The sequence below is a fragment of the Tiliqua scincoides genome, chromosome 1 (genome assembly GCF_035046505.1).
Source record: "Tiliqua scincoides isolate rTilSci1 chromosome 1, rTilSci1.hap2, whole genome shotgun sequence".
Lineage (NCBI taxonomy): Eukaryota > Metazoa > Chordata > Lepidosauria > Squamata > Scincidae > Tiliqua > Tiliqua scincoides.
This window is the reverse complement of record NC_089821.1, coordinates 215,411,218-215,699,575: the sequence shown is the minus strand read 5'-3', so window position 1 is coordinate 215,699,575 and position 288,358 is coordinate 215,411,218. Positions and strand designations below refer to the sequence as shown.

Genomic DNA, 288,358 nt, shown 5'->3' with positions numbered 1-288,358 from the left:
CAAGAGCAGCCTAGAATAATATCCTCAAGCCTATTAACTATAACCTATCAGTTGTAAACGATTCAAATTGCCTTGTGAAGCAGAACAACCAGCTAATAAAGTGCCTGAATTTATCCATTTCAATTTGGTTTGTTAATCTAAACACTTATCTACACACATTTATCTATAGTAGGGATGCCCAAACCCAAGGCCCAAGGTCCATTTGTGGCCTTCAGGGACCCCCAATCCAGCCCACGGGCAGCCCCCAGTCTCCAATGAGCCTCTGGCCCTCCAGATGTCCCCTGGTTCTGGTATTATGTGAGAGTGTAAAGAGCATCTCCCTATCCACTCTGTCCATCCCCTGCATAATTTTGTATGTCTCAATCATGTCCCCCCTCAGGCGTCTCTTTTCTAGGCTGAAGAGGCCCAAACGCCGTAGCCTTTCCTCATAAGGCAGATGCCCCAGCCCCGTAATCATCTTAGTCACTCTCTTTTGCACCTTTTCCATTTCCACTATGCCTTTTTTGAGATGCGGCGACCAGAACTGGACACAATACTCCAGGTGTGGCCTTACCATAGATTTGTACAATGGCATTATAATACTAGCCGTTTTGTTCTCAATACCCTTCCTAATGATCCCAAGCATAGAATTGGCCTTCTTCACTGCCGCCGCACATTGGGTCGATACTTTCATCGACCTGTCCACCACCACCCCAAGATCTCTCTCCTGATCTGTCACAGACAGCTCAGAACCCATCAGCCTATATCTAAAGTTTTGATTTTTTGCCCCAATGTGCATGACTTTACACTTACTGACATTGAAGCGCATCTGCCATTTTGCTGCCCATTCTGCCAGTCTGGAGAGATCCTTCTGGAGCTCCTCACAATCACTTCTGGTCTTCACCACTCAGAAAAGTTTGGTGTCGTCTGCAAACTTAGCCACCTCACTGCTCAACCCTGTCTCCAGGTCGTTTATGAAGAGGTTGAAAAGCACTGGTCCCAGGACAGATCCTTGGGGCACAGTGTTTTTCACCTTTCTCCATTGTGAAAATTGCCCATTGACACCCACTTTCTGTTTCCTGGTCTTCAACCAGTTCTCAATTCATGAGAGGACCTGTCCTCTAATTCCCTGACTGTTGGCCAAGTGTTTCTTCAAACTGGGAAAGGCCATGCTGCACAGCCTGCCTCCAAGCGGGCCGCTCAGAGGCCAGGGTTTCCCACCTGTTGAGGTCCACTCCTAAGGCTTTCAGATCCCTCTTGCAGATGTCCTTGTATCGCAGCTGTGGTCTACCTGTAGGGCACTTTCCTTGCAAGAGTTCTCCATAGAGGAGATCCTTTGGGATCCAGCCATCATCCATTCTCACGACATGACCAAGCCAACGCAGGCGTCTCTGTGCTACCTAATATATGTTTAATAACTAATCATTTCTTTAGCGCAAGTCAGAATATTAAATTTACAAGACAAGCATTCTAATCCCAAGCAAAACACTTCTAATCTAAGCATTGTAAGTCCCATTGGATTGTCACCAGAATTTGCTTGCTTGTAAATATTCACTTCGGTCTCAAGTTCCATGTATGTTTGAAGGTATGTCCACGATTGAATCCTGTTAACTTCAGCAAAATAGAGTAGCTCTATGAATATTTGTTCATATCCACCCTTGTGGATATAGCTGTGCAGCCTATACTAGAGCAGCAGTTTCAGCTGTACTCAAGGGAGTAGGAAAGGAAAGGAGGAGCAGGGGTTTCCAATCCAGTGGCTCTTGGTTACTAGCTGGAATGGGGGTGGCTTTGTGCAGCATTAGTTGGCTAAATGTATCATAGATGACCAGCAAGTGAGGATGGACGGAGACAAGGAACAAAAAACACAAGACTCTAGTGCCCTGTGTTTAGACTTTCCACTCACAGAATTCTATGGGATCCTTTGTGAGGTGGACTCATCAAGTGGCCTTTGCAAATTTATGGTAGTAGTGACAGGTGGTTGAGGTAGGCACTGTGAATGGGTGTCCACACTCATCACCATACAAATCTCTGAAATCCACAGAAAGAGGCAAACAAATCCACTGAAGAGGCAAACTCTTCAGTGCTAAACTACCTTTATACCTACAGGGGTCATCAGGAGTCAGTGACATCACTCGGGTTGGTGTCACCAAGTACAGAGGGGGAAGGGTTAAATAGGGCAGTGTAGTAATGGCCAAAATAATTCTGAAGCCCAGGTATATCTGGCTTCCTGCATAGGGAGGCCAGTAGGCCCAGGCTCCAGAGCCATCTCTAATGTGGCTGAGGGCGGAACCTCAGCCACATTAACAGCTGCTGTACCTGTGGGTGGACGGGAGCCTCCACCCAATGTGTAGAACTGGCCCCACAGACAAAATGGAAGGCTGACTCCAACTGGGAGGCCAGGTTGACCCAGTGGGTAGACCCAGGATCTGCATCAGGAAGCTGGGACACTGGTATTCAGAGGGATACTTCTACTGAACCCAGAGGTAGCCCAAAGCTATCTAAATTGGTTGTCATTGATAGACCCAGCATCCATGAGTTTGTCCAATCTCTTTTTAAATCTCCATTCAACTAGTGGGCATCACCACATCTTGTGGTGATAAAATAATATAATAATAACAACTTTATTTTTACCCCGCCTTTCTCCCCGAAGCGACTCGAGGCGGCTTACAAAAAGTTGAAACAGATGAAAAACATAATTTAAAAACAGATAAAAGCATTAACACATATCATAAAAACAGTAGTCAGGTAAAAAGTAGTCAGGTAGAAAGAGCATAGAGCAGCAAATCATAAAAGAATCAGGCCTGTGACCAAGTATTTGAAAATATTAAAAGATGTTGAAAAGATGTTAAAAAGGCCGAGAACTCAGAAGGCTTGTTTAAACAGAAGGGTCTTCAGGCCTCGCCGAAAAGTCTCAAAGAGAGGGAGCCATTCTTAAGTCAAGGGGAAGGGAGTTCTACAGCATTGGTGCCACTACTAAGAAGGCCCTATTTCTTGCCGCCGCCCCACGTACCTCCCTACACGGCGGCACTTGTAAAAAGGCCTTCTCTGATGACCTGAGAGGACAAGCCGGATTGTACGGGAGTAGGCGATCTCTAAGATACCCTGGCCCAGAGCAGTATAGGGCTTTAAAGGTCAAAACCAGCACCTTGAATTGGGCCCAGAAATGAATGGGCAGCCAGTGCAGCCGCTGGAGAAGCGGACTGACAGAGTCAAACCACCTACCTCCAGTAACTACACGGGCCGCCGCATTCTGCACTAGTTGCAGTTTCTGAACCATCTTCAAGGGCAGCCCCACATACAGTGCATTACAGTAATCTAACCTCGATGTCACCGAGGCATGGATCACCATGGCCAGGTCTGCACGATCCAAGTATGGCTGCAGCTGGTGCACCAGCCAAAGCTGAGCAAAGGCCCCCCTAGCCACAGCTGCCACCTAGGAATCCAGGAGCAGCTGCGAGTCCAGGTGGACCCCAAGCTGCGAACCTGCTCCTTCAGGGGGAGTGCAACCCCATTCAGTGCAAGCTGATAGTCCAGCACCTGCATCAAGGATTTCCAAACCAGGAGAGCCTCTGTCTTATCCGGATTTAATTTCAGCTTGTTAGCCCCCATCCAGATCCTCACTGCCTCCAGGCAGCACTCCAGGCCCTCGACCGCCACCCTGGAGTCTGGAGGAAAGGAGAGATAGAGCTGGGTGTCATCAGCATATTGATGACACCCCACTCCAAAGCCAAAGCGGATGACCTTTCCCAGCGGTTTCATGTAGATGTTAAATAGCATGGGGGACAGAATTGAACCCTGTGGCACCCTGCACCTCAAGCACCAGGGTGTCGAACAGGCATCCCCCAGCACCACCATCTGGGACCGACCCTCCAAGTTGGAGCGGAACCACCGCAAAACAGTGCCTCCAACTCCCAACTCGGCCAGTCGGCCCAGAAGGATACCATGGTTGATGGTATCGAAAGCTGCTGAGAGGTCCAGCAGGACCAACAGGGATGCACTCCCCCTGTCCAGTCCCCGGCATAGGTCATCCACAAGGCGACCAAGGCAGTTTCAGTCCCAAAGCCCGGCCTGAAACCAGATTGAAAAGGATCCAGATAATCCACTTCATCCAAGACCCTCTGGAGTTGAGACGCCACCATCCGCTCAATTACCTTGCCCAGAAACAGGATGTTGGAGACTGGCCGGTAGTTGTCTAACACAGTGGAATCCAGGAAGGGCTTCTTCGGGAGGGGCGAACCACCGCCTGTTTCAAAGCACATGTCAACGTCCCCTCCATCAAGGAAGAGTTGACTACCCTCCCTGTCCACTCAGCCAGTCCACGCTGGGCAGCTCTTATCAGCCAAGCTGGGCAAGGGTCAAGCAGGCAGGCAGAAGGCCTCACACTCCAAAGGAGTCTGTCCACATCCTCAGGCTGTACAAGCTGAAAAGAATCCCACAACACTGGACAAGCAGTTGCCAAGGGGACATCGTCAGACATTGTCAATGTGGCATCCAAGTTGTGATGAAAACGATCTATTTTATCTGCAAAATGTTGTGCAAACACGTCACAGCGGCTGACCGTGTGTTCCTCCTGGTCTACTGGAAGGGCCTGATGGAGGAGGCCCTGCACCACACGGAACAGCTCTGCCGGACGGTTGTCAGCAGACACAATGGTAGCAGAGAAGAATGATCTCTTCGCTGCTACCACCGCCACAGAATAGGCTCTGTAATGAGCTTTACTCTGTGTCCGATTGGATTCAGCACAAGTTTTCTGCCACCATCGCTCTAGATGTCTGCCCTGCCACTTCATCATTCTCAGCTCCTCAGTGAACCAAGGAGCCGCTCCGAGTGTGCGACATGGCAGAGGTCGCTCCGGAGCAATCTCATCCACTGCCCTGGTCATTTCCCCATTCCAGAGGTCGACCAGGGCCTCAGATGAGACGCCAGTCTTGGCAGTGGGGAAATCCCTCAGAGCCCTCAGGAAACCTTTAGGATACATTAGCCTCTGGGGGCGGACCATGGAAAGTCCATGATTCCACATGGACTATGTGCTATATGGAGAAGTACCTCCTTTTGTCCATCCTTACTCTCCCATCAATCGGTTTCACTGGATTACCCCTTAAATCTGTGGTTTTCAAACTCTCAGGGAGTTTGAGGACCGCAGTAAGTCCTTGCAGGGCAGGGGAGGGAAGCAGCTGGGGCAGGGCAGGGGCAAGGGGAAGGCAGTGACATGATCCCCAGGATCGCTTCGCTAAGGGGGGCTGCAGGGACTGGGATGCACACACCAGTCCCTGCAGCAGCCTGTTGGGGATGAGGGGAGCCCTGTGCAACCGTCCGCAGTACTTCCCAACATTCCAAAAGTGAAAGTGGAGCGATCGCGTCCCACTTCCACAAAACCAGAAGTGGAGCGTAATTGCTCTGCTTTCACTTTTAGAAGGCTGGGGAGCCCTGCAGACACTCACGCAGGCCTCCCCGCACCCCTAGGACACTGCTGCAGGGACTGGGAGTACCTTAGTGACACAATCCTGGGGATTGCCCCTTAAGGAGGCAGAGGCCAATCCTGCCGCGTAAGGGGGCAGAGGCCAGGGCTGTCAGACTAGGGCGTTGCGACGCCCCAGTTTGAATAGCTCTGCCTTAAATTGTAAAGTTATAACTTATGTGCACTCAAATTGGTTTGTTAGCAGTTTTCTAGTATTGCCTATTGCTTCATCCTTAAGATATTTGCCTATTTTTCTGTATAAAGCCTAGAGCAATAGCTGTATCCTAGGGATTAATTCATCAGAAAAGTAACCTTTACTATGAAATGTAGCTATTTCTGGTATACACCATTTTCACAGTTGGACTGGATCCCGATGAGGGTTAAGTATCATCCATAATAGTTACTAAATGGAATAGTACTTGAACACACTATAAAGCCATGACCCTTAACAAACCAATCTGTTAGCGTACAGCCTTTCAAGTATAACAAAGCTCTTTTTGAAACAGAAATCAGAAAAGAATGAACTGCAAGAAATGCACCAAATGTTAACACTGATTTTTCTGAAGGTATTTCTTGTTTTTGTTTGCATTAGTGTACCAAGGGGATGGGGGGCAGTCCACCCTGGGTGCCAGACATAAGGCGATGCCAGCATTGCATGCCTGTTTTGTGCCCTGCTGGCCAGCACAAAATTGCAGCACCCAATTGGTGCTTTCTGCAGTGCTAGCATAAAGGGAGAGGGGCTGTCTGCATTGCCTGCCTGTTATTCCATCTTTCACTGCAGTAAAATATATGGATGCAATAGATCCTAGCAGCCCAGTCCAGCCTCCCCCATAAGTCAGTTGAGAGAGAGAGAGAGGGGAGAAAGTACGCATGTGTTTAGGGGAGGAGGAAGGGGGTCTCAAATGCACTGGGTATGCCACTGTTTTCCATGTGTTAGAATCCATGTGTCCCAATTTTCCGATTCTGATCCCAGGTTAATTGTTGTCCCTATTTTTACCTTTGAGGAAAGAATGGGGAAATACAGTCAGTTACGGTCCAAGGTCAGCCCTTAAATCCATAATTGTGTCTAGTAAATCCAAATACATACTGTCTCTTTTAAGAACTGTACAGTACAGTACAAGAGACATGGCAGACTGAGATGACTGATCCAACAGCAGTTGCGTTCTCTCACTTCAGACTTGCTCTACAGTCTAGGCAAAAGAGTAAGTCTAACGGCAGGCAGAACCACCCGCACTATTGTTGTTTTTCTCTGTCTTCTTTGGGGGGGCCCAGGCATGTATATTTGAATTTGCACAAGTCAATCACACATAAGAAGTGGGCCAACTGTGCCTGTTAATTTTTTTTACCATGCAGAGTTATCATTCTTGAGGTTGCAGCCCCTCCCTGGAATCTCTAGAAATTAATATCCAAGTGGGAGACGGATTCATCTCAACTCTAATACACATGCACATCAATGCATGTGCTTGAACACTAAGGCACAACCTAGAGTACAACCAGGTATTTCACATGCTGCAATTGGCGAAGCTCCCTTTGAGCTATGGGATTCTGTAATAGGCAAATTATGTTTTTCTAGTACAATTGTTTCTTTTTAAATCCTGTGACCAGGCCTGAGATGTGCTTGCCAATTCTTTCTTGGTTGTTTAAACACAAAATCCTAGGGGAATGCTTCTCCTGTATACCCCCACGCAACTACCTCAGTGAAGACAGCTCCAGGAGTTCCTTGGGAAACTTTCCTGCAAGAGCCTCCTCCTAGCTGGGTGGATCTGAGAAGTCACTCTGCTGCCGCGGCCACCGCAGCCACCACATGAAGGCTGTTGGCATCAAGGTATCTCATACAATACAACTTCTGAGGACCCTGGGCCCTCAGCAGAAGCCAAACACCACCTGGTAGCAATGGCTCTTGAAGGTAGCCATTTTGAACCACTGACAGAAGCCTTATATTAAACAACATTTTTAAAGACAAACCCAACAAAAAATGAAAGCAAGCCCACTAAGAGAGAAAGAAGCAAGAAATGCTTTACCAGAAACAAATTAAACACAATGTACCCATCAACTGACAGATTTATAAGGATGGATACTTGTGCTTGTAGTGTACAATTAAAGTTGTCTGTTATACAGCTTTGTTATAAAGCTCCAGGCAATTAAAGCTCTCTTTGTTATACAGATACACTAGTGTCCAGGAGTTAAAACAGCATTCCACCATTTTAAGCCCTATCAAGCATCAAGTCCACACATCCCAGTCCAATCTTCTTCAGATTTGGTACAGAGGAACTAGTTCACAGCCATACCACATTTGGTGCACATCCACTGAGAATTGAGTGTGTGGCAATAGTTTAACTCTTTCTGACCATCAGAGTCACTTTGTTGTGGCAGCTAGTTGCAAGATCCAGTTTCAGAGTCTTTTTAATTAGAAGAAGCCAGAGACCCAATGCAACTTAGTGACTCTTAGCCAGCCATAATGACTCTTGATCCAGACACAGGGCAATGACAGAAAAGGCCCTGCTCCTCCCTGATGTTAATCAAACCACTTGGGCAGTGGATGTCCTGAGCAAGCCCTCCCCATCATCATAACAAGCATTAATACAGAGTCTTTCAAGAAAGTACAGTCAGTCCAACTATGCATTTAATTAAGGTCAGGAGTTTTGAGCTAGCAGGCTTCCAGGCAAATTGAGTCTTGTCGCCTCCCATTTTAGAAATTACGTACTGATGCTAATTAAAATTTTGCTGCCATTCCACACATTTCTATCATGTGGATTCTGAGTTTAGATTGATCAGTATGCTGCACTAAATAATCAGGTTTCAGTCACATACTTCATTTGTAGATAACAAGCTGCTAGTAAGTAGTGGTTACTTACAGTCTGCTTCAAATATCACTTCCTTTATTGACTTTTTAGATAGGCTTAGGCAGGTCATTCCGATTCAGCTTTCCCCCTCCACGTAACAAAATAAAGATGCTATTGATGCTATATGGTTCTTGTAGATTGCTGAGATAATGTATGTGAGGTGCTTCGAACATGCAGGAAGTGCTATATGAATACTAAACATTAGTTGTCTCGTTCAAAGCCCCATTAAACATATCAACATCAAGGAAGCCCTTTTTCTGTCGGTTCACACCATAAGTGTTTAAAAAGCTTGCACTTTTGTGGGTAGGAACAATTGCACAGATGCTTACCACAAAATTGTTCACCTGCTGGAATGATGTGCAAAACCTTGTGCAATTGGCCTTTAAACATAACAGCATCATGGGATGAACCCAGAGAAAAACTACAACTCCCATGAGTCCAAGTGCAATATTTTAAAGGCCTGTCAGAGGGCCAGTATATGAATAATACTTCATATAGCACTTTTCACATATACTGTATTATCTCATAGATACTGTAGACTACAATTGGAAATAGGAAAAAAAAAATTCAGTTCCAAATGTTAATTGATGACAAGTCACTGTGGACCTCATTTGCCTCTTTTGGTCATTTGCAATTAATAAGTTCCTAGATAACAGGATGATGTACTAGTTCAGGAGTTGGACTTAAATCTGGAAGAGACAGGTTCAAATCCCTGCTCAGCCATGAAGCTTCCTGGGTGTGGGTGATCTTGGGCCAGTTACTATCTCTCAGTCTCACCTACCTCACAGGGTTGTTGTGGGAACAAAAAGACAGGAACCATGTATACCTCCTTAAGCTCATTAGAGAAAGGGTGGCACAAAAATGTGAAAAAATGAAATAAAAGCGTTTTTTTCTGGTTATCATCTGCCTAATGATATCACTTCCTGCTTAATCACATAACTTCTGGACTCAGCAGGTGACATGAATGCTGTTTGGCCAGCTGGGTGAAATGAGTGTGATACCCCTGGATTAGAATATCACATTCCTAAATTAAAATCCTTCTTCACTACCTGTTTTGTTACAAATTCAAGGAGGAATAAGATAATCAGACAATGTAGTGGAAATAGAGATGATGGGAAGGCGTGTTTTTTTTTACTTGTTAAATCTCCTTTTTGTCTGCTTTCCAGATTTTGTGATCAAGAGATATTGCCTAGGGCATTATGCAGGTAGTTCAGCATCTAGCAAACCACTCTAGGCTGACACTGAGGGTGAGCCAATTGTTACCCTGACATGATGCATGTCATTCTGGGACATTGCATCACCAGAAAAATACTGACAACCCTGAGGTTCAAACAGAAAAAAAACACAACAGGAAGCATTTACCTGGAAGGTAAAGAAGCTGCATAAATTTAAGTGATGAGAAACCATCAACACACAGTTCATAAGTATCTAGAGAGATTTACAAAGTAAGGGGAATTAGTCAGGGTTATCTAGACCCAGAAGATATAGTAAGAGAACAGTTTTCAATTGCTTATAATAATAATAATAATAAACAACTTTATTTATATCCCGCCCAGGGCGGCTCCCTTATGATATGGCAATGGGCAAGAGAGACTAAAAATTAACCTGAAAGCGCAAACTATATTTACCCAGAGATGAACTGCATAATTTCATAGTGTTTTCCCCTTTGATTCTATTTCCTAAGTTGCACTGATTTTATCTTCAAAGACTGTAGCCTTCAGGCTTCATTTTATGTTCCCAGCCAAAACCGATTTAAGTCCATCAGTTACACTGAAGAAATTGGATGAATACTGATTGAAGTCAAAGGCACTTGTTCTGTTTGAATACCCTGACTTGTGGTTAACTGGATTGTATGTACTGCCTCCAGGACATGTTCTGGGAATTGCTGGTGCAGCTTGCACAGTGTCATAGGCAGAATCACCAATTAGCCCTTCACTTCTCGGTTTTGTTGTAGGAAATAAGTTATCCAATAACTTATCCGATAATAAGATAAATTTTATCTTATTAATGTGGTACTCACATTTGGCAGTGAATAGGAAACCAACTTTCCTGGGTTTGGGGGGGGGGGGTCTTCCCAAGCTGTAAACCCCAAGATGTCCTTCATGAGAAAAATCACTGTTTAAGTGCATCCAGTTCATGTGAATACATATGATATCTCTGACAGAGATAAGATCTGTGTTACTCCCCAGCCCATGCCAGAAAGTTCCCTCTGAGAAATATTCAGGAGTAAAATCATTAATGAGTAAGATGTTCACAGTTGTAGTTATCAGTGGGATAAAGGGAGATGTTCATTAAAATAGCCCAAATTCCTCCATTTAGAGTGTGAAGTTGTTTGTTTTCATACTCTTCAACGGCACTTTGAGAAACTCCTGAACTTGTCCAACTCTGAGTTGACTCACTTAAAGAAGACATACAGTATACTGTAATTGAGATTCAGTTTTCCAAACCTTTAAATCCCCGATATCTCCATTTGGACACATACTGAATCACATTGCCCTGACTATTTGGGTTCATCCATTGAACAAACCACTCAAGAACACATTTGTCAAGACTGATTTGTTCATAGTTGGCTTGAGCATCTTTAAATTTGCCTTAGTTAAGAAAAAAAATTGAGCTTCTATATCCTTCCAAAATATTATACATGCACACACAGAGAGGAATATTATTTGTCAAATAATATTTTATACAGATTTATATGATAATTAAGTTATGCCTTTTTTCCAAAGAGTTGTTATCTGCTGTAGTGTCAGTTACTACTAGTAGTAATTACAGAATTAAAATGTAACTATTTCCTTTGGCCTGAGACTGAACATATGGTGCTGATGGTTTTGAGTCAGGCAAAGCATTTCAGGGGATTTACTCACCAACTTACTAAATGTGTATGTTTTAGTCCCACTGAAATTAATATTAGGTACCTGCAATAAAGTATAGGACTGTCAACTAATTTGTACATCAGCATGAGGCCTGTATTTTCATGAATCATTAAAAAAAATAAGACACATTAACTAACGAATTAAGCAAGATTTACTAGCACTGTGCTTTTCTGGACAACACATACAAAAAAATCAAAACAAACGCTGAGCAAGTTGGGTACAAGTTACCAAGCATCCCAGGACTACAAACCAAATACAGTTAACATAAGAGTGAGAAACACGTTACAGAATAAGTATATCCAACAAACATGGTTAATGGCTTTTATCTATATGTAATAAACCTGTCCATTGCCATGTTAGTAGATAAGCACACTAATGGGGCAAAAAGGCAATTTTTAAAGTTGCACGGAGAGAGAAATGGTTCCTACTCATTTTAGAACTGCATCCCTTCAGCTAGCTGTTCTCCCTTGGGCTTCTTCAGGCCTCCTAGATTATTGTCTGCCTGATTTAACACATATTGGAAATTGTTAAACTTGTCAAGAAATGCTCTGAGACAGGTTTGGAGTCTTCGTTGCAGGTCTTGCAATCAATATATTCCCTTCTTAATTACTTATTTTTAGGTGGATAAAAGATATGGGGAAGTACTAAGATCCAAATTAAGGGAGAAGCTGGTGGAGTTAGTTTGTTCATCCACCACTCTTGATCAATATGGTCTTGAGAAAGAATGCTTACTTCCTGACCTTATGCATCTCATTAGAAAGCAAATGGGGCTGCTTTGAGGGAAGGCTAGAGCTTGGTGTCAATTCCCATAGCAACCCAGATCTGAGACTCATTATTTTGTCAAATATGCACCAATTGCCTCTACCAACAGATATTAAAGCAATTTCAGATTGGTCAGGCCAAGACCGCCCACTTTTGAGTTCCTGTACAACATTGTTTTTGAAAGGCCTGGTTTGCAACCTTTAAGAAAAAGGTCTTAAATGAGGGACTGCTGTTCTTTTTATTTAGTTGGAGGGGAATTGAGATAGGCAATGTTTGGAGTGGTAGTCATTTTCACAGTGGCAATTCTGCCCAACTAGAACAGATTTAAGTTATTCCAGGTATTTGTATTCTTTTACACAGTATTGATGGTAAACAAATTCCATAATTTGCTTTAAACAGTTGGGAGTAGCTCCAGGGAAACAGCACTCCCAAACATTTAAGACATTATTTAGCAGTGGAAACATCACCAATAGGGCATTCCTGATCACATTGGGGACAGTTTAGACAAAATAGTTCACTTTTTCTTCATAGGCAACTCAGTCACTCTTCTATACCCCTCTGGAAGAGGTAGTAGTTTGGGTTTTGTATAGTTCTTTTATGAAAATACAGTACTACAAATAATGGCTATGATCTGCTCTTTGCACGTCAGGCAGGCAAGGGCCAGGAGGTTATCTTTGCTTTCCAGAAGGTCAAAGGGTGGCAACAACAGAGAGTATGTATTCCAACAGTTTCTCCAACATTAACACCATAGCTGCTTTTTTTTTTTTTTAAAGGAAACCTATTTTCTGTTCTTGTCTCCCTTACTGAATCTGTCAGTTTTGCCCAACCCTCTGCAATGCTGAAAAGCAGATCAGTGCTAGAGACCACAACTTGAAGTCTGCTTACCAGCAACTACACTTCAATTCATGGTACATTTCTATTCACATAAGCATTAATCTAGTTTCCTCATTTTGACTTTATTTGCCATTACAATCCTGGACTAAAGGACACGCTGAAGCTTCTAGATAAGTGTTTTTCAAGCAAGGTTCCAAGAAGTTGTATGGCTCCTTAGAAGCTTACGAAGCGTTTCTCAGTAAGTTCCATGGTGTCGGACACATTTTCCGTTAAAACAAACTTGCTTGCTACTACCAAATTGTCATCTGCATTGTTGATGGTGTTGAAAGCCAGCGGAGGTCCAGGACCAACAGGGACACAATCTCCCTGTCAAGTCCCCAGTGTACTTTTGGTACAATACAGATATTTCAACCCAGTTTATTTCATTTCATCCTGCATTAAATTACCCACTGAATGATGTATAACATGATGGTATTATTCAAAAATACCAAGATTTTAACAATTTTGTCCAGTTGTGGTGTCACCCCCCCAGTCTGCATTCCCTATGCCCCCTAGTGACACCACTGCTCAAAGATGAATTGATCACTCTCTCTTTCTATGTGGTCAGCCCTGCCCACCACCACCCTTGCAAATTCAATAATCCTAGATGAGCAGGGGGTAAGCAGATGGCCTCACATACCAAAGAATCTTGTCCATATTTTCTGGCCACCCTCGTCTTTGCCCAGTTTTGCTCCCCCCCCAATGCTTCTTGGTAGGGAACTTCCTGCTGTGTGCTTCCACTGGTCCCAGTGCCAGTGTGGAGACTCAGCACTGAGTGGTGCTGGCCTCCCTGCTGGCGACTCTCCCCTCCAGGCCACTATAACATGCCTTACAGCACATTTGCAATGGCCATTTCTGGGGTGGCATACAGGCCACCGGCACTGCTCTGGCATTGGATTGGGTTGCCCATCTCTTCCGTGCCTAAATCATGTGTTGGGGCAGAAGTTAGTTGGGGCAGAAATTAATTGAGACAGGCCCGTGGTTACCACAGTGACCATGAAAGCGTGAGAAGATCCTATATTGGGACCATGACATAGGCACTGAAGTCCCATAGTACCAAAAACTGGAACCCCAGATTACTGAAGCACTCTAATACCATACCCAAGGTCACCCAGACCAGCTCAGTAGGAAGTCTACTGGTGCACCACTCATCCTGTTGCCCAAAAGAATATAAATCCTGCCTCACCCATTCAGCTTCACACTTAACTCAGTAAACTGCACAATAGGGACCCTGGTCAGGGAACAGAATTTGGGGTTTAGAGTTGGGTATCACCATTGTGCAGCACCCAGCCCTACCTCACTGTTCCATCAATTGTTGAGGAGTCATGATAGTTTATCATGACGACTCCAGTCCCCTGCCCCTGTAACCTTGGCTGCACCTGGAAACCTGGCAGACAAAGCTGTAACCTTGGTAGTACCTGGAAACCTGGCAGATAAAGCTGGAGGAGACCAACCTCTCTCATCTCATCTCATCCAACCAGGTTTCTGTTATACAATAAATGGCTTCTTTGGATATTTTTGCCTGCTCTCAGCACAGCTGAGCAAGAAGTACATAGCATGGTTCTCCTTCCCCAAAGGAAAACCATTTTTTTGCCCATTCCCCACAATGCATACATTAGAAGCCCTCCAATACTAATTTTAAATATAATTTTTTTCTAGAGCTCCTTAAACAATTGCATTTAGCTGTGTGATCTTATCAGTTTTGAATTACTTTGGTTGAAAGACTAAAACCTGGGAAGACACAGCTTCCTCATTGCCCTCCCACCACTCTCTCCCATTACCTACAAAGTTACCTGTGCTGGCCAATGTGGGGAGCAGATCCAGTGCACGCCTTTGTGTCAGCAATGCCGGCTCCCACAAATGCGCCTTACATTTGTTACACTTGGAACCGGCGCAGGGGGGCCTAAACTGGCACAATGGTAATACAGGATTGTGCTGTTAAGCAAGCAAATTCTGTTTAACCAAACAACCTCAAACCATATATTCAGATTGTGGTTTAATTCTGGTTTGTTTATCTGAAGTAAGTAAGATGAAGGTTCAAACAATAGCTACATAAAATAAACCATGACTCCATGTAATGTCTGAACCAACACTGTGTTACATTTTTTCTTTCAGGTTTTGGTAGAGACTTTTCCAATTACAAAATTTAACATCTTAGCTCTTTGGGAAAACAAATTTGCACAAACTGAATGCAAAAAGAGGACATCAAGTTTGTATAAGTGCCATATATCAACCCCTCTATGTATGAGTTATGCAGGTAGATCATGCTCTCTTGGTTCTTAAAACTCTGTTAGTGATGCTGATCTGATTTTCGTCTCTGATCCTATTCTGGTAAAGTCTAAAGTCTGGATGAGTCTAAATCCAAGATACTGGGACACACAACATATGAGTGGAAACCTTGAAGAATCTCTGAGAATTCTGTACCCTCTTTGATGTAAACTGGATCTTTTTGCCCATCCACTCAGCCCTCTACTAAAAAACAACAAAGTGAAACAAATTGGTAGGAGTACAGAGGATCCATTTCATGGCAGGAAGCAAGCACCAAGTGCCAGGGCCTACAGATGTTCTGAAATTCCACCCCTCCCCCCTAACACACATACCCAAATCTGTCCAAAATACTGTTTGGGATGACAGAAATCCCAGTTTAGACTGGAATAATTTATTAATATGGATAAATAATCCAGTCCAAACAAATTCTAAATCAGAGGAAAATTTGTCCATCCGTATATAATTAAGAAAATTATGCAGTAAAGCTCATGCGAGACTAAATTACTTTCCTTATTAGCTTCCACTGACCCTAACACCATTCTTCAGATAGCTACATTCATCTCACAAATTGTGGCATCCAACTTGAAGCGTGCCCCTATTCCTTGAAGTCTCTGATTTATGGGAGTTAACTATAGGTTGGTATGTTATTAGCAAATGAATCTCTAGATGTATGAAAGCGTTTAATGATTTCTTAACTGTATGCCAATAAAGGTACTGAAACTGAAACTGACTAAATTACTTCAGAATATATTTAAGGGAACATGCTTCCCATAGCAGTCATACAAAGCAATACAAAGCTTCCCATACATAGAAAATTAACACGTCAAGAAGAGTTTGAGTCTTCTCACTGAAAAGCTAATTTCCAAATGCAGACACAGGAATGCAAGGAGCATTCAAATAAGAGATCCATGACCTGCAGTACAGAGCAGCACAACTTCATAAGAGCTGCTATGTGCAGTACTACTGAGAGTGTAGTTTGATTTTCAGCGTAAATGCACAGTTCTCATCTCCAGGTCACTGAAGAATTGCTCGCTCGCTCGCTCTCTCTCTCTCTCTCGCGCTCTCTCTCTCGCGCTCTCTCTCTCTCTCTCTCATTGTTGTTTCAGGAGTTTAGGATGTAGAGAAGGCTAGGAATAAAAGGATCTGTATGTGGGTATTCAACTCAAGAGATTGGCATGGGGAAAAGATGCTTGCTAATGCTATGATGAAATACCAGACCAAAACATCCCTTTTCCTATAAGCTCCTGCAGTAAGTTGTGCTGTCTAATGTTAAATTCCAGGTAGCATTTAAATATTATCTAGCAGTGGAACAGAATATACTCCTATCTGTGATACACCTCTTTTAGGTATCTGCCTTGTTTTCTTTCTTTGGCAGGGACAAATGAATTACCGTACACTTGATTGATAATACTGGATTAGTAGCTAAAAGTGACATATAGTAACTACATAACAAAACAGTAGCAAAGAACAAGTGTAATGGTCATATTATGCTGCAATCAAATAAACAAGAAGCAAGCGGTAAAAGCGAATTCAGCATGAAATGGTAGCAGCAGATAAACTGAGCAATGAGTTATCATGCACACAGCCAGGAACACTCAAGTAGCCTTGGAGAAGAAATACCCCACAGAAGCCAGTCACGGGAACTGCACAAGCCTGTCACACCACTTGGCAGGTGTGCAGCTCACTGGGAGGTCAGTGTGTTGTGAAGCACCTTCCACATCTGGACTACCAAGATCACAGGTGCTGAAGCTATGTACGCATATCAGGTGCTCCAAATGAATGTGCTAAGTATACGAGCCTAAAGCAAAGACACATAATGATAGCATATTACAATTCCTCCATCACTGATGCAGACCTGCCTCCCACAATGAAAAACTGAAAAGTTAATGCAAAAGTTGTGTTCCAAAGTGAATGTCATTAATTTGTTTTATGGACAAGCCTTAAGCACGGATCAGTGATTTTCAGGAAGCATCCTATCTAGAAAAGTGAGGATCGCACTATTTTAATTTCACAGTGAGCCCATACCAACAACCATTTTACCACACATCTACACCTGACATCTGGTAAATTCCACCTTACCACTTAGCAGTATGATACAGATGGCCAAGATACTATCTCTCCCTGGTGCGGTTTGATCAGCTGTCAGGGCTCAGTCTGTGTATGGAGGAAATAAAGGACGTGCTGCAATGAAGAGTCAAAATAATATTTAATACCATCACTAAAAATGAATGAAGAGGTTGGTTTGTTAATTCTTACACAGAATATGATGTATCCCTGAAGCATTTCGCTTCCCTGTACAAGTGCCTGGTTTTCCTTAGAATTAATTTATTTGCAAACTTTGAGGTTGAATTGTCAACCTCAGAGGCAGCTACAAACCAGTAAACAGTTCTGCCAGTCCAACCTAAATCTGAATCTCTCTCATTTCCTGTCCCAATGAGCCTATAAGAAAGAATTTTAACATGAATGCAGCACTGATCATTTTGCTTAGGATCACATCTTTACTTTCTTTGCAGATTTTCTCTGACCTCCACAGAGCATATTCTTGAATTTCAAAAAATAAAATATAAAAAGATATCTAACCAATTCAGCCCATCCCCTAGTCCCACCTCTCTCCCTACACACAAAGCTGTTCACTCCAACAGTAAAATAGTCTATACAACTTTAATTTAACATGGCATTCTTAATCCAATGTTGAAAATGTAACCTTATTTCCAACTTGATCCTGTAGAGCCAGCAGCTCTTGGAGCCATTCAGATTTTGACAGACAAATGACTAATGGCCAATTCCACAATATGACACAGATCATGCTCAAACTTCATTGAGAACCTGCAAGGGAACACTTGAACTGGCTTGCCTGGACAAACTAGAGAATCTAGAGGAGTAACCTGGTTGTGATACTGCTGCATTTTTCTCAATTAGAAATATGTATCTACTGAAAAGCCAACTAAAAAGTAGATTTGACTAACTTTGCAGCTGGAAGTCTTGCACCAAGCTGCACGTGGAGCGATATACTACCCAGAGACACTAATAACTGTACATCAGATATAATTACACAGTTCACAAAACCTAAAGTAAAATAATTCTGACCTCATTCATAAATAACTGCACGGAAAGATCTGTGTGTTTCTGACAGATTTGGCTCTTCAATCAGGTCAGTTTTGTATATTTCACCCAGACCACTGAGACAGACAACTTTTCCTATTCTGTGAGGGAAAACCCACACACTTTTTTCCTGCATCCCTAGTGATTACTGCTCCAGATGACAGTTTTCCATAGCATGAGGCAAAGGTTCCAGAGAACGACATCATCACTGGCCATTCCAAAAGGAAACAGTCTTTGGATGCCTTCAGCACGATGGGAAGATGAATAATGATGTACTACACAACAACTTCTAGCTGGGCATTAAAGTTATAGCTTTAATTCTACTAACTACATTCTGCTAACATCCAAGAAAAAAAGAGGGTTACCTATTTTGACGCGATCATCTGAGTTGCTGCCAGGCTTCTTGAGACAAAAGCATGAGGATGGGATATTAAAATGTCTTTCCAAATGAGTGGTTTCTCCTGCATGTGTGCTTGTATTTTCAGCTTCGGTGAGATCTGTTTTGGGGCTGTAGCTAGGAGGCTGATGCAACCATAAAATGAAGAAGCACAGTGACTGAAAAATAAAGTACTAGCACCACCATATGCTAGAGTCGGGAAGATCTAACACACCCTCAAAAAGCCCTGTGAATCCTATTTTCTTCATTTCTCTCCCTGTATTGTGCAGTTTGATTTTTAAACTTACCAGTCTGGCTAAGTGATATGTACAGAGGATGTTGACAGTGTTGTTTGCCAGGAAAAGTCTAATATGGTCCATATTAATTTTTCTTCTCATGCTTTAAACTGTGGAGGCAGTTGGAATAGGTTCTCCCCCCATCTCATAAAGTCGAGCTTCTTAAATATAAATTAATTGGGGAGCATAAAGGAGATACATAGTGTTAAATGGAAAGGGGACACATAGATCAAAAGTCAAGAAAGCTGTGATGTTCCTTCCACATTGGAGGAAAAGATACGATTGCTCTCTCGTTACCCTCCCCTCTCCCATGGCTTAGGAGTGGGCTATTGACCTTGTGGCCCTGAAAAGGGATTCGTTTGTTACAGATTCCTAAGCCCAGTTGTCACATGATCTGCCCATTTCTGCCTGGAATTTTATCCAGTGGTTTAAATTTCCCCTGGATGTAAACAGAGCCTGCAAGGCAGAAATCAGCTAACCATTTTTTCACACAGTTTAAAGCAAAAAAAGTAAGGGTAAAAAACCTGATTTGAAAACATAAGACTTTGACTCATATGCAAGAGTGGATTAATATCTGTGGATGTCCTAAGCTTTATGCCCACAGCCCACACCTGCCAGATTAAAATACAAGCATGCTATGTACCATGAAGTTCACTCTTCAGTGAAAAGGATTCCAAGAAGCCGACTGGAAAAGAAGTCTGCCTGAAACCTTCAGACCCACTTCTAGTTAGAAGAGACAATACTGGGGAAGAGAGACCTGATCTAATGTAAGGAAACCTCATATGTTTACAATGCTTTTGTATTTTTTAACTACTGGGTCACACCTTTTTGGTGCCATTGTGTGAAAAGATGCTCAGGTCTTAAGATAAATGGAGGTAAATGGCAGTTCAAAATAATGTTGCTTACAACATGGAACATTTTGTGGCATGAAATAGTAACCTATAATCAGGGCCTCTGAGAAGAATTTGATCAGGGGGTATGAAGTTTCTTTTGGGCCTCTTTGCAAAGGGGGGGCAAAACAGGGGGGAGTGGAGGGTGGTGATGGGCAAGCAGAATGGGGCAGGGAGGGGCGAAACAGGGTGGAGGGGAGGGTGGAGGCAGCTGGAAAAGTCTTTGGAGGCCAGGTCGACCCACCCCTGTGGCACAATCAAGACTGACCCCCCCTTTTAAAAAATAAAAAATAAAATGCAATGATACTGACTGATAAAAAGAGTATTTTGCGCCAAAACCAACCTGGACAAAAAGCTCAGTGGAATGCCTCAGAGGTCTTTCAGCATTTTGCACCAACCTAAAGATCAGAATGCCCCATCAGTTTAAGTGGAAAGAGTGGACCCAAAGGCCACGCAGATATGCTTCCTGCATTGCAATGAATTGGAAAAGGTTTGCAAGTAGGTAGGTTTTTGAGCAAGATAGTAACTAATCTTATGTTCATTCTGTGCACTATTCACTAATGGCAAATTGTACTGGGTACAGAATTCAGCTCTTGCATAAACCTTGAGAAACTTAGCTTTCACTTAAAATCAAGGCAAGTTTGTAGCCCTTAGAAGAAAGATAGGCTTGAAGTGTGTGGATATTTGCCTGGTAACATTTCAAAAGTTTGAAGCCAAGAGAATTGCCACTGGCCATACAGGGTTAAACCCCAAGACTTTAGTGCACTCACTGCATAGCTCTTGGCCACTCTCCATGACTAGCAAAAGCATGATAAATTTATATATAGATAGCAGAATTCATGTTTCTTGCCATAGCTTTCTAAGCTGAGAGTAGTTGAGCCCAGGCCATTTCTAATGACAACTCCCTGCAGTATATTCTAGGCAGCTTGAGGTATAGCTTCTCCTTTAAATCTATTGTACCTTTATCCACCCCTCTGGCTGAAAGCTGAAACCAGCTTATTGCTGGCTTAGCTGTGTCCTGTCCCTGACATTTCTTATGTTTATTCCAGCTTTTCTAGTTTAATAGAATTACTCGATACAGCTCGTCTCCCTCTTTTAGCGTTGCTGGATTGTTTCCTGTTATATGTATAGAAGTGTGCCTGTTCCTTTATTTTACTGGCATAATGTTATGTCCAGCTACGTGCCATAAATAATATCCCTCCACGGTGTTTATCCTGTTCTGAATATCTGTTCCATCATTTTTTTCTCTGTCTAGAACTCAAGGTAAAATATTCCAGGTGTAGTCAAAACAGAAATAGATGTACAGGTACTATTAAGCTGTAAGGGATCTGCATGAGCAGCCTACTACTGAATGGTGCATTTTGTTCCCAGATTACATTCCCACCCACTCCCACCCTGATACAAGAGTTCTAGGCCACCTCAGCCAGCAGTGGTTGAGTTAACTGGACATGCACATATACCCTGTGATATAACCCTGCAGCCTACTGTGGGTGAAGTGATATATAATTTTTCAGAAATGGTGGGGGAAGTTTGATACTATTGCCACAGTCAACCAAATGAAGGTACTTTTTCTGACCTGTTTAAAGACAAAAGGCAAACAAAGAATTCCACAAGTTTTCTTCAGGGTTCAATTTGAACTGGGGAACAGATAAAGCGCTGCATTATACAAGTGTGTGTCACTTAATGACAGGATACATTCTCCTATCCCCTGTTGTTATGCAGTTAGGTCATTAAGTGAACATTAAGTCCAGTCTAGTGACCTTTCTTGTATAAACAGACTCTTCCTGCTACAAACTAGCTGGCTGCACAGGCTATTAGAGACTGGTTGCCTCTTCTTTGCATTAAGAGCCTCTTTGTTGTGTAAAGAGACACTCTGCTGCAGGTTATGGGAAACCTGACTGCCTCATTAAGAGCCTCTTTGTCCTGCTTTGACCACCATAGTATATTCAGTTCGTCATTAAGTGGAAGGTTATTAAGCAATGCACACCTGCACTAAAACAGATCATTGGCTCATCTCATTCAGACACTAACTGACTGCAACTCTCTGGGGCTTCATATAAAGTTCTTTCCTACCCCTACCTGGAGATGCCAGAATATGTAATAAATGTAAAGCACGTGCTTCACAATGAGCTGCAACCTATCACCATAAATCCCACTTTCTGCCATCACCAACACACCTGCAAGCCACCACCAATGTACAGAGCAGCTCCACAATTATTTTTGTTATTATGGCCAGTGTGTCCAAATTTGGTCCAGTGGCACTATCCACTTATGAATCTCCTGTGCTTTTATAAATACTCACTGAATCAATTGAGGGCACCTAACCAGGTCTAATCAGAAGTCTTATTTTGTTCAATGGGGCTTACTCTCAGGAAAGTGTGGTTAGGATTGTAACCTGAGAAAGAGAAGCCTACAATATTTGTTTATAAATAGCAAATGTCACTTAATACATACAATATCCAAAGCCTTAGAGAGATATGGAATACAGAGTTGTATTGCCCTTTCTTAATGGAAAATGGCTTTAACTCAGGTCCCCAAAAATGTGTGCCGTGGCACCCAAGGGGGCTGCAGCATGCTCACGGAGGTGCCACACGTCCTCTTCTTCCTGGCTTCCTGGGCTGACATCGTGCTAATCTAATGCTAATCTCATGAGAACTCAAACTATGTTGGCCTGGCAAGCTGGTCCCTTTCTCACTCTGATTAAATTTATTCTGGTCACCCCCAGAACTGCACGTAGCAGCAACTCCTAAAACCCCTTAAATATTGGAGTATTTTATCCAGCAAGTTGCCTGCCTACCTGATACAACACCTGTGTCTGCTGCATCAGTTTAGAGTTTTCACAAGCTGCTCAGAACCCTCTGGACCCCTGCAAATCTTTCTGGTAGCTATAACCACACTTTGGAGTTTTCTTCCCCCGTTGTAAGTTCCTGTCTCTTTGTGGCACCCTTTTCTCCCACCTCCAGCACAAACACAGGGTTCTCCTAATCTTCCTTCCTTGAAAGTCATTCCCTTTTCCTTTCCGATCAGTGCACCAAATACAGTACAAGCATATCGATGATCACCTCACAACCTAGGAATATTACACACAGATGCACCCACTAGTGTTTATTCACTGTTTTATTGAACCAGTATCTTTGCAATTACAGTACATGTTTACAGTACATTTTTACAGCCACTCTTTATAGCCTTCATAGATCTCACGAAGGCTTTCGACCTGGTCAGCAGAGACGGCCTCTTCAAGATTCTCCCCAAGATTGGCTGTCCACCCAGGCTCCTCAGCATCATCAGATCTTTCCACAAGGACATGAAGGGCACTGTTGTCTTCAATGGCTCCACATCAGACCCCTTTGACATCTGAGGCGGAGTGAAGCAGGGCTGTGTTTTTGCACCAACCTTGTTTGGGATTTTCTTTGCTGTCCTGCTGAAGCAGGCCTTTGGAACTGCAACAGAAGGCATCTATCTCCGGACCAGATCAGACGGAAAGCTCTTCAACCTCTCCAGACTGAGAGCAAAGTCCAAAGTCCAGCTGAAATGTCTGCGTGACTTCCTCTTTGCCAACGATGCAGCTGTCACTACCCACTCTGCCAAAGATCTCCAGCAGCTCATGGATCATTTTAGCAAGGCCTGCCAAGATTTTGGACTGACAATCAGCCTGAAGAAAACACAGGTCATGGTTCAGGATGTGGACTCACCTCCCTGCATTACAATCTCTGCACATGAACTGGAGGTTGTCCATGACTTTGTGTACCTTGGCTCAACGATCTCTGACACTGTTTCTCTCGATACCGAACTGAACAAGCGCATCGGTAAAGCAGCTACCACGTTTTCCAGACTCACAAAGAGAGTCTGGTCCAACATGAAGCTGACGGAACATACCAAGATCCAGGTCTACAGAGCTTGCATCCTGAGTATGCTTCCGTACTGCAGTGAGTCATGGATTCTTCACTCACAACAGGAGAGGAAACTGAACGCTTTCCACATGCACTGCCTCCGATGCATCCTCGGCATCACCTGGCAGGACAAAGTTCCAAACAACACAGTCCTGGAACGAGCTGGAATCCCTAGCATGTATGCACTGCTGAAACAGAGATGCCTGCGTTGGCTTGGTCATGTCGTGAGAATGGATGATGGCCAGATCCCAAAGGATCTCCTCTATGGAGAACTCATGCAAGGAAAGTGCCCTACAGGTAGACCACAGCTGTGATACAAGGACATCTGCAAGAGGGTTCTGAAGGCCTTAGGAGTGGACCTCAACAAGTGGGAAACCCTGGCCTCTGAGCGGCCCGCTTGGAGGCAGGCTGTGCAGCATGGCCTTTCCCTGTTTGAAGAGACACTTGGCCAACAGACTGAGGCGAAGAGGCAAAGAAGGAAGGCCCATAGCCAGGGAGACAGACCAGGGACAGACTGCACTTGCTCCCGGTGTGGAAGGGATTGTCACTCCCAAATCGGCCTTTTCAGCCACACTAGTCGCTGTTCCAAAACCACCATTCAGAGCGCGATACCATAGTCTTTCAAGACTGAAGGTTGCCAAAATGACATGTTTATTTAATAAATCTCTTGTGACCCTGATGACACTTTCATGCCTGTCCCTTGAATTGATTCTTGCTAATGCTCATCCTCGCACCAGCCCAAACAATTCCATCTTTCCTTGGCTGCTCCTTTAGGGAACACAGAAGCTGGAGAGGACTTAGCTATCTCAATTCTCCTGAAACCAACCTTGCACTCTGTAACTAATTGCCCAAGTAAATCTTATTCTTAATTATTATTATTAATAATAATTACATTATTATGAATGTTACATAATAACAACAACAACAACAACAACAACAACAACAACCAGTGGGTAACAAGAGTGCAGACCCTGGCCAATAGCATGCTTTCCAACATTTGTAAAATGATAGATAGCCTGTGCTAAATCAATACGCCCCACCTAAGCAGTAGCTTCTCTTCCCATCACCCATAATTCTGAAATACTAACTCATGCAACTAGTCCCCACCCCACCCAATAACATGGGTCAAAAAAGCTTGATCCTATGAACAGGTCCACCAAAGATTCAACAAGTACCAACCCATTTGGGTGCATGATCAAGAAATGAAAAAATGGTAGATCTTTTCTTGGTATCACGTTCTATGTTGATCCCAGCATGACATTACTGCAAAAATATTCCTATCCTGTGAGAAAATTGGCCACGTAAATCATACCTCAAAGGCAGAATAAACTTCTTCATTTTATTAGCAATCATACAACAGAGAGAATTTGTATCTCTCATTAAGAGAGAGTATGTTTAATCTAGAGAGTTGTTCTCTTGATAAATTCAGTCTGTGGTAAATCCGCAGCTGTGCACCGCTGGGCCAAGAGATACTGAACAGAAACCCTTGACACAGCAGTCGTCTGAAACAGGCTTTTGCAAGAAATAATTGTGAAAGTAATCTGTATACATATCGTTCACAAATAATTGTGAAACATATCAAATATTTCTTCATCATGATAGATATGTTGTGTCTGTTTGCTTGTTGCCGACAGTTCAGAAGCTCCAATGTATTTGGTTAAATATTTGCAGTTCTTCAAGAACCACCAGTGCAGTATTTTTTATTCCCATGAGGCTTGTGAAAACTCACTGCACCCCTGTAAAAGACACATTCATTGAAGTAACTGAAGGAAGTGCTGTGGCAGTGTTGCAGAGACACTCTCAGTTTTAATATATTGCATACCTGCAAATTCTTTTGATGTTTCTTGTAAAGCTAAGGGGAGTTTTGGAACATTAGCAGGAAAGTGCCTCTATATCTCTTATTGTGTTTGATTCATTGTGGTGAAACCAACTTTCTTTCCAAAAGTCAGATTTTGGTCACAGGCTATTTTGAAATGGCACACAAATACATTTCAATCATTTTTCAGTGTTGATGTAACTGTTATATGAACCTAGATTTTGTGCCCTAAATGTACTTAGAGAAGTACTCTTCTGAGGGACAAAACTTTCTAGCATATATTAATATATTGAAAAAATCCATTAAAAAATTTTAAGTTGGATGTTAAGATTTTTTTTCTACCAAAAAAAAAAAAAAAAATCAATCACAGATCTTTCCAAACCACCCCTGTACTTTATGTGCTGACTCATTTGAGTGTTCAATAGCTGACCTTTATCAGATTGGCATTCGGTTTGGTGGGTCATTCTGTTAAAGATAAGTATATGCACTCTGATGCCCCAAGGAGGGAAATAATTTTTATTGGTTATCGTTGCTACTGAAAATCCATTTCCATTTATTGTTTTGTAGTTCTTTCAAACATGGTATACAAAACACAGTAAGCCTATAATTATGATTAATGCTGTTAATGACAAGTAGAACAGAAATGCAGTTAATCCATCCCATGTCAAGACATAAAAATAAACATTCAGACATAATTTAAGTTTGCAAGTAGTACCCTCTGTTCATTGGATCTGAACTACCTGGTACAGGGAAGATAGACAGATATAGCCACCCTCTTGCTAGATTCTCATGTGATTGGTGTATCAATTCTTGAGCTGTATTCTCTCCTAGAAAGGCAATTGCCTTTGCATTGCAATTGGAATTGTACTTTCAAACTGTTCCACATCATAGTTAAGCCAGGTACTTCAAGTCTTCTCTCCTAACTGACTTCTTTGTGAGTTAAAATGCTCAACAAGACTCCACACAAACTACAGACTTTATATAATACAAGAAAGGAAATTTACCTTATTTTTCAATACAGAGAATTGGGTAATACAAAATGAAATTCGAGGAATAATGGCAAAGGCCAGATACACAAAAATAAAAATTATACATGATGCAATTCTAAATCTACACAATTTTCCAGCCATCAATAAGAGCAGTACAACAGGGAATACAGATTACTAAAATGACTTACTGTTTTTAAGTATTATTTTTAAACAATAAAAATGAATTATTGTTTAGTAATAACCTGGGATTGTATATACAGTTTGTGGACTAACCTAGGGGTGTCAAACATATAGCCCATGGAAGCTTTTTATCCAACCCACTTGATAATTGGGCAGCAGCTCAGCAAAGTGACGCTTTGGCAGAAGCAGCGCTGCTGAAACAGCAGCCCATGTACCAATTGGGCTCTCCCAATATGATCCAGATTTGAATATTTTCTGGTCTGTCATTTGTAGCCAATGAGTTTCAACATGAGAACAGTGCTTATCTCTGGTCATCACCTGTTTAATGACATCACTTCTTGCCCTTAGCAGGTGCCAATGCAATTCAGCCCTCTGTATGAAAGAGGTTTGACATCCCTGAACCTGCCAATATTACTTTCTTACCCATCAACCTATGCTAGAAGGCCATGTTCAATATTCTTCAACTCATACACCTTGTTTGGCTACTGGGTAATTGACTTGAACCACTACATTTCCTGAACTCGAGCAATTAAACTTGTACGGCTACGAATAAGGGTAAAATGCAAGAATACTGCAATAATCTCATGCTTATGTTTCATGTTAGCCTCTCTTGTAACAGGTTATATCTGGCAGGGTTCCAAAATTCACAGTGCACAATAAGAACACAATGAAATGGAACATGCCAAGTGCTATTTTCCAAACAGTCCATTTTTGCTAGACTACTAGCATAGGTTTACCATTGTAAGGTTCAGTTCTTACATTGCCTTATTTGGTTTGTGCAATTCATGCAAGAGAAAACATAAAAATAAGAAATAAAACTTTCTAAGTACAGTATAGTTTAACAAATTAAACTGCAAACCCCATTTTAGATGCTAAGATCGGACACTTTCCTCTCTTTCTTTGCAAATTCTATTTATGCTTATAAATGTTACCAACCTTTGAAGAACTTCCCTGCGGTGTCAAGTAAATAATTGTACTCCTCTTGTATTGCTCACAACACAGTTCTCAGAAGGTAAGCAGAGATGTGTCCAATGTCCAAAATCTCCACTTCTCATATCATACCAGCAACTACCACTAGTTTGTAGGGCAGATTGTTCCATAAACTGTGATAACCCTGTCAATAAAATAGCCCCTCCTTTCTTGTATCTCTGACCTAAATACATTTTACTTTGCTGATCCCTGATTTTTTTTGTTTGTTTTTAAATTAAACCAAGGGTACAGTTCACATAACAGAAAGCACAGAACAACTAAGAATTAGATGCAGCTGACTAGACTGCTGTAAAGCTTTTTAAGCACATGAAAGGCAGTGTATCAATTTGAAAACAAGACTATTTTTAGGCTCAGATTTATTGAACTTTCAAAAAGTTAATGAATATGTCTGAATACTATTTGACTGAACAAATTTATTGCCTTCAGCAATAAATGATTATATGCCCCCAAAGTTGAAATGGATAAAGTGTCCATATGTCAAATGTTTAATCAAAAACATTTTAAGCAGAACAGACCATTATCTTAGAAAGTTACAAAACTAGTATATCATCCAAAATCCATTCAAACCTGCAATAATGTGCTAGGGCAGAGCAGTTCTCCTATTATCCTGCTATTTAAGTGGCCCCTGCACAATGGTTACAGCAATGTCACAGTGGCAAACCCATACACTCTGCACAACAAAGCAGAACACCAGCAGTGTTAACTATCAAACAAGAGATACTGATAAAACACCAACAGCCACTCCCATGGAGCCCACAGCAACTCCCTTATCAATCATCAATTATGCACTTGTTTTATGCAGTTAGTACTATATCTTATTGTTTCAATACTTAAGTTTGTAAACCACTGAGGAAAGCTTTTGTCTGAAAAGCAGCATATCATTTCTCTAAATAAATCCTTGCAGCACAACACTCTCCAAATTTAGACATAGGTTAAGTCCTGAGGGAACTTACTCCCTCTAAATGTGCCTGGTTTATTATTAAGAATACAGGAACCCCATTCCAGAACCCCACCCCGCAGTTAAGTGAAACTGTGGATACAGGCGAACGCCTCTCCCCCACCCTCCAGAGCTGATGGGAGCTCCACTCCCCTCACCTGCAGAGGGTCCTCTGAGCCCAGCAGCAGCCGCAGATGTTTGTCCTTGTCCTCTGCCAGGCTCAGACTGAGCCCTGCAGGTAAAAACAAAAAAAGAAGAAGAAGAATTAATTTACATTTCAAATTTGATTAAAATTCAAATTTGATTAAATTTACATAAATGAATACATTAGAGACAGACCGTATATGTATGAATGAATTTTACTGAGCTTATTTATAATACTTCCCCTGGGGGCTGGGGATAAGAATAGGCCCTCAGTTTGGCTGTACTTGTCGTAAGAGGCGACTAAACAGCCACCAGGTAGATGGGACTCGATAGCCTGGGAAGGCAGCTCATCTGAGAGAAGGAAAACTCTGATCCCAAACCTCCACTGCCTTGTGGCTACATCCAGTTATGGAAAAGGCTTCAGGAGTCAACCTCGAGGCAAAATCCGGAGCCGGAGTCCCTGAGGCAGTTCATGGCTGAACACAGTCACGTTCTGGCAACTCCTGCAACGCTGCTGGAACCAACCATATTGGCCTCTGTCTTTCCCTTGGACCATTTCAGCGATGTGGAGAGGGGGGATTTGCTGCATGGGTAATGGTCTATCCTCCATATCTACTTTACCCAGGCTTCACACACTGGAGAGGACACTCTGTTCCAGAACCACCATTCAGAGCGTGACACCATAGTCTTCCGAGACTGAAGGATGCCAACAACCATTTATAATACACATGTTAACTATAATACAGGCATGTAGAACCACATAAGAACAATGAACTGTTTGCCACACACCTTTTGCACAGTGAAAACATACAGACCAAGCCAGAAATACATGGAGACATAAGTTTTTCAGAGACAATTGGGGGGGGGGAGGTTAAAGTAAAGAAGACCTTGCTGTAACTCGGCTTACAGTTCATATCTGATGTTCGCTACTGGCAGTTGTGGGCCAGCACTGTCTCCAACAGTTTTTGATGGGCCAGAGGCTCATTGGAGACTGGGGGCTCCCTATGGGTTGGACTGGGGAACCCAGAGGGCCGCAAATGGCCCCCTGCACCGGGGTTTGCCCACCCCTGCTCCAAAGGAAAGAGGGGTGAGGAGAGGGAAAGGTAGAGTGTGTGGCTGTATCCAGACAAAACCTGTGGTAGTTTGAGAAGCTTCATAATGCAATCCCATACTCAAGTTAAGCAACCAGCCTAGCTACACTGTATCTTACATGGGTATCACTGGCCTGTATCTTATAAAAGTATCTTGTTGCCTGTATCTTATGCAAGTCCAGCACAAATGGAGAAGAGTAGAAAAGAGCTTCAGGAATTCCAGAGTGATACAATCCTGTTAGCAACTACAGCAATGCCCCAGCAGCTTTCAGTCATGGGTTAGCATGAAATGAGTCACTCAATGCATAGCAACAAGGAGTTACCCCTCCACGACATCAACACAACACAGCACATCCACAGCCTGGCCGCAAACATGTCACAAAACCTCCTTCTGCAGGACTGACTATGGCACAAGAAGCAAGGGCCAAAGTAGAAAGCAGCCAACAAGGCCAGCACTCAGAGTTCAAGTCTCTTTACCTTGTACTGCTCACGCTCAGGTATATTGCTAAGAAACACCTTTCTGACTACAGCAGACTGGGGAAGGAGCACAAACCCCTTGGGAGAGGGCAGGTATGTAGCTCAGACACACAAGTTCAAGTCCCTGTGGGTGAATCTATCAGCTGGAAAGAAATCTTTCTTTTTTTTAATACAGACCCCAATCCTAGACAACTTTCCCGCACTGACATAGCTGTGCCAGTGGGGCACAGGCTGCGTCCTGCAGTTGGGCAGCAGTCACAGAGGCCTCCTCAAGGTAAAAGAATGTTTGTTCCTTTATTTACCTTGGAGCTGCATTGCCCTTACCTCAGGGTTGGAAAGTTGATTAGGATTGCGCCCTAATGGAACAAACCATAAGTGCACCTCAGCCACACTCAGAAATTCTGATAGCTCACAACACAGAGACCCAGACATGCCAGATTCAAACCCAGCCAGCAGGAGTGTTATAACCAAGACCAAACTCACCTTTTGTCTGACTGTCCAGAAGCACCTATGGTAGAGGCAGGTCTTGAACCCTCACTAGTCAGTCTACAGGGCAGCACTTTGGTCACAGAAGCAGAAAGAATAGAAGAAGCTCAGAAACTGGTAACAACCAGTACACCTGGAACAGCAAAGCTGCTTACAGAATGCTGGCACTGTGGAAAAGTGCAGGTTCAAACCTGAGACGGACCTGGAAGAACCACAAACAGGAACACCTGGATCCCAGACTACATCAGATAAACCAAACAGAAGAAGCACGGTATGAACCTTTATTCATACCGGTATTGGACAGTTTCTGGAGTAAAAATCCATTATGGGGTACAAGCCATGATGTGTATGCGCAACCTCCTGATTTTAGAAATGGGTTTATGTCAGAATGCCAGATGCAAGGGAGGGCACCAGGATGAGGTCTCTTGTTATCTGGTGTGCTCCCTGGGGCATTTGGTGGCCCGCTGTGAGATACAGGAAGCTGGACTAGGTGGGCCTATGGCCTGATCCAGTGGGGCTGTTCTTATGAACCAGTCATTTTACTTGCATCTGACGCAAATTCTCCTCTGCACCAGCCCATCTGTCTAGCCACGCACACTGGGCACATTTGCATCACTGCTGGCACCTGCTGCTCTGCTCATTATCACCAAATGTAACTATTACATGCTGCCCTCCTTCCCCTCCCCAAGTGACTGCCTCATTCATTATGGGACACATACATTCATATTGGGAGCAGTGAACAAGCTGCTTGTGACCCTGAGAGCTTATCCCCACTGATGCAAGCAAAGGAGTAAGAGAGTGGGGATGATGCAGGCCTTCAGCCCTGGTAGCAGAGAGGCCCATCTCCCTTCCTTGCACTCACTCTGATGCAAGAGACTGCTGGGGTGAGGAAAAGGGATTCTTATCTGCCAACAAAGTAATAAGTGTGAGAAAGTTAAACATCATTATTAAACAACATTATTAAACATGTCACTACCCACTCTGCCAAAGATCTCCAGCAGCTCATGGATTGTTTTAGCAAGCCATGCCAAGATTTTGGACTGACAATCAGCCTGAAGAAAACACAGGTCATGGTTCAGGATGTGGACTCACCTCCCTGCATTACAATTTCTGCACATGAACTGGAGGTTGTCCATGTCTTTGTGTACCTTGGCTAAACGATCTCTGACACTCTTTCTCTCGATACCAAGCTAAACAAACGCATTGGTAAAGCAGCTACCACATTTTCCAGACTCACAAAGAGAGTCTGGTCCAACAAGAAGCTGACAGAACATACCAAGATCCAGGTCTACAGAGCTTTCGTCCTGAGTACACTTCTGTACTGCAGCGAGTCATGGACTCTTCGCTCACAACAGGAGAGGAAACTGAACGCTTTCCACATGCGCTGCCTCCGACACATTCTTGGCATCACCTGGCAGGACAAAGTTCCAAACAACACAGTCCTGGAATGAGCTGGAATCCCTAGCATGTATGCACTGCTGAAACAGAGACGCCTGCGTTGGCTTGGTCATGTTGTGAGAATGGATGATGGCCGGATCCCAAAGGATCTCTTCTATGGAGAACTCGTGCAAGGAAAGCGCCCTACAGGTAGACCACAGCTGCGATACAAGGACATCTGCAAGAGGATCTGAAGGCCTTAGGAGTTTACCTCAACAAGTGGGAAACCCTGGCCTCTGAGCGGTCCGATTGGAGGCAGGCTGTGCGGCATGGCCTTTCCCAGTTTGAAGAGACACTTGGCCAACAATCTGAGGCAAAGAGACAAAGAAGGAAGGCCCATAGCCAGAGAGACAGACCAGGGACAGACTGTACTTGCTCCCATTGTGGAAGGGATTCTCACTCCCGAATTGGCCTTTTCAGCCACACTAGACACTGTTCCAGAACCTCCATTCAGAGCACGATACCATAGTCTTTCGGGACTGAAGGTTGCCAACAGTGGTATTAAACATCAGAGATGGGGCAATATCTGTGGGACACACACCCACACATAGACAGGGTTGTCAGCCATCTCATTGCAGCAAGCGTCTTACGTAAGAACAGCCCCACTGGATCAGGCCATAGGCCCACCTAGTCCAGCTTCCTGTATCTCACAGCGGCCCACCAAATGTCCCAGGGAGCACACCAGATAACAAGAGACCTCATCCTGCTGCCCTCCCTTGCATCTGGCCTTCTGACATAGCCCATTTCTAAAATCAGGAGGTTGCGCATACACATCATGGCTTGTACCCCATAATGGATTTTTCCTCCAGAAACTTGTCCAATCCCCTTTTAAAGGTGTCTAGGGTAGACGCCAGCACCACATCCTGTGGCAAGGAGTTCCACAGACCGACCACACGCTGAGTAAAGAAATATTTTCTTTTGTCTGTCCTAACCCGCCCAACACTCAATTTGAGTGGATGTCCCCTGGTTCTGGTATTATGTGAGAGTGTAAAGAGCATCTCCCTATCCACTCTGTCCATCCCCTGCATAATTTTGTATGTCTCAATCATGTCCCCCCTCAGGCGCCTCTTTTCTAGACTGAAGAGGCTCAAACGCCATAGGCTTTCTGTTGAGGTCTGAAACCTTAGAAATTGCTCAGGTCTTGTGCACAGGAGAAAAGATACAGGCACTGTATCTGATGTAGCCTGTGAATGTTTAATTCTGTTGAGCTCCATGTATCTAAGTGGCAGGTGCTACTAAGTGCAAATCCCGTGCACCTGAGTTTGAGCATGGCCGTATGTATAAAGTAGGCCTGCAAACAAACTCTCCCTGGGGGGTGGGGCATAGGAGGTTGTGGAGCCAGATGTGTGGTGCTGTCTGCTAAGTTGCTGTATATATCTCCTGTAAATATACCTTGGTGGTGGAACCCAGCCTTTTTGTTTGGCGTGGTTATTTGCAACTGACGAGCCTCCTGTGGGACAGCCTTGAGCATCAGCTTCAGGTTTCTGCTGCGCAGCCATTTGCATTGCTCTGCTGGAAATGCCTACATTCCACAACAGGTTATGGGCCCAGGCTGTTCCTGTTTTCTTTTGCTGCCTGGAGGCGTGTGTCTTGTCTGCTGTTGCTGTAAGACGGAATGCAGGCTGCTGGCACCGAAATGGCCTCGACGGGCTTTCCTATTATAAAGCTCAATGAGACAAATTACCTTACCTGGGCAACCCATGTGGAAATGTTTTTGCGTAAGGAGGGGCTGTGGACTGTGGTGGAGCACCCCCCACCCCAACCGGACACTGCTGAAAGGAGGTTGGTGGAACGTGCACTGGCTACCATCATGTTATGTGTGGGAGAGAGCCAGATAGTGCATGTTTGTGGGATCTCCTCTGCCGCCGTTTGTTGGGAAACCTTGAGGCAGATTCACATGCAAACAACTGTGGCCTCAAAGATTGCTCTCACACGACAGTTGTATCATGCTCGGATGCGGTCAGGAGCCAGTGTTACAGAGTACATGCTCTACATGAAGAACCTGTTCCTGAGGTTGCAGGAGCAAAACATGGTATTTCCAGAGGTTCAGAAAGCCCATATTGTGTTGTCTTCCCTGGATCAGACTTTTGACCATTTGGTCACTGCTTTGGAGTGTTTACCAGAAGATCAGTTGACTCTTGCTTATATCACTGGCCGGTTGCAGCAGGAACAAGAGCAACGTCTGGAAAATGTCTCCAGAGGAAGGAATATGTCAGCTCCTGTCTCTGCAGGTGCGTCCTGCAGTGTGGATGTGTCCTCCCTGGTGCCTGCACTTCACTATGTCAGGGAGTGCTATTCCTGTGGCGCGGAGGATCACCTGCAGAGGTTCTGCCCTACAAGGAGGGATTCCAGGAAGCCTCAAAGGCAAGGGCCATGCAGCAAACGTAGGCCAGAGATTTCTCTGGTACACGCAACTGAGAAGGAGTCAACCTCCATTGTGTGGATATTGGACAGTGGTGCAACTGAGCATGTGGCAAATTCTGAGAGTGTTTTTTCCACTTTAGGATCTCCTGATAGGTCTTACATGTTATTGGCAGATGGGCTGTCCTCTCCTGTGGAAGGATGTGGGGTGGTTCGGTTGCCAGAACTGGGTGAGCCTTTGGAAGGGGTCCTGTATGCTCCGAATTTACAACACAGTTTACTCAGTGTATCAGCTTTGTGCAAAAAGGGCTATCATGTTGCTTTTGCTGGGCGGCGTTGCACGGTGTCCAAACAAGGGAAAGTATGTATGCTGGGGGTTGAACAAGATGGCCTGTTTGTTGTCCAGCCTAGGGCTGAGGCACATGTTACACACGCTATCACCCCTAGGCATTACGGTTGCATTCATGTCTTGCATAGGTCCTTAGGGCATCCAAGTTTTAAGGCTGTTTTGCAAATGGTAAAGCACTCAAAGGGCTTGAATTTAGCCCCTTGTAAAGAGTTTCTGGATTGTGCTATCTGTAAAAGGGTTAATATAACAGCAGCTCCTGTTGCATATAGGAGTGACCAGGTAGTTAATAAACCCCTAGAGCTTGTTGACTCAGATCTGATCGGGCCCATGGATAAATCTATCGGTGGTACCAGGTTCCTACTTCTTGTTCTTGACAGATTTTTGAAATACATGTTCTGCTTCCCACTGAAATCTAAGACACAGTGTTTTCTACATTTAAAAGGTGGGTAGCTTATGCAGAAAGTAGGTTTGGCCACAAGCTGATTACTCTTCAAACAGATCGTGGCACTGAGTTCTTAAATAAACCTTTTATGACCTGGCTAGAAAGGAAAGGGGTACACCATCGTTTATCGAATCCTAACTGTCCTCAGGAGAACGGTGTTGCGGAACGCTATGGCAGAACTTTGTAGACCAAAATACGCGCTCTCTTAGCAGATAGCCAACTTCCTTATGGCTATTGGGCGGAAGCTGCAAAATGTGCCTGCTATATCTTTAACCGCACCTACTCCTCTATAGTTAGGATGACTCCCTATCAGATGTTACATGGGGAACCACCCTCTCTAAAACATTTATACCCTTTTGGTACTTGTGGGGAAGTACTGGTGCAGAGAAGAAGCAGAAAGCGAGCTCCCAGAGCTCAGCCTGTTACCCTGATAGGTTATGAACTTGGAAGTAAGGGGTATAGGTTAATGAATATAATACCCACTCCTACTGGAGGTTACAAATTACACCAGTCACAGAAAATACTGGAGTTGCTAGAGAGGTGCAACATGACTGATTGTAAAGGTTGCAAAACACCTAATTTCATGCAGACTGCAAGTATAGAGAGTCCTCCATGCAATTGTGAATTATATCAATCCATAGTGTGCAGTCTGCAGTATCTTTCCCAATGGACTAGACCTGATGTTGCCTGTGCTATTAATATTATGAGCAGGTTTGTTTCTGCTCCTACACAGCAACATTTCCAGGCTCTTAAAAGACTTCTGAGATACCTAAAAGGTACTGTACATCATGGGTTGGTTCTTCATCCTCAAGGTCCAGAAGAACTAATTGTGTATTCTGATGCAGACTGGGGCAATTGCCCAGATACAAGGAAGTCTATTTCAGGACTAGCATTACTACTTGCAGGCGCTCTGATTGGCTGGCGTTGTGTAAAGCAGACCTACGTTGCACTATCCTCATCAGAAGCAAAGTATGGCAGTTTCTCCTTGGCATGTACTGAGGTGGTATGGTACAAACAGTTGTTAATAGATCTAGGTCTTACAATGAGTGCCCCTATTCAAATCCTTGAGGACGATGAAGCCTGTATTGCAATGGCCAACTCAGAAAGGATCAAAAACAGAACTAAACATATAGATCTTAGACATGCTAATGTAAGAGAGGCAATAAGAAACCATCTGATTGTGTTACACCATTGCCCTACAGAGGCACAGCTAGCAGACATATTTACAAAACCCTTATCTGTGTCCTTATCCCTTATCCCTTATCCCTAAACCCTTATCCCTGGGGGCTGGGAATAAGAATAGGCCCTCAGTTTGGCTGTACTTGTCGTAAGAGGCGACTAAACAGCCACCGGGTAGATGGGACTCGTCAGCCTGGGAAGGCAGCTCATCTGAGAGAAGGAAAACTCTGATCCCAAACCTCCACTGCCTTGTGGCTACATCCAGTTATGGAAAAGGCTTCAGGAGTCAACCTCAATGCAAAATCAGGAGCCGGAGTCCCTGAGGCAGTTCATGGCTGAACACAGTCATGTTCTGGCAACTCCTGCGATGCCGCTGGAACCAACCGTATTGGCCTCTGCCTTTCCATTAGACCATTTCAGTGACGTGGAGAGGGGGGATTTGCTGCATGGGTAACAGCCTATCCTCCATACCTACTTTACCCAGGCTTCACGCACTGGAGAGGACACTCTGTTCCAGAACACTATTCAGAGCGTGACACCATAGTCTTCCGAGACTGAAGGATGCCCACAACATCTGTGTCTAAACATGAACAACTCTGCTACAAACTGAACAGACAAGATTGTACACTGGGACAAGACCTGAACGATTTGGAGGGGTGTTGAGGTCTGAAATCTTAGAAATCCCTCAGTTCTTGTGCACAGGAGAAAAGATACAGGCACTGTATCTTATGTAGCCTGTGAATGTTTAATTCTGTTGAGCTCCATGTATCTAAGTGGCAGGTGCTACTAAGTGCAAACCCAGTGGACCTGAGTTTGGGCGTGGCCATATGTATAAAGCAGGCCTGCAAACAAACTCTCCCCGGGGGGGGGGGGCATAGGAGATTGTGGAGCCAGACGTGTGTTGCTGGCTGTTTGACCAGTGTTGCTGTCTGCTAAGTTGCTGTATATATCTCCTGTAAATATACCTTGGTGGTGGAACCCAGCCTTTTTGTTTGGTGTGGTTATTTGCAACTGATGAGCCTCCTGTGGGACAGCCTTGAGCATTGGCTTCAAGTTTCTGCTGCGCAGCTGTTTGCATTGCTCCGCTGGAAACTCCTACACTCCACAACACTTTCTTCATAAGGAAGGTGCCCCAGCCTAGTAATCATCTTAGTCGCACTCTTTGCACCTTTTCCATTTCCACTGTGTCTTTTTTGAGATGTGGTGACCAGAATTGGACACAATACTCCAGGTGTGGCCTTACCATCGATTTCTACAACGGCATTATAATATTAGCTGTTTTGTTCTTAATACCTTTTCTAATGATCCCAAGCATAGAATTGGCCTTCTTTACTGCCGCCGCACATTGGGTCGACACTTTCAACGACCTGTCCACCACCACCCCAAGATCTCTCTCCTGATCTGTCACAGACAGCTCAGAACCCATTAGCCTATATCTAAAGTTTTGACTTTTTGCCCCAATGTGCATGACCTTACACTTACTGACATTGAAGCACACCTGCCATTTTGCTGCCTATTCTGCCAGTCTGGAGAATCCTTCTGGAGCTCCTCACAATCAGTTCTGGTCTTCACCACTCGGAAAAGTTTGGTGTCGTCTGCAAACTTTGCAGTTTGGTGTCATCAGCCATAACATCACTTCCAGTGGGTTCTGAACAGATTGTCTTTCTAAGAAGTAGGTCCCGGGGCTCAATGGATGAGAACCATTGCTCTACAGTTGTGTTCTGATCACAAATAAACACAAGGAGGACCATTTCAGGAACATTTTTTAAAAAGTTACTTCCTGAGAGGAATTATGAAACCATAGCATCTCTATGTTCCTTAAATGGTTAGTGGGAAGCAGTGAGAAGACCAGAACATGACATAATTGTGTGAGTTGATTTTCTCTGAATAGTCCTGAAAGTACTGGGGGCCCTAGCTGAGCTGTACAGCACATTCCAGGAGCCCACAGAGAAAAACCATTGCGTAAGGTTATGGGAAGCTGCTTCAGGGCAGAATGTACAGTACTGGGCCAGATAATCTGACTCTCTATAAAGTAGCTTTGTATTAGTATTGGCAACCTTCAGTCTCGAAAGACTATGGTATCGCGCTCTGAAAGGTGGTTCTGGCGCTCTGAAAGGTGGTTCTGGCGCTCTGAAAGGTGGTTCTGTTTTGAAAGCTTTGTACATTCATCTAAAAATAATTACATCCACCATTTTTCTGATCCTTAAGATCAGTATAAAAGAGAAAAATTAACTTTTAGATAAACTAGAATGAATTTGTTATTATCTGGAAGAAATTCGGTGTTGAGTTCATTCTAATAAGATACAGATCAATCATGTTAATTCTTCTAAAGATAAAAGTACTTTTAATTAAGTATAAGCACTGCAGAATAACAGACTCCAACCCATAAATCTTTCTTTAAAATTAAGCGAGTACTTCAGAAAAATTAAATTCTAAGGCAATCTAGATATAATTGGCTTTGTTGTCCATTGCCTCTATTTCCTGGAAATTGTTTTATGCCAATAAAGGTCTCAATCAATCAAAATCAATAATTGGCTTTGTTTTTATATTGTCAGCAAAATTCATTCCCAAAGCCAAGTGACAGTTTTGTTTTCCTTTAGGACCTATGCACACACAATAAGTAAAGGAGTGGCATTTTACGATTTCATACCCATATCTCATACTAAAGGTTAATAGGAATATTTTATTCTATAAAGAGCAGGCACAATCCAGCCTAAGTTAAACATTTTAATGGTTAAGATACAGGTTCAGAACAATCAAGTGTAGTGCCTTTGTAGGACTATATCACTTCAGAAAGCCTATGTAAGAGCATATAGGCACTCAACCATACAAGTTTGCTATTGGAAGAAAGAAGTAGGAGCTATTACACAATGCTGTATCTCTCTAATCCTAATGCCCACCTCCAGGATACTATAAATTGAAGCAGGCCAACTCCTCGAGGCTTCCCCCAGTGATATTCTGCTGTTTCTTTTCCAGAGGACACCACACAATTTAGAGGCTCCTGGCAGCAATCGTGTGTGCCTATTCCACATCAAGCAACTTTTTTGCTTTCTCTGCTTTTAAATTTTAAAATGTTGCTTCCAGGTGATGTTTTTCCATTGGATCAGCCAATGGAAATGGGATCCCTACCCACCTCCCCCAAAAAACCGTCTATAAAAGGAAGCAGTGGGCAGCCCAATCCTGAGCTGCCCGGGGCGCCAAGACTCAGCGGCTCCGAGGAGGGCTGCTGCCAAATTCAGTGCCTCCCGTGCTACCACAGGAGGCACCTCGGGAGAAGGGGATGTTCGTCCCCTTCCCCTGAGTAAGGAAAGCAGCCCCGCAATGGGGCTACTCACTTTACCGCCGACCTTTCGGAAAAGGCGCTCATGTAGGGCAGCCCTGCACGAGTGCCCTGGATCCTGCAGAGCACAGCTCTGCGGATCCTCCTCCCTCCCACCCCCGGCATGTCTCCCTCCGCCCTCTCTCTGCCAGCCTTGCCCCTCCCTGGAACGCCTCCTCCCGCCCCCACCCCCACCTACCGTTCCTCAGCCCGGCGGTCCGGGAGACCACCAAGCCGCAGGAGGTGCGCAACTGGCCGGTGCTAGCCCAGCACCGGCCGGCACTGGGTCAGCATGGGCAGGAGCCCGGCGGTGAGCCCTGCAAACGTACCTTATGGCACATTTGCAACTGTGCTCGGCGGCACAGACCCGTGCCGCCGACCACAGGATTGGGCTCTGGATTAAGAGGTTGTGCATTTGTTCCAGCACTTGCAGGGTTAAGCTTCACATTGCTGATTCAGTACAGTACGTATATCCCACAAGGACCAGGAGATGAACAATGGAAGAGAACTGACCACATACCATATATACTTATGTATAAGTCCAGAAATTTAGGACTTAAAATTTATCCTATAAAGAATCCTATAAAGAAGGTGGCTGTTTTTGCCTCTAGAAGACATTCTGAAGTGAAGCCCACAGAGGCCATGGGTAGACACGTGCAGCCTTTGTGGGCTTCAGAAAGCTGTCTGAAAACAACCAGAGCAAGGCTCTGATTGCCTTTGGAGGGCTCAGGTTGGTCCAAGTCGGGCTCAATACAGGTCTTGGGGATCTGTGTTGAGTCAGATCCGTGGATGGAAAATCCATAGATAAATTGGCTGAAACTGTATATGAAATGGATGAAATGCAGTGGATAAAATGCAGTGGATAAAATGCCATTCCATTGCAGCAGCATCATGTTTGGTTGCAGCTACACCAGCATGGTTAGGTTGAAGGGAGGGAATACATCTGTGAGTTTCAGTAGCATCCGATTGCAGCTACACTGGCCAGCGTAAGTTTAAGGGAGGGAATAAACCTCCATGGAATGGAACTTCCAGGGGTGTAGTGCTGGTGGAATTGCCTTCACGGAAGCAATAACCTCCCCCAAATATGACTTATCCACAAGTCATAGGAAGTGTCTGGTTTTTGCTGTTTTTGTTTTTGTTTTTTGGCTTCAAACAGGCTCTGGACTGATCCACCAGATTGATATATTCAAGTATAAGTGCTGAGATGAAGAGGGACAGCTACTTTCCCCCTGCTAAACATAAGAGGAGCACCACTGGAAAAATGCCTCTCTGCCCTGTTAGCAGGCTATAAAACAGGCTGTCCTCAGATTCTCAAAAAATTGGTTCCAAAGACATGGTGCCACAAGATAAAAGGTTCTGCACCTTGCCACCATCCCCTTGGCTTTAGATGGTGGCAGTATCCTAATCAGGGAGTGATCTGGTGATCTTAAGGGACATGCAAGATTATATGGGGGAAGGCGGTCCTTGAGGTACTATGCCATGCAGGGCTTTAAAGGTAATCACCATCAACTTGGAATGAAGTGGGTAGCCAGTGTAGCCACTGGAACAACGGCATGGCAGAATCAGCCCATCAAACCCTGGTGACCAGCTGGGCCACCACATTCTGCACAAATTGCAACTTCTGAACCATCTTCAAGGGTAGCCCCACAAAAAGTGAATTAGAGTAGTCTAATCGTGATGTCACTAGTGCATGCATCACCATGGATAGGTCCATCTGACTCTGCATCATGGCCTTCTGAACCAGGAGGACTTCTGTCTTGGCCTGGTTTAATTTTAGCCCCCATCTAGGTCCCAACCACCTTCAGGCAGCACCCCAAGGCTTTGATGGCCCCACTGGAGGATAATAGAAAAGAGAGAGCACTGGCTGCCATCTGCATATTGGTAGCACCCTGCTCCAAATCCCCAGATGACCTCCCCCTGCAGCTTCATGTAGATGTTGAACAGCATGGGGGACAGCATGGATCCCTATGGCACCCCACAAGTCAATGGACAAGTCAGTTGACCAGCTGGTCAATCCCCCAGCTTCACCATGTGAATCAGATCTACCAGAAAGGAGTGGAACCATTGCAAAACTGTACCTCTGTATTGGAATCGTGGAAGATTTGGCAAGGAGATAGGATGTGGTGTCAGCAGTGGTCCCTTTAAAGGTTAAGGCCTGGGCTTTGAGCAGCGGTGTGTTGCACAGCTACAGCCACTAGAGGCAATGAGGTTTCTAGTGATATAAGGAGCACCTGAGGCTGGAGGAGTGTGTGGGTTGTAGGTGGAGTGAGAAGAGACTTGTTGGTTAACTGACGTATGGAATGACTCTACTTATTGGACTGATTCTCTGGCTAACTGACTTTCTGGCATGCTAATTCATGGACTGGCAAGCAAACAATTAACTGGCACCCTGACTGGAGGGCAAACCATGAACTGGTGCACTTTCTAATGGACTAATCCAACAGAGACTACTGAGTGGTGGAGAGCTGAGGTGGTGCTGCTGTACTCAAAAGGACTGCTGCTTGAAGGAGAGGCCCTGCAGATTTACAGGCAAGCCAACTACCTACTAGTCTCCTTCCTGCTTGGTTGCAGTGGTAGTTTTTGCAGTCTGCTAGATCTGACTGTGGTCAAGCTGGGGGAACTTACTTGTTTGGGGCATAAATTCTTTAGGCACAGCTCAGAACAGGAATTTGGCAAGACAGCCTCCAAGCCCCAACCCAATCAGCCAGTCCAAAAGGACATCACGGTCAATGGTATTGAGTGCTGCTAAGAGGACCAACAGGGATGCACTTCCCTTCTCTAGGCCTTGGCACAGGTTATCAATCAAGGTTACTAAGGCTGTCTCGTAACCAGATCTGAAGCCAAAAATCATTCTGTTCTTTATTTATAGTACTGTATGTAGAGTTGGCTAAATGAGAACACTGGCTAAAAGAGCTTTGATTTGAATTTTTCTCATTAATTCACTAGATCAGGGGTGCCCAAACTCTGGCCTGAGGGCCACAAGTGGCCCCCAGGGACTCACAATCTGGCCTGTGGGGAGCCCCCAGTCTCCAATGAGCATCTGGCTCTCCAGGGATTTGCTGGAGCCCATGCTGGGCTGATGCAACTGCTCTCAGTGTGAAGATGACTGTTTGACCTCTCTCATGAGCTGTGGGACAAGGGTTCCCTCCACTGCTTGCTGTTTCACATTTGTGATGCAGCAGTGGCAGTGGAGGAAAGGCTAGCCTTGCTTTGTGCAGGACTTTTTTAGGCCTTGAGCTATTGCAAGGCCTTCATTCATACAAGTTCCATCTCTAATATATTCATTTATGTGAATTTATTCAAATTTGAAATGTAAGTTAATTTGGTCCCTGACACAGTATCAGAGAGATGAGAAAGTTTGGACACCCCTGCACTAGATGGTCTTAGTCTTAGATAAACCATTCTCTGTCAACCTTAACTCACCCCCCACCCACCCCCTGCAAGAAGGGAGCAGTCACCAATCATACCTGGCTGTTGTAAGAACTTCAACAATGTAATGTATGTGCAACACTTTGAATACTTAAAAGTGCTACATTGAATGATAATTACCATTATTTCTTGCATATTCTTTTCATGGCTCAGTTGCATATAATCTGCTATTTCTGTCCTGAATTTGTTTAACATTAAACATTGTCATGGTTCCAGACAATGAAGCTGTCCAATGACAGTAGGCTAGTTAAATGAGTGCCTTGAGTTTATGAAGACATTTCTTTTATAGATTTTCCTAGTATCTTAGCCAACTAGAGAACAGTGCACTTCTGACGTACTTGAAAAGTAGGATTGGGCCCTTAATCCTACATTAGCTACAGCCTCACTGAAGCTAATGTAACTTTGTTAAGCCAATTGCTCAGCCTCAATTTCATAGTCATACTGGTATAAAACTAGTAAAAATTACTGTTTAGGTAGAAAGAGAGCTAACTTGAGGGAGAAATATCTCCAGTCAGCTCTTTGATGTACCTGTACTTCAAGTGAATGACTAGGTACAGAGACCAACTACTCCTCTCAAGACTTCCCCTCCAAACTTTGCAGAACTCCTGGCTCTATTCCCCCCCCATGTGACAGAGAGAGTATGAAAAGAGACAAGAGTCCTCTAGTCATCTTTCTGTTCCTCAGCCCTTGATCAAAGGATGTTGATGATGTTGCACTAGGCTGCAAAGTGTGAATATTTGCCATTAGCTGCTGCTGCTTGACCTGTGCTCTCCTCCTTGTCCAAACAGGAGTGGCATATTGCTAGGAGAAATATAAAACACATTATCTGATGCCTCTTGAAAATAGTTCCTATAGTTGGGATCTGCACTTGTTTCATGAATCATCCTCTGACCTTTAAGGATGCCAAAGAATTTTTTTGTTAGCTATGTCTCAGGTTCCTTTAATTACAAATTTCAGAGGGCTAGCTGTTTTAGTTTGTTGCAGGAAAAACTACAGAGCTTTGTGGCATCTTAAAGATCAACATATTTATTGGTTAACAAACTTTTATGGGTTATAGACTACAGATATTTCATCGGATGCACAAAGTGTATCCCTGGTTGGTAGGTATACATAGGTAGAGGGGAAAATATAAGCACTGGGGTCAAATGGCCATGCAAAGTAAGCAGTGCAGTTTGCAAAGGATCAGCATACAGTGCAGTGCAGAAGGATTTTTGACTATAATGAAATGGTAATCCTTGCAAAGATCAATAGACTTTGTAGTCTTTCAGAAATAGAAATAATAGTTATCTCACTGTATGTGTAGGGTCAGTCTGATGGCAGCTGATCTCCTTAAATACAGTTTGTTTTCTTGGTTCAGGTGTCTTTTGTAAGTTCTTTGTAAATCTGGATTAAAACTATTGTGTTGATATTGAAAGCCCCAAGTTCAAAAGGAAATTTAAATGACACAAATTTCCATGTAAAAATTATAATGGAAAATGAATGCTCTTATCAAGAAAATGAGAAGATCATACCTCACCCCAAGGGTTAATTATACGAGCAGATCAATCCAACCCCCCCCCCCAAGCCAATGAAGGTTCCTTGCACTGTCTCCTGAGTGTTGTGAACATGCCATAAAGCATGTTCATGGCTACTCAGGAGCAGGCTAGGCCAGCGCAAGGACATGTGCTGGCCTAGCAGTGCCAGACCTGCATCTAGAGAAGGTAAGCTTGTTCCAGTGCCAGCAGTGTGGCACAGGGGGCTGGAGAGCGTGGTGGGAGGGTGGAACAGAGGTAGAGACAGATCATTTTTGGGCAGGAGGATGGCAGTCTGGGAGGCGGATCAGGTCTGGGGGGGGTAGGATTGGCCCCAGCAGTGCAGGCTGGTTCCTAACCGATTTCCCTGGCCCAACCAGCGTTACTCAGGCAGCTCAGATTTGCACCTGCAAAATCGTGGGCACAAATCTTAGTAGTCTCATAGGGCTGGCTGCTGCGCAACATGGGGCAAAGGGAATAAAGATCCCCTTATTCCAAGTTGTGCCCCAGCCCACACCTACCTTGGTTAGACTCAACGCAGATCAGCTAGCCTGCCAGTTTTGGTGCAGGTTAGGCTTGCACCTTGAATAGTTCAATAACCTTTCTGAACTGTGCTCGTATCAAGCTTATTTTTATTGCTCTGGCTAAATGAACAAAGAAGCAAATTCTCTTCCATAAGAAGAGCAAATAATGTGACAATAGTAGGACAATCACCACAGTATTTGCTTTTCTTATGAAAGAGAATATTATGGGGGAACAATTAATACAGGAAAAATTTGGGCAGTTTTAGTTTTAGTGATACTAGTTGTTGGCATCCTTCAGTCTCGGAAGACTATGGTATCGCGCTCTGAATGGTGGTTCTGGAACAGAGTGTCCTCTCCTGTGCGCAATGCCTGGGTAACTGTTTCCCATGCAACAAATCCCCTCTCTCCACGTCGCTGAAATGGTCCAATGGAAAGGCAGAGGCCAATACAGTTAGTTCCAGCGGCATCACAGGAGTTGCCAGAACGTGACTGTGTTCAGCCATGAACTGCCGCAGGGACTCCGGCTCCAGATTTTGCCTCGAGGTTGACTCCTGAAGCCTTTTCCATAACTGGATGTAGCCACAAGGCAGTGGAGGTTTGGGATCAGAGTTTTCCTTCTCTCAGATGAGCTGCCTTTCCAGGCTATCGAGTCCCATCTACCCGGTGGCTGTTTACTCGCCTCTTATGACATGTACATTCCATGGGGGCTGGGGATAAGAATAGTGATACTAATGTTTGAAAAATTATGAAATAGCATATCAATACAAAGTGCTCCCAAGTGTTCCTGGTTGACAGGGTATAGATATGACTGGATCTTTTGGACTATATGGTACTGATGTTTCAGTGGTCTGAACAGTATTCCAAAGATTTAAGACTATGGCTTGGATCCAAAGAACTGCAAGCTGTGTTGAACAATGGGGCTTTCCTGTCCTCTCCTCACACTGAAGTCCCCAAAGCTCCCTCAAACTGATCCTAGAGGTTGGGACTCTTGAGAATAGCGTGTAAGCTTGTGCAGTGAGTTGACAATACAGAGGAGTTGGTGGAAATTTTGCCCCTTTCCTTATGTGGATGAAAATGCTTTCCTGCTTTTGTAAGGCACCTCTAGATCCTGCCCTAAGACACATGCACATCCATTGGGAAGTCAGTCCCATTGAAATCAGTGGGAGCTACCTCTGAGCAAACATGGTTACAATCCTACTGTACATCTTAAAGTGTATTTTTTAAAAAGATTTCTATTCCCAGCTTCCTAAAAGTGCTTCATAGGTTGGAGAGCAATTTCAATTCCCACTGAAACTTTAGGACCAGTTTTTGTTTTGCATAGGTCTGATAAGAATCACTGGGGACCAGACAGTCTATGGAGAGGTAAAAAATTTTCTTTCTTCTCCTGGACTGCCTGATCCCCAGCCAGCCCAGTAAAATAAATTAGTTTTCAAACACCTCTACTTATAGAGCTGGGTAATAATATTCTTCACCTGGGGACTATATATGCTGCTCTTATTACTTAAAAAAAATTCCAGTGTCTGGTGCCCAATACACCAAACTTTTCAGTTTATAACTTTGCAGCTTCAACAAAATATTGTGTATTAAGAAACATCATAGGTACTTAAGAAGAGTCCTTTGGTGTTTGGCACTGTATATTTTAGCTCAATATTTTTTCAGATTCTTGAAAACAACTGTGCATTGGGAAATGTACAGCACAGTTCCACCAGGTGAAGAATACCGTGCAATCTTCTTCACTGCCACAAAGAAGTACTCAGTGGAGAAGCTGCAGTGGTCCATCTTGCCTCACAGCCATGTCTTTGAGGCAGACACAGGGAACAAAGTGATGCTGATGAGAATGGATCAAGCCTTCTAGGCGAGTAATTATTTCATAGTCCGGAAGAGCAACAGTGGCAATGTTGAGGCCCAGCATCTGAGAGATCACTTCTCTGAAGTCTGACAGCTGAGGGAGCAAAGAAAGAAAAGATACAAGTAAGGAATTGTAGTTCATGCCAAGGAGAGGACTAGAAAATTATGGCATACTTGGCAAGTACCAACTAGATAACACAATGCCTATTTTTTTTTCCAGCCACGGTAATTATTTCAAGCTGTCACATCCTATTGCTTATATTCTTGCTTATGGTAGAATTTTCTGTTTCAAAGCAAAGACGAATTTGCTTTGCATTTTCTAATTATAATGAGGAGACTTAAATGTAGTTCTCACAAAAATACCTGCATCTGGATGGTACCAACATCACCTGCAGGTTAGAACTCTCATGCTCAAATACAGATTAAGAGCCCAATCCTATCCAATTTTCCTGTGCTGGTGCAGCTGTGTCAATGGGGTGTGCACTGCATCATGTGGTGGGGAGGCAGTCACTGAGACCTCAAGGTATGGGAACACTTTTTCCCTTACCTCGGGGCTGCATTGAGGCTGCACCAGTGCTGGAAAGTTGGGTAGGGTTGAACCCTAAGATTCTTTGCTCACAGAAAATGACCATGTCGGGGGAGGCTACAGTGTGACTACAAATTATTCTCCGTGACATCTAGTTTTCCATGAGGAAGGAATATTTAGTATAGAAGAGCATTCAAGCAGGTGAGTCCTCACCTGTAGTCTGATGCAATACTACCCAGTGACAGATTTACTACTACAATGAGAAGTGGGCCCTAAAGGCAGTCAGAAAAATAGATGGATGAGTGTTCTGCTTGTTTCCTTTACTCCTCAACTGAGAAAGAAGTTGGAAATGATTGCCTTATGCCAATCCAAAAATACAATAGTTTTTAGTTGAAACCAAGAAAAAGTCTCTGATCTGCATAATTTACATTGTAGTCACACATTAAGTATATTATACACTTCATTGCATGACTTGAAACAGTGTCAAAATATAGTCAGACCTTTGTTTGTGGTTCATTGTTTTTGAAAGGTCATATTCCAAACACTTACAATTGTGTGCACTCTAGTCTGGTGCTATTAAAAAGGTGACATTTGATTTAACAGATTGCATTCTTTTTATCTTTAAAATGACAAGCTCTAAAAAAAATACCAAAGATATGGGCTGTTATCCAAGGACACACTGTCTATGCACTCAGGTACAGTCCTATTAATGAAGGGCAGATACTTCTGTTCTCCCAGTACTCTACTGAGTGGACAGCTCCATTTCACACCTTCTTCCTGGGGTGTCCTGCATGAGACCCAGAGGCAATCTTACCCATGGAGGTGGAAGTGAGAGAATGCCCAAGATGATTATCCTGTAGGTTTGGGAAGACACCTATGCAACCTTCCCCATACTCCCACAGGGGAAAATGGGTGTTTACTCTTCCACTGTGACCATTTGAGGTGAAATGAGAACGTTCATTATGAATCCAGAGAGCAAGGAAGTGCATAACTGAACAGGTTTGAGAAAGAACCCACTAAGAAGGAAGGTGATGCAGCCAATATGTTGGTGGTTCTGTTGAGTTCATCAGCTACACATGTGCAATTTTTGACTAGTTTCTTGAAATATTTAATTTTCTTGATCTTTGATTTGCATATTCATTCCTTCTAGCCTCTCCACCCAAGGTGGCAGTTCTATGTCAAGGGGACTAGGTTAGACCATCTTGGGAAGAAAAGGGGCACACCAAGACAACTGCCATCTGCAGGGTTCCATTTACTGGGTTTAATAAAAAAAGGTAAGGGAAATTTCCAAACAGGAAAGAAGGGTTTCAGCACCACTTCTCACTTCTCCCTTGTAATTGCATCACTCTGGGTTGTCAAGTCTCTTTATTCTCAAGTGGAGAATCTTCAGCCAACCTCCCTGTGGGCCACTCCTGTGGCAGCACACTGGAGTTCCAATGAAAGCGGCAGCAGGATCCTCCCAGCCATGGGACAAGTACTGTGCATTGAGATGCCCTTGAGCTCCTCGCCCAACAAAGCGTTGCTGTCAAGGTGCATCTTTCAGTTGTCACTCTTGCCACCCCATTAGGCAAGTCCTGAGCTGACCCCATATGAAATGGCTCCTTTCTGATGCTGTCCAGCCCAGTGGAGGCTTGCCTCCACAACGCACATGGCCCCATCTTCCCCTGCCCTTCCACCTTCTTCTTAAGGCCTGGTGCCAATGAAACAGTGTCTCAGCAATTTACTTCTGTATGGAGCCAGTAGCATTCCTTTGGCTGATGACATCTGGTGATGGTGTCATTGCCAGTCACTGCTGGAATGAGCAAACTCTTGCAGCTTGCCTCTGCACCCTCTACAAAGCCTCTGCAGGGCAGCACATGCCACCGTTCCTCAAAAGACAAGTCTTGATATATAGGCTATACAATCAGTATAATAACCATAATGGAGATGTTGGCTCTGGCAACTAGCAACATGTGATAAACGTGTACCAATTTTGTCCTTAACCTGTCTATGTATCTGCCACTGATCTTTCTGCAAGCCTCCTGCCTGTCCAGTTTCTGGATGTCTTCACACTCTGGATCCACAGTGGAGTCACTCCATCTCAGTTACACCAACAGATGGTAAGCACTTCGTACTTTCCCTCTTAGAGATTATTTGATAGTGAACTCTTGCTATGGGTACAAAGAACCCTCACATTTAAGGGAGAGGAAATGGATGACAAAATCTGATTGAATGAAGTTATTGGACAGAGGTACCATAGCTTTTTACAATATATACAAAATAACAAGAGACCCAGGGTCCAATCCTATCCAACTTTCCAGTGCCAATGCAACAACAGTGCAGTCCCAAGATAAGGGAACAAATGCTCCCCTACTTTGAGGAGGCCTCTGTGACTGCCCTCCACAGGATGCAGCAAACACCCCATTGGCACAGCTGCACTGGTGCTTGAAAGTTGGATAGTATTGGGCCCCCAGGCAAAAACTTGTGTGATTCACTCAGTCTCTGTAACCTTTATATTTACAGAAGCAGGGAAAGGTGGATATGATGGAAACTGTGTATATTCCTATGTCTTCCTGGATCTTGTATTAATTCTCAAGTGGTGAATACACATGCTGGTTCAGCAACACATATTACTTCAATGTTCTGTGCATGAGCTTGCCCTTAATCTTGTTGCAATTGGTAGTCAGCTTCTAATTATGATCCAAACAAGTTCTATACGAGGGTGTCATATGGAAAGTAGTGAGGGCTGCATCCTGTGGAAAACTTAATGCGATGCAGTAGTTTATCAACATTGAGGGCCACTTTCATCTCCATTGAACACACCTTCATATTTTCACAGATGGTGTACCAACTGGACAATGATGTAGATGCATAATGCTCACAGAACTGGTGGAACATGAGTGGCTTTGCTAAGCAAAAAGTAACTGGACTATAGTGTTATAGTTACTTTTTATCAATGTATTTCAAAACTATAAAAACCATTTAGAATGCCAGTGAACTTCTAACTAGCAGGCCACTATAGTCCCTTGTTACAGGGCACCTTATAAGGGTGGAGGGGTCTCCCCTAACAATCCTTAAAGTTGCCTAAGCCAGTGGTGCTCACACATTTAGTACCCAGGACCCACTGTTTTAGAATGAGAATCTGTCAGGACCCACCGAAAGTGATGTCCTGACCGGAAGTGACATTACTAAGCAGGAAAATTTTTAACAATCCTACCCACACTTACCCAGGAGTAAGTTTCATTTACTAACATTGTTAAAAGACTATACATAGTAGCTTGTTAAAAGTACAGGTTTGTAACATTTCTCCAAATGCAGTCACATACCACGGTCAAGCATCAAGTCTAATATATTAAAAATAAAATATTGAAATGAATGGGGACCCACCAGAAATTGGCATGCGACCCACCTAGTGGGTCCTGACCCACAGTTTGAGAAACACTGGTCTAAGCAAACACACAATTTCCCTCCAAATTCTTCTTTCCAATTGCTCATATCACTGGGCTAGGCACCAAACATGAAAGCTTGCAGATTTCTGTTTTTCATGACAGCTGACTGGGGAGGTCTTCCTCCTAAGTTCTTTTGTTGCCGGAGCCAACTGATACTCCCAACATTCAGCATTCTAGCTTGGCATGCTTGTTTCAACAAACTGAATTGTAACAATTCCCAACTGTGGAGGTTATTTGCGTTTAAGTGGGAACTTCTGAACGTTTGTGATTTATGAGGGTAAGCTTGAACCCAATGCTTTGTGATCACTTAAAAAGCATGTTCTTCCTTTTATGTGATTATAAAACTCTGTGCAAACCTGGTAACTACCTGGTAACGTCATGTCTTGTGACGACCTACAGTTTGGAAATTGAATATATAAATTCTGTTTTATGTACACAAGCCTTTAGAAACCATCAATCAATATTCTATCTTCCAGTGAATCAGTACTCAGTGTGCGTTTCAGACTGAGAAACAAAGAACTAATAAAACAAGGCTGATCTTGCAAAGTATTTTTGTATAGATTACTATTCTATGTTGATTCAGAAGTAAATCCTATTTTGTTCATTGGGGCTTACTCTCTAGTAAGTGTTTAGGATTGCGTTCTAAGAACAGTAGAACTATACCTGTTCGTGTCTCCACTGATGTATGGATCACTTGAGTGATCTTGTCTGATCTTGGAAGCTAAGCAGGGTCAGGCCTGGTTAGTACTTGGATGGGAGACCGCCTGGGAATACCAGGTGCTGTAGGCTTATACCATAGTCTTTCGAGACTGAAGGTTGCCAACCATTTGTGCGCTGTAACAATTGTTTTTCCAGTCTCCCTTGAAGTGAAATAACTTACCTTAAATTTTACTTCTTACAAATGAAACAATAATACTAAAACCATGCCAATAAAAGGAATGCAACCCTGTAAACATATACACAAAATTATTTTGGATACTAAGTAGCCCAATGCTTCATGTCACTAATCAGCTGTATTGATGCATACCTGTCTCTCTCTTTTCATTACTTCTTCCAGAGTAGATTTAAGTGTTTTTGATTCACTGGAAACCGATTCCAGTAAGCTTCTGGTCTTCTCTTTATCCTCCTTTGCTTCACGCTCCACAACATGCAATTCCGATTGGATAGCAGTCAGTTGCTTCTCAGCCTTCATCTTCATCTTTTCCAGTTTCTCTTGGGACTTGCTTAGATCTTCTATGGTTCTGTCTTGCTCCAGTGTTTTGATCTGTGAACAAATTCCAGAGGGGATTGCCTCAATGTGATTGTCAACAGTGGGGCCAAAAGGCCATGAAATGCAAGAGATACAAGGTCCAATGACATGGAATCCATGACAAAATCACATAGGCAAATTATTCCCATCCTTTTTCTCTCTTTATATGCTCACCTGCATATGCCTCTATTAAGGATAACTCGTTGTACATGTTCAGAGGGACATGTGAGACATGACTGCTTCATTGTCTCAGCTGGAGCCAACTGCCATTTGGCTCTTCCTCGCTCAGGAATGTCTCCTCAATGGCCTTGGATTTGTGCCACCTCTTTAGGTGGCACAGATCTGAATAACCCCATCGGGGCTGCTGTGGATCTCACCAGCATAAGAAAATTTTTCCCCTTGCCTCAGCCAGCCCCAAACTTGCACTGGATACAGCACAGGCCAGCTGGCCTGCCTGTCCCAGCACAAGTTAGGACTGCTGTGTGTCTACTAATTTCCTTTCAGCAGGCCAATCCTGTGGAGGTTTCATGCCTAGGAGTCATGATACCTTGCCACACAATTTCTCTTTGAACGGAAACATTCTGCTCTCAGACAGTTCACCTTACAACAGTGCCACCAGCTAAGTTGTAGGCACATGCACGCACACGCACAGAACTTTAGTGACACACTGAGTCTAAACACCACAAATGTCTTTTCATTGGTGAATTACCCTTTTCTTGAGCAATTGACACAGATGGGTTTTGTATGCATATATTTAAATGCACCTGGCATTACAAGACTGACTGCTTGCAATGAGACACCTTTCAAATATGGGTTTAAAGTGAGATTAAATTTATTACCCACCTTCAGTTCATTGGTGTCGGCCAGTTTAACTCTCAGGTCTGTATTTGTTTCTCTTGCCAAAGCAAGTTCATTTTGTAATCTCTCCACTTTCTTTTGTAATTTTCTGACTGTAAGGTTGGCCTCATCTCTTTCCACGGCCAGGGCTGTGCGCACTTGCTTCTCTTCTTCCAACTGAACAATCTTCTGTCGCAAAAGGTTCATGTGTAGCTCATTGGTGTCAAGTTTCTCTTTCTGAGTTTTCAGCTACATTTAAGAATAAAACAAAGTGTTCAACACAACATCATCAATTTCATCCCCACTGGAGCTACAACTCAAGACACTCTTACCTGGCAGTAAGTCCCATTGAATTCAGTGGGATTTACTTCTTAATAAACATGCACAGGATAGTGCTGCAAGTCTTATCACCTACGAATGTAGAATATTCTCAAATTTTGCTATACTTTTCCTACCTTCCTTTGCAGATTCCGAGCCAGGATCTTATTTTCAGTCAATGCATGTCCTTCCAATTTGGTCAACTGCTTTGCCCGGGCCAATACTGCATCCAACCTCATGTCAAATCCAATATCAGCTGCCATGCTGTCAAGATTCATCATTTCAGAAAGCTGCTCCAGAAACTTAATATACTTCAGAAAGAAAATATGGGAAAAAATGGAAAGAAGCAACAAAAATGTCATCTGGCACATTCAGAAATGAAAACTGCATTCTTCTACCTTAGTAACTGCTTTGATAAAAGATTTATTTCTATACCTAATATTTTTTGCTGCAGGAATTAGCCAGCAGGAAAAAATTACTGCTTTCTCTTTTAGCAGTAACCTGTCTTGGCATTCATCTTTCAGCATATGCAAATAATCTAAAAGGGAACATTTAATCAGGATTTATTGTATTGTATGTGGCATCTTTTTCTTCTCAATACTTAATGTGAAAATATAATTCAAATTAACATTAGGAGAAATGTGAAACTAAGGCTGAAGAGGAATAGAAACCCAGAAGGAGAAGGACTTGACTACATGCGACATTAAATGCATAGCTGTAAGGAATTAGGGAGGGATCTTGAACCACAGTGATTACAGAGGGAGGTTCTGGAGGGCCTCAGAACTGCTGCTCTACAGAGTCTTCAGACAACAGCAAGAAAGGAAACTGCAGCCAGTCAGTGCAAGAAAAACATGATCTGGGGAGCCAATAATAGCTCTGCTAGCCCTCTGAGAACTCTCCTTGAGTTGGCTCCTCAGTCTGAAAATTTCATTGACTCGGATAGATACTAGGACAGCACCTCAATCAGCAGTCTCTGACCATGTCTTCTGCCTCTGGCCCTTTTGATCCTCATGACTTTGCTCGACAATCTGACCCTTGCTTGCCTACACTAGAATTGAATCCTCAGCTGTGACTTTTCTTGAAGCTTGGGCAGGGTCTGAGAGTAGTGGTTCCATGTGGCTTTGTTTTTTAAAGTTAAACAGCAGCTATAGAGAGATCAGAATTGGGATCACATGGGGAACAGACCACCCTTTCCCCCTGGCAATCTGGTCCCTACAAAAACTATGTCCTGAAGCTGCTAAAAGCCCTAGGAGAGAAGCTTTTGTTGGAACCACTGGCAATAAACATACATGCTTGTCGGATCACAGTAAGTGTTTAACATAACGTTAGTTATGTAACATCTTAACATTAGTTGTGTTAAGATAGGACTAAGGTTTATATAATTGTGAATGTGCCAGAGAACCTGTCTGTCTAGAGAATTTATATCCCTACATAGCAGTAGAATTCAGCATCATCCAAAGAAACTCATTGGTAACTGCGTTCAGCAGGAACAAAAGGAAGCATTTGTCACACAATACAAAGTTAATGTGTGTAGTTCATTGCTACAAGTTGTTTCACTATGCATTAGCTTAGGGATCTTTTTTTAAAAAAAAGTAACTACAGATATGACAGAGGCATCTCTGCCATAATTCTGTAATATTGCAGAATAGTATTCTGGTTAGTTTAGTTTTCTGTTTAGTAACACTGCAGGTGTTACTGGAATTCAGAAGCAGTCAAACAATAGGCAGTGCTAATTCCAAAATACAGCTCCTCAGGCGTTCCAAGGCTGGCAGCCAGAAATCTTACTAAATTTTCTCAGACAGGTTGAAACGAATCGTGGCTTCTCTTTCACTGGACTGAACATAAATGATAAATATTGTTTGTGGCTCTCTTGACATCCAGCCTCGCAGTAAGGTATGATTCACTCAAGTGAATCCTCAAGTGCCTGGCTGTCAACTTAATAAACCATTCTGATAATTGTGAATGAGCAGACCCCACACCAAGTGGACTTAAAGAGCTACATGTATGTGAAAGCATGCTTGTAGTAATGTGTATGCACCAGCACAGTAGTACATAAATCCACTTTTGGTGCATTCAGGACCAAATCATTAACGTCAGTTTTCTCTGAAGCTGGCTTTGTGCCTTTCCTACAAACCAAAGCTATTACTTTTTGTTTCTCAAGCTTGAAAGCATCTTGCAACACGTCCCCAGACAGAAGCTCCTCTTCCAGGTGCATCAATTGATTGTGGAGAGTCTCAGATTTGTTTTCTGCTTTCTTGGCCCTCTGCATAGCCTCCTGGTACAATGCGGTCTGAGTTTCCAGTGTCTCAGTCAGTTTAGCCATTTGGATTTCAAGCTGAGATACCATCTAGGGGGGAAAAAATGAAAACAAGGCAGAGGCTGGAATGGAAAATAACCTGCAGCTCTCATTTGCTGCCCCAATGTCTGATGATACCCTGGTACAGCCCCTACTGATACCATACCTGTTCACACAGCATATATGAGAAATTGCCCGCTGCACTTTGGTGCCACAGTTCACAAACGAAAACAAGCAGTGCTGCTATGCAAAAGAAACTCATGCCATGTTCCCAAATCTCCACTCTTGTGCTAAAGCACATAAAACAGGAGGACATTCCTGAGCACCTAAGTTTTATGTTAATTAGTTCTCTTTTTCATCAGTTTTTCTGACTACTTGAATGTTTGGGATGATCTCACAGACTGTTCATGAGAGTACTATGTACCAGTTTTGACAATCACATTTTAAACATTATTTTCACACCCTCCAGCTATTTGCTCCAGAAACAAAGGTTTTTTGTTTTGTTTTTGCTTGTTTTTAATATTTTATACCTAGTGTATAAAACAAAAATGATCATTTACTATTACTTCAGCTAAACCGAAGCATAATCAATGAATCCAATCCAATTCTAAACATATTATTTGGATTTAAGCCTCATTAATTTCAATCAAACATAATACCTTGTAATGTGCTGAGAATCAAGAAGTGATATAGATTAAGAATCTAAACCTAATTAAGACCTTTTGAAAAACGTATTTTTTAAAGTGTAAGATGAATTATTTTAAGTCAACGAATATTATCGTTCTACAGTAGCGGCTGGCTGAAATGATCATTGAATGGTAACTTCTAGTGCCATTCACTGTCTGGGTCATACAAAACAGGGGGATTTTTCCATGAATAGAAGTCTAGTGCTGAGATTCCTCATGCAATGCAGATGATCCATGGGACAAGTCATACTACATGTTATGGCAGCTGCATGGATCAGTCATCACATGGAAGATGCTCCAAACTGTGTGTATGTGCATCTGTTGCCCTACCGTGCCTTTGACCTGTGAGACCTGGGTTTTACATCTTCTACATGAGGGCCCAATGTTTGAAGAAAAAAAAAATCACAGGAATTTGTCTATATGTGCTGAAAGACTTCTTCAGATTACAATGAGGATATCAACCAGCAGCTCTCCTCACAACCAAGGACATTGGAAAAAAGGGCAGACAAAGAGACTGACTCAAAGGAGTAGGACTACAGTTCAGGGCAGGCAGGAAAAAGAAAGGTAAGAGAAGAGAATTCATACTCCATCAGATAGCTATCTCCTTTAGATTCCCAGAAGGTTTGCTGTATGGTGTGAAAAGCCATCAGACTACACTTTGGCCAGGCACCCAAGAACAAGGATGTGGTCCATCAAAAACTGACAATGACAAGTGGCTGAGGTAAGCAAAAGCCGCCTTTTGGAATGGTGTCATGAGTGGAGAAGAGAGCACCGACCTCCTTTAAAAACATGTTTGACATTAAGGGCTGGGATGTTTTAACATCACAAATTACTTAAAACATTTTATAACTGAAATAATTTTAAACACTAAAACCTAAATCAAAGGTAGCCTCAGCCAAAAGCAGACAAATTCTATTATACAAAACCATATAAACAACGAACACTGTACTTTGTTAACGTGCACAGTTCTTACAGGAATCCCCAAATGGAAAATATTAAATTACATTTCACTTGCCACACTCATAAAACAGTTCAAATTTAATTGTACTCTTCTGTAGCAGTTTAGATAGAGTCTATTTATTTGTTTTAGTTCCATCCTCAGACTATCCTCAAAATAGTCTTCTTGACTAGCACATGTGGTCCTTGTGTTTGCAAGCTGGCTGATTTTTCAAGTGCTGCTGCACACAACTCTCTCCTTTCCATTGGCAGCTTCAGCACTTAGAGATGACAGCATTTCAAATACAGAAAGATTCTGTTACCAGAGATTGAGACACACAGGGCAAAAAAGCTATAGGATGCATAAACAGCCATAAGGAGACACAAGCAAAAGAGCTAAAGCTAAAAAGACCAAAATTGAGCAATAAGATATAAACTGAACTCTCTGATCTTGGTCAGAAGATGGGAAAACAATGCTTTGTCCGATTGCAGAAGAAGAAAGCTGTTGTTGAATGCCAACAGCATAACCAATGGCACAATTCTAAGATCTCCCTGCACTGGCAGAGTGTGCTCTGCCAGTGCAGACTGTTGCAAACATGCCATAAAGCATGCTGCCACAGTGCACCAGATTGCAGTGCTAGCAAGAAGGCCTGCACTGTCCTGCCAACACCAGACTAAAGTGTGGCACCTGCCAGAGTCAGGAAATCCTGTACTATGCAACATGGGGTGAGGGAAGGACAGTGATGGAGGTAGGTGGATCAGGTCCGAGAGGTGGTGGGTTTGGTAACACCAGCGCTTACCATATCCTATCCATCTCCCCAGACCTGATCCACTTATATGGATCAACTTGGACTTGTGCCAGCGATATTACTAGCATGGGTCTAAACAGACCCATAATGGTGACTGGGCCTTTCCCTAGAGCAAGGGGATATATGTCCCCTTACCCTCATGGGATGCAGTGGAAGCTGTGCTGGTGCCATTGCATTGGCGCAGAGCAGTTTAGATAGGATTGGGCTGTAGGTAAGGTAATACCAGGAAAAGATCCGCCCGAGGGGGGTCATGACTGAGCCATACAAAATTATGCAGGGGATGGATAGAGTGGATAGAGAGATGTTCTTTACCCAATCACATAACACCAGAACCAGGGGACATCTACTAAAATTGAGTGTTGGGCAGTTAGGACAAACAAAAGAAAATATTTCTTTAACCAGTGTGTAATGAGACTATGGAACTCCTTGCCACAGGAATTAGTGATGACATTTTTCCTAGATGCCTTTAAGACAGGACTGGACAAATTTCTGGAGGAAAAGTGCATCAAGGGTTACAAGTCATGGGAGGTATGTGCAAGCTCCTGGTTTTAGCAGTAGGCTACCTCAGATTGCCAGATGCAGGGGAGGGCACCAGGGGAGGGCACCAGGGGAGGGCATGCAGGTTGTGTCTTGTTTTCTTGTGTGCTCCCTGAAGCATTTGGTGGGCCACTGTGAGATACAGGAAGCTGGACTAGATGGGCCTTTAGCCTGATCCAACAGGGCACTTATGTTCTTATGCCCAAACACAAATTGAGACAAAATTGCAAAAAGGACCATAATTACCTTGTAATTTATTTACAGTTATAAATTAATGACATAATGCTGTGAGATACAGGAAGCTGGACTAGATGGGCCTATGGCCTGATCCAGTGGGGCTGTTCTTATGTTCTTATGCAAGCTATTACTGATTCAAAAGCACTGTTCTGCTGGCCCTTGGAGGGGTGGAGACTAGACAGCAAATATGTGGGAAGCATAGAAATGACTCACTGTAGCCCAAAGCAAACCATATTATAATAATCCATTGCAAAACACATCCACATCGTTTTGACAGCTCCTGCAGGTGTAAACTCTGTGTAATGATGGAGCACAGCCAGATATATTAGATAAAATAAAATGGTTCAACAGCAAACCCCAAAATGTTTCATGTTGGAACTAATTCTACACTTGTTTGGAATCAATAGGACATAAGATGGTTTACCAAATATAAGTGGATCTAAGCTAAAGCCAAAGATAACACTTGCTTGGGAACAGAAAGTGGAGAGCATGTTCAAGTCCCTTTTGACTTTTGTTACTTCAGCTCTTGAACTTCAAAAAGGATTCTCCAGAGGCTGTAAAGCTTCTTCCTTAATGGACATCACTCTGGGACCCTGTTCACCTTTTAAAGCCTGTTCTATGTGTAAAGTTTGCCAAAGGCTCACTTTTCTCCAGCAAATGCATTTGATTTTTTTCCATCTTTGGTTTCACTGAGAGCTGCAATTTCTATACAGCCAAGTACTGTATGCATCTTCTGCAGGGACCCTCAAATATTTTGCCAAGCCACTCATAGAGCACTCTGCCTCCTGTGGAACCCGACAGAATATAGGTTGAGACTAAATATTCCTGTGGGTTCCATTCCAAGCACTCATGTGGATTTAAAAAAAAAAAACAACCACTATAGCAAATCAATTTAAAAAACAAAGTTTCTTTGCTTCAGTGATTAAAAAACAGCCTTGCTGACCTTTTGACTCTAAGGTAGGAGTCATTAAGAAGACAATCCATCAGTACTTCACTCAGCCCCTCACTTCACCAATGCAAAATGATCACCTATCTTTCTGCTGGGGGAAGGGAGGGGTCTGCAGAAGAGAGAAGGACTGAGGGATTGTTAGCCTGCTGCCCTCTCTCTCCCTCATTAAGGATGCTGTTGTTAAAGGACTGTTCAGTTTTTAAAACTGATTTTAAAGGGATGCATTTTTCCCCTTTTCCAGGGATCAGCACATTCTTTCTCATTAGCAGGGGCCATTCAGGTTGACTCAAATCTGTGTATAAAAAATCCGAGTATAAATAGTCTGTAATCTCATCATCATTCCCTGTGGTACTAGAACTTCCCAGCCTGCATCCTCTGCATCTTCCCTCTCTCAAAGCTATAACAGTCATTATTTTTGTCACAGAGATGTCATCAAAAAGTAACACTGCCAAATACTTTGCCATTTTACAATAAATTATTCTCATTCGCAACAACTACCAGAGACATGGAACAGGAATGACTTTCCCATGACAAGAACATAAGCTTCAGCTCTGGTTGTCCCATTTAAGACATTTTGCTAGTTTTGTGGAAGGAGCAAAAGTTCAGCAGGGAGCAAAAGTTTTTCCCAACCTGTCTGCACAAGCCCCTTAACACCCACTGATTCTTTTCTCAAACGCTCCCCTACCCTCCACTTTGAAAACTGGTTTAGAAAATGAGAAAGTGTACATGAAGAGGTGCTATGAATTACTCTGCCTTTGTTTTTAAAGAAAAAAATGGTTCCTGTATGCAAAAGCAACTAATTAAAAACAGTTATTTCTCTTACTACTTTCTATTTCTATATGAATTTTCAATGTGTTTTATACACTTATAAAGATCTCCAGCAGCTGATGGATCATTTTAACAAGGCCTGCCAAGATTTTGGACTGACAATCAGCCTGAAGAAAACACAGGTCATGGTTCAGGATGTGGACTCACCTCCCTGCATTACAATCTCTGCGCATGAACTGGAGCTTGTCCATGACTTTATGTACCTTGGCTCAACGATCTCTGACACTCTTTCTCTCGATACCGAACTAAACAAACGCATCGGTAAAGCAGCTACCACGTTTTCCAGACTCACAAAGAGAGTCTGGTCCAACAAGAAGCTGACAGAACATACCAAGATCCAGGTCTACAGAGCTTGCGTCCTGAGTACGCTTCTGTACTGCAGCGAGTCATGGACTCTTCGCTCACAACAGGAGAGGAAACTGAACACTTTCCACATGCGCTGCCTCTGACACATTCTTGGCATCACCTGGCAGGACAAAGTTCCAAACAACACAGTCCTGGAACGTGCTGGAATCCCTAGCATGTATGCACTGCCGAAACAGAGATGCCTGCGTTGGCTCGGTCATGTTGTGAGAATGGATGATGGCCGGATCCCAAAGGATCTCCTCTATGGAGAACTCGTGCAAGAAAAACGCCCTACAGGTAGACCACAGCTGCGATACAAGGACATCTGCAAGAGGGATCTGAAGGCCTTAGGAGTGGACCTCAACAAGTGGGAAACCCTGGCCTCTGAGCGGCCCGCTTGGAGGCAGGCTGTGCGGCATGGCCTATCCCAGTTTGAAGAGAACTTGGCCAACAGTCTGAGGCAAAGAGGCAAAGAAGGAAGGCCCATAGCCAGGGAGACAGACCAGGGACACATTACACTGGCTCCCAGTGTGGAAGGGATTGTCACTCCCGGATTGGCCTTTTCAGCCACACTAGACGATGTTCCAAAACCACCTTTCAGAGCGCGATACCATCGTCTCTTGAGACTTAAGGTTGCCAACTAACAACTATACACTTAGAGCGCAATCCTAACCCATTTTCCCGCACTGACATAAGGGCAATGCAACTTCGAGGTAAGGGAACAAACACTGCCATACCTTGAGGAGGCCTCCATAACTGCCCCCCCCCAACTGTGGCACATGCCCCACTGGCACAGCTATGTCAGTGTTGGAAAGTTGGTTAGGATTGTGCCCTCAAGTGTATAAACATCTTACAACATCTTTATGAGGTAGGCTGCCATTATTACCATTTTACAGATAGAAAACAGAAACTAAGACAGAATGAATCTCACAAGGCCATACAAATGGCAGCTACAGACTTGAATACAAATCTATCCTATTCCCACCCAAAGCCACACTATGCTTCATAGCACTGTTCAGCTCTACTCCTTTGGCCTCCAAGTTCCCACCAACTTCCACTTAGGCCAGCTTATAAAAAGAGCAAAATTGTTCTGCCATTGAGATAATGGATCCACTCTTTTTAAAAAAAATCAGCTAAGTTATGGTGCAAAAATACTGCTCATGACCCCATCTCCCTCACACATCAATGATCACAAGAGTCATTGTAGTGTAGTGGTTAAAGAAGTGGATTTAGACCAAGAAGGCCTGGGTTCAGGTTCCCTGTTGAGCCATGAAACTTGAGCCAGTCACAAACTCTCAGTCATCACATGGTTGTTGTAAGGCTAAAAGGCCATTTACGTTAACTCGAGCTCCTTGAAGGAAGGGTAGTATACTTAAGAATAAATATGCTCAATAGTGATAGTATGTAAAGGTGATAATTGCATATATTGATTGGAATTGCATGTATAGGATCCTTGTGCTGCACTCTTGCATTTTGTGAGGGCATTATGGCAATTCAAGGCCCAAGGCTGAGGCAGTTTACAGAAGGAGATCAAGGAGAAAAGCATTTTCTGGTAGTAGTGCTGCAACCCTAATACCAATTCAATTCCCAGCTGGCACAGAGTACCACACTGCTCTATTAATGGGCATCAGCCTAGGACAGCGTAGACACAGCATTTGCCTTTTTGTGGCAGTTCTATGAATTCTATTTGTCAAAGACTACCTTTGCTCTGGCAAATAGATTTTGGTTTTTTTGTTTTACAGAAAGCTTCACAGAACACCAGAGAGTAGGTGGCAAGAAAGATGTGTGGGTTCTTTCCACTCTACTGATAGTAATACCAAGCTTCCTAGCCATGAGCTAGGATGGTTTCATTTGGAAACTCGCTTTTGTTTCATTTTTTCCCCCCAATAAAAGATCATTTGCTAAATATTAACATCTTTATAGCACATTTGAAAAATGTGAAACTACTTAAAACAAATACAACAGACAATCAAACCATTTCCAAAGTGCCCATCAGCAGGTAACTGGTGGCATTAAATATACAGGTCAGAAGGCTCCTTGTTTGTGACCATGCAGAGAGTCTTAATAAATTTCCAATAAAATTTTGCAGCAACTGTTACCTTCCCCTTTTATTTGGACCATAATCAATTTGGACTATAATCCAAACAACGAAATGCCATTTACAATAAAGCCAACACCATCAAAATTTAGCAGACCTTGACCCTGATTTCATCTTCATCAGTTGCATCCTAGCAGTTGCTTGAAAACCATTTCTACATGGAAAGACCAATCTAGTACACTGCTTTCTCATTGCTACCTAGTCAACAGGATGGTTGTGATAAGAACTTAGCCTAGCCCAAGATTAATGTAAACTAGTAACAGAGAACAAAAAGAGGCCTTATGAACCAAAAAATTATCCTACTCTTCTTTGTATTCAAAGAAAGCAAGCCATGACTAAGCATCATTGAAATCAGTGAGAGAAGAGGCAGTTCAATCCTGAGCTGCCTGGAGTGTAGGGCTGCCACAGCACTGAAAATGGCTGCCGCAGCATCCTAAGTGCATCTAAGTGCAACTGGGTAGCCGCTGGCAGCTCCTTGGGGGAAAGGGACATTTATCCCCTTCACCTGGGTAAGGAAAATAGTCCTGCAATGTGGCTACTCTATTCTGCGGCACCTCTGGAGCTGCCACAAATTCAAAGAGTTCTGTGTCAGGTCATGCAGCCTGACACGGAGCTCAGGATCCAGTGGAGATGAGCTCCACCAGTTCCACCCTCCGCTCCCTCCCCTCACCATGCCTCCTCATCACTTTCTCCACGCCCTCCTTCCGCCTCAGAACGCCTCCCCTCCAACTCCCCCCCCCCACACCTCTCTGCGCCCCACAGTTTGGGTAACTGCAGAGTGGTCTGTGGAGCTGGGCCAGTGCTAATCCTAGCAAATGTGCCTTATGGCATGTTTGTGACAGTGCGCACCAGCCGTAAGCCAGTGTGCAGAGCTCAGGATTGGGCTCTTAGTCATGACCGAAATAAGTCCCATTATTTGCAATGGTAGGACTTACTCATAGCTAGCTTTCTTTGGCTGGGACCCTATGTGTCTGAACATTGAAATAATAATAATAATAACTTTATTTTTACCCTGCCTTTCTCCCCGAAGGGACTCAAGGCGGCTTACAACAGATTAAAAAACATAATTTAAAACAAATAAAAACATATTAACGCATGTCATAAAAACAGCAGTCAGATAAAAAATAGGTAAAAAGAGCATAGAGCAGCAGCAAATCATAAAAGAATCAGGCCTGTAAAAAATATTAAAAGATGTTTAAAAAGATGTTAAAAAGGCCGAGAACTCAGAAGGCTTGTTTAAACAGAAGGGTCTTCAGGCCTCGCCGAAAGGTCTCAAGAGAGGGAGCCATTCTTAAGTCAAGGGGAAGGGAGTTCCATAGCATTGGTGCCACTACTAAGAAGGCCCTATTTCTTGCCGCCGCCCCACGTACCTCCCTACGCGGCGGCACTTGTAAAAAGGCCTTCTCTGATGACCTAAGAGGACGAGCCGGATTGTACGGGAGTAGGCGATCTCTAAGATACCCTGGCCCAGAGCAGTATAGGGCTTTAAAGGTCAAAACCAGCACCTTGAATTGGGCCCGGAAACGAATGGGCAGCCAATGCAGCCACTGGAGAAGCGGACTGACAGGGTCGAACCGCATACCTCCAGTAACCACATGGGCCGCCGCATTCTGCACTAGTTGCAGTTTCCGAACCATCTTCAAGGACAGCCCCACGTAGAGCGCGTTACAGTAATCTAACCTCGATGTCACCATGGCATGGATCACTGTGGCCAGGTCTGCACGATCCAAGTACGGCCGCAGCTGGCGCACCAGCCGAAGCTGAGCGAAGGCCCCTCCTAGCCACAGCCGCCACCTGGGAATCCAGGACAGGTGTGAGTCCAGGTGGACCCCCAAGCTGCGGACCTGCTCCTTCAGGTGGAGTGCAACCCCATTCAGCGCAAGCCGATAGTCCAGCACCTGCATCGAGGATTTCTGAACCAGGAGAGCCTCTGTCTTATTCGGATTTAATTTCAGCTTGTTAGCCCCCACCCAGATCCTCACTGCCTCCAGACAGCGCTCCAGGCCCTCAACCACCACCCTGGAGTCTGGAGAAAAGGAGAGATAGAGCTGGGTGTCATCGGCATATTGATGGCACCCCACTCCAAAGCCCCGGATGACCTTTCCCAGCGGTTTCATGTAGATGTTAAATAGCACGGGGGACAGAATTGAGCCCTGTGGCACCCCACACCTCAAGCGCCAGGGTGTCGAACAGGCATCCCCCAGCACCACCATCTGGGACTGACCCTCCAAGTAGGAGCGGAACCACAGCAAAACAGTGCCTCCAACTCCCAACTCGGCCAATCGGTCCAGAAGGATACCATGGTTGATGGTATCGAAAGCCACTGAGAGGTCCAGCAGGACCAACAGGGAGGCACTCCCCCTGTCCAGTCCCCGGCGTAGGTCATCCACCAAGGTGACCAAGGCGGTTTCCGTCCCAAAGCCCGGCCTGAAGCCAGATTGAAAAGGATCCAGATAATCCGCTTCATCCAAGACCCTCTGGAGTTGGGACGCCACCACCCGCTCAATTACCTTGCCCAGAAACGGGATGTTGGAGACTGGCCGAAATGCTTCATTTATAGCTCAAATAGCATAGGTATAGTTTTAATAACATCCAGAACCCAGACATGCAACATCTCCTCAATAGAAGACTCATCTTATGATGCATTTCAGTCAAGCCATTTCTGCAGCGCAAGATTGGGGTCAGAAGTGGCTCGGCCAGAACCTCCTCCCCTTACTCCTGGGTAAACTCCTCCCCTTACTCCCGGGTAGGCCACCACAGTCCCAGTGGGTATCCTTGTACCTGTGCCATCTCAGGAGGTGGCACAAGTTCAAGGAGAACAGAGCAGCTTGGAGTTGCTCTGTGCTGCTCTGGGAATGGAGTTGGGATCTGGCATAACTGCCAGGTCCCAGCCCCACCTCCTGCTTCCTGCCCACCTGCTAGCCCCCTGGAACGCCTTCACCCGCCCTCCTCCTGCCCTGGAACATCACCCTCCCCAGACCCCTGTGTCGGCCGAGCTCAGACCATGCAACCTTCTCTCCCCAGGTCAGCGCAGAGGCTGGATTCAGCCCCAGTGGGCTGGCACGTGTCCCTGCGCTGCCCAGCTGACACACAAGGAGGCGCAAAGGTGCTTTACAGTACATTTGTGACCCTCCTGGGCCTAACACAAGTTTAGGATTGCACCCTTAGTACAGTCATACCTTGGCTTCTGTGGGGATTCCATTCCTCGAGCCCCCATGGATAAACAAATTTGTGGGTCAGGGCATGCCAGACCTCTGAACATGACCAGAGCACACATCTGGATGATGTTCTGAGGCCCAAGTGCATGGCCTCCCTGGGCCTCAGAAGGCTTTCTAAGGTCTCTGGAAAACGTTAGAAAGGCACTTCCAGTTTTTTTTTCCTGAAAAACTGTAAGTGCCTTTCTAAGGTCTTCTGGAGGTCTCAGACCACTCTTCATACGCACTCTTCAGGGCACAGATCTGGTCCCTTTTGGAGGATACAGGTCAGGCCTTAACACCATTTGGGGGATTCGCGTTAAGTCAAATCCACGAATGACAAGGTCTGACCTGTACTACCTCCTTTAACACTGCTTTCCATAACACTGTTTTGTTAAAGCAGTCTTTGTTCTGAGTGTACTTTTTACAGCATTATAAGAAACAAAATCCATAAAACCATTGAAAAGTTCAGCTGAGCTTCCAGCCAACAGAAGCTGCATGTTTTGGCTAGCACTGCACAAATGTGAACAATATATTCTGGCTAGCACAGGACCAACCACTTGCAGCCAGGAAATACTCTGGGAGAGGAAATAGTGGTTAAGGGCATACTTTGATGCCCTCTTCAACAAGAAGCCCAAGGAGGAGTCACAACCTGGCACATCCTCTGGGGACTAGCTCCTTCCATCATCTTCCACCACTGCCCTGTAGGAGTGACAGTAGTGGTGGTGAACTATGTAGCAGCTTCCAACTTAATACACTGGTGAATACAGTCCTCTGAATGCATCTACATTAGAACAGTGTTATAACTGGGTATTTGCATCCTGGACAATTGTGCCCAGCAAGTCAGATATGTTCCAGTCATTGGTGTCCCTGGTTGTTTGCGTCTTGAGGTGTTTTTTTTTTTTTTTGCATCACGCTTATTTACTTTCCACAAGAACTGGGCAACTACTATCTTAGGCCTCTTATCCCAGCCCTAAGCCTAACTCTACCTTTGCATTTTCAACATGTATTGGGACACAAATCTCTGAGATACAAAAAGAATGGATGCAAATGTCCAATACAGGAATACCTTTGACTGGGACACAGTTATCCAGGATGCAATGGTCCTGTAACTGTTAGAATTATCTCCTATAGCACTGTTTCCACAGCACTCTGTTTTGTAGGAACACATCCACAGATTTTTTTAGGAGGTATTACTGTATAAGCATCCAATGTAGATATGAGTCTTGGATGCACTGCTTTGCCTTTACTCAAATTTTTTTACATAATTGCATGTAGATATTTAGTAAGCACTTTGAATTCCAGGTAAACTAATAACTAAGAATGAATAGTACTAAAGCAACCCCTACACTTTGGGCATTCCCCGAACTACAAAGACCAAAGCGCTGAAAAAGTGAGACCCAGCATAAGAAATGAGTCATAATAACAGAGACCAAAATTAGTGGACAAAATTCAGCGTTCCTAATCATTATCACTTGACTTGCAGTCTCCCTCCGAGATTTCTTACAGGCAGAAAACTGAACCGACAGGAAATTACAACAACGATTCTCTTCAGATATTAAATTCCAGTATATTGAAATTATAAACAGAAGGACAGCAGCTTTATACACAGTGCAAAGACAGAACTAGATATAGAGAAAATAAACCAAGCTTTCATTCTTAAAGACAGTCTGATGGATTTAAAACCTTACTCCTAATTTTGTTTATTTCATCTAAAACTTTACACATTAAGCCCAGAGAAGGGAGGAATTTATTCTCTAAAAGGTCCTAATAAAAGTTATGGAATGAATGAACCTCCCTGTTATCAGATAGGTTTCAGCACAACCTAGAGACCAAAAGAGAAACAAAAAATATTATCACTTTGTGCATTGTGATGGGAGGTGCTGGAAACTTGACATCTGGCATGATACCCCAAGAAGCCATGTGATTTGGCAAAGCTGGAAATATTCTAAATTATATCTAATTGAATTAGAAGACTGTAATTTATATATGCACATACTTTGATCATAAGCTTGTACAAACTAAATGGGCAGTTCCCAAGAACATTTTTTGCATACCAGGGATAGCCAAAGCCCTCTAACCTGCAAACTGCATACTAATATAGCAGACCCCTACTGAGGAAGCCAAATTCAAATGCTTGGGCAGCAGCCTGGTTACTGCCAAAAATGTGTGGTTGCGTGGCTCTGGAAACATGAATGTGCATCTGCCATGGATGTCTAGGACCAGCTGGGAAGTTCCCCTGCCTCCCTCTTGCTCGTGATGAAGTAAGGATGTTGTAAAACTTACACTGAAGAATGACAGGGCTAAATTTTTTTTAGTAAGGGAATACATACAAGGAGAGTGGAAAAGGAGCAGTAAAAGTGAAACATGTCCCACCATCAAAACAGATATGCACGTACTATTTTTTTGTTTTCCTCTCCATGACACATTTCTTGAATTTTTTCCACAATGGCCTGTTTAGAAGGGCCAACTACAATGGAATTGTTTCTGAGCAGAGCAATGATTTGTTCTGTAAATGCGCTGTGCATGTTTTTTTCAGCCCTGGCTTCCTCTAAGATGCTTTTCAAGTTTTCTTCTTTTTCACTGGAGCACTTCTTTAGGTGGCTCAGTTCTTGCTGAGAAACTTCCCAAGCCCTTTGGTTAGCTGCCAGCCTATCTTGTAGGGTTCTGATCTCTTTTTCAAGACTGTGCTTAATTGCTGTAGTGCTTTTTAAATCCTAAAGTAAAAAAAATCATAACAATCAAATTATTCATACTGCATATAGAAGAAAGGAAATAAATGAGTGCTGCACAACATAAAAAATCTTATGTGTGAGGCAGTTGTATCAGGAATGAAGATGAGTAAACTCAGTATTGCCTGATATGGATGCAGGGACAGAATTTCTCCTGAAACTGACAGGGCTATGCAATGAAGAGCGTTTACATAATCTTGTCTCCAGCGCTAAGGGGAAGCAACACAAATTTGTGGGCTAACTTTACTCTTCCCTGCCCTACCAATGCTTAATTTTCCCTCAGAAGACTGTAAGTGAACCATCCATATCGACTTGGAAGGAGGCTGCAGGCATGGTGTTGCTGTCGCTGTTTTAGGCTCTTCACAGTTGCCTAATTGAAACAGTTGCAAAGATAAAATATTTGTAAACATCATAAAATTATGCAGGCCCACCCAAGAATTGCACCATCATAGTGCCCTCTAAAATCCTTACATACCAGAAAGACCATTTCCTCCTCTCATCTTACTGTCATGTAAGAATGTCCTCCTATGCTCAAATGATGCATTGCATCTATGAACCAAGTTTGGACCGCAACAGCACACAGAGGTGTTCTAAGTGACTGCCCTACATTTTAAATAATTCATTTTTTAAAAAGGAAAAATGTTCCCCCCAAAAATGGAATGCTCCACATTCCAGGTGTTTGAGTTTCATTCATATGTGATCTGCCTCAAAAAAAAATGGCATAGCATAGATGTTGATAATATTTAATGATATTGCAGTTGCAGGAGTTTGGCAATACTGAACAAAACGATTAGACACGTGTGGGCATGAAACAAACCAATTTAACACACAGTCTGAAAACAACAACTATTAATCCATTACATATAACGTTAATGACTTTCTGATTGACAAATAAGAATAAGGAATTTTCTTCACTGTAAAGTACAAGCATTAGACAACAGCTGGGTGCACACAGAGGGATTGCTCCACCTTTTTCCCCCTGGAGTATTGAGTTCCATATGCCAAGTGGAAGGCAGAGTTTGAGACTTGAGGGTCAAATTTATTTCTGTAACTATTCCAATGTTGAATACAGATTTTTTTTTTAAAGGAAGAAAAATGTTAAGTATATATGTGTCACTCAAGCCTACTCTAATTGGAGACACCACAGCCAGCAAAATCTGCCTTTCTATATTTTGGCTTACTTCCATCGAATTTAATTTCCCCGGTCCTTTTCTTAAAAAAGATCTTGGTGGGGAAAAATCTTTTCCCCTGCCAAAAATTAAATTATGGTTATTAAATAAAATTAAGGAAACATTTTCAAATTGCAATATTATTTTAACACATTTTCTCTTTCTCTGTCACGGGTGCAGCACTACACTGTTCACCAGGCTCACAATGGTTGATGGTGATCTAATTTTAGGTTATTAAGGTCTGAAAATGTAAATACAATTAACAAGGCACTCATTCTGAAATAGCAAACTGGTGACAATAATTTAAAAAGAGCCCAACTTTTTAAAGTATCTTTGTTTTATAGCCAACCTTTTTTTTTTTATAAAACCAGCTTTCATGAGTCATTGCTTGTTGGCACCAGCATTTCAGAAATATAAAAAACATGGTTTGCATAAAGAAAGAAAACAGAAATTGTGCTCCATTTTCAACATATGTGGTTGCATCGTGATCTTTTTAATGATCTGAGCATTAAAAAGTAAAATTACAGGAAGTGGAAACGACAATTGACTAGCACCCAAACCTGAGCTGCCTGGCTGCAGCAGCACCAAAAATGGCTCCCGCCACATCCTGCCTGCCTCAGCCTGCTGCAGGCGGTGCCTTGGGAGAAGGGGACTTTTGCCCCCTTCTTCCAGGTAAGGGAAGCAGCCCTGCAAAGGTAAAGGCGTTCGTGTAGGGCGCCGAGCCCCACACGAACGCCTTGGATCCAGTGGAGCAGAGCTCCATGGGACCCACCTCTCTCCTTCCTGCTGCAGGCCTCCTGCTCACCCTTTCTCAGTCTCCCGCCTCCCCGTCACGCCTCCTCCCCCCCTCTCTCCACCCTCCGCCTGCCTCCCCCTCCCCAGAACGCCTCCTCCCCGCCCCCTCCCCACCCCCGCTTACTGTGCTATGGCTTGGCGGTCCATGAGACCACCGAGCAGCGGAGGATGGGTGCCTGCCCAGCGCTAGCCCAGGCGGTAAGCCTCACAGATGTGCCTTACGGCATGTTTGCGACAGTGCACTCCGGCGGAAAGCTGGAGTGCTGAGCTCAGGATTGTGTTCCAAGGCAGTGTTTCCCAAACTGTGGGTTAGGACCCACCAGTGGGTTGCAAGCCGATTTTTGGTGGGTTGCAAAAAGTTTTTGAAACATTAAAACAAAACTTTGCAAGCACCCTTGCCCTGTTTGCAGAAGAAAATCATTAACTGGAATGCTAAGCTATGGAATGAGGTAATCATCATACCCCCAAATTTAAATGTTACATTTTCTGATTTTCTCTGATAATTGGTGTGCTGTGAATCATGTGTGAATCCAATTTCACGCTTTTGCCTGGCCTGGAAATCCCTAACTGCCCATCTTTCTCTCCAGCCTTCTGTGTACCTAGGAACAACTATAAAGGTTTGGGGGAAACAGTCCTTATGGAGTTTCTAAGGACTCCATTTCTAGGGAGAGAATAGCAAATGTCTGGACACATATACTATATACATAAGGTATCTAGCAGCCTCTGGAGCACAGGGCCCTGATTATAATTAATAATTAATTATTAACAATAAATAAATGGGACATGTGTCAGCTTCCTGCACCGCTTCCCAAACTCCAGCCAATGAGTTAAGCAGGCCGACGGCAGTCAGCGCGGGGGGTTGGCGAGGATAGGAGGGTGGAACAAAGGCGTTTCAGGGCAGGGGGATGGCAGGTGGGCTGGTGGGAGAACAGGGCCAGGAGGGGGCAGGACCAGGATCCAGTACTTAGGCCAGATCCTCATCTCCCTCCTGAGTGGCCCAGCCTTACACCAGGTCCCTCAGCTCTGTGCCACCTCTTTAGGCGATACAGATCCGAAAAGCTCCATAGGAGCAACGGCTGCACAACATGGGGTGTGGGGAATGAATTCCCCTTCATAAGAATGAATTCCCCTTACTCTGAGTTGTGCTGCAACTTGGTCCAGCCCTGCTCTGGATGAAACACAGGCCAGTTGGCTGGCCTGCTCCAGGACATGTTAGGATTGGGCTGCTAATATGTAGGAAAATCATCATCTACAAAGCTGGCTTTCGTATTGGAACAAGATAGGACAAAATTTGGTAAGACTGCAGTGAGAATGCTCCTTGAGATAGTTTAATTTGGAGATACCTAGAGGAAAAACAGGAGGATTACAACAGCCAGCATGGATTTAATGAGAGCAAAGCAAGCATTCCTGATTATGCTAGTTCTTTCTTTGATATCATACTGCCTTCAATTCTTGGCACCACAATTCAAGGAGTATATTGATGGAAAGAATTCAAAGGATAGCACCAATTATAGGAAGTATCTTATGAAAGGAAGGCTGAAGTGGTTTGCTATGTTTACCACAGAGAAAAGCCTTTAAGTCTTCAAACACTTAAAAGGCTAAGAAGACAACAAAAAATGTCCATTGGCTCCACAGAGGGTGGGACAAGCACAAACGTTTATGAGAACATAGATTTAAACAGTTAGATTAATCTTTTGAATTAAATAAGACCAAATTAACAGAAGGCTGTTGCGTATGCTGATCTAAGGGCTTACAAGAAAAGGACAGACATCCATTGTAATGGAACTATTCCGCAGCCCAATCCTACCTAACTCCCCATGCACCAATGCAGCTGCACCATTGGGGCCCATGCTGTGTGCTGTGGGGGAGTTTTTGGGTCCTAGAGGCCTTCTCAAGGTAAGGGTACATTTGTTCCCTTGCCCTGGGACAAGCCTCAGCTGCCCCAATGGGTCCACTTGGACCAGTGCCAGCTACTTTACTTGAGCAAGTCCAACTGGACCCAGGTTGGGGATCGAGGCTGGGAAGTGGGATAGGATATAGGCAGCGGCACTGTCATCAATACTGCCCCATTCTGTACCTTGATCTGCCCTGCCCTAATCTCTTCCCCATTCCATCCCTCCCCATCCCATTGCACGCAACCACCACCTCTTGCTGATTTACCAGCACTGGTGCACCTTGGTGGGCCACTGACATGGGGAACCAGCTGCTCGTCACTCATCGTGGTAGACAGGCTGTGCTGTATGTTGTGTTGCGACAACCATATAGCATACTGCACTGCCAGAATGTGAGCTCCAGTGGCACAGAGGGCTAGCAGGATTAGGCCCAAACTGGAGAATCCAATTTCAATTCTATAAAATTAACTGTTTAAACTAAATTAAATCTCATAAATTCCAACTACAAATATACTGAGATTTACTGAATTAATTTTCTTAAGCAAAAATAATCATTGATTTTATCCACTGTGTTCCAAGAGGTACCAACAGTATTGCAGAGGAGTACTTTACTGGTAGCAGAATAAATTAAGTAATTAAATAAATTACTACCACAGGCACAAAACAGATTAAGGCTTGCTTGCTATTGCTCCTCCAGTGACTGCAATTTATTCAGCCAAACCACTGACAATCTCATAGGAATGGCATGCTGGAAGTATGGTATTCTTTCCTAGCTATACAAACAACACTCCACCTTTCATTGACATGGAAAGATGGCTGTCATCTGTTGCTGCCCTACTTCTAGATTGTCTGTGTTGAGCAGGGAGACGATGACTAACAAGTCCCCCTCCAACTGTATAGCTACTAGGTTATCATTACCCATCAGTATGGGTCAGCAATACCATAACAAATGCACTCAGCTCCACATGCAGCTTGGCAAATATCAGGTTCCTGATGATTGCTATAGTTCCTTGATTTAGGCTTTCTAAACAGAACCTAGCCACCTACATCCTGAGTAGGCAGATCGCACAACATTTAACACAAGATTCGCAGTCCAATCCTAACCTTTGGTAAGCCATAAAGCACTTTCCAACAACCCATGACTAAGCAGTGCTGTTAGAGAGGCCTCTGCCAGCCCTACAGGTGCTGAATCCTGAGGGACAGCACTGAGTGACACAGGGGTGATGGGAGGGTGACTGGAGGGTGGAACGGAGGTGGGAAGGGTTTTGGCATGGAGGGGGGCAGGGAAGGAGCAGTTCAGGCCCAGGAAGGGATGGTGGAAGAGGCCTCTGCCATATCCTAAACCCTGTCCTGGTCTTGAAAGCCCTACGCTGCACTTCTTGGACTTGTACCAGTGATTAACTGGCACAGATCAGAGCAGCCCCATTGGGCAAGCTGAGGCTCGACATGAGATAAGGGAAAGAATGTTCCCTTACCTTGAGGAGAACCCCAGCCAGCCCAACTGCAGTGCTGGATATGGCATAGGCAGTAATATCCCACTGTGCCAGTGCTGAATAGGATTGGGCTGTATGTTTCTTATGGCATTTGACAAGTTCTGTCTCTACTGAAAAAAGCAAACAAAAAAATTCATAACGCAATTGCTTGGTAAGGCAGCTAGCGTGCCCGTATGGGCACGCTAGCACTGATTGCCAGGCTAAACCCCCCCTATCAGCCGGCAGCAGGGCTTTGCTGCCAGCTGATTGGCTGGCTGGCCTTGGGGGGCGGGACAACTGAGCATGATCTAGCGCGCAGGCGCTAGACCCGGCTCAGTTCTGTTCCTGGAAGCGACCGAGCAGGTCGCTTTTCCAGGAGCGGAGGAGAGGCTGCCCCGCGACGGGGCTTGGAGCGCGGCAATCTGCGCTTGCAGGCTCCCGTCAACAATGGCAGTGGGTGGCCTCTCCGAGGGGGCGAGCTGCGCGCTCTGCAGGGCCGCTCCGAGGGGGCGAGCTGCGCACTCTGCAGGACCGCTCCGAGGGGGCGAGCTGCGCGCTCTGCAGGACCGCTCCAGGCGCGAGGGACACGCGCCCCGTGAGCGGTTTAGCAACTAAGGGACGACCCGCTGCACGCTCTGCAACGCGAGCATCGTCAGGGGCAGCCCGTTGCGTGCTCTGACCGAGCGGCAACGACAAGGGGCCGCCCACGGGGCGACCCGCGGTGCGCTCTGCAAGTGACCAGCACTAAGGGTGGCCCGTTGCGCGCTCTGTCCGAGCGGCAACACCAAAGGGCCGCCTGCTGCGCGCACTGCCTGCTGCACCGTGGGGCTGCACCGTGGGGCACAGGGCACTAGAGCACCCTGATAGCGGGGGCTGCGGGTGCTTCCCTGCCTAGGGGCGGCTGTTTGGGCCTCACTGTGGCAGCCATTGGGGGGGGCACCTCGTGGCTGGCTGCCATTTTAGGCCTGCCTCGTGGCGCGCCGCCATTTTGAAACTTAAAAAAAAAAATTTGACCGGCGGCCATTTTGAGGGCTTCAACTGCCCTAGGGATTTTTGCCTTACAGAGTTGGGGACTTTCAGTCAGCGGGCTCCAGTCGCCTCGTGACGGGCAGGAAACTGCGGCGGCGGCGGCGCTGCCACGACCGTCCTCTTTCCGAATTGCCCCCTTTTCGTATCGTATCCAGTAAAAATTAGAACACAGGGGGTGGTGGGCCCCTACTGGGATATTTCTTTACAGGGGGTGGACACAGGGAAGAAAGCCCAGAAGTCGGGTGGCAAGGCGGCCAAAAAGGCAGTTCCAGCTTGGCCTCTCCCCTCCCCTCCCTCATCATCGGATGAGGATGATCAAATGGCAGAGTTACGGGCTGTAACGGCCCGCTATGACGCGCGAAAACAAGAGAGGGCCCTTCGCAAGGCGGGGCAGGGTGATGGGGGCTCCAGCTCCAGGGCAGTCCCTGTACCTCGCAGATCAAGTAGGATAAGTAAAGGGGCCTCTCTCCCTCCCCGGCAGGTTCATGTTTTGGAGGACAAGCACGTTACTGTCGAGGAGGGCGAGGCGCAGGTCGGCAACACCCTAGAGGCAGAGGAGGAGGTGGTCCATCCTGTTAAAAGGCCTCGGCCACAGGCTAATAGTGGCTGCGATGGGCAAGGCAAGCCGTGGGCGGGCTTTGCTCACAACGCAGAGTCTGCGTGGGAAGACAAGGAAGGCATTCCTTGGGCGCCTAGCCGGGCTGCACCAGATCAGCCCTGGTCTCCTTGGGGGCCTCCTTCCTTCTGGCAGGGGCCCAATTACCCACAGTACCCCTGGGCCCTGGGTTGGACATATCCCTGTCCCAAATCTGGTCCCAGGGCCAGCAGGGCACCCCCCCAGTGTGGTCATTATCCTGCCACGGCCGACACAGAGTTGGACCAGCAGGATGTGGACTGGGGGGAAGAGTCATTGGGATTGGTGGTGGAGAGGGAGAAGCCTACGGTTTCGTATGGCATCATCCCCATCCCTCTGGGCTCTCACCTCGCCATGTCGGTCAAGGAGAAGATATGGCGAGGTGACTTTGTGGACATGTTCAGTCTCCGTCACATTGAGCCTGAGCCTACCCCCAAAGTGGGAGACCCTGTGCGTGACGAGGAAACCGTCAGGCAGAGGAAGATAGACAATAATTGGACCAATTGGCTAAATGGGTTCATTGTCTATGCTGGGGTCACGGTCCAGTTGCACCCCAAAAAGGCGGGGAAACTATTCAAATACCTGGACATTATTCATCGCGCTTTGCGTGATCATGCTGGTGCGGCTTGGATGGCTTATGACCGTCAATTTCGCATCAGGGCCGCACAGGACCCATCTTTGGACTGGACTCTGGGTGGGAACTCTGGATGCAGTTAGTCCTGCCGGCTAGGGCAACGATGGGGGATAGGGCGGATAGCGGGCATTTGATTGCTCGTTCCAGACCCGAGCAACCTGCGTCACCTGAGGGTGCGCAGTGGGTTCAATCCCCTCGCGCTTGCTTCCAATTTAATGCCACTGGCAAATGCAACAGGCCAGGATGTTCGTTTTCCCATGGCTGCCCCATGTGTGGGGCTGAGCATCCCGTGGCAAAATGTCCATGGATCAGTGGACCACGGCAAGGTTTCCGCCCCTTCCATGGTAAAAAGCCGGGTGGTAGACCCTCAACTGGTGTTGGCAAAGGGCCCGACGCCAATTGAGATTCCCTCCTTGGTTTACTGGCTGCAATTTTATACAGATCGTTCTGCAGCCAGAGTATTTGAGGGTTTTCAGCTTGGTTTCAAGATCCTAGCCCCGTCTCCAGTTAGCCCCACGTTCGCTCGCAACCTCCGGTCAGTGACTGACATGGAGGAGGTGGTGCGAGGTAAAAATAGCCAAGGAGTTAGAAGCGGGTAGAATAGCTGGACCGTTTTGCGGTTCCTCCGTGGAGGAATTGCAGGTATCCCCCCCCTGGGTGTGGTGCCTAAAAAAGCCCTGGGCCAATTTAGACTGATTCACCACCTGTTCTTTCCGGAGGGTTCCTCCATAAAGGACGGGATACCGACCCACTGGTGTTCAGTCAGATACACTTCTTTAGACGAGGTGGTTGCCTGCCTCAAGAAGTGTGGCCCTGGGGCCTTGATGGCCAAGGCAGATATTCAGTCTGCCTTTTGATTGCTTCTAGTGCACCCCCAGGATTTCTGCCAGACAATAGGGCATTGCCAATGGGGTGTTCAATTTCCTGTTCGGATTTTGAGGCGTCCAGTACATTTTGGAATGACTGTGCGTTTCAGAACTGTGTTACGATCCACTGCCCACTACTTTTTATGGGACCATCTGGGTCTGGCGTCTGTGCTCGGCTCCTGGGTGACTTTACAGTGCTGTGTGAGCAGCTGGAGGTCCCCCTGGCACATGAGAAGACAGAGGGCCTTGGCAAGCTCACCTTTTAGGTATCGATTTGGACTCGGTTACACAGACCAACCGCCTGCCAGGGGACAAATTAGATAAGCTGATAGGGATGTTGACTAGCCCCCTAGGGTCCCGGGTTATGAATCTGGTTAGAGTCTTTGTCAAACAGTGTCTTGCTGTCACCACTGTTTTATCAGCCAGACATGAGCCTGGGCTTGAAAATAGCATGGCCGTCGCTCTCTCTCGATTTCAGGGGGAACGCTTTCGGCTGCTGGCCTTGCGGCCAGGCTGTGTCCGGATCCCAGGCCCCCACGGCTGCTTTGGTTAGGTCACGGTTTGCCCCCCCCCGACAGAGTCCTTCAGTGGGGGGACTGTGTGTCACGGTCTGGGAGTTTATCCATAACATACCACTTAGGGCGTGGGCAGTGGATTCAGTTGTAACAGGCTCCGAGCCGGTGTCTTTGTCCAGTATCTGTCAGGGAACAGTGCTGCTTAATGGCTCCTGCAGGAGTGGGCCCGCTATTCCGCCACGAGGATTTAGGATTGGGGCAGCATTCATTTAGGATTGGGGCAGCATCCATTGCGGCCAGCATTGGTTTCTCCCCCCCAGGGCATCAGGCGCATCGGTAGATGGCGCTCTGGTGCCTTTAAATTCTAAGTGCGTAAAGGTGCCGCCAGGGCTCTGTGTGCAACGCCAGTGGGCACAATGTGTGCACTGCCAGGTTGGCACGATGTGTCAGAGCCAGGTAGGCCCTGTTGGCAGCGCTCAGCGAGTGTGTGCCGCGCCAGTGTTGGCGAGATGTGTCAGAGCCGAGTAGGCTCTGTTGGCAGCGCTCAGAGGGCGTGTGCCGCGCCAGTGTTGGCGAGATGTGTCAGAGCTGAGTAGGCTCTGTTGGCAGCGCTCAGAGGGCGTGTACCACGCCAGTGTTGGCGAGATGTGTCAGAGCCGCGTAGGCTCTGTTGGCAGCGCTTGGAGGGCGTTTGCCGCGCCAGTGTCGGCGCAAGGGGTAGGTGGGGTCCTGTAAGTTAGCTAAGGCGGACCAGGTCACTGTCCGTGACTGGCCATGGGAGCGAGTATTAGAGCGGAGGAAGGATTCCTCCTTTCTCTTGGCCTGTCCAGTGAGCTTATCTCACGATGTGCTTCTTTTTCCCACAGGTCCGCGAAGGAGCTGCCCAGCCAGGGTCTTGATCTGCGGACACTCCATAGTTTTTTGGGCCCGGAAGCATGCCATGTCATCCAGTTTCGGCTCTCAGCTGGCGCTGGGTGATGTTGCGCACATTGATTGGTTGGCCAAGAGGGGTATGTGTTGGGGCCAATTTTTTCCCAGCCATTTTGGAGTACGTTGCTGTTAACCCCCTGCCGCAGGTAATCGTGGTGCACTTGGGCGAAAATGACTTGGGTCAGAGGACGTCCATGTCCTTGAGGCTCCAGGCCCGCAAGGATTTTGACTCATTAGACTGTCAGTTTCCCGGGATTACTATCCTGTGGTCTGACATGCTGCCTAGGAGAATTTGGCGCTGGGCGAGTTGTGTAAAATGAATTGAGGTAGCACGATTAAGGGTCAACGCTTACCTGGGCAGGGTCGTCACGGAGCTTGGTGGAGCGGCTATCCATCATCCCAGCATTGCTTTTGAGGAGCCTGCTCTTTACCGTGGTGATGGGGTTCACCTTTCTCCTATGGGTTATGGGCGCTTTCTTTCAGAGTTGCAACAAGGCTTGGCCCTCTTTTTGGGTGTAGGGAAGGCCAAGAGCGAGGCTGACCTTCCCTTGTGGTGGTAGAAGTGCGGGGTGGGTAGACAGAAGACCTTCTCCGGCGTCCAATCTAAGCCAGCAAGGGCAGGGGTGAGCCAGAACCGCTCTTTGGATGCTTGTCCGGCTCGAGGAGGCAGGCTGGCTAGCCCCTGGTCTGAACTTTGGGGCCTTGCAGGGGTGACCTGAAGGCAGAGTAGTTTGGCTGGCTTACCCTCTTTGGGCGACAGTGAAAGGCGGGCTTAATAACAATTGAGCTACGCCTGGAGTTGGGTGGATGCCCCATGAGACTGGGGAACGTAGACGGCTAGGCCGTTTCCCCCATTTAGAACCCCGCACTTAGTTTGGGTATTGTTTCCTATTTTGCCTTGTTGCGCTTGTTGTAAGTTAATAAAGTGCCCATTTAATCCCATACCTGTTGTCGGCTGTATTTATTGGGGAATGCATGGTAAAGGCAGCTAGCGTGCCCGTATGGGCACGCTAGCGCTGATTGCCAGGCTAAACCCCCCCTATCAGCCGGCAGCAGGGCTTTGCTGCCAGCTGATTGGCTGGCTGGCCTTGGGGGGCGGGACAACTGAGCATGATCTAGCGCGCAGGCGCTAGACCTGGCTCAGTTCCGTTCCTGGAAGCGACCCCCTCCCACCCGCCCTGTAGCTAGTCTGGGATTAGCTGGTCGTTCTACGGAGGACCGGGTAGGAATTTTTGAGCATCATCTGATTGGCAATATGATGGTGCTTTGTTTTCGCCTACCTCAGACTGGCTATGGAGCGTGTTTGGGTCTGCATAATACCTCTTACTGTCCTGGTCACTGGCGGTAGACGTGCGGGGTGGGTAGACAGAAGACCTTCTCTGGCGTCCAATCTAAGCCAGCAAGGGCAGGGGTGAGCCAGAACCGCTCTTTGGATACTTGACTGGCTCGGGAAGGCAGGCTGGCTAGCCCCTGGTCTGAACTTTGGGGCCTTGCAGGGGTGACCTGAAGGCAGAGTAGTTTGGCTGGCTTACCCTCTTTGGGCGACAGTGAAAGGCGGGCTTAATAACAATTGAGCTACGCCTGGAGTTGGGTGGACGCCCCATGAGACTGGGGGACGTAGACGGCTAGGCCGTTTCCCCCATTTAGAACCCCGCACTTAGTTTGGGTATTGTTTCCTATTTTGCCTTGTTGCGCTTGTTGTAAGTTAATAAAGTGGCCCATTTAATCCCATACCTGTTGTCGGCTGTATTTATTGGGGAATGCATGGTAATAGGAAAAAGAATTAAAAGTACAACCTGTTGAACCTAGAATTTAACATGACCTAGAGATGAAAAAGCAAAACTATTACAGAAGTCTGAGGACATTGTTACCTTTATGAAGCATTCCCTCAGAAATGCTTACTGTTCCTAAAGTTGAGAAGCCCACACATCCGAATCTACGACATGCAGAGATATACATACCAATAGGGCAATGTTTCTCAACGTTTGTCCTCTGCCGTACCACTTCACATGGTCCGCCTACTTGAAATAGTACCACCGAAGTAACTGGTGATGACATCATTGTCAGTTACTTCTGGGTTGGGAGGCCAGATGCAACACATGAAACACCAGTAGGAGACTCGGGGTGGACAAGAGGGCTTTTTTGAGCACAGACAAGCATGCTTTGGAGCCTCCTACCCCTGTTTGTTGTGTCACGTCAGCAGGTGCCCAGGGGTCCTATGAGAACCACCACATACCACCTCAAGTGCCACTGGTTGAGAAACACTGCAATAGGAAGTATAGCTTGATATCTGCATACAAGCACTTTTCAGCATAAATCACACACAAAAATCACCATAACACAAGTCATAACACAATAACACTGGGGATTACATTTTTTTGTTATTAACTCCAAACTTATGTTGTTAACTTCAGTGGGGGCTCTTTTGGGTTGCATTCTCCATTAATTATAATTCAGACAGCAGCCTTTGCATAACAAGCAATATGTTCATTTTTTTGGCATATGTTTTCTGCTTATTACCTGAACTAATTATTCACACTCAGTACACAGCTTACAAGTCCAGGCAGTGAACCAGAAAGGGCACAGAACAATGAGTCAGTTCAGACATAACACCATACCATGGATGGTGCTACGTGAACTAGCCCTGTACCCACATAGCCCCTCCTCCCCTTACATGGTATCATTTTCCCCTCTCATTTCTAATGCAGTGACAAATCATAGTCTACCATTATATCCAAATCAATCAAGCAAAAATATTTGCACCAACCATATGTTGCCTATAAATTGGAGCTGCGAAGCCAGTTCAAATTATGGCTTTCAGTCCTGGTTGGTGAGCAAACTATGGCTTGCACATCCCAAATTTTGCCCTGAATGGATTTGATGTCAAAACTTGCTGTGCCATTCATGTCAAAGTGAGGAATGATCAAATAGCAGGAAGTGGAACAAATGGAGGAAGTAGTACACAAACCCAGAATGTCCCCACATAGTATCTAATTATGGTTTTGCATTATGTCTGAATCAATCCATTGATATATTTTTTTCAAGAAATTAGATGTAAATGAGAAAAATTAAAGTGAGATCTCCATATCTACAGAATGGGACAGGACTAGTCTTGATGTTGTGCAATCAACTTGTGGTGTTTAAAAATATACATAAATAGTAAAAAATAAAATTAAAAATATTAATACTGGGTTGGACAAGGCCTCCATTTTTAAAAGAAAGATAAAAACAGCAAGAAAATATTTTGGAATGTGGGACTGGAACAACAAGTGAGGCCCCAATCCTATCCAACTTTCCAGCATTGGTGCAGCCACAATGCAGCCCTGAGGTAAGGGAACAAATGTTCCCATACCTTGAGGAGGCCTCTGTGCCTGCCTCCCCACCACAGGATGAAGTGCATGCCCCATTGGTACAGCTGGATTGCCACTGGAAAATTGGATAGAATTGGGACCTACAAGAGTTGCACATTGATATCACAGCCACCATCCAATAGGTATGTATAAAGTGTGTATAGCACAAGTGTTTTCCTGCACAGCAGAAGGCCTGCAGTTATCCTGCTTGCTGGGATTAGAAACTGCTCTTTGTCAGCAAAAGGGTAGAGCTATGGTGGTGAAACCAATTCCATATAAATAATAGCACTTTTTGGCTGTTCCATTTAGTGCCATGCAGTCTATTCAAGAACATTAAGGATCTCTGGAAAGGTTCAGAAATTGTGTCAAGTTATGCATTTCAGTTCATTACCAAGGGTATATTTTTTTTGCCCACAACTAGGATTCATCAGACATTGGAAGCAGGTTTCACTGGCCAGCAATGACAGTTGAGGGTTTTAAATTAGCATGTTTGTAAAAGATGACATATAAATATCTATTTGGATTTCCAGCATCTCATAACATGTTACCTATTGACATAGACAACCAAAATAAAACAAATGTTAACATTTGAGGGATAAGTCTCTGCCATATTTTCTATGTGGCTGTATCCATCTGGTGCCAGGGCATGCTTTGGCAGATACTGCACCCTTGCAGAACAGATTCTTTGAAAGGTCATTTCGCTGACTTTCAGTGAATTCCTAAATGCCCCACAATTCCAGCAAACATGTACAACACCTATCCTGCCCACTTTTCTAGATGTGTGCCGAGCAAGGGAGTTGTATAATAGTGAAATCCTATCTTGCACTGGAACAGACAGGCCAGGAGGCCTGTGCTATATCCAGTGCGAAATAGAGCCCCAAAGCGGCTCAGCCGGAGGCAAGGGAAAACTCTTCCTTTTACCCCACGGCAGCCCTAAGGGGTCTCCTCAGACTTGCGCTACCTCCAGAGGTGGCATAAGTCAGAGGAGAGCACAGCGACTTTAAGTTGCTACGTACTGCTCAGGAATGGGGGTTGGGATCCGGCATAACTGCTAGGTCCCAGTGCTGCCTCCCGTTCCCTGCCCGTCTGTCCCTGGGACTGCCCTCTGCCAGCCCCCCCCACCCAAGAATGCCTCCCTCCCATCTCCTCCCCGCCCACCCTGAGCCTTGTGCAACTCCCAAGGAGGCGCAGCCCAGCCCTCCTGGGCTGGCACAAGGGATTTGTGTTGGCCCAAGGGTGCATTAGGACTGCACCCTGAGACATGTAAAGGATCTGTTCCATTTTTCCCACAATAGCGGTTTTCTCTCCAAGCTATATACTAAATGTGGTCCATGATTGTGTAAATCAGATTACACAGGCCTACAAACATGAGGATCAGAAAAAGTTTTTCCCAAACTTTATGGTGGTTTGATATGAATTTGGGGTGCTGATTCCAAAAATGGCATCCGTTTTGCCCTATCATGTCTAGTTTTGGAGATATAGTATAGCCTCATTAGTGAATGGTTCAAGCAGCTTCCTCATGAGGAAGCCATGGTGTAGGCTTCACTAAAGAGGCTACGTGATAGGGCAAAATGGATGCCATTTTTGGAATCAGCACCCCAGATATACCCAGGAATTGGTGTAATGTTTAAGGAAGCAAAATGTGTGTTGGCCTGTGTTATTAACCACATATCTCATACAAGGAGGTCATTGTCGCCCTAAGCATAATCATCAGCTGTTAAAATTTTGTGGGCCATAGTCAGCTTTTCAGCTCAGGTGTATCCTCTGTGTGTGCTGTGGCTGTGCTAAACTTTGGCAGAAAGTGTGGTTGCTGGCACACCCAAAACCAAGGCACACCATACTGTTAATCAAAAGTAAAGATATGGAATTTAATCAATTACAACTCAATGTGCCTTTATATGCATGGTCAAGTTCTTTCAAAGTTTGAACAAGGAAAGTAAATTTTATTTTAGATTTTTAGCAGCACAATCCTATACATATCTATTCACAAATAAGTCTCTGAGTTCAGTAGGACTTGTTCCCAGGTTAATGTGTAATGTGCAGCCGAAATGCTGTTAAGTGTTTTCAATAAGATTCGTTTGCCAAATCTGTTTCCTTCTAAAAGCTTTAACCCACTTCAAGGCTATTAGATATAATCAGACTTTAATTGAAGTGAGGCCAGCTCAGTTGAGTGGCTCACGATCTTTGTCTTTACACATTTGCTATTTCTAAACGCTTGCTTAATCGCCATTGCTTGATGCAAGTTGTGAAACTTTTGCTACACCAAGAACCCCATTTTCTTTCCATCTGGCAGGTTGCTTGAAAGGTCTCTAAACACTTGTTGAAGGGAAGCAACCTCAGGAAACATGGCCTACACAAGCATGCCCTCCACCAGCCAGCATTTGTAGCTCCTCTCTAGCAATGCACAGCAGCTGCTCAGGGCAGCAGAGAACATACAATTGCATGCCAAGCACCTTCCCAAAGACACAGAGTGTTCTGATAAGCCATTTTTTGGAATCCATTCACTGCTTGCTCTCCTCGAAGTAGTGCCACACTACATACTACACACTACAAGTGCACCTGTACAGTATTTTTCCCCATGTGTAGAAAAAGTAGCCAGGGAGAAGGGAATGTGGAGATTGACAGCCCAATCCTATGCATGTCAGAAGTAAGTTCATCTTTAGGGGGGAAGCACATTAAAAATATTTTATTTCTCCAATAAAAAATGGTTTAAAAATAAATAAATAAATAAATAAATAAATAAATAAATGATTAACAAGTTGTGAGTTCCTGCACCTTTTTTTTTTTTTTTTTTTTTTTTTTACAAAAAAAGCACTGCCTATACATTCCATTTCTGAGCTTCCCAGGGCCACTGGGAAACTTCCCATTTGGCCACTGGGGGAAACAGGATGCAGGACTACATGGACGTGGTCTGATCCTATAGGCGCCAACCCACATCTTGGATGTTTTTGTACCCTAACAAAAAATGAAGTAATGCCCCTAAACTCTGAGGTAATTTTTTTCAAAAACGTGATACGATGGAGCCTGAAGGCAACACACACACACACGCGCGCACACACACACACAAATGGTGCCCCCTCTGGAATCTGCTGGAAACTCTGTATGAACTATTTCAAGTTAGCTCATGGTAAGGCTACCTCAACAGCAGCTGCTTGTAAAGGCAAAGTACTTTTCTGTTGTAATTGTAAAATTTAAACTGAAGAATGGGTTGACTTTCCAGGTAAGGCAGAAACTTCAAAGAAATCACCAGCATTTTCCAGCATAATTTTCCAATGTGATTGTCTGAAGCAATCCAGATATCACATGCTTAAAACAAGTCCTTATAATGGAACTATGCAAACTGGGACTATTAATTTCAGTAAGGTGCTTAGTCTGTATTTGGACAGATAGGTACTTTTTATAGGGCTAGCCAGCAAACCCATTCAAGTGTAACTTTTGCACATGTATTCTCTCACAGGGTAACTTCATGTACTAGTACAAATTTCAGAAAATGTGAATGTATAAGGCATTTTGGAGGCAAAGTAGAAAAACCACCTTCTCCAGAGAACTTGGGGGTGATGAAATGGAATATGTTTGCCAAGTTGCACTTCGAAGTACAAAGGTCAACATCCTCAAAAAAATCAAATGCTCAAACAAAAACAGTGATGGCCATAACTTCTGAACAGAGGGTTGATGATGACAAAGTTTGTGTGTCTACTACTATGTTTTCAATACCCGCCAATACAATTAACACAACAGGGGAAAAAAGACATGCTCCTTTTGCTGAGCAAAACCTTTAAAAGAAAATTTTAGTTTGAAATGTGTTTGAAAAGATTATGTTATGCCTCATCATTATAAATTCAATGGGCCCAACCCTACAGGCACTTTCCACTGACCAGTGTTATATTAGCAGAAGATCATCCCACTCAGTGCTGCAGTCACAGCACTGATGCACAAAATGGGGCCACCAGCATGAATGGTTGGCGACCACATGCACGCCACCAAAGCACCTAGCCACTGCTGAAGGAGGTATGTTGGTAATGGGGGTGGGCAGGGGGTGGGGAAGGAGTAATGAGGTGTTTCAGGGAACTGGGGGTATGTCAGTAAGAGAGGTAGTGCATCCGGCAGCAGTCATGCATGCCGCATCTTAGACCCCATTTTTCAGTCTGCCCTACCCTCTGGCTCTCCTCAGTTTCATGTCAGCTATATAAGCATGAGTCTATTTCCCTTACTTCCCAAAGTCCTCCTGTTCTGGTATGGGCTGCATGATATGGCAGAGAAAAGCACAGGATTTGGCTGTATTTTTTTTTTCTAGCCCACCTTTCTCCCCCAGAGGGGACCCAAAAAAAAGACAACATTTTGTAATATATTTTTCAAGGAGTTCCTCCAGCACACATACACTTGTTTAGAATAAGAATAAATTTAGCCCATAAGAACAGCCCCGCTGGATCAGGTCATAGGCCCATCTAGTCCAGCTTCCTATATCTCACAGTGGCCCACCAAATGCCCATTTCTTCCAAAGGCCTTTGTTCAGAGAAGAACTTAAAGCCACCAAACAGGTATACCAGGAGAACGTACATTACTTAGCTTTTCTGTGTCTTGAGCACAGACTGCTGTCTTTCTCTGCTCTTCATTCAGTTCTGAAACAAGCCTCATGATGGTTTCTCTATTCGCTTTTGACTCAGTTTCATGAGCATTTATGGCCTCCTGAAGCGTGGCGATTTGTCCTGTTAGCACTGTATTGTCTTTATACTTGTTACAGATCTGGAAGCAAAGAAGTGAGGAAATTAGATAAAAATTGGTCACTTCCACATTATTTTTTTCCATTGGTATAGATGCCTTTATACATTTAAGAATTCTGTTTGTATATAGCTCACATAAGCAGCAATTCTATACACACTTTCCTGGGAGTAAGTCCCACTGAAGAAAATGGGAGTTACTTCTGAGCACACATACATAGGATTGCACTGACAAACAGGTTAAGCCAGTCAGAGATGACAAAGCTACCTAAAAGTGCCTTGGCTGGAGCAACAGATGTGATGGTTCCCCATTGACTCCCTATAGTGCCTGAAAACCTCAATGTTATCAACCCTTGGGTTGCATAGCAGGGATGTATGTTTATTAATGGACCCACCAGCACAGTGACACAGCAGAGATTATCTCTAGGAGTAACAATTTATGAATTGGTCTGCACCAATGCAATGGTCAGGCACAGAATTCTCTCTCAAAGATGACTCCCTCTTTACTCCCTGGCTGACTATAATTATTACTTCTTCAAGTCTGATCATTTTTCCACCTCTCTAGCATTAGGCTGTAAAATCATGGCTAAAAATGTACGGGTGAATGGGGAAGAAACTGGTTTCAGTTTGTAAGTTAGAAAAATTATCCATGCGGTACTTTGCGATCCTGCCATGGCATTCACAAACAAGGCATTAGTTATGTAACTTTTTTTTTTTTTTTGGAACTTTGCTTTCATTTCTGCAGTTAATTTCATTGGGAAGGCATGACAGAAAAGGTGGGAGGGAAATAACAGATTTCTGAAAGGCATCAGTTCTATTGGTGCAGACCAAGCATTCTGCAATTTAAACAAATAGGAAATTGTGACATATGGGTACCAGAGCATGCACCATGAGGCAAGTACAATCTCTTTCTCAAGAAAATCAACACACAACTGCTAGGGGGGGGTGTATGGCCAGTGGACACATCAGTGGCAGGAGGAAGATTTACAGATTCAGATTCAGATTCAGTACCTTTATTGGCATACAGTTAAAAAAAAAAAAGGACATTGAGAACTTCCATACATAAAAGCTAAAAACAACCAATTAAAAATTCATTTACTATAAGCGTACCAGGCTACAATTAACGCCTATGAACCAAAAGCTTCAGAAAGTAGGGGCACGCTTCAAATTGGATGCCACAATTTGTGAAATAAATGTAGCTACCTGGAACATGATATCAGGGTCAGTGGTGGCTAGTAAAAATTGCAATATGACAGAATCCTCAGGAGGGGAATTAAAATAAGACTGAAGAGCTAGACATTTCCTCCTGGCCTCGTTATGAAGCGGACAATAAAAAAGAAGGTGGTCTAACGTTTCTACGGCTCGCTGAGGACAAGGACAAATTCTTTCCTGGAAAGGGATACCATTAAATCTACCCCAAAGCAAGGAGGATGGAATGGAATTGCAACAGGGGAAGATTTACAGGCACAGTCATGTTCCCCCTCTTTGCATTCAGTGAAGACAAGGGGGAAGCTACATGAGAAAAGGATAGACGTATGCTGTCATTTTTTGTATGATGGGAAAGGCAAGACACAAATTGTCCATTTGTTGCTGTGACGCTACAACATATCAGAGGAATGTGCAAGCTACTTCATCACCATTAGGATGTTGACTGCAGGTCAGTAGGCCCAACACGAAAGGTGTTGCGCTGAGTCACTGAAGTTTTTGGGGGTCTTTTTTCCCCAAACCATGTTCTTGCAGCACTTTTGAAACCTCCTGAGTTTGTCAGCTTGCTGTGTAACACTGTGGAAAGACGAACTAAAGCCCTAGTGCAGAACACTTGTAGCAGAATACTATATGTGTCTACTCAGAAAGAAGCCCAACTGTGTTCAATGGGACTTACTCCCAGGTGAATGTGTATAGGATTGCAGCCCCAAACTCTTGTTCCAGCTTTACATTTGCTTCATTTTATTTTGTTTCTTAATCTTCATGATAGTCAATTAAGAGTTTTCACATCTACAGGCTTGAAAACTTTCCCAGGTATAAGGTGCTGATTTTAACAATGTTACCTATTTAACAGATTTGATGGACAGAAGCTAGGCCGGTCAAAAAAGCTAAACCTTCCCACTCCCAATTTAGCAAACCACAAATGGCGTTTAACAACATAATTCCTTATGTCCTTCCCCTCCTCTTCTGTACCATTTCCCAGCATCCATTAAATTGCACTGCCTCTTAGTGAGAAGTCTTCCAACATGTATTTTATTTGCAATGTTTGTGCCTTTCAGTGCTTCAGAATCATGCTACTTCCTACCAACTATGTTTTTCTACTCCCACACTCCTGAGTAGTTTAACACATACACACACCCTCCAAGCCTCTCTTTCTTTGCAGAACTGCATATATCATAATTTCATCTGACAACTATCTGGGCAAGATATGGTAACCATTCAAATGTCAAATCTGGAGTGGAACTCTGAATTCTGCATTATGTAAATAGCAAGGCTGGCAGTATGAATTAATGAATGAATAAACCTTTTTTAGGCATAGATAAAGAAATCATAAAAGCAAACATAATCAGTCCTAATCCCGTTTATCAAAAACAGAGTTAAGATACTAAATTACTAATAATACATTTACAGTTCAGCATAAAATATCAATATTTTGGCAAATTACATTTAGAAGGCTTAGAAATAGCTAAAAGTAAAAATTTAGAAACTCCCTCTAGCACATCTGGCGAGCAGTCATTTAGGAGACACTTCAGTTTTGCCTCATCCGAAAGCCCATTCATTTTGCCGAGAAGTGGAGTCATATAAGTGTGGCGGGATCTAGTGTGCCGAGGACAATAAAAAAGAATGTGGATGTTTGATTCAACATTTCCCAAATTACAAGGGCAGAGGCGTTCTTTATATGGTATTTACCTATACAGTATCTGCCTTCTGTGACCTTGGATGGAAACACATTGAATCTTGCCAAGGAGATTGCACGACGTTCAGAAGGGTTGATCAGAATACTCAGATAAGGGGCCATTAGCCCATACTTAAGCGGGATAGAGAAATTAAGAGGGGAGCAAATTCTAGAAGCAAGTTCAAAGAAGTTTTGTGCCTCAATGTCTAGCATTCTTTGTTTTACCCTTTGATAAACTCCAGGGAATGGATAGAAACTTAAAGAATCCAATGAAAAACCAATTGATTCAATTTTCGATTTAATTTGGCTAAACCATTTAGAAGAACCAGACTCAGATAACATTCTGGATAGGAGACTGCCTGGTTTCACGTTATAATGTAACTGGAGCCAATAGCGTATGGTTAAAAGCCATGCTCTTGATACTAAGAGCGATTGTCCAGTCTCCAAACATAATGCAGAGTATGGTACAGATTTAGGTAAACCCAAGATAGTCCTCAAAAATTTAGTTTGGATACTCTCAAGGGTGTGATTTATAGTGCTAATCCAGATAGGGCACCCATACAGGAGCTGTGCCGATACCTTGGCATTAAATACCTTGAGAGCAGCTGGTATATAACGATTGCCCTGACTAAAAAAGAATCGATTGGTGCTCTGCAAAGTGACACGGGCCAAGTTTGTAACCAATTTTTTATGAGTACCCCAGCAAAGATTGTAGTGGAAGTGAATTCCAAGGTATTTAAAGCTTTTGACCTGTTCTAGTTTCTCCCCTCCAACAGACCAAGTGCCTGGGCTTCATGATTTTGAAAAGACCATAACTTTGGTTTTCTGAGAATTCAATTCGAGTTTGTTACATTTCAGATAGTCAGAAGTTCTATTTAAAAGTCACTTAAGTCCAATAGGTGTACAGGAAACTAGCACTGCATCATCCGCATAGAGCAGTGCTGGAATATGCATTGAACCTAGTTTAGGAATATGTCCATCTATCTGAAGCAAAAAGGGGGTAAAATCATATAGAAAAAGATTTAAAAGAGTGGGTGCTAAAATGCACCCCTGTTTCACTCCCCTTTCAACCCGAATTTTGGGGTTCAATTTCCCCAAAGATGTAAATTTAATTTGGCAGGTGGTGCCTGTATAAAGTTTCTGAATAAGAGTTAGAAGTCTAGGGTCTATATTAAGTTTAACTAGTTTGTCCCATAACAGCGATCTATTAACAGAGTCAAATAGCAAGGCTGGCAGTATTCTATGAATCAGACACCTTTGAGAGCAGAAGTTCCTGTGGCTCTTTTTCCCCTCTAAGGTCCACGTCAAAGAAGTCACATAGGCGTGCAATGAATTCACGGTGTTCTCTTTTGGCCTTAATGGCTTGGGCCTTGTTCTCTTCAGACTCACTCAGGTATTTTCTGATAGGATACAAAATTAAACACATAAGTTATGGGATGATCGCATTTTCTGTTGACGCTCAAACTATCCAAAGGGCAAGATTTCTTCCTTATTTCTGCACAGTCTCAGACTGTGATGTCTAAATGATGCTGCACCTGATCTTCTCCTGATGCTGTGCTGAAAAGAGGGGGAGGGGGGAGAAGCCCTCCATAGGGACACGCTTTTGCTACTGCTACAGATGTTAAGGAGAAGGTAGAGGGCTGGGAGAGGAAGTGGGGAAATTCTTGCAACTCCGAAGTATTCTCAGAGCTTGAGGAGTTTGCCTCTTCTTTGGGAGAGACTTTCCAACCTCCAAGAATTATTTTCTGATCCTGAGCTTGAAAAAATTCTCCAACAACATTAGTTCCTGAGAGAGACAGGAAAAAGCAGATTGGCTGAAATACTTGTACTGAGATCGATTGCAATTTATTTTGTGGAGCTGGGTTTCTATTGAGTTTTTCTGAAGCTTGGATAACTTCTTATCTAGAAAGAGCAATGAAGTGCATTCTTAAAAAGTCTAAAAGCCCAATACTGTGGTTGGCGGCATGGCTCCGCACCGCCGGCCACAGTCGCAAATGTGCCATAAGACACGTTTGCGGGGCTCACTGCTGGGCTCCCGCCGGTACTAGCCCAGCACCAGTCGGTGCTGGGCTAGCGCTGGGTGGTGGCCCATGTTCCGCTGCTTGGTGGTCTCCTGGACCGCCAAGCTGTGAAATGGGAGGTGGGGGCATGGACGAGGGCATGGACGAGGTGTTCCAGGGAGGGGGGAGGCTGGCGGGGGTGGGCGGGAGGCATGCTGAGGGGCAGGTGGGAGGCGGATCCAGGATCCAGGGTGCTCATGAAGGGCTGCGCGCCCTACACGGGCACCTTTGCAGGGCTTACCCCTGCTTACTTTTCTTGGGGGAAGGGGATGAACATCCCCTTCTTCCAAGGAGCCTCCCGCGGTAGTGCGGGAGGCACAGGATTCGGCGGCAGACCTTTTCGGTGCCACCGAACCTGGGCTCTCCGGTCAGCTCAGGATTGGGCTGCCTAGCTGCAACCCTGTGCACCCCTACCAAGGGGAAATCACACTGAACTCAGTGGGACTTAGTTCTGGGTAGACATACATATTTCACTGTATAATTCTAAAATACTTCCCTAAAAATCTGATATAATTGTTAACCCTACTAACCACTGATACAAGCCTGCCTCTTTCATCTTGACTGCAAAGGCTAACAAGGGATTTTGAATATGTTCATTCAAAAGGGAACTTCGCTACTAGAGAACCTGCAACTTGCTTTTAGACAACAATCACAAATACAGCACTTACTTAACTTTTTTCTAGGGCAATTATTTCAGGTGAAGATGTCAATTTATCCAATGCCCTTACCCAATCTGCCCTTCTTGCTCATGGATTTTCTCCTTGAGTTCCAAATTCTCTTGGAGTATGGCCTGTACTTTTAGGTCTGCTTGTTGTTTAGAAATGACCATCATACCAGATTCCTTCTCAGTCTCTTGAAGTCTGCTTTGCATAGAGGAGAGGAGAGAAGATTGCCTAGCATTGTTTTCTTTAAAGTTCTCTACTTCAGCCTTCAGCTCCTGGACAGATACTTCTTTACAGGCTAGTTTGGATCTAAGATCCAGAAGCTAAAAAGGGAGATAGCATAGGAAGAGTGAAGAGAACTCAGTAAAAAGAGCCAAATAGAGCAGAGGTCATATGCACCTGCACTGCAGCATTTAATCAGTTAATTTTTAATTTGTACAATAAATACAATATTAATACTGTTGACACTGTTTGAAAAGCTTCAAATATTGTCACAAATGTTCACCTTATGTTGAAGTGTTATATTTTCTCTTTAAAACTGTGGGAACCATACTTGCCCACTAATAAACCATAATCAAAGAAGCAAAGTCATTTTTAACTCAAAAGTTAATTAAATGGATCAGAAGTCTGGCAAAAACAAATATGTTCATGACTCACAATTAATGATTCATGCAGTGAATCAAAAGACAATATTTAAAAGAAATCCACACCCACAATAACATAACAAGAAAAAGGGACCAATAGTTCAATATATCTACAATGATAAAAGTTTATTCTTCAGCACATTTTCTTAGCTGTGATCAACAGATTGTCCATTCATAAAAACAGAGAATGTGCACATAGAAAGAAAGCCTAAGGACTCTTTTCTTAGGCAGTATTTTTGGGGGCACATCTGAGACTCACATCTGTAATTTGATGGGGACAGAAATTGGAAGCCCCACCTAAATAAGTAACGGCATGCCCTGGTATCCATGAGGGTCGCATCCCTTACATCCCTTCATGGATACTGGAAACCACAGATATGAGGAACACTATAAAAATAATAACACCACCCCCGCGCCCATTAAATTACCTTCGTTGTGTTGGAGAAGCGCTTGTAGCACAATGTTCTTATTTCACCATCCTGATTTGGCTGAACTGCTGAACATGCAGGCAGCTAGCCTACATGCTCCAGAGAGCCTAACAGGAAGTAGGAACTCCTGCTTCCTGTCAGTCACTTTCTAGTGTGTAGGCTGATTGCCTGCATGTTTGGCAGTTCAGTTTAAGTAAGATGGTTAAACAAGAACATCACGTTGCAAGTGCTTCTCCAATACAACAAAGGTAATTTATTAGGTGCAGGGGGGCGTATCCATGGATCCTTGAAACCGTGGATACAGAATCTGCGGATATCAGGGCCCACCTGTAAATTTTAATGTTTGTCTGTGATAGCAGCTAAGATTCTAATGATATCTTCACAGATAATGAAGAGCCAACCTGGCTAAGAAGGCCCCCAGCACCAGCTGTACAGGTCCCCTCACAGACCCTAAGATGGTCAGGAGCAGCCCCTGAGCTTGGAACGAAAGGAAAATTCAGAAGTTTCAGAGAAGACATATCTCTGGACACAAGCAGGAGACAGTAGTCAAGACCACAGTGCAATTCTCAATGGAAGGATTATTATTATTATTATTAAGAACACTTATATTCCACTTCAACAAAAATGTTCACAAAGCAGTTGACAGAGATAGCATGTGCCATCTCATAAAAGAAGCCAATTAGATGCATGTCAGTTTCAAAACCTACCTCTGCTTGGGCACATTCGTACTTCACCAAGAGAGCTGCAAGTTCACTATGGGCTGTTTCTGCTGCATTCCGATAGTGACATAGCTGTTCTCGAGTGACAGGAATATCCAACAGAAAATAATTATGAGGTCCCTAGCAAAATAGTAGAGTCAAAGACAAACCATCAGAACTCATCCAGTTTCAGATTCACAGCTTCACTTACAATGCAATTTTATACATTAGTGGTTCTCACACTTTTAGCGCTGGGACCCACTTTTTAGAATGAGAATTTGTCAGGACCCACTGGAAGTGATATCATGACCAGACGTGACATAATCAAGCAGGAAAATTTTTAACAATCCTAGGCTGTAATCCTACCCACACTTACCCAGGAGTAAGTCCCACTGATTATCATTGGTAAAAGCATATCCATTGTAGCCTGTACTTTGTACAGTTCTGTAATATTTCCCCAAATGCAGTAACATACCATGGCAGCATCAAGTCTAATATGTTAAAAATTAAATATTGAAATGAATGGTGCCAACCCACTGTTTGAGAAACACTGCTATACATGTTTATTCAGCTATAAGTCCCATTATGTTCAGTGGGGCTTACTACCAGGTTGTGTTTAGGATTGTAGCCTTTGTTTTGCTAAGGATCCATTTTCAAGATGTTGCATTTGTCCCTTTCCAAACAGCTTAATCCTATGGTCACCTGTGCAGCCTGAACTTGTTTTCCAGCAGCACAGGGTGCTTTCTGACAGCAGAAAGCTAGGCCACTGTCACACACTGTTGGGCCGCTGCCACAAAGAGGTAGTGCATACCACATGAAGCAGCAGCTCCCAAAGCCTCCATTGGAGCCACTTAGAACAGCATTCAAGGTGCACCATGTTTAATCCTTCACTAATCCATTTTATCATATTCCTGTTCTGCCCATCTACATATGGTCTTAGCGCAAATTCCCTTCAGTGCATCTGGTGGAAACTGTTTTTGTGTACCCAACTTAAGTGCTTCTTTATTAGGAGTCTAGACAACAGGTTTGAATTTTAGACTGTAAGATGTGTATATGTGTATATCTAGGAGTAAGCCCCTTTACAGAAGTCTGCCCTTCTCTCCTGCTTGTGGGCTTCCTAGAGGCAGCTGGTGGGCCACCATGGGAAACAAGATGCTGGCTTAGATAGGCCTCTGGCGTGATTCAGTAGGAAACAAGATGCTGGCTTAGATAGGCCTCTAGCGTGATTCATATGGCATTGTTAACATTTAATTGTGGAAGGTGTACTTCACTATAAACATTGGTCTTCGATGGTAAAAGGAGCAAAGCTTTTTTACAGCAGAATGGTCTATTCTATTTCAAAAGTATTAATATATTCAAACATAATCAAATATCCATCTAGCTGAGTTTTCCCCATTATAGCTTTTTTTAAAAAGTTGTTTTAAAACTGAAACTGTCAGCCACCTTATAGAACTTGAAAAGTGGAAGAGCAGAACAAAATTTTGAACAGTAAACTTTCTTTCTTATGTTATGCTGTAATCATGATCTTGGCAGGTATTTTGTGGCGTTCAATTGCATCTTTCTCTTGCTATACACTGGCCTGTCAAAGTCTGACTGCTTCCATTTTCTGAGAACAGCTGGCAGCACTTATCCACCAAAACTCAATTATCTTAAATAAAGCAAGGGTTTATGGAAGTAGGAAAGTGAGAAAAATCAAAGCTGTGTCTTCCAAATGAGCTTCTAACATGTTGTCTGGATAACTGTTGCACTGTTTATTTGAATAAAATTAAGTCGAACGCATTTCTGAAGCAGAGTGGCATTTAAACCTAGTAACAAACCATAAACAGTGCAGCTATGACTTAAAATTTAGGGAAAGCTGGAACTTGTGATTTTTATGTGTTGTTCAAATAATTTGAACATGTGAAAATCCCAAGTCCAAGTCCGAATATATAAAAGCATTGGATCCCAACTTGGAGTCAATCCTGAAGGATATTATTAATCTTTCACAATAAAAAAGAGACTGTAACCCATGTGTGCCCCATTTTTCATAACCTAGCCTGGAGGTCACAGTGGAAACCACTACCACCTTGATGACGTTCTCTTGCAATTTTGTTACACATAAATGTCACAGTGCCTGTTGATTTTGCACTTGCAACAATGACAAGAAAGAACAAGATGATTTCAGGGTGGAGATATTCAGGAAAGGGGTTGGGTTTCATATTTTTACAAGCTGCATAAATGTTGTAAAATCAATGAAATAAGCTAAACAAAACCCCTGAAAAGAAGATGTGACGAGATTTTTTTAGCATTAAGTCTGGCTACATATCATGCTTACTACTTGAAAAGCAGCCCAACTCTGCTTGTCCAGAACATTAAAGGATCCTTCCAGACAGACAAAGAAGCTGGAGGCTAGAATCACACTGACAGGAAAGCAGAGCTACTGGCTGGCTGGCTTTTTCATTCTCTACCTCCAGTTATCTCTCTCTGATCCCAGCTAAGCTACTTCTGTTGCTGTTCAACAGACAAACCTGAGCTATTTTTTTGAATGTTACATATAATATATAGCCCTGCCCTTAATGTCCTCCTGTACAACATTAGGGCATGTCCTGGTATAGGAAGAAGCTGCACTGTTGTCTTTTCTACCAGGTGCTTTGGGGGTCCTACATTATCAGAGTGGCATGGGGAAGAGCCACACAACTGCACCGTCCATGCTGAGGTAACACAGGATCATGACCTTGGATCACCCATAATTCTATGCTACCAGCAGAGATGCTAAAGAACTGTGGCATGCTCTTAATGTGAAATAGATCCAGCTGATTATACCACTATTTCAATATTCCCAGGTCAATTTAAAGGGCATTTTGGGAAGTGAAATGGTATATGCAATAGCATTCTGAATAGCTGCTGAATATGAAGTAATAATTATTCACATGAACACATTTTCACATACACATTTCACAGTTGCCACATTTCATGGATGCCTTATTCAAGTACCATCAAGGAAGTTATTTCTGCTTCCCTCCCCCATGACTGTTAAAAAGTAGAACAGTTAAACAGTAGAACAGGCTGTTAAAAGTAGAACAGTGCCAAAAAAGCAGAGGGTATATATAAAAATAACATTATTAATTCACACAAACTACCTCAGAAAATATGTAAAATTACCTACTTGCTTAGATGAATTGTAGAGTTACTAGCATTCTCTATGTATCAGATGTAGACAAAACAATGGCCAACTTAACTAAGAGCCCAATCCTATGGATGTCTACTCAGAAGTAGGTTTCACTGTGTTCAATGGAGCTTCCTCCCAGAAAACTGTGTACAGGACTGCAACCTAAATCAATATTCTAAAATGTCTTAAAATCATTGTCTTTCTACCTGGCTAGAATTGTAAACCTTACTTATGTTTGTTTCTGTGCAGGATGTATCTTGCCTATATTTGTCTAGCTCTTAATCATTCATTTAATCATTCATTAAGACTGGGCTGTATCCAAAACATGCTCCCAGAGCCTCACTTCTTCAGTGTTAGTAGTATTCAGGCACCACCTGCTGTTTGGATAACTCATCATCATGTCTTACAATACTATCCTTAGTATTATTAGCAATACTATTTACTCAGAAGTAAATCCCACTGAGTTCAATGAGACTTAGGGCCCAATCCTATCCAACTTTTTTGTGCTGATGCAGCTGCAATGCAGTCCTGAGGTTAGGGAACATACATTCCCTGACCTTGAGGGGTTCCCCATGACTACCCCTCCCCCCACTGCAGGAAGCAGTGTTCATCCTGTTGGCATGGCTGCATCAGTGCTGGAAAGTTGGATAGGACTGGGGCCCTTACCTTCATGTACCCGGTAAGTATAGATGGGATAGGTGAGACTGTGAGACCCATAAGAAAATTGGGTCTGCTGCCAAAAAACAGTGTCTGTGTGTCAAGTTCATCTTCTCCCTCAGTAACATGTTGTACAGATCATTTCCAAACTAAAAAAATTATAAGGAGCATTTCCTCAGCCTGGGCAGGCACTGAAATATGCATGCAGCAGAGAGAACATACTGCATGATAATATCAGGACATAAGTTGTATTACATACTAACAAGGTGGGGAACTTGACATGGGGTTATAATATTTGGCAGAAGTAGCCCTGTGTTCCCCTCCACACCTCCCTTCCAATATCTTAGTTTACATTCTTACTCTAGTCCAGCCATTTTCAACCACTGTGCCATGGCACACTGGTGTGCCGCAGATGGTCTGCAGGTGTGCCACAGGAGTTTAGGGGAAGATCATTTGTTAATAGGGTCACTGGGAGATGTGAGCCCCTGCTGTCAGTGTGGTGTGCCTTGTCAATTGTCAAAAAACTGATGGTGCAACTTGACAAGTTTAGTGCCTTGTCAGTGTTCCATGAGATGAAAAAGAATGCTGTAGTCCAGGGGTCTCCAAAACCTTGCCCGGGGGCCAGATGCGGCCCATAGCAAGCCTCTTTCCAGCCCACGGCCAACCTCTTGTCCCCTGAAAGCCTCTGGCCCACTCAACTGAACATGACCAGAACTGTGTTCTAATTGTGTCGTGTTGAGTCAAATCGGTATATAAAAAATCCATGTATAACAAGGCTGGACCTGTATGAACAAAACGCTTAATATAATCCAAGTAGCTAGAATTTTCATAGTTCAGCCTTAAGCGCATTTTTAGGTGGAGTGTTTTGAGACTTCCTGGTACAGTAAGGTAAGAACAAAAGATTCAACACCCGTGGAAGCCAGCTGGGGATTATGCCAACTGATCCTTATGATAAATTCTGCCAAACGGAATAGCAGGATTAATGCAGGTATCACAGTACAAATCCATACCTGTAGTACTAAATCCACTCACCTATCCAAAATGCCTGGGGTCATGCATTCTTCAAGAGCCTCCTTCTTCCATATGCCTCCCTATGGACTTCAATCCTGCTCCAAATTTCTCCCCCTTTGGAAGACTGATGGATGTGCATAAGGAGCAAGGCCTTCTCAATTGTGGTGACAACATTATGGAAGGCCCTCCCTATCAAAATCCATCTGACCTCTTCCATATTTTCCTTTGGATAACTCATCAAGGCTTGGTTGTTCCAGTAAGTCTTTGGGAGACGTTGATAGTTTTACTGATTGTGCTAGTACTGATTGTACTAATTTGTGTTTTCATTTTGCTGATTCCTTGTGTGCATGTGTGTAAATGCGCACATGCACACATAATGCCTTTCTATGAAATTTATCACTGCGGCTGACAACTTCGTATTCCGTTCCTTGCTCAAGGGAGAGAGAAGAACAGCAACCTCTGCCCCCCCCCCCCGCAGGAGTCTGGAAGGGGGACAGGCTGGCAATGAGAAAAACTAAACTACTGATTAATGCACCAAGTGCGGTTCTGTTGTCAAGTGGGCACAGAGACACAGCCCATAATGGAAAAGCCTCATCTGCCTCCGTGGCTGGCATATCATATGAGACAGAAGAGTCACATTGTCCTAGCTCTGTGCATATTTGGTAGATTTCCACCCAGCTATTATCCTTGTTTCAAGCAGCTGCACCTACAGCCACAGTCCCTCAAAAGCTATGCTGGGATCACCAAGCCCATGCCCAGTCAGTAGCATCCCCTGATGATTGTAGTGTTAATTTTACTGCATGATCACCAGCCAAATTGTGCTGCTGACCACCTGCCCTCATACCAGGGGCGACTCAAGTCAATTGGCCACTTGAAATGGCAGGTGATATGGTGCTTCCACTGCAATTCTGCCATCCAGCCCCATGCCAGCCAGTCCCTAGCAACTCACCATTCTCTGCAGCTGGTTCTGAACTTAACCTTTTCATTCCCATCTTCCTCCCTGTCAGTGCCTGGCCAGTTTCGAATCAGCAGCAGAAGCGGGGGGGGGCAGGGGACTCTTTTCCTAAGTACTCCCTGGCAGGGTCTCTGAGAGGAATTGTATCAGGGGTACAAAGTTTCTTTTGGGCCCCTTCACAAAGGGGAAGGGGTGAAACAGAATGGGGGAAGGTTGTTATGGGCAAGCAGAATAGGGGAGGGAGGGGCGAAGCAGGTGAGGGGAGGGTAGAGACAGCTGGAAAAGTGTTTGGAGTCCAGGTCTACGCACCCATGTGGCATCAGTAGTGTCCCCCGCATCCCCAGTCATGGTAGTGTCCCCTCATCCTGTACGGGTAACAAGTCTGAGTAGATAGGAAAATGTCAGATCCTAGGAAATTTCTGGGCCCCCACCTTTGGCTCCTGGGCCCCCCTTTTGACCCTGGGCCCAGGTACAAATCACCCCTTTTATCCCCCTCTCCCCTACTCCCTGGAAGGAGAGACCTTGGGAAAAAGGTCATGGCAACAACTTTCTCCAGTGCCACCACTGCAATCTTCAGCAGTACTACTGGAAAAGGAAGTAAGCCCCCTCCCCTTCTCACACATTCTACAAGGAGACCAAGCAAGAAGAGAGTTTGGCAGCAGATAGGCAGGTGGTGGATGGAAGGCTGGTGCAGGGTGAATAACAACCCATCCCCACCTTTGTTGCCTTCTCCAGCCTTCCACTCTTAGTGGCTATTTCAGCTGCCTTTACTTCATAGTCTCTGTTTTGTGTCCTGTTCCTCCAAGCCAAGTGGTCAGAGAGAGCACCTCAGCCTGCTGTTCCTTTCTATGTATTCCAACTCCCAGATAAAGAATGTATGAGCGCTTGGTTGATCTACTTAAAGTCTTCCTCCCGTCATCCCTCCCTCTTGAGCTGAGCCTTGGATCAGGCTCCTATGCCTACCTCCATTTCTTATCTTTCTGCACTTAACTTGTCTCCTTGTTCTACTTCATTTTTCTCAGTGTTGTGCTGATCTTAAACCTAATCAACATTGCATTAAAAACAAAATTGTTTGGTACAATTAGGGGTGTGTGACAATTATTCAAAGGCTGGAATAGAGAGATTTTTTTCTAATTACTGTTTCTTATTCTGACACCTTTTAATGAAGATTTGGAAACGCAGGGCACTTGCTATAAGGTCCTCATGCTGCTTAACTCCTGCACAGAAGCAAAATACTATTGAGCTTTCTAAATCCAAACTGCATGATTAAATATTACTAATGAAATCATGAGCAAAAGTCATTTCCACAAGTGTCTTGTAACCAGCCAATGAAGGAAAGAACCTGCTTGCTTACATGAATTTCCTTGGTACAGAAAATAATATGATGAGAAAAGAGGCATGAAGTTCTTCAAGGATTGGCGCAACAATCTCTTGAGTTAATTGTGCCACCCACACCGCTCCACTGTCCAGTCTGCCACTTGAACTCACATCACATATCAGAGACTGGCATCTCTGTGTGGCCTGTGAATGAATGACTCAGCACACCAAACCTTTAAAAGATCTCCTGTCTTAAAATCTGTACTTTTTCATTCTGTTTTAATGTATTCAGTGATGGACATGTAGGACATGTAGCCATATGCAGTATCTACAATGAGAAAGTTTGCCAAACTATTTTCAAAACTCGAACCGTCATTATGTTATAAACCACACTAAAGAGTCTCATGGGCATTGCGCAAAAGACTCACAAGCTGCCAATGTGGATTGGTCAGGGTTGGGATGGAGGCTATGGGTGAAAAACAAATGCCCATACCAGAAAGGAAGGAAGAGTGAAGAGGAAGGAGTGCATGGGCCCATGGGGCACTTTAGGATAGGCCAGCGTGCTTCAACCTTGGGGTTGGGACCCTAATGGGGTCACAAAGCCTCAGCTGTGGGGTCACAGCAACTTAAGAAAATGAAAAAGGTTGAAGATCTTTTGAAGACTAGAGCTCCACCAGGTAAAGGGGAAGGCATTTGGTGTACCCCTTCAGGTACTAGGAGATTGTGTCCCAGTCCTACTCAGGTTCTTAGCAAATGTGCTAAAATAGTATTCATTAGTGTCAGGCTTCCTGATAACTTTTTCTGTTCTCTCTAATAAGAATATTTGGTTACGGTGGACACTGTTGGGAGGGCATTACAGGGGCAGGGAGTGAGTGGCAGTGGGTGTGGGGTGGGTGAATAGGGTCCTGGAAGACAGTATTGACAAAGGGATCCCCCAGTCTCATACTATGTTTGTTTGTTTGTTTGTTGGGGTTGTGGCTAAAAAAGTGTTGAAAACCACTGAGACAGATACAAATCCACCAAGTCTCTGCTATCCAAGAAAATTCTAGACAGAACTGTGTGAAATAGACTATCCCCCAACTGTTTGCAGGTTAAATAAAGGCCAGATACAAAGATGTGATTCAAGATGTGAAATTGTTGTTTAGTATAAGGAAATCACAATTTTAAATTTGTATGACAAATAGTGTATCAGTAAGTTTTATAATGTACATTTTAACATGGACTCTGTAGAAACAAATGAAACCGAAGAGGTGATCTTGCCTGTTGGGTTTATTCTCTCATTTCAGGAAATGGCAGCATCAGTATCTTCCCCAGCAACAAAACTTCCTTTCTATTATGTGGAGGCTGAATATTGCACTACAGGTGCTATATTTGGATAATACAAGTGCAACATTAGTTATAAAATCCGTTTTCCCAGATTCCAGAAAAATCTGGCAGGCCCTACAAGAAAGCTGTCCAGCAACTTTCTTGAGTTTCTCTGAACAGGAGATCAAAGCCACAAGCTGGATGAAAGATAAAGAACTGCGAAGGAGAAAACCTTGAATAAATACTCCCCTTTGCAGCATTTAACAAGAAACAGTTTAGTCCTTGAATTCAGAAAGATAAGCTTTACTAATCAAGCTGGACCTAACTGTAATTTAAATAATCATCTCTAGTCTTTTTAAGTATATATGGCACTGCAGCTGCTGAAAATTGGACAGTAAACCAAACAGATTGTTCTGCAACCAGATCTTATAAAGTCAGTAAAAGACCATTCAAACAATTCCCTTTTAGGGTCCTACTCTCTAAAAAACATTGTGATGACAGGTTGTGGCACCCTCTCAATTCCCAGGTTTATCACTAGCATATTATGAGGAAGTTCTACCTGACTTCTTTTATGATCTGAGTTTCTCAATCAGAATAAGCCTCAAAGCCAGTCTCTCTGACTGCTCTACAGCTATGCTTGGTTGGGGGTAGTTATTTCATGGCTACATGCTGCTCCCAAACTATTTCCATATGCAGCTGAAATGGAATTGCTCTCCCACTCACTCCGCTTTTGTTTTGGCTGCCGTACAATGTCTTCTGTGGTATCTTTGTGCAAACCTACAACTTCCTAGTTCATAAGTAACTACTTTGAAAGAAAGGCCAGATTTACTATTGAGCAAACAGGCTTGTAAAACAAAAAGTCCCGTTGTGCTTTTACAGGAAAAAAAGTAAATGATTAAGTACGATGACATTTAAGACTAGGGGATAAAAGTAAGAATGATTTCATATACAGTAGTCCATTCTGAAAGAATAAATTCTGTCCTTTTTCTCCATCCCATTTCCTCCTCCTGTATGTATCTTAGCACAGGAAGAATGTCAAGAAGTCTATCTGAGTCTGGAGATCAAAGTTTGAGAAGTATTAGATCCAAGAAAATTATTTTCACAGGAGCTGCCAAAAACAAGAAAATACATGGGCAATAAAAGGGCTGAGGTGGGTTAATTGAAGCAGATCAGAACATTTAGCAAACCAAAAGAAGCGAAGTCTGGCCAACCTCGGAAGTGGAGTAGGTGGGAGGAGACTGGGAGAAGGTACAGGAGGCTGACAACAAGGAATAAACAATTATTATGACTGTGAGGGTGTCTTCCAGAGAGAGAAGAAAATGAATGGAAAACTCTTTGAAAGCATTCCGAATCATCCATTCACATGGGGCAAAATGGGTCAAAAGAGATGAGATTCCAAAAGCATTGTCATTTCCTATGGGGATGTTTTCCCTCTAAAATAGCAGCTGCTAGGGGATGTTTGATCTGGATTGGGACTGTGGTGTGGGTGGAGAGGGACTTTAACCCTTTGTACTCCTGCCTTTTGTCCAGTAAACATGCCCCTGAAGTGGTTATGATCTTCTATGATCTGAGTTTATCAATCAGAAGTTAATACGCCTCAAAGCCAGGGTTACTCTGGCTTTGCCCCCAAAGGTGCCATTTTCCACAGTGACATCATTGGGGATAAATAGCCACTCTGGTGAGATTTTTGCTATGAAAATGACAGTGGTGCAAGAATTAAAGACCCCTCCATCTGCGCTACAGTCCTGAACTGGTTTTGCTTCATGCTCCCAGGTGTTATTTTAAAGGGAAAGAAAACACACGAGCAAAAGATGAAAAAGTATTTAACATTTCATCTCATTTGGCTCTTAATAATGTAACATGTAAGCCAATAAAAAAAAGCTGCAGTACTCCTAAATTCTCCAAAGAGGGTCCCATTACAATGCTCATGTGACTGAGTTCAGTGTAATACCTGAACTGATTTTTTGAGCCTCTGTGATAGCATGAAAGTGGAACAGTGCTATAGACAGAAATTAAATAATTCTCTTTGTCTTCCAGAATATTCTCCCAAGTGCCATTTTCTCCCCTTTTAAGTATTTCATATTGTTATAAGACAGGATTATTACTGAATATGTCAACAAGGGGGAACAAAACGTCAAAGAATGGTAAAGCACGGAGGTCCTAGGCTCCAGCCCTCATATCACTAGTTAGAGAATCTAAGGTAGCAGGGATGGGAAAGAGCTCTACTTGTTGAGCTCCCAAAGAGACATGACCAGTTGGCATACCCTGTATTGAGACAGACCAATCACTTGACTGAGTGACTTTGCACAAGACAGCTTCATATTTTAAGAAAAAAAATATTGCAGAGGGAAAGGTTTCCTTGTGTTTCAGCTAATTCAAAGTGATCTAGTATAGCCTGAATTTGATGGGGGGAAATTATTTTGATTCCTTTGCTCCCTTCCATCCCTCAGCAATGATTTTCCATTTCCCCTTTCAGACTGGCAAGGGGCACCCCCTGTGTCCACCTGCTCACTTCACAGCTCCTCTTCCTTCTTCTGCTCTCTGGATTAGGAAAGAAAGGAGAGGATGAAGTGAAAGAGGAAGTGTGAAGGACAAGGGACACTCTAGCCCAACACTCTTCTCCTCCACACGGCTTCTGTTCTGTCCCCTTTTCCAATGCACATGTGAGGAGCAGAGACTGGCGCATCACCACGGAAAGCTGCTGCTAGTTAGTTAATGAGCGAGACCAGCGATTTTTAACCATTTTCATCTCATGGCACACTGATAAGGTGCTAAATTGTCAAGGCACGCCATCAGTTTTTTTTTTACAATTGACTAGGCGCATCATGCTGCTGGAGGGCGGCGCTCACATCCCCCAGTGGCCCTACTTACAAATGGCCCTCCCCCAAAGCCCCATGGCACACCTGCAGACCATGCAGGGCACACCAGTGGGCTGTGGCACACTGGTAACAAATGGCTGGGCTAGACCAAATCCATGGTCTGGCTCAGAAGAAGGTGCAGCTGGTCACAGAGGAGATGGAGGCAGAGCAGGCAACCAGCCAGCAGCCATGCAGGGCGGGTCGTACCTCCGCAGCGAGAGAAGCTGGCACGGTGGCGGCAGGGAGCGGCATCGTCGTGCTGCTGGTCACGTCGCTGAGCCTGGGGTGGGGGGAGCCAGCGCCGCTGCAGTCCCTGCTCATGCTCCTGCGGGGCCACCGCGCGCCACTTGCTGCTGAGCCTCCAAGGTTCGATCAGAATTTCCCCCGGGAAACGCCGGGAGCCGCGTCCCCAGCACAGATATTGCTAAGCGACCCCGGTCTCCATAGCAACGCCACCCGGCTCGCGGGCTGGAGGTGCCCTCGCGATGCGCGTTCGAAATAGCGCGCGCTCCAGGTGGCTGGCTGGCTGGCTGGCAGTTGGAGGGCGAGGCGCGGGGCCGCCTGGCCTCCTTTGCTGCTGCCTGCAACGCCGGGCTGGCCGCACTGACGGGCTGAAGGGCTTCTCACAACCCTGCTGGGGGACCAACGATGAGCCGGGTTTCCTGTGCAGTCTAAGTTAGAGAGCCCAAGCCTAGGCATATCTACTCAGAAGAAAGGCCCATTATAGTCAATGAGGCTTACTCCCAGGTAAGTGTGGACAGAATTGCAGCCTTCGGGCACAAGCTTATGCATGTCTACTCAGAACCAAGTCCCGTTCAAGCCAATGAGGCTTACTCCCAGGTAAGTGTAGACAGGAGTGCAGCCTTCGGCACAAGTCTATGCATGTCTACATAAGCACATAAGAAGAGCCTCGCTATATCCAGCTTCCTGTGTCTCACAGTGGCCCACCAAATGCTTCTGGGAACACAAGACAACAGACATACCCTGCATCCTGGTGCCCTCTTCTGCATGCCTACCTGTACCTTGCCCATACCTACCATGACTTGTAACCCATGCTGAACTATTCCTCCAGAAATTTGTCCAATTCCCTTTTAAAGATGCCATCACTACTTCCTTTGGCAAGGAGTTCCACAGACTAATTACATGCTGGGTAAAGAAATATTTTCTTCTGTTTGTCCTAACTCTCCCAACACTCAACTTTAGTGTATGTCCCCTGGTTCTGGTGTTATGTGAGAGGTAAAAGAGCCTCTCTCTAGCCAGCCCCTGCATAATGTTGTGTTTCAAACTAAGTCTACTCAGAACTAAGTCCCATTAAAGTCAATGGGGCTTACTCCCAAGTAAGTGTGGATAGGATTGGAGCCTCAGGGCACAAGCCTATGCATGTCTACTCAGAACTAAGTCCCATTTCCTTTTCTGTTGCTACCAGTATGTCCCCATCCTGCTTTCCCCCATTCCTAGTTTATCTCTTTTGGGTCTACGGGCCTCTTCCAGATCCATCTCTGTCTTTGGCCTATTGGGCATGTCTTTTAAATGGTAGCTGAATGGGGGACAATTTGCAACTCCCAATCTCACCTCTGTTAGCACTAAATAGTTGAAAGCTTAAATTATTTCATGTCTGTAGCAGGTTTTCTGCATTGGCAAGGCATGTGCATATTGCCAGTTTCTCCCTCAGTTCCTGATCTCCTACCAATTGAGAAAAGTGCTTCTCTGCTTCTATTAGTGCTCAGAACATTGAGAGTACCATACAGGTGCTTATTGTCCCTTTCCTGGGAAATGTACTAACTATATTGTGCCCACTATATGCATGCATGCATACATACATACCTGAGAGTCCCATAGAGTTGGACACTTGTGGCAGTGGTAGCTACTATTTTCTCAATGTTAAATGCACTTGTGCATTCTTTAATGCTGTTCTGGGAAGAATGGTTCTGGAAGAATGATCCTCATACAGTATACAATGCCACATCACTGTTCCCTGAGGTAATCAGTAGTATTTGGCAGCTCTCCAGCAGTATTTAAGAAAAAGTTGCCACGTTTGTCCTCTTGCGTACTACTTCGCTTGAGATGCACAGTTGTGCATTCTACCAGTACAATAATCCATTTTACCTTTAAGAACACTAGTTATTGAGCTTTCTGCAGATACCTACTTTGCTACAAAAGTCATGAAAGCCAGCAACCTGAAATTGGTGTCCAAAACTGGCAAGATACAGTAAATGTACCTTGTTGACGGATTCTATTGGCATACATTTTATTATGTGTTTCTAAATAATTTCTGCAGCTTTGGCAAACAGAGCTTGATTAATGACCCCACCTTCACATGGAGTGTGTTACTAAGTTTGGACAGATACAAAATTTCAGAGACTTGTGTCAAAATGAGTAGCTAATTTAGGCACAAATCTTAACCAATCTTCCAGCACTGACATAACTGTGCCAATGGGGCATGTGATGCATCCCGCAGTTGGGTAGCAGTCACGGAGGCCCCCTCAGGGTAAGAGAATGCTCTAAGCTTACCTCAGAGCTGCATTGCCCTTACCTTGTACTTGATAGTTGGTTCAGATTGCGCCCTTAGCCTCATAGAGAGATGTTGCATTTATCAATATGCAAGGATGTTAGCTTCAAACAAAATTACTGGAAATATTTCACTGACTTTTGACTTAGAGCCAAATCCTGAACAGTGTGTGCCGGCTTACCGCTGGCGTGGACTATCGCTATGGCACATTTGTGAGCCTTACCGCCAAGCGAGCACCCATGCTAGCCCAGCGCTGGCCTAGCACTGGGCAGACACCTGGCCTCTGCCACTCGGTAGTCACAGACTGCTGAGCCGTGGCACGGCAAGCAAGAGCGGGGGGGGGGGGTAGGTGGGCAGGAAGCATTCTGGGGAGGGGGAAGGCAGGGCGACAGGAGGCATGCTGGGGGAGGGAGGGAGGCAGGTCCGGTGGAGCTCTGCTCCACCAGATCCTGTCTGTTTGTGTGGGGCTCGGCCCCCTACATGAACGTCTTTACCTCACCGCCGACCTATTGGTCGCAGTGCATTGAGTAACCGCATTGCGGGGCTACTTCCCTTACCCAGGAGAAGGAAAAGAAACTCCCCTTCTCTCGAGATGCCGCCCACGGTAGCCCATGGCATTCAGGATCTGGTGGCAGCCATTTTCGGTGCTGCCAAAGCTGTGTGCCATGGAAGCTCAGGATTGGGCTGTTAGTTTTTAATGAACCAAATGTTCAGAAACCGGATTTACTATAAGGTCAAATAATGAAAAGAAAACATTAGTGCCAAATCAGAGATGGTAACTGCATGCTGATTGTTACAGTATTAAGTGCAGAAGTTTGATTATCTTAGCTCTTAATTTAAGCATCCAGACATTACCAAAAAATTTTAAAAGGACACACAAACTGTAGAATTCTCATTATTAGCAAATCTAGGAGTACAATTGATTATAGCTGTGAGGACAAAAAACATGGCATGAAAACACACACATACACCTTTACATTCATAACCTAGCTTGTACATTCATGATTTATATGCTATCTCTTCTTCCGCCATCATGACTTGACACCCACAAAATAGATATTTTTTTAAGCAGACTGGCACCAAATTCAACTTCTATCCCTAATTACAGAGACAGCAAGTTAGATCTGAGAACAGCTTATGAAATACATTAGACTTCTAGGTCATCCATCTCAGAAATCATATTTTGGCTCAGAAAAATCTATTGGTAAAGGACTGTAAAATCCAGAATGCTTAGTAAAAATCTTAGATAAGCCTTTAATCTTTCTGTGGAAACTTAGAAACCAATTTCAGTTCTTCCTGGGCAAGCTTCCACTAGAGTTCACTGCTCATTTTTTAATTATTTATTGGTAGTGGGAGTGTGGGATTTTCATGACCCTCTTAGATATATTTCAACTGTCTTTTTAAAGTGTGCCAATTTTCTTTCCCAGAAAGGAACTATCCCTCCTATTAATAAAGAGAGAGGGATGGAACAAAACCTTTGTCCCTCTCATGGACCACTTTGGCTTGTCTATGATAATTGCCAGAAACTTGGACAGGATGTTACAAACAGATTAGAAATGTTTCTGCTGACTACCAAACATACAGGCAGCCAAGATTTATTACAAACTGGATTCTACCCACAACACATGTAGAATCCTATTTATAGGAGTCTATAGGGGGGGAACATAGTAAAACCTATTAATTGTATTATTACATTGCACAGAAAGATTTTATCATTTGGAAAATGAAGCTTTTCAGCCTACTATTCACAGACTAGTTCTTTGGTGGTACATTACAAATAGTACTTTCATTCTGAGTGAATAGAAGGATTGTTTATAGAACACCCATCCGTCCCAAACATATTTAATGTGGTAGGTCTTTTTGTTGCATCTTGGAGAAATTCAAACACTCTACAATACAAAAATCTGCTTAAATAGATTTTTGTTCAAAAATTAACTTCTTCACAAACATCTTCCTGTTTAAGATACAGATTAGGGTATGTGCTTCTGATGGGGTTTCACTGCCTTTGTGGTTCAGTCTACCTAACCGCTCTCAAATAGATAGATAGATTGATTGTGTGTGTGTGTGTCTGTCTGTCTACTGGCCATAATACTCTTTTATCTAATCCCCAGGCTGAATAGGATTCTTGCTATACCCAGTATGGAGAACAGGTATCAGGGGATTATAAAGCTAGGCAATAGGAATAGGCTGTGAGATTTCATAGGCAGGGTGGACAGTCGTTTCCCCATACATTTTCCTCCTGCCTCTGCCCTCTGCTGCAGTCCTTACCCACTTAAGCAAGTTTCTTCCATTCTCCCACTGGACTCAAGCTCACCTATCTCACAGCGCTGTCATGAGGATAAAAAGGAGTACAGGAACTATGTACACCACCATGAGATCCTTGGAGGAAGGGTGGTATATTATTATTGGCAACCTTCAGTCTCGAAAGACTATGGTATCGCGCTCTGAAAGGTGGTTCTGGCACAGCATCTAGTATGGCTGAAAAGGCCAATCCGGGGGTGGTATAAAACGGTCAAAAATAAATTAACCATGGTATCTTCTCTACTTCCTCTGATGCTCCTGAGCATAGGATAGAAAAGAGGAGGCATGGGGTCCCACCAGGTTGCTGGGGAGCCTGTCAGGCAAAGCCCTTTATCTTTGGCTACAGTGCCACTTGAAGCTTGGCAGAGAGGAAGATCGCTGAACACATTGTTTCTTTAGACTATGTACCTCACAAATCAGTTCACAATGTCATTTTAACCATAGTTTATTTAAACTCTTGTCAAGAGACAACTCAAGTTCAAACAGCTTTTAAATAAGACTTTTGCTACAGAAATGCAAACTGAACTGTTAGCTACTAAAGTGCAACCTTTTTGCCTGTATGAATGTTAAAACTGAACAGAATGTTTGATGCATTCAAGTTATTAAAGCAGCTCTCATTGTAAGTTTAAGCTGGAAAGGAAACAAAGTATTTAAGAATACAAGAAAATGAATCATATTTTTGATTTTTTAAGAAGATGAATATCAGAAAAGAATTTGTAAAGCATCGCCAAAGCAACACAGTAAGACATGTGGAAGAAAAATGAACATGCATATTGAGAGCCAGTGGTCTTCCAACCTTGACCAGCCACAACAGCATTTAGCACAGTACTATCCTTTATACTGGGCAAAGCATATCATGAAGCAGCATCAAATTGAATTACTCCATATTTTCCAATTAACATCCACTCAGGTTCGGTAGTCATAAATTGTTCACCTTGCCCAGGTTTTAACCCAACCTGAATGTCACACTTCAGTGTTCTTAAGGAGCAGAGGGGTGCTGGGTGAAAATTGTTCAAGGCTTGATGGAATGGAACTGTGAATTCCCATTTTCGGTCACCGGTTAATTTCCTATAGTTCAGATCACCTTTAAAAATGATCAGATTTGATTTCTGCAACTCGGTGTACAAATCAGAGGCAACTTTATCCATACTAGAATATTCATGTGGTGAAGTCCAGAAAAAGTGATCATTATAAACCCAAACACCTTTTTTCAGATTTCCCTCCCAGCTGGCACCACACTTAGACATCCACTTGTGATTAGATGACTGCATTTGCTTAATAATCCAATTGAAGTCCTGCTTTGTAGTATCTGACACGTACCATGGAATACTTTTTCCATGAAAATGAATTTCAGTAGCTAACTTTGACGATATCAAAAACTCAGCTAGTATAAAATCAGCAGTAAGTTCAAAGCCAGCATTATCCAAGACTATATCAATTCTAGTAATTTGTGCATTTTTCTTTTTATTGCTAAGCAGTGACCAAATCTTTTCTGTATGATCCACCAAGATAAAAGATTTCAACTCCTGCAAGGATTGTAAAGGATCAGACTTCTGAGAATTAGCTTTACCGCCTGAAATTGACAGGTCACATTTGTTACCCCACAGTGAAACCTAAAGAAAGAAAAAATATGCATTAACCACTTTGAACTAGGTATCCACCAAACACATTTAGTCACCAGTCTAATAGTGTTTTTAGAAAAGTTGGAATCCTGCCACTGCTGTTTGGTAGGGAAGAGCACATATGCTCCTTCTTTCAATTAGCTAATTGGCAGAATGCCAGCTTTATTATTTTTTGTTACATCCACACCCTCTAGTTGCTGCACATGATTATCAAACCTCACATGCAAGACCAATTTATACATGTAGTTCTCCATCCAGCTAGAAATATACATACTAATACCTTATTTTGTGTTGTACAAGTTGAGCCTACTTATCCACAGATTTTATATCTATGGATCTGGCTCAGATCTGTAGATCCGTAGATCCCCTGGACCTGCACTAAGCCAAATCTAGTCCAACCTCAAGTTTCTGGAGCTGTGCTCTAGTTGCCTCCAGAGGCTCTTCTGGGACCTGCAGAGGCTGCACACAGCCTTCAGGGGCCTCAGAATGGCCTCTGGAGGTCATAGAAGGACACTTACGGTTTTCAACTGAAAACCGGAAGTGCACTTCTATGACTTCCAGAGTCCATTCTGAGGCCTGTAAAGGCTGTGCGTGGCCTATATTATATAGGCCTTAGAATGGCTCTGATCATTTTCAAAAATTCAGGTGGGATCCAAAAACTGCAGATTTCATTATTCATGGTTTTTGGTATCTGTGAAGGGTCCAGGAATGGAACCTTGCAGATAAACAGGCTCCATCTGTATAGCCCCAACATGGGTCAGGATGTTGCCCTATATGAAAAGATGGTACATAGAGTAGTGCCTCAGCATCCATAGGGGTTCTGTTCCCAGAACACCCCCAGATGCCAAAATCTGCAGATACTGGAATCTGCAGGTCAGGGCACCCAGACCCTTCAGAGGTGGTACCTGGAGGGTGTTCTGAGGCCTTCAAGAGGCCTTAGAACATTACTTCCAGTTTTTGAGGGAAAACCAGAGGTGACATTCTAAGGCCTCCTGAGAGAACAGCTTAGAAGGCATTCTGAGGCCTGATAGGGCTGTGTGCAGCCTCCTCAATGCCTCAGAACACCCTTCTGAAGTTACTGGAGTGCAGCTCTGGTCACCTCATGAGGGTGCAGGTCAGTGCAACCTGCAGATGTCATCCCGAATCTGCGGATAAAGAGGACCAACCTGTATAACCCTACAAATTCAATTCATCCTGACTGACTACAGCTAAGTTCATAGACAGAAACTACATCAGTCATTTTTAATATTGACTTTTCAGTTGTATTAAAAAAAACTTCAATGAGATTTAAAGCTTTGGCATGATGCCAAAACAAGGTTCTGATATAAAGAGAATTAAAAGGACAGTGGAATAGAGTTCAGCAAATTGAAATATAGTGCAAAGTAACGTAGGTGCTAGTTTGTGATGGATCAGCATATGTATGTCCAAGAATGTGTGAATGTTTCACTGAGTGCCACAAAAGTTATCAACAACAAAAAATTATGTTAATTATGATAGACTGCATTCATTGGAAAGACTGGGGCTCCAGTAGGATCCCATACGGTTTTCTGACTGCCATGCTTGTTTGAGCATTAGTATTAGAACAAGTAGAATATGAGAATTTTACTCATCCTTTTCAACACAATTTTTAGGACTGTCAAGAACACTGAAATGGTCTGGAAGGCTTATGAGAACAATTCAACATTAAGATGGCATTAGGTTGTACCCCCAAAAAGCAAGGGAAGATTGTCCCATTGAAATAAAACGAATTCAGCCTAAAACTCTGTACACATTTACCTGAGAGTAAGTCCCAATGAACTCAGTGGGACTACTTCTCAGTAGACATGCAGAGGCTTGTGCTGGCCATTCTGCTTTGTGCTAGCCATTCTGCTTTGTGAACTACTTTTTTGAAAGGCGGTATACAGGTGGAGCCTATTTATACATGTTAGTTCCATTCCATGACTCCTGATGCGTGATTAAGAAAAACACATTGTGTTAATTCTATAGAGTTAAGCAAATATGCTGCAGGCTGACACTTGGGGCTGGAAGGAAACTAAGGCAGCTGTTATCAATCCCCCCCTTCTTCACCTGCCCCTCCTGTACTCAGGCCTCCCTGTTGCCAGCTGTCCCCGTTTCTTTCACAGGTAGGATGCTGAGCTTTTAAGAGTCTAGTCCCGTGCATTTCTACTCAGAAGTAAGCCCCACTGCAGTCAATGGGGCTTATGCCCAGGAAAGTGTGGAGAGGATTGCAGCCTAAATCTCATGCTTTGCTTGCTGGGCTGTTTTGTTTGTGTGGCTGGAGCAGGAGAGCCTGCACCATGGGGGGGGGGGGAATTCGGCAAACACTCCCTGGGTTTTTTAAAGCAATCCCCTCTGTTGCTACCGCGCCTGCGTGTGTGTGTGTGTGTGTGTGTGTGTGTGTGTGTGTGTGTGCGCGCGCGCTCCACCTTGCTATACGTGTTCTGGTTACACAGGGTTTTCCACCCCCCTCTTCAGCCTCTTTGCCAGCACAGGGCAAAGGAGGCAAAGGTGTGTACAACTTTCAGTTCCCCCCACCTGATCCCATTGAGACAAATCCACAGATAAAAGATCCATGGATAAATAGGTTGCACCTCTATAAATATTCTTTGTTATTCTGTTATTAAGCGTATAGTATATAATAACAACGTGTTTCATTGAAGCCAACATTGCTTAACATTACTAATTTTGTTTGAATACAACTGATGGGCAGTTTTTGAACATTTATTAGATATCTAAAATTGCTAAAGGGCAAAATTAGATAATCTTTGAAATCTATCAATTTAACACTTTTTAAATTAGAGAATACTTGTAACATATCAACAATCTAGAAAGATTACCAATTTTACCTGCAACAACTTTAAAAATTCCTCCTGAAGACGTTTTTCACCTAAGTCTGCTATGTTTTTCAACAGCTCTTGTAGATAAGTACTTAACACAATAATAGCTTGCTGAGATTCAAAGAAACCATTAATCTTTTCTTCCTTGAATACATCAAAGTCACTGATAGGTGGACTAAATAGAAGGAAAATAAATACATGACCAAGTTAGGATGAAAATATTTTGAGCACCCCTTGCTTAGTTGGAAAACAGCAGGGTATAAAATGGCTAAATAAGTTGCACCCCCATGTTAAACTCTTCTCCTGTAGGATCCATGCAATCATGCTATGCAGCTCTCTATTCCAGGTCTACACCACTGGTTGCTGATGGCAAGGACAAAGAACTGCACAACATGATGACATGGGGTGAGCCACCCTCTTGTTACAGGAGATAAGTTGACAAATAGATGCGGATTTTTGTAACAGGTCCATAATGGGCATCATAGGCATCAAACATTTTATTTTACTGTTAAAAGAGTTTACGAATGCCTTCACTTTTTCAAATTCTTTTCTCTCACAGCTTAGCAAATCTTAAGCATAAAAAATAATACTTAAAACTCGCTATAAGCCATGGTTCTGCCCATATGAGCAGGAGCAGTATGACTGCAACGGAAACTGCCTGACCATGGTGCTTGGCGGTGATGTCACTTTGTCTGACAAAAGGCTAGGTAGCTGGTGCCAGCCCTCAAAAAGGGGGTGAGAAGGACAGAGAGTTGGATAGAGCAAGCAGGGTGAGAGGTGCAGAGGGAGGACAAAGATATGAGACAAAGACAAAGCCCGAGATGCAGACAGAAGGAGAGAGGTGCAAGGAGAGAGGTAAAGGACGGAGCAAATAAATAAGATACACATTCTTGCCAATTGCATCTCCAAAAGATTTGTGGTATATTGAAACCAACATTTTGCATGTAATAAGGCTTTTTCAGCTGTGACCCTTATCTTTGGAACTCTCTTCCCCTGGAGGTTTTGCCTGGGCCCCTCAATAACATCCTTCCACCACTTGGTGAAGACTTGTTTTGCTTGTACATGCTATTGGATGAGCTAGCCACTTATTATGTACTTCTTTTTTAATTAATTGGTTTATAATGTTTTGATTATATTTTATTTAAATAGAATATGACCTGTCTTGAAAGCCCCTTAGAAGATGGAAAGATGCCATATAAATTTCCAGATAAATAGCATGTAATAAATGCTAATAGATAAATGACACAACAGCATGTAATAAATATAATAGGAACAATCAGTTGACATCCCCTCCATAAAAAGCCCAGCCTTTTATAACAAGATCATTGTAAACTACAGTACAAAAATAAAATATTTTCAAATTTTCAATAAAAACAATCCTTACTTGTATTCAGAAGAAATGCATGCATATAAATTGTAATAAGAACAATTGACTACGGTAGTTGAGTTTGGAGAGGGAGTGAAGGAGATATATGCTTAAGTCTGAGTTTTGTTTATCTCAGCTGAACTCTCTTCCCCAATTCCTCTGCACAAATTAAAACAGCAGGTGACATCACATGCACTTACTTTAGGACTAGAGCCTCATGAATTCTTCGATACATATAACATTCTGTATACAACCAAGGTGACTGAAACCAGCTTGGTGGTTCATTTGATATACTTTGATGATATTCTAGGTGTTGGTTCCATAGAGTGGTATCAAAGAGGTTATCATTCAAGGCAATCAATGGCTTGTCTGTCTGCAGCTCATTCCGTAACTTGGAGAGGTAGGCTATAGCTTTCTTCTCTGCTTCAATACCTTTCTAAAATAAAATGCAAGATAAGTGTTTGCAATCCAAATGTACATTTGCTAAGCTTGTGTTTTTAATCAGGTTATATTTTATATGAAAGGCTCAAAACAGCTTAAAATATGAAGGAAGACTTGCAGGAGCTCTCATCGTGCATGATCCAGAATCTAATGTGGCAAAAGTGACAAACACAAAATATTTGAGAAAAGCTGAATTCTCAACGAAATGATTACCTGTGTGCAATACCAGATATCACTATGATTATTGAGATATCCAAGGAAGGAGAGTGAAAGCAGTTTCATGGTACAAGGAACAACCTTGTAAGGCAAGAGCCTATGAAATGGGGGAAATCTGCAAACCACAGTGTGCTTTAGTAAATCTGAGGTATCCCTTTCCTCAAAGGACCCAATAACCTTCACATCCCTAAAAATCCTGAAAAAGATACGTTTATGGAAACTGAATCTTGTTTCAATCTTTTCACCTAGATCTGTCAAAGTACTTTGGGTTGCATAAATTGGAAACATAGGTAGGATCAATGTATAAATGATTATAGCATTACCACAACTGTAAATTATCAGAGGGAAATGGGACTTCTGCCAGGCCTTTAGAATTTATAGCACAACTAACAGAACGTTTCTCTGTTTCACTCTGTTTAATCTAGTGCCTGATCCAACGCAGAGTCCTTATGGCTTTGATCTTCCAAGGAAAAACTGGGCAGCGCTTAACCGAATTCGTACTAACCAGGGCAAGTGCCAATATTGGAAATACAGTCGGGGTTGGTTGATAATCCTAACAGCTGGAATGTTCTTCAAACTTTACATCACGCTGCAATGGAATACCCCCTTAGAAGGTACTCCAGCTCCCTGCAGGAACTACATCAACTTGAGGGTACTGCTGTCAAATGGTTAGATCAGTGTTTCTTAAACTGTGGGTTGGGACCCACTAGGTGGGTTGCAAGCCAATTTCAAGTGGGTCCCCATTCATTTCAATATTTTATTTTTAATATATTAGACTTGATACTCCCATGGTATGTGACTGCATTTGGGGAAATGTTACAGACCTATACTTTTAGCAAGCTACTACGTATATTCTTTAAACAAAGACAGTAAATGGGACTTACTCCTGGGTAAGCATGGGCAGGATTGCAGCCTAGGATTGTTAAAAAATTTCCTGCCTGATGACATCACTTCCGGTCGTGACATCACTTCCCGTGTGTCCTGACAGATTCTAATTCTTAAAAGTGGGTCCCCAGTGCTAAATGTGTGAGAACCACTGGGTTAGATGATTTAGAAATTCAGCCACAGGCCTACTCACACAGAGCCCAATCCTGTGGTCCGCAGAATGGCTCCGTGCCGCGGACCAGTCGCAAACGTAAGGCAAGTTTGCAGGGCTCACCACTGGTGCTAGCCCAGTGCCGGGCAGTGCTGGGCTAGCACCGCCGGGCGGTCTCCTGGACCACCGGGCTGCGGAACGGGAAGTGGGGACATGGGGAGGCATTCTGGGGAAGGGGGAGGCATGCCAGGGGGCGGGCGGGAGGCGTGCCGGGGGAGGGAGAGAGGCGGATTCGTGGAGCTGCGCTCTGCAGGATCCAGGGTGCTCGTGCAGGGCTGCGTGACCTACCCAAGCACCTTTACTTTAGCGCCGACCTTATGGTCGGCGCTAAAGAGAATAGCCCCATAGCGGGGCTGCTTACCTTATTTGGGGAAGGGGGATGAACATTCCCTTTGCTGGAGGAGCCTCCCGCGGTAACACGGGAGGTGCAGGATTTGGTGTCAGCCCTCCTTGGGGCCTCTGAACCTGGGTGCTGCGGGCAGCTCAGGATTGGGCTGTCAGTAACTGCTCATACGTAACATAACGTAATTTGATTTTATTCACTACTGTTTAATTTATTGCTTGTTGCTTATATTTTATATATTGGATTTTTATATAATGTTACTGCATTTTGCCATGAGATTAAATAAACTTTGGAGTGGCTTTAGATTTGTGAATAGAAAGTGCTGGCTTTCAGTTTGATCTTAGAACTTCACCAAGTTCCATTGCCTCTGTAGCCTTAAGTACTAATGGGGGAATTTATTAGGGTCAGACACAGTTTTCTATTGTTCCTCTGGGCTAATGAGGACCACTAGCCTCATCATTCCTTTAATTCCATTTCCTTTTAATACGCAGTATAGGTGGTTCAATGCTTATCAGTAGCAAAATCAATTTGAGCTAAGAATCACTTTATTTGCAGGCAAATTAGTTTCTGAACACAGATCTACTTGATGTGATCAAGTCTGGAAGACAAGAGTGTCCGGATGGAGAACCTTGGAAGGATAGCTAAATCTGCATCTCTAAAGCAAAGATTTTGCTTTTTCTGAAACTGTTTCCTAATTTAATTAAGCACAGGAGATCCTCCAAGTACCTACAGATCTTTTGACCAGTGAGACCCAGTGAGGTTGTTTAAATCAAGAAACTGCCCTCACTCCCAATCAAAATTTCTGTCCTGGCTGAAGACATCTTTTAAATTAATGTTGAAAGTGTAAGTTAAAAAGGAAGGGGGGTGGAGGTGAACTGGACTAGGGTAAATGCTATGTTATCTTCTATAAAATTTTTCTTTGTGGCCGAGGCACTTTTAAGTTGTATGTTAGCAATGCAATGATAGGAATGCAATTCTATAACACTTTCCAGGGAGTAGACCTCACTGAACACAATGGAACTTACCTCTGAGTAGACACATAAGCTCCTTAACTTATAACGACTTGTTTATGGTGTGCTCATTCTTAGCAGCAACTTTAAAAGAATAATTATAAACCTGCTTTGTGCTTTCTGGCTCCTAAATTGTTGGGCAGGCTCCTAGATCCAATGCAAATTTATTGAGCCCTGCCTTTGCCCTGATCCACCAGGGCTCATGTTCTAAAGCAACAGTCTCCAAACCGGAGACTGCAGTGCTCTGAAAAAGCCATCTCCATCCTGACCAACACCTTCTGTTCTGCCATGCTACCACTTCATTCTTCACCTGATTTGGGCACAGGAATGCTCTGGGCAGTTGTGTCTGTTGCCCAACATCTTAGAAGGTTTTGCAGCAGGACGTCTGGGCAGATGCAACTGTCCCTGTATCCAGATCAGGTGAAGAACGAAGCAACAGCATGGTGGAACAGTAAGTGCTGCTCATGGGGGGAGGGGTTCTTGCCAAACACTGGATCTGGCTTGCAGGCCATAATTCGGCAACAGCTGTTCTAAAGAAAGAGAAAAGATATCTAAGCATGCCGAAAGAACTACAGAAGATTAGAGGCAGGATTAGAATTTTTCACAAAATAGCATTTAAAAATGGTCAAAGGCATCGGTTTCTTACTTCTCCGTATTCCTCAAAAAATTCATTTTTATGTCGGTGCAGAGTATCGATAACTTTAGTCAGAATCGTAGGCAGTCTGTCTTTAAGCGTATCATATGCAAAGGATCTGTGAATAATTAAAAAAAGTTACTTTATGCTTAAATAGCTGCTTCGTTGTGATCACAACTGTTGCCAAGTGATTGAAATGAGAAAGACAAGTATTTTCTACATTCCAAAAGAAAGATTTTTGTCCCAAATCCACAATTTGTTACACATGCACATATGCCTCAATATTACATCCTAAATATATAACATTCATCTAACTAGTACTTAACTTTAAAGCTGCAAGATCTCGGTAATATCAGTCAGCAAGATCTTGCAGAAATTTGAAGGTTGAGGCAATACTTAGACAATACACTAAATATTTCTTATCTGAAAACAATAAATATTACTTCATGCCGCAAATTTGAAAAAGAAAGCCATGCTGCCTTACAGATGTAATTAAATGCAAGATAACTGTATAATTACATTATATCTGTGGTCCAGCCGATTCCCAAAACTATATCTCAGATAAGCAAGGACATGCAAAGCACCTGGTAAAATAAGCTGAATAGTGAAATACATATTTAAAGTCTGGTACAAAAGATTTGTGCTACCATCTCAGTTCTAGTTTGCAAACCCATACCTTTTACTACTGTATAATAACATAGGGAGACAAATTATGATTATGCTCTCTCCCTTCCAAAAACCAGGAAAAAACCCTTGTAATTAAGGGTGACAGAAACTTATTATCTAAACATTTGTACCCAAAATTCACACATTGAATGTAACTCATGAATCTGAACCAGGGGTTGGTAAACCCTGGACAGGGACCATTTGTGGCCCTTGGGGTCCCCCAATCTGGCCTGCAGGAAGCCCCCAATATCCAATGAGCCTCTGGCCCATCAAAGCCCATGCTGACCCACAACTGCTGGTTGCGATCACCAGATCCAAGCTGCGGGAAGAGTTAGAGTGAGGCCTTTTATAGTCTCCATGTGTTTTCTGCTTTTCCTTGGGCATAATTTTAACACACACACCCTTTGCCTCTGAACAACTTATTCCTCCATGTGTTTCTGGCTTGGTCTGTATGTTTTCACTGTGCAAAAGGTGTGCAGCAAACAGTTCATAGTTCTCATGTGGTTCTACATGCTTGTCTTAATAGTTCTCATGTGTATAAATAAGCCCGGTAAAATTCATATAAATTCAGTCTCTAATGCATTCATTTATGTAAATTTATTCAAATTTGAAGTAAATTACAGGTTGAGCATCATCATTTATCCAAGCACTCACCTGGATGGCAAAAAAATGCACTATAGCAAATCAAAGTCTCTTTGCTCTGGTGATTTAAAAACAGCCTTGCTGAACTTTGTGATGTTAAGATAGACATTAAGACAACAATCCAACAATCAGTCTCTCTCAAAATGCTTAGAAAGGCTTCACTCTGACCCCTCCCTTCACCAATGCAAAATATCTTTCTTTCATGTGCTGGGGGGGGGAAGGGAGGGGTTGCCTGGAGAGAGAAGGATTGACTGATTGTCAGCCAGCTGCCCCCCCATCTCATTAAGGAGGCTATTGTTAAAGGACTGTTCAGTTTTTTAAACTGATTTTAAAGGGGTGCATTTTTCCTTCTCCAGGGATCAGCACATTCCTTCTCATTTGCAGGGGCCATTCCTGTTGAATAAAATCCATGTATAAATACGTTGGACCTGTAATTCTTTTTTTTTCCCCAGCCCCTGAACAGTGTCAGATAGATGATGTGGCCCTCTTGCTAAAATGTTTGCCCACCCCTGATCTAAACCCTAGCCCTAGGCATCAGAGTGGATTAAGAAATATTTTAATGACATTTTATTTAAACATTTTAACATTAAACATAAATTGTTTAATTTTTAAATATTTTTACAATTTTTAAATATTTTAAATAATTTTTAAATATTTTTAAATATTATTGTTATTATACATATAATAATATTTCAAGTTACTTTTTTTAATAACCTGCTTAAAAGTAAAACTGAAAACAGGCATGTAAAATAATTTACTTATGACTTAACCATTTATTGCTTTATTGTGCTATGTACACTGCTTTATAAACTACCTTTTATTGTTGAAAGGCAGTATATATTAACAATAAATAGATAGATTCCATTCACACATAATGGCCAAACCATAGTTTGCCTGTTATAAATGATTTCACTTTCACATGTTCCCTACTAGCCTTGAGTTCTCCAATCCTTCCCTGTCTTCCTGGTTTATGAAAAATCATAGAGGGACTCCAACCAGAATTGGAAACCTACGCCAAACTGTCATTTTCAATTCCAAGGCAAACTATTTGTACAAACTGAAGTTTATTTCGTGCAGATGTAATGACAGGCTATGTTTGCTGTGGACCTGTGAAAGAACGATTTGTGAAGCAAGGGGGAGGGGTGTACAAGCTGAAGAATTACACATGAATCAGACTACTGAGTTAGGGTCTCTTTTTCAATGTAAATCCTAGGAAAAAATATATTTTTAGATCAGCTTCTCAAACTTTGAGGGAGCTTTACTCTCTCAGTAAGTTCTTGCAGGGGAGTGGCTTGTGATCCCCAGGATTGAGTTGCTAAGGGGAAGTGAGGGGGTGCTCACCACCGCAGAAGGTGCGGGAAGCCCTGTGCAGCCCTCTCCAAGGCATGGAATGTTCACTACAGGTCCAGCCTATTTATACACATTTTTTATACACGGATTTGACTCAACACGAATGGCCCCCTACAAATGAGAAAGAATGTGCTGATCCCTGGAAGAGGAAAATGCATCCCTTTAAAATCAGTTTTAAAAACTGAACAGTCCTTTAACAATAGTCTCCTTAATGGGGGGGGGGCAGCTGGTTGACAATCCATCAATACTTCTCTCTCCAGCAGCCCCTCCCTTCCCCCTCAGCAGGTTTGCATTGGTGAAGGGAGGGGCTGAGTTGGAGGAGGACTGATTGATGGATTGTCTTCTTAATGACTCTTATCTTAGAGTCAAAAGGTCAGCAAAGCTGTTTTTAAATCACTGGAGCAAAGAAACTTTGCTTTTTAAAATTGATTTGCTATAGTTTGTTTTTTTGCCAACCAAATGAGTGCTTGCAACCCATGCAAATAATTAGTCTCAACCTGTACTTGTTGTAGAGACAAGTCATGGAAGTGATTACAGGTATAACCTAATGATCCACAGATTTTTCTATCTCAAGGTGATGAGGAGGGCCCTTTAAATTAAAGGAAAAACACATTTAACAGTAGTCTCATTAATGTGAGATGGGGCAGCCAGCTGACAATCCATCAATCATTCTCTCTCCAAGCACTTAGAAGGGCTTCCCCCTGAGCACTTGAAAGAAAGATAATCACTGTACATTCTTTCCCAGCTCTGAGTGGAGGGGTTGCTGGTTTCCAATCTCCTGGAGAGAGACTGATTGATGAATTGTCTGCATAATGACTTTGTGTTACATCACAAAGGTTGTTTTTAAATCACCTAGAAAAGGAACTTTTTAAAAATGGATTTGCTTTAATGTGATTTTTGCCATCTGGGGAACCCTAACACATAATGAGACTCAACCTGTACATTGTTACTATGGGCTTAATTCTGGAGGGACCAGCAAGTCATCAAACTAATTGAGATCCAACCCTTGCTCCAGGAGATGCCATTAGAAGGATCATCCACAATCCCTTTCTTGATATTGTATTTATTCTTTAACTACCTGAGCTCTGCACTTCGATCACTTGTCACATTATGAATGTTTGCTGTCTATTAAAAAAATCAAGGGCATTTCCTTTTCATGTCATGATAATAAACTGCTCTGCCCAGTAACTATACAGACATACCTGCTTTTGAAAGTTCTAGTTCCTTGTCTCTAAAACATTGGTAGTGTTGTGCAAACGTATCTTCAATAGAAAATGGGCACCTATTTTCTCATTGGCCCATTCTCTCTTCAGACCTCTGCATCCTCCACATGTTTAACTCAAGATTACTGGTTCTCAGGCACTCATCTATACTGTTCCCTTTCTTAGGTTCCTCTGTTCTTTCTTAGATTCCTCTACTTCTATTTTGTACATTCTATGCACTTATTAAGTGATCTGTTTGACTTCCTGCAACAACATTCATCTGAGGAAAAAACCATACATAGCTCCTCATGTTTCTAGGGCCCTAAGAGAGACTTTTCTGATCCTACTGTTTCTTCCCACTTCCCCTACAGAAGCTACACTGCCAATATTCCACTTCAGACACCTTTTCCTGAGTCACTAAGGTTCTTCACAAATGTTCCGTGATATCACTGCAGCTTATCCACTATCTAGGAAAAGGGAAGGCAGCTCACTGGAAAGGGAAATCTGTTTTGTAATCTTATATCTATATAAAAGACACTTAGAACCCAATCCCGTCTAACATTCCACCACCAATGCAGCTACAATACAGTACTGAGGAGAGTTTGCAAATCTTCCCTTACTTTGAGGAGACCTCCATGACTGCCCCCCCCCCCCATGCAGGATGCAGTAAACACACCATTGGCAAGGCTGCTTCAGTGTGGAAAGTTGAATAGGATTGGATCCTTAGAATTCAGTCACCCATAAAAGTACTGAAATTGTTCAGATGCTTTAATAACAGATGGAAACCTGAAATTTGGAACTCTATGTAGTTCAAGCTACCCACAAATGCATCTCAAAATGGGGCATTTTTATATGTCTTACTCAAAACTTATAAAATATTCTTCATAATCACAATCAGCACAGAGAGAGCAAAACATCTGCTGCAATGGAAAGGTATGGGTACACTTGGCTTGGGGAAAGGGAGTTTTGTAGCAGTAGCCAGGACAAGCCACAGAGTTTTAAAAGGACTGTCTCCTCTGATTCCAAGATCATCCTCCAAGACTCAGTTCTGTGTCTCCCAGTCACCTGAGGTAAGGTGGATAATGACAGGGCCTTTCCCATTGTAGCAACCCATCTCTGGAATTCCCTCCCTAAAGAGGTTCCCCTAGCACCAGCTGTATATTCCTTTTTTAAAAATACGTACATCTGTTTATTGAATTTTTCAGGTATGAAAGTTACAAAGATGTCAAACTATCACAGCTGATAGTCAAAATTAAAAATGCTTAGGAGGTCAAATGAAGTAAAACAAACAGGATCCTCTACATCCCTTTCAATGCCAGGTAAAAAATGCTTTCAGAGGGGGCGGAGCCAACACTCAGCGAAGTAGCAGTGAACCCCGGAGGGCTCCCGGGAGGGGACGATGACGACTGCTAAATAGATGTGTTTTTCATGTGCCTAAACAACTGAGGCACGCTTCGTTGCCAAGAAGATGGTACAAAGAGCTGAGAGCTCGAACGGGGGAGTTTTTTGAAACAGGCAATTGCAAAGATTTCTCCCCGTTTGCTCTGTGCTGAATCACATCTATCCCGGACGCCATCTTGGAGAGGATCTGGAGAGCTGGGAAACTCCCCTCCCGCGGCCTAGATACAACAACACGACAGCGAAAAGAGCTTTAAAATGTGAGTAATTTTGGCTCATTAAAAGGCTAGAATCAAGAACTGCAATCAAGAAGTTGAAAGGAAGAAAAGATAATTTTTAAGATTATTTACGTTGGCCGGTAGCCACCCAGAGGGGAACTGAGCGAATTTGGATCTAAAGTAACCCCTGCTGGAGTAAATACAAGGTTATTTTGTTTAATGGTGTGCATGGAAAAGAAATGACTAATTAAGATTCAAAAGCTAAAAAAAAAACAACCTTTACTTTCGCTTTCCTAGCAAGAGACTTGAAATATGGCCGGGTCATTGAAAGGCATATTAACCTAATTTGACTGTGTTATTGACTTGGATTATTGATACACCCTTTTTGGAAGAAGATGGGATGCAAGATAAAGATGTGGACGACTCTTTAATGGTTTGACTGATTTGACATTGATATTGATTGGATGTGGAATATTGATTTATATTTTTTGGATACAAAAATTGGAAAGTAGCCCTACAAGAAGTGGTTGGATTTGATACTGACAAAAATGGCATTTAAAAATTTAAAGGATGTTAGTAAAAGCCAGACCTTATTAATGGATTTCCTGATGGATTTTAGAAATGAAATGGAGCAACAGGTCAGGAAATTATCTGAACAAATGAACCGGAAAAACTCCTCCCTGTTAAGCAGGCAGGATCAGATTACAAATAACAGACAAGAAAAAAATGGATCCAATCTTGGATGAAGTTAAAGAAATTGAGTATTTTGAAGTGAGACAGGTGATGGAAAAAGTAAGAATAAGAATTATAAGAATTAAGATTTTTAAGGAAGAAAATAGAGGGAATGTACAGAGAGCTCGCTGTCCCGAGAAGAGGAAGAACTTTTGGATTAAATCCAAAAACAGAAGGAAGATAAAGAAAAAAAGAGAGGGGCCAAGAAATTTAAGAAGAAAAAGAAATGGAAGGAGTAGTGGGAGGAGCAAGAAGGAAAGCACCAAGAAGACAGAGAACAAAACAAGCATTGACAGAAGTTAAAATGGGTGAACAGCAAGAAAAAAATTTTTTTGGGTAGTTATTAATGGTTTAATTTTTTTTAGAAATGAAGAGTATTTTATTAAGTATATTAAATTAAAGTAGATGGAAATGGAAATTTGGAATATAAGTATTTTGGAAATTAAAGTGGTATTAAGATAAATAAAAGGGTTACTTTTTAAAAGAGAAGTTATATAAAATAATCTATAGATGGCAATTTATTTTAGAGAAAATAGTAAAAGTGTACCCTGGGTCATCAAAAAATGTTGGATGAGCAAAGAATTGAGGGAATTTTTTATTATATGTGGTGGATAAGTGAAAAAATAAGGAAATTTTGGAAAATGATATAACATGTTATAAGAGACATTGAAGTGTGTATTACCATTGCAACTGGAGACATTATTTTTAAATGCGTTATTAGAAACTAAAAATCAGATAAGAAAAATTTTAAATATTAGTTTGGTGGTAACAAGAGTGTATAAGTAAAAATTTGAAGCCTTTTGATGATTGGATAGATAAGTTTAGAGAAAAAATATTTATTTAGTTGAATTATTAACTAGTAGATTAAATATGATGATTTTTGTATTGATGAATATGAATAATTTCATTTGGATGAAGGTATGTTGTAATTGATGGCCAATACCCTTATGTGTAACCTTTGTAGTCCCAGCCCAAAGTTTATCCAATGCTCTTTACCTGTATCTGTAATAAATAAATAAAGTATTGCAAAAAAAAAAATGTTTTTAGAAACCCAGGTCTTTTAGACTATATGAGATTTATGCTGGAATTTTTATTGACTGCTCGGCTTTTTCAAGGAGGCATTTTACTGTTATTTCCCTAAGAACAGCCCTGCTGGATCAGGCCATAGGCCCATCTAGTCCAGCTTCCTGTATGTTCTGTATTTATATTTTATTGTGTGCTAACCAGCGGTTTATTAACCAAAGTTTGAAGAGCTTTGGTTAAGAAGCAGCTGGGTGGTACATTTTATTGTGTATAAACAAACAACAATAAAATGGCTCAACAAATATGCTGGAATTTTTATCTGCTGTTCAGCTTAAATCCCATACAATCTAAAAGACCTAGTTAAAAACATTTTTTTAAACCTAGCATTGAAAACCAGAATGGAGGTCTGGGAATTCCTACTTCACCGAATTCTCAGACAGGAGGAGGGGAAGATTTCTGGAAGGCATTTATGCTTGCAACTGCATTTCAATGGATAGTGCAATGTAACTTGGCACAGAAACAGGCTGTTAAGGGCACAATCCTAACCCCTTATGTCAGTGCTTTCCAACACTGGCACAGCGGTGCCAATGTGACATGTGCTACATCCTGCAGTTGGGTGTCACTCCTCAAAATAAGGGAATATCACTCCTCAAAATTGAGGTCTCCTCAAAATAAGGGAATGTTTGTTCCCTTACCTCAGAGCTGCATTGCCCTTATGTCAGTACTGGAAAGCACTGACCTAAGGGGTTAGGATTGCGCCCTAAATAATCTAAGACACTGTTTCTCAAGCAGTGGTACTTTTACCAGTGATGGTACTTGAGGTGGTGTCCAGTAGTTACTCATGGGACCCCCAGACCCTTGCTGCCTGGCAGCAAGACCAACACCACAATATGATAAGCAGTGGTAGGAATCTTGGTTCAGCAGGCAGAGCTCCAGCGTGTGCTTTTCATATGCTCAAAAAAGCCCTCCTGTCTGCCCTGAGTCGCTTACCAGTATCTGTCGCATTGTATCTGACCTCCCAATTCAGAAGTAACTGGTGATGATGACATTATTTCCAGTTACTTCCAGTGGCACTTCCAGTAGGTCAGTGTTTCTTAACATTTGCCCCCCACCATATCACTTTGTATGATCCACCTATTGAAAGTATCACTGGAAGTAACTGGTGATGATATCACCACCAGTTACTGCTACATTGGGAGGCCATACATGACGTGACAAACACCAGCAAGAGGCTCAGGGTGGACGGGAGGACTGTGAAAAGCATGCTTTGGAGCTCTGCCCGCCAAGCCCCCTATTTCTGTTTTTTGCTTTGTGTTGCTGGCCTCACTGCTGGGCAGCAGGTGTTCAGTGAGTACCTCCTGACCCCACCTTCAGTACCACTGGTGGTACCTGTACCATTGGTTGAGAAACACTCAACAGGTGAATGATACAAAGTAGTACAGCAAAGAACGAACACTGAGAACAAAACACTGGACTAAGAGCCCAATCCTATGCATGTCTACTCAAGATTAAGTCACATTACAGTTAGTGGGGCTTACTCCCAGGAAAGCGTGGATAGGATTGGGCAGCAAGGTCTTCCTCAGCCAGTACTGTAGTTTCATTAGCAATATTACAGCATGATAGCAACACCATACAGCAGATCACCTGGATTTGTTACTAGACAAACCTTTTGTAGTATGAAATCGGGAAGCTTGTGGTAGAAAAACTACACCCAGGAGCACACCCAGGAGCAACATTGGAAGCAGTTGCTCCTGGGTGCAAAACGAATGTAACACACTAGAACCCCAGAGACATAATGACAAAACCCCAGTGGTTGGCACGCTGGCTCACACGGGGAGAACTGTCCTTGACAGAGTATCTTAAGAGCCCAACTCTAGGCATGTCTATTCAGAAGTCCCATTAGAGTCAGTGGGGCTTACTCCCAGGAAAGTGTGGTCAGGATGGCAGCCTCAGAGTCCCATCCTATGCGTGTCTACTCAGAAATCAGTCCCATTAGAGTCCATGGGGCTTGCTCCCAGGAAAGCGCGGCTAGGACTGCAGCCTCAAAGTGCCTCACTTCGAGCATGGAGGAGGGAAGGGACCCTGAAGGAGTCCCCCCTCGCCGAGGGACGTGGGCGGCAGCCGAGGCCAAACCGCCCGTCGTGGGCCGTGGAACAGCACCGCAGCCTCCCCGCCGGTGACACCCGAGGAGGCTCTCCCGACGCCTGCTTTCTCGGGTGTAAGCGGGCGGGAGGCTGCGGTGCTGTTCCACGGCCCACGACGGGCGGTTCGGCCTCGGCTGCCGCCCTGCCCTCACCCCTCAAAGCCCACGAGGGCCTCCTCCCTCGCAGCCGGTGGTCCGGCCACCTCCCTCCCTCCCTCCCTCTTCGAGCCAGCCAAGCAAAGCCAAGGCGGGGAGGGCGGCGACACGCACCCCGTGAACTTGCCCGAGAGCGGAGCCGGGAGCAGCGCCGCCATCTTACTCATTGTGCAACATCCTCACGCGCTCGCCGCCGCGTAACGCGGTGTCCACCAGCGACGCCTCTGCATCTCAATGGGTGCTTGGTCGACCCCGCCCTTCCGGAGGCGGAGCGAGCGAGCTGCCCCTGCTGTGCGTGAAGCCGGAGATAATGCCAGGCGAGGCCGCCGGGGAGAGGAGTGGGGGCCAGGAACAGCGAGCGTGCTGTCGCGCGCGCTCTTGGGGGCGGGCCCAAAGTGGGAAAGGGCGGAGAGGAGCACGTGGGGAGTGGAGCGGAGGGGGCGGGGCTGGCTTGGACGGCCGTTGGGATCCGTTAGCGCTCCTTCTCCCCTCCCCCCGCGCCGGGTTGGGGAAAGGCCGGAGTGCGTGGCCTGAGCTGCCTGCACAGTGACTGACTGGCTGAGTGAGTTGGTTTCCGGCGGAGGCGCGTGCTCGGAGGGGATGGGAACAGGGAGGAGCTCGCACGCCCCAGGGCTGTCACCTGGGGGGGTCACCTGTGCTAGGCGGCCCTCCCCTCGCCGCTTCCGCCCTCCCACAGCCGAGAGCCCGATCCTGTGCCTGTCTACTCAGAAGCAAGCCCCGTTAGAGTCGGTGGGGCTTCCTCCTGGGTGACTGTGGCCAGTACTGCAGCCTGAGAGCACCAGCCTGTGCCTGTCTACTCGCAAGTAAATTCCACTAGAGTCACTGGGGCTTCCTCTCAGGAAAGTGTGGATGGGAGTGCAGCCTGTGCGTCAGGACCTTAGTGCCAAGGACTGTTGTCTCCCACAGGCGAGATGGTCTGGGGCCCGTGTCCTCAGTCTGTGGAGGGCGCCTGGCTCTTTCCCCCCCTCGCCTTCGTCAGGCGTGGCAGTGGCTTCCCCTGAACAGGGACTGAGGAAGGGCCAAATCCTATTCAGCTTTCCAGTGCTGATGCAACCCTGGCAGTGGGGCTTGTGCAGCAGGCAAGGAGACGGGCACGGAGGCCTCCTCGGGGCAAGGGAGCATCTGTTCCCTTATCTCTAGGCTGCACTGAGGCTTCATCAGCACTAAAAGTTGGACAGGACTGGACCCTAAAAGTAGGTGAACAACCTGAAGCACAGGCTGGCCAGTACGGAGGGCCTGTTGGGATGATTCGTCCACTGGACCTGTCAGTCATATGGGTAGGAACACATGGGTGTGCATGCTCCCCCCCCCCAACATGCTGTCTAAACGTGGGGATGGTGGTGGTTCATCCAAACCCCCTTTGAACACATGGATGAGGTGCTTCTCTGAAATGTGAGGGTTAAACAGTACTGTGTGCACGATGAGGTGAAACATGTATGCTCATGCTGCAACCCCCCCCCCTTGAGAGTAATCTGAACCAGCCTAAAGGTGTGGGTAGTGGGGGACTCTGAAATCCATTTCCTGCTCGTAGTCACTCTCTCCCCCTTCTGGTACAAGTGTTCCAGTTACTCATATCTGTTTTCAGGGCTGATGGCAGCTTGCATGAGGCCCTGGATTTTTACAGCTCAGTTTGGATTCTGTACTTGTGTGTGTGCACCCCTAATCTAGTTCTGGCAGGCAGACTAGCACTAAACTCTCACTCTCTGATTCCCCAGTGTCGGGGAGACCTCCCAGGAGAATGCAGTTATTTGCATTCATGGTGGGACTTCTCTTTCCCAACCAGCAAATTGGGCTTGCTCATGCGCCTTCCTCTTATTATCTCAGAGAGCCCTGGGAATGAGCTCATTGGCTGCTGCACAGACTGTCACACCAGTCTGTAACAGCCTGCCTCTATATCCAGTGCTTTTCAACCATTTGTACACTTCATAAGAATGTAATAACATAAGAAGAGCCCTGTTTGATCAGACCAAAGACCCATCTAGTTCAGCTTCCTTTCTCTCACAGTGGTCCACCAGATGCCTCAGGGAGCATACTAGACAACAAGACAGCTGTATCCTCTTACCACTCCTTTACAGTGGCATAACTTATGCAACACTCCTTTGCATAACTTCACATTAGGAGAGGCGGTATTTGGCCATGTTGATAATTTTACATTTGCATGAAGCTATGTGAGGCCCACATAGGTCTATTCTATCTGGCTGAACAGTGGCAGTGCTGCTGCCTAGGCCATGCCCTTCAAAAGAGGTGCAGGTGAGGCATGGAGAGAAAAGTGGTGCAAAAAGTTATTGCTAGACCAGCAATAACTGAAAAAATCTGATTCTGTAGGAGCAATTGTGAGATGAGCTTCCCACTGCTGCATGTAGGACCCATTGTCAGAAACAGTGCTACTTTAAAAAAGAGGTACTTGCCCAAGAACCAAAAGGTTTGAACTGAGAACTCACTATTCAAGCAAACTCAGTTCTTAAAGTTTATGGGGGGTGGGACTCGACCACTAATACATGCGCACAAAATAGGCCTAGAGAAAGCAGTGTAAAATTAGGAGGAGACAGAAGGAGAAGGGGCAGAACAAAGAGGGGGAAAACATGGGGTAAAATGTGATTAGTAAGGCTTCCTAGAGTACTATGGGGGAGGAAAGAAAGATGGGAGACAGCTGAAGGGATTAATAGGGAGGAAAAGAGCAGGGTATAGATATTTAGACTGTGGCTGATGGCTGCAGCAAAAATAGTCCTCTATTATAGTCCTGAACTGAGAGCTACTTGCAGAAGATGAGCCTGTGAAAGTATTTCATCCTGTTGCAGTGGGCCTGCTCATCTCTTCTACTGAAAAAGGTGGCCCACATAATAGTTGGGCTTTTCCAGTACCACCTTCTCAGCAGTGTCACTTCTGCTGAGACATTGCTTCACAGTTCAGCAGCTGATGGTAGCACTGGGAGAGTCCAATTACCATAAGAGCATTTAAGGGTTTCTCAACCAGTGGTACTTGTACCACCAGTGGTACTTGAGGTGGTGGTATTTAAGAGGACCACCAGGCTTCCTCTGCCTAGCAGCAAGACCAGCAATACAACACAACAAACAGTGGTTGGTGACTTGGCTGGCAGAGCTCTAGTGTGCCCTTTTCACACACTCAAAAAAGCCCTCCATCTGCCTGAGCCTCTTACGGGGTGTGTTGCATTGTGCCTGGCCTCCCAATCTGGAAGTAATTGGTGATGGCATCATTGCCAGTTACTTTCAGAGGTATGTCCAGTAGGTGGACTGTGGAAAGTGGTATGGTGGGGGTCAAAATTTGAGAAACGCTGATTTAAGCAGTACACAAGCTGTGTTCAAATTTGAATTCCAGAGACCAGTTAAGGGGTGAAGAGTTATTGTTTAGTTCCACTGTAAGTTAGAAAATGTGACTTTCCTGACCTGAAAGATTGTAGCCTCTTACAACAACAGTTCTTCTAAATGTCACAGTATTGGTTTGGCCCCTTTACTCTCCAGGCAGGTGCCCAGCACCAAGTATGCATGTTTAAATGTGTGTCTCCTGCATGTCTTATTTCATTCTATTTGAATGAAATAGAAATAAGTAGAAATAAAATATTGACTATATAAGAATATAGAGACAGGAAAATATAGTTACCACATAATTCTATATTTTCATATAGACTATGATTGTTGGCGTAGGCCTAGATCTGTCCCCATGTGGAAAAATAGATGTGTCAATGTAATTGTAGTTTTTAGATATTGTCTGACTTGATTATGTAATCTTCTTTGAGAAGTTAGTTTAAAAAGTGGTATACAAAAACTGGAAAGAAATAGAACAGTACTTCATATTTTAAAATAGAAATCCCCAAAGCGTTGCCTTTGGCTAATAGATTTTTATAAAAATGTTTACAGAGCAATTGTAAACAATGGGGACTGAAAGCTCTCTTTCTTGGTCTTTGGAACATGCCTTACGCAGAAACTGACCAGTGGCCCATCTAATTCAGTATTATTGTCTGTACTGACTGGCTGCAGCTCTCCACTGTTTCAGAGAGGATTTCTTTCTCTGCCCTACTTGTACCTGGACCCTCCAGCATGCAGAGCAGAAGCTCTTCCATTGAGCTATGATCCCTCCCATCTTTTGACCCTATAGTTTACAAGCTTTTTCCTCTGTACCCATGTTTTAAGATATGATGGATTGGACTAGGAAGGGGCCATTGGCGAGGCACTGTTGCAAAATCTTGCTCCACTTAACTGTTTCTGTGGCTTTTGTTGCAAATTAATCTCTGCACTTCTGTGGTCATCTAGTTTTCCCCTCATGGAAAGAATAGCAAGTTTTGGGTGTGTATACAATTTTTTATTTCATTTGGCTGTTATTGACGGCAGCAACTCCACCAGTATTCTATTTGCCTTCCCAACCTTGCTCCACTTCCCCAGGTCAGTTGCCTTATTGCTTCAAAGCACATACAATGCCTTATTCATGTTCAGCTCCCATGCAGTCTTGCATTTCCAGGTGGCATCCTAGGGTTCTTTTTCAAGATTTACTCTTTACTTTTTCTGTTTACTCTTTATTTTCGGAATGTTTGGTTTCATTGGAATATGTGTATGTTCTTATTGTACTCCATTACCTTTCTTCTTCTCCTGCTAGAGCTTCTGACTAAAGAGTATCTGATTGGTACAGGAATGATGAAAGCTGTTGGTGCAAATCCTACTGTGAAGGAAGGATTGAACATGTGTTGAAACATCCAGCAGTTTTGGAATGTTTACTTTGCAGGATGCAGCACACGTCCCATTGGCACCGCTATGCCAGTGCTGGAAAGCAACTGACATAAGGGGTTAGGATTGTGCCCTGATTTTTGGTTGCCTCCCTTTAAACATATTCTCCCCCTCCCCAAACTCAAAGCAAGGTCATCTTTTCCTTGGAAGCAACAGTGGCTGCACTTTCAGTTACAGAAGACGAAAGGTTATGCCTACTTCAAGATCCAGTCTCTCCATTCAGCTTTACTATCTGTGCCCAATGTTGCCCCACAATCTGAAAACTGAAGGTCTAAGAAAGATTTTTTTTATAGAGTAGCATTGTAATCCAAGTGTTTCAGTGCATGGGGTGTCTCATTTATTGATGAATGGTGCTGAACTGACACTGACTGACAGCTTCTGCACTTGAAACAACTGGGAATTACCATAAGCTCAATGATTGGTCTTTGCTCAGTTCAAGCTGTATTGCTTTGAAGAAATGCCCATATAGAGACAAAACTGTAAAACGTTTGGGAACATATCCTGATTTAACCCTGTGTTGAGCCTTTGCTGCTTGTGTAAAGTAAATATTCTTTTTTGCTATCTCTCTTGCTGATTTAGTTTGAAACTGAGCCTATAAATGTGAAATCAGCTCTATGAATTAATGCAAGTTGCAGTTCAGATCTCTGTTCTTGTAAAACGAAATACTGTGCTGTTCCTTTCCAAAAAGTTGATGCTATATAATTGTTTTTATTCAGGTCACAGTGAAAAGATGACAGCTAAGCTACTGAGATTCCTGGCTAGATCTTCCCACAAAGTATGCCAGTACCAGCACCTTCATAAATTTGGGCATCTAGCATCAAGCAAAAGTCCTCAAGGAGCATCAGGCAATTCTCTCTCAGCAAATAGATTTGTCAGTCTCTGCATTCCAAAGGCAGCTGTTTCTTGCTTAACCAGTGTTTGTGGGCAAGCCAAGAACTTGCACAGACAACAAGTTAATGTTACCACTGCAGCCAAGACTATGAATTATTTCGTTATGGATATTTGTCCATCATCCAGGGAAAAGTTCTGTGCTCTGAGAACTGCCGTTTACAAGCATAATTCAAAGTGTGTAAAAACATTTACTGATACACCAAGTAGACATTATTCAGTTTTGTCTACTGGTAAAATTATTCCAAATCCTAGTATTGTGCCAGCTAAAAGGCCACCAAAGGCATCTAGGACCAAGCAGCCATCTCGAGCAAATCTGCCACTACCATCTGAAACTGAGGTAAGGTGTGAAATAATTACAGCCTGTAATTTTAATGGTTTACTTAGATCAGATTAGATTATCAGAGTAACTCAGATTATGATTTTGTAACAGAGCCTATAGAAGCATGTGCTTTTTCCTGACCCAATCCCTCAACTTTATTTATTGCAGTGATCGTGGCTCAGAGCATTCATGCATGCAGATTAGCTTTTATTTCTTTTTCCTGAACATTTATCCTTATGCGTCCTCTCATATTGCTTTCATTCTCCATTTTTGGCTTGGGAAAGGAGAGGTTCAGATGGTTTGTTACTTGATGTGAGAAGACTAGCTGTTGCACTCCTGAGATGATAGATGAAGACAAAATGAGCCTAAAATGATACTCACTTTGAAATGCTTGATGAGAAACCATGAAATCCAACAAAAATGAACAACCACTTTTAAGTAGTAAACATGAACTCATGTTTTTCAAAAAGCTGTTTAAGAATATTTAGCAAGCAGTTGCAATTCTGAGCAACTTATGTAAGAGTAGTTCTGTAGGCTGCTAGGCTTCATTGTTGCTATTCCAGAGGAAGTAATATGTGAAATGCAGCCAAAGTACAGTCTTCATGGATGTTTATGTTTTAAAGAAAAAATATGAAATTAACAGTAAATGTGAAAATTTTCGTTAGTTCTGAAACTGTAGAAACATAACTTAGGGCGCAATCTTAACCCCTTATGTCAGTGCTTTCCAGCACTGGCATAGCAGTGCCAATGGGACCTGTGCTGCATCCTGCCGTTGGGTGTCACTCATGGAGGCCTCCTCAAAGTAAGGGAATGTTTGTTCCTTACCTTGGAGTTGCATTGCCCTTATGTCAGTGCTGGAAATTACTGACATAAGGGGTTAGGATTGCGCTCTTAGACTCTACATAGTATAGTCTTGAGGTTGGCACCTCCTTTTTGTATTTGTCAGCTGAGAGTAACTTCTTGGTAATTCTAGTTAACCTCAACCACAGTTAGTAGCATTGCTGATGCAATGCTAAATTATTTAGGACTATCCCTAGGGGTATTCCAGGTCTGAGCAGGTGGTCTCAGATTCCAGGTCACAGGCCTGGGTGGTTGCCCTGATTCACTCTACTCAAGAGACAGCTCTGACAATGATTAAAGCAAATCATCCTCATATCTTTTGCCTGTCTGCCTTTCTCCCCCTTCCCCCTGCTTTCAACATGAGCTCACAGATGATTCTGGGGCAAAGACTTCTATACTGTAAAGGATGCAGGATTTTGAGACTGAAAATTTGCTCTTGCTCCGCCCATTAAAGCGTTAAGAATTTGTGTTCAGTTGTCCAGATTTCTGTAACTTTATTCATAATTTTCTAAAATTTGTTGTGTGTCAATCAGTCATTGTCTTATTTTTTTGTATTCTGCTACGATTTGTGGTACAGGAATATTTTGTTATTATTAATAATATTTATATACCACTTTTCAACAAAAAAGTTCACAAAGTGGTTTACAGACAAAATCAGATAATTAGATGATTCCCTGTCCTGAAAGGATTCACAATCTAAAAAGAGGTACAAAAGAGATGCCAGCAACAGCCACTAGAAAAGACACTGTACTGGGTTGAAGAGGGACAGTTATTCTTCCTTATGTCTCAAAGTTATTGAACATACAATTAGTCATTGACCTATGTGCATAGTTCTCTGCAGTAGTTTGTAAATTTCTGTTCATGATGGAACATCATATAAAAATAACTATTTGGTAATGTTGTCATAATCGTTACATAGGGTAGCATTTCCAAATGCTGTAATGTAACTAATGTTGCAATCTTCCAAGTGCTGCTTCGGAGCAACTTGTATAGCAGTGAGTGGAAATTTTGTATGAAGAGTACTTTGTGGAGTATGTCCTAAAGCTCTAAGCTCCAATTTAAACATTAATCCCTGTCTGAAAAGCAGTAAGGCTTTGCCATCTAAAAAGCTTGATTTTTTCATTTTTATTTTTTTTGCATGTGTTTTTCCATCTTGAAAATACAGGGCAAAGTTTCAGACATGCTGAAAGACTAGGGTACTTTCAGTGAAAGCTGCCACATGACAAAATTTTGTGCCAGAGATCACATTGACTCTGTTACATGAAAACAGTTGCAGTTTGATGCAAAAATGTCTTTTTCTTGGATGTGTGGCTCCATCTGCTGGATTTAGTAGGCATTTTTGCAAGGACAACACATTGCTTAACATAACACTGATCTCAGGAAGAAGGCTCTAAAATTTCAAATGACTTGTCAGTCCCATAAGTATGAGATATGAAGTTTTTGTGATAACAGAAAAAAAATTTCCTCTAAAAAGGAAAATCCTCTAATTTTCCTTTTTAGAATATAACTTGAGTTTCTTTAAAGGGTTGAAGAGAGAAGGATATAAAATTGCAATGCAGTGGTTCCCAAACTATGAGCCATGGCTTCCTGGGAGCGGCAGAAACCGGTCAGGGGAGTTTCGGAATCCTCACGAAAAACCAGCCACCCTATACAATGTATAGGATTGTAGCCCTAATGGGCAGCCAAAGCCAATGACCTGGGAGCTGTCAGTCAAGGGAGCTGCCAGTTGAAAAAGTTTGAGAACCACTGCTATAAGGAAAAGGCATTTAAAGTACTAGGACTGAGATGGAATTAGACCAGGGTAGGTCAAATAATTTGTAGATATAGGAGCAGGAAATACGTCCCTTTGCAGCCGAGTCTTACGCTTGCTTAGTTGGAAATACAGTAATGTCTCCCATAACGTGGAGAATATATTACCAGAAAGTCAAGGACTGAGTGAGGCCTCTTTTGGAGACATCGTTAAAGATAAAGCAGGAAACTGATTGGCCCCACGCTACCCAGAATGCATTGCTCCATTTGTCCACAGTAGTTGTCAAACATAACAGAACAAAAAGAACTATTACAAATCTGCATTCAAGGATGCAACATTTTGGGAGATATTACTGTAAGTCCCACTAAATTTCTTGGAGCTTGCACCCAGTTAAGTTTGCATATGATTAAAGCCTAACAATACAATCCTATATATTTTACTTAGCAAGTCACACTGTGTTTAGTAGGGTTTAGTCCTAGGTTTTCAACCCAGTATAACTCTAGGATCCTTCCAAAAAGGCACAGGGAAGAAAGAACCAGGCTTGTTGCAATCATATTATTACATAGATATTACAGTATGTGTCTAGTCCTGCATCACTGAGATTTATGAAATGCTTACTGTTTTGATTGTCAAGTTCTATATACAGTCATAGTATTCAGAAGAATACTGTCCTGTGAAGACGCCAAGATGGCGGCCAGTAACTACTACGGGTTTGCCGCTGTCGCCGGGCCCCCGTACAGCTGTTCTCATGGCTGAAACATGGTTCTTCTTATCCCCCTGGGGGCTGGGGATAAGAATAGGCCCTCAGTTTGGCTGTACTTGTCGTAAGAGGCAACTAAACAGCCACCGGGTAGATGGGACTCGATAGCCTGGGAAGGCAGCTCATCTGAGAGAAGGAAAACTCTGATCCCAAACCTCCACTGCCTTGTGGCTACATCCAGTTATGGAAAAGGCTTCAGGAGTCAACCTCGAGGCAAAATCCGGAGCCGGAGTCCCTGAGGCAGTTCATGGCTGAACACAGTCACGTTCTGGCAACTCCTGCGACGCCGCTGGAACCAACCGTATTGGCCTCTGCCTTTCCATTGGACCATTTCAGCGACGTGGAGAGGGGGGATTTGCTGCATGGGTAAAAGCCTATCCTCCATACCTACTTTACCCAGGCATTGCGCACTGGAGAGGTCACTCTGTTCCAGAACCACCATTCAGAGCGTGACACCATAGTCTTCCGAGACTGAAGGATGCCAACACACAGCATTCAGAATTAATTATACAAAGCTTACTACGCAAAGCTAGCTGTTCATAACAACTTAGGATGAATTCTCTGTGGCATACCTCCTGGGCAACTAGGATTGTCTGAAAAAAGGGTTAGGTGCTGCCATCAGGAATGGGAAAGTCCATAAAGGGGGTCCATACACTTCCTTTGGGAAGTTTCCTCAGCATACCTGCTTTCTTTTAGAAGAGTGAACTGGGAAGCCAACTAGCTTGGCTGACCTTAGCTCTTCATAGCACTAGCCCTGAGCAATCTGTCAGGGTTTGAGAGGCAGCAATTCTGGTCAGAAATAATCAGGGAAGTAACTTATAAAAATAGCATGAGTTTATTAAGAAAGACAAAAATAAAAAAAATAAAAAGTTTTACTGTTTTCAGATACTGCTAAATCTAAGACCTGTTTTTGTCTAATTAAGCACCTAAGAATAAGCACTACCTATAAAATACTTACTTGGTTGCAGTTTCTTTGTTTGCCTCTTGTCCAAGAGGAGTGGATCAACACAAAATAGTTTTCTGTACGTGCTGGAACAGAATCTGTACAGGTATGAACTAGCCAGCTTCTTTTACGGTGTCTTGTGGGGATTAGGATTCTGTCATTCTGAATGACTACTTCAAAGGTATTAATTGGAAACTTGGAAACCCTTTTGCTTGTCCATTGTTAGGTAGATGAACTAGACCAATAAACACATGTAAGCAAAACAGCAGGGAAAGAACATAAGAAGAGCCCCAGTGGATCAGGCCAAAGACCCATCTAGTCCAGCTTCTTGTATCTCACAGTGGCCCACCAAATGTTTTAGGGAACATACAAGATAGCAAGACACAAGCTGCGTCCTGGTGCCCTCCTCCATCTGGCATTCTGAGATAGCCTACTTCTAAAAAAAGAAGCTTGAACTCCTATCATGTCTTGTAACCTGTGATAGTTTTCCTCCAAAATGTGTCCAATCTCCTCTTAAAGACATCTAGGTGAGATGCCATCACTACTTCCTGTGGCAAGGTGTTCCACAGACTAATTACACGCTGGGTAAAGAAATATTTTCTTTTGTCTGTCCTAACTCTCCCAACACTCAATTTTAGTGGATGCCCCCTGGTTCTGGTATTATGTGTGAGAGAAAAGAGCATCTCTCTATCCATTGTATCCTTCCTGTGCATAATTTTGTATATCTCAATCGTGTTCTCCCTCAGGTGCCTCTCTTTTAGACTGAAGAACCCCAGACGCTGTAGCCAGGGTGCAGGTGATTGTGCCTGGCCCTTTATTCCACTAGGGACATGTGCCAAGTACTCTTGTGATTCCAGTTAAGCCTTTCTGGTGACTGTGCAGGTTTAACATCAAAATGAGTGAGCTCTCCAAGCTCAAAATGAATGAGCTCTCACTTTCACTGTTTGCTACAGAATCCTGATTGCTACAGTGTACCACTTTATGTTTTGATACAAGGGGTCATAGAATTTTCCAAAAGGCAAATATATCATAGGATGGTCATTTTCTGAAAGTAAAGCTTTTTTTTTTTTTTTTGCACAGAATCTGATGCAGTGCACTGCCTTTGCCACAGCAGATGAGTATCATCTTGGCAACCTATGCCATGACCTGACATCATATGGATATGTTGAAATAACAACACTACCCAGAGGTAGACTCCTAATGCTGAGTTTTTATTTTTTTTTTCTGCTGGAAACAAGTTGTGGGTTAGATGCATGAAGCAAGTTCCTTTTTTACAGTAAGATTTGAGTGTTCATATCACACTTCTTTGAGCTGATGTTGTTTCAGGGATACGCACAGAAATGACATTTTTATCACTTGTGCATTTATAAAGACTAAGAAATCTGATCTTGGAAATTAATGACAGAAGACTGTCTGTCATTACATAAATACATAAAATGTATTTATTTTTCTGGCCCTCAACACCATGTCAGATATTTGATATTTAGCCTAAAAGTTTAGAGACCCCTGATCTAGATCATTGTGCAGAGATAATTTAGGGCAGCAGTTCCTAAATGGTGGGTCTGGGACCCACTAGTGGGTTGTGACCAAATTTTTGTTGGGGTGTGAAACTGAGTGGGCAGATTAGGCTATGTGCATCAAGTGTTAAAAAAGATGCTACGGGGGGGGGGGGTTGGTTCTGTTGCCCGATCAGCATTATAGCCATACCCCATGACATTTATACATCAGACAGCAGCCTCAAGGGGTCTCTTAAAAGTTTGGGAACCATGGGTTTAGGACAACAAAAAAGTTCTGTTTTTCAAGGTTTCAAACAGAATTGTAGGATAGCTTTCAGATTAAACTGTTGGTAGGTTCTGTATTTCATCCTTTCTCTGTAGTTCTTAGATACCTCCCCAGCAGGGAGTTGTCTCCTGTTCTGGTCACAGTCTCATAAATATTTCTAGCCCTTTTCTAGTACATGCATTTTAAAACACTGTTGTCTCAAAAGAGGATTTGTTCCATAGGCACATAAGATACTAGCATGTTAATAGGTGTGTCCTAAAATAATAGCACAGGTTTCTGATTGTTTGATAAAGCATAAATTAACATAGCTGTTAAACCAGATTAATCACTGTGAAGTTGCTGGAGAATAATTTTAGCTGCACTTCAGAAAAATGTGATGTTAAAAAGAATTTGAAAAATGTATAATACAACAGTTGCATAAGTCAAGAGACAAACTATTTAAGCTGAAATATTTGGGTAGAATTTGATTCTACTACTGGTGGAAAACAGTCACTTACAGTGCAGTTCTGAGTGCCAGCCTAGGAGTGTTGCGAACGTGCTGTAAGGTACGTTTGTGTCTCCTGGTGAGCTGGCTGGGCTGATGCAGAGGCCTGCACTGGCTCCTGGAGGCCAGATTTGTCCTCTTTGCCACCCGGAGCAGGTGAGTTCACGCTGGCCGACGGAGGGGATATTTTGGGGGGAGGGAGGGCGGATTGGTGGGTGGATCAGACCTGGGAGCAGGGTGAGATCAGCCAGATTCTAACCCACCTCCCAGCTAGCCCGGCATTATACCAGGCTGTCTGGATTTGCATCAGTGATTTCGCTGGCACAGTTCTGAGTAGCTCCATAGGGGTAGCTGGCATATTACATGGGTAAGGGAATAAATATCCCCTTACTTTGATTTGCGCCATAGCCACCTCCTAATGTGCACTGGATATGGTAAAGTTTGCAGTGGAGGGGTCCCCTTCTCCCAAAGAGGCAGTGGCAGCTGCCTAGGGTGCACTGGATGCAGCAGCAGCCATTTTTGGTGCCACTGCAGCTCCACACACCGGGTTAGCACAAGTCAAGGTGATTCCACATAATCTAGTTAAGGGCCCAATACTAAGCAACTTTTCAGCACTGATGCAGCTGTGCTAACGGGGCATGAGCAGCATTCTGAGATGGAAGGGGCAGTCACATTGGCCTCAAAGTCAGGGAATGTTTGGAAAGCTGGATAGAATTGTCCTAAGAGTAACTGTAAAAACAAAAAAGTATATCTTCCCTGCTTTTTGTACATTATAGAAAAATGTGTTGTATAACAGTATGTGCATGTATTAAATTTTAAGTCATTAAGGGCGCAATCCTAACCAACTTTCCAGTCCTGCGGTAAGGGCAATGAAGCTCTGAGGTAAGGGAACAAACATTCCCTTACCTTGAGGAGGCCTCTTGGACTGTCCCCCAACTGCAGGATGCAGCACATGGCCCACTGGCACAGTACGAGAAAGCTGATTAAGGTTTGGGTCTTTATATTTTGAAGGTGTTGCTTTGTTTTCAAATACTCCACATCTGCTTTCTTATCATTTAGATGCAGCAAATGTGTTGGTGATTGGCACTGAAAATTCAGTAAAAGAATATGATCCTGGAATGATTTTTTTCTTTAGGTAAGCAAAACCCATCAATAGATGCATGTTATGTAAATGTTCAATCGTATCACATATTAAAACGGGAGCTTTGAAGAGTTTACTCTTGTGCATTCTAGGTAGATGTGTTGGCTTGTGTTTTGCTGCAGTAAATTTGATGCATCAGGAGCTTTTTGAGATGATTTCCCCTCTATATCTAGATATAGGAAATACATTCGTTATAAACTAGTTTTAATTAAGCTTCATAAAGACATCATCACTGAGGTCACGTAATATCTATTTTAACTGATCACTTTTACAGTCAGAAAGCTAATTAATTTTTAAAACATCTTTTTGACAGTTCAAGGATTGAGGACTAATTCTTGCCAAGTACATGAAGTACAATCTAGATGTCTAACACTACCATGTGATTCTGTTAACACAGGGAAGGATCCGTGGTGTTCTGGAACGTTGAAGAGAAAACGGTAGGTGGCAAGCAGGTTTCTGGAAAAATACATCAGAGGAAGGGATGATTAATCATAAAATGAATGCAGTGTAACCTCACTTGCTCATGTGAGAAGAGGCTAAAAAGGGAGTCCTGAGTGGAGAGGAAAATACAGGTTGAATTCCTAAGGAAGGGAATCTTTGGGGGAAAGCATAGGATGCCTTCCTGAGTGGAACCTTCAATTCTGGAGAAGATGAGTGGCTTGGACTCTTAAGGCTGAGGTATTCAATTTGTGCGTCCTGCCTCCCTAGGGAGGCATGGCTAGCCAATAGGGGTGTCATGAGGTATCTGGAGAGAGAGGTGGCTGCAGCTGATTCTGCAGAGCTCTGCTCTGCTGCACCTGCTGCCTGCTGACTTGCTGCTTTTCTTCAGCTGTGAAAGAGGTGGGTGGGGCAGCATGAGGTGGGGAGGGCGTGTGAAACATGGTGGGGGGAAGTGGGAGAGAAGGCTGGCTGGGCATCGGCAGAGGTGCCGCATCTTATCATGGAGCTCTTTCCATGTGCAACCTCACCCCAGGGACTACATTTCCCAGTGTGCCCCTCGCGCTGGGCATCCTGGGATTGGTCAAGGCAATCCTTTTCACACTTTCCTGGGAATAAGCCCCATTGACTCAAATGGGGCTTACTTCTGAGTAGACCTACATAGTCTTGGGGTCTGTGTCAGCTTAACCAAGGATCCTCACCTTTTTCTTTTTCCTCCCCCTTCAAAAGAGAGAAAAAGCCACTCTTGATGGCTTTGTCTCCAAAAATTGATTAAAAATAAAAATCCCCATTCTTTTTTAGCCATTCCCCTTTTTCCTCCTGCCTCCTTTGGGGAGGGGGGTACTCTGTTGGCTGCTATTGTAAGACAAAAGGCACATTCCTAGCTAGGTCTACTCAGAAGTAAGTCCTATTGTGTTCAATGAGACTTACTCCCAGGAAAGTGAGCTTAGGATTGCAGCCAAACAGTCTCTGGGTCTCAGTCTGCAATTAGCAGATACACACAAAACAAAGTCTTCCCCTCCCCCAGCAAATTCATCACTTCCTCCCTCCCTTTCCAAAACCCTCCAGGTGTGCTGCTAACAAACTCAGGGCACAATCCTAACCAGGTCTACTCGGAAGTAAGTCCTATTTTGTTCAATGGGGCTTACTCTCAGGTAAGTGTGGTTAGGATTGCAGCCTCAGAGTGCTGGCAGCTGTTTTTTTGTTTCTAGTGTATAATTATAACACCTTTATCCCCATTTTGGGTGTAACTCAGGTGAGGTGTTGTAATGGGGAGCCGTGGTCAATGACCACAAGGATCAGGGGAGGCGCGAGCTGGAAAAGTTCGAGAACCACTGTCTTAAGGGTTCAGTAAGCAGGTAGCAAACCAGAATGAAGGAACACCTTGGCACTTTTTTCTTGTGCGTATAGATTGAACCGTCACTTCAGGTTTTGAAAAAACTTTTAATTATATAGAATTCTTACAGTTGCACAAAATTGAAAGCCTGGACTGGATTTAAGCATAGCTTTGAAAAGTGTTGTTAATCATGCATTTTTATTAAATTTGAAAATCTTTTTTGTAATCTGTTTTAGTCTTATCCTTTGCTAACCAGCTATGAAGGACAGTGGGATCGGTGTGCTGTATCTTTCCATGAATTCAAATTATCTACCCTTTCTAATTTTACATAATCCATGATGGTAGCTTTGTGCTGCAACATTCAGTGCAATCCTATCTTGCGTTGGAACAGGCAGGCCAAGAGGCCTGCGCTGTATCCAGCGCAAGATAGGGCCCCAAAGTAGCTCAGCTGGAGGTAAGGGGAAACTCTTCCTCTTACACCCAAATAAGCCACTGCAGCCCCAATGGGTCCAGAGATGGCATAAGTCCAAGGAGAGCAGAGTGGCTAGCAGTTTTGCTTGGGATGGGGGTTGGGATCCGGCATAACAACCAGATTCCAGCCCTGCCTCCTGCAGATCCCTGGGGCCGCCCTCCCCAGAATGCCTCCCTCCTGCCTCCTCCTCGATTTCTCTGGAGCCTTGCGTCAGCTAAGCTTGGCCGATGTAAGGTGCCCCATCAAGGTTGGCACAGAGGCTGGATTTAGCCTCAGCTGGCTAGCAAGCATCTCTGTGTGGGCCCAGCCGACTCTCGAGGAAGGGCTTGTGCTGGCCCAAGGCGCAGTTTGGATTGCGCCCTTAGTGTTTGAGAATCAAGACATCCCCGTGTACAGTACATTGTGGGGCAGAAAATGGGGGGTGGAAGATATTGTGGGTTGTGGTCACATGGGAAGTGCAGCCAGACCTACAAAGAATTACACATTGCCTTGGCAAAGACAAATTCCCAAACCTGTTTTTGGCAAGGTCTCATGAGTGTGGGGTCAGTGAACATTTATTTGAAAAACCAGTGGGAGATATGTTTAACCCTTCCCATACCCCAAAATTCTGTATTGCAAGTGCCATCCTCCCCCCATTCCAACTTCCCCTCTACTGAATTTAATTTGAATTTTGAAACTTGGGTGAGAGAAAAACAGTTAAACCATCCAAGAGTGTTTGCAGAGGAGAAGTAATGGGTAGGAGAAGACGAAGACCTCCAATCACCTGTCAGTTCTTCCCTGTAAGTGCTCCCCTGCTCTTTCATTTGCCTTATGAGGAAATCACAGAGTTGGAAACTTGTGTTGTTCCTTGTTCTATGTTGTTCTTCTCTGTCTCTCCATTATGGCTGCTAGTCTGCATTTGTCTAGGACAGGGGTCTCCAAACTTTTTGGCCAGAGGGCTGCATGAAATATCTGGCTCAGTGCTGAGGGCTGGAAAAAAGTTTAAATATAAAATATAAATAAATAAATAAATTAGAGATGGAACTTAGTTGAATTAATAAATGAATGAGTGGGCTCATGAATGAATAAGAGGGCCTCTCTGGCCCTCAGAACACTCTTCAGATGCAATCAGAGCACAGCTCTGGTCATGTTCAGTCGCATGGGCCAGAGACTTTCAGGGGACAAGAGGCTGACCGCAGGCTGAACAGAGGCTCGCTGCGGGCCGCATCTGGCTCCTGGGCCAGGGTTTGGAGACCCCTGGTCTAGGATGATCTCATAGCATTTTCTAGCAATTTTAATATGTAGGTTATTTCCTAGATGAAAAATATAATGCAAGTGCTGGAAAAGCATGAAATTCAGCCGTATGAAGTTGCACTAATTCATTGGGAGAATGAAGAAATTAACTACAGGAGAGGACAGTAAGTATCTGAATGTAATAAAAGCTGGCATGTAGACAGGCTAGGATGTAAGCTTCTGACATAAATTTGCTTTCATAACTTATTATTGAATATCTAGCCTTTCCTCTAGGCTTTCCATAACTTACCTGATGCAGCCACATTCATAATTCCTTTGCAAAGTAAGAAAGTGTTGGTGTTCCTATCTTGCAGCTGGCAAATGGGAGGCCAGATATCAAAAGAAAGTTGCTTACTTTGTGCTAAGATCAGCCCCAAAATCACTGAAGTTGAATAATGGTATATTCACCAGTTTCATATACAGTTTTGAAAACAATCTGTAGTTTGATTCCATTTATACTCTATTTTACAGATTCCATGCTCACTTCTTATCATCATCCTTTGACATCTCATAAGATTTAGTGACAACACTCCTTATTTCAGGAAACTAGTTGCCCAAGACTTATTGCTCAGAAATAAATGGGAATAATGTAAGCTTTAGCTGGTAGATTAATATACCAAAGTTTTCTTTGGGTGGAGACAAACTTTATCAGTGGAACTGAGAGTGAGGGGAACTGCAGCTAGTGCAAGCATGCAGGCACATGCATCACAACCGCTTCTGTAGAGTCAAAGTAGATTTATGCTTGTCCAGAATCTTCCCTAACATCAGCTTGGATTCAGAGAGCTGTGTGTGGCACATTACCAATTGAATGGAATTTTGCTGCCTCCCTAACTTCTGCACACACACCCCAAAGCTGATCCTGAGGGTCAGGGGAACCCCAATAATGATGTATGATGTGAGAAGTCTGCCAGTGGATGGAGAAGTTAGAGGAAATCCGGCCCCTTTCCCGGACAAATAGAGGTACACAGGCCTTCCCCGGCCTCAGAATCCTTCCCAGATGCAACCTGAAGCCACTCTTGCTTATGTCTGGGAGGTCCTCTGAGCCAGTGCTCAGCATCAGTGAAAACTCAGCCCATGGATAGGGAGGGCCCACTGTACTGTTCCGCTCATGCAAATGTGAGGTTTGGATTCAGTGTCTTTCTTTCATCAGTCTTGGGGCTAAATTAGACAATACACTGAGTATGTTATCTTGTGTGCGTGCATGTATTTCCTTTTAAAAAATCAGCCATGGGAGCCACCTGGGGCATTTGGTGGGCCACTGTGAGATACAGGAAGCTGGACTAGATGGGCCTATGGCCTGATCCAGCGGGGCTGTTCTTATGAGTTGGGGGGAGAGGGACTGTGGTGTGATTGAAAGATGGCTTTAGTTATTTGTTCCTGAAGTTCAAGGGAAAGACACAAATAATATAAAAGTAGTGGAAGACAGTAACCCAGTAATTTTTGAAATGTTCTGTTCAGGCCTTTTATATGGCAAAGAACTTTTGTTTTGGCAAAGACACTGAAAGAAGCAAAACGCATTTTGGTTTTCTTTTTTAGTTAGGGGGTCCTGTGCATGTGGCTATAAGCAGCAGCACTTGCATTTATTTTTTGAGCATAGTAAAACCAGCTCCCTTGTGTAATGGGTTCTTACCAGGTATATTCTGTTATGCTGGATGTAGTCAACTGAACCTTTTGTTGCTCATTACAGGGGGCAGTCAAAGCTTCATAGAGGAGAAATCCTGATAAATTCCGAACTAGATACTGATGAAGTCACTTTAGAGAAGTTTGCTTTTTCAAATGCTCTTTGCCTTTCTGGTAAGCTAAATGTTGTAGCAAGCCTTTTATGCCACTGTTGAGGGAGGATACATAGGAAGTGCTAAGAAATGGGAAATGGCAAGTTCATGTATTTGGCATGTGTAGCCATTTTCTTCTAAAATATTTATATGGGTTAGGGTTGCAAGGGTGAATTAGCTTAAAGCATAACTAATATAAAAAGCTAAAAAAATTAACTCAGTCCTGTAATAGATGAAACAGATTTTTTGTGATCAGATTGACTGATGATTTAACTTTTTTAAAGTTTTAACTTTTTTGAAAGCAGGCGTTAAAGGGGCACTTCACTCTCTCTCCTCCCCTCTATTTCTTCACTCCCCCACTTAAGCCACTATTAGTCCAGCACAGGGAAAAATAGATACACATGCCTGTAATAGCAGCTTTAGACTAGTAAAGCCTCTAGAAAACATGGTGAAGTCCCTTTTGGGGAATTAGTGGCAACCAAGTCAGTCTTATGGAAAAAGTGTTCTTAATTCAAAAATCTAGGTTGCTATTAAGAAACACTTGGTTGCCACTAACCCTCTCCCCATGCTTTCCTTTCCCACATTTTCCAGAAATCAAACTAGTTTACTTTGTATACAGTGGACAATTAAGACTGTAGAATAACAAATCTGGGTCCAGTTTAGGTTCATCAATATTTTTTAACTCTCTGGTTTAGTTTCAGTTCAGATACTAACTTAAAAAAAAAAAATGGTTCAGTAGCTTCTTTAAATGCATTTCATCAAACTTTGGCTTGCAATATAACTCTGTCAAATAGTTTAACTGGAAGATTGTGTTTAGGATGATTAATAGAATGGCAGCTAGGAGGAAGTGCCATCCCAAGGAAAACACAAGACACTTCCAGCCTCAGTTCGGAAATTCAACACCTGAGGTTTTTTTATAGGACCACCATCTGAGGCACCAGAATAGCAGTTTTAGGCTCTGCCTACCCATCTTTTCTGTTCCTCTTGCTTGTCTTTTTAGATGGCTCACAGGGAAATATATTTGGAACAGGGACCTCACTTCAAACATTTATTTTTATTTTGTCACTTTTTATAAGGATTTGGTTCTTGTTCAGGTTCAAGTCACTGAAAAGATTTTAGGTTCAGTTTCCTTTCCAGTTTACTGAGAGAGCTTCTGTGAACCAGTGTTTGGGATTGACTCAGCTCCCTGTGAGAAATTTTGTAGTCGAAAGGGTTAAGTCAGTGATTCCCAAACTTTTTCAACTGGTGGCTCCCTTTATCTACTGCAGGGGTCTCCAAACTTTTTGGTCAGAGGGCCGCATCAAATTCCTGGCATGGTGTTGAGGGCTGGAAAAAAAATTAAATATAAAATTTATATAAATAAATTAGAGATAGAATTTAGATGAGTGAATAAATGAATGAATGGGCTCATTCATTCAACCTCTCTAGCCCTTAGAACATCCTCCAGAAACAACCAGAGCATAGTTCCTGTCACGTTCAGCCAAGTGGGCCAGAGGCTTTTAGGAGACAAGAGGATGGCTGCGGGCAGGATAGAGGCCGCAGGCCGCATCTGGCCCCCGGGCTGGGGTTTGGAGACCCCTGATCTACTGGATCATTGGCCATAGTTCCCCATTAGGGCTACAATCCTATACATTGTATAGGGCAGTGGGGGGTTTTTGGCGAGGATTCTGTGGCTCCCCTGGCTGGTTTCTTCAGCTGTCCAGGGATCCACTTCTCACAGTTTGGGAACCACTGAGTTAAATGCCTATTGTCACTGTTCAAAACTGAACCTCCCCAGTCTGCAGCTGCTTTAAAGTACAGGAAACCTGATCACAGATCTCTGTTTTGCCCCTCAGACATAGTTTGCTTGCTTCCAAAGTCATGTCAGCTTAATGTTTGGGAATAACTCTTTATATAATCGCAGTCAAATAGGGACATTTAAGTATAATGAACATGAATAATAAATCTCTTGTACTTTTCTCTGGTGTAGTAAAGCTGGCCATTTGGGAAGCATCCTTGGATAATTTTGTTGAATCTATCCAGTCAATACCTGAGGTATTTGCTATTTTGTTTTTATTTATTTTATGGAAATTAATCTTCTGGCACAAGTTTTGATTACATAATATTTGCTTTTACTTTTTCCAAATATATAGGAGCCTAGAATACAATGAGTACAATGGAGGTATTTGTCTGTGTGCCAGATTTCTCCTTTAATTTAATCAAAAATTTAATCAAAATTTTTATCCACAATTTGAACAAAGATTCTTTATTCTTGCAGTTTCTCCTTTTGCTGAACAGGCTATCATATCCCATTACGCTTCCACTCCCAATTCCTACTACTCTGTCCCTGCCTTGTTCTCTAACCTCCCCATCCTCATTCCATTCCTCCTATGGAATGAGGAGTCCCGAATCGGATGCCTCTCGGTTCCTGTTGGCTTTCCCCCAGGGATCACTATTCTTCAGGTGTAGCAAACACAATTGAAGAAAACCTTAAAGATGTTATGAACCCTGCCTAGTGTTACCCTGGCAGAGTATTGTTTAAACAGAAGGAAAGATTTAAAGAGAAATTGTTAAGTGGAATGTATTGTTGAAGACCTGCCTGTGATTATCTCTAAATCTTGGACAGAGGGAGGTCTTCCCTAACCTATATTGGAATAAAACAAGGACCAAAATGGGCAGGGAGTGGCTGATATTAGGAGAATAGAGACTTGATGATCACCTTGTGAGAGGAGATTTAAACTGGGGACTTTCCAGCCACTGTGCTGCATCAACTCACTTGCTGTTGAAAGGGTTGCCTTTGCATCGCCATGCCAGCAGCTTGCCCTGCTGCAAGGTATTTCATAGCTGTTTTGTGGCAACCTGTGCCAGTGGAAAGCATGTATTGCAGCAGAAACAACAGATGTAGCTACTCCTCCAAAAACTTATTTTAAGCAACTTTTCTTAAGAGAGAAAATGCACCTCTCTAACTTCACAAAATGTCAGCTAAAAAGAGAAAGAAATAATAGTTTGCTCATGTATTGGAAGCTGAATAGAGGTAAAGACCTTAGTGTGCCACAGGAAATGATGAGTTTTAAGTCTGACAAAAATTAGTAGGCCACAACAGCTGAATAAGTAGTAAGGAATATTTTGCTGCTCCTCAGTGCTATTATTAACTAGAATTATTTACAAAGTATTCTTGCTATTAATGACTTATCACTAACTTTACAGATACTAAAATCAAGAAGGAAGGTGAGACTCTCTCATGCTGATGTGATGCAGAAAATTGGGGAACTGTTTGCCTTAAGGTATCATCATTAAAAACAAGCCCATCCCCTCCCCAAATCTGATTTTGTAACAACCAGCTTTAATGTGCTTTGTACCAACAAATATTGTGACTAGGTGAGCAGTTATTGCACAGTGTTTGGATTTTAGTGCTCTAAAAATCTAGGATTAATGTTACCATAGTGGTCCTTAATCTTAGCACAAGTTGCTTGGACAGTGGTGTAATAAGTGGGATTCCACCCCAGAGTGTCACGTGAGGGGGTGCTGGGTAACAGCCAGCCAAGATGCTTCAAAAAGAGGCAGTGAGTGCAGCTTCATGGTTGCCACCCCATTACTTCTGTTATTATGGAAGAATATTACAGTTGGGGGGAAAGACACTTTATCAGAGTTCCTCATGGATGCCTGTTGAAAATCTGTCCCTTATTAAATCTGTATCTTTTAAACAGCTAATAGGGAGAAGTGAGTTCCTGTACTTGTTCTTAGTGAACAAGAGGGATCCCACATCAGAATGTTGCAGTATACACTTCTTCCTGTGAGTGACAGCACAATATTAGCCATGTGTACTCAGAAGTAAGTGCCATTGCATTCAATGGCACTTACTTCCAGGCTCTAGGATCTTCTAAGCACCAAACAATGCTTTAGCATTATATCTGAACCAGCACATTATATTCTATTCAGGCTCAACTGTTAAAAACAAGTGACTGATTATTTGGTGTTATATCTGAACCAGTCCACTGACTATCATTGCTACAACTTGGAAGAATCCATAATGACTAAGAATCTAACTGCTTTCCCACCCTTCCTCAGGCACCGCATAAATCTGAGCTCAGACCTGCTGATTACCCCAGATTTCTATTGGGACAGAGAGCACCTTGAACAACTTTATGATAAAATGTGTCAATTTCTCAGTATCAATCGCAGAGTTAAGGTATGTCTTTTGCACATATAGTTTCTTGAGTGTATTTTTCTTTCTTGTCTTGGACAAACATTCATATAATTTGTTACAAGCATCACATGTTACTATTCTCTCTCCCTGCCCTTGGTCTTCTCCTCTTCACTCCCCCACGGTCTTCTCTGGGTCCTTCAAACAGAGGATCCAAAGAGACTAACAGCCCAATCCTGAGCTGCCCGCAGCGCCCAGGCTCCATGGAGGGCTGCCGCCAGATCCTGCGCCTCCCGCGCTATCGCGGGAGGCACCTTGAGAGAAGGGGATGTTTGTCCCCTTCCCCCAAGTAAGGGAAGTAGCCCTGCAATGGGGTTACTCTCTTTAGCGCCAACCAAAAGGTTGGCACTAAAGTAAAGGTGCTTGTGTAGGGCGCGCAGCCCTCCACGAGCGCCCTGGATCCTGCAGAGCTCACCTCTGCGGACCCACCTCTCTCCCTCCCCCCGGCCACGCCCCCGCCTCCTGTTCCACAGCCCGGCAGTTTGGGCGACTGCCGAGCTGTGGAACCCGGGCCACCGCTGCGCGTGTTGTGACACCTGAGCCAGGAAGGCCCTGTCACTACCACCTTAAGGGGTGAGGCAGCGATGGCAAAATCACTATGATCATGCCACCGCTGGGGACAAAGGGGGTTTCTTGTCACTTTGGGAGTGCTTTGGCCAGAGCCAAACCGGAAGTGAGTTGCAAACATATTTTTAGCAGTTCTGAGGTGCAGCAAGTCCTATAGAGGGAGCTACACACTACCCAGACTAGAGAGCCAAAGCAACCCTCAGGTGAGTCTGAAAAACCCCTTTTGTCCCCAGCGGTGGCACAATCGTGGCAAGCACACAGCTGCCATCATCCCTCTTCCATGCACCCACAGTAGCCCAAACTCTACAAGACAGTTTGGAAACAGCTGACTTAGGAGGTGCGATAGGACTGTCACTACTGGTAATCTAGTAAATGGATTTGTCACTGGTGTAATGTTTGGTTAGAGCACTGGTTCCCAACCTGTGGTCCAGGGAGGACTCAGGAAAAAAAATCACTTTTGGTCACTTCCAGTGTATCTCTGAGCAAGCAGTCCCCCATGAACCATCAGAGAGAGTGGAGAACGAACTGCCTGCAGCTGGCAGCAAAAGCAGCAAACTACAAATCGTCTCTATTAATAATAAATCTCTAATAAAACTTTTCTAATTACAGACAGCCCACATTCTCCATAGGTTTGGTACCTGTGATTTTCTTCATCCATCCCTGAACCTGTAGTTTGGGTCAACCTGGAGCCTCCAGAGGTAAGGGGAACTGTGCTCCTCTCACCTCCAGAGGCTCTTCTGAAGCCCGCAGAGGCCATGTACATCTGCCTGCATCCTCTGCGGGTTTCAGAAGAGCCTCTGAACTGACCAGAGCTTAGCTCCAGATGGTTTCGGGGTGGGGAGTGAGAACCACAGGTTTTCTAATACCTGCGGTTTTCCTTATCCATGGATGTTCCATGAACGGAAGCCCCATGGATAATGAGGGCTGCCTGTATTACAAATGTAAATTTTTTTGTGTGTTTGTGGTGGTAGGGGGTTGCATATGGTCCACCTCAATTCCAATTTTTGCCTCAATGGTCCACTATCTCCTAAAGGTTGGAAATCATTGGGTTAGAGCAGGGTTCTCCAAACCCCAGCCCGGGGGCCAGATGTGGCTCACAGCGAGCTTCTATCCGGCCCGCAGCCAACCTCTTCTCCCCTGAAAGCCTCTGACCCACTTGGCCAAACATGACTGGAACTATGCTCTGGTTGCGTCTGGAGGGTGTTCTAAGGCTCAGAAAGTTTGAATGAATGAGCCCATTCATTCATTTATTCACTCATCTAAGTTTCATCTCTAATCTATTTATATAAATTTTATATTTAAATTTTTTTTCCGGCGCCCAACACCATACCAGATATTTGATGCGGCCCTCTGGCCAAAAAGTTTGGAGACCCCTGGGTTAGAGGTATGCAATTAAAAAAAGTTCAGGTTCTTTTCATGAAGGCGTTACATTACTGTGGGAACATTCCAGAGAATAAACATGTCTGTAGAGGGGAAAAACCTAGACTGTATGAAACTAGTTGGTGGCCATCAAAATGTGATGGGTTTACCTTGCCTCTCCCTTTCAACCTGTTTCAAATATGAACTGGTACCATCAGCCCAGTTCCACTGTTGAGCAGGGAATGGAGAGCTGTGAGGGCTGAGGATGGGTAGAACAAAGGAATAGCACAAGAGTATAACTAGAGTGGAAGAAGAATGCTCTGTATTACCTAACTGCAGGAATTTGATGATATATAGCCTCCTCTACTCATCCTGGAGCAACACCAGTTCTTCTTCTGTAGTGTACAAGGGGGAAGTGATGTTCTACTAAAGTGCCTTAGGGCACAATCCTAACCAGGTCTATTCAGAAATAAGTTCTATTTTGTTCAATGGGGCTTGCTCTCAGGAAAGTGTGGTTAGAATTACAGCCTAAAACTCTTAACTTTAAAGAGTTCTGCCGTAATCTGGCAGACCACTGTATTTCTCCTGGGCCAGGACTACATGTCTATTTTTACTTAGTGCAAAGATAGCAGAAGAGGCCCTCAACTGTGACTCAAGGAACTTGTTCTGTGGAAGTGGCTTCCCAGCAAAGAGAAGCCTGTTTAAGGAGGCACTGTGGTTTCTCCGTCTCCGGACTATACTGAATGTCCTATTCACTAGAAGATCAGGGTGACAAGAGACAAGTGTTACATGCTGCCTTGTATTTTATAATAAAGGCAAGCATGCACTTGCTTTCTTCGTTGCCTTCTCAAGAGATGAGAATTCTCTTATGCTAGGGCACAGTATGACTGTAAGCAGAGACATACAGAGCCTAAGAAAAAACTTGTTAATTATTGCAGAATAAAATTTAACTTTAATGACTACATTATCTTTATTGCTAACAGCAGTATGCAAATATAAATGTCAGGGCCCAGTCCTATCCATCTTTCCCATACTGATGCAACTGTGCCAGACCTGGAACGTTTGTTCCCTTACATCAGGGCTGCACTGCAGCTGCATGGGTGATGGAAAGTTGGCTAGAAGTGGGCTCTCAATTAAGAGATTGAACAGTTCATAGATTTATTTGGAACCCCTGGGACAGCTCAAAGAGTTATGAATTGTGTTTAAAATGAAATTAAGCAAATGAAATGCTCCTAGCTGCTACAAAAGCCAAAGTCTACTTTGAAATTGCAGTTATGGTTAAAATTTGGAATGGGGTAGTGTATTGGAGCCCTCATTCCTGCCTCTCCCCTCAGATGATGCAAAAAAAAAAGTAATCTGGCACCTACACAAGGTCATTCTTGGCCTCACATCATATTTGACTGTAGTGGGCATAACTGAAATAACATTATTCACCCAGTCAATAGACTGACATTCCAGTTAAAGGCCATCCAGCTCACCTAGACGATGGCCTGGCAACCTGATAAAACATGCCTAGAATAAAAACTGTTTGCAGACTAAAATGAACATTTCTGTTACATTCCTGTTCAGACTTTAGCCTCTTCTTCCCTCCTCCCACTTGCCCATATTGTTTCTGTATGTTTCAACGCTGAGCAGTAGAGGAATAGAAGGCTTATTGTTGCTAATACTCTAAGATGCATTTATTTAAAATATTTATAACCCACCTTTCTCTATCCAATGGAGGTATCCAGGATGACTCACAACAATGCATGAAAACCAATTTAAAATGCAAAAGATACCAAGCACAACTCAAGAGAGATAAGGCTCACCCCAAATCAGAAAAGCCATTTAGGCATATTTGGGGAGTTGAAACATTAAAAATTTTGAGTTCAGTTCAGGTTCATCAGTATTTTTAAACTCCAGTTCAGACACTAAATTGAAAGAGTGGCTCAGTACCCAGTTCAGGCATACTTCTTGAAAATAAAACTCATAACTTATTGAAACATGTAAAAATGTAACAGTTGCTCTTAGGGCTTTCGGTTACACGTTCACTATACAACGTGTATCTCAACCAGTGGTACTCTTATGACCGGTGGTACTTGAGGTGGTGTCCAATAGTGCACGTGCGATCCCAGACCTTCACTGCCTGGCAGCAAGATCAGAAGCACATGACAAGCAGTGATAAGAGGCTCAGCATGGCAGGCAGAGCTCCAGTATGTGATTTTCACACACTTGAAAAAGCCCTTGTTTGCCCTGAGTCTTGTACCAGTATTTGTTGTGTTGTTTCTGGCCTCCCAGACCAGATGTAACCAGTGATGACATCATTGCCAGTAGCTTCTGGTGGTACTTCCAGTAGGTGGACCATGCAAAGTGGTACAGCAGCAAACATTGAAAAATGCTGCCATACAATCATTGTATTTTTTTTAACATTGGAGGATACTGTTTTTGCATTCTCATCTGGATTCTTTGATTTTATATAGCCTTCCTTTTTAAAAAATTGACTGTAAGCTACCTTGAGCACCTACAGATTTGGAGGGGAAAGGCAAGATAGAAATGCTGTACATAAATTTTAATTTAACCTTGACTGAGTGGGAAGGACTGAATGGTGATATGGGAGGCATGTACATTGGCAGTGGGAGGGTAGGGAGAACAATCAGGACTCTGAGCCTGGGAGTTTCTAAGGGTGTTGAATCCATGGGGAAATGAATTGTAACCTTAAAGCCTTTTTCAGAGAAGGGAGAATCAGTTATTTACATTGTTTCAAAATCTTAAATGTTAGATTTTAATAAATGTTGATAATTAATTTTATCATTAAGAATATTTAAATACTGCTTTTCAACATGAGTAGTTCACAAAGTGGTTTAAAGCCACGTGGTAAACATGGCTTATCTAGTCAGTATGGTCTGTTTTGTAAACTGGACTGGTCAACTAACATTGAGAGATTACACAAACTTGTAATGTTGACTGTATGTAATGGTATTTGCTCTGCTGCAATCATGTACAGAAAGATTAAATGTTAATTAAACCCCTTCTAGGCAGGTTAGGTGATCCATGTGACAAACATTTCATAACCTTTGATAATTAACTCTTTTGTCCTTATTACTGCAGGTTGTAAATGAAAAGCTTCAACACTGCACAGAACTGACTGACTTGATGAGAAATCACTTGAGTGAAAAACATGCTTTGCGCTTGGAGTGGATGATAGTGATACTTATCACCATAGAGGTTAGTCTACAATAATCTCCTTCAGTACCATGTCAGAAAAACATAATCATAGTATTTAACAAGTGCAGCATGAAGTCAAACTTTTGCTCTTTGTTAGGAGTACAACAATCTACATATCTGTTCAAAAGTTTAACTGGAATATCCCTGAAATAGGTCTGGATAAAGTTCCTTGTTGTTCAGCATGCTTCAGACAACACTGGAAAAGGATTTTTGAGCACATCTAAATATTTGTGTTGCTTTGGGTTTATATAGTGCTCTCCTGAATGTTCAAAACAGCATTTTGCATTTATTTCAGTAATTCTTACAATGTATTATCCTAAGTTAGAAACACGGGACTGAGATAGTGGTGACTACTTTTCCCATTGTGTGGCTGCACAGCTTGAAGCCAAGCTCCTTGTAGCTCGGACCTTGACAATCTGGAACTTTGGTGATGCGTGTTGTGGCATTGCAATCAGTGGCATAGCTAAGGGGGTGCAGCAGTTGGACTGGGCAACAAGGTTTAGGGGGGCAACAAGTTGAGCTTGACACGAGTGGCCAAAATTATGAAAATCTTGGTATGTATAAATAATGTTATCCATTGTTATCATTGGAAAGGTAATTTAATGCAGAATGCAATGAAACAAACCTCATTTGAATATCTTTATTCCATTAAAGGTTATGGCCAATTAACCAGAAAACGAAAACACAACTGCCCAACAGCCCAATCCTATGCATGTCTACTCAGAAGTAAGCCCCATTCGAGTCAATGGGGCTTACTCCCAGGAAAGTGTGGATAGGATTGGGCTGTTAAGGAACAAAAAGTGGATTTCTTTAACTCAAAACTGACCTGTGAGACTTATTTTTATGAGAACCAATGAGATGTTGTTATTATACAGCAGGGGTGTCCAACCTTTTTGGCAGGAAGGCCACATCATCTCTCCAACACTGTGTTGGGGGCCATGGAAAAAAAAATTCATTTACATTTCAAATTTGAATAAATTTACATAAATTAATATTAGAGATGGAACTTATATGAATGCATGACGGTCTTGCAGTACTTCAAGGCCAATAAAAGGTCTTGCACAAAGCAAGGCCAGCCTTTCCTTCACTGCCACTGCTGGATCACACTCATGAAACAGCAAGCAGTGGAGGGAACCCTCCTCCCACAGCTCATACAAGAGGTTGAACAGTCACCCTCATGCTGAGAGCAGTTACATCGGGTCAGCGTAGGCTCCAGCAAGTCTCTGGAGGGCCAAAAGCGCATTGGAGACTGGGGGCTCCCAACGGGCTGGATTGGGAGTCCCCGAGGGCAGCAAGTGGCCTCCAGGCCGGAGTTTGGACACCCATTAAACAGCATGGAATCAATAAGGTGTCAATATGAGTCAGCTCTCATTTATACAGGTACTCCTGCTAACTGGTAAAGAGGCACTTTTTCAAGTGGTGCTCCTCTTATATTTAGCAGGGAGAGAATAACTGTCCCTCTTCACCCCAGCACAGTGTCTCTAACCAATATGGGGTGCACTTTTTGTTTATTTACTTAATAAAATTTGATTTTGTCATGGGGGGCTACAAAATCTTCTTTGATCCCACAAAGCAGACAGATGCCTTAGTTATGCCACTGGCTGGAGGAGGTGGCAGATCAACTGGGTGGTGAACTGCTGGGGGGAGGAGGCAGGTTTCCCCCAACTTACACTTTTTAAAAAGCCTGGGCATGATGTCACTTCCGGTTGTGATATCACTTCCAGGGCATCATTTTGAGCTCTGCACCAGGCTATACGTTCATTAGCTGCTGCAGCAGAAGGGATCTGCACAGGAAGAGGCAAGTAGTGGACCCTTTACTAGGTGCACTGGTAGTGACTTGCTTGAAGTAAGCTCTGAATCAGGGACTCCCCAGTTCATTGTCTAAAAGTGAAGTGCCAGAAGCCAAAATCCACTTGATGGTATCATTCAGGACCACCACACTTTACAAAATTGTCATATCTTCTTCCACCTACATATAATCTTGAGCTTTGTATGCACACTTTTCACTGTGTACATGTACTGGGGAGGTCACATGTGACTAACTACAAGGATTGCACATTACTGCCTTTGTGGAAGCATTTTCATATAGGAATTCTGTAAAGTCTGAGGCTATCGTAAGCTGGAAAAGAGTACTCATTTTTGTAACTGTGACTTATTCCTCCATGGCATTACTGTAATAGAACACAATTTACCATCTGACAAACTGCAGTAGCAGCTGCTGTGAGCATTCCCCTACACAAAATCAGAGCCCTGCTCAAGTGAGGAACAAAACACCAGAATGGGAGTGAGGCAGGAGACCTGCAATAGGAATTTGGTAAGCAGGAGCTATTCAGTATCCAGTCTGTTGAAAAGCCTAGAGCTGGGCCATTACCCCTTGTCATTCTCTTGCTTTTTAATCTCTCCATGCCAAACACATGTTTTCTGAAGGAGGGGCATCTATTGTGAAGTTTCAAGGTGGTAAAATTCAAAACTGCACTATAGAGATTTGTTTGGCATATTCTTGGCAGTCATACCAACACAGAATGTGCAATTTTTGCTAAGTATCATTTTTGATTTTGCAGGTCATGTTTGAACTTGGCAGAGTACTTTTCTGATAACTGCCGTGAACAACAGCTTGAGAAGTACATTTGACAAGATTGCAGACCATCCTAACAAGTCCAAGTGTTATTCTTCAAACTTTTGGTCAGTACAGTAACTGTCATAATAAATGTATGGACACTTGCTATTTTCAAAATAATTGAAGCCACTGTTAGGCCAAATCAGTGATTGTTTCTAGGGAATCTGTATACAGTGAATCAGATCTTTTGTTAAACTCATTTTTGCCTGGCCCACAGATGTACACATTTGGTCCCTGTTGTATGCAATGTTGGGCAGAAATGGTTTAAGACAGCCATTTTCAAACTCTCTGGGAGTTTGGAAACTGCTCCAAGTTCTTGTGCGGGTGGGGGGAGGCAGCAGCATGATCCCCAGGATTGTGCGGCTCGGGCTGCAGGGGGCTTGGCTGCACTTACGAGCCTCCTGCAGCCACCTGGGGGTGTGGGGAGCCCTGTGCGACTGTCTGCAGGGCTCCCCACATCCCCGGCAGGTTGCAGGAGGGCTCTGCTAAGTGCAGCCAAGCCCCTGTAGCTGCCTCTGCTGCCTCCTCCCTGCCCCCACCCCAAAGGGTCATGACACCTTTGAAAAGCCCTAGCTTAAGATACAGTGTTTTTAAATTCTTCTAGAAAGCAGATAAGATTGGTTTACTAAAGGTGCTTCCCAATTAGCAGTGTCTTATTATAAGAGGTCTGGTCTAGAAGGTAGAGCCTCTGTTAGTCCGAAGATAACAGAAGGTCACCAGTTCAAGGACACCGGCAGCTCCCTGATCGGCTGCGAATGGTGAGACCTTGAAGCAGCTGACAAGCCCAGCTGAGTGATCCCACTTGCTCTTGGTGCGAGCAAGAAGCGTCTTGGCTGCCCTCCATGTGAGAGATGCAGCTGCTTGCCAGCCTGCGTGGGTGGGAGGCCAGAAGTGAGACCAAACCAGGAAGATCCATTCTGAAATGTTGTTGGTTCTTGAAAGAGAGAACCTCTATGATTGTAAAAATCCGCTTGAGGGATTTAGAAACGCCTGCCTACTTAAACCGCCTTGAATAAAGTCAGAGGAGTAATCTGATGACCAGAAAGGTGGTATATACCTAGTTATAGTTATTATGCTGCAGGAAATTACTGTGTGTGACACTCAGAGATTGTATGAGAGGAGGTATGTTTGCTGCTGATATTCTGCTCAGCAGAATCAAGTGAAGTTGTGTCAGTTGCCCACCAAGAGAGTAGCAGGGCAGCAGCTAGAATGAGCCTTCTAGTTTTGTGCATGTACAGGTGGGACCTGGTATACACTGATTTGAGACACCATTGATACTGGGGTCCACTTTTAAATGCCTTGTAACAAGAGCAAAAACACCAAAATCAATTTCCTACCTTTTCAGTTTTAAACTGCACTGGTTGCAAGCTTCTTGTGGTTAAAGATAGCTTTAAAGACCCACTTCTGGGTTTCTTGCACCTCCATTCGCACCCCAGAATACTTTGGTATAAATGCTATGCCCCATTCAGCCACTAGATGGAGTTAATAATGGAAAAATTTCATTCCATTATTTTACCTCAGCTAGTGGCTGAATGCAGTATAATGTCTCTACCAGTGTATTCTGGGATGAGAATAAGGGAGCAGGAAACTCAAAAGTTGATCTTTAACGTATTTTTCTACTATTTGGTATTCACTGATTTTTTTTAACCACTGGGGTTTCAGAATGGAATTCTAGAGCTACTTTTGAGAATGATGAGAAAGTACCTCAATTCCCTTTAAGGTGAGGAACTCAAGCAACTCAAAGGAAACAAATTTAGGACAGATAGGACTGCAGCCATAGTCAGACATTTCTATCTACTTACCTGGGGCATAAGTCCCATTGACTGTAATGGGTCTTCCTTCAGAGTATACATGTATAGGATTGGGATTCAGGTCACATTATGATTTGGATTTATTCTGCAAGAGATACTTGGTGGACTCATTATTAAAACTAAAGCAACACACATTCCTTTGCTAGAGAGGACCAAGGTATGTCAAGTCCAAGGTTGTTTTTAGTGACACTAATCAAATGCACCTGATCCTTGGAGGCATGTGGCTTCTAGCCATGGAGTATCCATTTAACTAGTACAGCTACTCAGTGAAATATTTTCTTTAATCCATTTTCTCTTAGTGGTTGTATCTTGTGGTTCTAGAAGCTACATATGCATTACTTTTATCAGCCTTAAATCTATTGCTTGGCCACAGAGAACTAAATTCTGATATGAAACAATTCTTTGCATTCGGAAAATTTTACTTTTCTAAATTTGTTATGTGCCTCCAGTGTCTCTTTTCTAAATGAAAAAGTCAAAGCTTATGCATCATTTAAGTAGAAAGATACCCTTGATGATTGGTTGCTGAACTATACGTTTTCAGTTCTGTGTATCTTGAGATGTGATTAGGACAGAACATTCTAAACAGGAAGGTAATGGCATTAATTTTGCTGCTGAAGAGGGAGAGGAAGAATAAAAATCCATGGAAGCTGGGTGCCAGGACATATGGCCCAACCAAGACAATATTCCCACCATAGAGGTGAGCAGGAAAGTATGTCCCAAGTCACTAAGCATAAGAATAAGGCCTACAATGGCAATGCTGTTTACAGTGACATCTTACCATCTGCTCCTTAGCTAGCCTATTGTATACTGTTAAGAATGGGGCAATGAATTGTTGTACCTCAAGGTATCTAAAGCATTTCTACACCACCCCCCCCATTGTTCCAGCTGGCAAAAACTATGGTTTAGCAGAAACAAAGTTTTTTATTAATGGGACTTAACAGTTTATTCTCCAGTTAGCCTTATGCATAAACAGTATACCAAAAAATCTGAACACTTATTGATCTGGAAACTGAGAAGTGCGCACATTTCAAAAAATTCCTCTTTCAAACATCTTCCAGTGTGATGAAAAGACTGCAGTGCCCACCTCCAGTATTAAAGATTTATTGGTAAATATGATATTGTATTAAATTAACATTACAGCATTGTAACAGTAACTCAACAAAGTAGTCATATGAAACCCAAGTCAATGTTATCCTTTAAAATTCTACCATCATGTTTTTAAAGAAATCAACAGTTTCCAAATTTTCATCTCTTCAATCTTCAGGGAACTCAGGGTTTACAGACTGAAATAAACTTCTGCATTTCACCTGCTTCTTGAGTTGGCATTATATATTTCTAAGCATATTGTAGATGTTTCCTTCATATGCTCTAGATTAGAAGATGAGTGATTTGCAATTACTAAATATAATAAATTTCTCACAAGTATTAGAGTGTTTCAAGGGATATACCTAGGATCACAAAAAAACTTTCCTGCTTGATGTCACTTCCAGTCATGACATCACTTCCGGTGGGTCCTGACAGATTCTCATTCTAAAAAGTGGGTCCTGGTGTTAAATGTGTGAGAACCACTGCTGTAGGGAGTAATTAGACAGTAGACACTATGACAAGCATATTACTTGTGTATCCTTTTGTAAAAAATAAAAGGGGATGTTTAACCTTTTGATCTCAGAAAACAGGTGTGACATAGTGGCTGTTGACCTGCAAATCAGAAACTCCCTGGTTCAAATCTTGGCTCTATGAGCTCACAAGATGACAAGTCATTCTCACTTGCCCTCAATTGCAATATGGTTATAATACTTACCTATCCTATACAATTGTTATAAGGACATCTTAATGCAAGAGAAGCATTCAGAAAGTGCTATAAAAAGGAGTAGTCTTCTCTGAGAAGTGCCCCTCCAGTCACTATTTACCTGGGCAGGGTAGGTTCCATTATCACCAGTATCAATATCCCCGCAAGCAGCTGTGGGGAAAGACAGGCACATTTCCATGAAAACTACAATGTGATGTAAAGACTTTAAACACACTACCCTACCTACAGTACCAATCCTACAACACATATGCAGAGTCCACCACATGATTAACAGGACAGTTTCAGGACATTGCTAGGTACAAATAACTGAAGCACCACTCATATTACATTTTTCCCTTGAAAAGTTAAAAATACATTTACAAAGGCCTGTGTGGAAGTGCAAGCATGGCACCTGTTTCCTTATTTAGCAAGCAGTTTACAGAGTAGGAAGCAATTACTTTAAAAAGTCTGAGGCTACATGCAATTCTATGTAGATTTACCCAGGAATTGGCCATATTACTACTGAGTAAACATGTACAGGCTCAGCCTGCACAATGAGATTTAAGTCCCATTTTGAGATTTACAGAAAAAGTTCATTTCCAATAGGTGCTTTCACACACACACACAAAAAAGGCATCAGACAAATCATATACTTGCATGAAACAAAGAATTTCTAAACTGGATTAATCTAATAACCAGAATGCAATACTCTAATAATTAAACATGAGAGCTCCTGTTGGACCAGACATCTAGTCTAGCACTGTTTTCATTCAGATACTTCTGGAAAGCTTATGAACAGGGCATAAGGCAACAGATACACTGTGTTACCAGTACCTGGAGTTATATGGCCTTTGAACATGGAGGTTTTATTTAACTGGGCTGTTCAAATTACAAGTCAAAGGCTGACCCATGCCAGCGAGATGGGGAGTCCAATCCAATGCTTCCCAGCACCCAGGGCTGCAGCAGTGTCAAAATGGCTGCGGCTGCATCCCATGGGGCTGGGAAGCAGTGCTTGGGCTGTTCAGGATACGGGAGCTTACCCTCTTACTTCATGTAAACCCCAGGTGGACTCAATGGGTCTACTGGGCTGGGAGAGGGTAATCTCCGGTCCCTCCCCCTGCCCTGGAACACCTCTCCCCTGCTCAGACTTACCACTCTGCCACCTGGTACTCACCTGGTGTTCTGGGCGGTGGTTCCCCATCCTCTGCTGGCTCAGTGTGGGCTTGCACTGAGCCAGTTCTGGCACTGGACCATCACAGACTGTCGCAGGCGTGCCTTATGGCACATTTGTAACACTGTGCGCCAGCAAAAGCCTGTTTGGATTGGGTTCAGTCTTCCTAATATATTTTAAAAGACTTCAGACTAAAAGCCTTTTTTAAAAAAGTATTTGTGTTATTGTATGACTTGAATGAAGTGCAATTTAGAGTTCACTTGTAACAAAAATTAACCTGTTAGCACCTTCAACAAAAGTATTGCATCACAAAGTTATATCACTACTGAACAGCCATCATGGAACTCAGCTTGTAAGGATTTCTATGTGTATTATTAGCCAGCTGTAAAAGGAAACATGAACAAAAAATAGCACAAGGGAAAAAAAGGCTTGCTCTAGTCTAGACCATATCTGTCCCAAGTTTCCTATTCAAAAATACTCTTAATTGCATATAGTTAATAGAATGGTATGAAAACTGAATTTAAAAAAATTCCAGGCTTTCAAAAATCCATTGATGAAACAAATTATGCAAGAGGAAAAGCAAACAATCTTACGAGAACATGGACGGACCACAAAGGAAAAATAGTAGGGCAAAAAGTCAAACAATGACACTTAGGCTAGAATAAGCTCCACTGAATTTTCATACTGCCTTTCAAAAAAAAATTGAGGATAATAAAAGGTACAAGTGCATGTCGCTTGGTGACATTCCAACCAACAACAGACTGCATATACGACAGTTCGTCATTCGTTTACTGTATAGTAGCTGAAAACACCTTACCTTTGTGACAGTGATATTCACATTGCCATTAGGAAGCCCCAGAGGCCTCCTCTGGGTCACGCTAGGCCTCTACAGGCCTTAGAATGGCCTATAAAAGCTTCCGGAAGCTATTTGTTTTTCAAAAGCTACTTAAAAGTTTGCTTCCAAAAAGCGGAAGTAGCTTCTGGGACATTTTCTGCAGACCATTCTGAGGCCTGAGTAGGCCTGACACAACCGAGAAGAGGCCTCTGGGGTCTCTTAATGACAACACCACCTGCACAAAGGTAAAGATTTTGCATAACGACAAAATTGCTTAATGATGGTGTTCAGAGAAGTATATCCTAGAAGACACAACCAGGATTCAAAAAGATCTTGACAGGCTTAATTATTGTGCTAATACAAATAAGATATTTAATGGAGACATGAGCCCTATAGTTGTCCGGCTGCTTTAGGGGTGAGAAGTAACCCCATTTTCTGCCCCAACAAGGACGGCAGTCAGGGGAGCTCAAGCAGGACGGTTACAGTCCTTTTCCTCACAACTTGTTTAAAAGTAAAAGAAGGGGCCAAAGCCCCAGAAAAAAAACAGTTCTGAAGGTAAGCTGACCAAGAAAAAACCCAACCTACTGTGAATAGAGGCAAGGTCAGACTGGGGGATCAAGGGAGCCCCTCCCCTCAGGAAGACTTTGTAACCTGACCTGCCTGCCTGAGAGGGAGGAGCTTCCCAGTTGTCAAGGTCTGACCCTGCCATAGAGATTCCACCAGAGAATGCAAAGTTCTACACATAGGTTCAAGAAAAAAATCAGAGTTTGAGGACAGAACTGGTATGGTAATACTCCAAGTATACTACCAAACGAAACACAAGTTAGCACTATAAATGCAGTTACAAAAATGCAATGCTGGGATCAGCCTCATCTTAAATTGATGTGTATATCAACACCCCACTTTGGAAAACTAAACATGCACAGGACCAGCTAAAGTTATTAGATTGTGTGTCATTGTCACCACACCCCTTACCCAAAAAATTGTGCACTTCATTCCTTTTGTGCAGGCCCTCCAAACAAAGCAGGAACACAGAGCTTGCAAGAAGCATTTCCAGCATGTTCTACACTTTCTGCTCTATTTAAAGGTCCCATGGGAGAAAAGTGCAAGATAGAAGGGCAGGGGGCATATCTAGGCTTCTTAAAAGATCACAGAGAAGCCAACAGCATGATTCACATCTTTGCAGCTGAACATTGGGCAGTAATTGTTACATTGTATGCTGCTCTAGTCAGACCTTGTTTGGAATACTGCATTCATTACTGAGGACCACTCAGAAAGGGCACTGATAAGTTGGTACAGATTCAGGGCAGGGCAACTAAGATGGTGAGCCCTATCAGGAATGGTTAAAAGAGACTGGTATGCCCAAAGGAAAGATGAAAAGGAAAATATAGCCATGTTTTAAGTGTCTGAAGGCTGACAGAAGAACTTACTCTTTGTGGCTCCTGATGGCAGCACTATAATGAATGAGTTAAAACTATAAGGAAGCAGATTTAGGTTAGACATGACAATTTGCTAACAGTACAAGTGGTTTGATACTGAAACAGTCTGCTTTGTGCAGTACTTGGCTCTCTCTTCTTGGAAAGTTTCAAGCAGAAGCTGAACAACCACCTGTCAGGGATGCTATAGCAGTTGCCTGCACTCAGCAGGTGTTTGGTCTAAGGTCCCTTCCAACTCTTAACAGTGTACGAATGTTAGAACAGTTCCTTTGCCTTAAACAAATAACCCAGACAAGACAGAAGTCCAATGTGAAATACTTAGTTTTAAGCCTTTTCAGATCCACTGCACTTATAATGAACAGAGAGAAACCACATTTGTAGATCTCAGGCCAGGACTTCATTACATATCAGATTCCTTCCTTTATCTGTAGAACTTTGCCTATGAACGTTTTTAAGGACCACTTCAAATTTCTGAAACTAAAATGCAACTGCTACACACAAGGTCTTAAGATACTAGGGATTTTCTACCTTTCCAACACTGAGCTTTATCTTACTTTAATGCCATAGCAATTCATACAACAAAACACATAATACAAAGCCAAACTATTTTACTCGAATCCTGTAAATGTTTTCTAGGTTAGTATCAACAAATCTCATCACAACAGGAAAGGAAAATATGATAATGCATATTGCTGCAAAGCAATGCAAATATTTAGACTTTTTAACTGAACAGGGTACAGTTCACAAGCCAAAGAACCTGAATAGGAAGCAATTCAAAGACATGATGCAAGCACAGTAATTTAGAACAATCCAGGACACATACCCCTAAAAGCTCTACCCAGAAGCATCAAAATGATAGAGCAGGTACACACGCTAGGGACTACATCTCAGTAAACTGACAAACTTACTTCTAAGTAAGCATGTACCAGTCAACTACACTGCAGCAACAACTTGTGCAATCTCTTCTTTTAGCTTCAGTTGCAAGGATTCTTATTATTCAAAACACTTGGCAACAGAACATTGCAGATGCAGCAATTTACCAACTAACAACAAAAACTCCCAGGCACATTTACTTAGTTCAATTTTGTTCACAGCAGTTTAATTCCAGATAAGCATTCAAAGGATTGTGCTACAAGAGGCACTATTGCCAAACTGCTTTAAAAGCTTAAAAAATAAATCTTAAAATGAAAATCAATTTAATTCTTGTCTCAGCACCTAAGTTACCTTTAGTAATTTTTAAAGACTTGAATCTACTGGAAATATTGTTCATTAGGCACATGTACGTTTCAATAATTCTAACAGGAGCTAAGCATACATAACTGTATACTAATTGTGGCCTACATAGCATTGCTACCAGCTATGGAATGCTAATAATTTATCTTACAAATTAATCAGCTCACTTTTCTTATTGTTATATACCAGTTTTCAAATAAAAGAGTTAAAGAGATTTACAGAGAAAAATCAACTCACAGCCCAATCCTATACATGTCTACTCAGAAGTAACTCCCATTAGAGACAATGGGGCTTACTCTGAGGAAAGTGTGGATAGGACTGGGCTGCAAGGACCCAATCCAATCCACATTTCCAGCGCTGGTGCAGCTGCAATACAACCCCAAGGCAAGTGAATGAAAGTTCCCTTACCTGGGATGCAGCACACACCCCATTGGCAGGACTACACCAGGGCTGGAAAGCTGGATAGGACTAGGGTCTGACAGCCCAATCCCATCCACGCCTTCCTGGGAGTAGGCCCCACTGACCTTAATGAGACTTACTTCTGAGTAGACATGCATAGGACTGGGCTGTAAATGGCTCCCTGTACCCAAAGGGCTCACATTCTAGAAAGCTGCAGGACACACCAGCAAACAGCCTGTGCTGGAATGGCTGTCTTGGGGCTACTACGTCAGGCACATCTATTCAGCACCTGCGACCCTGTCCTGGACACAAGTGTCGGCGCTGGCACAGCCAGACCCACAAGGTCGGAGAAGTTCCGAAGCGACCCCGGCCCGGGAGCAGCCGGGCCCTTTCATGAGAGAAGAGCCGCATGTTTAAACATACGTACACACAAAGGCCTCCCACTAGAATACGAGGGTCGACCGCCTCCCCAGGCAGTGCCTGCTTCTTGTTTTGGCCGCCTCGTGGCTCTCCGCGACGGCCAGGGAATGCAGAGGGAACCGGGCCTGGGCCAGCCGGGCTCTCGCTTCCCCGCGCCAGCCTGCACGGCCACACTGCCAGCGGGCCCGCCGCCGACTCAGGCAGCGCCGAGCCCAGCCCAGCCGGTGCGGCCTTGTGTGCTGCTGCTCGCTGGAAGCGGCGCGCGCGAAGAGGCGCGGCAGGGCGGGGAAGGGGAGCGGGGGAGGGGAGGCTCCTGCTGCTGTTGCCGCCACAGCGCTCGTCGCCGCCTCCCCTCCCCCTCCTCCCTCCCCGGCGGGGGCTCCGCGCTACAGCCTCTCTCCTCCGCTCTCGGTCATGTGACCCTAACGTAACCGGACAGGAAAAGCCGTCGCCGCCGCCGCGCTGACTCCGTTGTTACTGCCGCCGCCGCCGCTGCTGGTGCTGCTGGGCTCGCGCGGAGACGGCGGGGCGCCCGGGAGCGCGAGCCAGGTGAGCCGACAAGACCTCCCCCGTCCCTGCCCCGAGGCGAGGCATGTGCGGCGGGGCGAGTGGCGAGGCCGGAGCCGCCCTCCCTCCTTCCCCTCGCGGCGCCCACCATTGTGCGGGCGGTTGGGCCGGGCCTGGCCTGGCCTGAGGGAGGCCGCGAAGGGCGCTCCAAGCCCACGGGAGCCTGCCGCAGGAGGCGGCCGGGGCCTCGGGAGGGGGCTGGGGAGGGGCGCCTCCCGGCGGGGGGGGGTCGGGGAACGGCCCTTCCCTCCGGTCCTGGCAGGGGCTGGCCTGAGTCGGCTCGGCTCGCCCTCGCGCCGCCTTCCCTCCCCCTGCCCGCCGCCGCCTCCCCCGCGCTCGCCCAGCTGCGTAGCGGCCCCCCTTTTCTCTCACCAGCGGCGGCAGCAGCCCGGCCTAGCAGGAGGGGGAGGGGCGGGCGCTGAGGCAGCCGCGCGGAGCGGGAAAGGGAGGGGGGCGGAGACAGAGGGGGAGGGGGCCGGGTGGGCGGCTCCGTCTGCGTCTCCTCAGCCTGGGCGGCCCTGGCGACAGCGGCGGATCCCGTCTCGCGCGCCTTAGGCGCCTCAGCCTCGCTCGCGCTGCTTACGTCGCCGCTCGCGCCGCCGTCCGTCCTCCGCACGCCCCGCCCCCTCCGCCCGTTGCGTGAGCGCGCACGTGGCGGCCGGGGGAGGGGCGGGGCCTCGCAGCAGCCGCACGGCCGAGCCGAGGGGGCGCCCTAACGGCCTCGCGCGTAGTCCCCGCCCCTCCCCGCGTCAGCCAATGGGAGAGGGCGCCGCCGGGCGCAGCGCGGTTCGCCGAAGGGGGTGGGGGGAGGTTCCAGTCCTCCACCGCTGTCGGCGCCTCGTGCCCGCCCGCCCGCCTGCCTCATGGCGTCGCTGAGGAGCTGCCTCAGCAGAGAGGCGTTCCCTTGCTCGAAAGCACGCAGCGAGCTCCCCCCCAGAGCCGGCAGCCCTGTGGACGGGATGCAGCCGGCCCGGAGCCTTCAGTGCTTGTGTTGCGTGTCTGCAGAGAGCCCAGTGCCGTGCCTGTCTCCTCAGAAGCAAGCCCCATTGCAGTCAGCGGGGCTTGCTCCTAGGAAAGCGTGGACAGGGTTGCGCCCAGACCCATGCGCCTTGCGCTCCGCGTAAAGGTCCTGCAAGTCATTCCACAGCAACACTTTTCATACCGTACAGATCAAAGAACTTTTCTACCAGGGTGGATTCTGGAAGCCTCCTTTGCCGCTGCCAGCCAAGCTCCTGCTACACCCACTGCTTGCACACATCATGACCCTGAGGAAATTATAGGCTCTTGGTGTTGTCCACATCTGAAGTTGCTGGCAAAGTGCCCGTTGGTTTTCGTGCCCACAGGTCACACACCATTCACTCTCGGTTTGGCAGCAGTCCTATACACGTATACCTTGTAGTCCCATTACACCAAGTGGGACTTTTGCACAGATGTGCTTCTTATCTAGCTGTTTGTCCCGACGTATAGTCACAGCTTAAAGATAAGCTCCAAGAAAGATATTTTTAGGGGAATTTGTATCAAATGCTTGTTTAAATAACACAGGCCTACAAAACTGAGGGTCAGAAAAGTTTTTCCCAAACTTTATGGTGGTTGGATATGAATTTGGGGTGCCGCTTCCAAAAATGGCACCCCTTTTGCCCGATCACATCTAGTTTTGGAGATATAGCACCGCCTCGTTAGCAAATGGTTCAAGCAGCTTCCTCATGAGGAAGCCATGGTGTGTAGGCTTCCTCATGAGGAAGCTGCTTGAACCATTCGCTAACGAGGCGGTGCTATATCTCCAAAACTAGATGTGATCGGGCGAAAGGGGTGCCATTTTTGGAAGCGGCACCCCAAACATACCCAGGAATTGGTGTAATGTTTAAGGAAGCAAAATGTGTGTTGGCCTGTGTAATCCATATTTCATTGAAATAAACTAAGAACAGATAGTGCACCAGAATCCATTTTTATTTTTAAAAATTTAAGTATATTTGCTTGAGTATTCTTAATTTTTCCAATATGCAATAAAAGGCTTGCAGTTTTAAATAAATCTATCCCACTCTTGTTGTCCCTCTTTCGTTTTCATACAATTACTTAAATTTGAGGTAATTGCATACCTTTCTGCTCAACAATAGCAGGACTAGAAGTTGCTTTTCACTGCGTAACATCCATACTGCAGTTTTCAAGTACTGTACACTGATGTTGCTTAAGCAAAATTTCTGAATAATTGAAATTCCATATATCAGAGGTTCCCAAACTGGTGGGGTAGTGACCCACCAGCTTGGGAAGCACTGGTCAATACCCCTTTAAGGGACAGGAGAGGGGGAAGGCTGCAATGTGATCCTCAGGATTAGGCTGCTTCTGCATACAGGAGAGGAGTTTTCTATGTGACTGCAGCCAGCTCTGCAGTTCTGGGGGTGTGAGGAGCCCTCTGCAGGGTTCCCTGTGCCTGGAAAAGTGTGAAAAAAAAGGAAAAATAGGCACTCCTGGTTTTCACAACAAAACCAGAAGCGCCAGTTTTTTTCCTTCTTTAAAAAACACTTTTGCAGGCACAGTGAGACATGTGGAGGGTTGCCCGCACCCCCAGGACCTTCTAGGACTGCAGCACTGGCTGCAGATAAGTAGAAAACCCCTTCCTGTCCCCAGCAGCAGCCTAGTCCTAGAGATCGTATTGCTGTCTTCCCCCTCCCCTGCAACAACTTACACTATCCCCAACCCCTTGTAGGAGTTTGCGAAGCACTGCTATATATAAACTAGAAGCAAGGCCCATTGCACACAGTAAGATTTACTTCTGAGTAAATATGCACAGGGTTTTGTTGTTAAAATAGAGGTCTGAATTAATTTGATGTGAATATTCTGTTATCTCCTGTTTTCTTCTCAAATACAATTTTACCTATTTAGAAGACTGTATATGAAAAAAAACTCCCTACTTCTTTTTGGCATTTCCAATACATTGAATCCTTAGATTAAATTAGGTGAAGTTTTTCAGGTATAATATGCTATCTGGTTGTTGTCTTAAAACAATTTTCTTGCAAATTAGCCCATTCTGAAAAATTATTTATCCAAATTTATTCCTAAATATCAAAGATAATACTTGTCAATATTAAGTCAAGGGTTTTATGAACCTTTTCCTCAATTTAACATAAATTGTTGACTATATTTCACAATAAAAGTTGAGCAATACTTGATTTAATTTGGATAACAAATTTTATTTGTGCTGTTATTTTACAGAATTTGAAAAATGGACTTGGCCAACCATGGACTTATTCTTCTGCAGCAATTGAATGCTCAGAGGGAGTTTGGTTTCCTGTGTGACTGCACAGTTGCTATTGGAGATGTCTACTTCAAGGCACACAAATCTGTCCTTGCTTCTTTTTCCAACTACTTCAAGATGTTATTTGTTCACCAGAGCAGGTAATTATAAAAAGGTATACTCTTAAAAACAGTGTGCAGTGAGTTGTGATAAAACTGTTCAAAGGAATTAGAGAGCACTAAGGCAACTTAATGTGAATTGCTTTATCAGTAATAGAAACTCACTTCCAGCTCAATCAGCAAATTAGTTAAGCCAAAATACTGTGGACTTGATTGGTTTGTGGATCAAGCTGAATGACTGCAATCCTGAATATGCTTTTTGGGGAATAAACAATGGTCAGCTCACAACCTGATTTATAACTCCATTTCAGTATCCAAACAGCCTTTGCCATCAGAAAAGCAAGATTCAAAAGCATGCTTCCTTTCCACTGTTCCAGTCTCACAGCTGAATGTAGTGAATATCTGAAACAATTTTTAGAATTTGGTTTACAGAAGTGGCTATTAAGTAGTTGTCTTTTAATGTTATATAGCTTGTAGCTTCAGTTGCTATGTTATTAAGAATTAATATGTTATTAAGAATTCAGGCTACCATGCTGACCACTGGGGAGGGGGAGGGGGAATTGAAACTATTACTTTGGTTTAGAGCAGGGGTGTCAAATGTAATGCCCATGGGCCAGATATGACCCATGAAAACTCTTTATCCAGTCCATGTGATAATGGGGCTCTCCCAGCACAACTATCCAGCTGCTGAGATGCAAAATGATACCTTGGCAGAAGCAATGCTGCTGAAAGAGAGGTGCTGGAAGACCCCAACTTATTACTGTACATGGGCTACCCTTTCAGTCGTGTTTCTACTCTACATCATTGCTGAAAAGGCAACCTGCATGATCATGACGTTCTCCCAGTGCTGTTCTTTTATCATTGCTTTTGGTGAGACACTGGGAAGAAGAGACAGAAGAAGGCCTTGGAAGGTGAGGAATGGTACAGGGGGAAGGTATACCAAGAGGGGTGAGAGAGAGGGAGAAAGGAGACAGTGCTGAAGCATTGGGAGAGCTCAACTATCATACATGCTGCCCTTTCAGCAGTGCTTTCTTTGCCAAGGCTTCATTTCACTGAGCACCTCAGCTGCTGAGCTGCAAAGTGATGCCTTGGCAGATGTGACACTGCTGAAAGAGCACTCCGTGTGATAATTGGGCTCTCCCATATTGTGAAAATGTTATAAAGATGTCCATATTTTCTCTTCTGTCATTTGCAACTAATGAGTTCCTAGGTGGAAACAAATTGCTTCTGGCCATTACTTGTTTAATAAATCCATTTCTGCCCAATGTTGCATATATGCAACAAGGACCAAATGTGTACGCCTGTGGATCAGGTAAAAATGGGTTAATGACCTCACTTCCGGCCCTCGGCAGGTGCCATGAAAGTTATTTGGCTTACTGTATTCGATAAGTTGAACCTCCCTGGTTGAGGGCGTTTCCATTTTCCTGACCTTTCCTGACCTGTTTACTGGTTGTGGAGTTCAGTTTCTGCTGATGAAAATGCCTCAGAGATATATACAGAGGGGTATGGAAATCCCACAGTCAAACAAACATGGAATCTGCTCATGCACATAGGATTGTTTTGTAGGGCAGTGCAACAAGAGAGCCCAAGCCTTCTCTGATTCCTCCTGCAGCTAGAAACTTAAGGGTCAGGTTGTAAGCAGTTCAGTGTTCAAATGCAGCAAGGCTTATGACGGGTTTTCCTGTATGAGTGTTTGGTAATCTAAACAACTATGTTCAGCTGTGGTCTTTGAACCAAGGAATTTATTTCATTTGTAATTTTTCTTCAAAATTGGTGTCCTAAAACCCAGATACAAAGGAAGATGGTTCAGTTTCAAAAGTTGTTAAATTTTAAATATGTATCAATGATATTTATTGTATTTTAATTACATATACACTTACATTATTTTTCTGAAGTATTTTATTATGTTCTCTATTCTTTTTTTTTTTTAGTGAATGTGTCCGTTTGAAGGCAACTGACATTCAGCCTGATATTTTCAGTTATCTTTTGCATTTGATGTATACTGGGAAGATGGCACCTCAGCTCATAGATCCAGTTCGTCTAGAGCAGGGAATAAAATTTCTGCATGCATATCCATTGATCCAAGAGGCCAGCCTTGCCAGTCAAGGAAACTTTGCACATGCAGAACAAGTGTTTCCATTAGCATCTTCATTATATGGTATTCAGATAGCAGATCACCAGGGAAGAAATCCTCCAAAGGCAACTCCAGCACCTGAGAAATCTGTGCGAGAACCAAGACCACAGCCATCCAGAATAAGCCAAGAACAGGCACATGAAGTCTCCCAGGTGTCACAGTTACCACCATCAACTTTGCCTCCAGTGCCCCAGGCAAATATGGCTACTTCTGACCCACTGCAGTCTTCGCTGTCGCCAGAACTGGTTTCAGCTGCTTCTCATCCTTCTCCTCCAGGAGATGAAACTAACATGGAAGCCTCTTCGTCGGATGATCAGCCTGCCTCTCTCACGATAGCACATGTCAAGCCCAGCATTATGAAAAAAAATGGAAGCTTTCCCAAATACTATGCTTGTCATCTTTGTGGTCGACGGTTCAATTTGCGAAGTAGCTTGCGTGAGCACCTCCAGATTCACACAGGAGTGCCATTCACATCAAATCAGCATGGAGAAAGCAGTGTTCCTTTGTCTCTTTGTAACAATGTTCCTGAGAAAGATGCTATGGAAGTGCCTGAAACTGGAATGATTAGTGATAGTGAGCTGCAACAGATTTCAGATTCGCCAATAATTGATGGGCAGCAGCAAGCAGAAACACCGCCACCCTCTGATATTGCTGACATAGACAACCTGGAGCAGGCAGACCAAGAAAGAGAAGTTAAAAGACGGAAGTATGAATGTTCCATTTGTGGACGCAAATTCATTCAGAAAAGCCACTGGAGAGAGCATATGTATATACATACTGGCAAACCTTTCAAATGCAGCACCTGTGACAAAAGTTTCTGCCGTGCCAATCAAGCTGCTAGGCATGTATGCCTAAACCAAAGCATGGACACATATACTATGGTTGACAAGCAGACTCTGGAGCTTTGTACTTTTGAGGAAGGCAACCAAATGGACAACATGTTGGTACAGACCAACAAACCATATAAATGCAACTTGTGTGACAAAACATTCTCCACACCCAATGAAGTTGTCAAACATTCGTGCCAAAGTCAAAACTCTGTATTTAATCTAGAAGAAGATAGATCCATTCTGCTAGGTGGTGGGGATGCTGAAACCACAGAGAGTGATCATTCAGTCTTAGACTCTATAAAAAAAGAACCCGAAGCAGTGTTGCTAGACTGACTGTGAAACTCATATCTTTTTTAAAAAACATTTGTTTTATTCATTTTTACTAAACCTCTCCCCCTCCTCTCCTCTTCCCCCAATCAGAACTACACTGACATTGGAAGGAAGTCTGACTTTGTCCTTTTTCCTGCAAAAATATAATATTAATAAAGGGTATTGTGTCAAATCATAACACAAAAGAAATGCATAAATTACATAAAAGAAGAAATAATTTTTCTTCTTTTAATACAGAAGAAAATGTGTATGGTAACTCAGCTAACTATGTGAATAGTGCTAGAAATGCATCTGTAACAGATTCTAAGCACGTTTGGGCCTGTTTAAATATATATGTTACTGAAAGAGATGCAAGATGAGAAAAAGACAGAAAGGAAACAGAAAGTGTATTAATCTAAGTACAATTATTTTTCCTTAGAACAAGCTGCCTTTTAGAAGACTAAAATTTGTACAACTATTAGTTGTATACAGTTGTCATTTTATGAAAGCTCAGAAATTCCCTTAATGAACCAAGGAAACTCTTAAGCCACCTTTTTGTTTTGCTTTTTTGGTCAAGAGTTTGTTTTCAGGCTACCTCACTGACATTATGTCCACTCAAAAAATGTCTTACTGCAGTTGTGACACAAAGCACACTGACTTGGTATTAAATCCCTTGGCTAGAAATGGGTCTTAAATTTCCAAGTAAATATGTTTAGGATCAGATTTAACTAAAATAGTGGTAATAATGTGATGGCAATAGTTTTATATGCATTAAAATGTGTCTGTGTGCGCATGCGTATATGTACTTCAGGTATATGCAGGTAAATGTACACATTCACCCATACCAAACAAACCAGCCACCTGATTTGAAGAATAATTAGCAGCTATTAAGTTGGTCTTTTTAACAAGTATGGCATACAGTAGACCTGCGAATTTAACCATGCCGTGGATGCCGGCAGATACTGGGTATTTAAAAACAAAGAAGTGTGCCAGAATCGTGTTTCCTACCTTTGCATGATGCATTCTGGGGCGATGCTGGGAAGAGAAAGGAACTTCTGTATGACCTGGAAGTGGTTCTTTTCATTCTAAAACAAGCTCTAGAGATTGGGAAACCGCATGGTTTGGCTGCGTGAAAGCAGGAAACGTGATTTTGGCACGCTTCTTTGTTTTAAAATACCTTTCAGTATGGACCCCAGTATCTGTGGATTTGGTATCTATGGGGAGTTCCGGAATGGAACCCCTGCAGATACTGGGGCAGACAGTGGACCTGTATTTAAATTGATCCAGGGTGTATGCACCTTTATCTTGTCAAATGGAAATTGATGATGAGTGCTGGCATTCAAAATATGAAGATAACCAGAGATTAGAAGAACTGTACATTGTGAGCCCTCTGCAAAGTATATGGGCGTACTAGATTTGAGCCACTGCGACATCACAGTACGTGAACAAATATTTTGGCTTTTTCATCAAAACAGTCTGAGTTTACCTAATAATCTAGGAGGCAAAGGGAAAACATATCTGATCTTTTGTTAACTACTGGCATGTTCTTTTAACACAGATGAAAGATGAATGATGAAAATGCATCATGGTTGAACTTCAAGTAATGCAGCAGCATTGTATGCTCCTTATGGTCCATCACTTTAGGCTTCACTTGGGAAAAGTATGCAAAAGTAAAGGGATACATATTGTATGTTCAGTTTCTGCTCAGGATAGTAGTTCTGCAAATTTCCAATCAAGTTGCTGATTTTTAACTCTTTTTACTATATAGACATCTGAATTTTATCCAATACTATAGTATAAAAAAAATTAAGTTGACAGGAGTGAGTCCATTGAATAATTGTGTTGGTGGGAAGGTTTCAGTAAATGAAAGCATCTCATCAGAAATGAAGGCAGTGTGTGTTTTGATGGGGGGAGAGAGGCAGATACAGCTCTGCTCTTGTATACATATTTTATTTGAGTATCATCCTAGTTTGTGTCTAGTTATGTTCTCAAGTTTGTAAGTTTTTATACATTATTTCATGAAATAAAAATGGTATAAAATGAAATTTGGTTTCTGTTATATCAATGGTTGGCAACCTTCAGTCTCGAAAGACTATAGTATAAGCCTACAGCACCCAGTATTCCCAGGCGGTCTCCCATCCAAGTACTAACCAGGCCTGACCCTGCTTAGCTTCCAAGATCAGACAAGATTGGGCATGTGCAGGGTAACAGTTGCTGCCTAGGTGATTGTGAACTGATGATGTGCACAAGTGACCATGCTGTGCAGATCTGATTGGGCTCAAGGCTGCCAATATGCAGCAAGAGGCTGCATGTGCTGGGTACTGGTAACTGGTTCTGTGCTGCAAAAGCAGTAATTTATGCTGCTGTGGCAAGTGGGCAGGCAGCATGCCCAATGGGTTGTATGATGTGGGACTGTCCTTAACATCATGCTCATTTTAAGGCCCACCGAACAGGGCTATATCCTAAGGAACACACATAATGTACCTGTTCTGACATAAGCCTCAAATCTGCTATAGGAGGAAATAGGACTCAGCTGCCATGCTTTCTTCCAGAACTTTTAAAGACCAGAAACACGTACGGTGTATTCTTGCTTACCATATAGATATATCATGTAAGGTCAGTACTGATGTGAGACTTCTGTGTCAGACGTTTCAAGTCTCATTCAATTACTGTGCTACTGCACAAGTTCAGTTTGTGTAGGAATAGCATCCTGTGTGCCAACTCAGCCAAGTTTCAGCAGCCCAGTAGTGTTGCTTTACTGTTCCACTGGAAACAGGTATCGTTGATGCTCAGATGTGGGATAGCAGGTTCATGAAAAGTTGTGGCACGTATTTGGAGGGCAGAGGTGAGATGAGGCTACGATTAGGAATCATTATTTGTGGCAACCCCAAACATTTTCTGCTACAATGGAGCTAGATACATTCCTCCCAACTATACAAATGTGATATTTACTAAACACTGTAGATTCCTACCACATATTTTAAAAAATAACTGCATCAAGATGATCCAAACAATGTGACAAAAATTCTTGCGCTTGTATATATTATGCTACTATTCAGTACTGATTTCTGAGTAGGAGGAGGCAGCACTGGAACCCTGGCTGCTGACTCCTGGAAATCTTAAATTGGCATTGCAGTAGACATTGTTTACAAGCTTTTAAGCAGCCATAGTCATGTGCCCTTTTTACTGACAAAAATGAAACCTGAGATTCTTGGGAAGCTCAGTTTCACACCTGCATTTGTTCTGAATAGCTGGAAAAAAACTGAGACCAAAAGGGTGTTATGAGCTAATAGCACGTTTGCATGCTGTAAGCATGGGCTTGCAGTTTAGCAAACTTCACAACAAAGGAGAAATTTAAATCCCAGGCTTTTGGCACCATAGCAGGCTATTGGCAGAATTACTTTCTGTGCATTGGAGAGTTGCATTCATCCATGAGTTCCTTGAGTGAGTGGAAGGGGCCTTTGCATGAGTGGAAATCTACCATTCATAGAATGAACTTCTGATAACACATCATTTCCTCCAAAGGTCTGAATGTCACCCTGAGTTTTTGATATCTATATCGCATGATGAAACATTTACTTTTCCCATGGGTTTTCAATGCAGTATTTGAGGTTATAGGTAGGACAGTTAGCAAGGTAGCCTACTGGCAATTATAACTTACCTATCACTTTGGAAGACCCTTGGTATATCTGATTTAGCTAGCTTTCTTCCTGCACCTTTTCTAACAGCAATGTATGCAGATAGAGAGATACACCTCTCACTTTGAGATCCTTATAGTACAATCCTGTCTGCATGGTAAACTGGCAGACCCTAAGTCTGCTATTGTGGCCACGTCTCCACTGGTCTGCTACTTGCATCAGGCCTGGAAGGCTGAACACCACTGAAGCATCCCGCAGACCAGCTGCTGGTGTGGTTTTGCTGACAGTGGGAGCAGATCAGGGTGGGGATCAGACTGGGATAGGGTGGATCTAAAGAGGCACTAGAGCAGAGATGAACCACTGTGCCACAGCACACTGGAATGCGGCAAATTGTCAGCAGGTTTGCCGCAGGATTTCATGTGAGGGTCATTTATTAATATGGCCATTGGAGGATGTGAGCCCATGGAGTGTGCCTTGACAATTGTCAAGAAACTGATGGTGTGCCCTGTTAATTTTAGCACCTTGTCAGTGTGCCGTGAGATGAAAAATGTTGCATATCACTGCACTAGAAGCTGCCAAATCCTCTATCCTAGTGGTTCTCAAACTGGGGTGTCATGATGAACCAGCCAGAGAGCCCTGGCCTCTGCTCCCTTAAGGGGTGGAGAGGAGGGAAGGTAGCGATGTGATCTGCTGGATCATGCCACTTTGGAGGGGGCACAGGGGCATGCTGCCACTTACCAGAGCCTGCAGCAGCCTCCTTGGGGTGTGGTGAGCCCCGTGCCAGCCTCCGCAGGGCTCCTTATGCTGCAGAGTCAGTAAAAATCATGATCACAACCACTTCTGGTTTTGCAAACGCAAAACCAAAGTGGTCGCAATCACAATTTTGAGCGTCTCCGCAGTGTGGAGAGCCATACAGAGGCTGGCACGGGGGCTCCCTGCACCCTGAGGAGGCTGCTGCAGGCTCTGGTAAGTGGCAGCATGCCCTGCGCCCCTCCAAAGCAGCATGATTCAGTGAATCATGTAGCTGCCTTCCCCCCGCCCCCCCACACACTTACTGCAGTTTAAACTCTCTGAGCATTTGAGAACAGCTGCTCTACCCCAACTGCTCCCAAACTTTTTCGACTGGCAGCTCCCTTGACCTACTAGGCCATTGGCCATGGCTCCCCTTTAGGGCTACAATCCTATACATTATATAAAGCAGTGCATTTTTTGTTGTTGTGAGGATTGTGTGCTCCCCTGGCTTGTTTCTGTGGCTCCTAAGGGAGCCATGGCTCACAGTTTGGGAACCACTGCCTTACCCCGTTTCAAGTCTGACATGCTCCCTTAGGCAGTACAACTCTATGCTAGTAAAAGAGGTGGCATAGATCTGGGTAGACCCATGGGGGACTAGGCAGTGGCTGGAGAGAAAAGCCTAGTTCCTGGAACTTATTTTAGGTTAACTGTTCATAGCTGCAGCAAATAAAAAGATGTGTTGAAATCAATTATCACAATACAGGCTTGATCAAAATGTCTTAAACTACACTTCTGAAAGACACCTAGGCTGCATTTTGGCATTCTCCAGGGGAAGGAAGTTGAAACACTTAAGTCAAACATTATTTGTACAACACAAATTGTGAATAATGTTCTGTAGTGACTGAAAAGCAGTATACAAACCTTTATGTCTATGATCTATAAAATAGGTAATAATTCACTTCCTAGTGATGTACACTCTATGGTAACACTGCTTTTTTGTTGCATAATGTACAAAATGACCCTTACAGCAGCTTAGATGGGGGGGGGGGCTGCATCTATATTTGTAACTTGTAAAATGCAATTATTTGAATTATATTAGTTGAAGAGGGACATGAATATAGTTCTATTAAGTACAATACTAGTTCTTACTGGCTCTTACTCCCAGGAAAGCAGGTACAGGATTGCAGCCTTAATACCCTCTTACCCGATTGGGATTTTCTGCCATTTATTGGGATCAATTAAACACTGATGCCCTTATTTCAAAGCTATATGGGTCTTCTTGTTTGGAGGTAATAATTACAAGAATGACAAAAGACACAAAGAACATTAATGTGTTTGTATTTTATTTAGTCCATGAAAATCTACCTTAAAAACAACATAGAAAATCAAAGTATCAATCCAATACACTGGATTAGAAGAAACTGCAAAAGCTTGGGAGCTGTGGCACAAGCTAAAATTTTGCAGCCTCATCTGAGTATTTTTGAGGCCAAAGCAATACACTGTAATAAAGCAGTATCTGTGTATGGAGACAATCTCCCTGCACCATAAGAAAATTCTTCTGGTGCTTTTGTTTTTGACAGTTACAAGATGAAATATTGGTAATATGATTTGTGTTCTTTGCATTGCTTAGAAAGGCCCTAGGTCAGTATAAAAAAAACAAGCAAGAACTAAGCGCTTGTTCCCCAACTTCTAGCCACTGACAATTTACAATGTGATTACTGGGTTTTATTCAAATGATTTTCAGATAACTTTACATAGTTATTAACAGCCTTTGCACTATAAAGAGTAGAACCAGGATTACACAGGCCATGCCATTGTTTTTTTTTTAGCTTGTTACAGCTTCTCTGATATGGCTTTCCATAAACAGATTACAGTTTGTATAGACAATTGTCTTCCCATGTGCTCAGTGCTGTTATGCAGAGTTGTCAAACTTGCAGCCCAGGAACTGTGGCCTGCCAGGTACATGATAAACCCCTTCCTTCAGTAGCCTTGAGTGGGTCACAACAAGGAAGTTTAGCCAGCATCTGTTAGAGTGCAATCCAGGTGCATAGGGTACATACAGCTCAGGAGCTATGATTTTGACAGGCCTGTTTTAAAGCACATATCAAACGTGAGCAAACTAACGTTTGGCAATCAAGAACCATTGTTAGAACGAACTTTGTCATTCATACCCAAAGATGAACAGGGAGAGGGGAACTGACACTAGAGTAAAACAAGACACCCCAAATCTTTTTGGGACACACCATGTTACGAAACATTTTACACAACTGTACACATTGCAGACAATCACATGGAATTTATCTAACTGATCCATAAACAAGCTTCTATCTGTGATCCTCTTTGTCGTAGGAGACTATTAACCTTTAACCTTCAATACTAGTTCTCATCTTGCACTAAAGAAACTGAACGTTCTCACAAATCCGTATCTAGGGGTTTGTATGATAACACGATCAGAGTCCTAGAAAGAGGCACATGCTAATTTGTGTATGTACACTACCTACTTCTCAGGGAGAGAATTTCTGTGGGGTTTAAACTCAGTAGCTCATTTGCTTTGATAGATAAACTTCACAGACTGCACTAATACTCAACTGGAGTGAAGACTTTTACTGGTTTACTTTCATCCCTGTCATGCCTTACAAATATAGAGCATGTTTGCCCAAAACTTGATCCTAGCTGAATGTGTAAGCAGTCAGTTTTAGACTGAAAGGAAAACCAGTTTTTGAAGACATAGCAGATGCATAAACAGGGTTGTCAGATCAGCAACCTGGAGAACTGCTTTGCCTGTAAATCAGCCAATGGGGCCAGCAAGATGGGGTGGGAGGCAGTACTTTGCTACTGCTTCTGAGCAGCAACCAAGAGGGAGGGGATATATGTTTTTACCAGGAACCTCTGTCACAATACAGCAACAGAGGCAGGGTCATAGCATTGCCCCTTGTGTCTCTGGCACTGGCTCTCAAAACTGCCAGTGAGAACAGAGGGCACCTTACTCCTCAAGACACTGTTCAGCACCTCCTGCTTCACTTCATTGGCTCTGTTGACCAATTTAAAGGCAAAAACTTTCCTCCGTGTTGTCAGTTTAACATGCCTATAAATGAAAGGCCAAAAAGGTAGCAAAAGTGATTCAATGACCTCTTCTTACACACTGCAATTCAAAAGGATTTTGGTCAGTGAAAGTAGACATTAAGATAGAAAGCTGAAAATAAGAATGTGGTTATTCACCATTCTTATCATTTCAAAATGTTGCACAACTTTATACCTTGCTATCAGTTGTTGAATTAGATACTCTTCATTTCCTGATGTCCACAGTCACCCTGTAGCCATATTTTTAAGATATATACTTGAAAAGCATTTTTCCATTTTAAACTATCGCAAACTACCTCACTACAGAACTGCATCTGTTGCAATGTAAAGTTGCACATCATCATTTATAATAGTTGCATTTATTAGCAAAGCTGTTCCAGATATTATGTTAGATTATTTTCCATAACTTCACAGAGAGAAGGCAAATGTTTTTCTAAGCAACAAATGTATAAAGCAACCACCAGATGGTGCTATTGCACCAGTGATTTTTTTTAAATTCCTTTGCTCATTGCGCAGCTCTTAAAAGACAGCATTAGTTCTCACTTTAAGTATTGGCTCACTTAGTTCATTTTCAAATAAATTACTATACATGAAGGACAGTGAAGCTGCTGGGCCATGCAACAGGCTCAGCTAACTAGGTGCGAAGGCTACAAAGTGCAATACAATGTGACCTGCTAGACATGCTTGGTGCCAAGAAGATCAAATACTAAATGCTTGAACAGTTCAGTAATTATTGTTCAATTATTTAGCATTTCAAGCCTGCCCAGTTTTTATGCATAACCTATACTGACTAGAACTGCAACTTTACACCTAATAAAATTGAAAATGACCTTGTTCTAGGAGTTTTTTTTTGTTTTGTTTTAAATGTTAATTAAAAGTGTAAAGCTAAGTGTAAGCCAAGTCTTTACTTAAATCACTTTTTAGAACTCACAGTTTACTAAATGTACATAAGCAAAATGAAACACACTTTCCTAACCAGGGGGACACAAATATAGAGCAGACCTAATATTTTGCTCATCAAAAGCTTTTTGAAAAGCTCTCATTTTGTGACAAAGGCTTGTTACAAAAACAGCAGCCTTTTTAAAAAGATTGATAAATTTTTCTTCTTCCTTGATGAGTTAAAACCAGTGCAGTATTAGGCATTAAGTTATTGTAAGATTTTTTTCCCCTCTTAACCAGACCTCACATCTGGAGACCAATTTGAAATGGTCATTCATTTATCTGAATTGTAAGAAAAAACAAACAGTATTCAAATAAACCTGAAAGCACATTGAAGTCATTCTTCTAAAGCACACCTAACCTTCCATTCAACTGTAGCCAAAATGTTTTCAACACTTCAACACACAGGACTCAAACATTGCAATGCTTAGAGAAAGTGATGGAAAATCAACTTCTGTTTAATGTTGTTATCACAACTATTCCAAAAAGAAACAGAGCCTTGTGATTATGACTTTTAAGGAAGTAGGACGAAATACAGCATTAAACACTGGTTCTTGCACCCTTCCACACAGTGGGAAGCCAGTCTAAATCCATCTGCGGTCAGTTACAGCTCAGTCACAGTGCTTCCCCATGGTCACACGTATTTTGTTATTTCTATACTGGGCAAAACAAGCAAGAAGGCTATTTTGTATTTTTTTCCCACATATAAAGAAGAGGAAATATACATTAAAATCAGATTTTTCTTGAAGATATACACATAAATACACAAAGAATAACAATCCAGTTTTGGAAGCACTGATAAAAGGGGAGCCTGAAAGATGCCAGCTTCCTTTCCAGGTTAATGCATGGGCATAATTTCTGCAAAAGGTTACACTTCCTGTTCTCCCCACACTCATCTTACTAGCAAAAAAAACACTAAGAGAATATTGCGAAGAGGAAGTGTTAATCAAAAGTAAAAGGAGGCAACTTAAGCTCCTGAAGGTGCTCTCAGGATTGTCAGATGCCTTCTCAGAATGACAACAGAAAGCAGTTCTCAGCATTCAAAATCATTGGTTTTCAGCCCAGTTAAGCAGAATCCATTCTCTTCTGCTGCCTTCTTCAGAAAGTGGTCCCTCCAAATATGAGACAGCTTTCACAGAACTGTTGAAAGAGAAGTAAAGAAAATCAACACAGCCTTGTAACCTGAGCCTCTTAACCAGTGTGATGGCAGTATCAGCATATATCATGTTTGTTGAACTAGTACTGTGAGCCAACATTGACTGCCACATCAGCGTAACAATTATTAGTGCCACTGTTGCCAGCTAATGCATAGCCACTGTGCAAAACTGCTCTGTGGCACAGGCATGGGAAATGAGACCTGGAAGAAGAACTTGAAGCAGGTCTGGAAAGTTTTCACTTGTATATGTCACCTACACATCCTAAAAACCCTCCATTCTAATGATGAAGGAAGAGGGCTTACAGCACATTCTTCAGCTACACTGCAAGACCCAAGAATAACTGAACTATCAGAGAAACATAAAAATGAATCACATGCTGGTTTAACTATACCAGTCTCATCCTTAACTACCTGTTCTCTTCTGCAACTGCTACTGCCATCCAAGAAAAGTTAGTAAAGGACCCTGCAGCCAGGATGAACAGTGCAAGCTCTTCCTCTCACAGGCACTTGGCTGCAGAGTGCCATATTAACTTTCCCACCCGGAAGAGGAAGCAGCAATGAACGATCAAGGCAAAAAGCAAAAATGATAGATTTGAAGTAGTATGCCTTTTGTTGGTCTGCTCATCTGCCAGTTCAATTATGGAGGTGGCCTCACAGCAAAGCTGAAGAAAGCACTGTGAGTCCACCTTTGCTGTTATGCCTGTCTTCACCCGCAATGAAATCATAACTTATACTTTTGGAGTTGGGCTCTTAATAAACAAGTTTTACATGCTTCAGGTAACAAATATTTCAGAATAGGACCAATGGGAAGAGTTTCATCTGTATGGTAAATATTCAGTTAAAAAACAAAGCCCAAGTCCAAGCACACTTCTTAGAAACAAGTTTCACTGAAATAAGTTACACTGTGTAATACAAATGGTTTATGCTGAATTTTTGATGTTTCTTATGCCATTCAGAGGTACTGATTCCAATGGGAATATTTCTTCTTCTGTCATCAAAACTTTTTTAGTTATCTTAAATGTTGTGTTATCAATCTATTCTATTGCCTAATACACATTGTATTTTACAACTGCATAGCATAAACTATTGGCTAAACTACTGCTGCTATGTCAAAAAGAGCGGCATTTTTCAAATCCTCACACCGAAATTTATCAACATCAAAAAAATTTCAGATAAACACAAAATTGTTCACATTTTGTTACACAGTGTTATGCTTACCTCCAAATACAATCAGTGTGTTCAGGACTGAGGCACAGAGAACCAGAAAAGCTGTAGGAACGGGATACTAATTTTTGATATGCACAAGTCTCTTCTCCTTGCATTTACAGTCAAATAACAATGCCTAGATCAGTGGTCCCCAAAGTCCTACTCAGACTTTGGGACCGCAGTAAGTATTTGCGGGGATGGGGCAGGGGCGAGGCCCTGATGGCACCGCAGTGACCACGGCGGTGCCGGGACCAAGGGTGTTTTAAACCTACCCGGGGGGGGGGGTTGCACTGGCCTCTGGGAAGTCCGGGGAGGCTCAAAGCACCCTCTGCAGGCCTTCCTGCTGCTGCAAATTGTTCCAATCAGTGATCTGAGCTATTTGCAGCAGCAGGGAGGCCCGTAGAGGGGGGCTGGGAGCCTCCCAGGCCCTCCCGGAGACCAGTGATACTCCCCCAGTAAGTTTAAAACCTCCTTGGTCCTGGCGCCACCACAATAATTGAGGCGCCATTGGGGCAGCCACTTCTGGGCCACAGGGGGGAATGGTCCTCTTCCAGTTCTTTTGGTGGGTTCCAGTTCTTTACCCACCACCAGTTTGGGAGCCACTGGCCTAGATCATAGGGTAAGTTTGCACATATGTGCTGATGGCTGCATTATTAAGTGATGATTTGTACACATGAACAAGCCATCATGACCAATAGAGAGATCTTTTTTAGCATCTTGGTTGCAATGTTCTTTTATAAAGCAAGTCCAATCATTCAGGGCCCAATCCGATCCAACTTTCCAGCACCAGTGCAGCCACAATGCAGCCCCGAGGTAAGGGAACAAATATTCCCATTTCTTGAGGAAGTCTCTGTGACTGCCTCCCCACAACAGGATGCAGTGCACACCTCACTGGCATAGCTACACCTGCACAGGAATTGGCCCTCAGTTATGAATGGCCAAGTAAGATGAAATCAAGTGATGGATATGCATGTACATGAAATGTGTGTCAGCTCACAGTTACAAATAGACTCTGATTTTTTCTCCCCAGTTTTGTTGCAGAAGAACTGTACCTGTTACTATGAAAATTTAATCTACTGTGATGTAATGCATAGAGAACTGGCCTTAGTGTGAAGAGAATGTGTTCAAATTATTTTATTAGCCACAAAGACAACAGGTGCCTTTGGGCCAGTTACACTTAACCTCATTCACACTGCTGTTGTGAGGCTAAAATGAGGAACCATGTCCTAAGCACCTTTGAGGAAGTGTGGGAGTAAACAAAAAAGTAACAATGACTGAAGATGCAAATAAATTATCAGGATAGGTGTAATAACCACAACAAAGAATATTAACATTATTGGGTAACATTCTATTCTATTCTATATTTTAAACACCCCTTTCCTTCGAAGAGCTCAGGACAGCATACATTGCCCCACTACTGTTATCCTCACAACAACCTTGTTAGGCAGGTTAGGTTGAAAGATAATGACAGCTTCACAGTCACTCAGTAAGCTGAGTGGAGGGAGGGAGCTGAGGAGGGATTTGAATACTCCCCACCAACTCTCTTCCCCCCCCACCTCTCTCCTCTCCCAATTCTCCAGCATACCAAATCTCCTCTTTCCATGTAGGATCATAATATTACATTTAAAGACCCTAATCTTTAATGTATGCAAGGGAATCTCTGTGAGTGATAAGGGCTTCCTCAATATTCCCAGCCTTCATTCTTCCCACATCACAAGAGATTTGTTATGCCCATAGTGTTCAAAAACTCACTCTTGAGCTTGAAGTGGGAGTGAAAAGGGTAAAAAAGTTAGGGTAAAGTTCTGCTATGCATGTGCACAATTCCTAAGGGCCCAATCCTATCCAATATTCCACTGCCAGTGCAACTGTCCCAATGGGCCATGCACTGCATCCTGTGGTGTGGAAGTGGTCACAGAGGCCTCCTCAAGGTATGGGAACATTTGTTCTCTTACCTTGGGGCTGCATTGCAGCTGCACTGGTGCTAGAAGGTTGGATAGGATTGGGCCCTGAGACAACACCTAACAGGAGCCTTGGATGACAGCACTGTCAGTCTAGAACACAGGTATCCAAACATTTTGGCAGGACATCATCTCTCTGACACTGTGTCGGGGGCTGGGGAAAAAAATTAATTTACATTAAAATTTGAATAAATTTGCATACATGAATGCATTTACATGAATAAATACATGAATAAATTTACATACATGAATGTATAAAATGGAACTTATATGAATGAATGAAGGTCTCACAGTAGCTCAAGGCCTATAAAAGGCCTTGCACAAAGCAAGGTCAGCCTTTCCTTCGCTGCCACTGCTGCATCACAGTTGTGAAACAGCAAGTAGTGGAGGGAGCCCTAGTCCAACAGTTCAGGTGAGAGGTTGAAAAGTCATCCTCACCTAGTTGCATTGGGCCAGTGCAGGCTCCAGTAAGTCTCCAGAGGGCCAGAGGCTCATTGGGGACTGGGAACTCCCTGCAGGCCGGATTGGGAGCCCCTGAGGGATGCAAGTGGCCCCGGGGCCAGGGTTTGCGCACCACTGGTTTAGAAGCAAGGCAATGTTTTCCTGAACAGATTTTTTACATACAGTAATCCTGACTACTTGTATGGTAGGATAACTCAGTGCAGAATGATGCAGGCCATTGGATAGGAGTACACATCTAGGTATTGGACTACACTATTAATACTGAACATCCCTTTAAAGTGATGGCAAAACAGGGAAGTTACTATGCAGAGGGCAAACTTTGTACGTGAACGTACATAAAAAGTACCCATCCAGCTATTGGGGAAGCTGGTTAACCTTAACAAGGTTAAATGATAAGGTCAAGCTGTATATGAAAGACAGCAAGATTTTTTTTAAGTACTAAGCACCGTGCGTTGGATCCAAAGGTCCTTCCTTTATTAAGAAGTCCTCCCGTTGGAAGAAGGAGACCTTCCTCCAGAAGAAGGAAAACTCTGGATCAAATCCAATGTCTCCAGAAGGAATACAAAAGCTTGTTTTAACTATGTAAACTTTCATTTGGATCCCAATATCAGACTGATTCACTTTTGGCCATAATTTGTAATCCCGAAGACCAGGATTGAAATTGATAAAAAGCCATTATAAACTAAAAAGTTATACACTCAAGGGTATAAACTACTGCCAAGAAATTATTGTAATTAAAAATATATTTACATTAAATCTCAGGATTCGGTCAGCTCTGTTTTTAGCTGGCTCTCACAGGTTGTGTAGTCTTGATTATTTACATCTTTCTCTGTGTGTGACTCCACAAATCCCACTGGTTGGCTGTGGTCTTCTTTCCTCTTTACATGTGTTTTCTGTTCTACCACTTGCTCATGGATTTGAACAGTCTGCCAAGCTTCAATACCCTTTAGCTTTGGTTGGTCTGCGTCAAGTGACTCTTTGGATAGACCTCTTGAAACAATACCATCAACTGCTGCTTTTTGAGTTTCCACTTCAGATTCAAGCTTTGGTTTGCCGTTTTCTTTCTTCAGACCTGTTTCTTTCTTAATCTCTTTCACCGTTTCAACCAAATCTCCAGGTTCTTGCATTATAGTTGTCACAGGGCATGATTGTTTATCTCTCTGTGATGTTTGTTTCACTGATTCTAGATCAATATCTGTTTTTTTAGAATCCCAAATTTCTCCATCTTCACATTTATCGGAACTTAAAGGAAATTCTTCTGTTGTTTGGAAGGTCTCCAGTTTCTCTGCAGACTGCATTAAAATATTAGCAGATGGCTGAATTTCTTGATTTTTCTCTTCTATGCCTTTTATAGGAAGCTGCTGATCAATTGGTACACCTTCCTGAACTTCAGATTTATTTAGGCTCATCAGACATGGTTCATTTATCTGCTTTAGCATAGATTCTGGCTCTTCGGTTTTCTCCATTTTATCTACAGCATTCTGAATTACTTTCAATACTATTTTTGTACTCTGCGACTCTATAGTAACAGACTGAACAACATCTTTTTCAAATTCAATATGGGTTAAAGAGGGGCTTCTTTCTGGAGATGTGACCTTTTTTCCAGCTTCTGGACTGGACTTTGATTGTTGAACCTTCATTTCAGGAATGGAAGAGACACATTTCTGGATCAAGTCATCTTTAGTACTTCTGGCTGAAAAAGTTGGGTCTTCTATTGTTGACTCTGCCTTCTCGGACCATGATTTTGCTTTGGTATTAGGGCCAAAAGCCCCAAGTCCTGAATGAGCAAAGCTCACCTGTTGTACCATGTTCAGTGATGTTTCTTTTGATTGCTCCAATAATGATTGCAAAGTTTCAGCTGATGTTTCTGTAAATGTGACATTTTCTGACAGGACCTGCTCCTCGACTGCTGCAGCTGTTACTGCTACAGAGGATTTATGAACTTCATAGCTTTGTACTTCAGGAATGTCAGTGGTGACAACTTCTTGTTGCTTGGTGAAAATCTCCTGTAGCACTGAAGCTGTATGAAGTACATCCCCACAGGCAAGCTCATTTTCTGTTGATTTTTCTGTTACCATTTCTAGTGTCTTCTCTGATGACGCTTGCCTCCATTGACAGCTATCTAAATCTGGTATTGATTCCAAAAGTGGATGAATTGTTTCAAGTTTATCAGGAAATGGTTCAGTCTGCCCAGAGATCTCAATTGTAGTTGTTTCTCTGCCTTCTGCTTTTAAGTCTGGAAAAGCACTTTCTCCTTTATTTTCCAAGATGGCATCTGAGACAACTGTCTGCGTGCATCTGGAGTCCAAGACATGAATGCCACCTTGAAGTGCAGTCTTTGCAGCCTCAGTTATTACCGTTTCCGTTGATTTTGATTCAGTGGCTAGCTCTATGCTTCCCAGCTCTTTTTTCACAGTATCCTCAGTTACTTGAATCTCGGTAGACTTTGCTTCCAAAATAAGTGCATCTTCCTTTTCCTGCTGCATGGCATCTTCAGATGCAATGGCGTCCATGCACTTTAACACTTCCATCTCGGTCATCATAGGAAGTATAATTAGTTCCTGTGGCACAGGGGTTTCAGGTACAATTTCTTCTGCCTGTTGTGATTTTAAGATAAGCCTGGCACCAGTGACATCCTTCTGGATAAGATCCACAGCATCCTGACTAGGCACTGAAACTTGATCGAGCCTCCTTTCCCCTGTTTCCTGAGTGACCCCTTGCTCTGCTGATGTTTGCTCAAAGGCGACAGTAGTATCTTTAAGGTCATTCTTTAAAGGCACTTCAGACACAACTGCCTCTAAATGTTTTGATTCTAAGGACAGGGCAACATCTTGCGTCTCTCTCTGCATAGGAACATTTACTAAAGATGCTTGCTCCGAGAAAGTATGAACAGGGGCATCAGCTGAAATTACCTCAACAAATTTTGCCAAAGAATCGTCCATCTCAGTCTGAATGGCAACTTTAGCCTCCACCTTCTGCAGAATCTCCTTCGGTTCTCCCTGTGTGATGGGAGTTTCTACTTCTACCATTCCTTCTGACCGCTCTGCAGAAGCCTCTGTAGCTGTCTTCATCACAGGAGACTTCATTTTTGCCTCCTCCACAGAGTCTTCCACTACCACCTTCTCTACAAGAACTTCCCCTTCAGCCTTTTTCTTGGCAGTCTCTGCCACTTCTGCATGTGTCTCCACACCCACCTTTTCTGCATGGGCCTGCTCATCTAGCTTTCCAGCTGTCTTTTCTGATGAAGCTTCCACTTTTCCTTTCTCTGCAGATACATCAGCTTCCTTATTTGCACCAGACTCCTCTGTCAAGGTCTCCACATGCACCACTGCATCTGTCGTCTTCTTGAAAACCTTTGCTTCTGCATTCTGTATGGGGATCTCCAATTCCTTTGCAGGAATTGCCAAGTCCTCTTGCTCCATGAAGGCCGCAAGTGCCATCTTTGTTTGGGCACCTTCTGCTTCTTCCTTTTCTGCATGTACCTCCATATCCACCTTCTCTGTGTGAACTTCCATATCTCCCTTTGTGGATGCCTTTTCTGTAAGAACCACTGCTTCTGCTTCTTTGGTAGGGACTTCTACTTCTGCTTTTTCTGTGGAGGACTCTGCTTTTGCCATCTCTGAGGCAGGCTCAGCATCCACCTTTCCTTCTATTTTCTCTACCAGAACCTCTGCTTCCACCTTCTGTAAGTGGGACTTAGTTTCAACTGCTTCAGTGTGGCCCTTCGTTTCTACTTTCTGTATAAGTGATTCAGTCTGCACCTCCTGCTTATGGACCTCCACTTCCACTTCCACTTCCATTATGGGTATCTCTGTTTCCACTTTTCCTGCATGGATCTGTGCCCCTGTATCCAGCAGATGCGGTTCCGGTTCCACATTTACCAAAGAGATCTCAGTTTCCAATTTCTGTAGTTGGATCTCGGGTTCTGCTTTTTGTACGTAGGTCTCAGTTTCCACACTGTGCAGGCTGACCTCAGTGTCTTTGTTCTGTACACAGGCCTCCTGTACAACTTTGTCTGTGTTCTCTGTCTCTAAGCCAAGTGCAGTATCTTTGGCCATATCCAGATCACTGACTCCAGTTACTGTGCTCTGCACAGGAACTTCTGTTATTTTGCTTTCAGATTCCAGCTTGGGTATGATTGGTTCACTCACTTGTGCACGTTTCTGGGGTAATTGGGACTTCTCTTCACATGTTACTTTCACTGATTCACTCACTTCCGAAACACCATCTTCTATGTCCCCACCTTGGATTGTTTCTTTTACACTCATTTTGACTTCATGAACTATATCTGCACTATCACGCTCACTTCCTTTTGCTTCTAAAGACATTTGTTGTTTTCCAGCTATGTCACCAACTTTTACTTCTGGCTCCACTTCAGAGGTTACTGTAACAATGACAAATTCTTCCTCTTCATATTTCTCTTCAGTAATTTCTTCATCTATCTCCACAACTTCTTGTTTCATCTTATTTTTATCAGCCCAATCTAAACCTACAGTTTCTTTGGAGCTTCCTTTCACATCCACACACATATCATCACTCTTCTCTAACGCTTCTTTCAAACCACTTTCTTTAACTTCACCTTGACTTTGGCCTTCTTTACTTTCGATACCAGTTTTCTCAGGTTCTTCTTTTAAAGATGATTCAGTCAATTCAACTTTTTGAAATGAGACAGTTATTTCTTCCCCAGCTTTCTCTACTGACAAATCTTTACTAATTGCCTGCCCATCAGATAATTTTACTCTTTCAGCAACTTCTTGCAGAACTTCTTGTGTATGTTTGTTTAATTCTTCAAGATTTGGCTGACTTTCCTCTACCTCCTGCACAGGTGTAGCTATTTCTGTTGTATCAGGGGACTCTGTTAGCCTTGAAACTGCTGAAACCATTTCAGTTTCCTCAGCACAGGACACTTCCGTTGCTTCTTCAACACCTGAAGTTTCTTCTCGAGCTGTAATTGCTTCTGAGGTTAACTCCATGTCACTGAGTATAGTGTCATTACTAATGTCCTTTTTGATTTCTGGCATGAGTTTAGTCACTGCTTCCTCAACAATTCCAGTTTCAGAGATCTGGTCAATTTTTTTCTCTTCATCTTCATCTGCATGTTCAATGGATTCTGTCACAGCAGCAGATATCCAAGATGGGGACCTTTCCTCAATACTTGTAACTGCTCTTTCCCCTTCTACCACTGTAACAGTAACTGCATGAACTAGCCCTTCATTGGATTGCTCAATTATTGAAGTACCTTCTGACCTTTCAGTTCTCTGGTCCAAAGTTTTCTTCTTTGTTAGATCATCTTCTTTTGCTTGTTGAGCTTCAAATTTCTCTTGTTCAGCAGCTTCATACTCAGATAAAGGAACCACAGCTGGTACATCAGAGTCTTCTTCAGTGGTTTCTGTCATCTCTTCTCCAGCTTCCTCAACAGGAGTATGTTCTGGTCTTCCATCTGACTTTTTCTTCCTACGACCAGTCATTAATTTTTTAAATGAAACCCAGGACTCTTCTTTTCCGGAATCTCCATCTGAAGTAGAATGTTCTAAAGCTGGAACTGTGACAGATTCTTCATTTCTCTCTTCCATTTTTGTTTTGGACTTTCTTCTTGGGGTTACCAATCTTTTAAAAGACTCCCATGTTGAAACACCATCACCTTCAGATGGACTTCCAGCTTGTTCTGGTGAGGAACTTCCCTGTCCTTGATCACTTTCATGTGAACTTGTTAAGGGCATGTCTAGTGCTGTTTCTTTATTTGGTCCACCTTCATCCACTTTTTGTCCTTCCTGAGCAAGTCTTTGTCCTACTTCTTCATCAGAAGATGATGATTTTCTAGCTCTTTTCTTAGATGACCCTACACAAATTAAGGCTTCCCATGAAACAGAAGTATCAACCTTTCTCTTTGGCTCTTCTGTGCTTTTTTCTAACTTCTGTTCCTCACCATTTTCCTTCATATCTTCCTGTTCTTCATAGGGTGCACTTTCAGTTGACGACAGAGTGGCACTCTTTACCTTATCAAGTTCTTCTTCTTTATCACTTTCAGAAAGCCTCCTGACTCGCTTTTTAGGAGTCACCATCTTTTTAAATGATGCCCAAGGAGTAACACCTTTCTTCTCCATATCTGAAGTAGATCCTTCTTCAGTTTCTGGGATCTGTCCTGGATCTATAACCTTTTCTACAGATTCTATAGTCTCTTCAGGTGAAGAAGCAGAGCTTTCACCCTTTGGTTCTTCTGGACTTTCTGCAGAATCAGACAATTGTTGAATTTGTTCTGCTACTTCCTCTGACTTAGCTTCCTCTCTTTTTCCTTTATGTTTCTTTCCTGACAACTTCTTCAGGCCTGTACTAGTAAAAAGCTTTTTTAAGGGGCTGCCTTGCATCTTGGCTCTTTCATGTGATGAGAACACCTCAACTTCATTCGTTATGCCTTCTGGAGGTTTGGATATTGCTGCATCTCCACTGCTTGGCTCTATTTGCTTAATCTGCTCATTTACTCCTTCATGTGCAGTTTCTTTGACTGTTAGTTGTTCATCAGTGGCTTGTCCTGTTTGAATCTCAGCATCTGCCTCAACTACCTGTTCAACAGCTAGTTCATTTTCAGACATTTTTGCATCTTCCTTCTTCAAAACAGTGCTAACATCAGCATTTATACCTGTGGGTATTTCATCAAAACTTTCTGTTGCCAGAGGAGCCTTTCGTTTAGGTTTCTGTTCAACTATTTCAATACTTTTTTCATGTTCCTCTCCTGGCACTGGAAAACTTGGTTCAGATTTGTCTAGTTTTTCATCCAATTCTTCAGCTGCCAATGGAGCGGCTACTTCATTTGTTTTCTCAGATGATGTGCTCTGCTCTAGTTGACATTCTTGCACTGGTTCCAGTTTTTCCTCAAATGCCAGATCAGTCTTCTCATTCAAACATGCCTCAGATTCTTTGTTTACACTTTCGGTAGATGTCAGTGGGGATTGCTGTTCAACGGGAGTAACAACTTCCTCTTGAAGTGTTTCTGTTGAGGCATCTACCAGCATTAATTCTTCTCTTTCCTTGACATCTTTTTGCACTTTCTCCTCACTGGGTTCCACAAAAACTTCTGGTGCATCTTTTTCTGGGACTTTTTCTTTTTCCAGTTCTTCTTTAATAGCAGCTTTTTCTTCTTGTGCCACTTTTTCTTGCTGCTCTTCTTGCTCTTGTTTTTCTGGTTCGACAGCTTGCTGCTCTTCTTCTTTAGGCTTCCTGAAACTTGTCTTTTTCCGAAACCCAGCCCAACCCTGAGTAAAGAACTTTCTTAAGGGTGATGCCGTTTCATTAGTTAATGGACTTGTTGGAGACTCTGGAGACTTGTTACCATTGCTTTTCACTTCGGCCTCCTTGTGTCCTTCCGGAAGCTCAACAGGGCTTTCTGCTGCCTCTTCAGGAGAAGTTTCTTTTTTCATCTGCTCAGTCTGAGTTTCTTGCTCAGTCTTCTCTGCAGGGTGCGGCACTTCACTTGGCACCGTTTCTTCCACTTCCTCTGTTTTGACTTCTTTATGATCTCCAGCTCCATCTGATGCCACTTCTGTATCATCTGATTTTACATTCAATAACTGAACAGACTCCGATTTCTCAGTCTTTTCTTTTCTAACACTAAATTTGAATCCAACAAACTTAAACACTTTTTTAAAACCAACATCGTTCGATGGAGATTCACTAGGCTGTCCCTGCTCTTCAGCTTTTTCTTCTGGTGATGGCAACTGTTTGTCACCATCTTGTGTGTCCTTCTGTTCATCATCTACATTGGTTTTATCCGTTGATTCCAGTGGCTTAGACTCCATATTTTCAGCAGACTCCTCTTTTAGAATCACATTTGGGGTTTCTCTTTGTCCAACTATAAGAGATATTTAAAAACAATAGAAAATTAGTCATTCAGTTCTGTTAGGTAATTCTAAATCACACACAGAATTCAATCCAGATGCATATTTACTTGGAAGTAAACTCCACAGCTCTCAGTGGGGTTTAACTTTCAAGTAAACATGCATAGGATCATGCTATCACAATCCAACACCAAGTTAAATATATGGAAAGAAATAGGTATAAGTGTGCTTAATTTTGTGCTGGATTGTAGACATTGTGATGACCCAGCCTTAAAAAAATTCTATTACTGCAGTGATAAAATAATCCTGAGGACTGCTTTTTTACATTCCAATACTGTATACATTATTTTTAATGTGGGTCAAATCCTTTCTTAGTAAGTTTATAAGAAGGGCAAAACCCAGTTACTGAGCTGAAGAGAGTTTGACAATCCAGAAATCACTTTATTCAGAAAAAATGTAGTGGAAGCAGAAGGTTATTAATTAACTCTACGTACCCACATGGAAAAAAGACAAAGCATCAAGAATGAAAGTGAAAGAATATGTGAAGCAAAGGAAGTTGTCTCAAAAGAAAAGATACAATCATTTATTTCTGTAGTCTTGATCTAACTGCGCTAGGCACGCTATATTCCTGACAATCTACTTCCCAATTTAACATTACTGCCTACTTTTAGAAACAAATTCTAGTGTTGGTTCAAGTCTCTAACACTGAAGACCAAAATTTACAGCTCAATCCTATCCTTTTCCCTGCTATAACATGCAATGGCACCAAAACAGGCTGTGCTATATACTGTAGTGGAATGGCTAATCAGGAGGCTTGGGAGAGACAGGGAAAAATGTTTTCCCTTACAGCAATATGGATCGGACCTGAACCAGTTCTATAGCTGGTGCAAGTTCAGGGAGACAAAGGGGGCTACACCCCCTTCCACCTTGGGACATGCCACGTCCCTCCCCTGATCTGTGTCGATTCACCCACCCTTGCCCCATCTACCTCACCAACAACAGTGGGGCCTCTCCTGGCCACCACCATGTGCAGGGTGCTCCTCAGTGCCTGCAGCAGTGGCCCAGAACCATGTGGCTACGCATGCTTCCACAATGGAATTTATGACACCAAAATGCTAGTCCTGGCAGTGGAGCTCAATCATAAGATAGGGCTGCCAGTCTGATCTGCTGTAGAATTTATAGACTTGCAAGCACTGACCAGGAAGCACATTATTACTGTGCCCAAAATAGTTCAGAACTTGGACTTCATGCATGACTAGAATTGTTCAAGTACAGGACAGGGACCCGTCCCTTTTCCCTGACCTCTTTCCACCTCATCTCCCTACACTACAAAGGCCAGGTGCATGTCATATGAAAATCAAACATCTGAAAGCGGAAATGTAAGTACTTCAGGGGTAGAAAGGCAGAAAAGACAGAATGAGAAAAGGGGGAAGAAAAAGTTACTTCGAAGTAGATTATTCAAACTACAAGCTATTTAATTACAAGAGTTCTGTTTTTAACATCTTAGTATATATTGTGAGGAAAGTACTGAATACTGCTGTATTCTGCTTTCATTTAGCAGCACTGTATTATGTGTGCTTTTATGAGTGTCAATACACCCAAACAGCCTATGAAAATGTAAACAAATTATTCCCCCTCCATAAGTGATCTTTAGCACATGACAAATTCAGCTCAAATTCACAGAAGTATCATAACAGTTTAGCCCCAGTATTCCCAGACTGTGGTCGTGACCCACAAGTGGATTGTGACCCAGTGTGCGGTGGATCATAGTGCAATGCTCAGATCTGCCCCCAAAAGACTCACCTGGAGTCCCCAGAAGCTGCTTCTGGGTCATGCCACCACGTAAGACAATCCCTTGGTCTCTGCAGGCCTCAGAATGCCTCCCAGATGTGACTAGAAGCTACTTCCAGTTTGTGGAAGCTATTTCTGGTTTGCTTCTACAAGTGGTTTCCTGTCACATCCAGGAGGCATTCTGAGGCCTACTGAGGCCTACAGAAGCCAGGTGGGTCACAGCAGCCCCCAGAGACTCCAGGTAAGGCTTTTGCGGGCAGATGTGAGCATTGTGTGATGACCCACCACAGAACACAAGGTGGCTCACAGCACTCAAAAGTTTGGGAACCACTGGTTCATCCTATTTTTTCCTCATGACATTTTCTCCTGCAAAATGTGCTGCCCTCTGCTATTGTAAGTATCAGCTTCTGTTCACTTCCTGCTTTCCTACAGATTACTAAGAGGGCCAATTCTCATCTCAGCTGCTGTACTACAAACATTTGGCCAGGGAATTATGAATTATGTTTATGCAAAACATGCACTTTGGTTAGTTTCTGTATTCTTCTCCAGGACAGTGTTGAGCCTTAATTGTCAATATTTGACTGAACATAAAAACAAACATTCGGAATTGATATATGTTTACAGAGTGCTCTTGTTAATAAGAGCGCAATACCAATAGTCTTTCGAGACTGAAGGTTGCCAACTAACTAACTTGTTAATAAAGTCAAAATCCTAACATGCTGCCATAAATTAGTAGCAACATGGTAGCAAAAAGAAATTACCCCTATTTGCAGTTGAGTGTTTGTCTAGATTACAATACAATGCTTTGCTAATAAAATAAGCCAACTAACAGCCCAATCCCATGTAACTCCCCATGCAGCAATGCAGCCGTGGTGATAAGGTGTGCACTGCGGTGCAGTTTCGGGCTCCAAAGGTTTCCTTTGTTAAGGAAACATTTTTCCCTTCCCAGGGGTAAGCACTTGGCACTTGCTACTCTACTATATAGCTGGTGCAGGCCCACCTTGATCTAGGAAGGTAAATCAAGGACTGGAGCAGGGAATAAGATACTGGTGGCACCACTGCCACCAATACCACCCTTCCAGGCCTCAATCCGCCCTCCTTACCACACTGACATACTGGCACCAGAGGATGCGGATGGCCCACTGGTCCACAGACCCAGCTGCTCACCACTTGCATTGGCGGCCTCGCCATGCAGAATGCTGTATTGTGCTTTGCAACTGCCATAAAGGGCCTTGTGTTGCCAGAACACTGTTCTGACAGTGCAAGGCACTATTTGGTGTTGGACTCACCTTCCTCTGGGAAGACTGCTTGCTCAACAAGTTCATCAGCAACAACAGCCCAGGCAGGCCTCAAGCCAGGATCAAGAAGCAGCTGCACCCGCAGAGCAGCAGGAATGCCACCCATCGACAAACTCAAGCCAGCAGCACCCAACACAAGCACCAGGGGGAAGGTGGCACCACTCACAAAGCAGGCAAAGGAAGTTGACAAGCTGCCAGCCCTGCCAAGATCTGAGGCTCCTGGCAGGAGGGGAAGAAGGACATCCACAGAGCTGTCCGCGGTGGGCTGACACTACATTAGCATTGGGCCACAAGTAATCTAGACCAGGGGTGTCCAAACATTTTGGCAGGAGGGCCACATCATCTCTCTGACACTGTGTCAGGGGCCGGGTGGGGCGGAGAAGAATTAATTTACATCTAAAATTTGAATAAATTTACATAAATGAATATATTAGAGATGGAACATATAAATGAATAAAGGTCTTGCAATAGCTCCAGGCCTATAAAAGGCCTTGCACAAAGCAAGGCTGGCCTTTCCTTTGATGCCGCTGCTGCATCACAGGCATGAAACAGAGAGCAGTGGAGGGAGCCCTCGTCCCACAGCTCATGCGAGAGGTCAAACAGTCACCCTCACACTGAGAGAAGCTGCATTGGGCCAGCATGGGCTCCAGCAAGTCTCCAGAGGGCCAGAGACTCATTGACGACTTGGGGCTCCTCGCTGGCCGGATTGGGAGTCTCCGAGGGCCGCAAGTGGCCCCCGGGCCGGGGTTTGGGCACCCCTGATCTAGACCAATAAGTAAACTAGACCCAAGCCACCTTGAGTGCCCCTCTGGGAAAAAGGTGGAATATAAATCTAATAAATAAAAAAAATAAATAGACATGTCTACCCATGCTAACTGGTAACTAGTTCACTTGTATTTACCAGAGGTAGAACAATTGTCCATATTTATACCAGAACAGTTCGACCTACCACCTACCGTAGGTTCAATACCACTTACCAGATACTCGCCTATAGTATGTAAAATTTTTGCCAAGTAATCAAGCTCCAATTATCACTTCTCCTTATCTCTGGGTCAATCAGAGGGCTGAGCCTTTCAACTCTGAAAAGTTTCCTTTCTCAAGCAGCAGGCAGGCACCTCAGAGATCATTTGTTTCTACAGCAACTGGGAAATTCCAGCCAAAGTTAACCTTTTATTCTCCTTCCTTCTGCTACAGCCTGGTTCTGCTTTGCAAATGCTTGCAAAGCAGGTCTGTTTTTTTCAACACCAGGATGGGATCCTCCTTTCCATTTGAAACAAAGGCCCAGGTTACAATTAAATAGTGCACTATTATTTAACAATAACACCCATGGAAAGCAGTGGGTCTACTTCTGAGTAAAAAGGGTTGCAAATATATGCAGCTGTATCTCTCTGCTGTGAATTGAATTGCACACTTCCAGTTATGCGTTATGGGTTGTATGTAGAGCTTCTGGCTTAACACACCAGACATCTTAAAGGTGGATTTGATTCATGGATCTCCTGCAGTGGTTCCCAACCTTTTTCACTTGCATATCCCTTGGCAGGCCATTTCTATAAATTGTACCCTTCCTATTAGCAAAATGTTTGTAATTAATAATACAAGCCTTCATCTCCTCTATATGAAAGCCCAGACTTCATGTATTTATCACGGTGTTTTCTCTTTTTATCTGTTTGAAGAACAGAAGACTCTGCCTTTGCACTATTTTGTACCAGAAGTGTGCTGAGAAATTCTGGGTGATTGATCACTTTCCATATTATGTTTCAGCTTTTTTACTGTGCAGGTTTTCAATCACTGGTTCATACATGAATTGATGACCAAAAACTAGCTATTGGTGGGGCTTTCACAGCCAACTAGCTACCTCCCTTCCTGCCTTGCTGGTCCTTGCAAGGCATTCTGGAGCACAGCCTGCCTTTTTCTGCCATTATTCCATTCTTTTTCAAGTACCCCTAAAGGTCTTGTTGAGTATCCCTCATTTTGAGTGTCCCGTATTTTACTGGTACGTTGTTTACACTGCACTTACTCTGATAGTGTTTACAAAAAGGTGGTGAAGACCAGAATTTAAAAAGAATAAAAATGTATCTTATGATCTTTTACTACGTTTTTCATAAATTGCAGTTCTTAGGTAACAATTAGTGGTAGGTTATTTTTCAGGATCTGACCTTGGGTAAAATCAGACAAACCATAGTCAGACACCCCCCTAAGTTTAACCCCTGACTTATCCGAGGGTCATAGAAAATTCCATGATTGTTGGCTCAAAACCTGCCCTCGACTTTTCTGTGAGATCAACTTATAGGCAAGTATCTGCGGTGTATTTTTAGGAGGGCGGTGAACTGTTTTGGGATAGGAAAAATTTTTTCATTTCTTTGTTATGTAAATCCATAAGTGATTTCTTCTTTTGTTGAAAGATTGTGTATAAATATTCTTAATAACAGTACCCAAACAGTTGGGCCCTAGCCAATTGTAACAACAGACTGTGTTAGGGACTAAACATGCACATTGGGGCAAAAAATCAAAACTTCACATATAGGCTAATGGGTTCTGAGCTGTCTGTGACAGATCAGGAGAGAGATCTTGGGGTGGTGGTGGACAAGTCGATGAAAGTGTCCACTCAATGTGCGGCGGCAGTAAAGAAGGCCAATTCTATGCTTGGAATCATTAGAAAAGGTATTGAGAACAATACAGCTAATACATCTCAAAAAAGACATAGTGGAAATGGAAAAGGTGCAAAAGAGAGTGACTAAGATGATTACGGGGCTGGGGCACCTTCCTTATGAGGAAAGGCTACAGCGTTTGGGCCTCTTCAGCCTAGAAAAGAGACGCCTGAGGGGGGACATGATTGAGACATACAAAATTATGCAGGGGATGGACAGAGTGGATAGGGAGATGCTCTTTACACTCTCACATAATACCAGAACCAGGGGACATCCACTAAAATTGAGTGTTGGGCGGGTTAGGACAGACAAAAGAAAATATTTCTTTACTCAGCGTGTGGTCAGTCTGTGGAACTCCTTGCCACAGGATGTGGTGCTGGCGTCTACCCTAGACACCTTTAAAAGGGGATTGGACAAGTTTCTGGAGGAAAAATCCATTATGAGGTACAAGCCATGATGTGTATGCGCAACCTCCTGATTTTAGAAATGGGTTATGTCAGAATGCCAGATGCAAGGGAGGGCACCAGGATGAGGTCTCATGTTATCTGGTGTGCTCCCTGGGGCATTTGGTGGGCCGCTGTGAGATACAGGAAGCTGGACTAGATGGGCCTATGGCCTGATCCAGTGGGGCTGTTCTTATGTTCTTATGTTCTTATTATAATGCCGTTGTACAAATCTATGGTAAGGCCACACCTGGAGTATTGTGTCCAGTTCTGGTCACCGCATCTCAAAAAAGACATAGTAGAAATGGAAAAGGTGCAAAAGAGAGCGACTAAGATGATTATGGGGCTGGGGCACCTTCCTTATGAGGAAAGGCTACAGCGTTTGGGCCTCTTCAGCCTAGAAAAGAGACGCCTGAGGGGGGACATGATTGAGACATACAAAATTATGCATGGGAAGGATAAAGTGGATAGAGAGATGCTCTTTACACTCTCACATAACACCAGAACCAGGGGACATCCACTGTTGGGAGAGTTAGAACAGACAAAAGAAAATATTTCTTTACTCAGCATGTGGTTGGTCTGTGGAACTCCTTGCCACAGGATGTGGTGACGGCATCTGGCCTGGACGCCTTTAAAAGGGGATTGGACAAGTCTCTGGAGGAAAAATCCATTACGGGTTACAAGCCATGATGTGTATGTGCAACCTCCTGATTTTAGAAATGGGCTATGTCATATGCAAGGGAGGGCACCAGGATGAGGTTTCTTGTTATCTGGTGTGCTCCCTGGGGCATTTGGTGGGCCGCTGTGAGATACAGGAAGCTGGACTAGATGGGCCTTTAGCCTGAGCCAGTGGGGCCATTCTTATGTTCTAGTCGATAAAAAGACTGGATGTCATAATCTGACACATCAGATATAGATATGAGATAACTGCCCACACAAAGAGAATGTTACTCACATCTGAATTCAAAAACATGATTGTGACATAAGAAACAGAATAGTTGCTAGTACAGTTTGCTTTTGTTATCCTCAGGGGATTCATTCCAGAATCCCCCATGGATGCAAAAAACCACGTTAAACCATGGTTTTAAAAAAACCTGCTTGGAAAACACTTCCGTGATGAATTATGGGCAATGCAGGGCAAGGGAGAGGGAGAGAGGCCTTGGCGTGACCTGGAAATTGTTTAAGGGATTCCATAGACTGCAGCCCTCCAGATTGCCGCACTAATGTAAAGAGAGCTTTTTCACATTTTTTCCCCTCACTCATTCCAACGTTTTTAAAGGGATGGGGTTTTTTGAAGCAACTCAGCCCAGAAGGCCATGGCCACCTGTGCTGAATCAAATCCATGGGCTCTGAAACCGTGGATAAAGGGGGACCTATACACAAGAAATCCATAAAGTATTAGAAGATTAAGGGCGCAACCCTGACTTGTGCTGGAGCTGGCAGGCCAACAGGCATGCGATGCACCCAGTAAATATGGGGCCAGAATTGGCGCAACCGAGGCAAACTTTCCCTTACCCCATGTCATGCTGCACCAGCCTCAATGGGTCTATCTGATTCTGAGGTGGTGCAAATTTGAGTAGAGCGGAGTAGCCAGAGGCTGCTCTGTGCCACTTGGGAATGGGGTCAGGATCCAGCATAACCGCCCGATAATGGCCCCACCTCCCACTTCCCACCTGACCCCAGGAACGCCCACCCCCTCCCTCCCCCCTCCCCCCTCCCTGAAAAGCCTCCTCCCTGCCTTCCCCCAGACCCGTACATCAGCCGATGCAAACTTACCCTGCCGGGCCTGGATCAGACACGGAGCGCCCAGTGCAACTCCTTGTGCGGGCCTATCTGACCCTAGAGCCAACACAAATGTGCCTTACAGCATGTTTGCAACATCCCCAGGTCGGCACAAGTCACTAATGCCTGCCTAACCCATGGGTTAGGACTGTACTGCAGGGCTCTTAATATTAGAAGTTTGAATATAAAATTAGACTAGGGGCTTTATGGGATATTATTTCCTTCCCTCAACAGCCCCAGAATGTTCCTAGGAAGAGAGAGAAGACTTCAGCTTCTACATTCCTTCCGCTTTTCTCTCCATGAGAAAAACAAATGATTGAAAGATTATATGTTCATTTGATTTCCCCTATCTGGAGAAGATTAACAGCCCAATCCTATCCCCAAGATATACTGGTGTATTTCTAGGTGCCCCAGTTCAACAACAGCCCCGCCAGCATAGAAACCTGTCAACTGACAGATGTGCCACAGACGCAGGCACAACACTGGAAAAGCATCACGGTGACATGTCTTGGATGTCCTTCAGACAAGTCAGAACTCTGCCGGCGGAGAGGTCAAGATGGGGGGGGGAGATGGGTGCGTGATGAGAAGGGGATGAAGAGTCGATATACAGCACCTTTCAATTCCTCTTCAATGAATGGACATGCCCCAACACCAGAATAATACTATGCCAACAAACCTGACATAGGTATGTGGAACAGTAGGGGAGGGGAAAACTGAAAGTTATATGACCCCCACTCCCTGTCCTGCCCACTTTCGTATAGTGGAGCATAGGATACAGACTATATTTGGCAACCAATCACAGCACACAAACCCCTGACTTAAAGCCCCTGCCAGAGACAACAGATCAGATTATCTTATGGATGGCACAGGGTCACATCTCTCTGGTCTCTCAAAAGAGAACTTTGGTGTGCTTTCATTATGTTTCTCATCACCAAAGACGCCTGCATCAATGTCTTAGCCAGCATTAATGTATCATACCAGTAGTTCTCAAACCCCTTCAGAGTAGTTGGGAACCAGGTATTTGTGTGGGCAGGGAGGGAGGTGGGGAGGGGGGCAGCAACGACGCCATGGCACCCGCTACCATAAGGGTCTTATTTCTTATCTTGGGGGCAGAGCTGGCTTCTGTTTTCACACGAAAACTGGAAATAGCTGCTGATCGGAGATAAGGTTTACCGAAGCCTTGGACGACAGTGGAGGGGGCTGAAAGCCTCCAGGACCCTGCAGGAGGCCAGCTCTGCCCCCAAGGTAAGAAATAACTTCCTTGGCAGTGGCATTGTTGCCGCCATCAGAGCAGGGTCACTCCTCTAAGAGGGAAATGCCATGCTTCCGGTTCCCCTGCTGGGCTGCGACCCACCAGTGTGGGAACCACTGTGTCATGCTGTTGAGTGGTAAATCTGTTGTCTTATTATTTGTTCCATTCTGTGAAATATTGTTCACTTGTATCTCTGCTTTCCACAGGTGTAAGTGAAACATGTATTCTGTATATTGTCACTAATAAACAGTTTAAAAATATATAGTATGACTTTGGATTGTGAAAGCCTTTTCATTACCACTTACCAGCATAATGTGTGTGCTCTATAATTTAATACTCCTACACTTTGGAATTCAAGATACAAATTCATGCATACCATAGGTGGTCACATATTGAGGAATGCTTGGGCCCAATCCAGCAATAATTATTCATATTGTAAAGACAGGTTACTTAAATGTTACTATAGTTACTATAGTTATTCTAGGGATCATCAATGTAGACATATATAGTGGAGTTACATGCATGCGCAGAACAGATCTTAGAAGTTGCTGGAGCTTTGTTGTGCATTTGTCCCAACGCACAGCCTTGTACCTCAAGTATAGCTAGAATGCCCAATCCATTCCTTTGAGAACCACCATGGAAACTACTGCATTTGAACAGAACTCCTTGTGCGTGCAATGAGACCACAAGTACACATGGCTGGTAGCTGAGTATGTGCCAATGGAGGAGCCAGTAAGTTGGTGGTGGGGACGGGCAGTTGGAGAAATAGGGCAAGGAGGGAGACTGCCTGGGCCAGGAAGGGGAGGGCAAGAGGCAGAATGGAGTCTGCCTGTGTCTGGGGGTGCTTGCTTACTGATTTTTGCGGTATGGAAAACCTCATGGGGCAATCATTCCGACAGGGCAAGCAGCAGGAAAGTTTCAGCCAAGAAGGGAGGGTTCTTGCCTTTCAATTGGCTGGAGAAGCCCAAGGAGGGGGAGGAAGCAGGGATGGCGGGAGGGAATTCATAGCGACCTAATGGAAAGGGAGAGGGAATTCTCATTGAATGACTGGCTGCAGTGAGACTACTTCTGAGTAGAGCTGCAAAGGATCCGGTCATCCTAGTAAGCCTCCCAGCTGCTGCGCATGACCCTCTTGCCCCTTCTGTCCCAGTTCTCTTGCAGTCTCTCCCTTTTTACAGATGGGCAGGGGCAGCAGGGGAGTGCTCAAACAGAATTCCGACACACACACACACACACACACAGCCCGGCAGCAGCCCTGCTTTTTTTACCGGCAGGCTTTTTAAGGGGGGGGGGCAACTCGACAGGTCCATTAGAGTCACTAAAGGGTGACTCAGACTCAGAAAGTGCCCCTGTTATGACTCTTTTTGTGGAGTCTTTCGGAGCGGTGACTTGGCAGCTCAACTCAAGTCAAGCCACACTGGATTTTCCCATCCCTGGTGCTTACCATCAGAGGGTTGTGTCGTAAACTTAGGGGGGTTTGGTTCTCAGAGTTCTTGGTTCTTGAACCCTAAAGCCCTCACAGCCCCCCCCCCCGTCCAGTAGTACTGCCACCACCCTGTATGTGCCAGTGCCTCCGTCCAGGGACACTGAGACCCTCTAGGCTTAATTCTATCCCTTGCAGGCACTGAGTGCTTTCTCCAATTAAAGCTTCAGTCCTCGAGTTACTAGACTTCAATGAGCACTTGGTAGCTTGCTGAATGGCTAGGTAGAATTCTGAACCTTTGTCCCCAACAGACAATGAAACAACTTGGTAAAAGAGATTTTAGTTTATTAAGTGCATAAGGTTACATAAAGCAGCAAATGCTAGAGGCATAAACATCTAGGAAACATATCAGCAATAAAATAATAAAGCTAGCTAGCTATCTCTATTAATCCCTAACTCTCACCTGGGTCAGCTTCTCTTGTAGATCTTTTAGCTCCAGGCTACCTGTGAGGCCAGATGCCCATGGTGGACAGTGGAGCTCACCACATGCAAGATGTTGCACCCCAAAAACTCTGCTCAAGAAGAAACGGGCACACCCCTTGGGACACTCATTATTATACTTCTTATGCTAATAGTACTGAGATGACTTCATACTTATTTAGACTGTCCAATCAGAAACTTTTGAGGACAGAACCTTCCTGAAGTTGGCTTGGTTGCTAGCCCTCCTAGTTCTTACCCCTCCCAACTGGAGATCCATAGCTGCATTCCATTCCAGAGCCCCTCAGTCTACTGAGGTGTTAAACATTCCAACGAGTTGTAATTCTTGTTGTCTGTCCTTTCTGGCCAGCAAAGGAGAGACAACAATCTTTTTGTTTGTTTACTCTCATTCTTGCAGCTAGGAACTGCTAGCCATTTCTCCGTTACTAACTTAGTTTGGTTCAGGCTTCACATGCTAACCAAGGCCTAACATGTACATATCCATGACAGGTTGCCACCTGAATTTGTTTCAGACACCAAAGTAACTTTGGGTCATTGCTGCCACTACCATTTCTCAGAACTCTTCTTGTTCTTCCCTCACCCCCAGTTCGCAGGCTCCTACTATTGCTTTCCCAAGCAGGCCTAGGATTTTTGGGAACAACATTCTACCATGGGGTCATCATGTGTTCATAATACAGATGCTGCCATTTCATTTTCTTCCAGGTTTCATCTCCTTTTTGTCAGGAACATCTTTGCTCTCACAAGTTTGAGAGAGGGAAGAGAAATGGGCAAAGCTCTGTCTTGAACTTTCCCTTTCTCAAATGGTTTCAGAGATGCATTTGAACTGCTTGAGAGTCACACGAGGCTCTTGAGTCAAACCACCCCTAATTTATACCAAGCTGCTTCCTGACTCAAAGACATCTGTTAAATACAACAGTCAGGCTCAATAATCTGAACTGAGAGCCCAATCCTGAGCTGCCCAGGGTGAGCGGCTGCTCCAAAAATGGCTGCCACAGTATCCTGTGAGCCCAAGGCAGCTGCGGGCGGCATCTCGAGAGAAGGGGACTTTTGTCCCCTTCCCCTGGGCAAAGGGAGTAGCCCCGCAATGGTAAAAGAGTAGCCCCACAATGGAGTTAAAAGCCTCCATGTCGGCCGCAAGCACATTTGCAACAGTGCGTGCCAGCAGTAAGCTGACGCGTGGAGCTCAGGTTTGGGCTCTGAGGCAGGCTGCATGAAGACCATTTCATCCCTAGTAAGAACTGCATGAAGTCAGGCAGGCATTTGCTGTGCTGTAACCAAACAATCACATGCAAATATTTTAGCATGTACGATCATTTTTGCTAATGACCAGGCATGCAAAATGAATTATCAACTAGATGAAATGGCAGGAACATTACCAGATTTGTTGATGATATGAAGGAGAAAAGAAGAAACTAGATGAAATGGCAGGAACATTACCAGATTTGTTGATGATATGAAGGAGAAAAGAAGAAACAAAAAACAAAATTCTTCCATCTCTCTACATTTGTTTTAACGAAATCTTATGCTTAAACATATTAAAATGTCTTTAAATGGTCCAAACCATCCGACATCTGATCTGTTTTGCATTATAGTAAGCACATTTCCTGAGCAGAATAAAACCATAATAAAGTGATAATCAATGGCAATTTGCCCTTCAATACAGATGGCTTCTATCTCTAGCCATCCTCAGGATAATCCCTCTAGAGAGATGTGCACATACTTTTAGAGAGAACTAAAATCCCGTAGTCATTACAGTATCTGCAGTATAGTACCTTCCCATGTCAACAGGCTAAGCAATTCAAAACTGAACAACAACAAATGAACTTTAAAGAGAAAAAAGGAATAGCTCCAGCAGTTACTTAAGAGCCATCATTACACATACACAACTGTACGGGATTAGGCCAAATACTGTATTAGGCCACTGGTTCCCAGGCTTTGTACTGAACGGCAAACCAGTAAAATGCAGGTTTTGCTCAGAGTCTTCATGTCTATTCCAAGTTACCCTTAGAATGAAGTATTTTTGTGAGTCGGACCTGCTCCATTACTAAACCCAGACTACTTCCAACCTGGTCAACTTCCCACCAGTTTTTGTGACACATGAATCAGACTACACATTCAGTTATAGTGGGATGAAGCCGAACTACATGGCTGGAGGATTTTAGGTTCTGTAAATAAGAGATACACACCCCATTTAGATGGTTTGTAGGGGAAACTCCCCACCAGGTCCACTATTACTTACAAGAAGGGGAAGAAGTGGCAGAGCACATGTTTTGCATGTAGAAGGTCCCAGGTTCAGCTTCTGGCACCCCCAGATACTTCTGAGGAAGACCCCCTGCCCCAAATCCTGGAGAGCCATTGCCAGTCAGTGCACATATAATACTGGAGTAGATGGGACAATGGTGCCTTTTTGGCATAGTTGCAATGGCACTGCTGGCAGGGGATAGGACTGGGCCCTAAATAATTGTCTGGAAATTAGGAATATCCTGCAACCTTACACGGTTAGTGCTAACCAGGACTGCCTAAAATAATAATATGAACATACGTTTCAACCTATATTGTAAGCAATCTGAGTTAGCACCACCAGAAAAAATGGCCAGTTATTATTACAGTTACCATGAAAGAACTGGAGGAATCTGTGCATGAGATGGGAGGAGGAAAGGGTTTGAACATCCAGAAACACAACATCTGAACCATAGCTAGGCACTGGTTAGGAAAGTAGCACATGCACTCCTATTAAGCAGTAATAAACGGTCCTATTCTGTGAGCTGCAATGCCTCTATCAGACTATCTTCTCATGGACAAAGACAATCGTTAGTAGTTGTTCAGGTGTTGGACTTTGACCCAGAAGGTCCAGGTTCAAAACTCTGGTCAGCCATGAAGCTTCCTGGGTGACCTTGGGCTAGTCACCATCTCTCAGCCTAACCTACTTCACAGGGTTATTGTGAGGGCAGAAGGAGGGAAGGAACCATGAATACCACCCTGAGCAATTTCAAGGAAGATCAATATAAAAATGTGAAAAATATAAAAAATAAACCTATTTGTGACCAATCTTCCAGCAAATCTTCCAATCGTCAAACTGTTTCATTGCAATCTTTGGGAGACTACTAGAGCAGATCCATTTCACCAGGCCTCCTAAGAATTTGGATTGATCAATGAGAGTTGTAAATGTATTTTGGGTTCTTTTAATTGCTGCAGTTTTCTGTTTCACTGTTTCTTCTCCTCTGCAGTTTTAATTGGATTGAATTTATGATCTTATATTCTATATTTTAAGACAGCTTAAATACCATATACTAGGAAGAGCTGAACATAATTTTAAATATAAATAGGGCCTGAAAATACAAGACATTAACAAAAGGTACTTGCTACATATCAATCCTTGAGAAAGCAGACAATGATTTGGCAGATCTTCATGTACAGAAATGTATGCAAACACCATCTTCAAAAAGAATGAATGTGGATGACAGCAATTTATCAAAGATGTCCTGTTTTTGAGATGCTGTTTGACATGTTAAAAGGAAAACCATAACCTGTGAACACAAATAGCAAACGAAAAAAAACTTGCTTTTCAAAAATGAAAGCGGGTTCACTGTACAGTTTATCTAGACCAAGTCTTAAAACTGAATTGAGTGACAAATAGTTTGTTAACAAGAAGTAACAGCAGAGGGCAGTATCTCATTGCTTATGTTATGTCACAAATCGAAGGAAATATATGCTTGATTCTACATACATGAAATGGATATAAAGTCATACTATATTAATAGGCACTCATACTACAATTAGAAGTTTGTATACTTTTAAAGTATGTTGCAACTAAAATACTGATAAACAAAAAACTACAGTAAACAAGGTAGTACCTGGGGATCCTGCATCCTTGGATCCAATATCTGCAGATTCACTTATCCGCAGATTGGGTCCACCCACGTGTGCCCCCCTGGAGGACTTCCCTAGGCCTCCTAATGCCTGATAACGCATGAAAAACATCACTTCCAGTTTCACAAAGAAACCAGAAATCACTTTTTTTTTAAACTGACAGGCTTAGTCTAAGCCTGGTAGAGGTTGTGGACAGACACCCGTGGCCTCTGCTGGGTTCAGAGGACCTTCCCGGAGGTGAGGGGCACACCTCTACAACTAGGAGACATAAAATCTAAAACATACATTTGGATTGTATTCAAACCCTCTCTTCTGTACATGAAATGTGTGCACTCATGCAAGAGAGGGTGGAGATGTGGTTTTTGTCAATTTCCCCTTCCTTCTGCACCATCCTGAAATTTTGCTCCTACAGATTTATGGACTCTCAGGGACCAAAAGGTATGCATTGGGGGGAGGGACTGGAGAGGGAAGGCAGAATTGCTGAAATTGTGCAAGTCCTCCATCTTGCACAAGCATGGCACAGTGTAAGCAGAAGAGAAGGCCTGGATACAACTCTTAGGTCTGAAATGACCAACTCTGTCCCTTTCTACCCCACCTCATGTCTTTTCTAGTGGTTGTTTGCTGGGGTTCTTCTACATCTTTTTAGATTGTGAGCTCTTGGGATAGAGAGCCATTTAGTTATTTTTTCTGTAAACCACTTCGTTAACTTTTATGTTGAAAAGTGATACATAAATACTGTTAATAATAATCACAAATTCAGTCTAACAACTGCTATTGGCCATGATAGCTCAGTAGAAATTCATATTCAGAGAAGTATCTCTCTGAGGGCAATAACAGAAGAAGATGTCTTCATGTCCATCGCAGAGGTATCTGGGTGACTACCCCTGTAATCAGAACGTTGGACTAGACGGTTTTGGTCCCAACCAAAAACAAATGTCTGATCAAGTCACTTGCACATGCATATAATGAACTCCAACAGACTTTAAACCTGTAAGTTCTTTCCCACCACAGGGCAAGAAGAAACAGCAAAGGTGATTTACATAAAGAAAATGGCATGCCAAAACAGCGTTAACTCCCCTTCACTCAATCCCAGGGTTCAACTCCAGCTGCCATTCATTGCTGTTAAACCATGGGAAATCCAGTCATGGTTCTCTAACCTATTTGGCCCTCAGGTAGCAAGACTAGTAAGAACTTCTGCCTCAGACCTTGGAAAGTTGAAGTGCACAAAACTGGGCTAGATGGATCAATGTTCTGAATTGTATAAACAGTTTCATGTGTTCAATATGAATAATTCACACACACACGCACGCACACACGCACACACTTTATCTATAAGCACCATCACAACATTTGCAGGAACTAACGACCCAATCCTATTGAAAGGAAGCACCAGCAGAATGCATGCTTTGCCAGCACCAAATGCTGCAGAAGCATCATCAAGTGTTTTGCAGCAGCACAGGGAATCGGTGCGCCAGCAAGAAGGCCAGAGCCTTCCTACATGCTGGCAGAGTGAAGAAGGCCCACCAGAGTAGATAAGCCCCGCTGAGGGGCGGGGCAAGGGAGGGGGGTTGAACAGGGTAGGAAGAGGGCAGAATGGGGAGATGGGGTGAAGGGATAGTGGATTGAAGCCAGACAGGGGTGGGTTCAGTGGCAGTGGGGCTTGCCAAAACCCAATTTCCTAGTCAATTTTCTCAATTTCCTTTCCAGGCCTGATCCCCCCGTATGGATCAACACATACTTGCACCAGCAATATTGCTAGCACAAGTCTGAGTTGACCCATTACGGCTGTTGGGGCTTATCCCAGGGCAAGGGAATAAATGCCCCTTCACCCCAAAGAGACCTCCAACAGGATGCAACAGAAGCCACACCAGTGCATTGCCACGAGGGGAATTTATATTGAATTGGGTTGTATGTTTCAGCATCGGTTTTGCACAGCATGGAATGAAAACTTGAAATTTCTAGATGCTCAGGCTACCAGGTAGCTAGAATTTTCCACTCTTATACTATGCTTTTTCTTTCTTTCTTTAATTCACTGTCATATGAAGCTAAGTTAGAATTGTTAATTCATTATAAATTTAGCAATGATTAACTGACAAAAGTGTAAATTAAATATGTTAGGAAAAAACAGCATCTGTGCCAACCCGTGCAAATATTAAAGTAGTTTTAGAATGACTTAGGGTCCAATCCTGAAGCCAACGGTGCCTAGGGCTCCAACAGCGCCAAAATGGCGACCGCAGAATCCTGTGGGCATCACAGCTACTGCAGGAATCTCCTTGGGGGAAAGGAGCATTTGCTCCCTTCCCCTGGACAGAGAGCAGCCAGCAGCAATGGGTCTCCTGGGCTATGTGCCCGTGTTTTAACGGGCACAGAGTTGAAGAGGCCCGTATCAGGCTACCCAGCTTGTGGGGGCATTCAGGATGCTACTGCTGTATCCCCTCCCTTTGCAGGACCAATCATTCCCTCTCCCCACCCAGTTCCACCCTCCCCAAGCCTTTCCCCTGTCCTGAAAAGCTGTGCCATCACCCATTCGTCTCACCTACCTCTGGCAGCAGTGTGGCATCCTCTTCATGGTGCTGAGGCTTAGCACTGACTAGTGCTGGCCTAGTGCCAGTGCTCACTCCATGCCGGGTGCTGCAAACGTGCTTTAACAGCACATTCACGACACCCGGAGCCAGTGTTGAGGCTCAGCGCGGGCTTCAGCATTGGGCTGTTGAGCATTCTTGAGCGCCAAATTAAATGCCTTGTCAGTTCATGAGTCAGTAAGACAAAGAGAAAAAGGCACATTTATTAGTGCTTTGATCAAGTCAGGATAACCCAAAAGCATCCACATAACCAACTGATACAAATGAGCACCTAAATGTATATTCACCTCAGGGTATTCATTTAGGCCCCACTAAATTGGCTAGACAAGTTTTTTTTTTTTTGCTGCAAGAGATATATATGATCTCACGAGGGCCAATAATTGTTGCTGGAACTTGAATGCTAGGCATGCATGACTAGAGCTCGATTAGCAGCCCTTACCTATCAATCTATGCCAGGGGTGCCCAAACCCTGGCCTTGGGGCCGCACGCGGCCCTTGTGGCCTCTCAATGCAGCCATCAGGGAGCCCCCAGTCTCCAATGAGCCTCTGGCCCGCTGGAGATTTGTTGGAGCCCACACTGGCCCAACGCAACTGCTCTCAGTGTATGGGCAACTGTTTGACCTCTTGTGTGAGCTGTGGGATGAGGACTTCCTCCACTGCTTGCTGTTTTACATCTGTGATGCAGTAGCGGCAGTAAAGGAAAGGCCAGCCTTGTTTTGTGCAAGGCCTTTTATAGGCCTTGAGCTATTGCAAGACCTTCATTCAATCACATAAGTTCCAACTCTAGTATATTCATTTATGTAAACTTATGTAAATTTATTCAAATTTTAAATGTAAATTAATTCTTTTCCCCCCCCAGCCCCTGACACAGTGTCAGAGAGATGATGTGGCCCTCCTGCCAAAAACTTTGGACACCCCTGATCTATGCCAGTGGCACTGATGGAGTTGTGCCAAGGAGAAGCATGCTACAGTCTATGGTAGGGGGAGTCATCCTTGGGATAGAGGAACATTTGTCTTAGAACTTATGTTCCCTTAGACCCAGGTAGGCCCATCACCTTGTGAGTTTACTTGGACCTGCACCAACTTTTTACCTGGCACAAGTTCAAACAGACCCAAGGAGAGATAGCAAGGAGACATAGCACATTGGTGTCATTGATGTTGCTGATAAGTGCCCCCTGCCCACCCTGACACACCACCCAGTGGTCCTAATCTCTACCTTGTTCCCTCTACCTGCCCCATTATACCCCCTACTTGTCTACCTCCACCCTCTGCATCAGCTTACCTGCACTGGAGCAGGTTGCTAGCTACAGCTAGTGGGTCACTGATGTTGCCACCACTTTGCAACAACTGCTTGAAAATGGTCACCAGTTACGCACTCCATGCATTGTCAGCAACTGTTTTATGACAGCAGGACAGTGTCCTGCTATCATAAAGCAGGAGATAGGATTGGGTCATAGGGCTGTTATTTGTAGGTCAGAAATTGAAAACATGCCTCTTAGCCACCCTCACTACCACTCTTTCTAATTCACATAATACATTTACGCATACAAACACTCGTTTATTCACTAAGGGCGCAATCCTAACCCTTTATGTCAGTGCTCTCCAGCACCAACATAAGGGCAATGCAGCTCTGAGGTAAAGGAACAAACATTCCCTTACTTTGAGGAGGCCTCCGTGAGTGACACCCAACTGCAAGATGCAGCACACGCCCCATTGGCACTGCTATGCCAGTGCTGGAAAGCACTGACATAAGGGGTTAAGATTGCGCCCTAAGTTAATTCCAGGATTCCTATGGGGTTCATCTTAACTCAGTAAGTGCTATCAAAAATGTAGGCTAAATACACAGCTTCTCTGATATAAAATGGCAAAAGAAAAATGTGTGGTTATTGCTCTAAATCAGGGGTGCCCAACCCAGCCTGGGGGCCACTTGTGGCCTTCGGGGGCTCCCAATCAGACCCTTGGGGAGCCCCAGTCTCCAATGAGCCTCTGGTCCTCCAGAGACTTGCTGGAGCCCATGCTGGCCCAACACAACTACACTCAGTGTGAGGACGAATGTTTAGCCTCTCACCTGAGCTGTAGGACAAGGGCTCCCTCCTCTACTTGCTGTTTCACATCTGTGATGCAGCAGTGGCAGCAAACCAGTGGCACTCCTCCTTGGGAGTGGCTGACCTAGCTTTATGCAAGGTCTTTTATAGGCCTTGAGTGATTGCAAGACCTTCATTGATTCTTGTAAGTTCCATCTCTAATATATTCATTTATGTAAATTTATTCAAATTTTAAATGTAAATTAATTCTTTTTTTCCCCAGCCCCTGACACAGTGTCAGAGAGATGACGTGGCCCTCTTGCCAAAATGTTTGGACACTCCTGCTTTAGATAAACATTTCATTAGGAAATGTAGTCTGCGCCTTTACACAGTTTTAGCCATTGTATGATTATGCAATGATTCAAGAGATACACAATCATTGCCAATGTCAAAGAATCTAGATGGTGTCCACTGACTCTTTAAATATCATTCCACATCACTGTTTATCAACGTTTGTCCTCCACAGTACCACTTCACATGGTTCATCTATTGGAAGTACCTCCAGAAGTAATTGGGTGATGACATCATTGAAAGTTATTTCTAGGTTGGGAGGCCAGATGCAACATGACAGGCACCAGTAAGAGACTCAGGGTGGATGGGAGGGCTTTTTCAAGTGCAGAAAAGCATGCTTTGGAGCCTCTTACTGTTTGTGTGTTCCTGGTCTCACTGCTGGGTGGCAGGTGTCCTGCAAGTACTACCAAACACCACCTCAAGTTCCACTGGTTGAGAAACACTGTTCTACATTCATTTAGAATAAATAAATCTAGCAAATAAATCTTGTTGTTTTGCCATGTCTCCCACCCTTTGCCTCCACTTTATACATGTAAGAAGTATTCTATTTCTTGTAGTTTGAAGACAGAGAGTAATTCTCAGGCTCCAACAGTTAAATCTGAAACACTTCAAGTGCTTGCCGTCAAGCAGTCAACATCTGGAGTTGGTTGACTTTCCCCCCAAGAATCTGTTGCACTGCCATGGATTTTCTCCATGAATTCTCTGCATTCTGTATCCATCAGATATATGTCATACACACCCAACTCTCCGTGTTCCAAAATCCTCTATCTGCTGCAAGTCTTCAAGCAATTTTTTGAGACAAAACTTAACTTCATTCACTATTTAAACATCTATTGCCAAAATATGCTCTCCATTTCATATTTAATCCCACTATGATCAGTGGGGGTTGCTTGAGTTTAACCGAGATCAGGTCACTACTTTGAAATACTTGGCTTAAGCCCACAGCAGTTAAGAAATTCGTAACAATTCACAACTCCATTGTATCTTGTATTACAATGGAGGAATGTTCCATATTTAATGTGGAAAGAAAATTGCCCTCTGTCATAGACCCGCAACAGCTGGATCCAACTGAGTAATTTAAGAATGAATTTGGCCTGACATATTTTGTTGCTCTTTTGAGTGTAAATTCATTTTTGCTATAAAAAATATTTTTGATGCTGTTCCATACCATTAGCCAAAAGCCTGAAAGGCAAATTTAATATCAGTATATTGTAAGTATTAAGCAAGTATTAAATTTAAATGGTTATGTAGCTACACTCAATTAAAACAGCATACTACAAAATTATAAAATGTGTAATAGATGGGATTTTACAACTGCTCAGTTGACTGTGAATAGCATTAGTGAATGCATTCATAAAATTAACTTGGTTTCTTTCAAACACTGCCATAGAAAAAACAACCAGAAATTCAGGATAATCCATTTCCCTTCCTCTGGTTTCTCTATTCTTGTCAGAGTACAGTGGAGATAGCCACCTATTCAAACTCTAACCTTTGCTATGCCACGGTACTCCCTGGGATATCAAGTATTGGCATTGTTGAAAACCCTGGCATACCTAAGTACTGAAAAGGGAAGAGGACAAAAAAAGATGAGTTTCCCAGAACCCTCATTTTGGGGGTGTTTCTAGACCAAGTAAAACAAACAACACTGGTTAATCGCCACAAAAATCAGGTTAATCGCAACAAGCCAAAGTTATTCTGGTCATTTATATGAAGGATAAGTGTTCACATTGTTTAGAATTAACCTTCACAAGCAACTGACTGCTGCTTAGATTCAAGTTCATATGTTGGTTGGATGATCCCCTAAATCAGGGGTCTCTAAACTTTTTGGCTGAGGGCCACATCAAATATCTGGCACAGTGTCGAGGGCGGGGGGAAAAAATTAAATATAAAATTTAAATAAATACATTAGAGATGGAACTTAGATGAATAACTGAAATGAATGAATGGGCTCAAATGTCTAGGATTTCTCCAAGCACCAACACAGCCCAAGAAATAAAGCACAAAATGGACCCCCATTCCCCCACCTCACAAGCACAACTCAGGTTGTGTTTGGTCAACTGGGCCAGAGGCTCTATGGAGGTCAGAGGCTGGCCGCAGGCCGGATAGAGGGTCGCCGCGGGCTACATCTGGCCCCAGGCCGGGTTTTGGAGACCCCTGCCCTAAACAATGATATAACCAGCTAGAAACATGCTGTGCAGCCTTTCTCTCTCTCCCTCTCCCTCTCCCTCTCCCTCTCCCTCACACACACACACACACACACACACACACACACACACACACACACTCCTGCATTTCTCTTCCAGCACAAATTCCATCTTCCATTTCTAGATTGCCCTAATCTTATTTGCCCTGGTGTCCAAATTCGGCAAACTATGGTCAGTATTAGTCTTCAAAACATAAATTGATCCTGTAGTTTAAAGTGGACGGGCAACCCTTGGCTTGGAGGTTAGTCCTCACCACAGCTGTCTGCTTGCTCTCCAAACTGAGTTCTACAGACACTGTAGAGATGTAGAGTCTGTAAAGGAAATAATTCTGCCAGGTCATTTATTTTGTTTGAAGTTTTTTTTCCTTCTTCAATCCTTGTTTTTAAAAAACCCAGCAACATCAAAAAGAAAAAAATATCCTATAGGGACAAATACGCAGTGTGACGAATTTCTTAAACACCTACATTATTGGGAACAATAGCACTATGTAAAGATTTAGTTATGCAACTCTCCAGTCTCTTCCCTCAAATTATAGGCTATACACACATATATGTATGCTCACATGCTTTCCTTGTGAAGCTCTACTTGAATAAACATTCCACACCACTGATAATTTAAACAAGAACTTCAGGGCTACTACACTTTTAATTGCTGATGCCAGCACTGTTGAACGTTTCTGTGATTATATAAAATAGAACCAGATCAAAATAAAAACGACCAGATTAATGGTTATAAGGGAAATCCCAGAGAGGTGCAATAAATGTATTTAAAAGCAGGAACCAATTTTATTTTGCCTTGCCATACTTCCCACCGTCATTGCACTTTTCACAGGATGATGGAATGTTTCCAAAAGCATCTCAGTGGGGAAGAAAAAATGAAGTTTCTATATCCCTAGTGCTTCTGAGTATTGTGTTTCATTAAAATGAAAAAGCCTGTAACTATTCCCGACTGTTCAGTAATCTACTGATGAGCTTTCAAGAGAAAAAATTTTGTTTTCAAAATTAAGTTGTGAAGGAATTTGGGAGTTGGGGTGATAATTAGTGTGATTAGAGTAGAGCTAATTCATTCCAAGCACAGGGATTTGCTTTTTATGAGCAGATTCAGTTGACATACAACGCACATTTTTAAGAGTAAGATGAAGTATGTGGCAATCACTTGAACTTCAGAAGTTAAAACAGATGTTTGCCCCATTATTTATGCGGAAAGGTTGTGCCTGGGGTCAAGGATAATGGAAATTAAGGAAAAGGAAGTTTACTTTTTAAGGCATGGGAGGGTGCATGAAAACATGAAACTCAGGGAATGAATGGCTGAGAAAAAATACCAAACTAAGCATTTGCAGTGTAAACTGAGTGAAATAGTCCTAGCAGTTAACTTTCAGACTAAGATATAAGTGTATAATAATATAGGATATAATAAAATCAAGTTACATTCATATGAGACTTATAAATGTACTTTAAGTCCACAATATTGAATTTCAGAGATTTGGAAGATTATCAAAATCAAGCAAGTTTCTGAGTCAGAAAAGTCACTAAAATACTCATGACAATATAAAACAAAGGGCTCTAATGTAAAAGCACTGGTTACTCTAAGGTATACTCTGTTTCCATTGTAGTATATCTAAATAAAATCCTGTATTCAAAATCCTAGCTCAACCACAACTTGACAATGCCAGAGTTTATTCAAAAGAAAATCTCACCTCCAGTGGGGTTTTCTCCCAGATAAACGTGCCAAGGGACTACTGCCTTTTAGTTTCAATTCAAGCAAACTTCCCCAGTCATTCAAACTCACATAGAATCAAAGTCAAAAGACATATTTTAAGTGATTATACAAACTGGGGTTTGAGAGGATTACTCCAGTGTGTCTGTTACATCCCTCAGCCCTGGGCAAAAGTGCTGCTGCATCAAATCACCACCTCAAAGACACAACACCATCATCGAAAGGAGCCAAATGTAAATGTTTTGTACCTGTGATAGTGATGGTTCCCAGCATTTCTGTGGTAATCAGGAATTTTCTCTCTCCAAAGCAACTCCTTTATTTTCGTTTTCCCTTGAAAAGGGGAGCAGAGGAGGGAAGCAGAGCTAACAGGAACACACAGTGTCCTTCACTGCTTGATGAAAAAAAACAGACTGAAAAGTCATGTTTCAGCAGCCTGATCCTTGACAGACAGCTCTTTGTGGTCCATCCCCTTCTTAGCTGCTCAATGGAGCGGGCAGGTTATATTTCTAATGTTAACAATGGGATTTCCATCCTTTGCCTATTTTGTATCCACTACTATTCAAAGAGGTTTTGTGCAGACCAGTACACAATATTTTGTTTAGTTAAAGGATAGTGAAATATACTTTCCTCTGACTTTTATTATATGCTTTCAAAAGAAAAGCAACAAACGTTCTAAAACTAATTTCTCCCAGAAATCACATAAAAAATAAGGAAATTCTAGCAACCAACTTGTTTCCTCTAGCAATATTATTCAGAGATAAAAAAAAACCTAGGGTTCAATCCTATCCAAATTTCCAGTACCGGTATAGCCACAATGCACACACAAGGTAAGGGAACAAATGTTCCTATATCTTGAGGAGACCCCTGTGTCTGCCCTCCCACCATAGCATGCAGTGCATGCCCCATTGGCACAGCTGCATTGGCACTGGAAAACTGGATAGGATTTGGCCCTTAATTACTTTAATTTCATAATAATTTAATTATGCTCTTAAGGAAATGTTAATTTCATAAGACTGAGGATATTATATTTGCTATTTATGACTGCAATTCCAATAGCAGTTGGGCATGCCTATAATTTAGTGCTGTGCCAACTTACAATTATAAAATCATGTACTCCTTGATATTTGTAAATCTGAGACAATGACACCCACAAAATTCAGGCCGAAATTTTGCACACATACCTGGGAGTAGGTCCCATTGAACTCAATAGGAGTTATGCATAGGATTGGGCTGACAGCTTGATTTTCGTCTTTGGGAGATGTAATAACAAAAAATTGGACAGATTAACATGAGACTCTTCATCTAGTGTTCTGCCAACAGTAGTCATATGTTGGGTAATGTAATGGAAGATCAGAAGATCATCAGGTGGATGATGTGGTGTTGACAGTGATCCCATGTTTTGACAGCTGGTTGACAGCTCTGGGAAGGGCAGGGCTGGCTCCACAGCTGTAATCAATCAAGGCCAATGGGACTCTGATGGACACCTGAGCTTCATTTGACCTTGATGAGACTTTGAATGGACTGAAGAGATGGCTCAGCTGAGCCTAACTTGGACTTCTCACAGCTGAGCAGGATTTGGATTTAACAAGGGGCTGCAGGATAAAAGGCAGCTTCAGAAGGAGCAAAGGGCTGGTCAAGCAGGACGCTGACCCAGCCAGAAGCCGGACGCTGACCAAGAGGGCTACCTGACCCAGACCTACAGGAAGAGAGGACTGCCAGGACCCTGCTGGAGGAGACACACTGCTGGAGAGGAGGAACTCTACTGCAGAAGACTGGACTGTGTTTTGGAGATGGATTGGACTTGGGGGCTTCAGACGTTACCCCCGGAGTTAAGTGGAGTTTTGGGGAGGGAAAGCCTCTGGACAAGGGGACTTGCAGGGAGTGGCTGTGTTTGTAGCAATAAATTCTTGTTATTTGCTATAGATAAGGAGTTCTGTGTTCATTCCATTGCACACTGCAGCTGTTGTTCCTGGAAAAAGGAGGGTGTTAATTAGCCAAAAAGCGGGCATTAAAAGGGAGTTGGGATATTTGGACGGGACAAATTGCCGTGGTCGGCAGGAGTCGAGAATTTGGCAGAACACATTGGTACCAGGAGTGGGGTTTGAAGTCTGAGGCAATTAATACTACAAGACACAGGTGTGTGCAAAGGAATGAACTCCTTTTTTGTCTGGGATATGGAGCCCCTAGTAAAGGACATGTACATTTCTGCTGTGTTTTTAAATGCATGGAGTGTGCTGGGAATGATATGGACATTAATAATGGCACTTGTCCATATCTGGAAGGTTGGTAAGTTTGTGTTCTCCTATTTGAGGAAACTCTGGGTGCCAGGTGGGGATTGTTCGGCAGAGATGCAGTATCTAAAACGGGAATTGCATAGGCTGAATGGGTTAATCTGTTGTTTAAAGGAACAGAATACAGCTTATGCTGAAGCCTTGGCAAACGCCCAAAAGCAGATAAGGGTAGCGGACTGTCTTAATGAGGCTCTCTTAGCCTGGTTGGCAGAGCTCAAGGAAGAACTTAAGGCAGAGGTAAGGGAGGAGCGCAAGCATCCTAGCCGGTATGCAGGCCTCTTACAGGCTGATAGTAGCACTGGTCTGGACGCTAGTATGAAAGCTCCAGCCAGACAAGGGAAAGGTGAAGGGGCACAGCCTGTAGTTCAGGCACACCCCCTTGTAACAAAAAGGGGAAGAGGACTAGGGCAACTGGAGGATATGCCCAGTGAAGGTACCCTGAAGCCTAAAGCCCGGAATGGTAAGGAAGGGACGGGTACCCCCAGGACGGGGGAGAGGGTGCCTGCAGGAAAGACCCTGGTTAAGAAACCTCTGCATGCACCTGGACAGAAGGTTCCCAGGTGGAAGATCTGGGCAGACCTGATAGATAGAGGGGTGCCCAGGGAAAAGATAGATGGACTCCCTACTCCAGAGTTGTATAAACTCTGGGAAGAGGGGAAAGGGAAGAGGAAGGCCCAGGTGAGGCAAACCATGCCCACCAATACTGGTGTAGGGTCAGATATGGAAGATGAGACCTCATTAACCCCTCTGGAGGAGGATCGCATTAACTTGGGGATTGATCTTGGGCCCCACCGAGGAAAATGTGCAGCAGGGGCTAGTCACCCTAGTGAGGCACATGAAGGCCCAAGGGTGGGAAATTACTCCTGCAAAGATTCAGGGACTGGCTCAACAAAGTCCAGTTCCTAGGGGTGGTATGGTCTGGATCTGTGAGGCACATTCCAGACAGGGTGCTGAAAATTACACTGGTGATGCTCCACTTGTGAGTTTTTTTTCTTGCAGGACTGAAAGGAAGCCATTTTCGGGGAAAGGAGAAGAATGGCGGTGGACCAAAACAAGAGGAATCACTGGAACACCAAGGGGTGGATTGTAATGGAAGATCAGAAGATCATCAGGTGGATGATGTGGTGTTGACAGTGATCCCATGTTTTGACAGCTGGTTGACAGCTCTGGGAAGGGCAGGGCTGGCTCCACAGCTGTAATCAATCAAGGCCAATGGGACTCTGATGGACACCTGAGCTTCATTTGACCTTGATGAGACTTTGAATGGACTGAAGAGATGGCTCAGCTGAGCCTAACTTGGACTTCTCACAGCTGAGCAGGATTTGGATTTAACAAGGGGCTGCAGGATAAAAGGCAGCTTCAGAAGGAGCAAAGGGCTGGTCAAGCAGGACGCTGACCCAGCCAGAAGCCGGACGCTGACCAAGAGGGCTACCTGACCCAGACCTACAGGAAGAGAGGACTGCCAGGACCCTGCTGGAGGAGACACACTGCTGGAGAGGAGGAACTCTACTGCAGAAGACTGGACTGTGTTTTGGAGACGGATTGGACTTGGAGGCTTCAGACGTTACCCCCGGAGTTAAGTGGAGTTTTGGGGAGGGAAAGCCTCTGGACAAGGGGACTTGCAGGGAGTGGCTGTGTTTGTAGCAATAAATTCTTGTTATTTGCTATAGATAAGGAGTTCTGTGTTCATTCCATTGCACACTGCAGCTGTTGTTCCTGGAAAAGGAGGGTGTTAATTAGCCAAAAAGCGGGCATTAAAAGGGAGTTGGGATATTTGGACGGGACAAATTGCCATGGTCGGCAGGAGTCGAGAATTTGGCAGAACAGGTAACCATTCTTAAAAAGCTGAGATATAACTGGCTGGAGAAAAACAATGACTAGAAATTCTGGGGGGTTAAGCATTTTGCCAGCAGCTCTGACTACTTCCATTCCTTTGGAGAAATTGACAGCTAGCTTCTCACCCCTAGAGCAGCCATTTTCAACCACTGTGCCACGGCATATTGGTGTGCCACAAATGGTCCTCAGGTGTGCCGTGGGAATTTGGGAGAGGGGCATTTATTGGTAGGACTATTAGGGATGTGAGCCCCCACTGGCAGCACAGCGTGCCTTGTCAATTGTCAAAAAACTGACGGTGTGCCTTGCCAGTGTGCTGTGAGATGAAAAAGGTTGAAAATCACTTCCCTAGAGATCTGATGGTCCCCGAGATACAGACAAAGTTTTCAAAATGTATGCCATCTCTGTCTTTTCAACCAAATGCACAGGGGCTATAACTACTCTTGAGCATTTAACTTAGGACTCTGTTAGAGATTTAGGAAGTTGACATGCTCCAGAATAACCATTAGGTTTGGCCACTGCTTTCCATGTTAACCAGGCACCATACAGCCAATAAATAAATTTCAAGTCACTCAAGTTGCAAGACTTCTGCATGTGATATACAAAAAGAAGTGTTACAACTTCTCAGAATAAAATAGTCTTTTCTTCTAATATAATGTAGAAGTGGTGCATCTCCAATTTGGTAATACCCCAGCAAAGTTCTAACAGTCCAACCTTATCTGCTGCTGTAAGTCAAGTTACAGCAGTGTGAAAGGCACAGTCCCATCAGGTGTTCCAGAGCCATTGGTGCAAATGTCAGGAGGCTCAGCACATCTGTCAAGCACCTACTCAGTATGTACTTAAGCAGGAAAGGTGGGGTTGGGTTGCAGGAGTGGATCTCGGTGGATCTCAGATTCTATCCCTTTTTCCAGCCTGGACCCACCCAGATTCTTTCTTGGACTTATTCCAACAAAAGTGCTGGCGTGGGTCCAAGGAGAACCACTGATGACCAGGTGGCCTACCAGCAGGTAAGTAAAAATTAGTTTTGATTAACTGTCCCAGGATTTCCAAATCCCCCCACCACGGCATGCAGTATGTGCTCTATTATCGGCACTGCTGTCCTGTTACTTCATAAACAACTGCAGTTGTTGAGTGTTGGGGCAGGTCTTGAGATGACTAATGAAAAATAGTGGAAGAACCCTATCATGTTTAGCATATGAGTCAGCCTGGAGAAACAGTACTATTGTTCCTCATTTTTGTCCATTCTGTTGTACTAAAGATGCAAATGGTGTACATTTGTGTGGATGTGTATTAGTGAATAAAAAACAACATGCATGACATATGTTGCTGTACTTATATGTGTAAGAGATGCAATCTTCTGTGAATGTGTAAAACAGCATGCAATTTTATTTTGTTTGACCTAAAGCTAGTCAGCTGAAAATGGGTAATGTAGCTCAAAACTATTCCCATCCTATATTATCCACCATGTTGTGTTTGAGAGCTTGCATTCTACATGAATTACTTAAATAATAAATACTGGAAACTGCTTAGGGCTCTTCCCAATGAGGAGGGAAAGGCACTACATAAATATTTCTAATTATAATAATAAACAGTAACAATTCAGTTCAAGCAAGAAGTTATATCATGAGACTTTCTGCCTCTCAGAAAACAACTCTGGACCATCTTTCTGAACCAAATATATCAACAGAAAATGGCAAGGCAAGGCATCTAGTGCAGAGGTTTCCAAACTCCTCCAGGGAAGTTAGGAACTTCAAAAGTAATGGTAGACGCAGAGCAGGAGTGAGGGGAGTTACCGATGGCGCTGCAGCTATTGCGGCACTGCAGGCACATTTTAACATACCTGGGGGGGCTGCTGAAGCTTCCACGATGATCCTGGAAGTTCAAAGCCCCCTCTGCGAGCTTCTGCATGGCTGCCCAGAGCTCTGGTTGCTGATCGGTGCTCACTTTCGGTTTGCCATCATGCAAATTGGAAGTGAGCTCTGATCGGCAATCAGAGCTCAGGGCAGCCACGGAGAAGCTCGCAGAGGTGGCTGTGAGCCTCCAAGACCCTCATGGAAGCTTCAGCAATCCCCCAGGTGTTTTAAAATGTCCCTGGGTGCCTCCAGTGCTGTAATTGCTGTGGCACCATTGGGGCACCCATTCCTAGGCCACTCCCCTTAAGGGGGGATTTCCCATTTCCTCATTTCCCAGTCCCCCAATGGGTCGTGACCCACCAGTTTGGAAACTGCTGATCTAGTGGTTATTTATTTATTTGATTTTTACCCTGCCTTTCTCTCTGAAGGGCACTTAAGGCAGCTAATGAAAAGGAATGATAGGTAATGAAAACAAATATACTACAATATATTTGTGGTTATGTCTTTAAGGGATGGAAGACTCTTTCCTGCTTTTGCTACAACAGACAAACATGACTACTCCAATGAAAGTGATAATACACTGGCTTATCATCACCATTTTGAATTAAAAGATAGCATACTTTTGATCTATACTCTATGCAATCAGAAATAAAATGTGCAACACTAATGTCTCTGGACTGTTAAGGACCACTGCCTGTATCCAACAATAGATAAGAAGACAAAAGGAAAAGATAGAATAAAGAACCAGCATACCATATGACGGAATCAGTCTGCATTAATCTAAGAGAGTACTTTTGAAAGTACCGACTTAAACAATTTCAAAAGATAACAGGAACAGTTTCACTGTTCATGGAAGAATTTTAAAGTCCTGTTTCCCAAAAAAAGTGTAAGTAGATATGTGAAAATACTCTCCTGTAGTATTCTTACGGCACAATCCTATTGTGTTCTAATGCTAATGCAACGACCGCTGAGCTGACACACGCTGGCACAAACACGCCATAAAGCACATTGGGACAGGGCAGAAGATAGGGGTGCTGGTGGGAAGTCCTGCACTGCCATGCCTAGATACAGCAGTAGTCACTTTGGTGCCACTGCTCCAGCAAAGGACTGGGCTGTGAATGAGCTGTGTGTGAGAGAGAAAGACACTGAAGGAACAAGCAGCAGAGTGGACAGGTACTGAGAAAATAGGCCAGGAAAGAGACAGCCAGAGGGACCCACAAGTTCATGAGAGGGTGGAGTGGTCAGGAGAAGGGAAGACTGAAGAAGAGATTAAATCAAGGACATGCATGAGCAGAGTCAAAAAACACTGGGAGGCACACACAGGACACACAAGAGAAACAGATGTTCTTAGTCTCCCCTTCTATCCCTCTCCCAAAAGGTTGAAGAAAGATTGCAGGAATACTGAGCAAGGAGAGAAAAGAAGTGGACATGTGGAGCAGGAACAACATCACAAAAAATACAGTATTACTAACATGCTGCGACAGCAGTCACCTTCACAGACCAGCCATCATCATGCTTTTGCGGTGGTCTCTATGTGACACATGCACATCGTCTAATGCCGACTGTGTGCATATCCAACTGGACATTGAATTCAGCAGAAGTGCATGGAGGCAGTACATAATTCTAAGACTTCTATACAAGTTTCTGAGAATCCAACAGGGTAAATACTAAGCACTACAGTGAAGTTTCAAGTCACCGTGGCGACCTAGTACCAAGCATTTGTCTAGCCTTGCATTAATTTGTCTATGATGAGACCCCTGCGCATCTGCCATGACACTACTGTTCATGACATAAGGTTCCAGGGTACATCATCAGCCTGCATGGAGTTAGGTGCTTTGGGGGAGGGGCGGCGGCTAGCTATCTTCCTTCTCAAACTGAGAAGGAATCTACAATGCATCCAACATTTCTCAGCAGTTGGGCATTTCCAAGGAAGACAGGTAATAGCAAACAACTTATATTCCAGTCATTCTATCTGCTATTACTGTTTTTCTTACTGAGGAACCTTAAGAATCTTCTTGAGATCTCCACGATTCCTAGTGAACCTAGTTCCTAGTGAACATTTGTAAAGGACTAGAATAAATTCTGTTTAGGTCTCAACCTTTGTACTACTAAACCAACAAAGGCAAAGACATGAAAGTCTCTTTTCTGACTATTTATGTGTGTGTACATGCATGTATGTAATCAGAGCTGATAATAACATTTTTCAGAGCAAATGAAACAAGACTGTGTCCTCTATTTTCCTAGAGGCACAATTCTGAATACAAAAGAAAGTAGACATTCCTGTTGTAGTCAGTGCAGCACCAGAAACACCTACTTTGCTCAGGGGACTTGGAGTTGGATGACGTAGCCAAACCCACCTCTGCCAAGTTTATATATCATTCTACAGATATGATAGCTCCAACAGAGCTGTCAACTCCTTTAATTCCACTGTATCTTTCGCATATCTTCATTCTAGTTGGGTACACATTACATCCAAAACAGGAAACAATTATTTGCATTAGCTCTGCAAAATGCCATAACAAACAGCTCCAAACTGCTGCTGAGGCCACCCTAAAGGAGCCTGCCACTACCACCTCCCTTGCAGGGCCCTGGCTCTAGCTCAGCCATTTTCAACCACTGCGCTGTAGCACACTGGTGTACCACGAATGGTCCCCAGGTGTGCCACGAGAATTTGGGAGAGGGCCATTTATTAGTAGGGCCAATGGGGGATGTGAGCCCCCATTGACAGTATGGTGCCTTGTCAGTTGTTAAAAAACCAATGGTGTGCCTTGACCATTTTAGTGCCTTGTCAGTGTGCCGTGAGATGATAAAGGCTGAAAATCACTGCTCTAGCTGTTGGTAAGCAGCAGAAGGCAGGGTTAGATAATCCAACACTGAACAAAAACACTGCAAGGAGGAGCCTCTCAAACGAGCAACTGATTCCCAGTGAGGCAGGAACAGTGGGGGAGCAGGAAGCCCAGCACAGGAGGAGGTCACATGTCCCTTCGTCGAGCCCTGCCTCCAGCTGGCACAAGGGGCAATCCCATTACTAAGGAATGCCCCTGCCTCTACCAGGGAAATTAAAGAAGACACTTGCCTGCTGTAACATAAGAATGTCCAGATGAGTTTGTATTTTCTGCTGGAACCAGCAGCTGACATCTGAAAGTCTGATGGAAACCAGATGTGACTCAGTGGTAAAACAGAAATATGTCCGCTAATCTCAAGATAAAGCAGGCACACATCTTCTGCACTTTCCATAATGGTGGGACCAGTTCTTGAATAGGAAAAAGTAATGTGAGAAGTGGCCCTTTGACGCATGGAATGCTCTGTCTTGAATTTCAGTGATGTAGCTATTCTGGAATGCAGAAGAATTTGCCTGCTTTATGAAAGGAAGATTCCAGCTACCATATCACCTTGTGAACATTTTCCTTCACTGAAATACCACAAATTCTCCCAATATACACACCCTCAGCATCTGTTGGTAAAATGAGCTTCATTCTTTATGTAATTGTAGGAATCTTTTTTCTTTTTACACTAAACACATACAATTTTGACATTTCTAAAAAATTAGATTATCCAGTGTTAATTCCAGGACACAGTTTTGTTTTGTTAATACTTTTAAATTTATACCTTTCAGTGTACAGGACACTTTATAGTCTTATATCATTTATTCTCTTGTCTACTACTGCAGAAGGAAGTTGCACTTCACTGAAGGCGATAGAGATGCTATGACAGCCAAGCAGAGATTTAAACGTGACTCCCTGGTGTTCAAACTCAGCATACTATCTACAACACCTCACTAGTTCTGGAAATGTTCCTATTGGCTCCCAGATTTTTAAGTTATCCCACTGTTCCCAGTAGTTAGTGAATCTGGCTTCTGTTGGCTTCGTATTCAAGTCCTGACTCTAGGCGCTCCAAACAATTTTTTCTAGGAGTAAGGCAACCCAACGTCCTAAGCCAGCAGTTTCCAAACTTATCATGGTCATAGCACCCTTCTTTCACAGCAGCTTCCTATTTCTCCCAGGCACTGCCATCTTGGATTGTGGAAGATCTTGCGAGATGGTGGCGCCTGGGAGAGCTGGAAAGAGGCCATTGGGAACATCCTGCAGTGCCCCTGTGAGTTTGCCACAGCACAGTTTGGGAACTACTGTCCTAAGCTCACAAGATGCATATCACATTCCCAACCTTCTCTCTCTCTCTCTCTCTCAGCCCCTACCTCACTTTCTCCTTCCTACTACATACAGCCTAGCTTACAAATGCCCAAACTTTGTGGGCTTCCACTATGAACCAGTATAGCTTGGGCTTCTTTATCAGTTTCTTATCCATTAATTCATATGTAGTTTTCTTGTGAGGCACATGAGACCAGCCATGCTCTAGAACACTGGTTCCCAACCTGTGGTCTGGGGACCCCAGGTGGTCTCCCTGAAAAATGGTCCATGAGGTCTCAGGAAAAAAAACTAAAAACTTTGATCACTTCCAGCATCTCACTGAGCGAGCAGTCCCTCATGGAACACCAGAGAGGGTGGAGAACAGACCATCTGCCACTGGCAGCAAAACCAGCAAATCACAAATCTTCTCTATAAATAATAGATCTCTAATAAATCTTTTCTAATTACAGGTGGCCTGCGTCATCCGTGGATTCGTTATCCACAGATTTCTTCATCCATGGGTCCCATGGGGTGGGCTGACCTGGGCTCCTCTTGCCTCTGGAGGCTCTTCTGAAGCCTGCAAAGGCCATGTACATCCGCCCGTGGCCTCTGCAGGCTTCAGAATGAAGCCCAAAATTGTTTACAGGAGATTTCTGATTTTCAATGAAAATGGGAAGTTGCCTTTAAATTGGTCCAGGCTTCATTCTGAAGCCCACAGAGACTGACAGCAGATTCATGTGGCTTCAGTGGGCTCCAGAAGAGCTTCAGGACTGACCAGAGATCAACTCCGGTCAGGTTTGGAGGAGCGAAAACCACGAGTTTTGAATACCTGCAGTTTTTGTTATCCGCAGGGATTCTGGGAACAGAACTCACATGGATAACGAGGGCCGCCTGTATTACAAATTTAAATGTATTTTTGTGTGTGTGGAGGAGGGGGCTGCATGTGGTCCACAACAATTCCAATTTTTGCCTCTGCGATCTCCTAACGGTTGGGAACCACTGCTCTTGAACAATAATGGCCAACTGGCTGCCCACAGGTATATCACACCAAAACCAATTTCTTAGAGCAGTAGTTCTCAAACTGTTCTCAAACAGTAGTTTGAGTAGTTCTCAAACTGTTTTTAGAGCAGTAGTTCTCAAACTTTTTAGCACCAGGACCCAGTTTTAAAATAATGCTCTATTGGGACCCACCTAAGTCTACCAGACTTTTAAAAAAGAGATCTAGAAAGAAATAATATTTATAAATAATGATAAGAAAGAAAGACACAAACATTTATTTTCCTGTATTTACACATGCTTGAAAGCTGCAGGAGCTCAACTCCTTGTAGGGCAGCTAGCAGCTACTGCAGTATCTGATTTTTGAATAGTTTCAGGGTTTAAAGCAATTTGTATCTGATGAAAAGATCAGTATCTAACACCCTTCATTGCCATCCCCTGCATTGCAAAAGATGGCATAGTCTATAACTTCTCTTCTACAACCCCTCCCAGATCTTCCTTGGCAGAGAGACACTGTTTACGTATTCTGAGCCCCAAGACCTGTAGACCGGTCAGGGTAACAGACCCAGATAGTACAACCAGGCAGGGCCTAGGAGATGGGGGTAAAGGGGGTAATTTATACCCAGCCCCAGGGCCAAAAAGGGGGCCCAGGAGCCAAAGGAGGGTGGCCAGAAATTTCCTGGGATCTTATGTTTTCCTATCTACTCAGATTTATTGACTGCATGGGATGCTGGGAACACTACCACGAGTTTGCAGTTGCAGTTACTGCCAAACCATAAATGGTGGGCCAAGGAATGTATACATGACACTTCTTAACACAGTGTCAAATCTGGGAGGAAATAGGATTGCTATAGTAGCTCTTTGACTTGTGGATCTGTTTACCATGAAGGAGTGTATAAGAGCTCAGGGACACTGCTGTGGGACTACAGCTCTGCAGAAGCACGTTTTGGTCCGCACAGGACACTTTCCATTCTAGTGTGAGCCTAAATATGATATGAATTTTTTGCACGTTTTTCTATATTTAAAAGATTTTAGAGAGACTTAGGAGTGCGTTTGGTTTTCTGTATTACTGTATCTAGCTGCCGATGCACGTGGTTGGGTAGACCTGGACTTCAAAGACTTTTCCAGCTGTCTCCACCCTTTCCCCATCCTTTCACCTGTCCCTGCCCCCATCCTGCTTGCCCATCACCACCCTCCCCCGCTCTGTTTCACCCCTCCCCCTTCACAAAGGGGCCCAAAAGAAACTTTGTACCCCTGATAAAATTTCTCTCTGAGGCCCTGTGACAAGGGAGGATGTAGGTTTAAAGAGCAGTGTTTCTCAAACTGTGGGTTGAAACCCACTAGGTAAGTCACAAGCCAATTTCAGATTCATGTCAATATTTCATTTCACTATTTTATTTTTAATATATTAGACTTGATGCTACCATGGTATGTGACTGCATTTGGAGAAATGTGACAGACCTATACTTTTAGCAAGCTACTATGTATATTCTTTTAACAATGATAGTCAATGGGACTTACTCCTGGGTAAGTGTGGGTAGGATTGCAGCCTAGAATTATTAAACATTTTCCTGCTTGATGATGTCACTTCCAATCATAACATCACTTCCGGTGGGTCCTGATAGATTCTCATTCTAAAAAGTGGGTCCCAGTGCTAAATGTGCAAGAACCACTGCTCTATGGTATTATAAACTTCACATGAGATAATTATTTTGGGTTTGAAACGTTTCCCCCCATTTGTTTTGCTTTGACTGTAATGCTGAGTTGGTAAAATATCAAATATTTTTCCTCCATGATTTGACAATAAAAGAGCAAGCCAATCCAACAATATATTATTAAGAATATTTAAATACTTCTTTTCAACCAAAAGTCATTCACAAAGCAGTTTACATAGCAAAATGAATAACTGGTTATTGAGGGGTGACTGGCTAAGCAAGCCTGTATGGATTCAACTTGTGCTAGCTTCAGGAACTCAGTCCAGTTCCTTGATGAGGAGCTTGGGAAAGCACTAATTCATCATGACTGTTTCGTCTTGTACAGGTATCCCAAGAAGACAGTGCTAAACCTTATTGGTATATATGCTGTATTGAGTTCCAGGAAAAAAGTTGCAAACTTTGCAAGTGTGATTACCTCGCTCTGTAGCAGACTCCCTGGTTGAGCATAAAGAAATGCTACAAGACCTGAGAGCAGAGACACACACATTTGTCTTGGGGGAGACGGGGACCAACACTCATTCCAAGCTCACCTTGCTTAGTATGACTCAGGATTTCATGGCCTCCACAGCCCACTGTGGGACTGTCTCAGGTTGTTATGAGTATTACAGATCTCAAATGTCAGATCTTCAGATATAACAGTAGTGTAGCTAAGGGAGGGCACAGCACCAATTCAAGACACCTCAATGCGCCCTGGAAGCTACCCCTTTCCTTTGGCATTAGAACCATTTGTGGCAGCGAGAGCAATTCGCATCCAAAAAGCCTTGAACAGGCCAATGAATGTGAGTTTGTGCCAGGCAGCACAGGGGGTTGGAGAGGGTGGTGAGAGGGCATTCCAGAATGAAGAGGGGGCATTTTTGGGCAGTGGGAAGGCAGAATGGGGGGGGGGATGATGTTAAGATGGTGGAATGCCTTATGAAAGATATAGTCTTATTACACATAGATGAACAAGCCTTGATGAGACAGAATCAGTATGGCTTCTGTAAGGGTACGTCTTGACTCACGAATCTTTTAGAATTCTTTGAAAAGGTCAAGTGGCATGTGGATGTGGGTCAACCTGCGGCTATACTTGGATTTTCAGAAGGCATTTGACATGGTCCCTCACTAAAGGCTGCTGAGGAAACTCCAGAAAAGGAATTAGAGGGTAGGTCCTCTCATGGATTAGGAACTGGTTGAGGAACAGGAAGCAGAGTGGGTGTCAGTGGTCAATTTTCATGAAAGAGAGAGGTGAAAAGCTGTGTGTCCCAAGGATCTGTCCTGGGACAGGTGCTTTTCAACCTGTTCATTAATCACCTGGATACCAGGTTAAGCAGCGAGGTGTCTAAGCTTTCAGATGACACCAACCATTTTGAGTGGTGAAGTCCAGAAGCAATTGTAAGGAGCTCCAGAAGGATCTCTCCAAACTGGCAGAATGGGCAGCAAAATGGCAGATGTGTTTCAATGTAAGTAAGCGTAAAGTAATGCACACTGGGGCAAAAAATAAAAACTTCACATATAGGCTAATGGGTTCTGAGCTGCCTGTGACAGATCAGGAGAGGGATACTGGGGTGCTGGTGAACAACTTGATGAAAGTGTTGACCCAATGTGTGGCGGCAGTAAAGAAGGCCAATTCTATGCTTGAGATCATTAGAAAAGGTATTGAGAATAAAATGACTAATATTATGATGTCATTATACAAATCGATGGTAAGGCCACATCTGGAGTATTATGTCCAGTTCTGGTCACCACATCTCAAAAAAGATATCATGGAAATGGAAAAGGTGCTAAAAAGAGCAACTAAAATGATTACTGGGCTGAGGCATCTCCCTTATGAGAAAAGGCTACAGTGTTTGGGGCTTTTCAGTCTAGAAAAATGGAGCCTGAAGGGGGACAAGATTGAGACATACAAAATTATGCAAGGGATTGATAGAAGGGATTTAGACATGCTCTTTTCCTGCTTACGTTAACACCAGAACTAAGAGATCTCTGCTAAAATTGAATGTTGGGAGAGTTAGGACAGAAAATAAAATACAGGTGCAGCCTATTTATCCATGGATTTTTTTATCTTTGGATTTGTCTCAACGAGAATGGGGTGGGTTACTGAATATCACACACACCTTTGCCACCTTTGCCCTACGCTGGCATCTCGCTCCATTTCCAGGCAGCCCAAAACACTGCAAAAAGGCTCCAACTTGGCAGGGAAATAGCCCTGGAGCCATGAAAGAGGTTACCCTTGCAAAGGAACCTCTTTCCTGGAGCCCCTGAGCCAGCTGAGGCTGAAGAGGGGAAGGGGGGGCAAGAACCTCTGTAGCCAGAACACATGCAGCGAGGTGGAGGTGGAGGTGGAGCTTGATCTCTCTCTCTCTCACTCACTCACACACACAGACAGGTGCCATACCAACAGAGGGGATTGCTTTAAAAGAGAAGAGGGGATTGCTTTAAAGAACCTAGGGAGTGTTTGCTGAATTCTCCCCCCCCCCCATGGTGCAGGCTATCACAAAGCCTTCCCACCAAGCAAAGCATGCTATTTACAGCCCAATCCTCTCCACACCTTCTTGGGAGTAAACCCCATTGACTGGAATGGGGCTTACTTCCAAGTAGAAATGCATAGGGCTGGACTCTGAAAAACTCAGCATCCCACCTGTGAAAGAAGCGGGACAGCTGGCAACAGGGAGGGCTCAAGAGGTGGAGGCAGGAGGGGGAGGAGAAGGGATTGCTTTAAAAAACCCAGGGAGTGTTTGACAAATTCCCACCCCCCCACCCCCAGTTGATGCAGGCTCTTGGGAAGCCTTGGAGAGACAGATGACAGTCAGCAGAGAGCAGAGAGCAGGACTACAAGTCCCAGAATGCTCTGGGGCAGAGGCGTTTCCATGATGGGGGTTGGGAGGGTTGTAGGAGCAACAGCAGCTAAGAGGAGGAGGAGCAGAACCTGCAGTGCTGTTGGGAGGCCACCTGGGACACAGAGCCTTCCCAAGCAAGCTCACCATTCCAACTGTGAAAGAAGTGGGACAGCTGGCAACAGAAGGGCTGGGTGGGGAGGGGAGGGAATTGAGAACAGCTGCCTTAGTTTCCTTTCAACCAGACGCGTCAGGGCTGTAGCCTATTTGCTCTACGGACTCAGTACAATACGTTTTTTGTTAATCGTGCCGAGTCACGGAATGGAACTAATGCAGATAAATAGGCTCTACCTGTACTTATTTACTCAGCACATAGTTAGTCTGCGGAACTCCTTGCCACAAGATGTGGTTGATGGCATCTGGCCTAGATGCCTATAAAAGGGGATTGAACATATTTCTGGAAGAAAAGTCTATCACGGGTTACAAGCCATGATGTGTATATGCAAGCTCCTGATTTTAAAAGTGGCATACCTCAGAATGCCTGATGCAAGGGAGGGCACCAAGATGCAGGTCTCTTGTTGTCTTTTGTGCTTCCTGAGGCATTTGGGTGGGCCACAGTGAAACACAGGAAGCTAGACTAGATGGGCCTATGGTCTGATCCAGTGAGGCTGTTTTTATGTAGGATCAGGCCTGGTAAGGGAGCAGGCTTGGTGGTGTTAGTGTGAGCCAAATCCTAACCCCCATGTCCAGGCCTGGCAGCCGTACATGAGATGCTTGGATTTGTGCCAGCTAAATAGCTGTCACAGATCTGAGAAGCCCCAAGGGGCAGACGGGGCCTCGACAAAGTTAAGGGGAAAAATATCCTCTTACCCCGAGGTGACCTCCAGCAGCCTCCCAACCTGTGATGGATACAGCTCAGGCCATTACAGCCTAGCTGTATGGCGCAAGTTGGAATTGCACCCAAAACGTGACTAATCCAATCTTTATTTTTGGTACAGTACAGCTCATGTGCAATGCAAGTCAATCAATTCACATTAATTGACTGATCTTGCTTCTTGCTAAACATTCCTCTTGCATCACAAAGAAGTGGGACAATTGGCAATATGCATTCCTGAGTAGAGAATAATGTGTCCTAATGACTCCGATTCTATATATTCACTTTTAGGCACAATGGGCAGACTTAGATTATTACATCAAATTCAATGGTTTTGTTAAAATTTCCTTCCATTTATATTTCATACCAGGCACAAGACATAAAATGATGGAATCACAAAAGCGTTGTTTGGGCAAGACTGCAACCAAACCAGGACAGTGCACCTTTTGATACAGAACTGAGTCATTTGCCTTTGAGAAACCCTTGCCTAGCCAGCATTTGCAGTTAAAGAGAAAGCAACCTGTCTGTGCAGTGAATGGCTTAAATCACTTGCTAGTACGATTAGAGTTATATATTTGAGGATAGTAGTCAGCAGGCCATGAAAAGAGCAAATGCAGAGTAAAACACTATATCATACTTCACACTCAACCAAACCAAGGTATTTTGTTTAAAGCTGCCTTAAACAGCAAGAGAAAACTGGCTTCAATTCAAGTACTTCAGCTTACACACTTGCATCCCTGTAAATGGAACTGCCCGGCACATTTTCCTGTTCTCTTCTGATGCATGGGTCTCTTTTCTGCTTCCATACTATAAACAATTAATTGCTTTTCCAAACACAGAAAGTAGAGTTAATATTAATTGTGACTTTTGTTTTGAATTTATCATTCCCACAGACTTCAGTCTATATACAAAATGGAGAAACACAGCATTTCCTGTAAGCCCAACAATGAATAAGTGTTAGATACTATCAGTGCACATGCACAAGTCTTCAAACGTTTGCTTCTAAAACAAGCACCTCTTAACAATGATGAAGATGAAAAACTCCTTTATTCCAGCAAAGGAGATATCAATTTTGTAGCAAAAGTAGTGGGGGGGGGGGGGAGAGAGAAGATATCATGAATTATTCTATTTCCTCATGTATAACTGGTGGAAATCAGGAAAAAATGATCTTAGCTGTTAATTCCCTTTCTCAGTGGTTCCAGGGTGGCTCAGCTTTTGCTTGTGGGAAGCTCCTCCTCTTGGCAGCAGGCACAATCAAATGATCCAAAGGGCTTCAAGAGAAGGGGCTCCCCGACAAGAATAAGCACCTGGAGCATAGCAGCAGAAATAAGTCCAACTATGACATCTGAAAGAAAACTATTTACAACCTATCTAACTAGGGAAGCCGTCAGGATTCATACTGCTTATAGCAGGGGGTGTCAAACTGGTTTTATACTGAGGGCTGAATAGCATTCATTATGCCAGCTGAGAGCCAGAGGTGATGTCATTAAACAGATCATAACAAAAAATAAGCACTTTTTCTCACTTAGAAACTCATGAGCTGCAAAAGACAGAAATTTAGCCACTTCAGATGAAGAATGACTGGACACTCCCAGTCTTCTTAGGAATTATGAAAAAATGTGAGTAGACCCCAGACCCAATCAGGTCCTGAGAAACAGTTAATATGACTCCAAACTAGAACAAATGGTTGATCACTTCCAGGACGCTGGTGTTTGGCATCATACTGCACACTGTACAAATCCATAAACCTGACCCTTGGGGTCCTCATGAGTTTCAGGGCCCACATTTCACCATCTTGATGACCCAATGATTGGAGGTTAATGCTGTCACTTTTCAGCACACTGTCAGCTCTCTATGCAACCTAGCGAAGAGACTGTGGCATCATGCTAACTGTAGATGTTTGGAGCCTCTGGAGCAAGAGGATGGCTGGGAATGACCTCTAAAGGTGGGTCTGCCCTGTTACCATCTGGGTTTGGAACTTCCCTGGCTCTTAGGTTTAAATTCATTTCTGAAGCTCTGAAAGGAATGCTGGCCTTTGAAGGAGTACTCTGTATGCTTCCTGTAGAGTTAGAGTAAGGTAGAAGTAAGGAGACATACGCACAAGGTGCTAGCAAGGTGCTAGCAACTATGACACCTTGCATTTAGGCATGAGAATGGAGACACGTGAGACAGTGGGTTACCTATACTCTCGGTGCCAAAATCCAGCAGTAGGTGTGACAAAACCCAGGTCCTGCTGTTTCATGGGGAGGGGAAAGAAGGGTTATTTAGCCTCAATTACCTCCCAGCACTTGCTGCAGAAAAGGCTATCCAACTGCAAAGTGGGGAGGCTGAATAAAGAGGCAAAAGGCCCAGGACAAAGCCCTTTAAGGACTTGAGGCACTCTGACCTTTCCTGAGGAAGATCCCAAACAGGTGAAGGAGGCCTCCACTCCCAGTACCCTGGCTAAAATGGGTTAAACAAAGGGACTAGCTAGAGAGGAACAAAATTTAAAAACTATCAGTGCTCAGCAGCAGCCAAGAAAAGCACTCTCTAATCTGAAACCTGGCAAGGTCAGCCCAGGGAACAAGGGGGAGTCCCTCTCCTTGGAGCCTTTCAAACATATGACCCTGCCTGCTGCCAGAAGGAAACTTGAGAAACTTGACTTCTCTATTTTCACCTATTTTTCCCCTTTCAAGCACTTCAGAAACTTTTGTGATGCCTTAGTATCTTGAAGAGGTTCTTGAATCATCTGGATGCAGTAGCTTGTAGCTGTAGCTGTTTTCCCAGGAAACCAGAAGTCATGTGTTTTCACCCAAAACAGGCATTCTGAGCCTCTCTGAGGTTCTGAAAGGCCTCCGGAGGCAAGGGAATCACACCCCCCCCCCCGCCTTTCAGAGGCTTTGCATAGTGTGAAGCCTCACTTGACGATGGGGATGTCAGTCCTCATCCCTGTTGCTAAACAATGCACAACAGTGTCAGTTCACTACAGAAAAGATCTCAAAATCCAACTTAACGTTTGCCTTTTCCACAGTCCTAGGGAACCCAGATGTCACTGCAAACATCTACTTACCATCTGTTACAGCTCCTTCTGCCTGCTGTCCATTCAGCTCCTCTGGCTTGAGGCTGAGTTCCAATTGTTCTTCTGTAATTCCATTAATACTGGAGATCTGTCCATTCTTCTGTAAAAGCTGCATTGGTCAAGGGAGAGATTGGAGGGAGAAAAAAGGAAGCAACTATATCAGGAATGTCAGTGTTTAGCAAAAGTAATGTCATTTTGCCATTTTTCTTTTTACAGAGATAAACACTCAAAGATAAACACTTTTGATGGAGGAGGCGGGGCCAAGTAGTGCATGAGCAGCAGGATTCCAGAGCTCCTGGAATTAGTAGTTTTTCTTCTTATAATTGCGGATTTAAGGAAATCCGAGGACAAAGCCAGGAGAGGTTTTATCATCCTGACAGTACGAAGTGTCTTGAGAAGGTCAGAGCTTCGCTGGGGGGCGGGGGCTTTCTTCCCGGGACACAGCCGTTGAGGCAGATAAGGAAAAATGGCAAAATTTACCACTAAGCTGTGAAAACCCCTGTGGTGATACCATCTAAGAAAGAAGGAAATTGGGAGATCAAAGTAAGTGCTGACTGTATTATGCAAATCTCGGCTTCAAACGATTGATTTGGGTTAACGTTCTGGAGGAAAAGGAGAAAGGGGGAAATTCCCCCGACTTACTGGTGTTTTTTTAAATCTGAGACAATACGGTGCGATCTTGATATTATATGGACTATCATCTGATTGATATAACTCTACAAATTTTGCAAACTGGTACTGGATACAAATTTTACTAGACTTTATTTTGGACTATTTAAATATGCGGAAGGATACTGAGCGGCGAACTGACTTTGTTTAGTCTGAAGGTCTTGTATCTCACATTCCACAGTAAAAAGAGCTGCTTATGACATCTAGTGGATTAAAAGAGAATTGCAAAGGGAAAAATGTCAGGAAGAATGGGGAAACCTCATGGAAGAAAAAATACAAACGTTAATTCTATTGAGCCATCAGCAAGGAATTCAATTTTTACAAATTCAAATTGGTGTGGAAATCTTAAGTCAAGAGATAAATAAACTGAGTGACGCGAAAGAAAAAGGTGTAACCGAGGAGAAGATTATTGACCAACAAGCTGGAAAAGAAACTTTGATAGAGTTGCAGACTGATGGAGCAGCTCAGAACACAAGCATTCAGATGCCATCGGATCAGAATGGAGAAGAAACAATTGGACTGACAGGCATAGAAAAGGATCAAGAGAAGGAGAGGATCTGCCAGAATTTGGATTTGATGGGAGCAACAAGAAGAGGATATTTATTAAAGTGCCAATTATGGAGAAAGATTTATGTGAAGTTTACAAGGAAAAAGATGGAAATTACTTAGAGATATGCAAGATATTGATGAGTGGATAGAATTTGAGATAAGGAGAAGAATTGATATTCAAAATAGAGTAATGATTTGGTAGATACTTTTATATTTGAGGTAAGAGATATGTTAGTATTTTATAGGTCAATTTAGAAGACTTGGAATTGGAATTAAAGTGTTTGAGATTGTTTTGGAATGATAATGATAGTAAAAATGGTTAAATTTGTATGTTAAAAAATATATGTAATTGAAAATATATTTGGGGATGTTAATTTTAGAGATAGTAAAAATGGTTATCAGTGTGGTAAAATAATAAGTGTTTAATTTTTAGAAAGGGAAAGGTAGATAAGAAGGATTTTATATATCATATAAAGTAACATATTAATAAAACATTTTTATATGTATGTTAGGTATTGAAAGGAGTCTAGAAGGTTGATATAAATAGGAATGGTAGAAATGATATAGAAAGTATAAAAAGTATATATAGTATATAAGTATAATATAGGGAGAGATATGTAGGGTATGTTGGGTATGCAATATAGGATATGTAGAGATAAGTATATATTTTCTATTTTTCCTTTTTTGTCCATTTAATAATTTTTTCCCTTATCTTTCAGGTTAATGAGAGGTAAAAGTAGAAGAATAGTAGATTAGAAATGTGGAATGATGTATTAAACAGTTTGGTAGATGGTGTCTTGCAACCTCTATTATTTGTGGTGTATGTGTTTGTAGTGTATGTTTGTGTGTATTAAAAATTTTTTTTAAAAAAGATAAACACTTTTGACACAGTCCCTCACCAAAGGCTCCCAGGAAAACGCAACATTCAAGAAGAATCAGAAACAAAGAGTGGGTGTAAATGGGCAATTTTCACAATGGAGAGAGGTGAAAAGCAGTGTCTTGGGACCAGCGCTTTTCAACTTGTTCGTAAATCTCCTAGCTTTGCAGATAAGCAGCAAGATGGCCAAGTTTGCAGATGACACTTAACTTTACTGGGTGGTAGAGTTCAGAAGGAATAGTGAAGAGCTTCAGATTGATTTCTCTAAACTGGGGGAATGGGCAGCAAAATGGTAGATGTCCTTCAGTGTAAGTAAGTGATGCACATTGGGGGCCCCCATATCCACGGATCCCATATCCGCAGATTTAGTGATCCACAGTTCAGGTCTGTGGGCCCCCCCACTCCCTCCCGGAGATAAGGGGAACAGAGCTCCCCTTGTCTCTGGAGGGTCCTCTGAGCTCAGCAGAGGCTGCGGGTGTCTGTCCATAGCCTCTCCCGGACTCAGACCGAGCTTGGCAGCTCAAAACACACAACTTCCAGTTTCATGGAAAAACAGGAAGTGATGTTTTTAATACCTTCTAAGGCAGGGGTTTCAAACTCGTTCCATACATAGGGCTGATGTTAGCATTCAGGGCTCCAGCTGAGGGCCGGAAGTGATGTTATTAAGTAAAAGTGACATCATTAAGCAGCTAATGGCCAGAAATCAGATCCTGTTCTCATATAGAAACTCATTAACTGCAAATGACAGAAGAGAAAGTATGCAAATCTTGATCACATTTCAAGATTTGGGAAAGCCCAATTTTCATGTGTGCTGCCATTTCAGCTGCAACACCTCAGTGCCTGAGGGCCGAATAAAAAGCTTCTGAGGGCTGCATCCAGCCCCTGGACCTTACGTTTGACACCCTTGTTCTAAGGCATTGGGAGTCTCAGGGAAGCCCCGGAGGGTAGACATCACTTACGGTTTCTCTGTGAAACCAGAAGGCATGTTTTGAGCTGCCAAGCTCGGCCTGAGCCCATCAGAGGCCATGGACAGACGTCTGTGACCTCTCCTGAGTTCAGAGGATCTTTCTGAGTGGGGACAGGCATTTGCCTGTATCCATGGTTTTAGCCAGGGGTGCTCAACACGTCGATCGCGATCTACCGCTTGATCGCGAGGCAAAATGAGTTGATTGTGGGGCCCTTAGTCTACTCTAGCGATCGACTCATTTTGTCTTTAGCTGCTAAAGGGTTGGGCTTGACTTTGCAGGACAGCCCTCACTAATTGATTGCGGAGCTCTAGCTAGACCTCTCCCAACCGGGCCACATGGGAGCGGCGAGGTTGCTTCGGGTGCAACAGGCAGGCTGTGGATTTCTGCCCTTTGGGCTCTTGCGATGGCTCAGCTTCAGGCGCGCTTCTTCACCGATGACACGAGGTATGTGTGGGAAGGAGCCTGGCTGGGGCTGCAGTGCTAGCCACTTACACGGGAGTAAGTCCTGTTGGCTCTAATGGGGCTTTCTTCTGCGTAGACATGCCTAGGATGGGGCTCTGAGGCTGCAAGCTTGTCCACACTTTCCTGGGAGGAAGCCCCACTGGCTCTAACAGGGCTTACTTCTGAGTAGACATGCATAGGATGGCGCTCTGGCTTCGTGGAACTAAAACCGAGCCACATATTCAATTCAGTCCCAATGGAACTGTGAGGTTGTTTTGTACCATCACTTCACACTTCCCTGGAGGTGAATCCTTTGAACAAAGATTTACTTCTGAGTAAACATGCAGAAAACTGTACTGTTAATCGCTTTTTTCCCCTATAACTTTTTCTTTGTATCCCCCTGTGCATCTGTTTGCTAAATGCAGACACTTTATGCATCTGATAAAATGGGCTTTGGAGCCCAATCCCATGCATGTCTACTCAGAAGTACATATTATAATCAATGGAACTTGCTCCCAGGAAAGTATGGATAGGATTGCAGCCCTACAACACAGTCCTATGCTTGTTCTACCCAGAATTAAATTCCATTATAGGCAATGGTGCTTACTCCCAGGTAAATGTGCATAGGATCAATCCTATGCCTGTCTACTCAGAAGTAAGTCCCATTATAGTCAATGGTTCTTACACCCAGGTAACTGTAGTGGAGCTAAACAAGGGTTGGGCTTGACTTTGCAGGGAAGGCTCAGAGCACAACTTCGGTTGTGCCTTGGAGAACCTGAGGAGCGTCTCCAGAAGGGCTCGGGAGCAGCCTGGGACTGTCTGGAGGAGTTGCTTGGGGCCACTCAGAAGTGCCGCTGATGCAGGGTGGTGGCAGCCTCCAGCTGGGGAATTGCTGCTCTCAGCAGCAATTGAGAGATGCAGGTGCCCAAGGCTGCGGTCCTCTCCTCACTTACCCGGGAGTAAGCCCCATTGACTAGCATGGGACTTACTTCTGAGGACACAGGCTTAGGCTTGGGCACACAAGCTGCAATCCTCTCCACACTCACCTGGGAGTAAGCCCCATTGACTAGCATGGAGCTTGCTTCTGAGGGGACATGCAAAAGATTGGGCTCTAAAGCAGGGGTGCTCAAACTTTCAACTTTAGGGATGCTGGACCTTTAACAAATGTATAGAAGCAAGAATTTCAGCAGGTGCAACTTGTCATCCCACAGATGACAAGCTGCACCTGCTGAAATTCTCTCCTACACAATTTTAAAGGTCCAGGATCCCTAAAGTTGAAAGTTTGAGCACCCCTGCTCTAAAGCTCCTATCCACACTTACCGGAGAGTAGTCCCCATTGACTAGCATGGGACTTACTTCTGAGTAGACACCATAGGGTTGGGCTCTGAGGTTGCAATTCTGTCCACATTTACACAGGAGTAAGCCCCACTGACTATAATGGGATTTTAAAAAAACTCTGGTAGATCTCCGGGTCTTGCTGGGTTTCAAAGTAGCTCTCGAGCCAAAAAAGTGTGAGCACCCCTGGTTTTGGCTATCCATGGGGGGTTTCGGAATGAAACCCCACGGATAAGAAGGTACACCCCATGGATAAGGGGGCAACAGGTGGGGCTCTGAGCAATCTTTCAGGATCAGGAGAGAAATTTTAGGGTGCTCATGGAAGCTCAATGAGAATGTTGACCCAGCGTGCAGTGACTATGAAAAAGGCCAATTTCATGCTTGGAATCATTAAAAAAAGGGATTGACAATATGAACGCCAATATTATTATGCCATTGTACAAATCAATGGTAAGGCCACATCTGTACTACTGTGTCCAGTTCAGGTCACCATATCTCAAAAAGGATATTGTGGAACTAGAAGTGGTACAGAAGAGAGCAATCAAAATGATTAGTGGGCTGTAGCATAAGGGAAGGTTACAGTATTTTGGGCTCTTCAGTCTAAAAAGGCACTTGAGGGAGAGACATGATTGAGACATGTGAAATTATGCATGGGATAGATAGATGGAAATTTTTTTCTCTCTCACACACACTACCATTACCAGAGGCCATCCAGTAAAATTGACTGGCAGGAGAGAACAAACAAAACAAACCTGCTGGCATAGGTCTGAGCAAACCCAAGGGGGATTATTGAGGGCGAAATGGTGGTCAGGATATCGGCAGAGAAAACTCTGCCAAACCCTACACAGGGCACAACCCCCAAAGCTCTGATCTGCCCATGCCCAGCCCCCACTGGCAGCTTACTGGCTCCAGCATGCCAGTGGTGAGCTCTGGTGGTGAGGCTGCAGCTCAAAATGGCACACAAAATGCTGCATGCACCCCCAACAACTTTTTTACAACAATGGGCCATTGTTCCACTGTCATAAATGCCTCCACATGCTGGTCCAATCCTAGTTAGGATCGAGCTGCCAGTTATTTAAAAGTTTAGATGAAGGAAACCATTACATTTTTAAATAATGAGTATGCATAGACACAGGAGGCAAGGTACCAGAAACTGGCTGCAGGGAGACCTAAAATGAAACACACACACACACACACCCACAGCCTTTGTGCAGTGGTAGTGAAGCAATTATCTTGACTCTCAGTTGCTCCATTGTCACCTCCTCTTCTCTACCCCATCTGCCAAGGTAAGTCCCACCACTAACCTTAGGAGCACCTGCTCAGGCAGGAGAGGGCCTATGGAGGATAGTTTTGCCCAAGGCCCCCTGAAACTTGGAACTAGGCCTAGAATTATTTCTCCTAGAAATATTTCTCATACTTAGGATTTTGACCTTAGTTATTTGTAACTGATTAAAGGAAAGACAGGTGAACAGATGTACATGAAAAAGCAGTCATTTGTGACAGATGAATAAAATCATTTAAACCTGTCCCAATACATACTCCTCTGTACAGGAAAAATGGGAAAAACTCTATGTAAGTTAATCGTTGTGATCATATATATTCCTGCACTGAAATGCCTTGGAATCAAGTTTCTTAATGCGTATATGCAAAAAAAAAACATCAAAAAAAAAAACACCACAAAATCCAAAAATATGCAGGAGCATTTCCAACACAGCTGTGCCTTACATGTAGGAAATTCATGTGGTCTGTAATGAACATTTCCCTTATGAACCCTTGAGATGCTTAATAATGACTGGTATACCTTATTAAAAGTTAGCATGGGTGCAGCAAATCAGCAACTGCACGGAGTAAGTTACTCCTCTTGCTGTCTACACAGCTATAGCTTTTGTTTATTTTGGCTACAAGCCAGCCTTAGTTCTTGAAACAGGAAGATTAGGAATGTAGTAACTAAATAAATTGAAAAACTAAGTCAGAATGTATTGCTTACTATAGAAAACATGCAAAGAAGCGGCAAAACATGCAACATCATATTTACTTTTCCAAAGAATGTTTTTCTCATTAAAGATGCACAGACTCTTTTACAAGGGGATAATCTCACAGTACTCACTTTGTGGGTCAATGCAGTCTGTCCTACTTCATTAGCATCTCAGAGCTGGTAATTTTAGTTTTCACTCATATTAAGTACCTCATTTCTTAGAAGAATCTATGCTGCAATTTAGTCCAATTATTTCTAGTTTATCAAACAGTGCTTTCAATTTGATTTGGTCAAATCCAGAGAAAATGTCCTTGGACATGGGAGAAGAGCACAAAGACTGAATGAAGAACATCAAAAAGGACTAAAGGATACCACTTGATGCTAGTTTGACATTATTTATTTACATTTTTTCCCTGCTCTACGTTGAGAAGTGTTGCACCAGAACCTTATATTACTTTCTTCTCACAAACCCCTATTACAGTGGTTCCCAAACTGTGAACTGTGGCTCCCCAAGGAGCCACCAAAAGCTGTGGAGAGCCACAGAGTAATCCCTTGAAGCCCCTCCTTGCTCAAAGCCAGCATTCTCAGAGGAAGACCTGGATAAAGGCAGAAACCAGGGCAATCGCTCTCCTTCTTGGCTCGCTGCAACTGCCTGAGCTTGGCTGGGGCCTCCACTCCTGTTTCACTTTCACCTTTTTGGTGTTGTGGTTAGCAATAAAGGCATCCTCACAATGGTGAATCATAGGAAAGTGCGTGGGGGGAAGATAAGAGACTGAATGGTTTCCCCTAACCTCTCAGATTTTTCTGGTTTGCAAAGGTAGGAGCAGTCAAGCAAACTTTGCTTCTGTGCCCACCACCTCTGGCTGCGACAGTGGATACCAAAAGTCTGTTGCCATTGCAAGGGAGATGCAAATGTTTCCCTTTTTGAAGAATCTGAGAAAAAAAGTAGGAAGGGAGTGGGGGGGGCAGTGTGGGATCAAATGGCCAACAGGGTACTGCTTGCATGCATTTGACTCACAGTGCTGCCAAGCTGAGGCTACCTATAACAAGAGCACAACACACTAGAGGGCGAAGGGAGGTTTCAATCAGCAGCAGACATGCAGCAGGTTAGCGCTTGCATGTACTTTTTGTACACACACACTTCCTCTCCTCCCTTTGTGGTGAAGCCCCCAAAATGCATTTTTCTCTCTCTAGCAGCAGCAGCAGCAATTTAATGACTTGTCAGTCAGACAGCTCCAGGAAGGAAATTCCGTGGCCTATTTGGCACTCGGAGCTTAACTCTTGCTGCCTTGGGTCACATTCTAGCACAGCAAGCAAACACACCTAGCTCCCTTCATCCCAGTTATTTTCAGGGAGAAAAACTGTCATACTACCAAGGCTTAGGCTTACCCCACCTAAAAAAATGGTGACATAATGATGAACCACAGCCAATTGCCAATAGGTCAAGGGAGCCTCGAGTCAAAAAAGTTTGGGAACCACTGCCCTATTAGGCAGTTTTAGTTGAAAGACATGCCCAAAGCCAGTCACTGAATTTCAGGGAGGGATCAAGGATTGAAATGCAAGGTTTCAACATACAAATCCAACACTCCATTTAAAAACATATTCACATCTTACACTCTGAGAATTAAGGAAAAACATTACACATGCCTAGCCAAAGCCAGAATGGTGCATAAGTCTTACCATATTCTGCAACCCACCCCCCTTTTGTGTGAGAGAGGCAAGAGAGCCCACCTACCCCCTTTCCATCACTTCTGCCTTCTTAACATCTCTGCCCATACATCTTCAAAACTGATCAGACAGGGAACATCCTAGGAGTGGAAAAAGTTCCCCTTCCACTCCCAGGCTGCTCTGTGCCCAACCTGTTTTGAAGAAGTGGAGGTAAGAAGATGACAATCCTCTTGCAGATGACAATCCAGCAGAGTCATCAGGAACAGCATCACAGAGGCCCTTGCCTCCTCCTCCAGTGCCACTGTTACAATATACAGCAGCCTACTCCACCTTCTTCCTACTCAAGCAAGCAAGAAGAAGATGCTTCAGTGGGCCTCATGAGTGTGGCATCCCTGCATTTATGGGATGGAAATTATAAACTATTTTATAACAGTTTTTTATAACTATTATTTAATATTTTATAACTACTAATTCACTAGCCTTCCAGGTTACACATTCATGACAGACTGCAATGGTATCATGGTTTTGCTTTTGCTATGCCAACAGAATACATTTTGTATTACATGCATTTTGCGTGTAATAGACTTACATGAGCTCAACTTCATGCAGTCAGCAAACCAAAAGCAAGAAAAAAAGACCAGCAGTTTACATAGTGCAGCAATTCTATCCTCCATTCTACTTACTAAATACATGTCCTGGAGGGAGCTTTAGATTAGAGAATGAACCTGTTTGGTCTCAGTTCCCACCTATGTGTTGTCATTTTTAAAGAGACAGTACAGTACCTATGTTCCTGATGTCAGGGATTTTCAAGGCAACTGCAGGTATGTGCCATTTTAGCTTTACATGCTGACTCTGGAATATAACCCTCATGCAAGATATGGACCAATTATATACATGGACTATACATTTGTCTAGCTATTCTTATCTTGCTTAAGAAAAGGTGTTAAAACATCAAGTTAGCCTTATTACACACATATTACGTTAAATACAAACAATCACATGTAGAAGGAAACTTGAAGGAACTTTTCCACTCCTTCCTCCCCACTGCAACCCCTTGCTCCCCACCCCCACCCCCACCCCGTGAAGGTAAAGAGGCAGGCAGCGTTTCGAGAAGATACCTCTGCTTAATACCAGTAGATTTTCCCTTCTCCTGCAGCACCTCAAACCACATGCCACCCTGTTCCTGAAGGACTCTCTGATGTGGTACTGGGGGGAGGCAGCAGGGTGCAGTGTGGAGGAGGGAGGGAATGTTCCCTTCCACTCTCAGTTGTTTGGATTCAACCCACTTCAATGTTTTAACCAAATCCACCATTTCTCTTACATAGCAATCACAACTGCACAGTTTCAAAGACTGAAGTAGTATTATTAGCATTGTGATTAAAGCAGCAAGTGCTGCCCATTACTCTCAGTGAACTAGAGCCCATGCAGCTAAGTCTTCCTCTTCTTCTAATCACCATCATTCCCAACATTCTTCATGCCAGACCCAGGTCCATTCCAAGGATTCCACATTCCAGGCCCACATGCAATAGTGCTAATTTTGTCTTATTGTATTAATCCTTCTACATTGGTACTGTTCAAGATCACTAAAATAAACCAGATCCAGCTGTCTGAACAACTGATTAAACTAATGGCACAGTGAAGTATTTTCCCCCACTGCTAAAACATGCCTGCTGATAGATTACTCAGCTGCACCATGCCCTGACACACTAAACATTCCTTACGTGGCAATGCTGTAACCATTTCAATGCAGATTATAGGATGATCACAGTTCACCGGGAACGTCCAAAATAAATTAAGTCTGAAGTCTTAAAGATATCAACACACAACAGAATGTAATATTTGCCCTTGCAGTATGTTTGCCACAGAATCAAGGAGAGGTCTCAAGCTACACAACCCAACTCAATGCCATATTCCATAGAATACATTTGATAAAATAAATATAGCAAATAAGGCTAGCTGTAGGAAGACAAATACAGTGTATGAGGCAGCCAGTTTTCAAACATCACTGCTGCTGTAGAGGATTTCACTAGCAAGAAAAAAACAGGGCTACTACAAAAGCAAGCAACTCCATGCTGTGCAAAATCTCTCACTTCCCTTCCTCTCCCTGCTGGGCAGTCGAAATAGTCTAGTTTGTTACAGCCAGCATAAAAGAAGGCTAAGCAAAAAGGTGAAGTAAAAGGATTAGGACAGGAGGTAGCATAGTTGCATCCCATCACACTACCTCCCAGATGATGACCAAGCAGTTTCATGGAAATATGCAGGGGAATTAGCAAGGGAAGATCTGGGTTCAAATCAGATCCCTGCTCAATCACAAATCTTACAGAGTGACCTTAGGCCAGTCACTATCTTTGAGCTAGTCTACCTCACAAGGTGAGGATAAAAGGAAGGGGTAGAGGAGTACACTTCTTCAGCTCCTTGGAGGAAGAGCAATACACCACTGTGAAAAACTGAAAAATGGAACAAAATGAAAAGTTACCCCAATTCCTTAGAGCAGAGGCGCAAATACCCTGGCCCGGGGGCCATTTGCAGCCCTTGGGGACCCCCAATCCAGCCTGCGGAGAGCCCAACGCAACTGCTCTCAGCATAAGGGTGACTGTTTGACCTCTTGCGTGAGCTGCGAGTGAAGGGCTCCCTCCACTGCTTGCTGTTTTATGTCTGTGAAGCAGCAGCGGCAACAAAGGAAAAGCTGGCCTTGAGCTACTGCAAGACCTTCATTCATTCATACAAGTTCTATCGCTAATATATTCATTTATGTAAATGTATGTAAATTTATTCAAATTTTAAATGTAAATTAATTCTTTCTTTCTTGGCCTCCAACACACTGTCAGAGAGATGATGTTGCTCTCCTGTCAAAAAGTCTGGACACCTGCCTTAGAGAAATAGAGAAATATGCATGAAGTATCCAGCTATATGCAAGTAACTCCAGTGAAACTACCAGCTGCAGTATCAATCAGCAGTTCAAACATTGAAGACTAATGCCCCAATCCTATTTCTTGCTACTTCACCAAGGCTGCTGTGCCATAGAGGTGTGTGCTGCAACCTGTGTGGGACGAGCATTTAAGAGACGTCCTAAAAGTAAGAGAAGTTTTTTTCCCTTCTCTTCAGGTAAGGCTCCTACTGCTCTTTGGGTTTACTTGATCTGAACAAGCTCTTTGGCTGGTACAAGTCTGAATGGACCCAAGGGGGCATGGCAAAGCCAGGCAGGGTACATAGGATATTGGTGGCACCTTTACCACTGATTACCACTTCCTGCCTATCCCTACATGCCTTTCAGTGTCCACAATCACCCCAATTCTCCCCTTCTCTGCCCCATTCCTTACTTCTGTGACACGAGAGACGGGGGGGGGGAGGTAAAGCAAAATGGGAAGCAAGAGTAAGGTGAGAGCATAGCAGCACAGAGAATGAGAGAGGAAGAGTGTGAAGCCACAGAGCAAATGGAGGGAAGCAAAAGAGAAGGCAATGCAAGTGAGGAGGTGGTACAGGAGGATCAGAAGGAAATCAGCTAGCCAGGGAAGAAAAGCAAGGAGGGGAGAGGTGAGGACCAAGAAGGGTCCAACAAAGGGGATGAACTGACAGGGGTGCCGCAGGATATCCCCAGTGGCCTTCCCACTCTCTAGGGTGCCAACATCTTGGATCATGGGAGATCTTGCGCAATAGTCATGAGATTTCATGAAAATTGTACAACATCTTGCATAATCCAAGATGGCAGCACCCAGGAGAGCCAGGAAGAGGCTGCTGTGAAAGAAGGCCCAGGTAAGTTTGGGAACCACTGGCTTAGGGCCTTACAAGGTCTAAATCCAGCAATGCCCAGCTGGTAGACTGGACTGCTACCGATGTCTGCATGGAAGGCTGCTTTTTTGCAGACATGCTCCCTAACAAGATTGAGGCAAGGGACTTTAGTCATACTGGAAGCTGAAAGGACACGTTTTAATCTCTGCAAACATTCAAACTTCTTTTTGTTTTCTTTTTTTAAACAGAGAAATGTAGCAAGAGCTTTGATGCACTGTAGATGCTTTTAACGATCTTTCCATATCATTGTGTACCAACTTTTAAGCATTTGAGGAAAGGGGTGTCTTTAAAATGCAATATAGGAATTTGTAGGAGGCATGTTTATTTTTCCAGGCTGACTTTCAGGCCCCATCACCAGAACACAGTTGTTTAAACATGCAAGTCTGTTCCAGCTGTTATTTGTCATGTACTCAAAAAGCAAGGCATTGTTCCTGCCACCTCAGCTGGTACCCTCTGTGGAACAGACAGTCCCAAATATTTACAGTCTAGCAGACTGGATTTAGTAACTGGGTGGGCAACAGTTACTAAGGTTGGAATAATTCGGACAAGGTCCTATGAGATTGAATTACTGCACTGGGAATTTTGGATTGCTCAAAAGCAAAGAGTTCAAGGCCACTGGTTTAACTAACATACAGGTCCTCACTGCAGTGATATGTTGCTTGTTGTTCAGTCAATTTCTCCCAGTTCTACAAACATCATTTCCTTGTTTAACGCTAAACCAAAAAAAGAGAGGTCTAGAAAGAATTTGATCAATTAATTAATTAAAGGGTCCTGTGCTCCCGACGCTGCTAGAGACCTTACATATAGTAAGTGTGTGTGAGTGTAGACATCTGCTTAGACCAGGGGTGCCCAAACCCCGGCCCTGGGGCCACTTGCGGCCCTCGAGGCCTCTCAATGAGGCCCTCAGGGAGCCCCCAGACTCCAAAGAGCCTATGGCCCTCCAGAGATTTGCTGGAGCCCACACTGGCCCAATGCAACTGCTCTCAGCTTGAGGGAGACTGTTTGACCTCTCGCGTGAGCTGTGGGATGAGGGCTCCCTCCACTGCTTGTTGTTTCACGTCTGTGATGCAGTAGCGGCAGCAAAGGACAGGCCAGCCTTGCTTTGTGCAAGGCCTTTTAGAGGCCTTGAGCTATTGCAAGACCTTCACTCATTCATACAAGTTCATCTTTAATATATTCATTTATGTAAACTTATGTAAATTTATTCAATTTTTAAATTTAAATTCTTTCCCCCCCCCCGGCCCCCAACACAGTGTCTGAGAGACAATGTGGCCCTCCTGCCAAAAACTTTGGACACCCCTGGCTTAGACTCTCCCTAAAAATGGAGTTAAATGACTATTTCTCTTAACCTTTATAGTCATTCCAGGGTACCCAGAAGGCTGAGCTAGAGAGCAAGATGTGGTTAGGGACTTCCAGGTCAGACAAAAGATTTCCAAGCCTGAACTGGGTTCACACATGATCTATGGCATGCCAATTACTAGAAAAAAAAGTTGGTAAACGTGACATTTTAATTTTGGGTATGAAGAGAACTTCATACCACAGGTTAGCATTCCAGCTAACAATTTTCTTCTACAAGCAAGGTAACATTGGGGTTTTTTTTTAATGTTTCAAAAACTATTCACGAACCACAAAAGATAGACTTACAACCCACTGGTGGATCCCAAACCACAGTTTGGGAAACACTACATTAGATAGTTTTCAAAAAGGTCTCATTGAATGCATCCCCCATAATCCTTTTTGATATGGTTTTTCTACTAGTGTGGAAAGATCCCCACAATTCTCCTCAATGCTAGACATGTGAGCTAGACAAGCACCAGCACAGGTTTTTGTGAATAGACAAGTCCTGGCCCCCAAGCCTATCCTCTGCCAGGAGAACTAATGCAGCTAAAAACGTGCATGCTGCATCTAGCAGTGAGAGAACAACCCAAGAGCAAATGGGAAGAAGTAAGAAACTAAAGAGAGAAAAGGAGTGGGGAGGTTTGAAATGGAGCAGATGAGATCCAGCATGCACCAGTGCCCCTGAATCCAACCCCTCCCGCCTCCTACCTACCCCTGGTTCCTCCTCCCTCTCTGTCCAGTTACACCCCAAGTCTTCCCCCTCCCTAGCCACTCCCTGCCCTCATACTGATTTACTGGACAAAGTGAGACTCACTGCTGAGCAAACACATATAGAATTGCACTGTTCATTTGCTGCTAGAATTCAGTGTGGAGCTTTTTGTTCAAATTTGCCTCAACAAGTTGCAATCAAAATTATTTATAGCGAAAAGTTATAGCAAAATAAGATTTTGTTTAGCGCACAAGGAATATGCTGCATAAAAATACAGATAAAATATAAACACTATATCTGTGATTACAAAACCTAAAGTGTTACTATCTAAAACAGGAAAAGAACATTCACTGAAAATCTCCATAGCTCTTATAACCACAAGTGTGTACCATGTCTTATACATCATATCTCAGCTAAAATGATGGTGGACAAACACACACACATTTAACATAATTTAGGAAATGCTTATGCAGTGCACCACTTCCAACTCCTCCACTGAGAATGTGGCCTCCACAGCAACTATGATGCATCCTAGCACTTGGAGGAGGGAGAAGGAAAATTGATAAAGGGAAGAGACTGGCCCATCAACTCACTGATCAATCTAGCTGTCTATGTTACAGGAAGACCTTCATATTGTAGGATGCTCTAAAAACAGAGGTTCCAAAAGTGTGCATTGTGGTGCTCTGGGCACCAGAGCACACTTACAGGGGTGCTGCAGGATGGCCCCTCCCTCTGGCTCTCCCAGGCAACACTATCTTGGATTGTGGAAAATCTCAAGTGATCCAAGATGGTGTCATCCAAACCTCTCAAGATCTGGGCACCACCATCATGGATTGTGCACAATCTCACAAGATTTGGTCACTACCACTTTGGATCACATGAAATTTTCTGTGACCCAAGATGGCAGTGCCTAACTGAGCCAGTTGTGGTGGATGCCATTAACCTGGTAAGTTTGGGAACCACTGTTTTAGAGTTTCAGAAGCTGGGCCACTCTCTGTCACAGGTATTGTCTCTTCAGCTACACGATTTGTTCCCATGTGTGGAATTTTATATTTTCCTCTGTGTAGGAATGGCAGCTATTCTTCTGACATGATCGCACAAACTCCTCTGGCATGCATGCATAATTCCTTCACACATGTTCACACATATCCCCACTCCTCTCAGATGCATGCGCACGTATGCACATAAATACACTCAAAATAGTGGTGAGATGTAGACTATATTCCCTCCTAGGAGTTCATGCACATGCACGGACCCCTTCTGATCCACAATGCCATGACGGTGTTGCAACACCGTCCCCAGACTTTCAGCAATTACATCATGCATGATCGCTGAACTTCTGGATTACCACATTCTGGGCTGCATAAAGCTCGGCTCAGAGCTACAGGGTTGCACAGCTTACAGAAAACACTGGATGTAGGAAGAGTACTCTTCCCACAGCTCCTTCTCTCTTCTGCCTATTCCTCACACACATAAGAGCACTCTCCCCCCCTCCCCCCATCTTTCCTCTTGTCTTCACTGCTTTGGAGAAACTGTAAACAAGACATTTCCAAGATGTTTGACCTGGACAATGTGAGACTCAAGGATCTTTTAAACTCAACTGAAACTGTTGCCTTGTTTTTATGCCACTGCCCCCCCCCCTTCGCCTTGCAGGACTATCGGAATTCTAAGAGTGGGTTCAGATATAGATATAAGGTAACTGACTTGTTATCAAGGGTGCTGATAAAGACTGGTGGTGCTTTCTGTTAAGTACAGATGACAGAGAAAACTGTTAAGAGTTTTCATAGTTTTCATCAACAGTTCTCATAGGGCAGTGGTTCTCAAACTCTCTGGAAGAGTTTGACAGCCACTAAGTTCTTGCGTGGGTGGGAGCGGGGAGGCAGCAGGGGCGGGGGAAGGCAGCCACGCGATCTCCAGGATCACACCGCTCAGCGGGGCTGCAGGGGCTTGGGTACCTGTAAAGCGGAAAAGTGTAAAGCTAAAGCGGAAGTGGAGTGCGATCGCTCCGCATCAACTTTCACTGCTGCGGGGAGCCCTGCTGCAGGTTGCACTGGACTCCCCCCACCCCCGGGAGGCTGCAGGGGCTTGGGTACGTGTACACAAGTCCCTGCAGCCCCCTTGAGCGGCGCTGCCTCCCCCTGCCTCCAGGCTGCCACCGCCCCTTAAGGGGGCAGGGCTCGCAGGCTGGGGCGTCGCGACGCCCCAGTTTGGAAAGCCCTGTCATAGGGGCTTGTCAGACACTGTTTACCTTTGAGTCTATATGGTTAGTACAGAACCATACAGATGACATCGCCTCAGGAAACTGCTTCCATTTAGGAATCATTGCTTTTAGCATTTAACTGTTGAACCAAGTTATCGGTAACTAATAAATTACAACTATTACTCAGATTGCAATTGCTCTTCTGTCATGGGTAGTTACTGAACAGCACTTTCTATTTTATTTTCTGGAAGATATGTGAAAAGATCCTTCCCTCTCTACCTGTGCTATATTGAGTGTTCTGTGAATATTAAACTAACCCCCTTTGGTTTCTGCTATTGTTGGAGGATCTGTGTGCACAATCTTGACAGTAATCAAGAACACAACTCACACAATTTTTCCCCCCAAGGTCAGCTTTCCTGCCACACTGCTATACCCACAATTAGTATCAAGACTAGGATGTTGCTGTTGCAACTCTTACTCCCAAGGTTCATATGGGCACGGCAGTGATTATTTGTATTTCAGAGCAGTAGTTTTTATACACTGTGAATGAGGACTTTTACAGCCCAGTAGCTTTAGCACTAGCATAATGAGTGTTCTGTCAGTACTAACTGCTGAAAAAGCACCATAAAGTGTTTTTCTGGCAATGAGCTCAGTAGCGCACTGCTGGGAAGCGGCAGGAATGCCAGAGCTTTCTTGAAAGCATCGTTGGCTCACCCGCTACCCACCAGAGTCAGCAGGAGAGTTGGGGGGAAGGACAAAACAGGTGCAGGGAGCTGGTGAAACTGGGCAGGGAGGAAGGTGTAATAGGGGCAGGGAGGCTGCAGAAGGGGGTGTATCTGGGGATGATGGTTCATGCAAGATCCTATCCCCCTTTCCTGCAGCCTCCCCAACCTCTTCTCTCCTTCGACTTGCGCTAGCAAAAGTCCAAAGAATCCCACTGTAGAGTGGAAGGCTTACATAGCTGTAAAGACATTTAAACACCATTTTGCCTCTGAAGCCTCCAGATCCACCGCCCTCCTGCTGGATATCAGTGTGGGGGGGGGGGGAGAGAGATAGGATTGGCCTCTTAGTATCTTAGCCACCTACAACGTATGGGGTCCTTCGTTGAATCCTGGTTCTCAGTTTAGACATCTTGTAACGTAAAATATACAATATAAATATATATTTCCAATATAATATGGAAATGCAGGTAGTGTCTAGCAGCCATGAGGTTTCCATTCCTGGAATCCCTGTGGATGCTGAAACCTATAGTTAATGGACTCTGTGGGTCAGGGCACCCAGACCTCTGTCTGGAGGGTGTTCCAAGGCCCAGGGAGGCTATGCACAGGTCGAAAACTCAAAATGCCCTTTAAACACCACTGCGGACTTTTCTGAGGCCCGTGACAGCTGCACACAGCCTCTGCGGGCTTCAGAAAGGCTCCTGGATGTGAACAGAGCAAGATTCCAGTTGCATCCAGGAGACTCAGTGAGTCCTCAGCCATGGGTTCAGGACCTATGGTTGGTCAAAACTGAGTCTAAAATTCATGGATAAAGAGAACCCACGTATATTAATATTCTTTACATTACAGTTAGCCATATACTATTCAAGATACAAGTATTACCCAATTATCCATGGATTTTACACCCGAAGTTTTATCTCAATATGATGAGAAGGGCTCTTTAAATTAAAGGAAAAAAGTAATAAGAACATAAGAACAGCCCCACTGGACCAGGCCAAAGGCCCATCTAGTTCAGCTTCCTGTATCTCACAGCGGCCCACCAAATGCCCCAGGGGGCACACAAGACAGCAAGAGACCTGCATCCTGGTGCCTCCCTTGCATCTGGCATTCTGATACATAGCCCATTTCTAAAATCAGGGGGTTGCACATGCGCATCATGACTTGCAACCCAAAATGGATTTTTCCTCCAGAAACTTGTCCAATTCCTTTTAAAGGTGTCCAGGCCAGATGCCGTTGCCACATCCTGTGGCAAGGAGTTCCACAGACCAACCACACGCTGAGTAAAGAAATATTTTCTTTTGTCTGTCCTAACCCTCCAAACACTCAATTTTAGTGGATGTCCCCTGGTTCTGGTGTTATGTGAGAGTTTAAAGAGCATCTCCCTATCCACTTTATCCTTCCCATGCATAATTTTGTATGTCTCAATCATGTTCCCCCTCAGGCATCTCTTTTCTAGGCTGAAGACGCCCAAATGCCATAGCCTTTCCTCATAAGGAAGGTGCCCCAGCCCAGCAATCATCTTAGTGGCTCTCTTTTGCACCTTTTCCATTTCCATTATATCCTTTTTGAGATGCAGCGATCAGAACTGGACAAAATACTCCAGGTGTGACCTTACCATAGATTTGTACAACGGAATTATAATTTTAGCCATCTTGTTCTCAAAACCTTTTCTAATGATCCCAAGCATAGAATTGGCCTTCTTCACTGCCACCGCACATTGGGTCGATACTTTCATCAACCTGTCCACCACCACCCCAAGATCTCTCTCCTGATCTGTCACAGACAGCTCAGAACCCATCAGCCTATATGTGAAGTTTTGATTTTTTGCCCCAATGTGCATGACTTTACACTTACTGACATTGAAACGCATCTGCCATTTTGCTGCCCATTCTGCCATTTGGAGAGATCCTTCTGGAGCTCCTCATAATCACTTCTGGTCTTCACCACTCCGAAAAGTTTGGTGTTGTCTGCAAACTTTTCCACCTCACTGCTCAACCCTGTCTCCAGGTCATTTATGAAGAGATTGAAAAGCACCCGTCCCAGGACAGATCCTTGGGGTACACCACTTTCTACCTCTCTCCATTGTGAAAATTGCCCATTGACACCCACTCTCTGTTTCCTGGTCTTCAACCAGTTCTCAATCCATAAGAGGACCTGCCCTCTAATTCCCTGACTATGGAGTTTTTCAGCAGCCTTTGGTGCGCGACTGTGTCAAACGTCTTCTGAAAGTCCAGATATATAATGTCCACAGGTTCTCCCGCATCCACATGCCTGTTGACCTTTTCAGAGAATTCTATAAGGTTTGTGAGGCAAGACTTACCCTTACAGAAGCCATGCTGATTCTCCCTCAGCAAGGCTTGTTCGTCTATGTGGTTTGAGATTCTATCTTTGATGAGGCATTCCACCATCTTACCCAGTATAGATGTTAGGTTGACCGGCCTACAGTTTCCTGGGTCCCCCCTTCGTTCCCTTTTTAAAGAACAGCATGACATTTGCTATCCTCCAATCCTCTGGCACTATGGCCGTTTTGAGGGACAAGCTGCATATTTTAGTCAAGAGATCACCAACTTAAGAACATAAGAACATAAGAACAGCCCCACTGGATCAGGCCATAGGCCCATCTAGTCCAGCTTCCTGTATCTCACAGCGGCCCACCAAATGCCCCAACAGCGGCCCACCAAATGCCCCAACTTCATTCTTCATTCTTCAATTCCTTAATAACTTTTGGGTGGATGCCATCAGGGTCCGGTGACTTATTGATCTTTAACTTATCAGTGAGGTCTGTGGAACAGCCAGCTGGCTGACAGACAATCCATCAATCTTTCTCTCTCCAGACACTTAGAACAGTTTCACTTCAAGGCAAGTGACCCCTCCCTTCCCCCTGAGCACATGAAAGAATGATAATCACTTAGCATTCTTTCCCAGCGCTATGCTTTGGGTGAAGGGAGGAGTCACTGGCTCGAAGTGAAGCCTTTCTAAGCGCCTGGATAGAGACTGATTGATGGATTGTCTGCCTAATGCCTCTTTCTTACATCACAAAGGTCAGCAAGACTGTTTTTAAAATCATCTAGCAAAGGGACATTGTTTTTTAAATGGATTTGCTTTAATATGATTTTTGCCATTCACATGAGTTCTGGGAACGGAACCCTCGCGAATACCGAGACTCAGCCTGTCATTTGCACTACATGTCACCAACCTGAATGCTTTGCCACATCTCCCACGCAGGTCATGCATTCTCATCGTCCTCTAACCTCTTCACTCTACCATATTCTCTATGCCCTATAACCCCTCTACTTACCACTCCTTTTGGCTGAGTCACTCAGGTGTCCAAGGTGTGGTATATTTAATAGACTTCAAATGGTCTGAAATGAAAGCAGTCCAACTCTCTGCAGATACTTGCCTGAAGTATTAGGTGCAGTTTTTGTTCTTGACATGAAGGTGTATTAGTAAGGCATGCTGCTCTTTGATTGTATTCCTGTGAACAGTTCTAATACACAGAAGGTGTTTATAAGCCTACCTGGCTTTGCTGGGTGCTGATCTGAGGACAACAGCCATTGGGACCTGGCAGCCCGAATGAGGGCCAAATCCTATCCAGCTTTCCAGTCCTGATGTAGTCGTGCCAATGAGGTGCACGCTGCGTCTTGTAGTGGGAGCCTAGTTATGGAGGCCTCCACAAGGTAAAGGAACCTTTGTTCCCTTGCCTTGGGGCTGCATTGCATCTGCACTGGAAAGTTGGGTAGGATTGGGCCCTACCCCCAGAACCCTAGACAAAGAGAAAACATTATAATAGTAGTCTGGGCCCATTTAGCATCCATAAGGTAATCTGCTGCTACGTAACAGAGGAGCTGGGCAGCCTTGGTTTACATACTACATGGAACAAGAAAGAACACAGATTATAAAATAAAGGTAGCTAGCTCATTTGTTCAATTAAAAACATATATTGTCTAAATACCAGACTCTCAAATAACCAGCTGTTTTAAAGCCTTGGAAAACCTTCGGCCACAGACAGACAGCACTTGCTCTTTATGGTATGTGCTGAGAAATTAGTACTATGTCTTTTTTCAACCATTGTGACTCATTATCCCTAGACTCGTGAATCGTGAGAAGCAGAGAACAGATAAGCTGAAATTCAGCAGTCTCAAACCACTCTCATTTCACCTCCAGCTCTGAAGAAGATTTGCAGGTAAAGCAGCACAGGATACTCAGAGGCTGTGTATTTTTAAACAGTTTCTGAATGCTTAACAGCACCAGACTGGAAAAGTTGTCATTGTGTAATTATTATGGAAGCTCTTCATGTAAGGACAAATTTATGTTAGTTCTATGCAGTAATCTACAATCAGAGAACACCAATTTAAATGTTTAGAGCTGCTATTACTACAATTAGAATGAAAAATATCCTTCCAATTTTTTCTTCTACTCTTCTAAAAAAAATTGGTTACTGAGAACTTTCATAGCTCTGAAATTGAGTGGCAGCACATTTCATTTTCCATTCATATCCTCTGAACTTTTTCTTGAAGCACTTTTATCACAACTTCAAACTCTAAATGATTTAGATATGCATTACTTGATTAAACCGTTTAAATGAATATAATTAAACATCTATTTAAATGTTCATCAACTCAATCCTAATGCCCCTCTGGCTGATGCAACCATGTCAACAGAGTGCACACTGCATCCTGTGCAAGGGGGAGATGCACAGATCTCCTCAACATAAGGAAACATTTGTTCCCTTAGTCAGGGACAAGGCCCCACTGCCCTACAGGGTCTCCTCAGTTCAGTGCCAGCCATTTTGCTGGCACTGAACTAAGGAGACTAAGGGAGAAGGAAGATGAGTGGGAACAGAGGTAGGATCCTGGCATGTGCTGGTGCTGCTGGGATCCACCCCTTCCTTCCCCCATTCAACCTCCTTCCCACCCAGACACTCCCCCATTCCTTCCCCTCCCGGCTCCATTCCTCCTCCTGCCCACCCCCTGTGCCAGCTTACAGGGGCTCCCACTGGCAGGACTGGCCTTAGGGCAATTTGACCAATTTGGCCAAATGCGGCCAGTGCCTGGAAAGGCCCCACAGTGAGGCAGTGAGTGGAGTGCCTCCATAGGTGACACCCCACTCCATAGGTGACACTCCAGGATGGAATCTTCCATGCTGAGGCATTGCAAGGGGAGTGTGGTGAGCAGAGCATTGCTGCTCGACAGCCCTCCCTCCCATCCATCCCTGGGCCTATTTGGTTTGAAAATGCCCCCCCAAAGCAGCTGGCAGTGTCACCACTGCCAGGTATTTCACTGCTGCCACTAATCCTGCTGAGTAAGGGGGCCCATAGGGTGGGAGGCCCTGCAAAAATGATTTGCATTGGGCCCTACAACACCTGACCCTCTCCACTGTAAGTTCCACTGAAATCAAATTGGAGTTATTCAGAAGAAGCACTGTTAGTGCCAAGGTGCCAGAGAGCACTACTCCTCCCAACAGGGACACAAGCTTACTTACCAGTACTTAATATGGTACATAAGCTGCATACTTCCCAGGTCCAATGTTAATGTGAAATGCCAAAAGGATTTCCAGAGAGCGGTGTAACAAGTTGACTCAGTCATTCCATGCTTTGGGAACAGACCTAATAGAACTGAGAATCTAATGGCCCAATTGTACTGTTCCAGAGAAACAAGTGCTCCACCAGCACAGGCCACTGCAAAAGCACTATAATGTGCTTTGCGGCTGTGCAGGGAGCCAGCGTGCATATGCTGGCTGAGTGACAGAAATAGGTAGGTCTGGCACAGGGGGCAGAAGGGGGCAGCAGCGGGTGGAATGGGGAGGAGATGGGGCAAGGTGAGCAGATGGGGCCCAGAAGGGGGGGAGGGTGGCAGTGGCAGTGCACACTGAATTGAAACCTTTTTCCAGGGCCTGAATCACCTACACGGAACAACTTGGACTTGCACCAGCAATATCATTGATCTAGTGCAGCCGTGGGGATTTACCCTGGGGAAAAACGTTCCCTTATCCTGAGAACTCTAGCAGCCAAAAATCCCCTACAAGACGTAGCGTAGCTCACACTCGCACTGCTGCATGAGAATTTAGGTAGGATTGGGCTGCCCCACAATCTAATGCTCAGTTAAAATAATTCTGGAACATCAGTGCTGTAGGAAAAATATCCTATTCTATAAAAGTGTCACTATTATAGAATTTGTCACCCTAACCATTTGGTCCTGCTTGGTTTTGCATTGGCACAACATGAAACCCACATGTATACAGTTCTGTAGTAGTACACATCTTGTTGCTGAATTTGATGGGATCAAGATTTTCTCAATAGTAGTTATAAGACAAGATAATTACTTAGGAATCATATGCATACGGTTTTCATCCTGCATCAACATTTTAAAAAAATTATTAACAATGTAAAAATAAGCAAGATTGTTTTGCAACACTATTTTCTATGGCATTCAGCAGCATTTTTCTATGTCTGAGTTGTGTGAAAGTTTATTTTGGAACCAACAAGCAGGAAGTGAAGCTAGGAATTATTTTGAAAAGATATTAAAAGGAAGTCTGTTAATATCACAATATAGAAGAAATTCATAATCCTAAGTGTATTACCACATGCAGCTTCCATTTCTGTACTCAAACATGAGTTAATATTGAAGTATTTCACCCCCTCTTTATTGCTTCAACATAACCCATGGTTGTTATTTATCAGAAAAATCTTACAGCAGGAGTGCCCAAACTTTTTTTGACTGACAGCTCCATTGACCTATTGGGCCATTGGCCGCGGCTCCCCATTAAAGCTACAATCCTATACATTGTATTGGGTGGCTGGGGATAAGAATAGGCCCTCAGTTTGGCTGTACTTGTCATAAGAGGCAACTAAACAGCCACCGGGTAGATGGGACTCGTTAGCCTGGGAAGGCAGCTCATCTGAGAGAAGGAAAACTCTGATCCCAAACCTCCACTGTCTTGTGGCTACATCCAGTTATGGAAAAGGCTTCAGGAGTCAACCTCGAGGCAAAATCTGGAGCCGGAGTCCCTGAGGCAGTTCATGGCTGAACACAGTCACGTTCTGGCAACTCCTGCGACGCCGCTGGAACCAACCATATTGCCTCTGCCTTTCCACTGGACCATTTCAGTGACATGGAGAGGGGGGATTTGCTGCATGGGTATTTACCAGCACAAACACCCTTCATTTGCCAACATACCTACTACTGCTCTACTGGTAAATCTCTGCGCCATGGCAGATCTCAGGAGAAATAACTCTGGAAGTCCAACACGCCCTTTGTTTTATAAATACAGAAACCAGTCATTATTCAGACTTAACCTGTTAATCAGTCTTGACATAATCTCACATCACAATTCCAACATCAAAGTAACCCTTTATAAAGCGTACCCCAATAATGAGCTTCTAATTATCAAGATACAGGGTGACCCCCCAAAAAACGGAACCCACAAATCTTTGAATAAAACTGTTAATTTTTCTTCTTTTTTCTTTCAGGGTATACAAGTCGACTTTGTGCATGAAATATTGGAACAATAATCTTCCCCAATATGTCTTGGTCAACCAAGGAAAAGACATTTACTGGAAATTTACTTGAAATTTACTGGACCTTTGTAGGATTTAATAAAAATTTTATGGGTTCTGTTTTTTTTTGGGTCACCCTGTATTTTAGAAGCCCCTTAACCTCCAGAGCTATACAAGTTTGTACTGTGTATTTCACATGAGAGTTATAAGTTAATAAATTTATGTACATTTTACAGTTAGAACTAGTAATTGCAAGTTCTTTGCTTATAATGCTTTTTTTGTATTGGACTTGTGCACAAGTTAAGATTCTTGACTTCTGTCTTTGGGCAGCAAACATCCATGCTACCCTAAGTCCCATACAGCCCAATCCTAATTTTTCCCCTGTCACAGGATATGCGGCATGTAAGTGTGGTGGGGGGGGGCAATTAGGAGGCTTGGGAGGGTAAGGGAAAAGTGTTCCCTTACTCCTCCATAAGCCCCTTTATTGCCAATGGGTCTCCTCAGACACACACCCACACACAATTTTATTTTTCACATTTTTATACTACCCTTCCTCCAAAGAGCTCAGAGTGGTGTACACAGCTGCTCCCCTCCTTTTGCCCTCACAACAACCCTGTGAGGTAAGTGAGGCTGAGAGGAAGTGACTAGCCCAAGGTCACCTAGGAAGGTCACCTATGGCTGAGTGGGGATTTGAACCTGGATCTTCCAGGTCTAAGTCCACCTCCTAAACCACTACACCACCTTGGCTCTCTCTGTATGTACATTATACACCACACACACACACAGGTGTGCACCCCTTGACGACCTTCTGTATATGCAATGACCACCAGGTCACAACTCCCCCCCCCCCCAAGCCTCTGAAGCTCTGCTCCCCTCACCTCTGGAGGCTTTTCTGAGCCAATCCTGCAAGAGACATGATTTCTGGTTTCCCAGAGGAAACCGGAAGTCACATCTCTTGTGCGATTCTGGCATTCATTCTGGCATTCTTGTGTGATTCACGCAGATGGCACTGCCCCTGGGAGGCTCAGAAAAGCCTCCGGAAGCGAGGTCAGTGGAGCCTCCCCTTGCCTTCAGAGACTTCGCACAGCATCAAGCCCCACTTGATGACAGGGATGCCAGTCCATATTGCTGTTGTTAAGTGGTGCACGACTGTATATATCATAAAGTAAGCTCTGCTGCCAAAACACTAATCCCATCAGTGGACCTAAATAGGCTTGGGAAGTTAGCTTCAAAAGTGATTTGCCATGTGATATAGGAGAATGCTGTTCAAACAACACCAGTCCAAAGCCCCACAGAGCTGTATGGAACCTGTTGTACAGTTTTTTTTAGTTCCTAGCTCCCATATTTGTTGAAAGCAATTCCACAAAACTGTATTGGAAAGACAGTGCTAAGTGAGTTCTCTTTTCTAGGCTACTAGAAGATTAGCAACACATGGGTAAGAGACTGCAAGAATCTCTGGGAGACTTTGTGGGACTCTCAGACTTGTTATGCTCAAGAACCTAACTTTCTAAGATACTTTTAACTAGTCATATTATTAAGAGTACATACAACTTTTCAACAACAACAAAAATCACAAAGTGGCTTACATAGCAAGATTACATAGATAGAACTTGTAATAAAATGCCAATAGTCATATTCCCAGCAATCTTCCAGGTTATCTTCCAGGACAGGAGGTCTGGTCTAGTGGGTTGAGCCTCCATTTGCCTGAAGATAACATCCGAAGGTCGCCAGTTCGAGGCCACCGTGCGACCTTGAAGCAGCTGACAAGCTGAGCCGAGCCATTCCATCTGCTCTGAGCGTGGGAGGATGGAGGCCAGAATGTGCGACCAGATCAAGAAAGAAACATCTGAATGTTGTGGTTTCTTGAAAGATAGAAACCTTCTTTCAAATTGTAAAAATCCATACGGGGATTTAATTTGCCTGCCTATGTAAACCACCTTGAATAAAGTCTAAGGAGAAATCTGAGGACCAAGAAAGGTGGTATAGAAATACCTGTATTATCATCATCATCATCATCATAAAACATGTCCAAGATCGCCTTAGTAAGAGGTGCAAGAGCCTTGTATGGAGATATTGACTCATGACCCATGCCTGCCAAAATGGATAGCTTTTCTATCCTTTTTCTTCTACTGCTAGAATTTTGAACACAGAACTCAAGGGAAGATTAATGCAGAACAAGGAAACAGGGATGTTACGCTTTTGTCTCTTTTTCCAAGATAGTTAATGCCCCTGAAACAACAGCAAGAGCACACACATGTGCAATCTGTTAAGGATCACGTTTTTATAGTTTCAGTTTGTTTTTAAATACATTTCCAACTGAAGACTTGGACTTTAACTACGCTGTTTTACCTTCAATTTTTATAATGTTTCAAAACTCTCATCTCACATTTCCTTTCCTGTCTAGTAAAGAATAGTACTCACCAGGTGAACCTGATGTCAGAATAGCAACATAATAGTGTAGTCCATTTTTTTTTCATTGTGTACCTATACATTACAGTTTTTGGATTTAGGCAAGAATTTTACCCATTTTGTGGTATATATAAAATGTGTGCCTCTATTAACTCTTAAAATGAAATTGTCCAGTCATTAAGTGAACTTTTATCTGTATGACTAAAAAGCATTTTCTGCTTTCTTAAGTCTACATGAACATATTACTATTTTGACTCTGTTCTAAATGTACTCTTGTCAAGTTCTTATTTTTCACATTCATACTGCTTCTGATATTATGACCATCATGTCAAAGAAGTCTCATTTTATTTAAACTTTGGCATGATTACGTCATATGGGACAAATAATTCAATTATGCCTAAACCAAAGAACAATATAAAAACGTAAAAGCTCCTTTTAACGCTTTTTTCACACACTACATACTATCCAATTTGCTAACCATATTTCATAATTCACTGGTGTCCTTGGAATCTGAATCAAGTTCTTCTACCTTTTTTTTACTAAGGGCCAATTATGGTTAGAATGAAATGAGGCAAGAGGAGGTTAAGAAAATACTAGTTGTCAATGAAATCTGTTCAGGTTCTTGGGCTGCAATCCTATACACAGCTACGTAGTAGCATATCCCATGAACTCAAGGGAATTCATTTCTGAGTATACATGTGTAGGATTGCACTGTAAGATGAGTGAACAACATACAATTCATTCCCCTAGTTAGAAGGAGCACACAAGGAGTCATGGGTCTGCTTTACATATTACCTTCTTGAATGTCCTCTGTGCTTGCTCCTACTGCACTCCAAGTAAATGTATATTTCTGTCTACATGATTACATACTACTGTTTTTGACAGCCACCCTAATGAAATTGATCACAGACACAGTTTTCTGGAAATAAATCTTGCTGATTTCTATCAACATTACTGCATTATTTCTATCAATATTCTATCAAAGAAAATAGCACTTTCATACAGACTGAACACTAAGACACACATGTGGAAGCAAAGAAGCAAATTTCACACAGTAGTGTAACTAGAGGGTAACTAGTAGTGTAGTAGTAGTAGTGCAGTAGCATAACTAGTAAGATGAAACGGTAAGTACAACAGGCACCATGTTGTACTGTGTATGTGGCCCCTCCCACTCGCCATCCGAGTCATTCCAGGCAGTAATGGCAATGTGTTTGGAGATGCTGTTTGGTTCAGCAAGCACCTACACATTGCTGTTGCTTGCAAATTCATTTTCTTCAGCAAAAAATGCAACTATATAACACATGCAAATGCATGCGAAAATGGCTGAGAGAGCAAAGCGATGAAAGTCAAGTGGATGAATGTTAAGGTATTGTACTGCACAAAAATGAATTTAAAATGTCATTGTCACATTGTGTACCAGAGTGCATGTATGCAAAGCACAGAAAGGATTTCATTTGGATTTCTATGTGCAACAATCTTGTACAGTCACTTAGGTATGCACAAGATCCCTTATACAAGTGGAAAGATGGCTTAGGATAAAGTCTCCTATTGCAATTCAACACAAATCACACAATTTTGCAGGGGAAGGGGAGTGAGAGAAGAAATTTCTTTAACTGAGATTTAAAAAAGCATACATATGAAACACTGTAAAAGACCCCACCATGAATACAACTGTCCATAAAGCATTCAGTAAGACTAAGTAGAAAAAATGTGCCTGTAGAATCCTATTTTAGCTATATTTCTAAAAAAAAGTAAGCTTGGCAGACTTCTCTACGAAGTTAATTCCGTCATGAGGGGCTACCACACATGAAGCTGCCCAATTTGGACTTAGAACATTGGTCCACTGAGTCCAATACTGTCTACAGTTACTGGTGGTAAATCATTGGTCCACGGTAAGCATACAGAAGCTGTGCTCTGCCACTGAGCCAAGGCACTATTCCTTATGGCCACCTATCTTACTTCAGGGGGTTTGGGGGTACTCAATAGAGTCTCCACAGGCAATACGAAGAGGACGTATACAGACATAAGCATACAGGTGTGGGCCACTTACAACAGGGATATGTTCTCCGATCCCCACTGTTATGTGATTAGGTTGTTCAGCGAACATCCAGCCCAATGTAATGCCCTTTTTGTGTAAACAGACACTCCCTGCCAAATACTCACCAGCTTCACAGGTTACTGGAGACCAATTGCCTGTTCTTTACATTAAGAGCCTTTTTGTTGTGTAAACACACACTGTTGCAGGCTATGGGAGACCTGATTACCTCATTAAGAGCCTCTTTGTTGTGCTTTGACCACCGTCATATATGTGGTCTGTCATTAAGCAGAAGGTTGTTGTGTACTTTCTTGAAGTAGGCTCCATTTAAATCAATGGGAATTACTTCAAATAAATGTGCAAAGCCCTCCCCCACCCCCCCATGTTCCCCAGCACTTTAGCTTCATTGGTGGTGGCATCCAGTTGCTCTGAAGCATGCAGCTTCACATACTGCCAGAGCACCTTTCATGAATGGTGCTGCCTACTTTACAGAAATCTGTACCAGAAGAAAAGGTACACTGCTATCACCAGCCCAGGTAGGACTGGGACATAAGCTCTTTTAAAGAAAAGAAATTATGGCACAAGATACCCAAGTCTGAAATCAGCCATTCCCAATTTTGCTGAACTGCTATCTTCCATGTGGCTGGCTCAGAACTACAAACGTGAAGGGAGGAGCATGGGGAGGTTGTACTGACGGCCTTTAGGGAGTGAGGATGGTACTGCATTGCCTCAGCCACACCAGAGTAGCCTACTAAGTAAGCTTTTAATTCTGCATCTTCTCCAAGGTCAGCTAAAAATACCACATATATAATTGATACACAAAGCGATGGCTTAAACAAGATTTTCTGTTATGAATCTGCTTGTCTCACCATAAGAATGTAAGAAACAATTTAGGAATTAAGGTAAATATAAGAATCAGATCTCCAATATTATCTGTTTGCCCTAAATCTCCATCATTTTAAATTTTAAGCAGACAACTTAAGGAACACTTCCCCATCCTGAGGACTACAGGCTTCCTGTGAACTCTGCTCTAGCCACTGAAACAGATAGCAACATTATTCCTTACAATCCTGATAGATGAAAACACAGCAGCCTTATTATGATAAGCCCACACATTCTCTGTTCCTAAATACTTGTATTTTCATATTTGCCCATAGTACAGTGGAACACAGTGCTATTACAGAGTCATGTTTCATAACTTTACAGCAATATCTGTCAAGGTTTCAGGGCTCCTTTTCACTTTAGTTTTTGTACGCAGATTATGAAACCCGAGTATAAAATGCATGTGCACTCCATAAAACATGGATAATAGGCACATGTAAGCATGCAACCCCTTCTAACTGGGCAAAGAGACACTGTTTTAAAAGTGACGCTCCTCTTACATTTATAGCAACTGTCTGGATTCACCCTATCATGGCATCCTTTTTGGTGGCTGTATCCTGGTGTTTCTTCTGAATGTTTTCAGATTATGAGCTCTTTGGAGACAGAGAAGCATTTACTTAGCTACATAACCAGCTTTGCTAACTGTTTTGTTGAAAGGTGGTATAGAAATATCTTTAACAACAACTCATTAAACACGCAGAGACAAAAGCCAGAAAAGGTTCCGGTTATCACTTCTGAATTTAAGACAGACATATATTATTAAGAATTACTATTAAAAGTATAACTCTATATACATTTACATAATACATGCAATACTGTATTATACTCTGCATTACCTATATGTAGAGGTTTTGAAAACTGTTATTTTACTCAGAAGTAAGCCTATTTACTCAGAAATAAGCCCATAAGTAAAACTTAGAGATTGTAATCCTATTTTACTAACTGGAAACAAACAACTCTAACACTACACAAACACTGCTCATTGGATAGAATGCATGTGTGCTTTATAATCTGGTATTACAACGTAAGAATTAGTCCTTAGAGCAGTGATTCCCAAACTGGTGGGTTGCAGCCAGGGAAGCTTCACCAGCCAGGGAAGCACTTGTCTCTTTAAGAGGCGGGGGATCCTGCTGCTGCTGGGGATGGGAGATTTTCTTTTTTACTTACCTGCAGCCAGCACTAGAGTCCTGGGAGGGTCTGGGGGTCCGGGGAACCCTCCGCAGGGCACTCCGTGCCTGTAAAGGTCTAAGGCACTTGCAATTTTTACGATGAAACCAGAACTGCTCGGTTTTTGTCATTTTTTAAAACTTTTGCAGGCACAGGGAGCCCTGCAGAGGGCTTCCCAGACCCCCTAGGACTGCAGTGCTGGCTGCAGGTAAGTAAAAAAATAAACCCTCCCATTCCCAGCAGTAGTGTGATCCTAGGGATCATGTTCCTGCCTTCCCCCCTCCCCACAACAACTTACAGTGCTCCCAACTCCCTTGTAGGAGTTTGGGAAGCACTGCATTAGAGTATTCAGATGAAACACTTTTCAATTCCACAATAGCAAATCACTGAAATGTATATGCACTGCAATTCCAAAGAACTACTACACAGAGACTACACATGAGAAGGAATGACGAAAAACCAAAACAAAATTGGTGGCGTCCATAGGTACCCTATTGTTAGCAGAAAATGCTTCCACCCATTGAAAGGGGGGTTTGCCAGAGCAGGTTTGCTAATGAGCCCTGGAGTCCATGGTAGCACACCGGCAGAGGCAGCCACTGCCTCCAGGCACTGCCAAAACCTGCAGCCATCAGCAAAAGCCATCACTGCTGCCAGGTGGCTGCTGCTCCCCGCTCTGCTCCTGCCCACTCGCTGCTGAAAAGGAACACTTGCCACCTGCCCCCATTTCAGAGGCAGTAGCAAAATAATAGAGGGAGAGAAGAGGAGATTGCTGCCCCCCCCCCGACAGTGACAAAAAAGTAAGAAGGGAGGAGGCAGATAGATGCTGCTACCATTTTTGAGGCTGCAGAGCAAGAAAAGGGTCTACAAGAGTAGAGGGTTGTAATTGGAAGAAGAGGTCAGAAAAGCAGAGCAATACTGTATTATGCTTATGGTTTATTGGATCCAAGCCAAGAATTGTACTGAGCAGGTAACTCAAACTTTCAGCACTTATGTGCTGACATAGCAAGTTTAGGGTGTTCACAGCAAGTTCCCAATTGCATAACTTCAAATACATTTTCCCCCAGTCCCAAAATACCATCAGTTGAACAATTATCCAATATTTAATAAAGTGAGTCTAAGCAGCCACTTGCTCAGTTTTAAGAGCTATTTCACTTGTACGCATTACTGAATACAAGAGAAAAACTAATCTGCTACTGACAGATCCAACAAAACACTCCTGAAATATACTAAGACACTAGTAGAGAACAATTTTTAAAAATGTTATTACACTTTCTTTATGTTATGCATGATGTAAGCCTTTAGCACATCATGTTTAAGTTAGTACACATGGTGGAGCAAATGGACATCATCTGGAACATCTGTTCAGGAAACCTAACATATCTTAAGTACGCTGAACAAAACTTTTAGTTCAATATTCCTCAAAGTATTTTGCTTTAACACATGCATACATAATAGCATAGTCATAACTCATTTTCTTTTTCATACACGTGTTACCCGAACAAACTGCTGAGAGTTTTCAAATCAACATTAACAGCTTTTCCCTTGGGAATTTTAGTTCACTGCGCAACTGTTCATGGCTGGGAGAAGATTCCCCTGTGGATCAATTTCCAATTAAGGAAAATGGGAAAGAAAGGCAACTACTACTGTGGTTATAATACAACTGCCAAGTGTCATAGCAAATATCAATCAAGGATTCAATCCCCGAGGACAATACAATACATTCTTTCACAGAATAGTATTCCTGTTGGACATCGAAGTTAGTCTAGATTGTGGGAGCCAACTTTGTTTTTCAATGAATTCCAGTGGGCATTAGAAAGATGACTCAAAAATCTTTCAGTTATGTATTTCTATTAGACATTCATAATTTTAAAGTCCTAAAACAGTGAATTTTTAAAACCAATTCAAGACTATTGGTCAAAAAAATCAAGGCTTTCCTGGAAAAGCACTTTCACACCCTAAAACAGGGGAATGATGTTGGCACAGAAAAAAATGAATGGGTGATACGCAGGGAGAGGTGAGCATGCTTAAAATCCTCAATTAGAACTTAAGTATGATGGGGCAGCGGAATTCCACCTAAATTCCCCTGTGCTGAGGCAGCAGAGCCAGTGCAGCTTGCACTGTATCCCTCAGGGGAATTTTTCAATCTGGGGGTCTCCTCAGGGCAAGGGGATATTTGCCACTTGCCCCAGGGAAAGCCCCAGTTGCAGCAAGGGACTACTTGGACCAATACCAGCTAAATCAGTGGCACAAGTCCAAGTGGATACATGTTGGTGGGTCAGGCCCTGGAAGGGAGATAGGATACATCACACATGGCTGCTGCCAATCCCGCCTCCTCCTAGACCTGATCTGCCCACCCTGTTCCACCCCTTCCCTGCCCTCCCCCATCCCACGGTCGCCCCACACCTATGCTGCTTGGAGTAACCCTTACCTGTTCTGGTGGACACTGGGCCCTATGCTGGTGCCAGCAGGATGGTGCAGGCCTTGCCTTATGACATGTGGTATCACAAGACCAGAATAAGGAAGCCAAGGGAACAGAAAGTGGGGCTTATCCTAAGATCTCCAGCAGCCGGAACTGCCCAGCAGGATGCAGCATAGCTTGTGATGGCGCCACTGCATTGCCACATGGGGATTTAGTTAGAATTGTGCTGCATGACAGCTACAGGAGATCAGTTCAGGTTTTTTGCACATAATAAGCATAGAACTACTTTGCAGTAAAGAGATAGTGGATTATAGCTATGTTGGACATTTACTGTAGTAGAGTATTTAAACAGATTTAAGAAACAGATTTAATGTTTAAACAGATTTAACAACTAAATCTCAGCTGCATTGTATTTAATCCCTCGATCAGTAAAAGCTGTATAAATCAAGCTCCACACAATTCAGTGAGATGGGGTGTGATACTGAACTGCAAGGCAATTTGAACATTTGTGTCACCTGTTGAGAGTCTAATCCTAAAGCATTCCTTCCCGGCTAGTGAAAAATGCAAAGAATTCCCTCTACATACAGTTATTGTTATACTACAAGAGGATTAAGTTTTACACTATCAGCTAAATGCAGTACATCATTAAAAAGTTAATGTAAATTTAAAAAACTGATTTTGAACAGGTGACAACTAAGAAATGTAACTTTTCAAGAAAACTGAATCACCTCTGCCATACCATATATTTGCAGCCACCACAGAGTCCAGGGGATTAGTAATGTGTGCGCTACTGGACTGAAGCAGCAAATTATAGTATTAGCTGTATAGCGTGTATGTCCCAGTGCTATTGTAACAAAGCAATTCTTTTCCCTTCTACTGGATTCCCACATGCCACTAGACTTGACAGCAGCTGAAACACTGGTGCAGACAAAGTTCTTGGTGATAGTGTGATGTTGATGCCCTGTTCCTGCTTGGCCCAGCCATGCAATATAAGTTTTCTTTCCTTTTCAGGGCAGGGAAAGAAAAGAGAGTGCAGGGCAGATGCCCTCTTATTTGACATCCTAGGGCTTATTTATTAGCCCAGGAATTGAGAACAGTTATGCCACAATACTCCCTGGTCTCCCTATAGTAAGGAAATTTTAAGGGTTGAGATGGTTTGGGCTATTGCTACCTAGCTTTCACACAAATGACAACGAAATATCCATAGCAAAAATCACTGTTTACACTATGGTCACTAATTCTGACCTATAACATTAAGTTGCCATAGAGTTTGCAAGTATTAACATCATTCAATAAGCACTTTAAACCAGAACTCGTTTAATTCGGGGGGGGGGGGGAGTTAGAAATTCAGTGCTATGTTGCCTCACTTCAGGAAGTAAATATGGCCCCATTACCTAAAGCCCGTATGGATTTCCAGCTGCAAGACAGAAAAGACTTGCGGCCCAATCCTAAGCCCTCCTCCCTGCTATTAGGTCTGCTGGTAGTATGCAGCCATGCACTATCAGACTGCCAGAGCAGCCCCACACATGTCAACGGACAAACAAAAGACCAGGCAAACAAAAGACCATCGATGATGGTAAGTCAGTGTGGGAGGTGGGACGGGGCAGGGGAGGGCCTACTGAGAAGAGGATGGGGGCTGGGGATGATGGAATAATGCAGTGATGCGCGTGATCAGGTTCAGGAAAGGGGTAGATTCAGGGGCAATGGCAACCACCAAATCCAAACCCCCTTCCTGGACCAATTCCATGGCCCAGGTCCACACAAACCTGTTCAAACAATTTCACTGTCATGGGTCCTAGTAGATTCCTCCATGCTGTGCTTCTCCCTGGGTAACGGTCCCTTACCCAGAGGAATCTTCCAGGACTGCCCCACAGAGAATGCAGCATGAGCCATTCTGGCACATCTGCATTGGCAATTCGGGGGGGGGGGGAATAGGACTGGGCTGTAAGAAACCTGCTGGCAACAGAGAGTTATGAATGCAAGAATGGTGTTTTAACTTGGATACTAGCCTAATGCCTGTTTATTTTATTAATGTTTGAACCTAATAGAGTAGTAAGTGTTGAATTTCCAACCACTAGGATTGCCAGGTATATCTGGAGCGCATTATCTCAATGGTAACCAGAAAGTGTAAGATAGTGGCACACCGACTCCACTTCTTGAGTGTAAATCACAGTGAATGCAAACTAGGATCCCTCATAAATCATGGTTTGAAATAAATTTGCAAATCATACTTAAAAGAAAATCTGTTTATTTTAATCATGATTTGCATTGGGGCACATGCAACACAAAAATATGATTAATGCTGGGAAGATAGGGGAGAGATAAAATAGCATCAAAAAAGGGAGAAGGAACTGCATATTCAGACAGTTGGCACCCAAATTTCAAATGATAGTGGATATAAATATCCACAATGGACAATAGGCATATGAAAAATGTATTGATCTGGGCAGATAGTTGGCTTTTACCTGAAACCACAAAATCTCCTAGAAAATAACTGTATTACCTGTAGAGCAATCTGAAGCACATTTGCAATTAAATAAGTTGACTTATTTGATAAGTGGACTTGAAAATAGTATGGTCTAATCCGGAGCAAAGATTATTTTTTGTAAGAATCTCATCTAGCTGACAAAAACTAAAAAAACAGAAAAATTAACCATACTTATGTGCACTAGCATATGCGGGGGCTGGTGCAAGTACTCCTGGGTGGCACAGTTGGGGGGCTACTTCTCTGCAGCCATGAAGCCCCAAGGGAGGGGGAACTGAAAGTGTTGTTATAAGGCCCTCCAGAGACCCTGGACGGCCCTCAGAAAACCTCCAGACGTAACAGGTGCCCCCCTGGGTGGGTGTGGGGAAGAAGTATATCTGTGATCCTCCTAAAAAATCAGAGTAACCTACTAACCTACCACAATTCTGCCAATAACATGGTAAGTATCTGGGCTGGCGCTGATTCTGCACAGGGTATCACACATTTGCACACCCAGCACTGGTGCTGCAGCTCAGCGCCAATGCTGGCCCAGTTTAGGATTGTCACCTTACTCCTTTTTTTATAATTTAATCAGGTGGATCAACAGTAGGCTTCAAGGATCAAAGGAATTTCTTGAAAAACCTTCTTTCACTTTTTGTAAAGCTTTATTAAACCATGACCTATTTTCAAGAGCACTTCAGCATTCCCAGCATTCTTCCCCATTCTTGAAAGACTATCTATCAGTTGCACTTCACAAATGGCTGGGAATATCTGGCAACAGATAATTCTGTAGAAAAGTTACAGATAAATATCGTAGTCTAGGTTTAGTCTAGCATTCACAATACTTCATACAGAATGGGAGCCTCATAATATGAACTGAATTAACCAGCATAATCAGGTTTAAAATAAAATCTAAAAGTACAGCAGTCTCTCAGTATCCACAAGGGTTCGGTTCTGACCCTCCATGGATACCTATACTAGATACTGGAGTCCCTTTTAAAGACATTTTTAAAAAGTAAAGATCATTTAAAAAACAGCCTTCTGTACCTTCATGCCACAAAACTGTGCCATTTGCAGGACTTTGGTGCAGTCTTCTGTGCTCCCATAAGCTGCTTCCGGGTTGTGCGACCCCCCTTCTTTGGTCCTAGTTCATCCCAGAATGCATTGAGCAACTCAGAAATGGCTTACAGGAGCACAAAAGACTGCCCTGCAAACAGCACACTTTTGCAACAGAAAGGTATAGAAGGCTTTTTTCTTACTGATTTTTACTTTAACATTTTTCAAAGGGGATAGTAAAATCTGCAAGTGCTGGAGACGCTGATAATGCAATTCACATCATTTGCATTATCTAGGACAACATTTCCCTCTGGGACCACCATTGACATGGCTCTTATTTGTTAGCAGGACTTCTGCAAAAATCCAGAAACAGTCAGTGCTACTTTTTGGTTTCTTGCCTTTAGAAGCTAGCTACCTTAGCTTTCCAAATATTCCATATCTCTGGAGATGGACCATATAGATTCCATATATGGAACATACTGTGATGTAAGATCATTTTATGCAATGTTGGTTCACAGTGTCTAAATGGAAGAAGACACATGTGAACCCACTGCTTTGTGTAGCATTAGACTACATCAGTGTACTTCAAACTTGGGGTCAGGAACCCAGTGGGGTCACAAAGCCTCAGTTGTGGGATCATAACAACTTACGGAAATGAAAAAGGTTGAAGAGCACTGGGCTAGAGCACCACCAGGTAAAGAGGGAGGCATCTGGTGAACAATTTCAGAAAGTAGGTAATTGTGTCCCAGTCCTGTTCAGTTTCTTACCAATTGTGCTAAAATAGCTTTCACTAGTGCCAGACTTCATGATAACATTTTCTGCTCTCTCTAATAAGAATATTTGATTATAGTGAACAATGCTGGGACAACATTATGAGGGCAGGGAGTGAGCCATGATGGGGGTAGGGTGGGTGGGTAGTGTCCTGGAAGGGGATGCAGGTTAAATAGTGGGGTCCCCACTCTCATGCTTTATTTATATATTGGTTTGTGGCATGAAAAAGATTGAAGACCACCAGACTACATTACAGGCATGCCCCCTTATCCACAGGGGATCCTTTCCATGGACTCCCTGCAGATACAGAAATGGCAGATACAGGGGATGTCTTTATTAATAATGACCCCCCACGCGCCTATTAGTGTTGTTCAAAAGCTTACCAGCAAAGTCTTGCTTGAATAGGTTGCTATAAGCATTCAAGCTTATAGTGTGATACGGAGAGGCTGCCAGCAGCCTGAATGCTTAAAGAGAATAGACTGAGGGCTAACAGGAAGCAGAAGTTAACTGCTTCCAGTTAACATTCAATCTTTTTTCTTCAAGCATTCAAGCTGCGGCAGCCACATCATGCTATAGGCTTGAATGCTTATAGCAACCTATTAAAGCAAGACTTCGCCAGTAAGCTTTTAAACAAGCTAATGGGCATGCAGGGGGAGGGCAGATCAGCAGGTAACTGAAACTGCAGATACAGGGGCCTACGTCTATACAGATTTTGGGAAGGATGTGGCAGGGCACAACATGCCATATTCCATAGGCTATCTGTTCTGCATTAGCCTCACATGCTTTAATGGACCTACAAATCAAGAGCTATACAAACCTCAAGTGTTGTACAGACTATTGAAACTCTGCCATCTAAAAATATTTTCTAGTTCTACAAAAATAAAGTAGCTAAGTTTGTAAACAATTATGAGATAATTAGAAACAAATTACTCAGCAAAATAGAAGACAAGAAAGGGAGAGTAACTTGTATTTTTAGGTCTGTCACAAGCCCTGTCATAAATATTTTATTCACTTCATGCTGTCTCCAGGATTATGGGACCAAGTTTTAAACATACTAATTTTTTTCACGTGTATTCACTTCTTACTTCATAAGAAATCCAGACAAAGCAGCTGCTTCACAGATTAACACAAACAGGTTTCACTAAATCCTGCCTTCATGATGCTGACCTGCTTAATAGGATTCATGATAACCAAAGATAATCCTATCCATTTTACTACATGGATGTTTATAAAGCAGTTGAGAAGATGAAATCTGATTGGCTGGTAAAACTGTTGAAAGTCTGTAATTAACACTTAGCCAGAACGCATAACATTGGTACTCTATGGCATTCTCCAGCTAAATAACTATGATCCTATACAGATTAACATATACATAAAATCATTTCTAAATAATGAGGGCTAGTTTACATTATCAATTTCATTACCACAAGAATAGTCTTGATTTTCCTTAGGTATGCTTTTAAGCGAGTAAACACAATGTGTGACCTTTGCAATTACAGACAACAGTAATATCACTGGGATATTTTTCCTTGCTCTTTCTATTAGAAAATAGCTGTCAATCATATTCCTGACTGACTGCATCACAAGTAACTTTGTCCATAGGAGTGCCTAACCAAGAAAGGCTAGAAATGCTTGCGCGGGCAAGAAATGTATTACATGAATTATTTCACAGTTTTAACTGAAAGTAGGCTGCATTAAAATAACTTTGTTATTGCCACGCAACAACAACAATCAAGCATGGTAATTAATGTACAGAAATGCAATTGTTCAGGTTTCCAAAACTGTTAGAGGGGGAACAGAAAAAACTATTGTGTAATATTTGTACATAGCCACAAATACTTACACAAGAGCCACATCCATGGATTGTAGCAGAGGAATATCTTGGGTGACGTAGGAGGGGTGGGAGCGCCAGGCACCAGTTAAGGAGGGGTGCCGGGCACAACTTACAGACAAGGCGTTAGTGAAGATGACAGAGAAAAAGAACCAGCAAAAACAAAGGCATGGAATATTTGGAAAGCCTTTCCACCCTTCCCCAAGTCCATTTGGCTCCAAAACGGAGCCATTCTGGATGCTGGGGGGGGGGGCGGTGGCACAGGCAGCAGCATGGTGATGCAAGGGGCAGCATCATTGCGTCACCCCACCCCAGGCGCAATTAGGACCTGTTACAGCCCTGGATTGTAGCAACATGATTACACTATGCCCAATGCAGTAAGAAAAAAAAAAAGTTTCCCATTCCTTGTACCCATGAAAACTGTTGTATTAAAGATTGCCTATTCTATGTCACTCAATAAAGTTTCCACTTATGCCAGGGTTCTCAAAAACTATGAGGCAGACTCTTTAAATAGGAAACTTGGAAAGAAACTGAGAAACCTATTACAGAATATTTTCTTTAGCTGACGAAAGCCTGTGGAAAGAAAGGGGGCAGGGAGACTGCTCACAGAGGGGATAGGATCCACCATGCGCCATCACCACTGGATTCACCCCTCCTGCAGCCTCTCTGCCCACTGTTATGCCTCCTCTCTGACCAGTTGCACTCCTCCACCTCCCCCACTGCCTCAGCAGGCAGCCAGTGATCCATCAACACACACAGGAAGGCTCTGGCCTTCCCACCTGCGGTGCTCTTGCAGCACACTACTTCACATGCTGCCATTTGCAACTGCCATAAGGCAGTCAGTGCTAACGGAATGCTAGTTCCGCCAGTGCAAAGAGTCCATAGGATGGGGATGAAAAGCATTCAAATTTTCATCTGTCATAAATATTCCAAATAATACAATTTGATGTGCTAAAATAGTAAAGTATGAGAAGAAAGTATGCTGACTTTATAGGCCAGAGAGTACTGTACACATTTCAATTTTTTGCAAACATTTCTGTTTTCTCAGTCAAAAGCTGATTTCCCATTCAAGATTTCAGAAGTTTTACATCACTATACTGTACATGGCAAGCCTGTTTTGAAACTGAGGGGAGTTTAATCTGGCATGCTGCTGTTTTAAGTAAAAAAAAGTCCCAAGCTCATGGGCACACCTACTCTTTGAATCTGGCCATTGTTGTTAGTATCCAAAAATCTGCAGCTAGACATTACACCCTCTATCCCTTTTGTGTATATACACACACATACACAAAATTGAAACTATGCATTTTGGAGGATTAAAAATGCAAACAATGGAAAAGGAAAAGCTAAAGGTAAGTGCTAAATTACTTCCTATCATTTTGCTTTTCACTTGAATGAGCAAAAATAGGATCCTGAAAGCCTGAGTAGCTACATTAGCATTAATTATTAATTGTGCTATTATCGGTGTAATTTGGAAAACAACAGGACAGACTTTTATATTCTGGGTAAATTATGTTAGTGGCTGGGATATCAAGATAGTGAAGCAGATACCAAAATGCTAAACATTAGTGGTGGTGTTAGTACCCCACCCCACACACACACGAAAAAGATAAATATGTAATTCTGTACAACATAATACATAAAATCATAACCAAGTCTGTTGGGGGAAGTGACGTTGCTGGATGCATGCCTGTTGTAGTTTAAAGCAAAGTGGGAAGCAGTTTGCTATGGGGTGTGTGCAATAAACCTTGCAATAAGCCAGATAGTAACTCCTGTCAGGAAAGGCCACTAGTGCATGTCCCTGAGTGGGTGTGCTGCAACTGCCTCTCCTGCCACCACCATGAACTGCCTTAGGATGCCTTCCTGGAGGGTAAGTGCAAACACAGTCTTCATTGAATGAGTTGAACTCATCAATTTCAAAAAGATAAACAGCCTTTGGCTTTATTTTATGGATCATTTTAGAGGACAGAGCTGGAATAAAACTTCCAAAATACTGGAAATGAACCAGGTACTCAGATTTGACTGCTCTGCTGCACTTTCTGCTCCACTGAAAGTGACTTGCCAATTACAGAATGCATACTCAGTATCATGTAACACAAAATCATCACTTAACAAAACTGTTTCTCTCCTCACAGCCGATATCCTTATTATAAAAAACTAAACTTATGAACGAAGAAACCCGAGTTAATGAATGTGAATATACAGAACCAGGAGTTATAGTTTAGTAGTAGTAGATTACTTCCAGAATAATGACTGCAGAGGGTAAGTATATGACTATTTCCAAATGGTACATTGAACTTCACAATTATCTGTTCCTTACATACCCTTACTATACACTTCAACACTGTTCAGCAAGAGACACATACAGGGATGCTCTGGACATCTTTTTGCATAGAGGGGCAAATCCATTTCCTTCAGTAATAGTAATTTATTGGATGTCCTAAAGCAGGGGTGTCAGAGTGGGACAAATAACATTTGCTGGCTGAGGGCCAGAAGTGATGTCATTAAGCAGGTCATGACCAGAAATAAGCACTTTTTTCTCACTGAGGAACTCATTAGCTGCAAATGGCAGAAGAGAAGATAACACAAATCGAGATCATACAGCTATTTTCAAGATATGGGAGAGCCCAATTATCACGCATGCTGCCCTGCATGCTGCTCAGCAGCCCAGAGCTGCTCATGTGACGCTGAGAGAGCTCAAGGGCCAGATAAAGAGCTTGCAGAGACTGCATCTGGCCCACAGGCCTTACGTTTGACACCCCTCCTAAAGAATTACTCAAAGCCTGCCTGCCAAGTTCACAATAAAACAAATGAGACGAATATGTGCCTTAATATGACAACTGTTATATGCTCTAATATGTCAACTGTAACAATTAATACTGTTACTAACTGGCAAGTCCCTGTTCACATCCCATGATGGTCTGCCAGCATATACAGGTCCCAACAGCATGTTAATTAAGGTCTATTAGTTATGCAAAACCACACTACCAATATATTCCCTTGTGTGCTACACCCAATGTGCATGAACAACTTTGGTCTTGAGACAACCTTCCATGGAACTTGGAACCTACATATATAAAAGGAGGATCCCAGCAGCTTCTATCAAAATTCCATCATGCTCTAATAAGACCTTGAAATAACATCCAGGGCAGGGTACAGCAGTTAGGCAGGTATGTAGCTAAGGGTCATCTTCCTTATCAGTGGTTCCCACTGAGTCCACCTCCCCCCAGGGTCTAGAGTTCTCTTAAAGGAACCTCCTCTAATGGAGAAGCAGGAGGCATTGCTAGGTTTGGAAAAGTAGACCTGAACCAGTTTTTCCTTCTAAAGGCCTCAGTGATCAGTGGTGTAGGGAGAGGAGTAAGGCTGTAGAAAAGCCTGGGACTCTTCATTCTACCTTTTCTCCTGCCCATTACAGCCAACGGTTTTTTAGCTAGTGGCTCATTTTGACCTGAACAGGCCAAGAAGTTAATAACAGCAATGGCATAGTTGAGTTTATGCAAACAGCAGGATTTCATTGGACAACAACTGTATTTAAGACAGTATTAGACAGTAGAGGTGAAGTGAAACACTGCTTAATATTTATTTAAGAATTTATATCCTAACTTTTGCCCCTCCTCAAAGAGTACATCAGACAAAAAAGAATAACTTTTTTCTACACGGTAGCAGCATTAAACTGATCGTATTGTTTGTCTTTATCTTGACAACTGGATTCATGTGGCTACAAATTCTTAAGCCCCTTCCTGGAAGTTCACATTCTCTTGCACTTGTTTGAAACATAGTAAATAATTTATACTTTTCACATAGCTTTAGAGATGTTGGCTTGACCTTCTCAGCAGGAATTTTTCCTTCTCAAATTTGAAGCCAACATTATTTTATCATCTTGGTCAGATACGTCTGACACATTTTGTGATTTCTGCTGCTACATTTGTTTTGCTGAATAATCTCATGGAAGCAAACTATTTGCCCAGTGTGAAAATTTCTTACTTTGGAAATGTGACATTCAAAGACTGTGTTTTTTCAAGTTATTAAATACTTCATTCCATTTTCCTTCTTTTAAAAAAAAAGTCAGCAGCATGCATGGGAGGACAGTAACTATGGAAAATTCTTTCTGGGAGTTAAAATCTGAACCACAAGGTCACAAAAACAAAGTCATGACCAGTTCTCAAGCTTCAGGAACACCCACACAGTAGATTACAGGAAAGTGGCTGCATGAAAGATTCCACCTATAGTTTGAAAAAAGCATTTTAAAGAACTTGGTATGTTGAATGAAGCTAGTAGAAAATGGTATCTTTAGTGCCTAATAAACCTGGGTATTCTCTTCACACACATAAATGCTAAATATTGGCAAAATAAAATAAAATCTAAAAAATTTTTTTTTAAAAACTAACTTCAAGACCTCTCAGGTGACAACACATCTTCAGAATTTCTTTGCTTATCCAGTGCTACATTAATTCTCTAATACCAGTTATATGGCTGAAAACAGGCAAGTCATTTGGCAGCTTCAGGGCAGGGCTTGTTTCTTGATGCTAATGTTTGTAGCTTTGGAAACTACAGGATTGGTCATTTGGAAAAGAAAAAAGAAAATGCCCAGGCGATTCCTTCGCGCAGCTTTGCACAGGGCTCTCTAGTCTGCACACGTGCTGTAGTTTGGAGCACGTCGATGGGGGGGAAGGGAAGCGGGCCTGAAGACACTTGTGAATGCAGGCAGCACCAGGTGTTGGGCCAGGCATCGGCAGGGGGTTCCTGCGGGTTGGCCGGCTGAGCTGGTTTGTTTCCTGCTCGCACAGGCGCACCTCCCCTCCGCATCCTCCGATGAGGAGGAAGAAGAGAGGTGGCAACTGCAGCAGCAGCACTGGGTACCACCAAGCGCTGGCGGACTGCAGGACTGCAGTCAGGAGATCTTGGCACGGCTCAGTGCGCACCGTCCGGTCGTGGGGTGGGGTCTTTCCCCGCCACTCCGCATGCACACAAAAGGAGAAAGGTGGCCCGAACTCCTCCTCCTCCACCTTGAGCGCAGGAGAGTGAGATGCAGTGCCGCTCAATACAATGGGACGTTCCCCCCGGTCACGGCGCCCGGGGAGCCAGGAGGCAGCTGGAAGGCGGGGGGGGGGCTCCAGAGGAGCTGCGCCTGCCCCCCGCCAAGCCGAGGACTTTCGGCCGCCCTGCTTCTGACAGACAAAGGGAAGAGGCTCGGAGTTTATGACTGCGGAGGTGCCGGTGGCGCAGTCCGCCCCCGCCTTGCAGAAGAGCCAGGCGCGCGCGCCACGCCCCACCCCGCCAAACTTCGCCCCTTTCGCGCAGGGAGGCAGGCAGGTGCCCGCGCGCCCCGGAGCAGGTGCCTGGGTGCCGCCGCAAAGTTTGCGCGGAGTCGCGCGGCGCCCCCCCCCTCGCCCCAGTCCTCTGGGCACGCGCTGTGCGGGACAGACGCTCGTACCTTGGCGGCGTCCTCCAGCTGCTCGGGCTCGTCCACCGCCAGCACGGTGGGCGCCTCCGCCTCAGGGCTGCTGGGCTGGGACTCCCCCGCTGCAGTGGCCGCGTCCTGCGGGCTCTGCTGCTCCGCAGAGCTGCCCGCGCCCATGGCTCCTGCGGGCTGCTGCTGCTGCTGCTGCTGCTGCCGCCGCCTTGCTCGTCTCTCCTGCCCAGACCCCGGCTTCCCGCCCAAGAAAGGTCCAGGCAGCTGCAGCCGCGCCCCTCAGCAAGCAGCGACCGAAGAAGCCCCACAGCTTTCTGCAAACTCCTTTAATAACAACACACGCACCGCGCCACACCAGCCGACCTCCTCCCAGGTCCCCCCGCCCGCTCCATCACATGAGCAGAGCCCCGGACACGCCTTGCAGCAGCAGACCCAGTCGGAAGAGGACGGGAAGGGGGGGGGCCCTGCAAGCAGCATCTCTGGCCGAGCCCCCCCATTTAGTTTCTACGAGAGGGCAGAAGACGCACACGCTGGATGAAGGGCTCTTCACTCTGCTGCTGGGGGGCAGGAGCGAGGGGGGCTCCGTGGGCGACCTTCGGTTGTCAGCAACACAGCTGCCCCTGGACTGGCTTGGAGCCAGAGAAGAGCAGCCCTGAGGAGGCCTTTGGGTGCCAGGCTTGCCTGTCCCTTCCTGCACTGGAAGCACAAACCACCAGAAGCTGGGCTGGCCCCGTCTCCCTCCTTTTAAAGTGCCCCACATGATGGTTGGTTTACTTGCTGCTTTGAAACAGGCAAGTTCACAAAGTGGTTTGCAGAGGACAGGGAGTGAGGGGCAGGAAATCCCCTTGCCCAGTCACCACCTTCCCTAGCCTGCTCCTTAAAGCTGGCGCTTTAGACAGCCTCATGCTTGGACTTGTCCCTGGGATTGAGACAAGTGTCTTTGGGTTCAATCTTAACCCTTTCCAGCACTGACGTGAGGGTAATGCAGCTCTGAGGTAAGGGAACAAACATTCCCTTACTTTGAGGAGGCCTCCGGGAGTGACACCCAACTGCAGGATGCAGCACATGCCCCATTGGCACCGCTATGCCAGTGCTGGAAAGCACTGACATAAGGGGTTAGGATTGCACCCTTTGTGTTTCATTACCAAAACATTGTGTTCCTTATGCTTTGTAGGCTGACGTATAGTTTATGAACATAGGAAGGTGCCCTATACTAGTCAGAGTATTGGTCCCTCTGTCTCAGTATTGCCTGCACTGACTTGCAGCAGCTCTTCAGGGTTTCAGAGCCCAATCCTATGCTTGTCTACTCAGAAGTAAGAAGTAATGGTCTTCAGTGGGGTTTATTCTCAGGAAAGTATGCAGCTTCGGGGCCCAATCCTATCCAATTTTCCAGGTTGTGCCAATAGGGCATGCACTGCATCTTGTGGTGGGGAGGCAGTCACAGAGGCCTTGTCAGGGTTTAGGAACATTTGTTCTCTTACCTCAGGGCTGCATTTTGGTTGCACAGGTGCTGGAAAATTGGATAGGATTGGGCCCTCAGTCAGGGGTCTGGATCAATCCCATCTGGAGATGGGTCTAAAGAGGAGATGGTTGGTCTCACTAGACTTTCTGGTAATATTTTCCCATTTTTACTCAAGTATGTTTGTTGAGGAGACACCGCCCCCCCCCCCATCTAAACACAACACTGGCTGTTCTCTTTAGAGAGGACAAACGCACTCTAGTAAAAGACTGTGTGTGACACACACACACAGTCTGCTTGTAGAATGGCTAGGAGGTCCTTGACAGGAATTACTTATAAAGGGAGTAGGTAGTGCCTGGAGAGGAATGAGAGGAAGCAAAGAATAAAAGAAAGTTAATTCACAACTTGCCCATATGCACTGACACTAATACTTGTTCAAAGCCAATAAG

General features: G+C 43.7%; 5 protein-coding genes and 1 pseudogene across 9 annotated transcripts; 2 read left to right on the top strand and 4 right to left on the bottom strand.

Annotated features, from left to right (window-relative positions):
• Window positions 1-47,024: 47,024 nt before the first annotated feature.
• CCDC170 (coiled-coil domain containing 170) lies at window positions 47,025-98,321 on the bottom strand. The gene is made up of 11 exons (XM_066622755.1): window positions 98,316-98,321; window positions 94,511-94,642; window positions 92,798-93,054; window positions 91,265-91,409; window positions 86,968-87,153; window positions 68,792-69,109; window positions 55,624-55,824; window positions 53,615-53,788; window positions 53,166-53,408; window positions 52,101-52,337; window positions 47,025-47,213 (listed from the first exon to the last, which is right to left on the bottom strand). Exons 1-11 carry the CDS (start codon window positions 98,319-98,321, stop codon window positions 47,025-47,027), a joined length of 2,088 nt encoding a protein of 695 aa, XP_066478852.1.
• Window positions 98,322-110,991: 12,670 nt separating this feature from the next.
• ARMT1 (acidic residue methyltransferase 1) lies at window positions 110,992-129,914 on the bottom strand. Its single transcript, XM_066611299.1, has 5 exons — window positions 129,772-129,914; window positions 120,140-120,245; window positions 116,588-116,823; window positions 115,031-115,196; window positions 110,992-112,175 (listed from the first exon to the last, which is right to left on the bottom strand). Exons 1-5 carry the CDS (start codon window positions 129,822-129,824, stop codon window positions 111,417-111,419), a joined length of 1,320 nt encoding a protein of 439 aa, XP_066467396.1. The 5' UTR covers window positions 129,825-129,914; the 3' UTR covers window positions 110,992-111,416.
• Window positions 129,915-130,117: 203 nt separating this feature from the next.
• RMND1 (required for meiotic nuclear division 1 homolog) lies at window positions 130,118-164,028 on the top strand. Of its 4 annotated transcripts, none has more exons than XM_066615686.1 (12): window positions 130,118-130,219; window positions 135,131-135,642; window positions 140,998-141,106; window positions 143,243-143,318; window positions 143,722-143,761; window positions 146,867-146,967; window positions 148,530-148,636; window positions 150,584-150,648; window positions 151,801-151,877; window positions 152,662-152,782; window positions 157,811-157,927; window positions 160,489-164,028. In XM_066615686.1, exons 2-12 carry the CDS (start codon window positions 135,145-135,147, stop codon window positions 160,519-160,521), a joined length of 1,344 nt encoding a protein of 447 aa, XP_066471783.1. In that variant the 5' UTR covers window positions 130,118-130,219; window positions 135,131-135,144; the 3' UTR covers window positions 160,522-164,028. The 4 variants fall into 4 exon arrangements, with proteins under 4 accessions (XP_066471783.1, XP_066471789.1, XP_066471793.1 ...); XM_066615692.1 differs by lacking the exon at window positions 160,489-164,028 and adding an exon at window positions 153,974-154,062 and having other exon boundaries at window positions 157,811-157,898; XM_066615691.1 differs by lacking the exon at window positions 130,118-130,219 and adding an exon at window positions 130,263-130,481.
• A 5,975-nt stretch (window positions 164,029-170,003) lies between these two features.
• ZBTB2 (zinc finger and BTB domain containing 2) lies at window positions 170,004-178,874 on the top strand. The gene is made up of 3 exons (XM_066611298.1): window positions 170,004-170,187; window positions 173,416-173,598; window positions 175,488-178,874. The coding sequence occupies exons 2-3, from the start codon at window positions 173,426-173,428 to the stop codon at window positions 176,851-176,853; spliced, it is 1,539 nt and encodes a 512-aa protein (XP_066467395.1). The 5' UTR covers window positions 170,004-170,187; window positions 173,416-173,425; the 3' UTR covers window positions 176,854-178,874.
• Window positions 178,875-178,931: 57 nt separating this feature from the next.
• On the bottom strand, window positions 178,932-179,048 carry LOC136637614 (5S ribosomal RNA; annotated as a pseudogene).
• Window positions 179,049-182,525: 3,477 nt separating this feature from the next.
• On the bottom strand, window positions 182,526-286,821 carry AKAP12 (A-kinase anchoring protein 12). 2 transcript variants are annotated; one of them, XM_066615677.1, is made up of 4 exons: window positions 286,472-286,821; window positions 241,266-241,383; window positions 190,752-197,847; window positions 182,526-186,359 (listed from the first exon to the last, which is right to left on the bottom strand). In XM_066615677.1, the coding sequence occupies exons 1-3, from the start codon at window positions 286,613-286,615 to the stop codon at window positions 190,760-190,762; spliced, it is 7,350 nt and encodes a 2,449-aa protein (XP_066471774.1). In that variant the 5' UTR covers window positions 286,616-286,821; the 3' UTR covers window positions 182,526-186,359; window positions 190,752-190,759. The 2 variants fall into 2 exon arrangements, with proteins under 2 accessions (XP_066471774.1, XP_066471776.1); XM_066615679.1 differs by lacking the exons at window positions 241,266-241,383; window positions 286,472-286,821 and adding an exon at window positions 221,963-221,989.
• Between the last annotated feature and the right edge of the window lie 1,537 nt (window positions 286,822-288,358).

What these genes read in the sequence shown, in the direction of transcription:
- ZBTB2 (XM_066611298.1), top strand. Translation starts at nt 173,426, where the DNA reads ATGGACTTGGCCAACCATGGACTTATTCTTCTGCAGCAATTGAATGCT. An exon ending in TTATTTGTTCACCAGAGCAG is followed by an intron (nt 173,599 to 175,487) that starts GTAATTATAAAA and finishes TTTTTTTTTTAG; the next exon opens with TGAATGTGTCCGTTTGAAGG.
- AKAP12 (XM_066615677.1), bottom strand. Translation starts at nt 286,615, where the DNA reads ATGGGCGCGGGCAGCTCTGCGGAGCAGCAGAGCCCGCAGGACGCGGCC. An exon ending in AGCTGGAGGACGCCGCCAAG is followed by an intron (nt 241,384 to 286,471) that starts GTACGAGCGTCT and finishes TGACCAATGCAG; the next exon opens with CTTTTACAGAAGAATGGACA. An exon ending in AGAAGGAGCTGTAACAGATG is followed by an intron (nt 197,848 to 241,265) that starts GTAAGTAGATGT and finishes TATCTCTTATAG; the next exon opens with TTGGACAAAGAGAAACCCCA.
- CCDC170 (XM_066622755.1), bottom strand. An exon ending in TCAAGCTTGAGAAACAAAAA is followed by an intron (nt 53,789 to 55,623) that starts GTAATAGCTTTG and finishes TTCTTTCTGAAG; the next exon opens with TATATTAAGTTTCTGGAGCA. An exon ending in CCGACACCAATGAACTGAAG is followed by an intron (nt 52,338 to 53,165) that starts GTGGGTAATAAA and finishes ATTTGTTCACAG; the next exon opens with ATCAAAACACTGGAGCAAGA.
- RMND1 (XM_066615686.1), top strand. Translation starts at nt 135,145, where the DNA reads ATGACAGCTAAGCTACTGAGATTCCTGGCTAGATCTTCCCACAAAGTA. An exon ending in GGAATGATTTTTTTCTTTAG is followed by an intron (nt 143,319 to 143,721) that starts GTAAGCAAAACC and finishes CTGTTAACACAG; the next exon opens with GGAAGGATCCGTGGTGTTCT. An exon ending in CTATCCAGTCAATACCTGAG is followed by an intron (nt 150,649 to 151,800) that starts GTATTTGCTATT and finishes CTAACTTTACAG; the next exon opens with ATACTAAAATCAAGAAGGAA.
- ARMT1 (XM_066611299.1), bottom strand. Translation starts at nt 129,824, where the DNA reads ATGAGTAAGATGGCGGCGCTGCTCCCGGCTCCGCTCTCGGGCAAGTTC. An exon ending in CTCTCGGGCAAGTTCACGGG is followed by an intron (nt 120,246 to 129,771) that starts GTGCGTGTCGCC and finishes AATTATTCACAG; the next exon opens with ATCCTTTGCATATGATACGC. An exon ending in AATTTTTAAAGTTGTTGCAG is followed by an intron (nt 112,176 to 115,030) that starts GTAAAATTGGTA and finishes TTCTTTCTTTAG; the next exon opens with GTTTCACTGTGGGGTAACAA.